General features: G+C 39.7%; 3 protein-coding genes, 2 long non-coding RNA genes and 1 pseudogene across 13 annotated transcripts in view; 2 read left to right on the top strand and 4 right to left on the bottom strand.

Annotated features, from left to right (window-relative positions):
• Positions 1 to 32,596: 32,596 nt before the first annotated feature.
• Positions 32,597 to 45,711, top strand: LOC116854562. Its single transcript, XR_004380192.1, has 3 exons — positions 32,597 to 32,764; positions 39,827 to 39,908; positions 45,630 to 45,711. It is a non-coding gene; the product is annotated as an uncharacterized LOC116854562 (long non-coding RNA).
• Positions 35,963 to 53,941, bottom strand: LOC116854555. Its single transcript, XR_004380189.1, has 3 exons — positions 53,853 to 53,941; positions 45,604 to 45,610; positions 35,963 to 35,974 (listed from the first exon to the last, which is right to left on the bottom strand). It is a non-coding gene; the product is annotated as an uncharacterized LOC116854555 (long non-coding RNA).
• Positions 45,850 to 46,842, bottom strand: FGFBP3 (fibroblast growth factor binding protein 3). The gene has a single exon (XM_032836518.1). The coding sequence runs from the start codon at positions 46,725 to 46,727 to the stop codon at positions 45,969 to 45,971; it is 759 nt and encodes a 252-aa protein (XP_032692409.1). The 5' UTR covers positions 46,728 to 46,842; the 3' UTR covers positions 45,850 to 45,968.
• A 782-nt stretch (positions 53,942 to 54,723) lies between the features above and the next one.
• Positions 54,724 to 55,270, bottom strand: LOC116879335 (annotated as a pseudogene).
• A 3,286-nt stretch (positions 55,271 to 58,556) lies between these two features.
• Positions 58,557 to 159,318, top strand: BTAF1 (B-TFIID TATA-box binding protein associated factor 1). 2 transcript variants are annotated; one of them, XM_032836497.1, is made up of 38 exons: positions 58,557 to 58,858; positions 73,646 to 73,769; positions 78,432 to 78,546; positions 81,483 to 81,629; positions 88,494 to 88,657; positions 92,022 to 92,158; positions 95,464 to 95,593; positions 95,855 to 95,923; positions 97,192 to 97,281; positions 97,953 to 98,048; positions 98,146 to 98,322; positions 99,327 to 99,467; positions 100,677 to 100,801; positions 103,769 to 103,889; positions 112,866 to 112,970; positions 114,464 to 114,613; positions 114,903 to 115,045; positions 115,304 to 115,478; positions 116,971 to 117,174; positions 124,312 to 124,738; positions 126,006 to 126,196; positions 127,855 to 128,008; positions 128,087 to 128,196; positions 129,660 to 129,861; positions 131,301 to 131,449; positions 138,360 to 138,512; positions 138,736 to 138,857; positions 138,950 to 139,117; positions 140,756 to 140,833; positions 140,974 to 141,103; positions 142,274 to 142,415; positions 142,503 to 142,633; positions 144,765 to 144,890; positions 146,611 to 146,763; positions 153,911 to 154,122; positions 155,305 to 155,464; positions 155,846 to 156,016; positions 157,770 to 159,318. In XM_032836497.1, exons 1-38 carry the CDS (start codon positions 58,845 to 58,847, stop codon positions 157,911 to 157,913), a joined length of 5,550 nt encoding a protein of 1,849 aa, XP_032692388.1. In that variant the 5' UTR covers positions 58,557 to 58,844; the 3' UTR covers positions 157,914 to 159,318. The 2 variants fall into 2 exon arrangements, with proteins under 2 accessions (XP_032692388.1, XP_032692396.1); XM_032836505.1 differs by lacking the exons at positions 58,557 to 58,858; positions 73,646 to 73,769 and adding an exon at positions 78,311 to 78,315.
• An 18,502-nt stretch (positions 159,319 to 177,820) lies between these two features.
• CPEB3 (cytoplasmic polyadenylation element binding protein 3) overlaps positions 177,821 to 253,950 on the bottom strand; it is a 189,384-nt gene continuing 113,254 nt past the window's right edge. For all 8 annotated transcript variants that reach the window (XM_032836415.1, XM_032836452.1, XM_032836463.1 and 5 more), the window contains 5 exons: positions 252,684 to 252,773; positions 227,824 to 227,942; positions 213,683 to 213,797; positions 203,638 to 203,819; positions 177,821 to 183,564 (listed from right to left, as the gene is read on the bottom strand). In XM_032836415.1, coding sequence (XP_032692306.1) covers positions 183,337 to 183,564; positions 203,638 to 203,819; positions 213,683 to 213,797; positions 227,824 to 227,942; positions 252,684 to 252,773 — 734 coding nt within the window. In that variant the 3' untranslated portion in view covers positions 177,821 to 183,336. The remainder of the gene's footprint in view (positions 183,565 to 203,637; positions 203,820 to 213,682; positions 213,798 to 227,823; positions 227,943 to 252,683; positions 252,774 to 253,950) is intronic.

The following is a 253,950-nucleotide window of genomic DNA, read 5'->3' as shown; positions in this document are numbered from 1 at the left end:
TTCTCCAGATGCCTGACTGACACTCCCCACTGCTTGTGCACGCTTTCGCTCACTCTCGCTCTATCTCAGACATATAAAATCTTCAAAAAAAATTTTTTTTTAATCTTAAAGTTAGTGGTATTTATTACTCTTAAAGTATAGTAATGTATTTTAGATTTCAGTGTAAGTGTTTTTGTGTATGTGATCAGTTCTCTGCTTTCCATGATAAAATAATGGTGCAGATAACCCATGAGTCATTTGCTTTGAAAGAATTTTCAGCAGCTCTATGTTACTGTATCAGTTAGGATACTATTAAAGCGCTTGCTAGGTCTTAAGCATTCCTGTGCCTGATACGATCCAGTTGTTTGCTGGGTGGTGAGGAAAGAAAACATGTAAATAAATTTCCATAAGCTTTTATAATTAGTATTCCTGACTGGCCCTTTACCTACTGTCCTGCCCTGTTAGAGAACTAGAGTGACAGAGGAAGCAAGTAGTAGTACCCAATCTTCACCAGGAAAATGGTCAGATTTTTATAAAGTTAGACCATAATGTGACCTTCTCACTCTCTGCTCAATCCACAGCCCCCATTCTGCCACCTCTTTTTCATGCGTACTCCTTAGGCAGACTGTGACCTAAAATACTTAACTATACCTTTTTTTTTTTTTTCGTTTTTATTTCAGTTCTAGTTAGTTAACATATAGTATAGTATTGGCTTCAATTACACCCTTTTAGGAGGTTCTTGCTCCCCCCAGAGAAGCCACCATTGTCAGAAGTATCGTTCTACTTCATCATCCACCCACAGTTGTCCTCCCCAGAGTCCCCTCATACAGTCTGCCGGTAGAGCAGTGCCACAGAGTTCTGCAGGGGGAGCTGGTCTGCATACTCTTTGGTACCAACCCATGGAGAGATGAAAACAAAACTGACAGGACATTTTTGTAACAATTTAACATTGCTATAATGTTTTTAATTTCTTAAACAAAAATTTTAATTTCTTAAAAATACTGGTCTGCAGGAAATTGGAAGTTAGGAGGAAGAAAAAACTGACCCTTCACAGAGAATTTGAAATAGGAAAAATATGTTTCGTGAACCCCATACCTATCACTTAGCACATCCTGGCACATAGTAAGTAGTTCCTTAGTAAATTTTTGTTGTGTGACTAAATTAATAGTCGTCAAGTGATTGGGCTCTAGGGTCGAATAGATACCCTGTCCCTCACCAACTATGCAACCTTAAATTATATAACCTTTATAGTACTCCTCTCCTAGGATTGTTTAGAAAACTAAATGATGTTCTGTGTGTGCCACTAAGTTACGTAGTTGGTAATGACTGGTTATTGTAACTAATATTACTGTTTCCTAGGATGCTACAGGACTAGTGGTTGTCATGCAAATATGGAACGTAGAATTTTAAAACAGCAAGAATTACTAACCATTGATCCTTCAAGGTTCAGATAAAAATCTTTAAAAGCTCAAAATGTTAAGCATATTGGGGTAATGGAGAGGGCACGGATTGCATGCAGCACTGGGTGTGGTACAAAAACAATGAATACTGTTACGCTGAATATAAATTTTAAAAAATTAAAAATAAATAAATAAAAATGTTAAGCATATACATCTTCAGATGCTCAAGAATCTCAGTTTGAAAATTACTCATGAAAGCACACAGACCCTTCTGGCAACCTTGTTGGGGAACCCATAGGCCAAGCCGAATCACATTCCTGCAGTCCAGAAAAGACAAATGGACTCATGGTCAAAAATCAAAAACCATCCATTGTGAGCACAAGTCAGCAGACATAATCTTGGAGGATTAGCACCCCCACAAACTTAAAATAGTAGAATAACTATGGAATAAAAATGGTTACAATGATTGGAGCAAGGGAAGAAAGCATAAAACCCATTAGAAAAGACACTATGAAAAAGGCAAAACACATATGAAAAGCTAAGTCTTTTGGAACTAAAAAGTATAATTAGTGAAATTAATGCAGTGGACAGATTAAGCCACAGATTGGGCATATCTGGAGGGAATTGGTGAGCTAGAAGATAAATGAGGAAAATACCTGCACTGTAACAGAGGAAGAGATGGGAAATAGAAGAGGGCTAAGAGAAAGAGTGTAGAAGATATTTGAAGATTTTTCCACAATTTAAGGACTTTTTTGTTGTTGTTTAAAAAAAAAAGGAACAAATATCTAGGAGGTTGAATGAAAACAATTCTACTTCTAGACAGGTAGCAGAATTGCAAAAGACAGGAGAAAAATCTAAAAGCAACCAAAGAGAAAAGACATCACCTGCAAAGAAATAATTATACTAACAGCAAGCTTTCCAATGGCAGCAATATAGGCCAGGAGACAATAAAATAAAATTAAGTGCTGAGGAAGAAAAATTGATGTTGGCTATGAATTCTACATACAGATAAATTAGTATTTAGAATGGAGGATGGGGGTGCTCACTTCGGCAGCGTATACTAGAAGGGAGGATGGGGGACACCTGGGTGGCTCAGTTGGTTAAGCATCTTCCTTCAGCTCGGGCCATGACCCCAGGATCCTGGGATAGAGCCCCCACACTGGGCTCCTTGCTCTGTGGGGAGCCTGCTCCTCCCTCTTCCTCTGCCTGCCACTCCCCCTGCTTGTGCTTTCTAAATAAATAAATAAATATAATACTTTAAAAAATAAAAGGGAGGATGAAGAAAACATTTTTGGATTTTTGCTGAGAGAACATAGAATTATTCTCTAGGAAAGAAAGCAATTGAGTCCAGAAGGAAGGAGTTAGATGCAAGCAGGGTGAACGAAGAAGTTGGTAAACAGAAATACTTGTGTAAAAACAGAGTAAGTGTTTTTATTAATTGGTAGGGAATAATCTTCAAAACATAACATGAAAAAGGCATGGAAAGAAGAAAAAAGCAAGAGGTTGACCAATATCTATAATTTGCTACCATTTTGTAAAAGGGAAATATACAATATGCATTTGCTTCTTTATGCATAAAATACCTGCAGGATACACATGAACTGTTGGGGAGGACATCTGAGGCTCCAGGGGGACAGAGGTGTTAAAGACTTCACTGTATATCCTTTTTTTTTTTTTTTTTTTTTAAGATTTTATTTGAGACAGAGCAAGCATGAAGCAGGGAGGGGCCCCCAGGGAGAGGGAGAAGCAGGGTCACCACTGAGCAGGGCTGAGCAGGGAGCCCAACATAGGGCTGGATGCCAGGACCCTGAGGTCGTGATCTGAGCCAAAGACAGATGCTTAACTGAGCCACCCAGGCACCCTTTCACTGTATATCGTTTTATTCCTTTTGAATTGTGTATTCCTTTTGAATTGCGTATTGAATTGAATATGTTATCTATTTAAATGAAACAATGTAATAACTGTTACCTACAAAAATACTGTAGAAGTAAAAAATAATGATTTTTTTTTTTAAGATTTTATTTATTTGAGAGAGTGCATGAGAGGGTGGAGGGTCAGAGGGAGAAGCAGACTCCCCTCCGAGCAGGAAATCCGATGCAGGACCAAACCCAGGGACTCCAGGATCATGACCTGAGCCGAAAGCAGTTGACCAACCAACTGAGTCACTGAGGCGCCCAGATTTGATGTTTTAAAAGACAAGGTAGAGGGGCGTCTGGGTGGCTCAGTGGGTTAAAGCCTATGCCTTTGGCTCAGGTCATGGTCCCAGGGTCCTGGGATGGAGCCCCGCTTCAGGGTCTCTGCTTGGCAGGGAGCTTGCTTCCTCCTCTCTCCCTGCCTGCCTCTCTGCCTACTTGTGATCTTTGTCTGTCAAACAAATAAATAAAATCTTTAAAAAATTTTTTAAGATTTTATTTATTTATTTGACAGAGATCACAAGCAGGCAGAGAGAGAGGAGGAAGCAGGCTCCCTGCTGAGCAGAGAGCCCGATGTAGGGCTGGATCCCAGGACCCTGAGATCATGACCTGAGCCGAAGGCAGCAGCTTAACCCACTGAGCCACCCAGGCGCCCCAAAAAAATAAAAAAAATTTTAAAGACAAGGTAGAATGTACTACTTGACCATAATATGGAAGGTGGGAGAAATTTTAAAATGATGAACTTCAGAGTTTGCTAAGTGTGCATATTAAATTTTTAAGGATAATCACTCTAAGAGTGGAAATAGAATTATAGAGGTGAAAAGGGGTGAAAAAGAAAAAAAAAGTGAACACTCCCATAGAAATGGAAATAACAGATAACTCTTGCACTTTTTTCCCATAAAAGAACCTAGGGTAAGTGGGAAATACCTGTAAATGGCTAAGAATAGGCTAGACACTCCTGCTGAGGGCGGGGGGTGGACCAGAGATTAAGAATAGAAGTAATGTTCTAGGAACTAAGTGTATTACTGATGCAGGAATATGCTCATTTAACCAACTGAACAGAATATAAGGGATTGTTATATACACCAGAGATAGCATTACAGATAATGTGGAAAGGAGGACATTTTCAACAAATATTTATGGAACAACTTGTTACCCAAATGAAGAAATCTGTTTGGATGCATACACAAAATTGTAAGTGTATTTTATGTAGTATGAAAAACAAAATATGTTAATGTTGAGGAGAAACTATGGAAGACTTTCCGATTTGGAGAGACGATAAAACTGTGAACTAAGCTTTAGAGAATGGTAGCCCTAAAAGGAAAACTGATAAATTTAACTATATTAAAATTAAGAACATCTGTTCATCTAATAAGCTCTGTAAAGGAAGTAAAGAGACAAGTCACAAAGTGGGAGAAACATTTGCAACATATATAAAGGGCAGACTATATTAAAAACTGCATATAATAAATAATATGTATTAGACCAATATATATGTAGCCAAAAGCCAGCCTCCTGCTTATGGGAGAAACGTAGGAACCAGATGAGGGCTGTCTATTATCACTACTTAGCACTCTTCTAGCTGATACTGTTAGTCAAGAGAGAGAAAACGTTGAGAGAGAAAACATTAAAAATGATAAAGGAGACAGTAAAGTTGTTTACTCACAGTTGATAGTATCTGAAAAAAAGCAAGAAAACTGAAATATTTACAGTAAGAAAATTCAATAAGATGAATAAGTACAAAATAAGTAGAAAGCAATAGACTTCCTATTTACACACCAAAAGCAGTTGTGAGATGAAACGGAAGGAAAGATCCCATTCATAATAACAAAATATACATAATACCTAAAAACTATGTAATGCTATTTACAGAAGATAAGACAGCACAAGCAGAATACTGTATGTGCTATTCTTAGATTCAGTAAGGTAAAGATTTTGTTTCTAGATTAATATATAAATTTGCCATGACGTAATAACATATTTAGCCTTTTTATTAATTGAAATGTAGTTGACACGCAATGTTAACTAAATTCGTTTCAGCTGTACAGCAGGAATTCCACAAGTCTGTGTAGCTCCCGTCCGTCACTGTACAACACTGTTACAGTACGACCGACTGCTTTCCCGAGCTGCACCTTTGATCCTGTGACTGACTCTTCCCGTCACTGGAGCCTGTGTCTCCCACTCCCCTTCACCCTTTTTGCCCACCCCCCCACCTCCTCCTGCAACCATCAGTTTGTCCTCTGTGGACCGGTTTCTGCTTTTTGTTTGTTTATTCACTTGTTTTTTAGATTCCCTGTATAAGTGAAATAACAGTACTTGTTTTGGTCCACGTGTCAGCCTTTTTGATGGAAGGAGTGGAATACCAAAATGACTCTAAAGCTACCATGGAAAAATGAATATACAAGGATCTTATTAAAAATTACCTATGGGAGCCATCAAGAGAAATCTTGCCATTTGCAACGGCATGGATGGAACTAGAGGGTATTATGCTGAGCAAGATAAGACAATCAGAAAAAGACAATTTTCATATGATCTCCCTGATACGAGAAATTTGAGAGGCAGAGTATGGGGTCATGGTGGGTAGGGAAGGAAAAAATGAAACAAGATGGGATCAGGAGGGAGACAAATCATAAGAGACTCTTAATATCACAAAACAAACTGAGGGTTGCCAGGGGGGAGGGGGGCGTATGGAGAGGGTGGTTGGGTGATGGACATTGGGGAGGGTATGTGCTATGGCAAGTGCTGTGAAGTGTGTAAGCCTGACAATTCACAGACCTGTACCCCTGGGGCAAATAATACAGTGTATGTTAATAATAATTTTTGGGGCGCCTGGGTGGCTCAGTGGGTTAAAGCCTCTGCCATCAGGTCAGGTCATAATCCCAGGGTCCTGGGATCGAGCCCCACATCGGGCTCTCTGCTCCAGGGAGAGCCTGCTTCATCCTCTCTCTCTGCCTGCCTCTCTGCCTACTTATGATCTCTGTCAAATAAATAAATAAAATCTTTTTTAAAAATAATAATAATTTTTAAAAATTACCTATGGGGCATCTGGGTGGCTCAATGGGTTGAGCATCTGATTCTTGAATTTGGTTCAGGTCATGATTTCAGGAGATCAAGCCACCCCCAAACCCCCCCACATCAGGCTCTGGGTGGAGTCTGTTTCCTTCTCTCTCTACCCCCCCGAAAATGAATGAATGAATGAATAAATAGATAATTTTTTTTTAGTCTAAGAAAAAAGTAGTGAAGGACTACTAACCATATCATGTATTAAAAATATTTTTAAACTATTATTAAAACAGTAATCCTGGGGCTCCTGGGTGGCTCAGTCATTAAGCGTCTGCCTCTGGCTCAGGTCATGATCCCAGGGCCCTGGGATCAAGTCCCACATTGGGCTCCCTGCTTGGTGGGAAGCCTGCTTCTCCCTCTCCCAGTCCCCTGCTTGTGTTCCCTCTCTCACTGTGTCTCTCTCTGTCAAATAAATTAAAATCTTTAGAAAAAAAAACAAAAAACAGTAATCCTGACACATGAGGTCATCAATGAAATGGAAGAAGGAGCCCAGAAGTGGTCTCAAATCCATGGTATGTGATAAAGGTGTAGGATATTATGAAACTGTGGGAAACATAATGAATGGTCTTGCAACAACTGAGCATTCATCTGGGAAGAATAAAGTTGGACCCAAGCCTTACATCAGAATATTTCAGGTGAGTCAAATGTGTAATAAGAAAATGAAAAGACAAAATTATAAGAAAAAAGAACAATGTTACTCATCTAGACATAGTGAAGATCTTTCAGATGTACCACAAAACCCAGAAGCTATGAATGAAAGATCGATAGATGCAACTTCAGAAAAAATGTTACGTCTACAAACAAAAAGGTAAATGGCAGACTTACGAATATTTGCAACATGAACAACAGACAGGGAGTTGATTCTCTTTAATACAAAAAGTTCCTGAAAATCAAGAAGCAACACAACCCAAAAGAAAATGAATATACAGAAAAGGAAATTAAAATGGCGTTTAAAGAAGAGAAATGCAACCTATCCAGGTACCATGAAACCATTTTCCACCTCTGTTAGCAAAGATCAAAGAGTGGTATTCAAGATATTTAACACCCTGGTACTGGTCAATCAGAGCAGACTCTGAAGTCTCCTTCTTCTGCCTGGTGTCAATCCTTTAGTTGGTAGATTGTGGGAAAGGGTGGGGGAACTAGAGCTTCTGAGATACTGGAGTGGAGCACTCAGGGTTGGGGGCAGCCGCTATTGCCAGTGCCTATGGAAGTATGCTGATACTTAACTACCAGTATAATCCCACCAGTACAATACCAGTACGGTACAGCTACCTGTCACACCTTGTGGAAGTGTGCATTGTTGAAAATCAGCCTCGAAAAGGAAAACAGTAGTAATTGCCCAAATTTTAAATGGGTCCTTTGAGTGAAAGGACCCATAATAAAATACATCACAGGCTTACTTGAAAAGACAAAGTTATAAGTAGTGCATCTATCTATCAATAGGAAACTGGTTAAACAAATTATAGCACATTCATGTACCAGAAAGTCTGGAGTTGTGAAAAGATTGAGCCAGTGCTATGTGTGCTGATCAAGACAGATATTAGAGAAGGGAGTGGGGAGCAAAGCAAGATGCAGAAGTATGTATAATGAGTTACCATTGTAAAAAAAAAAGTGAGGGGAAATATCAACATACGAACTTGTCCTCCCATAGGCTATCTCTGGGGGGGTGTGGAATATATGGCAAATATATGGTACAGTAATCTGAGGAGAAGATTTGGGTGGCAGGAGACCTATAGATGGAAATGAAAGCCAAATTTTCATTCTGTATTCATTGTACTTAGAATTTTGTACTATGTGGATTCATGTATTTTTTTTTAAGTGTTTTATTTCTTTGAGAGAGGGAGAGAGCATGGGGGTAGGGGGCGGAGGGAGAGGAGAAGCAGACTCCCTACTGAGCAGGGAGCACAACACAGGCCTCCATCCCAAGACACTGAGATCATGACCTGAGCCGAAGGCAAATGCTTAACCGACTGAGCCATTCAGATGCCCCTGTGTGGACTCATTTAAAAAATAATAATAATTTGTTTAGGGGTGCCTGGTTGGTTCAGTTGATAGAGCGTGAGACTCTTGATCTCAGGGTTCTAAGGTCGAGCCCCACATTGGGTGTAAAGATTACTTTAAAGTAATCTTTACTTAAAGTATATATTTTTTAAAGATTTTATTTATTTGACAGAGAAATAGCACAAGTAAGCAGAGCGGCAGACAGAGGGAGAGAGAGAAGCAGGCTCTCTGCTAAGTAGGGAGCCCAATGTGGGACTGGATCCCAGGACCCTGGAATCACAACCTGAGCCAAAGGCAGGAGCTCAACCAACTGAGCCACCCAGGCGCCCCTACTTTAGAATATTTAAAAAACAAAATACATACATTTTTTGGTTCTAAGATGAGATTAAGTTAGGTAATATCTAAGGGTTCTCTTAAGCTCTAAATCTCCAGAAAGGGTAATCAAAACTGAACTGAGAAATCCCAAGCCTGCTCTGTCTTCAGTCTTCCTCTTCCTGGTTCATGGCCTCTCCATTCTTCGAGTTGCTCCAAACAGAAACCTTGGAGTCATCATCATCTTTCCCACACGGCCCACATTCACCCTTGTCCACCACCGTCCCCCACTCTTAGATCCCATAGTCCTCCTCCTCTTCTTCTTTTTAAATCGAACTCGAGTCTACTTTCAATTCAGGAACCAGAGTAATCCTGTTGGAACATAAGTCAAACTATGTCCCACCTCTGGCTCAGAGTTCTGCAGTGACTCCCCACTTCACTTAAAAAGATGAAGTCTTTCAAATGCATGGCTTGACATGCATGACCTGCCTGTGCCACCCCTGTGTCACCACTTCCCACCCAACCCCCGGCCACTTCGGCCTTCTGAGCAGGCAGGCTTTCTTCCCCCATGCATTCCCCATGACTTACTCCCCCGCTTCCATACTGTTCAGATGTCACCTTCTCAGGAAAGCCTTTCCACAGTCACCTTGTTTTAAATTTCATTGTTTCCTCCCTCTTCCCCAGCTCACTCCAATCTTCCTTAACCTGTTCTACCTTTCCTATAAAACGAAATAGGTTCTAAATTCCATATAGTGTATTTATTATATTTATTCCCCATCTCCCCCCACTAAAAGAGAAACTTTGCAAGCGTGGGTTATGGTGATACAACAGTGCCTGGCACAGAGATGATACTCCGTAAATACTTGGTGAGTGAGTGGGCTTATCTGTTCTTCACTCAGTTCTTTTAAGGTCTACTTAACCATTATACGTAGAAAGTAATAGCTAATAGTGGCATTACCAGTAGTAACAATCGTAACGACAGTCATTTATCTAATTTATCTAAGTCATTTATCTAATTTATCTAAGTCATTTATCTAATTCACTGCCAGCAACAATGTACCATCAATACTTATAGTTATTTTTAAAGTTCACTGCCAGTAACAATAATAGCAGTAATCCCAGTCACCATGTATTAAATCCTTACACCATGAGCCAGATAATCCCACATTGATCATCTTTCAGATAGGGAACTAGAGCCAAGAGTTAAACCTAATGCCCATGGCCAAGGCTGATAAATCTTTTCAAATTCCCTTTCTTCTGTGTTCCTCAACCTTGTAAGTGCTCTTGGCAAGACGCCGTCTTTTCTCATCACTCCTCGGGGATGCCCTTTGCTGCCTGAACCACACAGAGATGCAGGATGGGTCAGTCTCAGAGTTTTCTGGTGCTTCCTGTCTTAAGATCATGGGTCGGGACTGCGTTTCTCTCCTGGAACCAGCACTTCTCCACCTCAGTGAGCTTGCAGATTCGGTCAGATGAGCTTTATGTCCCTGAAGCAGAAAACTACTCCAACGCGCCTTCGGTGCCTCCCCTCTTCATTCAGCTGCTGGGACGGATGTTTTTACTTAGGATCTCTAATCAACGGAATTTTAAATCGACAAATTGGAAGAACAGATGGGATTCTGGATGAAGCTGTAATCCGGAGGTTGAAACTGATTTCTGTTGGCAGTTTCAACCCTATTTGTCAGGAGGGAAGAGTGGGAACTCTTTCTGGGGGAGTGTTCTGTCCCAGAAAGAAAAGAATGTTTTCTGTTCTGACCACCGAATGAAGGGAGAATGAATCTAGGCAGAAATGACCTCGCTGAAGCTTAATAGATTTTAATATAAAAAGGCTACCAGATTCCAGTGGAAGCGAATATAGTCAATTTGTATTTATAGACAGGGATTAAATAAACTAATCCGACAGGAGTCTTTGCAGGCAATTGTTCGGGAGCAAGATAGATCCATCTGCGTGCAAAGACTCGTGAATGAATGAGGATCCACGGCTCAGTGGGCAGGCGGAGCCTAGAGGAGACCACCAGTCCGGGTAATCAGACATTCACATTTCCCACTGTTTTGTTCTATTGTATCCAAATGTGAGAAGCTGCTTTCCAGTCCCCCACAGACAAAGCTCTTTATTGGACTTTATTGAGGCATGATCCCCACGGCTTTACGGAAGCTGCCAGCCTCAGAAAGAGTTTTGCTTGATGGCGTCTGGCAGTTTGGCTTTGCCCCCAAGTAGATTTATGAGCTGTGAAAGATGGTCAAATTAACACCCTAAGCATTCCTGATAGGATTAGAGGGTTGGAGACATGCCTGCATTTGCATACCGCCCCGATACAGGCCACATCTTCTTTGTGCCTCCCCAGCCCTTCTGGGAGGGGGAGGGGGAGGGGGAGGGCAGGGGCGGTGCTCTCTTCTCGCAGCTGGCAACACAAAGGGTCACCAGGAGACTCCAGATAATGTTATTTGGCATTTAACATCTTCTAATGGCAGCATCTCCCAATCAAAAGGACTGAACTGAAGTGGTAAATGCATCCCCTTTCAGGGCTGGCTACTCGGCCGGGACTCCCCACGGAGAGAAAGATCCTCTCTTCTCTGGGGTGGGATTGACTCTTCCAACTGCCCAGACAAGCCCAGAGGCTGGGCCTTAAAAACACCTATTTACATCATACTAATTACCGACTGTTCTGATGGTAGCGGTAAAGCATATTCATTGTAGAAAATTGGGAAAAGGCTGAAAAATACAGCAAAGTGACAATCATCCCAAATAGCGAACCATCACCATTTCGTTTATATGTATTTACAACCCGCTTTCTATGCAAGTAGGCAAGTAATTGGATGTTTTTGTTTTAACAAAGCTGGATCTTATTGTTCAACAATCTTTTCTTTTAGTATTATATCCAAAGCATTTTCCCATGTCCCTAAATATCTCTTTAAGAGGAAAGCTTATTTTTAATGACTGCATAGTGAAAAAAATATTTTATTTTCATAAAATAAATTTTATTGAATAAAATATCTTACTGATATTTAGGAATAAAATATCAATAAAATGATATTTTATTGAATAAAATAAGAATAAAATATCTCAGCCTAGGTTGCATTAGCCCAAGCAGTGTGTTTTACTTCTGGAGACAATGTGCCACACAAAGAAGATGAACTATTAAGACTCTCCCCTGAATTTAGCCTGACACTAAAAGGCTTTAGGAAAGGGGGCCTGGCTGGCTCAGTTGTTAAGCATCTGCCTTCGGCTCTGGTCATGATCCCAGAGTCCTGGGATGGAGTCCCAGGATGGGTTCCCTACTCAGCAGGGGGCCTGCTTCTCCCTCTCCCTCTGCTCCCCTGCTCCTGCTTTCTCTATCTTAAATGGGTAAATAAAAACTTTTAAAAAAAGAAGGCTATAGGTAATTATATTAGGCTAAAGGATATTCTAAGTCTATAATAATTAAAATATGGGTTATCATTGCAAGAAGAGATGACTGAAAATTATTGAAACAATAAAAAATGAAATTTCAAATCAATGGGGGAAGAATGAATTATATACCGGTTCTAATACAAGTAATTAGGGGAAAATTTAAATTAAATGCTTACTTCATATCATATTCTAAAATAAGTTCCATGGGATGCCTGGGTGGCTCAGTTGGTTAAGCGGCTGCCTTCGGCTCAGGTCATGATCCCAGGGTCCTGGAATCGAGTCCCACATCGGGCTCCTTGCTCGGCAGGTAGCCTGCTTCTCCCTCTGCCTCTGCCTGCCTCTCTGTCTGCCTGTGCTCGTTCACTCTCTCTCCCTCTGTCCCTGACAAATAAATAAAATAAAATCTTAAAAATAAATAAATAAATAAAATAAAATAAGTTCCAAGTGGGGTGCCTGTGGCTCAGTTGGAAGAGTATGTGACTCAGCCTCCGGGTGTGAGTTCGAGCCCCACCCACACTGTGTGTAGAGATTACCTAAAAAAATAAAACCTTACAGGGCGCCTAGGTGGCTCAGCCGGTTAAGTATCTGACTCAATTTCGGCTCAGGTCATAATCTCAGGGTCATGATCTGAGGGTCATTGGGCTCTCTCTGTAAAATAAACAAGAGGCCCCTGGGTGGTTCAGTTGGTTAAACACCCAACTCCTGATTTCGGCTTAGGTCATGATCTTATGGTTGTGGGATCGAGCCCCATGGCAGGCTCTATGCTCAGCTTGAGATTCTCTCTTCCTCCCACTCATTCTCTCTCTCCCTCTCTCTCTCAAATAAAAAAATCTTTTGGGGCACCTGGGTGGCTCAGTGGGTTGAGGCCTCTGCCTTCGGCTTGAGTCATGGTGCCTGGGTCCTGGGGTCGGGCCCAGCATCGGCTCCCTGCTTGGGAGCCTGCTTCCCCCTCTCTGCCTACTTGTGATCTCTCTCTGTCAAATAAATGGATGAAATCTTTAAATAAATAAATAAATAAATAAATAAATAAATCTATCTTTTTAAAACTTCAAAAATAAATAAATAAAATCTTTAAAAGAAAAAAAAAAAATACCCTCCCTTCCCTCTACACCTCATCTCCCGCAAAGAAAATAAAAGGAAATAAAATCTTGGGATGCCTGGCTGGCTCAGTAAGTGGAGTGTGCAATTTGATCTCGGGTTGTGAGTTCGAGCCTGACACTGGGTGTAGAGATTACTTAAAAAGTAAAATACAAATAAATAAAAATAAAATTGGGCGCCTGAGGGCTCAGTTGTTAAGCCTCTGCCTTCAGCTCAGGTCATGATCCCAGGGTCCTGGGATTGAGGCCCCCATCAGGCTCCCTGCTCAGCAGGAAGCTTGCTTCTCCCTCCCCCACTCCTGCTTGTATTCCCTCTCTCACTGTCTCTGTCAAATAAATAAATAAAATTTTTAAAAAAAATAAATAAAAATAAATCCCAAGTAGATTAAAAGTCAAATATTCTTTTTAAAGATTTATTTATTTATTTATTTGACGAAGAGCACAAGCAAGGGGAGTGGCGGGCAGAGGGAGAAGCAGGTGCCCCACTGAGCAGGGAGTCTGATGTGAGGGTTGATGCCAGGACCCCAGGACAAGAGAAGAAGGCAGATGCTTAACCCACTGAGCTACCCAGACACCCCATATGGCATTTTTTTAAAAGAATAATAGTCTGTAGTGATTGTGCTAAAAAATGGGTCCTCTCATACTGCAGGTGGGAGTGTAAATTGGTGGAAGCCCTCTGGAGATCAATCTGTTATATTTAACACCACCCAGTAGATGATATTTGTTACTGTTTCTTTTAATATCTAAAAAGGAGGGCTGGGAAATGCTATTTGAGGATTTCCAGATTGTATAGCGGTTAAAATAGCGAATGCCATTCTATTTTGTAACACTGCTTTATGCATTTGTGGGTTAGCAAACGGCTGGAGAGTATGAAAAGTTCTGGTTGTGACCTGGGAGATTCTCGGTGGTATCAACCATAGGCCAGAGAATAACACTTCACCTTGTTACAGAGCAGTCATGAGGTGTTTTAAGTCCTAGGTCATATCCAAGACCTAGTTATAAAAGGAATGCCAGTCTGTGCCCTGAAACGAGGAGACCCACGAAGGCAGACCAGATGTGCTCGATACAGGCAGAATCCCACATACCCAGCAAGCTGTTTGATTTTGAAGTTCAGCACAATGTTGTGTCCATTGTAAGAAGGAATTATCAGTATCAGTTGGGGAAAAGAGAATGAGATAGAGAGGTACAACCTTCATTGTCAGTTGAAGAGAAGTTTGAGGTCTTCCACAGGTTCACAGGAATGAGAAGGCATGTTCGCTGGCCCAGTGGATCCCTGTGAGGAAGATACAGGTTTAATGCTTGATATGTGAATCCATGAGGAATGTCCTAATTTTATGGCCATGGGAGAACATAAAACAACCCAGTAGGGTCTCTTCCATTTTGGAGTCAAATCCTCTGCTGTATTAGACTTCCAATCCTTTAAGTAAACCATGTCTCCTGGGTTTACATGAGGTAGGTTGTTAGTAACTGTTAAATCAGGTGTGGGGAAACATGGTCTGTATTCATGTAGAGATTAATGAATTAGCCCAGCCTCAAATGAGTAATTTATCAGAGCATTGTGGTCTTCATCTACTGGTAGGTCTACAGTGAGAAAAGGCTTCCCATATAATAATTCAAAGGGGCTTAGCCGTATTGGTGGTTTTGAGCAATTCTCATTTGGAGAAACCGTACTGGTAAAGAGTAAACCAATTTTCTTGAGTCTCGATGCCGAGTATAAAGGCTTTTCCTGTATCATTTATAAACCAGTCTTGGGCATTTTTTAAAAAATACCTGTTCCTGGGCTCCTCGGAGTTCCTGTAGACCAGGGCTGCATCTTGTGCTGGTATCGGGACTAGTGTGAGACACAGGACTTTTGCAGGCCTTGTGCAGCTTGCTTGGCTGCATGGTCTGACAAGTTATTTCTTTTCGAATCCAAAGACATGTCCTTTTGATGTGTGACTTCCAGCCACCTCCTTGGGGTTGTGTCCAGCCTCTAAAAGGGCTCTTATTCCAGGTCCATATTTAATGGGACAGTTACAACTTGTTAATAACCCTCTTTCCAAATTGCCCCATATGCATGTAGGACTAGGAAAACATATTTAGAATCAGTCTAAATATTAATCCCGAGGCCTTCTATCAATTGTAAAGCACGAGGGAGTGCTATTAACTCCACTTTCTGGACACATGTATTTGCCTGGAGGGTTTTGGCCTCAAGAGTCTGGGTTGGAGGGGCGTCTGGGTGGCCCAGTTGGTTAAGCATCTGCCTTCAGCTCAGGTCATGATCTCAGGGTCCTAGGATCGAGCCCCACATCAGGCTTTCTGCTCTGGGGGGGAGGCTGCTTCTCCCTCTGCTCTCATCTTCTGCTCTCTCTCCTATCTCTTTCTCTCTCTCTCAAATAAATAAAATCTTAAAAAAAAAAAAAGGAAAAGAAAAGAGTGGGTTAGACTGACTAAAGCATACCCAACTTTTCTTATCCCCTTTTCCATTAAACCACTGCCAGCAATAAACCAATTTCCATGAGCATTCTCAATAGGAGAGTCTTTCAAGCCTGATATGCTAGCATAAACAACACCAGTAACTTCGAGACAGTTATGCTCTTTGGAAGTATGATGGTCAGGTCCCGGTATAAGGGCAGCTGGGTTTAAAGTCTGACAGATCTTCAAGACCACCTCAGGCGTGTCTAAGACCACCTCAGGCGTGTCTAAGACCACAGCCTGGGATTTTTTTTTTTTTTAATATTTAATTAATTTATTTATTTGACAGAGAGAGAGAGATCGCAAGCAGGCAGAGAGGGGGAGGCAGGTCCCCTGCTGAGCAGAGAGCCCGATGCGGGGCTCGATCCCAGAACCCTGGGACCATGACCTGAGCCGAAGGCAGAGGCTTTAACCCACTGAGCCACCCAGGCGCCCCACAGCCTGGGATTTAATGAGCCCCATGACCCCTTCTTCCATTGGTGCCCTTTAGTCTTTAAAAACACTTGGAACCGGACGTGACGTCATCAGTCAGGGACTGTCCCATAGAAAGTTCCGGAGGCTTCCTCCAGCCAGAGGGCTGTTGCAGCCACTGCTCAAAGACAAGCCAGCCACCCTTGTGCTACATCGCCAAGTGGCTTTGAGAAAGAGCTGGTCTTGTTTCATTTCCTGATTTCTTGGTAAGAACTCCCAAAGCTTGACCCTGTTTCTCGGCTACATATAAAGTGAAAGGCTTTTCTAAATTTGACAGAGCCAAGGCTGGGCTAATAAAAGCTGAGTTCTTACTCTTTGAAGGCCACCCGCCGGCCTTTAGTCCAGAGTAAAGCTTCTTCATCGGGGCCTTCAGTTGAATCATAGTGTGGCTTGGCTGAGAGGCCAAATCCAGGAATCCCAGGTGGCAGAAGCCATGCCTCGGAAAGTGTGGAGTTGCTTCTTTGTAGCTGGGGGCTCAAGATCTAGTATAGCTTTTTTTTTTTTTTTTTCTGTCAGTAGATAGAGTACAGTGACCTGCTGTTATTAGCTCATATCCTAAGTATTATACCTTCTATTTAGATATTTGTGCTTTTTTAGGGGAGATGCAATACACTCTGTCTGCAAAGAAATCAAGGTTATAGCTTTGCTGCCAGACATTTCCTTGGTGGGACTACAGATTAAAATATCATCCACAGGGCGCCTGGGTGGTCAGTCATTAAGTGTCTGCCTTCAGCTCAGGTCATGATCCCAGGTTCTTGAGATTGAGTCCCTTATCAGACTCCCTGCTCCGAGCAGACTGGGGAGTCTGTTTCTCCCTCTATCCCTACCCCCGCTTGTGTGTGCACTTTCTCTCTGTCAAATAAATAAATAAAATCTTTTTCTTTTTGAAGATTTTATTTATTTATTTGACAGAGAGAGAGATCACAAGTAGGCAGAGAGGCAGGCATAGAGAGTGGGGGTGGGGGGAAGCAGGCTCCCTGCTGAGCAGAGAGCCCAATGCGGGGCTCAATCCCAGGACCCTAAGATCATGACCTGAGCCTTAACCTGAGCGTTAACCAGAGACTTAACCCACTGAGCCACCCAAGCGCCCAAATAAAATCTTTAAAAAAATAAATAAAATATCATCCACATATTAAATGATAGTCCCTTGAGGCAAGGATATGTCAGGTCCTTACTAAGTGTAGTCGAAAAGAGGTGAGGACTGTCTCTAAATCCCTGGGGCAAGACAGTCCAGGTTAGTTGAGCAGCCTGTGGGCTTGAAGGTGACCTCCATTCAAAGGCAAACAGTGACTGCATCTCTTCACCTGGAGGGATACAAAAGAAAGGGTCCTTTTTTTTTTTTAATATATATATATTTTTTTAATTTAAAGACATCTATTTATTTATTTGACAGAGAGAGAGAGATCACAAGCAGGCAGAGAGGCAGGCGGAGAGAGAGGAGGAAGCAGGCTCTCCGCCGAGCAGAGAGCCCAATGCGGGCTCGATCCCAGGACCCTGAGACCATGATCCGAGCCGAAGGCAGAGGCTTTAACCCACTGAGCCACCCAGGTGCCTCAAGAAAGGGTCTTTTAAATCAAGTGCTGTAAACCAGTTAGCATGGACTGGGTGAGAAGAGTGTATGGACTTGGCGTTCTGGGACGAATAGGCCCGCTGCCTCATCTATAGCTCTTATATCTTGTACCGTGCACCGCTCTCCATTTGGCTCTTCTACAGCTGGAGTGTTATAAGGAGATTAACAAGGCCTTAAAATACCATGTTTAAGAAACTCATCAATGTGTAGTTGTACCCCAGGCTTTGCCACGAATTTTAAAGGGTATTGTCTTTTTTTTTTTTTTTAAGATTTTATTTATTTATTTGACAGAGAGAGAGAGAGATCACAAGCAGGTAGAGAGGCAGGCAGAGAGAGGGGGGAAGCAGGCTCCCCCCTGAGCAGAGAGCCCAATGCGGGGCTCGATCCCAAGACCCTGAGATCATGACTTGAGCCAAAGGCAGAGGCCCAACCCACTGAGCCACCCAGGTGCCCCAAGGGTATTGTCTTTTATGAGGTATAGTAGTTGGGTCCTTTAAGGTCACTTTAACTAGGTGGACTTTATTTTTTTTTTTTTACGATTTTATTTATTTGTTTGACAGAGAGAGAGACATCAAAAGTAGGCAGAGAGGCAGGCAGAGAGAGAGGGAGGGAAGCAGGCTCCTCGCTGAGCAGAGAGCCCGATGCAGGGCTCCATCCCACGACCCTGAGATCATGACCTGAGCACAAGGCAGAGGCTTAACCCACTGAGCCACCCAGGTGCCCCCTGGGTAGACTTTAAAAGCCCATCCTGGGACATCACAATTCTAGACCTGTGGATTTACTTCCCTCCAGACATTAGAAGGAATATCAGATTAAGGTGTGGGTTCCCCAGTTAAAGAGAACAAGCTGTCCTTTTCTTTAATAAGTACAAATCTGCTCCCTAGTTTATACATCAGGTCTCATCCAAGTATTGGAGCGGGACAAGACGGAAGGACCAGAAACACATGAGTAACCAATCGACTTTTGTGTTTACAAGTCAAAGGCATTGTCTGATGACACAGTTTAGGTTCTTATGCTATGTCAGCAGTTCTATGGTTAGAAAGACAAGTAGGACCAGGAATGCTGAACAAGGATGGAGTAAGTGCTCCTGCATCAGTGAGAAAATGAATGAATTTACCTCCCGCTCCAGGGTAACCTGGGGCTCAGTCATTTTGCTGTCAAAGGGACCCAGACCAGCCTCAGGGGCCCGTCATGCCAGATCCTTTGTTCCTGCTCTCAGGTGGGGAAGTGGATGCCTGACCTCCTGTCTCTCTCTGGAGACAAGGACAGTCTCTCTCTTCCAATGTCCTCCTTGTTTACATGCAGGACATGGCCCAGGAAGAGAACCTTTGTCAGGACATTTTCTGGTCCATCTGAAACATGGGATCTTACCGGACTTCTCCTCTGAAATTGGCCGTTGCCTCTGATCAGTCTGGTGCCGGGGGAGTGGGGGGGCTGGGTCCACAATAGGGGCACCCAATACTCCAGCCTATATCTTACCCTGTAACTAAGCTCTTCTGTCTTTTCCCATCTTATTATCATGTCTGTGTAGTTAAAGATGCTGTAGGCACCTCCAGGAAGTATTGGGTGGGAGTTTGAGGGCCTTAAGCCATTTTAATTAATTTTCGGCTGACGTCAGGTGCCAACTGATTCATAAAATGCATGTTTAAAATAGTTATTCCCCAAGCCTGGCTTGGTTGGAGCAGTGTTGGACGCTTACTCCCAGGGTCGTAAGTTTGAGCCCCACATTGGCTATAGAGATTAGTTAAAATAAATAATTTTTAAAAATAAATACAATAATTATTCCCTCAGGTGTAGAAGGGTCCAGGTTCCCATACTTACAGAAAGCCTCTCTTAAGTGACACTGAGATAGAGCAGGATTTTCATCAGCTCTTTGAGCAAATGGATGTTATATTTACCATGATTAAAAATTATTAAAGTACAAAAAGGTATTCAATAAAGTCTCTCTCCTATCCTTGTTCCGCACTCACCCCATCTCCCACATTTGATAAATGCTATTATGGTTCTAGTGTACCCTACCAGAGATTTTAATGCATACACAAGCAAATATGAATGTCTATCTATGAATGTGTTTTAACCCCCCCCCTTTAAAATTCGTATTATACACACTATTCTGCTTTTTCCTGTTTTCACTCAATGATTGTCTTGTGGATCTTCCCACATTAGTATATGGACAGCACCCACAGCTTCTTTACAAATGCATAACATTCCCTTTTGTGGATCTGCCATAATCCATGTTACCAGTCTTGTATTGCTAGACCGTGACAAAGTTTCAAATATTTGTCATTAAGAAAGAAAGAAAGAGGAAGAAAGAAAGAAAGGGAAAGAAAGAAGGAAAGAGGGAAGGAAGGAGGCAAGGAAGAAAGAAAGAAAAAAAGACTTGTGCGGGTGCCTGGGTGGCTCACTCGATAAAGCCTCAATCATGATCTCAGGGTCCTAGGATGGAGCCCCTCTTCCGGCTCTGCGCTCAACAGAGAGTCTGCTTGAGATTTTCTCTCCCTCTCCCTCTACCCTTCCCCCACCCCATGCTCTTGCTCTCTCTCTCTCAAATAATCTTTAAAAAAAGAAAAAAGAACGCTTCAGAACAGCTATATGATCACATTTTCCCTGTATGAGTATATCTGTGGGATCAATTCCCAGAAGTGGAATTGCCCATCAAAGGGTCAGAGGGAGTGATGGGAGAAACCAAAGTGCAATTTTAAAAAATAAAATGCATATAATGCCAAATTCAAAAGGCATAAAAGAATATAGAGGGAAAAGCAAGTCTCCCTCCCACACCATCCCCTGCTACTCAGTTCCCTCCATAGAAACAGCCAGAATTATTCATTTCCTGTGTACTTCCCCAGAGATTTTGTGCATAATCAAATATATATATATACACACACATATGTGTGTGTGTGTATTTCTTCTTTTATTCTTACTCTTTTAACCCAAATAGTAGTATACAAGACACTTTGCTTTTTTTTCTTATGTACACTAAATCTTCAAGACATTTCCATGTCGGTATAAAGTCACCTCCGTGCAAAGGGGGATTTTCTAGCCAACTCGGTGTGAGGCAGTTGCACATGTTCCTTTTCACTGTGTTTCTCATTCCAGCTAAAAAGCAAATTAGCTCAAGCCTGAGATTCTCAGAGAGTTGGAAACACTTTTAGACGCTACATCTGTTTTTAAGATGTGTGTGATGGCGGGGGGGGGGGGGGGGGTACTATTTAAATATCCTATTTGCATTTCCGTCTCTGAGCCCTAATGTGGGAAGAAGAAGGTTTCAGGAGGGCAAACCTGAAATGAAGCCTCATGGATGCTCTGTAGTGTGGGACTTGCCCAGTCCGGGGCACTCCTGGAATCTGTCACTTCAAGCTCCCGCAAGTCTCCCGTCCCGCTCAGCCTTGCCCTGCTTTACGCATTGGTGTTCAGCATACAATTTTGTTCGAAGCAAGGATTTGTGTCTGATACAACGAGGAAAGAGGATAGGAGAGAGACTTTATTGAATACCTTTTTGTACTTTAATCATTTTTAATCATGGATTTCAGAAGAGGATAGTGAAGCCAAGAGAGATGGTGCAACTATTCAAGGTCACCCCGCTGGTAAAAGCAGGACCGGAACCTGGGTCTCCCAAGCAATGCCTACATCCTTCTCCTCTCCCCATGCCCGGATCCTCAGCCACCTTCTCAGGGCAGATTGCGTCCTCAGTTGGCAGCAGGGCGTTTAACCAGCTCTTCCAGATGGCATGTGCGCGTGTCATCACGCACCACCTGAGCCAAAATAACTGCTTGCCCAGCGACGTCCTGGGCGTCCCAGAAGCACTCCAAGGACAGGGGAAGAAGGCCGTAGGCAGATGTCCTGTCCCTCCCGCAGCACCCGAGTCTAATCGGCGCAGGGCCAAAGAACGCCAGATCCAAAAGCTCACAAGAACCGGGAAGCACCACGAGACGCCCCTGGGCCTCGTCCCGACCGGCTGCGGGGTTGTTAACCGATCGCGGTGTCTCACCAGAAGCGCCTGGACAATGCGCCGGTTGAAACTCGCTCCCCAGGTGGGCCGCACGGGGTCGCTGTTGGGAGACCCGCGCGCGGCCGAGAGCTCTGTTTGCCGGGCTCCCGCGGTTCCGCAGAGCTAATGAGTGCTCGGCAGCGAGGGGAGGAAATACAGGGACTAGAAAGAGCACTCTGGAGTTGGATCCGGGATCGGGGGCAGCTCTTTCCCTCAAGACAGCTGCCCCGAGCCTCAGTTTCTCCCAATGTTAAATGGAGAGAGAGAGCGTGCATGCCTCGCAGGCTGGCTGTGAGGTTCCGATGAGGTCATGTCTGCGAAAATATTTGGCAAATTATACGCCGCATACAAATGTGGGGAGGCGCTACCTCCCTGTGCCCGAGAGGAAGCTATTTGGAAGAGCCTGGATTATTTTCAGAGCTCGGCGGCAGCTCCCAGTTATCCTTGGAAGTCGGCGTGCAAATCCACGCTTCTTTCCCCCGGAGCGTCCTCTCCTTCCTGGGTCGGCGGGCCGTGCTTGGGACTTCATTTTATTTTTTATTTTTATTTATTTTTCTTTATTTATTTGACAGACAGAGATCACAAGTAGGCAGAGAGGCAGGCAGAGAGAGAGGAGGAAGCAGGCTCCCCGCTGAGCAGAAAGCCCGATGCGGGGCTCGATCCCTGGACCCCGGGATTATGACCTGAGCCGAAAGCAGAGGCTTTAACCCACTGAGCCACCCCGGCGCCCCGGGACTTCATTTAAGATCCGCTTCCCCCTTTAGGATCTTCGCGGGTTGGTTGGTTTCGGAGGCTTAGACGGCTTCTGGCGTCAGGTGTGGGACAAAGAACAGGTTTCTCCCCGGAGACCCATTCCTGGCCCTGCCCCTCAGTGTGCCCTGGATTTAGGAGCGACTTTGTGGCTTGAATCTAGGCCCCAGGATCGCCCTTGGGGATCCCACGGGGTCACGGTTGCTCCCAGTGCGTCAGGGGCAACCGAAACGGAATAAAGGCCTGACATTTGCCTCCCAGCTCCCCGACGGAGAGATGCTCAGGTGCCTAAAGGTTCATCGGATAGAGCCGGCGTGAGGTTGGCTCCCTGGGGCTGCTCTCTCTGAGGGCCGGGATGTTGATTCACAGGTTGTTTAGTGAGGCCTTCAGTGGGTCTCTCAGAATGTCAGATAATAGCCTACCCCCCACCCCCCGCCAAAAAAACCCGAGTTCCTACTCTGTGGTCTCCCATCTAATGAAAATGCATCCTGCCCCAGCCTGGATTAAAAGAGACTTTCTTTTCTCTCTCCCTTTTAAAGAGTCTGTAGGCTTGGAACTACCATTTAAAACAAGAGATAAATTGCACGAGGCCATTTCATGCCGAGGTAGAGCAGAATCTCAGAAAAGGTTAGCTAGGAGAGAGGGATGGGCAAATGCTTCCCCTCCTGCAGGCATAGAAAGTGGCCCTGCTGGGTGGTGGGGGGTGTGCCTAGGTGGCTCAGTGGGTTAAGCCTCTGCTTTCGGCTCAGGTCATGATCTCAGGGTCCTGGGATGGAGCCTGCATTGGGGGTCTCCGCTAGTCGATGAGTCTGCTTCCCTCTCTCTCTCTCTCTCTCTGCCTGCCTCTCTGCCTGCCTCTCTGCCTACTTGTGCTATCTCTCTGTGAAATAAAAATCTTTAAGGAAAACAAAACAAAACAAAAAGTGGCCCTGGGCAGGGAGAGCCCTGGATTCCCACCTGCACAGCTGGACTCAACTGGCATGAAGGACTATTCCTTCCTGTGGCCTCCTCCTTAGGCTGGCTGTTCTTGACCTTTCATGACTAATGTACTCATCATTTTGGCAGGTCTTGTGATTTTTTTTAACAGAAAAGGGGAAGCCATGTTCATCAGCTGTTGTCTACAGATGGTACAGATAGACAGTTACAGCACACAGCTGAAGATGAAGCAGGAAAACCAAGAGTACATTTTCTCCGGTTGTCAAAATGCTGCATTTTACCTTCTCTTTAGGTGAGGACCTGCCAATGCAAGATTTACACCTGTATTAATCCACAGTGAGTGTGAAAGGGCTTTTTTTTTTTTTTTTTTTAGGAAGACCCAGGTTTTTGTTGTTGTTGTTGTTGTTGTTTTAAGATTTTATTTATTTATAACAGTGAGAGAGACAGTGAGAGAAAGAACACAAACAAGCAGGGGGAGTGGGAGAGAGAGAAGCAGGCTTCATGCTGAGCAGGGATCCCAGTGTGGGGCTAATTCCCAGGATCGTGGGATCAAGACCTGAGCTGAGTGCAGATGACCCCACCCAGGGCCCCTCCCCAGGTGATTCTAATGTCCACAGAGTTAGGGAACCACTAGCCTAACTTCTATCTCTTCCTTCAGGAAAATTGCCCTGATTTTCCCGCTCTCTTATCATCACACACATTCATGACCCTGACCCTGTGGGGTAGCCCTCCCATGGGTTCCTGTGAGACCTGCTACTTTGCCTTTCATAATACTGGTCACTTTACTCAAGGCTCGTCCTTGGGAATACTGGGAGATCCTTGAGGGCAGGACAAGTGTGAATTCCCACAGCTGGGTACATCTTGAGCTCTCTAAATTCCAGTTGAAGGAGTGAATTAATTTTCCTTGTGTGTGTGAATTAATTTTCTATCGGGACATGTCATTTCACTCATTGTAACCGTGCCAATTTACTTTCTGTGGTCATAGATAATACATGTAATTGTGTATTGCCCACTTAATCACACTTTCTCCGATTTTCATGGTTATTAGATCTTGTAATAAAAATGAAGTGTTTACAGTGTTTTCTTCTTAAGGTATCTTATAAGTCATTTGAGGAAATACTGCCAGCTCAAGCTATCAAATAAAAGATCAAAAAATGTTGGGCGCCTGGGTGGCTCAGTAGGTTAAGCTACTGCCTTTGGCTGATGTCATGATCCTGGATCGGGATCGAATCCCTCGTGGGCTCCGTGCTCCGTAGGGAGTCTGCTTCTCCCTCTGACCCTTCCCCTTCTCATGAGCACTCTCTTAAATAAATAAACAAAATCCTTTTTTTTTTTTTTAAGACCCCCAAATGTGGTTTTTCACAGAAGAAGGTTAAATGATTAGAGTTGATTCAGGAGAGTTACATACGAAAATACGTATTTTCATTTAAGTTTTTGTAGATCTGAAATTTGGCTTTTCCCTTTTATTTAAAAAAAAGTTCATAAGTTACGCTTTACAAAATTGGGCAAAGGCAAATCAGCAAAATTGCCCATTTTGCTCAGTCCATATGGATTTAATGAAAGGGCGTGCATGCACACACACACACACACACACACACACACACACACACTTCAGAAGTTGAACCACGCTTTATTTCCAAAATCAGACAAAGACACAGATCTGCAAACACAGGCCCCCGGTAACACTACGGAAGGGGTCAGATTACACGGCGGGCCGGCGGGGGCCCTCAGCAGCCCCTGTAATTGTCTCCACGTTTCTGGCCCCGCATTTCCAGATTCTGGGACGCCCGCAGACTCCTTAATGCCCCGCTTTGTCACCCCGCCGGGCCGCGTGAATGGCAGCCAAGGTAACGTGACGGCGCCGCGCGGGGTCGCCCCGGGAGGGGGCCGGGCCCGGCCAGTGGGAAGGTCGGACGCGAAGCGGCGACATCACCCCACCGGCATCAGGCCATCGCCTCCATTCAACAGCGGAATGTCGGAGGGCGGGGGGCGCGGGCCCCTCCGCCTGCGGTTAACCCTGTGCTCGCCCCAGGCTGAGGCCCGCCCGCGCCCGGAGCCCCGGCCGGGTGTACTCGTGCCCACGTGGGCGCGCCGCTCTTTCTGGGTTGTCTTTTTAGGTTTTGATCACTTCCCCCACCATCATATATTCTGGCTGCAGTTCAAATAATTTGGAAAGCATTTTAAGGTAATTGGGGGAGCGGGAAGCCAGTGCAACGTTGGTGGCTTCTCTTTACTGGAAGTCCTGGCACAAGCACCCCGAAGGGGAGCCGGCCCGGACCTCTCTTAAAATGCTGCCTCCTCCACACTTCGTACCTGGGAGCAGCACGGAGGAAGCCCGGTCTCTTTCTTTTCCCCCTTCTCTGTAACTTAATTATTTTGCTAAGTAAAGGCATGTTCATTTTCCAGTTTCCCCCCCCCCCCAAACTTTTTATTTAGGAAATATTCACATTTACAGAAAAGTTCACAGTATAGTGCTATAATATAAATGAACATTCCTCTATCCATCTAGATTCACTGCTTGGTAGCATTTTGCCTTATTGCCTTTATCATCCATCTCTACAGAGAGATATCTTCCCCCTGCATCTTTTGAAAGTAAATGGCTGATCGCATGACATTTTGCCCTAAAGTAATTTCCATGCAGCAACTAGGAATAAGGACGGTCTCCTTCATAACCACAATTATCACACTTAAGAAAATTAACCCTAGTTAAATAGTATCACTTAAAATATGGGCCACATTTAAATTTTCTCAGTTAAAAAAAAAAATAACTTTTAACTAACTTTTTAAAAATCCAGAATCTAGGGATTCCTGGGTGGCTCACTGAGTTAAGACTCCACCTTCCACTGAGGTCATGATCAGGGTCCTGAGATAGAGTCCCACATCTGGCTCCTTGCTTGGCAGGGAGCCTGCTTCTCCCTCAGCTGCTCCCCTTGTTTGTGTGCTGTCTCTCTGACAAATAAATAAAATACCTTGTTACTAAGCTTCTGGTATAAATCTTGGGTGTCATATGCAGACCAGTGGGCCTCTCTGCCCTGCGGTCTCACCCAATGCTTACTCGATAACTCTCCCTTTCAGAGACCATTTTCTCCAGAGCCAAGTGTCTCCTGCTGGCTCTTAGTCTTTCCATTTTCTCTTACTTATCCTTTGGATCCCAATGATTTACTTGCCGCTTTACAACAATTCTAATTAAACCCAAATTAAACCATTCTGTTTTCTCTTTTTACATTGACCTTTAAAAACATTTTTGAGGGGCACCTGGGTGGCTCAGTGGGTTAAAGCCTCTGCCTTCGGCTCAGGTCATGATCTCAGGATCCTGGGATCGAGCCTCGTGTTGGGCTCTCTGTTCAGCAGGGAGACTGCTTCTTCCTCTCTCTCTCTTTCTGCCTGCTTCTCTGCCTACTTGTGATCTCTGTCTGTCAAGTAAATAAATAAATAAATCTTTAGGGGAAAAAAAAACATTTTTGAACTTCCCTAAAGTCCTGTCACTCTTGTCCCATCTTGTCACTCTTGTCCATGTGTGGACCTCAGAATTCTTTTCCTACAGTCTGTATTGCCTTTCTCTCTTGGCTTAGATACAATGCATGTGTATTGAGTGCTTGCTATATGGTAGATACTGTATTAAGGGCTTTATCCGTACCTCACTTAATCTTCAGACCAGTCTTAGAAAGTTGGCATCATTAATGTCACCTCCATCGTCTTAATATATATATATTTTTTAAGTAAGCTTAATGCCCAACTTGGAGCTTGAGCTCACCACCCTGAGACCAAGACTCTTGTGCTCTACTGACTGAGCCAGCCAGGTGCCCCAATGTTACCTCCACTTTGTTTGTTTGTATTTATTTATTTATTTATTTATTTATTTTTGAAGTAGGCTCCATGGCCCACCATGGAGGAGCCCAACATGGGGTTTGAATTCACACCCCAGAGATCAAGACCTGAGCCGAAATCAAGAGTCATATGCTTAGCCGACTGAGCCACCCAGGTACCCCTGTTACCCCCATTTTAAAGGTAAGTCTTAAGATCAGTAATTTGTCTAATGGGTGTGATATGGGAAGATGCAAAGCGGGGACTCAACCCTTGGCTATCTAATTCCTGACTCCATGTTCCCAATGCTACCTGCAACCTCAAAGACATTAGCATGTCTGGAACCCTCCTTTTATTTGACATGTAAATAGCCCATACAATTCAGTCACCAGGTCACTTTGCTGTGTCACTATTTTCATAAGTCGTTTGGTAGAAATTGGTGATACTCATGTACCAGAGCTCTATGTTGAACACAAGGCTAACATTTTAGCAAATGACATTTAGAGAGTTCTTATCAGCTAGATTTTGGCTCACTGAGGCCATAGAACACCACTGTGATGCTCCTGAGGTCAGAGAGTGTTAGATCACTGCCTAAGTCAGTGATTTACCAATTTCTGGAATTCAAAGACCATTAAAATGGTCTAACACCTTCTGGGGAAAGACATAAGATTGCCACTTCATTACTTTGCCAAGTGAGGACATTAATTTTTTTTTAATTACCATCTATGATACTAGTATCACCGTTTTATAAAAGAATGGTCATTTTATTTATTTTTGTAAAAGATTTTATTTATTTATTTGGCAGAGAGAGAGACATCACAAGTAGGCAGAGAGGCAGGCAGAGGGGGAGGGGGAGCACACCCCTGCTGAGCAGAGAGCTTGATGCAGGGCTCCATCCCAGGATCCTGCCCTGAGATCATGACCTGAGCTGAAGGCAGAGGCTTAACCCACTGAATCACCCAGGTGGCCCTAAAAGAACGGTCATTTTAAACATATTCCCCTCCACCCCTACAAAAAATTTTGCAGTCACTGAGTCTTACTACATTTATTTTGTTATTATTACATTTGAGGGGTTATTTATTTATTTTGAGAGAGAGAGAGAGAGGGGGCAAGCAGGGGAAGGGGGCAGAGGGAAAGAGAGAGAGAATCCTAAGCAGGCTCCGCACTCAGCTCCAAGCCTGACATGGGGCTCCAGCTCACCAACCTGAGATCACCACCTGAGCCTAAATCAAGAGTCAGACACTTCACTTAACTGACTGAGACAGCCAGGTGCCCCCAAAGATTTTATTTTTAAGTAGTCTCTATACCCAACATGGGGCTTGAACTCACAACCCTGAGATTAAGAGTTACATGCTCAGTGGACTGAGCCAGCCAGGTGCCTTCCATTTCTTTTTCCTAAGGGGTGTGGGGGTGCCTGGCTGGCTCAGTCGGTTAAGTGACCAACTCATGATTTCGGCTCAAACCATGAGTCTTCACATCAAGCCCCACTTTGGGTTCTGAGCTCACCTGGGAGTCTGCTTGAGATTTTCTCTCTCCCTCTGCCCCTCCCCCACTCTCTCTCTCATAAATAAATAAATAAATAAATAAATAAATTCTTTAAAAAAAAAAGATCCTAGAGCAATAAGACTTCATTTAGACAAGATAGAAGATGTGTGGGGTGCCTTGTTGGCTTAGTTCGTGGAGCATGTGACTCTTGATCTCAAGGTTGTGGGTTAGAGCCCCACATTGGGTGTAGAGATTACTTAAAAAAAAATATATATATATATTTTATATATATTTATATATATATATATTTATATATATATATATATATATATATATATCTTTAAAAAAAGAAGAGGTGCCTTGGTGGCATAGCCCATTGAATATTTGACTTTTGATTTCAACTCAGGTCATGGATCTCAGGGTCATGAGATTGAGCCCAAGCTGGACTCCGGGCTCAGGGGAGCCTCCTTAAGATTCTCTCCCTTTCCCTCTGTCCCTCAGCTCCCCCCACTTGCACTCTCTCTCATTCACTCTCTCATTCTCTCTCTAATAAAATTTTGTAAAAAATAAGTAAATAAATAAAGATTTTAAAAAGAACATTCAACTCCTGATCTCTGGGTTATAAGTTTGAGCCCCATGTTGGATATAGAGATTACTAAAAAATAAGAAAGAAAAAGTTTCCTTATTTAAAAAATACTTTAGGGGCACATAGGTGTCTCAATGGGTTAAAGCCTCTGCCTTTGGCTCAGGTCATGATCCCAGGGATTGGGCTCTCTGCTCGGCAGGGAGCATGCTCCCCGCCGCCCCCCACCCCCCGCCTCTCTGCCTGCTTGTGATCTCTGTCTGTCAAATAAATAAACAAAAATCTTTAAAAAAAATACTAAAAAAAATAGAAATATTGTATGATTCTAGATACTGCTTTAAGAAATGAAACATTGGGGATGCCTGGGTGGCTCAGTCGGTTAAGCATCTGCCTTCAGCTCAGGTCCTGATCCCAGGGTCCTGGGATTGAGTTCAGGCTCCCTGCTGAACTCAACCTGCTGAACTCAACCTGCTCCCTCTCCCTTTCCAACATGCTCCCCCTGCTTGTGTTCATGTACTCTCTCTCTCTGTGTCAAATAAATGATTTATTTATTTTTTTATTTTATTTTATTTTTTAAGATTTTATTTATTTATTTATTTGACAGAGAGAGAGACAGAGAGCACAAGCAGGCAGAGAGGCAGGCAGAGGCAGAGAGAGAAGCAGGCTCCCCACTGAGTAAGGAGCCTGACACGGGGCTCGATCCCAGGACCCCGAGATCAGGACCCGAGCTGAAGGCAGTGGCTTAACCCACTGAGCCACCCAGGTGCCCCTGAATTTTTTTTTTTAAAGAAAATCTTTAGAAAGAAAGAAAGAAATGAAACATTGCATTATGTATAAGTGATAGCAATTTATATGATGAAATTAAATTATTTAATATTTTCTGCAATGTCAATTTATCATATGCAATTCCAATACAGTTCTTGAGTATACTATGCAAAACTTAGGGTTCATTTCTGAATTGAAGAAACTTAGTGACAAATCCAGCCAGCAGAAGGACTGGCTACTGCCTTAGCAGAATGAAGTATCTCAAAGTTGGATTGAATAAAAACCATCTAAGAACTATACAGACTCGAAAATTATTCTCTAGGGGTGCCTGGATGGCTGAGTGAGTTAGGCCTCTGCCTTGGGCTCAGGTCATGACCCCAGGGTCCTGGGAACAAGCCCTGCATCAGGCTCTTTGCTCAGCGGGGAGCCTGCTTCCTTCCCTCTCTGCCTGCCTCTCTGCCTACTTGTGATCTCTGTCTGTCAAATAAATAAAATCTTAAAAAAAAAATTATTCTCTAATTTGGCATTTCTGTCAATAGACCACAAATTATGCTGTTATAATCCTAACAGCATAATTAGCAATTTTGATGAAATGAAGACAAAAAATATACAATAACTTGTGAATTCTATTTTGCTTTTACTCATCCTACATTCACTGCCCTATCAACAGTACACCAGACATGCACCAATACACCATAATTATTAAATTCCATTGTCTTGGACATTTTGCCAACTTTTACTCATATAAAATCATAGTTTTCATATATACATTTAAAAAATTTTGTTATTTAAAGGTAGAGTGAAGACAGGATAGAATATATTATAGGCTTTAGTTATGATTATTTAATATGTAGACATATATGTGAACTTCCCTCCATTGGAACTCTCCTCCCAGGCCCTGCAAATGTTGGAGAGAGACCTAAAGGGACAACTGCTACTTGGTGTGAGGTTTCTGCCTGGTGCTGTGACACCTGGCACCTGGGTGGCTCAGTTGTTTAAGCGTCTGACTCTTGATTTCAGCTCAGGTCATGACCTCAGGGTCGTCATGGGACTGAGCCGAACCGTCACTGGGGAGTCTGCTTGGGATTCTCTCCCTCTCTCTCTGCCCTTCCCCCTGTGCTTTCTCTCTGTCTCCCTCTCTAAAAATAAATAAATACTTTTTTTTTAAAAAAACCCTCAGTATTGTCCACCCCTATTTCCACAGCTCTGAGACCCTTGCCTCCATGACCTTTCCTGGTGTCTTACCCTCTCCCTCTTGGGTTTCTAAAGAGACATTAGTGGGACAGAGCTTCTAGGACACATACTCCTCAGTTCAATGCAGCCCACTCCTCCCTCAGGACCCGGAACAGCTTACTGGGGGGTTGGACCCCTGTCTGTCTGAGCAACACCACAAAGTGTGAGGTGCCTTTGATTCCCACCAGCTCTTTTTTTTTTTAAGATTTTATTTATTTATTAGACCCAGAGAGAGAGATGACAAGTAGGCAGAGAGGCAGGCAGAGAGAGGGAGAAGCAGGCCCCCTGCTGAGCAGAGAGCCCAATATGGGGCTCCATCCCAGGACCTGAGATCATGACCTAAGCCAAAGGCAGAGGCTTAGCCCACTGAGCCACCCAGGCACCCCCCCACCAGCTCTTCTACATGAGAGGTTAATAGACAGCAGCTGCTGCCCAACCACCTGCAGGGCTGGGATTTGGGAATAGGCCCTGGCCAGGCCACAAGCTCACAGAGTACAGTAAGTCCCTTCCCACACTTAGAGCTCTCCTTTCGGTATTTAGCAAATACTGGGAAGTCTATGAATTTCAATTCAGAACTAATGGCAAACATTGAGATAAACAATACAATGATAAACAAAGGAAATTTTAGGTCATCGATATTGAATTCTGTAAAACTGCACTACCAAAATAACACACGGGGCATACATAAATGGTTTAACAAACTATTTTCAAAATTCAAAGAAGATGCTTTAAACTCTAAACAGTAGTTGTCCGTGGTGGTTCTAGTGGCAAATGGTGTTTCTAGTGGCAAATGGAAGTGCATAGCTATTAAAAGAGACCACCTCGTCTGCTATTTTTATTTTACTTTTTTAAAGATTTTATTTATTTATTGGACAGAGAGAGCAAGAGAGCACAAGGAGGGGGAGCAGCAGAGGCAGAAGCAGGCTCCCTGCTGAGCCGGGAGCCCGATGCGGGGGCTTGATTCCAGGACCCATTCCAGGACCCTGAGATCATGACCTGAGCCAAAGGCTGAGGCTTAACCAACCGAGCCACCCAGGCGCCCCATCTTCTATTTTAAACAAACTTACCACTAAGTAGTTGTCAAATCTTGAGGCTGCTAGGAGCTTAAGACTGCAGCCAAATGCCCCTGCCGGCCATTTCGGCCCCTCCCCTCGGACATCCTCACAACCAGGCGCGAAGCCTTCACGAAGCACAACCCCGTCCCCCACCCCCCACTCCGTCCCCACCCCCTCACCCCGTTCCCACCCCCTGCCTTCCCCAGGCCCCCCGGCTTGCTTTCAGGCACACGTGCGAGCATGCATGCTTGCAACAAGGTCCCCCGTCATTCTGGGTGACTCACTCGAAGTTTTTATAACACTGTAGGTGCCAGCCATTCGCAGTTACTCAAAGTGGTTTCACCCTCCACATTTTTCCAAGGGTTTATGTTGCCGACTTCACAGGGCTTTGCAGGAACATCCAAACCCATCTAAGGAAAGGCTTGCATACCCACAGGTTGAGGCTGCCGGGGTGAGCTAAGAAATTAAAGATAGGACTGTCCTCATTATCTTTCCTCTAGACACACTGCTGCTGGTAAGTTTTCAGCATACTCCTATCGTGTGCGTGTGTGTGTGTGTGTGTGTGTGTGTGTGTGTTTGCACATGCTGTTATGTATTGTTTTGCCGTTTTTTGTCTTTTTTCTTTAAAATTTTATTTATTTATTTGACAGAAAGATCACTAGTAGGCAGAGAGACAGGCAGAAGCAGGCTCTCTGCTGAGCAGAGAGCCCTGATTTGGGGCTCAATCCCTGAGACCATGACCTGAGCCGAAGGCAGAGACTTAACCCACTGAGCCACCCAGGCACCACTCCCCACCCCCTTTTTTGTTTAAATTGAGAGCATTCCCAAGCCTTGGGGCAGGGAATGGAAGGGATAAGACAATAGGAGGGTAAATAAGTCCCGTAAACGCTGGTAAATATTTCATCCTGGGGCACTGCGAAAGAACACTTCTTCGTGGTGGAACATAAACTGTGGCATCTCCCCCTTCTGGGGATCCCACACTGGCCATCTTCCCTTCACCCCTCGCCCCACGTCATCAAATCAAAGCACAAGGGCCCTATCCCTGTCTCCATTGGGAGAAGAATCCTTCTCATTGTGATCATTGTGTGTGGGAACAAAGGAACATATGGATCAAAGGTTTAGGGTCTTCAGCCCCACCACGATCACATGACCACCCAGCTCAAAGGAGGCAACTGTCAACTGAAGTATTGGTCAGAAGCTTCTGGCTTTTCACGGAGAGTCCCCGTGGTTACCTAGAAACAGTCCCCTCACGTCATTTACGTTGTTCTACACTGTGCTGCTAACAGTCCTTGGAAAGACTCTGTATTTAGCCATTTCAAGTTGTATGCTTAATGAAAGCACCCTTTTTTTTCTTTTTTGATCTCTCTGAAGCATACAGTCCTGCATCCCTCCAGCCCCCAAATTAATTTTGGGTTTCCTTGAGAACTTTCGAATCAGTGGCTTCATGCTCCCAAATCCTGTTTGTGGTTTTAGTATCATCATTTTTACATGAGTAAATATTTTACAGGATCTAAATGTAAATATTGTTTTAAATGAATAGATTATTTACAGGTTGACATTTTTTTTAAAATCTTAGGACTTCTTATCTAATAATACACTAAATCCATCTACGTCTTCCTTTATTCACATCTTTCTTTTCTGGCCTGGGAAGTGTTTCTGTGTTCCTCATATGGCTCTTGCGAAAGTCCTGAGTTTGTTCTTAAGAATTTTACCTTGTTGGGGCGCCTGGGTGGCTCAGTGGGTTAAAGCCTCTGCCTTCGGCTGGGGTCATGATTCCAGGGTGCCTGGGATCAAGCCCTGCATCCGGCTCTCTGCTCAGCAGGGAGCCTGCTTCCCCGCCCCCCTGCCTGCCTTTCTGCCTACTTGTGAACTCTGTCAAATAAATAAATAAAATCTTTAAAAAAAAAATTTTACCTTGTATTGCTGTTATTGATGGCACGTTCCATGATCTTTTCTAACTGCTGTTGTCTATAGAAGATGACCACCCAATAATATTGCTGAAACGGCCTTCTTGCTTTAAAGGAGAGAGGAGGGCTTTGCTCGGCTTTTGTGCCTGCTTTTAAAAGTTGAAACAGAAAGAGTTTGAATGTGGTGAGCTAGAGGTCACAGGAGGGACACACTTGGGGTAAGTCCATCAGGGCCCTGCAGCTGTAAGCATCGGTCAAGGAGTAAGGACAGTGGCTCTTTGAAGTTGTAAGGAAGCTGTGTGGCTGGGAGGTCAGCTGTGATTCCCAAGCCTCCAAGGCCACAACCGTTCTTATCTCTTTTCAGGTCTTCCTCATGATAGGAGATCTCACATATCCCCTTGCTTCCACACCGGTGGTGTGAGTGCTGGATATCGTACTCATCAGATACTTCTCTCTTCTATAGCTACACGTTTCTTGCATATTTCTTTTTATCCTGTTCTTAGCTAAGGTGAAGGGTTGCTGATCCCTCTTGTGTAAGTGCCCTTGAAGGCTGTAGGTGCTCCTCCGATGCTTACACTGGTACGCCGAAGGAAATGGGAGCATTAATGGGGGCATGTTTGCAAAGTGCCAGGAGCTTAGCTTTCCATGAGCATCTCATTTAATTCCCCAAACAACCCTGTGGGAAATTACTACTATCTTCCTCCCTACTCTAAATGAGAGAAAACTGAGGCTCAGAGAGATGAATACATTGTCGAAGGTCACACAGTTGGTAAGTGGGAACCCCAAGATTTGGACCCATGCATATTGGTCTCTGTCACCTAATCACCTTTTGTGGTAGTGGAAGAAAAAAGAAGACGTAAATTATGCCTCAACCAAACGGAAATTTTTTCTTTTATTAAACTTGTGCGGCAGCCGTGGGGAACACTGCTCAGATCTCCCCTTAAGTGATAGCCCGATGTGAGCAGGGTAGTTAGCTGGCCATGTCCAGCAGTACTGCCTTCAGAATCTACCACAGTGTTTACACTGAGAGCATGTTCCTCCCAGACCACTCCTGGCCGGTGGCAGTGCCTGCAGGAGAGCTAGAACCAGGCCATTCCTATCCATTGTGGGGCTCCTCCAATCTCTGTGTTGGGGTCCTGCACTGGCCTGGCTGAGCTCTCCTCAGAGCTGCAAGAGCCAAGGCTCTTCCTATCCAATCCTCTTTCCTTCCACTCTCCCTGCCTAGGATTCAGAGGTTCTCCCCAGCATGAAGCTCAAACTCACCTCCTCAGAGATCAAGAGTAGCACGTTCTACTGACTGAGACAGCCAGGTGCCCCTGTAATGTCACTCTTTCCCCCTTTTTCTTTGTGTTGGAGTTTACTTTGTTGGATAGTAACCTAGCCCCTTGGGGTAGGCAGAATCATGGCCCCCAAAGATGTCCGTGTCTTAATTCCCAGAATTTGTGAACAAGTTGCGTTCAACAGCTCTAGGGAATTAAGGTTGCAGACAGAATTGAGGCTGCTAATCAACTGGCCTTGAGATGAGGTGACTATCCTGGCCTATTTGGGCAGGCCCAACACAGCTGCAATGGTCCTTTTTTTGTCAGAGAGGGAGGCTGGAAAGTGAGAGAGCAGGAGATGTGTTAACGAAAGCAGAGGTCAGAGTGAGGTGATGGCTGATTTTGAAGATGGAAGGCAGCCATGAGCCAAGGCATATGGGCAGTCCCCAGAAACTGGAAAGGCCAAGAACATGGATTTGCCATTGTTTCTTTTTTTCTCAGGTTGGCCTGACTGCCTGCTGCTTCTACCTTGACCTTTTTCAAGGTATCTTGTTTTGTCTTTGAGCCTTGTCCTGTTGAAGTTTACCCTTAGGATTTTCTTTCTGTCATCAGAATGCTGAAAATTAAGACAGATTTTTCAGGTGACAATCTGCCCAGGTAATGAGATATGGTTGAAAGTTGGCATTTGGTGGGCCCAATAATATTCCTGTACATATTTCCTGTATTGAAAATGCAGGGCAGGGGCGCCTGGGTGGCTCAGTGGGTTAAAGCCTCTGCCTTCAGCTCTGGTCATGATCCCAGGGTCCTGGGATCAAGCCCCGCATCAGGCTCTCTGCTCGGCAGAGAGCCTGCTTCCTCCTCTCTCTCTCTCTGCCTGCCTCTCTGCCTACTTATGATCTCTGTCAAATAAATAAATAAAATTAAAAAAAAAAAAAAAAGGAAAAGGAAAAGAAAATGCAGGGCAGACCAACGGTATGCCAAGTATAACATGACTAACCATTTCCCATGGGTGCCAAGCAAAATTACATCTCTAAATATCTCCTTTTAGTTAAATAAAATTGAGAGGAAAAAATTTAATCAAAACTGTATCCATAGGAAAAGGGAATATGTTTGTGTATAATAACAAAGGACTGATTTTTTTGTGGCAATTGAGGGGGCAGAGAGGTTTATCACTATATATAATGGGTTGAATTGTGCCCCCCCCATTCAGTTAAAGTCCTCATCCCCAGTGCCTCAGAATGTGACCTTATTAGAAATAGAATCATAGCAGTTGCAATTAAGATGAGGTCCTATTACAGGGGAATGGGCTTCTTATCTGGTGTCCTTTAGTAAGCCCTGGTATCCTTATAAAAGGGGACATTTAGGGGCGCCTGAGTGGCTCAGTGGGTTAAGCCTCTGCCTTTGGCTCAGGTCATGATTCCAGGTGCCTGAGATGGAGCCCTGAATCGGGCTCTCTGCTCAGCGGGGAGCCTGCTTCCTCCACTCTCTGCCTGCCTCTCTGCCTACTTGTGATCTCTGCCTGTCAAAAAAAAAAAAAAAAAAAAAAAGTAGACATTTAAAAAAGGGGAGTACATTTAGAGACAGACACTTACAGGGAAAATTCCAGGTGAAGAAGGTAGGAATCTAAAAGCAAAGGAATGTCAAATACTACCAACAAAATGACCAGAAGCTAGGAGAGAAAGATGGAACAGATTAGGTCTTACAGTCTTCCGAGGGACCAAACTTGCTGATGCCTTAATCTGGACTTCTAGACTCCAGAATTATGAGACAATAAGTTTCTATTGTTTAAGCTACCCAGTTTGTGGTACTCTGTTATAGCTCCTCAAGAAAATGAATGTAATTACTATTTAAAGAAATGTAAGTGTAGAATATAACTTTATGGAAGTACTCAGGTGATTTCAACTTTGGGATCATTTCCTATGCAGCTGAAGAGATTTAGTTTTTGTTTGTTTATTTAAATAACAATTTTTTAACAGCTTTTCTTTTTCTTTTAAGTAATCTCTATACCTACGGTGGGGCTTGAACCCAGAACCTGAAGATTTAGGGTTGCACACTCCACTGACTGAGCCAGCCAAGGCCTCAAGAGATTTAGTTTTGTTCATCGAGAGGGAAGTGGTTACTATGGAAAACAGTATGGAGATTCCTCAAAAAATTAAAAATAGAAATATTATACAATCCAGTAATTTTGTTACTGGCTATTTACCCAAAGAAAACAATACTGATTTAAGAAGATCTATACACCCCTATGTTTATTGCAGCATTATTTATAAAAGCCAAGATACGGAAGCCAAGATATCTATCGGTGAATGGATAAAGAAGATGTGATGTGTTTATACAATTAAATACTACTCAGCCATAAAAAGAATGAGATTTTGACATCTATAAGAACTTAGATGGACCTAGAGGGTTTAATGCTAAGTGAAATAAGTCAGACAGAAAAAGACCAATACCATATGATTTCATTTATATGTAGAATCTAAAAAAATAAAACAGAAGAACAAAGCAGAAACAGACCTATAAATACAGAAAACAAACTGGTGTTTGCCTCAGCGGAAGTGTGGGGGGATGGGCAAAAATGGGTGAAGGAGCATGGCAGGCACAGGCTCCAAGTTATGAAATGAATAAGTCACAGGAATAAAAAGTACAACATAGGGAATGTAGTCAGTGATATTGTAATAGAACTGTATGGTGACACATGGTAGCTACACTTGTGGTGAGCATAGCATAACAAAGTTGTTGAATCACTATGTTGTATGCTGAAAACCAATGTAACATTGTGTGTCAACAGTACTCCAATAAAAAGGGGGGGGAGTATTAAGTACAACTATACTTATTTTATATTCATACTGAATAAGCCTGAGGTATAATTATATTCACATGTGCTAATTTAGAAACATCTTGAAAATAATATTAAGTGAAAAGGAAATTGTAGCATACTACATATAGCATGAGTCCACTTATGTAAGGAAAAAACCAGTATATTTGTACAAACATATATGCACTGATACTGAACAATTTCTGATACTTTACACATACCCTAGGTTAAGAACCCAGGACCACTTCTCAGTGGTCTAAATATCTATCACATCCAGAGGGGAAAAGCAAAACCCTAGCGGTTCTCACCAAATTATAGCAATTGGTGGTTACTGCTATGAAGAGGAAAGGAAGGAGAGAGAGAAGCTGAATAGAGATTTTCACATTTTACTCTTTATACATCTATATTTTATTTTAAAATTATTATTATTATTTAAGTAGGCTCCCTGCCCAATGTGAGGCTTGAACTCACAACTCTGAGATTAGGAGTTCCTGTTCCACCAACTGAGCCAACCAGGCACCCCTACACATTTGTAGTTTAGAACATTTCAATGAAAATGTCTTTATCAGAATTTTGTTGGTACAAAGTTAGGGAAGGACTTTGAAAGGCCTCAATACCTTTTAAAGTCCTGAGGGTGGGGTTCCTGGGTGGCTCAATTAGCTGAGCCTCTGACTCTTGCTTTAGACTCAGGTCGGGGTCTCCGGGTCATGCCCAGTTCTGTAGTCTGTGCTCAATGCAGAGTCCACTTGGGATTCTCTGTCCTCTCCTTCTGCCCTTCCCCATGCTCACATGCTCTCTAAATAAATAAGTAAACAAATCTTTAAAAAAAATTAAAGCCCTAAGGGCTCATGTCCTCATGTCCTTAAAGCCACAGATTCCATGTATAAGAATTTATCTTGCAGGGGTGCCTGGGTGGCTCAGTTTGCCTTCAGCTCAGGTCACCATCCCAAGGTCCTGGGATTGAGACCTACTTCGGGCTCCCTGCTCAGTGGGAGGCCTGCTTCTCCCTCTCCCCCACTTCCCCTGCTTGTGTTTCTTCTCTCACTCTCACTCTCTCTCTCTCTCTCTGTCAAATAAAATCTTTAAAAAAAAAAAAAAAGAATTTATCTTGCAGATACAATTGCACAGGTGCACAATAAAATAATTTCAAAGTTATTTTTATGTATTTGTATTTGTTATCCATTGCTGCATAACAAATTGCCACAGACTTAGTGGCTTAAATAACACTATCTTAAATAACATTATCTCGCACTCTGGGGGTCAGAGACGGCTCTTTGGCTTCAGAATCTTTCATGAGGCTGCAGTGGAAGTGCCAGCCTGGGCCAGAGTCTCAGCTGAGGCTCAGCTGGGGCAGAATGCGCTTCCCAGTTCAGAGTGGTTAGCAGGATTTCGGTTCCTGCAGGTGGCAGATTGAGGGCTTCAGCTAGAGTCTGTTTTCAGTTCCTTACCATGTGGGCTCTTTCTTAGGGTGGCTTACTTCATCAAATTCAGCAAAAGAGAATCAACAGAGAGTCTGCTAGCCAGAAAGAAGTTGCAGTATTATGTGATGTAGTTATGGAAGTGATACTTCATGTCCTTTGTTGCATTCTATTGAGGCTGGAAGCAATCCACACGTCCTGCCTGTGCTCAAGGAGAAAGGATGACACACGGATGTGAATCCCAGGAGGTGGGATAAATGTAAGTAATTATATATACTTATATGCTCATACGCAGTCTGCCACAGTATATAACTCATAGAGTTGATAAAAAATAATATAAACATTTATTCCTATTTGAAGGATTTGGATTTCACTTTGATTTCTTTTAGATAGATTTTATTTTGTTTGTTGATCGTGGTCATAGGTGTTTAGATTGCAAAGACCAAGAACTTAGTTGTTGTTGTTTTTTAAAAGATTTTATTTATTTATTTGACAAAGAGACACAGTGAGAGAGGGAACACAAGCAGGGTGAGTGAGAGAGGGAGAAGCAGGCTTCCCGCTGAGCAGGGGGCTGGATGTGGTTCTCAATGCCAGGATCCTGGGATCATGACCTGAGCTAAAGGCAGATGCTTAATGACTGACACCCAGACACCAAGAACTTATTGTCTGTTTGTTTTGTTTTTTAAGAACTTGTTGTTTTAATGTAATATGCAACTGTATGTTCCAAATGGAGGACCAAAATGTTCAGGATAAAACTATCCCACCTTGTTAAAAAGAAAATGAAAACTGAACTTCAAGCTTGGGAGTAAATAGTTGTCACATGGGATCCTTGCATTCTGCCAAGAAGTTTTTACTAACACCAACCAGTATTCTGACTCCCCCCCCTCAGCCTGATTATATTTACTTATATACAGATATATATATAACAACAGTATATATATTTGTTGTTATTCATTTCGCTTTATTTAACAGTATACCTATGCTAGTGTTGAATATCATTTATGGTTTATGGAGAAATATTTATTTTATTTATTTATTTTTTAAGATTTTATTTATTATTTGACAGAGACACAGCAACAGAGGGAACACAAGCAGAGGGAGTAGGAGAGGGAGAAGCAGGCTTCCCGCCGAGCAGAGAGCTCGATGTGGGGCTTGATCCCAGGACCCTGGGATCATGACTTGAGCCGAAAGCAGACACTTAACAACTGAGCCACCCAGGTGCCCCAAATCTTTTGTTTTTTAAGTGATCCCATAGTATTGTATTAAGTTGAACCATATAAAATTGTCATTTTTAATAGGTCAAAGTGGTCCAATAATAGTTTCATATGTATTCTGTGAAAGTGAAGTGTATGCAAAATGACCTCCAGTGGGTGAAAGACCGTAAGAGGGAAGAAAAAGGCCTAGAAGTCCAGCTTGACAACGAATGGCTTATTAGGGGGAAAATACTATAAGAATAGGTGTGTGTCATAGTCATATCTCCAGGGCTGAGCAAGGATGTTATGCCCCTAGGGTGTGCTTAAGGGTGTGGTTAAACAAAAGGAAAGAATGTGGGAGGGAAGAATGTGGGATGGAGTATTATGCCTCTCATCAGAAAGGAGGTAATAATATTTATTGGGTACCTATTACAATGTAGGTTATTGTGGGGTGCTAGACAGTATGCAGGACATCCCATAATTTATTCTTCATGGTAACCCTGGAAGCAGGTAAACCGTCTTCAACAAGAGAAAAGAAAAAAAGTGAAGAGATTAAAGAACCTTCTCAAAGTAACCCAGAGTAAGAGGTGGGCAGAACTAGTATTCAAACCAGTCATCCCTGAATCCAATAGCAGTGCTCGCCCACATCACGGGATCTATCTTCTGGGGCCAGGACTAAGAGGCAGGTGGGACTGGTGAGGCTCTTTGTCCTGGGTGCAAAATAAAAGTGGAGTACCAACAAACTCAGTAGTCAAGATAAATTATGTTTTAAAGCAATAGTTTTAAAAAATCAAAATTAATACAAAACAACCCCTGATAAACAAAACATCAAATTTTTCAATAAAAATAGTACCATTCTTCACTGATTTTCCTTCCCCCTCAGGCTCCAATATAGCTTCCCAAGGTACTGTTACTGCTCCTGTCTTTATTTAAAATAATAAGTGGGGTGCCTGGCTGGCTCAGTTGCTAGAGCATGTGACTCTTAATCTTGTGATTAAGTTCACGAGTTTGAGCCCTATATTGGGTGTAGAGATTACTTAAAAATAAAATCTTAAAACAAACACCATAGCTAAGTCATTGGATGAAAATGTTGTTGTAAAGGATTAAAACGTTGATGTCCAGGCAAACTGAGACAGAGAGAGACTAAAGGACTTTGAAGGTTGAAAAGACTTTGCCTAGGGTCACCTGGCTGGCTCAGGCGGTAGAACATGTGACTCTTAGTCTTAGGGTCCCAAAGTCAAGCCCCACATTGGGTGTGGAGTCTACTTAGAATTAATAATAATAGTAATGATAATAAAGAAATTAAAAAAGAAAAGATTTGGCCTAGTAGAGAGGAGTTCAGAAAAGCAAACTGGGAGAGGCACCTGGGTGGCTCAGCCAGTTAAGCATCCAACTCTTAATTTCAATTTAGTCATGATCTCAGGGTCATGGGATTGATTCCCACACCAGACTCAGTGCCAAGTCTGCTTGCCCCCTCCCTCTGCTCCTCCTGCCTCCCAGCTCGCTCATTCTCTCCCTCCCTCTCTCTCTCAAATAAATAAAAAAGAAAGAAAAGAGGGGCACCTGGGTGGCTCAGTCTGTTAAGCATCTGACTTTGGGCTTGGGTCATGATCTCGGGGTTCTGGGATAGAGACCCAAATCAGCCTCCTCACTCAGGGAGTCTGCTTCTCCCTCTCCCTTTGCACTTCCCATACTCATGTTCTCTCTCTCTCTCTCAAATAAATAAATGAAATCTTTAAAAATAAAGAAAAGCAAACTGGGTAGAGAGTACCTGGGTGAAATTCCACTTTTCCCTGCTATCTCTGTGCTAACTAACTTGGGAAGTATAAGAGAATAAGATGGTTTAGCACTTTAAAAATTCTCTGTCTCCAATAAACTGAGTGACAGATGTCTTGCTACTTCTGATGCCCATGCTGATCCCAGCTCTGACAGTAAACTTGGGGGTGCCCTGGCAACTTTCCTGTCACTTAAAAAATATATATTTTTAAGTAATCTCTATACCCCGTGTGGGGCCCTAACTGAAGACCCTGAGATCAAGAGCCACACATTCCACTCTAACTGAGCCAGCCAGGTGCCCCTCCCCATCTTGCTGGCACCTGCAGGGCAGGGTGGGGGTGGGGGTGGTGGGAGATTACTCAAATTCGCCCTGTCTATCCTCCTCATTATTTTAGACATTTTGATCCTGTCTTCTCCCACTGACAGATTTTTCCTTCTGGCCCAACCTTCCAAATCTTTCTAGATGCTCCAGATAAAGAAGCCTTCTCTATTTCCCTGGCTACTTCAGTTGTCTTTCTCTGGAGCTTTTCCAACTCTGTAACCTTTCTTGGGGTATAACATGTACTACTGTACACAGAGTAGTTGTTGATTCTCAAGTGCTATAAACACTATGCAAAATTATGTATAGGGTTCTGGAGTGCCAATAGTGTGTGGTAGGGACCTCAGATTTAACCTAGTTTAACTCTCATCACTGAACACATTGGAGCCATTGGGACTTAGTCAAAGTCATTCCAGAAGCTGATGGTAGGATCTGTTGAGTTCTCTTTCACTGCAAGCAGTTGGCCCCTATCAGTCAGTGTTCTGTTCTGGAGATGAAGTCCTTGTATAGTTCTTAAAGAGGAAAGGAGCAAGAGCAGTAGCAATCTGCACTGTGTCCTTGGGCCCGGAGTTTAGCTTTTCCTTCTTTTGTCAAGGTGTTAGCTTTTCCTTCTTTTGCCAAGGTAAGTTCATTGGACTGTCACAGGGCATACAAGAAGGATTGGCATTTGTCTTGTATGAAGAGGTAAAACTATCATTCTAGCTATGTTTCTAGATAGTGATGTTTCATTTCTAATACCCTTCTTTGATGACACTCAAATTTTGCCAAACTTTTTAGAGAAAGTGTATGTTGGTCCCTATCTTTTTTTTTTTTTTTTTAAGATTTTGTTTATTTATTTGACAGAGAGAGGGATCATAAGCAGGCAGAGAGGCAGGCAGAGAGAGAGGTGGGGGAAGCAGGCTCCCCACCAAGCAGAGAGCCCGACGCAGGGCTCGATCCCAGGACCCCGAGATCATAATGTGAGCTGAAGTCAGAGGCTTTAACCCACTGAGCCACCCAGGCGCCCCATTGGTCCCTATCTTAAAAGAGTGATCTCTAGCTACTCTGGACTTCCTCTCCTTGGCCAATATGAATATTATCTAATAGTCAATATTACTCAGAATGCGACCTCATAAACCTAGCCTGGAACTACGTGCAATCTAAATATTTTACCAATTGTATGAATACAAGAATGTACAGACTGGTAAGAGATAGTTAACATTACCTAGCAACTGGTCAAAGAGGAAAGAGTTCAGGAGATGTTTACTATCTGCAAGATTGTTGCATTTACCATTATTTAGAAGGGGAGGGTGTGAGAACAGATGGTCAGCAAAAAGGTAAAAGCCTTATATCTCCCACTGGCTTAAATGTCTTCTGGGCTCAGGCCTGTAATAGAAACGAATAAAGTTTACTGGTAAGATTTGTAGGAATAGTGGAGAACTCTAGAAAACATGCCTAATCTAAAGGGGGCAGCCAGTAGTCAGTGTCAGCCAATTGTTGCCATATGGGAAGGAAGGTCCAAATGTTTATAGATCGCATTTTTCAAAAGAATTCAGAAATCTGAATTTTATATGAAATTATTTAATTTTTTAAAAGATTTTATTTATTTATTTGATAGAAGACACAGCGAGAGAGGGAACACAAGGAGGGGGAGTGGGAGAGGGAGAAGCAGGCTTCCTGCTGAGCAGGGAACCCGATGCCGATGCCGGGCTCAATCCCAGGACCCTGGGATCATGACCTGAACCGAAGGCAGATGCTTAATGACTGAGCCACCTAGGCACCCCTGAAATTATTTAATTTTTAAATGTTGGCAACAAATCAAAATTGGGAGGGAAGACAAAGAGGAAAAATAAAAGAGAAACACATGTAGGCCAAGCAGAGCAATGATACAACCCAGGGTTTGCCCGTTTGTCACTCTTGCTTTAATGCAGACTTCTTGTCTTTTCCTAACACTTTGGGAGATGTTTAAACATTTACTTTAAGGTATATTCAGAACTTTATCATATATTCAGAACTTTATCATATGCAGCCAGAATTTCCATTCCCCTGCCAGTTCTTTAAATCTATTCATAAAGTTTTTTATTGAGCACCTAACATGTGTTAAGTTATCATTAAATCTTACTTAAAATGAAATATGTTAATAATTAATTACATAAAACAGATATAACTTCCATAATGGTCCAAATGACTCAGAAATACATACTTAATGTCAGCTATTTAAAAAAAAAAGATAAAAAAATAAGAAAAAAAAAGAAGATTAAAAAAATATATATATGATCAAACACAAAGAATTCTTTTTAGAAACCGATCAGAGCACTACCATTCTTAAGAGGTCAATGGGAAAGTTTCAGAACATAAGGCATCCCTGTATTTAAAAGTAACACTTCTAAAAAAATCCAAGGGCAGCCAACCTGAAAATCTAATTGGAGGCAATTTTGACCTCTAAATGGCTTCTATCCCAATAGAGGTCTTCTATGACACCAAGCAGTACCCAAGTTCATACTAATGCCAAAAGGGGGTGGGGGGGGAAGGTCGGAATCTTGTCATCTGACTGGCTGGGAAGTCACTAAACAATTCAGTCTGGCTCAGGTTACCAATTGCTCGTGATTACATTTTAATATAAGTGTGTTAAACAATATACATTGTATCCTGCTTCCCACATGAGACAACATAGCTTTCGTCGTCACTTTTTCCCTCTTATTTTTTTTTCCAGCCTCCCTCTGTACTCGCCTCTCTCCCAGTCTACAGTTTTTGTACATTTAAGGTATGCCTACTTCTGTTTCCACCATTTCTTCTGCTCTTCATCAGGATCGGACTTTTCAAAAAGTTAAATGTCTTTGCTATCTCAGAGATTCTCCACACCCCTTACACTCCCATCCCAAGGCCCATGCCCTCCCACACCCCGCCCCCCCGCCCTCACCCCCCAGCCCCATTCTAGAACCTGGACTCTTCCCAACGCTCCATTCCTTATCTCTTGGCCTAAAATGCCCTTCAAGTCTCCTGCCCGGCTGCGTACCTTCCCCGACCCGCGTTCTTCCCCAGGCTGGCAGCCTCAGCCATTCCAGAAATTGACAAAGAAGTTGCAAAGGGAGTGCCACTTCTCAGCACAGTAGGTCTCCGTGAGCTTCGCGTTCTCGCCCAGCCCGTCCGGATCAGGTCGCGTCCCCAGGGGTCGCTCCTCTTCTGGGTCCGAGGTCGCCTTCCTCTTGCCCGCTTTGGTCTTCTCAGAGGGCTTCCCTCTGGGAGACTTGCTCGCGGGAAGTCGGGACCCTCCTGCGGGACCCGGAGCGGGCTCCCGGAGCCGCCCCCGGCTCCTTGCTGGGGGCTCGGGATCCCGGGGGAAGACTGCCGCAGTGGGGCGCACAGGTGAGGACCCGTGGGGCACCAGGCGCAGCTCGGCGCCGTGGCCCTTCTTGCCTGCGCACAGGCGAGCCTTGAGCGGAGCGGGGTCCTGGCACGGCCGCCTCTTCTTGCGCAGCCCGCCCAGCACCTGCTTCCAGTAGTGGGGGCCGCGGGCGGCGTAGGCGGCGCAGCGCTCTGGCTCCCCGCGGTAGGCGCACTGCTGGAGCGCCCCGGCCGGGTCCCGGCAGCTCAGCGCCAGCTCGCTCCCCGCCGCGGGCCCTGGGGCGCGCGGCAGGAGCTGCCAGCTGCACGCGTGCCGCTCGGGGCTGAAGAAGCGGCCGGAAGACCCGCCAGTGGGACCCGAGGCCAGCTCTGCCAGGCTGCCAGCCGCCCCCTTGGCTCTCCGGGAGGCCACGAGGAGGCAGCCACCCAGCAGCAGCAGCAGCAGCAGCGGCCTCAGAGGACTCATGGTCTGTGCTCAGGTCGGGTCTTCGGGACGCCTGGGCGATTCAGTGGTGGCTGGGCCGGAAGAGCCACATCCCTCGGACCTGCGGACAGAGGCAGAGACTGCTGCTGCAAATGCGTCTTCCCACACTGTCTACCATTCCCACACGCTGGTTTCCAGTAGGCAGCAGCAGCCTGAGAAGAAACTCTCTGAGAAAATCGCTTACTGTCTAAATAAACGTTTAATATCTTTTTGAAACCCGGTGCAAAGACGAAAACAAAGCGAGGCCTGAAAATTGCCACCTTCACCCCCTCCCTTCTTCACCCTCCAATAAACTACAAAATCATTTCAGATTGTTTTTTGGAAACATGCATTTTTACTGCACTCTGAACTTACCGAGTTCTAGGAGAGGTGGTGGAGTCCTACTAGGGTAGAGGGAATGACTGCATTAGAGATTAGTCCGTTTTTGCCGGCTCCCAGTGAATGAACGTGTTATGAATGGGACAGGAGGGGCCTCCCCCACTCTGCCCCTCCCAGACTTGTCTCCCACTGGGAGATTTCCCACCGCCACCACACGCATACACACACGCCCCAAATGTGTGAGAGAAGTGACACTGTGACATGAAATATAAATCTTGTATTTGGCTTCTAGCGTTTAAAAGAATCATGCACATTTTAACAGGTCATTTCTTTTCTTTCCAGTTACATATTTAATCATACAAACATGAAGTTAAACAGAAAGATCTAAGTTTTTAAGAGTTAAACAAAAAATTTCATATTAGAAACAAAACAACTGTCAATATTCTCAGCCAGGCACTACACTCTCTTCATATCATTCTGAGTTCTGTGTTCTCAGCCAGCACATTGATAGTCTTTCTTATCCTAATAATGTAATTTTAATCCTAATAACTGCTAACTACTAATAAAAATATACCCTCATTTATTAACATACTATAGTGTCCCTCAGTTCATCCAGGGGTGGGCATTTGGGTTTTGGATTATTTTTAGATATTATAAATCAATTATAAACTACTTGCAAGAATTAGAAGTTTAAAAAATAATTTATTTAGATTGTAGTTACAAGGTAACATTATCAATTCAAGCGGTATAATCTTTAAGAGTTACTGTGTTCTTGAATCTTGAGAATTTTATATTTAAGCAAAGCATAAAATATTCCATCATCTTTTTAAAAAATGTTCTCAGTAACAAATGTTTTTTTCATTTCAAGAGTTTTTATACTGCTTTACAATTGTTTTATACATGTGAGTAATTTCCTAAACTAATTACTCAAGATGTCAAGAAGTCTCATTATATTATTTCCCAATGTTTTCTTGCAGACTGTATTTTCTATTACTGAACTCACTTTTTTTTTTTAAAGATTTTATTTATTTATTTGTCAGAGAGAGTGAGCACAGGCAGACAGAGAGGCAGGCAGAGGCAGAGGGAGAAGCAGGCTCCCTGCTGAGCAAGGAGCCCGATATGGGACTCGATCCCAGAACCCTGGGATCATGACCCGAGCCGAAGGCAGCCGCTTAACCAACTGAGCCACCCAGGCGTCCCTGAACTCACTTTTAATATTGTATTTGAACAGTTACAATTTGAGTACTACTAAAAAAAACAAAATATTTCAGAATTAGAAGAACATATTTAAATATATATTAGCATATATTAAATATATAGTAGTGTATATTGACCTAAGAAAGGAAATTTTACTACTCTTGTGAGATTAGAAAGATTAAATGACTTACCAAGGTCACACATCATTTAGTGATAAAGCCATATGCTACCTGACTTTCAGTTATCAATAATCTTTACATTTCAGGGGTGCCTGGGTTGCTCAGTGGGTTAAGCGTCTGCCTCTGGCTTAGGTCATGATAGCAGGGCCTGGGATGGAGCCCTGCATTGGGCTCCCTGCTTAGCAGGGAGTCTGCTTCTCCCTCTCTCTGATCAAGCACTCTCTCTCTCTCTCTCTGTTTCTCACTCTCTCTATATCTCTCAGATAAACAAAATCTTAAAAAAAAAACTTTACATTTCAGCTTTGCATTATTACATCGCTATCATTTTCAAATGATATGTTTTTGTTACATCAAACTGATTTATAATGAAAAGCAATTAGTACGTATTAGGTTAATAAATAGTAATGTAAGTTTCATAAACAAGGGTAGTTCACTAATGTTCTTCAAAGATGCAAACCTTCTCCTTCCCAGAAAACTGCATCTGTGGGAGTAAAGCACTGATGAGGAGAGTTAGAGGCTTTTGTCTGCTGCTTTGGCTTTACTTAACTGTGATCGCTAACCAACTGAATTGGAAGAGTTTTCCAGCTAAAGAGTGACATCTTGTGACATTGCATGTTAATTACAATGAAAAAGTTCACCTGGAAAGTCATCATCAAGAGGGAAATTACAGAGACCAAGTTTTCTGTCAGAAACATTGTTCTCTGAGGAAAAGGGACACACAGATGTGCTTTGCCACATCAGAAAGTGGTATGTCTTACCACAAGGTACATTTTATTTTAAGATTTTACTTATTTATTTTGAGAAAGAGCTTGCGAGTGCAATCCAGGGTGGAGGGCAGGGACAGAGGGAGAGAGAGAATACCAAGCAGACTTTCTGCTGAGGACAGAGCCCAACGCGGGCTCAATCTCACCACCCTGAGATCGTGACCTGAGCTGAAACCAAGAGTCCAGCACTCAACCATGGAGCCACCAAGGCATACCCCTCCAAGTTACTTTTTGAAAACCGTGGTAAAAAATATATATCACAAAATTTGCCATTTTAACCATTCTTCAGTGTACAGTTCAGTGGCATAAATACATTCACACTGCTGTGCAACCATTACCACCATCCAGCTCCAGAACATCTTTCATCTTCCAAATGTAGCCGTTAAACAGTAACTGCTCATGCCTTGCTTCCTCTACCTCCTGGTAACCATCATTCAACATTCTGTTTCTGCGAATTTAACTGCTCTAGGCACCTCACAGAAGTGGAATCATACAGTTTTTGTCCCTTCATGACCAGCTTATTTCACTCAGCATAATGTCTTCAAGGTTATTGCATGTTGTAATGTTTGTCAGAATTATCTTCCTATTTAAGGCTGAGTAGTATTCCACTGTATGTATACACCACATGTTGTTTCTCTGTTAATCTACCAATGGGCTCTCCAGTTGCTTCTGACTTTTGGCTCTTGTGAACAATGCTGCTCTGGATATGGCTGTACCAAAACCCGTTTGAGTTCCTGCTTTCAATTCTTTTAGGTTTTTACACAGAGTGGAATTAATGGTTCATATGGTAATTTTCTTTTTAACTTTTTAAAGTAAGGATTTTATTTATTTATTTTTAAGACAGAGTGCACACAAGAGAGTGAGAGCTAGTGAGCGAGAGAGAGAGCAAGCATGGGGGTAGAGGGGCGGAGGGAGAGAGAGAAGCATACTCCCTGCTGAAAACGGAGCCTGATGCTGTGGGGCTAGATCCCCCGACCCTGCGATCGTGACCTTAGCTGAAGGCAGATGCTTAACTGACTGAGCCACCCAGGAGCCCCTATTTTTAACTTTTTGAGGAATCCCTATACTGTTTTCCATAATGCCTGAACCATTTTACCTTCCTGCCAACAGTGCACAAGTGTCCCAATTTCTCCAGATCCTTGCCAGTACTTGTTACTATTTGTTTACTTGCTTGCTTGCTTGGTTTTGTTTTCATAATAGCCATCCTGATGGGTGTAACCTGATATCTCATTGTGGGTTTCATTGGCATTTCTCTAATGATTACTGATGTTGAGCCTGTTTTTTATCTGCTTATTAGTCATTTTTATCTCTTCTTTGTAATATGTCTGTTGAAGTCCTTTGCCCATTTTTCAATCAGATTGTTTTATTTTTGTTTTTGTTGAGTTATAGTTCATATATATTCTAGATATTAATCCCTTTACAATTTTTTCTAAAGACTTCATTTTTAAGTAATCTCTACAGCCAACATGGGGCTCAAACTCCCAACCCTGAGACCAAGAGTTTCATGCTCTACCGAGTCAGATAAGCGTCCCTAAATATTAACCTCTTATGGATATATGATTTGCAATATTTTCTCCTATTCTGTAGGTTGTCTTTCATTCTGTTGACAATGTCCCTTGATATATAAGAGTCTTAAATTTTGATGTAGTCCAAGGGGAGACATTTTATTTTTTTTTATTTTTATTTTTATTATTTTTTTAAATTTTATTTATTTATTTGACAGACAGAGATCACAAGTACGCAGAGAGGCAGACATAGACAGAGGAGGAAGCAGGCTCCCTGCTGAGCAGAGAGCCCAACGTGGGGCTCTATCCCAGGACCCTGGGATCATGACCCGAGGCAAAGGCAGAGGCCTTAACCCACTGAGCCACCCAGGCGCCCCAGGGGAGACATTTTAAAAAATATTATGATGTGAGATATGTAAGAAAGCATGAAATAAATATTTTAATATTAACTTAAAAATTAATCCTGGAATGCCTGGGTTAAGCATCTGCCTTCGGCTCAGGTCATGATCCCAGGGTCCTGGGATTGAGTCCTGCATTGGGCCTCCTGCTCATTGGGGAGCCTGCTTCTCCCTCTGCCTGCTGGTCCCCCTGCTTGTGCTTACTCACTCTCTCACTCTTGCTCTCTCTCTCTGACAAATAAATAAATAAAATCTTTTAAAAGAACTAAAAAAATGTTAAAAAAAAATCTCGTTTGCACCAACGATCCAACAGGTCTGTTTGGATTCATACCATATGCTACTTAATAGTTTACAATGAGGTGAATTTCGTGATAATTTCAGTGATTAATTTCTTAGTCCTGCCCTGTGAATAATAGGAAGGAAATATATTACCATAACAACTATGTTGCACCTCCTTCCCTTCTTCTAGAGAAGGTTAGCTGCAGCACGTGACCCACAAACTTTTATGGTGAATAGGCCTCCTTCCTCTTGGTCTTTCTTTCTTTCCCTTTCTTTCTTCCTTCCTTTCTTTCCTTTCTTTCTATCTCTATCTCTGCACCCAGTGTGGAGTTTGAACTCACTCTGAGATCGAGAGTTGCGTGCTCTACTGATTGAGCCACCCAGGTGCCCCAGGTTTCTTAAGACTACATAATGCTTTCTGCATGTAAAATCAGCTTTGCATAGTTCAAGAGTCAAATTTTCCTTGTTTCATCAGTATTTGCCTAATCGTGCAAATTATAATGTAAGTTTTTTAGGCAAGGATAACTTTTTTAGTTCTTTTGTAACTAAAAGAACACTTTTAGTTCTTTTTTAGTTCTTCTGTACCTAATACAATGCTCAAGGCAAAAAGCTGGATGCTTGAACTCTCGCACACTACTGGTAGGAGCATAAAGTGGTGCAATCACTTTAGGAAACTGTTTGACATTCTCTTACGGAGTTATGTACACTGTGATCCAACCATCCTTCTTCTAGATATTTACCCAATGCAAATGAAAACTTATGACAACAGCCAGACAGGTAAAAGGATATTTATAGCACTTTATTTATTGTAATAGCCCCAAAGTGGAAACAACTTAATTATCCATCAACAAGTGGGTGGATAAACAAATTATAATAAAAATATGTTTTTTACTTAGCAATAAAAAGGAATGAACTGCTGCAGCAGGTAAGAGTGTGAATTAATTTCAAAACCACAGTGTTGCTCAAATGAAGCCAGGCACAAAAGAGCCCATATTGTATGACTGAATCTATATGAAGTTCTAGAGCAAATGAAACTAATGAACGGTGGAAAAAAATTAGAATAGAGGTGCCCCTGAGGGATGAGTGCTGCCTTGTGTTACCCAGGAAGGGATATAAAGGAACTTTCTAGGGGTTATATATGTCTATATATTATATATCTATATTCTAAATTTTCTGTATATTTTATTTTGATAGAGGTTTAGGTTACACCTAAGATTTATACATTTTATTGTATGTCAATTTTACCTAAAAAAGAAGTCAAATAAATAATTATTCAACCCAAGTTAATGATATCAGTGTTGAGTGTTTAGGGCTGAAGTGTATTGATGCTTGCAACTTGTTTTTAAATGTATAAAAAATCTGGACAATATGAATAGAGGGAAATAAGTAGTAGTTATGTTATAAAGCTAACAGAGTAAAATATTAATTGTAGAATCTAGGTCATTGGCATATGGGTGTTCACTATATAATTTTTTCAACTCTTTTGTATTTTTGAAATATTTTACAATAAATGTAAAAAATAGAAAATAACAGAAACAATTTAAAAATTATATTCCCACAATTAAGAATTAACATATATTAAAACCTTGTTATATTTGTGTTCCACATTTTTTTAAGGAAAAAAATTTTTTTAAGGAAAAAAATGTCACATAACTTTTCCATTTTCATTACCTCTATCAAATCCCATTTTCCTCCAGCCCCACTCCCAGCCAGGATAACCTGCATTTTATCATAAGTTTGGGGCTTATTCTTTCAATACACTTGTATTTTTAGATTGGTTTATGCACATATATGTAAAGCTCATGTCAAACATACTCATTGCAGGGGCACTTGGCTGGGTTCAGTCTGTAGAGTGTGCAAACTCTTGATCTTGGGGTTGTAAGTTCAAGCCCCACATTGGGTGTGGAGATTGCTTAAAAATAAAATCTTTAAAAAAGTATACTCATTTAACTTCATTTATAATAATGTAAAATTGGAAAAACCCAAGTATCAGTCAGTAAAGAATGAATAAATTATGGATTTTCATATAATGGACTAGATCTTGGAAACATAATGTTAATTAACTATGAGCTTATAAATGACACTTTTTGTTCTTTTTTAAAGATTTTATTTATTCATTTGACAGACAGAGATCACAAGTAGGCAGAGAGAGGCAGGCAGAGAGAGAGAGGGAGGGAAGCAGGCTCCCCACTGAGCAGAGAGCCCAATGTGGGGCTCGATCCCAGGACCCTGGGAGCCTGACCTGAGCCAAAGGCAGAGGCTTTAACCCACTGAGCCACTCAGGCAACCCAACTTTTTGTTCTTTATGGATACACATATATTAGCAAAATGATAAAAACATGGGACAGGAAGCATATACACAAACTTTGTAAGTTGTATCTGGGAAGGTAGGGAGGAGAATGGTATTATGGCATTTTGCACCATATACATTAAGGAAAATTTGAAACAAAAAGAACTTTAGTCAAACTCTCTTCCTCCTCCAGCTTTATTGGATAGTTTAAAATTACATTTCTATTTTCTAGGACTTCAGTTGCTTTTTTCCATCTGACTTTTAAAAACTGAAACACAGTTGTCTAAGTGATATAGTATACAAAAATAACAGCTTGATTTCCGTGAAGATTCATTTCTCTGCAATTCCTGAATAACTCCAACTTATGCTAATTCTGAGCATAAATGTTTACTCTGGGTTTTAGATATAGTCTTTGAAAAAATGTGTTCTAAACCTTTGCCATCACTTTATGTCTACCAAGTCTAATACTGTGATGATGTTGTTCCTGTTTAAGCCTTTATCCCGATTTTTCTCACACAGCCATTAACACACATTTGTCTTTTTATTTTGTTTACTCCCACTCAACTGTATGTTCTATGTAGGGCCTGATACAGATGTTACTTGATATTATTTAATAACTACCGAGGTCAGACAATCCAAGGCCATTGTTATGCTGAAGTTAAAGTTATTTATGAAAACTCACAGATACTCCAGAATTGGTTTTACTTCCTACATGGGAACATATCCAAGAAACCAAAAACAGCCTTACTGGTCTGACTCAACTCTTCCCATTCATCAATCCCTATTCACCAGTGGGGCGGAGAGGGGTTCTTTAACAAAGAATTATACATAACACCTCTAGCAAACTAAACATAAACTTTTTTTTTTTTTTGTCTTTGGTAGTTAAATGCAGAAGTTGTTTTTTTCGCCATCCTTTCTCTCCTTTTACATGGCAAGTAAAACTCACTGGCCTGGGAGTAGACTCTGCCAACCTTTGGCCAGTGAAGAGGATTCAGAGAAAATATTATGACCATCAATCAGAAAAAGGAGAAGCAACAAAGAAAAATAATTAAGCTGTGGCTACAGCCATACATTCCCATGCAAGGTCTCCTCACTCACCACAGTGGTCACAGTCAACTTCACTTGTTCTCCTGCAGTTGATGGCTATGTAACCAGTCTCACCATACCTATCGCACTCACTTTGGGACAGTCTTTTGGAATGTGTCCAAACTGTCCACAAGAATAGCACTTCTGCTCATCCTTATGGTCACAGTCATGAGCCAGATGGCCTGGTCTGCTACAGCTGTAGCAGAATTGCTCTCTCTCTGAGGATCCTGGCAGTCCTTGTTTATGTGGCCAGTCTACTGCTATTATAGCCAGGTGTCCTCTTGAAGACCACAATCATCTGCAAGATAACCAGACTCACCACAGTGATAACAGGTGTCTGGAAGAGATAAGAAACCAAACTGGAAACCTCTACCAAGGTTTCCACCTCTGCCATGGCTTCTTATTCCAAGACCACAGCCTCTACCAGTAGGGCATTCCTGGGCCTCATAGTCAGATCGTCCACACTGGAAACACTCATTACTGCTCATGGCTGCAGTTAGATCTTCAGCATCTGAGCAGGGCTGCAGCGGTGGACACTCAGACACAGGACCAGGAAGGCCTGCCATTGATTTTTTGAAACCACTTTTCTGGTGATAAAGTATAATAGCTAATATTTATTTAGCAGTTAGTATTTTTTAAGTGTATCATATCTTGCTCATTTAATCCTTACCATCACTTTACAGAGTATAGGTTCATAATCCATTATTGACAATCCTGAAACTGGAAAGGTCTAAAAACCATATTTTAAAAAAATTTCATTTGGAAGCAAACCTGACCTGAACAGGCTTGCAACTATTTACAGTCTTTGATTTATTCCTCTTAGTATGGCTGACTATTCATACCTTTTGCTGCAGAGCTATAAATGTATTTGATTATAGGATGCTACCCTAGAAGCTGTTGGGGTATGATGTAATACAAGGTATATGAACTGGATTACTAAATCCAATCAAAACCTAAAATTGAAATTGAAATCTAAAAGAATTCTAAATTCAGAAAACCACCTGGCAGGCATTTCAAATACGCATTGTGGACCAACTGATGATCACCATTTTACAGATGAGACACAGAAGTTAAGTCACTAACTCAAGATCATATAGTTAACCAAAAGAAAAAAATCAATGTAGTTAATAGTATTCTTGCATGCTTATTGTGACAGTCACTTGGTTAAATGCCTTTAATTCATTATCTCATTTAATACTCATTACCACAATAGGAGGTCCTATTATTTTATTTTTTAAGATTTTATTTATTTATTTGACACAGAGAGAGAGAGAGAGATCACAAGCAGGCAGAGAGGCAGGCAGAGAGAGAGAGGGGAAGCAGGCTTCCCACCAAGCAGAGAGCCTGATTCGGGACTCCATCCCAGGACCTTGAGATCATGACCCAAGACGAAGGCAGAGGCTTAACCCACTGAGCCACCCAGGTGCCCCAGGAGGTGCTATTATTATCCCCATTTCACAGATGAAGGAACTGAAGCTTAGAAGGATACAACTCCCTTAACAGCAGTGTTAAATGTGGTGCGGAAGGATTTAAAAACAAGATAGACTGACATCAATATATTTGATTATTACACTCTCCCTTGCAAACCTATGATACTAGCCATTTCCTGTCATCTAAATGTCATTTTGAACTATATATCTACTTACCTCTGAATATTAAAGAGAAAGATTTTTAATCAGATTATCTTATTCACATGTTAAAGCTCTCCTATGACTTCCTACTGCATCTAGAGTAAAATCCAAATTCCTTACAATGGCCTCTATCTTCTAGTTCATCTCTCCTTAGGCTTTTACACTTCCTCTACCTGGAATTCTCCCCAGATCTTCACACAGCTGGCTCCCCCCTGTCTTTCAGGCCTCAGGTTAAGTGCCTCCTTGGTTTTTTCCCAATTACCCAGTCTAGAGTCTCTAATAATCCTATTTATCCCATGATTCTGCTTTACATGAAATATAAACATGACATTTTCTTGTTTACCTGTTTACTCTTTTTCCTTCCATTAGGATGTAAGTTCAACCAAATGAGTACCCTCAAGTTCCAATCTCTAGTAGAGTTCAGCAAATGGTAGGTATTAATTTTGGTTGAATAAATGGGAGTAGTACACAATCAGTTAAGTAGTACCTGCTTTATCGTTTCATTGGTGGGAAATATATTGAGAAGGTGGGTGTGAGGAGACTGTGAAATGTGAAGATACTTGAATATCAGCTTAATTGGATTTTGTCTAACAGTACAAACAGTGCCTAGTGAAGTGCTGGACACAGAGCGGGTGCCAAATAAATATTTACTGAATGAATGAACAACAGTAAATATTACTAACTTGGATTGTGGTCAAATTAAACTTTCTGAAGAAAAGAAAAACTTTCTGAGCTTAGTTTCCTTACCTCTAAATTAAAGATTATTATGGTGCCTGGATTGCTCTGTTGGTAGGGCATGTGACTCTTGATCTTGGGGTTGTGAGTTTGAGCCCCATGTTGGGTGTAGAGATTACTTAAATATAAAATCTCAAAAAAAAAAATTGAAGGTTAAAGGTTACTTTACCGGTCGGCCTGGGAATTATAGGGGATAAATTGTGCCAAATGCTTACCACATAGCAGGAGCTTGTTTCTTTTCCCCTACATTTATATACTACTTTATGGTTTACAAAGCTCTTGTAAGCTTTCCTAGATACATGACATCACTTTATTCCCATAACCTTCTATAGTACTTCTCACTAGCTTCATTTTATAGATGAAAAGCAGACTCAGGTGTTGAGACATAGACTTTTCAGGTAATAAGAAGCCAGTGGGCAAATTTTATACGCAGAGTGACATGATAAAAGCAGTGGTTTTGTGTGTGTGTTTTAAAGATTTATTTATTTGTTAGAGAGCACAAGCAGAGAAAGCGGCAGACAGGGAGAGAAGCAGGCTCTCAGCTGGATAGGAGCCCGAGGTGGGGCTCAATCCCAGGACGCTGGGGTCATGACCCCAGCAGAAGGCAGCCGCTTAACCAGGCGCCCCCAAAGCAGGTTTTTCTTTTTCTTTTTTTATATGGATCTGTTAGCGGCCTCAAGATGGACTTGACTTTAGAAGCTGGAGAAACAGTACATTAGCTACTATCATAAAAATCAAGTTTAAGATGGCAAGGACCTGCACTAAGTGACAGAAGAATGTTTAAAAGACTAATGAGTTAAGCAACTCAATAACCAGATAAGCCACATACACACACACACACACACACACACACACACATACACACACACAAAAAGGTGGTTGGGGGCTGGGAATTTTTACACAGGACTGAGAAAATCGTCGTTTTTTATCTACAACATAGACAGCTGAGAAAACAAACTGGGTTTGGCAAAATAGCTGGCAGAAGACCTTCCCTACGATAGCTATGCAGAACTTCTGGCGAATATGGCTAACATTGGAGCCGTGTCCTAAGTGCCCCAGCAGATCTTCCCTGCTTTCACCCCTCCCACTGGCATCGCCCCCCTCGAATAGAGCACCTAAGTTCTTCGGGATCGTGTTTTCTCTAGCAGTCTGGTTGGATAAGGACCAGGGCAGTAAGGAATTAGATACCAAGTTTTTGAATTTCCAGAGCCTTGGCTAAATCGCCTTTTTTCCCTTCTCTAGGAAATAAGGGTACCCTTATTTATCCTTCCTGTCTCGTTAAGGACAGACAGCCACAAACTTTTTCTTTCGGGTGCACGCAGCCAAACAGAAACTACCGTCACGCCTTCACCTCACTTGCACAGCGGAGGCCGTGGAGGGGAGCTGACGTCACTTCCGGCGCGCTGACGCTCAGTCCAGCGTGCCGACGCCTGCGTCAGCAAAGAGCGGGGCTGGGGGCCCCCGGTTTGAAGTCGTGCGGGTCGGAGGACTGCCGCCTCCGCCGCCGCCTCAGACCCTTGCTCCCCGGCCGCGGCGGGGACGAATTCGGGCAGGCGGCGGGGCAGATGTTCAAGGACTCACGGCGGGACGCCCCGCGCCGCACCGACCCTCCCCTCTGACCGGGGCCTGGGCCTTCGTCGCTCTGCTCTCTGGAAACTAGCGCCTCAGCGGTGCGGCGCGTAGCTCGCGGGGAGATCCGAACCGCCGGCGCCCGGCCATGGCGGTCTCCAGGTGGGTCTCGCTCCTTAAGAGAAGACAGGAAGGTGGCCCAGGCGAGGCACGGTCTCCTCTCGGTGCCCTCACTCCCAGAAAGGAGCGGTTCCCATTGTCACTGGGCTTGGGCGCCTTCTTCCACAGACTTCGGAGTTCGCTTCTCGGTCTCTGAGGGTTTGGGCTTCAGAAACGTCTTTTTCTTGTGCTCTGTGCCACGTTAGAACTAGTTTTTCTCTTTCCTCACCATGCTTCTCTTCTCTGGTTTCTCTTCCCCCTTTCAGTTCTAGAGCCTGTTACCTCTCTTAGTGCTTCTAAGGCTGATCCCTAACCTCCATTTCATGGGAAAACTTGGTAGAAACTGTCGAAGTCTGGGAGATTTGAATTACTATTATCCAAGTGAACTTCTAATTATGTTAGAAATTATTTATGGCTTTAAGGATATGTTCTTTCCTGAGGACTTTTTTCTTAGGGTATAATTCTTTTGTTTAGCAGTAAACATTCAGTCGTCAGCATTGTAATTTTTGGCAATTTATTGTATTAGCATTGTCTTTCTTAACTAAGGCGTGAAAGATATAATAAATCTTGTTTTTTAAAATGTTGCCGATCAACAGAAACGTCTGGGAAAACTGTAGAAAAATCAATAAGACGTGTAGCTATGGGAGGAAAGTCCTTTCCTCCAATATGACAAGAATCGTGGGAAAACTTTTTGTTTTGATTGATTTTGTTTGATTTTGGAAATGTCAGTAGGGGATGGTCCTTCTGATGTTACCAGTCAGGAATCCCCAAGTTCGCTAGAGTTGATGAGGTAAGTTTTCATGAGAACTGGGTTTTTCTGTCAAATAGACTAAAGGAAGCAATGACAGTTAAGAAAACAAATAGTTTTCATTCATTTTTCACAATAAGTTGAAATTCATTCTCTTGACACAGTAGATGCTCAAGCAAGCTGTCTGTTTTGCAAGCCAAAAGGATAACCCATTCCTCACAGATTCACTAGATAATTGATGAAATAGTGTGTGGGAGAAGTCCATTGGAGTTGGTTTAAGGGGCTTGCTAGATACCTGTAGGAGAGAGCATCTAGTTTTTATTTCATTCGTTAATTGAATCCAGTCATTGTGAGGAAAGTCTTATTTTGTGATATATAAAATTACCTTGAGAGTGGTGGTTTAACTTTTTGTAAATACTGAAAAGTGTATCTTCTCTAATTTGTTACCTTCTATATGAATATATATGTTATAAATACATTGATACAGCAACTTAATACGAGATTTGTTTATTAGGTGATACAGTGTTTAAGAAAATGAGTAGCTCCTGGGACTCCATTTGGTGGAGCATGCGGCTCTTGATCTACGGGTGGCAGTTCAAGCCCCATGTTGGGTGGAGAGTTTACTTAATAAAAATATTAAAAATCAAGATTAGCTCTTGAAGTTCCTCTTAGAGCAGACTGTTTTCACAGTATTGGATATGGTTTTATAGAGACAAAATGAAAGTATTTAAGGAGAAACTAATCTGCTTGGCCTATGCTAATCTATTTACAGAAGTTTAAGGCATGTAAATTTCTCAATGAATGAGTGGGCTTTGAAAGCTACTGCCTTTTGTTCTTGACATTGGATTTCAAAGGTAGTACTCTTTTTTATGTAGATTCTTTTTGCCAAAATACTGTTAAATCCTAAAAAAACAAAACAAAATCTGTCATGGTTTTAGGTAAAAGCTACTCCTGTGTATAATTTAGTAATATCATGGTCCAAGAAAGTCACTTTTTAAAAAATATTTTATTTATTTATTTGAGAGAGAGAGAGAGAGAGAGACAGTGAGAGCATGAGCGAGGAGAAGGTCAGAGGGAGAAGCAGACTCCCCGTGGAGCTGGGAGCCTGATGCGGGACTCCATCCCGGGACTCCAGGATCATGACCTGAGCTGAAGGCAGTCGCTTAACCAACTGAGCCACCCAGGCTCCCAAGAAAGACACTTTTGAGACACCTTCTGTGTTTTGGGGATACTGTCAGTTCTTGCCTTTTTTTTTTTTTTTTTTTTAAGATTTTACTTATTTATTTGACAGAGAGACACAACAAGAGAGGGAACACAAGCAGGGGGAGTGGGAGAGGAAGAAGCAGGCTTCCTGCTGAGTAGGCAGCATGATGTAGGAGTCAATCCCAAGACCCAGAGATCATGACCTGAGCTGAAGACAGCTGCTTAACGACTGAGCCACCCACACGCCCTAGCTCTTTATTTTTTTTTTATTAGAAGATTCACTTCAAATAGCAAACTTTTTTTTAAAGATTTTATTTATTTATTTGACAGAGATCACAAATAGGCAGAGAGGCAGGCAGAGAGAGAGAGAGAGAGAGAGGAGGAAGCAGGTTCCCCGCAGAGCAGAGAGCCTGATGTGGGACTCGATCCCAGGACCCTAAGATCATGACCTGAGCCGAAGGCAGAGGCTTAACCCACTGAGCCACCCAGGCGCCCTCAAATAGCAAACTTTAATTTCAAGCTGCTCTTTTCCATACACTAAGCATTTTTCTTTACTGACTGAATTTCCTTTCTTATTGGTGTATGCTTGTAGAATACAGACTCATTTGAATATTTTATGTGGAGTAGGTAGAAGATAGCTCAAGAGATAAAAATTATATTTGCCAGAATCAAATCTAAAATATTTTTTTGCACTGTAATATTTTTAGGACCTTGTAAATATCTTCAACAGAAGGGAAATGGTTAGTTGGTACCCATCATTCCCTCAATTGTCAGGTTCAGGAATCTGGGAATAGTAAATGATTTTTCCCTCTCTCCTCTTCCCGCCAATCCAGCCAGTTACCAAACCCAATCCTGTTAGTCTATTTTTCTAATCTTTCTCTGGCCAGTCGTCTTTCTTTCCATACCAGTTACCACAATCTTGCTCCGTACCACCGTCATCTCTGATCCAAGACACCTGCAACAGCAGCCACTGTTCTTCCTGCCTCCCATGGCATCTCTAATTTTTTCTTCACTTCAGCCATATTTTGCTAATATGCAAATGTTAATGTCTTTTTTTTTTTTTTTTTTTTGCTTAAAACCTTTAAATGTTTTCTTTTGCCTTACCATATAGTCCAAATTCCGTAACAGACTTATCTTACTAGGTTCTTTGTGATCTGGTTTCTGCTTCACCTTTTTAGCTTCACCTTGTGTCAAGTTCTCTCCATCTTTCTCCCTTTCATTTTGAATCTGTTCTCACCTTCCATTCTTTACGTCTGGAACATTCCTTTTTTGCCCTCCCACCCCTCATCCCAAGTCTGGGTAACCTTAGTTTTGGAGTATGAGTTTATATGTCACTTTGGGAAGCTTTCTCTGGTTTTACCTCAGCTGAGTTACTTGCACCAATATGTACTTCTGTCAGTCATTATATATTTCATAATTGCGTAATTGTTCTCCCTGCTTGGATTTAGGTACACTCTGGAGAGAAGGGAGTATGTCTGATCTTTCTCTTCCCAGGAGAGTGCTTGGGTCCTAGTAGGTGCTGTACACACTTTTTTAAACGAATGAGTGATTTTGTTTCTTGTTTTAGTAGCTGTCAAATTTTACCATAGTTTATGAATGTAGTAGAATATTCCCAGTGTTTTTTCAGTGAGTCCTTAATAGTTCAGCTATAGTTTTTCCTTAGGAAGACAAACTTTCGCTATACCTTTGAATATTAGCCAGGATTATAATTTTAAAAAACACAATTTTATCAGAACTATTTTTAAAAAGTCTATAGCATATTGAATTCTGTGATAGTGTGCCTTTTATAATCCAAATTAGATATAATACAGCTTTGCACTCTGTGTGATCAAATTTTTTAGACCCTGCTTATAGTTTTATAACGGTCTAGTTTTATCATACTTTGAATTGTAAGAATGTGGCAAAATTATCAAATACACGGGTCAACTCTTGATTTCCGGGAGAGTTAAATCTTGCAAACAAATAAACTTTGAAACTCTTTAAAATTGCAAATATAGTTATAGCATTTGAAGTTCTGTAAAATGCAATGAAGTACTACTAAAAAATGTATGACTCCCTTAGACCCTTAGTAAGAGACAAATATACAAATGTAGGAGTAGAGAACAATGTTGCCCTTGAGATATGAATGTTGGAAGGTCAGCTAAGCTCATTTACTAGCTACTGACTCCCAACAAAACCAACCTCAGCAAAAAGACAAATTAATATATATTACAGTTTTCCGTGTTGCTTGCAAATAATTGAAATAGTAATTGTTAAATATCTTTTAAAATTTTTTGGTTTTTTTACTATGGTTAGCGAACATATAGTACATTGTTAGCTTTTTCTTTCTTTTTTTTAAAGATTTTATTTGTCAGAGATTAAGAGAAAGCGTAAGCAGGGGGAATGGCAAAGAAAGGGAGAAGCAGGTTCCCGCTGACCAGAGAGCCTGAGGTAGGGCTTGATCCTAGGACCCTGGGATCATGACATGAACTGAAGACAAATGCTTAATCAACTGAGCCACCCAGGTGCCCCATTCTTAAATCTTTGAATAATGCTGTTTTGCTTTATGAGCCTTTCTCCAATTGGGGTTGGGCCATCAACAGTAAAGACAGCCTTAGAGGAACTGTTAAGAGATGTTTATTACAGAAGATGGTGAATTTGTGACAGTGTTGAGTACCATGACTTACTACATGTTTGTTTGTGTGTGTAAGATTGTTTTTCATACCTTTGCCAGATTATGCCATAACTGGTTAAGGTGACTTTCGTACATTGATTAGTTAATAGGAACATAGTTTTCCTTTGATCATACAAATTTAAAAATATTCTTCCTCAGTGATCTAAGCTATAGAGGCCATGTCTAAAATGTCTAGACAGTAGTTATGCATTATTAGAAACTGTTTCTCAGGTCTGTGACATTTTTGCATTTGAAAATAATGCAATGTTCAGAAAGGTTTCTGGAAAAAAGGGAGCACACCCTCTTATGGAAGAAACAAATTGCTACATTTGATCAGAACTTTGCTCAGTTTTGTTAATTCTCTCTGTATTACTGATACTTTAGAGAAACATTGTTTCAATAGTCCTGTTCTACCAAACACAAGGAAGTTTCTTTCTGGGGAGGTTCCAGTGGATCCTTCCTGCTGACGGAGAAACGATAAAATGATCTTGATGATCTCTAGGACAGCTCAGGTTTCTTGTGTTTGTTAGGCCTCTTCCTCCATTACTGCTAATTTCAATCAATGACAGGATTGACAGAACTGTTACAAATATTAATATGTCAAATATTTTATAATTAAAAGCCAGGAAAGGTAGAAGAGGTATATGGAAGCTTTTACATTTCAGTCTGTATGGCAAATGCCTCCCTGTTTCTTTGCTTTATTCCTCAGGGTACTTACATAAAGCATTTTGTTGTTTGGTTTTTAAATTATGGTAAAATACACATAACATAAAATTCACCATTTTAACCATTTTAAAGTGCACAGTTTTGTATGAACTTTTAAAATAACAGATATTTCTTCTGAAGAACCTAGATTTTATCTTTAATATAGTCATGCAAAAGGCTGTAGCTTGATGGGTGGATCAAGAGTAGAGGTTAGAAAAAAATGTCCTAAAGGAAATAACTGTTCGGTTGTACTATTTCAGCATTGATTTAATGACTAGTTATAGAATGCTTTCTATGTTCTAGGTACTAGAGATACAGCAGAGAACAAAGACAGAGTCCCCATTTAAAAAAAAAAAATAAAGATTTTATTTGTTTCAGAGTGTGTGAGTGCAAGCATGATGGGAGGAGGGAGAAGCAGACTTCCTGCTGACCAGGGAGCCCAGTGCTGGGATTGATACCAAGGTCCTGGGATCATGACCTCAGCTGGAGGCAGACACTTAACTGACTGAGCCACCCAGGTGCCCCTAGAGTCCCTATTTTAAGGAATTAACGTTCTAGTGTGGAAGTGAGGGAATACGGTTTATTCTGGCATGCACCTGGCTTTGCACCTGGCTTTCATGTGGTTTCGCATCTTCATATTGATTCTCAGTGTACTGTGTGGGGTCTTACTCTTCCTTGTTGAAAGAATATAACATTAGCATAGTTTCAAATTACCCATAATATAAATGAGAAGGTATACATTTAAAAGCATCAGTCTAGGGGGCACCTGGGTGGCTCAGTGGTTGAGCCTCTGCCTTCAGCTCAGGTCATGATCTCAGGGTCCTGGGATCGAGTCCCACATTGGGCTCTCTGCTCTGCAGGGAGCCTGCTTCCTCCTCTCTCTCTCTGCTTGCCTCTCTGCCCACTTGTGGTCTCTCTTGGTCAAATAAATAAAATCTTTAAAACAACAACAAAAAAAAAAACAAAAAAAATCAGTCTAGAGAATTTCTTTGAAGTCATTTATTTTGACCATAACTTTCTTACTTAATGATAATATGTGAAACTTACTACAGTGTTTATATTAGATATTTACTTTCTTTTCTTATTCCCTAAGTCACACAGAAAAGTAAAAAAATTCAAATAGTTTCTGTTTTAAATTTTACTGTACTTTTGTTAAATGTAAAAAAAAAAAAGTATTACAAAATGGACAAACTTGATTGGTAATTCTTAGTTAAGGTTACATAGCTTTCCTTGTGAAGTGTTCTACTAGTTGACCTTACACTGTTTTTCAAAGATATTAAGTTTAAATTTATTCTAAGAATACAGAGGTCAGAAGTAGATCGAAGAAGTTATATTTATACTTTTTAAAAAATCTCTGCTCCCCAATGTGGGCTTAAACTCATGACACTGAGATCATGAGTTGCACGTTCTAGTGACTGAGCCAGCCAGGCACCCCTATACTTTTTCTTTTTTTTTTTTTTAATTTTCAAATGGCTTAGGAATGGAAATGCAGCATGTACTTGTTTGTTAATGATGAAGTAGTAACCTAGGACATAGTTCAAAATGCCTATGATTTCTTTTCGTATCTTTTTATATGTTTATTTCATGAATTATCATAATGCAAACAGCTGAAGAGAAGAGGGGTTAGATTGCAGCTGTCAGCATAACCTCTGCAAACTTTCATGTTCTCTTTCCTTTTTCTAGTCAGTCTTTAGAGCAATTGCCTGAAGCCATAGTTTGGTAAACAAAATGTGAATCATGTCTTGTATAATTCTCTCTGAATTAAAGTCCAGATTGAAAATGGGCCAGATTTCTTATCAGTAAATTCATAACCAGTAGATATTGTCAAATGTAATTGCCTTATATTCTATTTAAATTATTCTTCCAGTCTTTGGTACCTTTCATACAGCTTGACATCTATTCCCTCTTTCTCCTCCATCTATCTATCCTTCAAAGAATGAAGAATGCATTTTTTTTCCTACTAGCTGTTATGCAAGAGAAGTTTTAGCCAAAAGAAGTATTGTGGTAAGTACTGTTTCCTCAGTTAGCCCTTCTTTTAACTTCCTTTCTCTTCTGATCACCTAGCTTCTGTCACACACTCCTTCACCAAGGGCCCTACCTGCCCTCCAACATAATTCTGACCCTGTCTCATGCCCTTGCCCTTCCCCCCACCAGTTTGCCATACCAGCCCTTTCCTGGTATTGTGTCCTGGCCGTGATGCTTGCCTCATAGCTGGCTACCTTGGGGTAACAGGTCAGATTGCCCTCTTGTCAGATCCTGGTTTGCTCATCCCTTTGTTCTTCCTTTTGTGTGGTGTTTATTCTGCTATTCTGGATAGAGGATGGGAGATCTTCAAAAAACCAAAGACGTATTCTTATATCCCCATTCCTCTATTTAAGGAGGCAAGTTTGGTTACCACCAATGTGGAAGATGTGAGGATAAATAGGCCTGGATTAGGTGAGAGAGTGGACTGATCTGTTACCCCAGGACAGTTGGCTGCTGGAGGAGCAGAGGTTACATGACACGACATTGGAATAAAAGGCTTTGCATAAAGGAGAGAAGAGGAACTGCGTGGCTATGAGACAGGATCAGCATTAGGTTAGAGAGGAGTCAAAAGGCCAGGAATGTGGCTCTAATGAAGCTGGGTAGCAGGGGACTAAAGGAAAGTTTAGGAAGGGTGGAGATTTTTGAAGGAATACAGTGCCTACTTCATGGTCTCTTTCTCATCTTGCTCTTTGGAGCAGGTATAACTGCCTTGATGTTCTGAATGCTGGAATACTGCTGGGCTGATCCTATCACTTACTGGAACATTACCTTAGCATCAGTTCTGTTTGTTTTTTGTTTTTCTTTTTTTAAGATTTATTTATGAGAGAGAGACAGAGCTCATGTGAGCAGGGGTGGGTGCAGAGGGGGAGAGAGAATCACAAGTAGACTCCCTGCTGAGTGTGGAGCCCAGGGCAGAGCCTGATCTCATGATCCTGAGATCATGACCTGAGCTGGATGCCTAACTGACTGAACCACCCAGGTACCCCAGTTCTGTTATTTTTACAACTTGTTTTTACGTAATATAGCTATTACAAATTAAGGGTGTTTCTCAGAGGAAGCAAAAAAATTCTAATATAGCTCACTTTTTTTTTTTTTAGCACACACTTTCTTTACTTAAAAATGATGTATAAACGTGCCCCTAAGAAACTTGTGCTTTAATACCAACTAAAGAATTGTTTTAATACTGAGCAAAGACATTGCAGAGGCACTATGCAAAGTATTGTGGCAGAGAAAAAGAATCATTGGGGGAAGTGAAGCCTCATGAGCCTAAGACATCATGGGATGAATTAGTGTAAGAGATGCCCCAGAAGAGCATAACAAATACCAAAATGGCTATTCAAGATGAGAATTCATGTAGATTTCAGAAGAGGAATTAATCTCTATGATACAGGAACCTGAGATAGTTTCAAGAGGGTAAAGGACTTTAAATCTTGATGGATGGGAGTTAGTTGAAGAATTGAGCCAAGAAAAGACATTCCAAGTGGAAAATGGTATAGAAGAAATTGTGAAAATCATAAAGGTCCATGTTGGGGAGGTACTTATTTGTTTTTGCACTATCTGATAGGCAGTGATGAGCCATTGACAGTTTGAGTGAGGTAATAATTTGATCAAAAGATGCTTTAGGAAGAAATCTGGCAATAAGATCATGTTACCTTGGAGTTAAGCTCACCAGGCAGTTGAAACTGTGGCTCCCAGATGGACTAGATTGAGGATGATTTGTGATGTGTTATAGTTTAAACAAGTAACAATATAATTTCCTCAGGAAACTGGTGAGGTGAGGAGCCAAGGATTGATTATGGGAGAATGTACCTATTAAGAGTTAGGGATACCAGAGGAAGAATTGAGAATTCAGATATGAACAGGGTAATATAATGTGAAAACTTAGGTAAAAAAGTATCTTAAAAATGAGGTACTTGCTGGGCGCCTGGGTGGCTCAGTGGGTTAGGCCGCTGCCTTCGGCTCAGGTCATGATCTCAGGGTTCTGGGATCGAGTCCCGCATCGGACTCTCTGCTCAGCAGGGAGTCTGCTTCCCTCTCTCTCTCTGCCTGCCTCTGTCTACTTGTGATCTCTCTCTGTCAAATAAATAAATAAAATCTTAAAAAAAAAAAAAATGAGGTACTTGCTGATACCAGATGTCATAGAAGAGTCAAGAAGATAGGACTTAACCAAATAAATTGAATTTGGAGTTTACAAGTTCATTGGCGACCATCAGGTGTGCCATTCAGTAGAAGAGAAGAATAGAAACTTGACTGATAAGGATTAAATTGTGTATAGTGAGGAAATAAAAGAAGTGATTTTTTTTTTCAGATTTTATTTATTTATTTGACACAGAGAGAGAGAGAGAGCACAAGCAGGGGGAGCGGCAGGCAGAGGGAGAGGGAGAAGCAGGTTCCCCACTGAGCAGGGAGCTTGATGTGGGGCTTCATCCCAGGACCCTGAGATCATGACCTGAGCCGAAGGCAGAGGCTTAACCCACTGAGCCACCCAGGCACCCAAAAGAAATGATTTTAAACATTTGTTCATGATGCTTGACAATAAAAAAGAAAAAGCACGCTAGAAGATGAAGGTCAAGCAGTTTATTTCCTTTTCAGAGACCTTTGCATATTTGAAGGTAGAAGGGAATGGGTTAATAAGGCAGTGATTTAAGGCATTAAAGGATAATTGAATGAAGATAGAAGGGGTTGGTATCAAGGAAACAGTGGGATAATATCTAAGCCTTGAAGAGGGGTGAGGAGAGTCTTTCCATTTGAAATAGAGAGGATAAGTGTAAAGAGCAATCTTTGGAGATAGTGAGGGGAGAACTTAAGGTAATTTGTGTTCCAAAGGCTAGAGATCCACTCAGTGAAGTATGTAGTCCATTCCTTTTTAAGGCATAGGGAATGGTATTTGGGGTTTGAGTAAAGTGGAAATGATTGGGGAGAACTTTGGAAACTGTCCATTTTCTTTTAACTTTCTACACACAGATTTATAAACAGGTTAGTATTGTCACTTCCTTACAGTGTTCATTTTGCAGCCAGTTTTGCTTTTGATCAAAAAGGCAGAATCTGGGATACCTGGGTGGCTCAGTTGGTTAAGTGTTTGCCTTAGGCTCAGTTCATTTGAGTCCCATGTCAGGCTCCTTGCTTGGAGAGGAGCCTGATTTTCCCTCTGCCTACTGCTCCCCCTGCTTGTGTGCACACACACTCTCTCTCTCACACACACACAAATAAATAAATAAAATCTTTAAAAAACAAAACAGAATCTCTGTACTGGAAAAAGAATTATGTAGTAGTTGAAATCTTTCCAGAGGTAAAGTCTAAGGAACTTGGCATCAAATAAGTTGAAGATATGACAGATGTTATGTTACATAAGAAAAAAAAAAGTGAAAAGAAAAACCTCACAATGATGCAAAACTATAAAATACATTTAAATTATCTAGTTTTACCCTCCAAAGTAAGAGGTTAAGTGAAGTTAACTTTCTAAAGTCCTCCAACATGTGACAGAAGTAGGACCTCTAAAAGTCTCCTAACTTCCAGTGTAGTTTTCCATTTTGCCCCAGTTTTCTGGAGGAAAGTCCTAAATCTATGTAAACTGTGTCCATATATGAGAGGCCAGTATTCTGATTTTTTTTTTTTTTTTAAGAGTGGGAGAGAGGGAGGGGTCGGGAGTGGGAGAGGGAGAGAGAGAATTTCAAGCAGGCACCATGCCCACCTCGGAGCCAGAGATGGGGCTAGATCTCACAACCTGGAGATCATGACCTGAGCTGAAATCAGATCACCACCCAGGTGCCCCAAGAGCCTGATACTGTTTTTGTTTTATTTGTTTTTTTGATGGAGAGAGCATAGGCAGAGGAAGAGGGAGAAGCAGGCTCCCTCCTGAGCAAGGGAGTCTGACAAGGGGCTCAATCCTAGGATCCTGGGATCATGACCTGAGCTGAAGGCAGATGCTTAAAGTGATTGAGCCACCCAAGTGCCCTGAGCCTGATATTGTTATAAAGAATACATGCAGCAAGTCCACTTACAGTAGCATAAATTTGATCTAAGACTAACCTGTTCTTTGTAATAAAACTTAATTTTTGAAAAATTTGCCTGCCATATAATGTGGAAGATTTTTTATAAAGATTTTATTTATTTATTTTAGGGATAGCACAAGCATCGGGGAGGGGCAGAGGGAGAGGGCGTTGCAGACTCCCTGCTGAGCAGGGAGCCCAATGCAGGGCTTGCTCCCAGGACCCAGGGATCATGACCTGAACTGAAGGCAGATGCTTAACCGACTGAGCCACCCAGGCATCCCAGATGTTTTGAAATTTCTTTTTTTTTTTTTTTAAGATTTTATTTATTTATTTGACACAGAGAAATCACAAGTAGGCAGAGAGTCAGGCAAAAAGAGAGGGGGAAGCAGCCCCGACACGGGGCTCAATCCCAGGACTCTGAGACCATGACCCGAGCTGAAGGCAGAGGATTAACCCACTGAGCCACCCAGGCGCCCTCTTTTTTTTTTTTTTTTTAAGATTTTATTTATTTATTTGACAGAAATAGCGAGAGAGGGAATTTGAACAGGGGGATTAGGAGAGGGAAAGCAGGCTTCCTGCCAAGCAGGGAGCCCGATGTGGGGCTTGATCCCAGGACACTGGGATCATGACATGAACCGAAGGCAGCTGCATAAATACTGAGCCACCCAGGTGCCCCTGTCTGAAATTTCTTTCTGCAAATTTCATGGACAAAATCATATAGTCACAGCAATGTGCAGATGTTTGTTGTGCAGGTTCAGAGATGATTCTCAAGAACTTTAACATCACAAGTTGATTTTTTTTTTAAAGATTTTATTTATTTATTTGACACAGAGATCACAAGTAGGCAGAGAGAGAGAGAGAGAGAGAGAGAGAGAAGCAGGCTCCCTGCTGAGCAGAGAGCCCGATGCGGGCCTCAATCCCAGGACCCTGAGATCATGACCTGAGCTGAAGGCAGAGGCTTAACCCACTGAACCGCCTAGGCGCCCCAACATCATAACTTGATTTAAAGATGAAAATAATCCAAGGGGAATTCTGAGAGTTATATATGGGATGGGTAAGGGAAATCATTTTATGGGGAAGGGACTTAGTCTTAGAATTTTTAAGTAACACCAGCTGTCAAAAATTTTTTTTCTCCCTTTTCTTACTATCTCTGAGTCACTGTTCACCAAATCCTGTAGCAAAACCTGATGAATGAATGGGTAAAGGCAAGTATTTAGATGGCCTTGAATTAATAAGGAGAAATACTGTGTTAGCAAGTGGGATGTGTCTGTATATATAAAGTAAATTAATTTTTGCATGTCTTATAAAAATTAATTTCTTTATAATCACTCTGTGTGCCATTCAGTATATTGGAAGCAGGAACTGTTATATTACTCTGGTTTATGCCACTGGCTTTTTTATTACCTCACATATTTTCCTTAAAATTTGTCCTTCCTACATACCCTTAACTATAAATTTGAACCTTACCTCTTAGTGTTTTGTTCTGAAGCAATTAAAAACTTTTTATAATACTTTTAGCGTTCTTGAACAAAAAAGATGTATTTTAGTTCTATTTTTTATTACTTAAAATGATTTTGTGCTTATTAATGACTGCCTAGTTTGATAAATACTATCAGAAAAAATAAAAGAACAATCCTGTCCGTTTCATCTGCCTCTAAGCTTTATCTTTTCTTATAAAAGGCTTTCAGAGCTTTGTTGTGTAATTTTTTAGCTCTTTGTGATAGAAAAATAATCCCAGAAGTAAAATATGAGCTTCATTGAGACCTTACTTTCTATTTCTTATTAGATAAAATTTGAAAATATATTCACTAAATCTCCCCTCATATAGGATTTTACTTTGCCCCTTGTCATCCTCCATCTTTTTAAAAAATGTTTTTATAAATTTATTTATTTATTTTAGAGAGTGTGCGAGTGGTGGGGAGGGGCAGAAGGAGAGGAGAAGCATACTCCCAACTGAGTGTGGAACCCGACTCAGGCTCCATCTCACCACCCTGAGATTATGACCTGAGCCAAAACTAAGAGTTGGATGCTAAGTTGACTGACCCACTGGACCCCATCCTCCATCCTTTTAAAAGTACCCATTTATTCTACATATGAAGTATGAAGCTGCCTTCTCATTACCTACGGCATTCATTTTGCCTCACTGAGCCTAATTAGTAGTGTGATAGGAAAGCTAGACTTATGATATGTGGATGGTTGGTGGTAGTTACTTGTGACTTTGCCCTTCTAAAACCTTAGGATTTTCCTGTATTCCAAAATAATAGTAACACAGTGTTCCACTTCTTATTACCTATTCCAGGTATAAGGCATTGTGATATTATTCCAAGCTTTATTCATTGGATAAATGGCAGAATTGGAATTTGAACTGTGGTGTTGTAGCTCTAGAATTGATGCTGTTATGCTTATGCCTTTGGAAACATTTTACTCAGAGATCTTATTTATTGCCATATTTGTTGCTTCTATACAAATGGCCCCATATACCTTTATACCTTTAATCTCAACTCTTCCTGAACTTAAGATCTCTATTCCAGCTATCCTTTTCGGTCTCTCCTAGCTATCCTGTTCCCGCCACTAGTAAACTTAGCAGCTTTTCCCATGGTATTTTCTTCACTGTTTCTTCCCATTTTAAAAATGACATCTTTATATTCTAAAATTCATAGTCTGAGAGTCCTTTAATTTTCTTGACATTTTGTTATTGTACCATGTGTGTTTATTGTCTGCAGCCTCTCTCTCAATTTCTTCTTTTCTTTAATTTTTAAATTTTACTTATTTATTTGAGAGAGACAGAGAGTGTGCACGTGAGCAGGGGGAGGGCAGAGGGAGAAGCAGACCCCCCATCCCTGCCCAGCAGGGAGCCTGATTCCAGGCTGTGTCACAGGGCCCCGAGATCATGACCTGAGCCAAAGGCAGCTGCTTAACTGACTGAGCCACCCAGGCACCCCACTCCCAACTTCTTTCTAGGCTTCTTGCCTAGATGGTAGTTTAGGTCTGCACTTTTAACCTAAGACTCTCTTAAAGCTTTCTTCCATTACACTTCATGCTTCATACTGCTGCCAGATTAATCTTCCTAAAATAGAGTTCCAGTTCCATTGCTTTCTTGAACCCAAACCTACCTTCATGGTCGACCTATTAAGGTCCATCTCTTAACACCATTTATTTCATGAAGACTTTTCAGTATTACACAGTTGGGGATATGTAGTATTTATTACCTCTGTTCCCACTCTTCAGAGCACGTTGTACTTCTTTTCTGACACATATGTTATTGTCCCCTGTATTCTAATTATTCGTGTACTTGCCTTCCTGCTTATCCTACCCCCAACTGCAGGTTCCTTAATCGTAGAAATTCTCCCACAGCCCTAGAATAAGTCTTCTTCATTCATAAACGCTCAATACATTTATTGACTTAAACTTATACCTATGAGGAGACATGTTTCAGAATAATCATTATATTTTTGTTATTTTAGGCTTGACCGTCTTTTTATCTTATTGGATACTGGCACTACTCCAGTTACAAGAAAAGCTGCTGCACAGCAACTTGGAGAAGTGGTAAAGCTTCATCCCCATGAACTAAACAATCTTTTATCTAAAGTAAGAACTCTTTTTTAATTTTAGTATAAAGCGATTGTAGAAATTTATCTGTGGATAGGAATAGAACAATTGAAATTGTCTTATTTTAGTGGCAATTTGTGGTCTTCCAATTCCATTAACTATCTTACTATTTCTCCAGATTTTTAAAAAAAAATTTGGTCTTTTTTATCACAAGATTTAAAATATTTTGGGGTTTTTTTTACATCAAGTTTAATTATCTAAGGGATTTGACAATATATAACCTTTTGCCTGTGGCACAAATTTGGATCTGACCCAATTTGGTAATGAACTAAGTTGTTAATCTAGTTTGTTAGTGGTCTGACTTGTTCCTAACGGCTAGTAATTATATCATAGTTGACAGTCTTAAAATGGATTGAGTACTCACGGGAAATGATGGAAATATATGAGAAACTAGTTATTACATTTTAAGTTATCACCTGTTTGAAAGTGGAGGTTTTCTGCTTCGGTGGATCAGTGTTTTCAAAATACCAGCCTATATTCTTTCCCCAAGCAATGACTGTATTTTTACTGAACTCTGGGCTTGTAGAAGTGTGCTTGATAATGGTAAGCAACACTTCCCATGTGTTTAATAATTCTCTGACTTGCCAGGGCGCCTGGGTGTCTCAGTCAGTTGAGTATCCAAATGTTGGTTTCAGCTCAGGTCATGATCTCCTGATTTGTGGGATTGAGCCCCATGTGGGCTCTGACCTCAGTGGGGAGTCTGCTTGAAGCCTTTCTCCATCTGCCCCTGTCCCCAACTCTCCCTCCTCATGTGCATGTACATGTTCTCTCTTTCTCTCTCTCTAAAACAAATAAATCTTGAATAAAATCTTTTTCTGGCATACGAAGTAAAAACTGGAGTGCTTTGTGTGTTGTGGGCTTGGATTGGAAGGAGGGTGGGAATAGAGGATGGGGTTGGGGTACAGTATGGAAATCCCAAGGTCCCTTTCTTCCTGCTGGTCTTATTCCCTCCTTCCTTCCTTCCCACCCACCCACCATTTCTTTCCTCCCCACCCCTTCCCTCCCTCCCTTCCTCCCTCTCTTCCTTCCTTTCTTTTCTTATCTTTATTTACTTATGTAAGAGGGAGAGAACATATGAGCAAGGGTTAAGAGGAAGAAGGAGAAGCAGACTCCCCACCAAGTAGGGAGGGAGCCCAATGCGGAGCTTGATGCCACGACCCCAGGATCACAACCTGAGCCAAAGGCAGATGCTTAACCGACTGAGCCACCCAGGTGCCCCTTATCCCCTCCTTTCATTCTCATTTGTCCCTTCTTGATTCATAATGAGTAAAAGTTCTAAGACCTTGTGAATATACAAATCTCTTGTGATATGGTTCCCATCATGAGGGCTGAGAGTAACTTTTCCAGTATATTTACAACTTAGATATTATCAGAACTTTCTAATACGTAGATGAAGAGACAGCGATTTGATATCCACAGGCTCCATGTTCTCAGAGTGAAGAGGGACATGTATTAGACACTATTCTACTCATGCATAAGGTAGGGTATAGAGAGGCATACCCATTTCTTCTCACCCTAGGGTTTTCCCCTGAATAAGCTGAAACTGGAAACAGCAGAATTAATTTGTGCTGGACTGAGGAAAGGTTTCTAGCCTTCTGAGTTCTCGTCTTCTTAACTTACATCCTGGCATATTGGCTGTCATCAATTCCAAAAGAAGCAAAGTTTGTCTTTTCATACCTTCTCCCCTCTTACCTTCTCTTGTCTCCCCTCAGTGTTTTCCTGTTGCATTTTGGTTTTGTTTTTAAAACTCCTTGTTGTGTGATTTAGTTGTTTTATTTTACTTGTTTAAAGATTTTTTTTAAGTTTGTTTTTTTTTTTAAGATTTTATTTTCAAGTTATTTTTTTAAAGATTTTATTTTTAGTATAGTGCTTGAATTTACAGTCCTAAGACCAAGAGTCAGATGCTCCATCCACTGAGCCAGCCTGGCGCCCCTCAATGATTTTAGATATGTGCAATCATCACTGCAACGTAATTTTTTTTTTAAGATTTTATTTATTTATTTGACAGAGATCACAAGTAGGCAGTGAGAGAGAGGAAGGGAAGCAGGCTCCCTGCTGAGCAGAGAGGCGGATGCTGGGCTCGATCCCAGGATCCTGAGACCATGACCTGAGCTGAAGGCAGAGGCTTAACCCACTGAGCCACCCAGGCGCCCCTGCAACGTAATTTTTAAAACATTTTTATTTCCTCAAAAAGAAACCTCATGCCCATTAGCAGTAATTCTCCATCACTCTCCCTCCCATACCTAGTCCTAGGTGACCCCTAATCTACTTTCTGCCTGTAGATTTGCCAGTTCTGAAAATTTTATATAAATGTGACCAGTTTCTTTCACTTAATATTTTAAGTTTCTTTCATATTGAAGCTTGTTTCATTACTTCATTCCTTTTTATTACCAAATAATATTCCATTTTATGGATATGATATGAATATATTATGTGGATATATCACATCTTATCTGTTAATCAGTTGATGGACATTTGAGTTGTTTCCCCTTTTTGGCCTTTGATGAATAGTACTGCTATAAAAATTCATGTACAAGTTTTGTGTGGGGCGTATGTTTTATTTCTCTTGGTTTTATACCTATGGATAGAATTGCTGGATCATATAGTAACTATTTTTAACTCTATGAGGAACTGCCGGACTGTCTTCCAAGTTGGCTCCATTGTTTACATTCCTAACAGTAGTGTATGAGAGAGCTGATTTTTTTTACATCCTTGCCAGTGCTTGTTATTAACTGACTTAGATTGTTCCCACTAGTGAGTGTGAAGTCATTGTAGTTTTGACTTGCATTTTTCTGGTGACTAGTGATTTTGAACATCTTTTCACATGTTTATTGACCCTTGGTTTATCTTTTTTGGAGAACTGTCTCTTCAGATCCTTCACCAATTTCTTCTTTCTTTTGTGGGGGAGGGACGGGTGGGGGGGAGAATCTTCAACAGGCTCCATGCCTAGTGTGGGGCTTGATCTCACAACCCCTGAGATCATGACCTGAACTGAAATCAAGAGGCAGACGCTTAACCAGCTGAGTCACCCAGGCTCCCCTAGATCCTTTGCCCATTTTTTTTCTTTTTAATTTATTTGACAGAGAGAGACAGCGAGAGAGGGAATACAAGCAGGGGGAATGGGAGAGGGACAAGCAAGCTTCCCGCTGAGCAGGGAGCCTGATGCGGGGCTTGATTCCAGGACCCTGGGATCATGACCTGAGCCAAAGGCAGATGCTTAACGACTGAGCCACTCAGGCGCCCCTCCTTTGCCCATTTTTAAGTGGGATATTTGTTCTTTTAATATTGAATTGTAATAGTTCTTCATATATTTTGGATACAAGCTCCTTACGAGGTATTTCATTTGCAAATATGTTCTTCCAGTCTGTGGTTGTCTTTTCACTTTTCTGATGGTACCCTTTGAAGCATAAAAGTTATCAATTTTGATTTAGTTAGATTTATCCCTTTTTCATATCCCTTTTGCTTTTTGGGATCATATCTAAGAAATCTTGCCTAGTCCAAGGTCACAACAATTTACCCCTGTGTTTTCTTCTAAGAATTATATAGCTTTAGATCTTACTTTTAGACTTTTGGCTCATCCTGAGTTATTTTGTTTATATGTGTGTGGTATTAGGAGTTCACAATAATTATTTTGTTGCCCAAGCACCATTTGTGGAAAAAACTGTTCTTTCACCCACTGAATTGTCCTGTCACTCTTAATCAGTTGACCATAGACAGTTTTATTTCTAGACTCAATTCTATTCCACTGGTCTATGTATCTGTCCTTTTGCCAGTACCACACTGTCTTGATTACTGTTGCTTAGTAGTAAATTTTGAAATCAAGATGTGTGAGTATACCAACTTTATTATTCTTTTACAAGATTGTTTTGGTGATTCTCGGTCCCTTGCATTTCCATATAAATTTTGGGATCAACTTGCCCATTTCTGCAAAAATACTCAGCTAGGATTTTGATAGTAATTTTATTAATCAGTAGATCAATTGAGGGAGTATTACTTACAATAGTATTAAATTTTTAGATCCACAAACATGAGGTGAGGTGTCTTTGTGTTTGCTTATTTAGATCTTGTTTCATTTCTTTCAATGGTATTTTGATTTTTTCTGTAGTTTTCAGTATATGAGTCTTGTACTTTGTTAAGTTTACATTTAGATATTTTATGTTTTTTGGTGCTATTATAAATGGGATTTAAAAATTTTTATTTTCAAATTGTTTATTGAAAGCATTTAGCAAAACAGTTGATTTTTGTATATTGATCTTCTATCTTCCAGTCCTACTGAACTCATTTGTTCTTTCTGCTAGTTTTTACAACTTAACCCTTTGCGTTAAGTAATGGGACTTGATGAAAATAAACATTTTGTTTTTTACTGTATTAAAAGGTAGGTTATTTTTTAAATGTCTTAAGTATTTTTTAACTAAAAGTTTCCTGTTTCCTTTTTTTTTAAGGTATAGTGATATTTCCTGTGAATGATAGAATTTGTAAATAATATTAATAATTCCAAGATGTTTTATATAAATTTTTATGTAAAGTCCCAACAGCTGCTAAACTATAAATAAATAACAAGTAAATTTGTATTTCTCTGTTCTGGCTACTTTGAACAAACAATATTTTTGGTATAACTATTTTATCTTATAATTTTTTAAGGTGTTGATATATTTAAGGAGTACAAATTGGGATACCCGGATTGCAGCAGGACAAGCTGTTGAAGCTATAGTGAAAAATGTACCTGAATGGAATCCAGTACCAAGAACCAAACAAGGTGCTTTTAAGTAGTAAAAATAGTTTGCAGTAAATATCTACCTGTAGAATTAACTATACATTTTATATTTTAATAATTTCAATTTTAATTTAAAGGCTTAATTTTTTCAGATACAGTTTGTCAGTGATTTTCACCATGCCTTTTTTTTTTTTTTTTTTTTTTAAGACTTTGAGACAGAGTGCATGTGAAGGGTGGGGAGGGGCAGAGGGAGAGGGAGAAGCAGACACCTTGCTGAGTGCAGAGCCCCATGTGTGGCTCAGTCCTAGGACCCTAAGATCATGACCTGAGCCGAAGGTAGATAGCTGACTGAGCCACCCAGGCTCCTCTTCCACCATGCTTTTAAATAACTACTAGATAAACTATGTTTTCATATATATATATATATGTGTATATGTATATGTATATGTATATATATATGTATATGTATATGTATATGTATATATATATACATATATATATTTTTAAAATCAATCTGTTTTATTTACTTATTTTTTATTAACATATAATGTATTATTAGCCCCAGGGGTACAGGGCTTTCGTATATATTTTTAAAATTATTAACTGTACAGTATGCTTGATTTAAAGAGATTATTGCTTCTGTCAGGAATTTATGTCTTAAAAAAAAGAAACTAAACCAGTGCAGTGTAAATATTTGAAGCAGTGTTTTTTCTTGTTGTTGGGAGAATAGTGTAATTATTTTCTAAATTTAAGCACATTTATGTATGGGTATTTGGAGGGGTCTTTAGTTTCTAATGTTTCCTTTAGATGTCTTTTAGTGGAAATTCTATTTCTGACTGCCTGAAATAATATTTAAAAATGAATATATGCTTTTAAAAATTTGTAAAGGTATACATTTTAATTAAACGAAAAAAAATTTTTTTAAAGATTTTATTTATTCATTTGTCAGAGAGAGGGTGAGAGCACAAGCAGGGGAGAGGTAGGCAGAGGGAGAAGCAGGCAGAAGGAGAAACAGGCTCCCACCTGAGCAAGGAGCCCAATGTGGAACTCAATCCCAGGACCTTGGGATCATGACCCGAGCTGAAGGCAGACATTGAACTGACTGAGCCACGCAGGCATCCCTAAATGAAAATTGTTTTAAAGATTTCGTTTGTCAGAGAGAAAGAAAGAGAGCACGGGAGGGAGCACAAGTAATTGGGGTGTCAGGCAGAGGGAGAAACAGGCTCCCCCTTGAGCATGGAGCCTTGATGTGGGACTTGATCCCAGGACCCTGGGATCATGACCTGAGCTAAAGGCAGACACTTAACCTACTGAGCCACCAAGGTGTCCCTTAAGTGAAAATTTAATGTGGTGCAACCTGATTTCATTTTCAAGTCAGTTTGATAATACCACTTTTATCATACATTTTAGCTTGTCTAAAATTTTTGCTTTAATTATTTGGCACCTATTATGTTGAGAGACTGTATTAATTTGTCCTCTCTCAAATAAAATACGTAACTAGAGGGGCGCCTGGGTGGCTCAGTGGGTTAAAGCCTCTGCCTTCAGCTCAGGTCATGATCCCGGGGTCCTGGGATCGAGCCCCGCATCGGGCTCTCTGCTCAGCAGGGAGCCTGCTTCCTCCTCTCTCTCTGTCTGCCTCTCTGCCTGCTTGTGATCTTTGTCTGTCAAATAAATAAATAAAATCTTTAAAAAAAAAAAACGTAACTAGAAGTTATAACTTGTTTTAGAAAGGAGCTCTTTCTTTTTTAGCTTATTTTCTCTGCTTATTTTGGTATATAGAGATATTAGAACTCAGATTCTTTTTATAAAACATTAAATTAGTTAAACCAGCATTAAAATTTATGGTAAGGTTGCTTGTCATCACTGAAAAAATTAAAATAATTATAGTTTAGTTTAATAAATGGATTATATGCAAGTACTAGCTAAACAAACTACTAAGGGAACAAGGTAATATATTTAAAAATTTATAATGGCATAACCTTTTTTGGGGGTAGGAACGCAAAACATTTTATACTTTTAGGGATGAATATATAATTTTAGCAATTTACCAGGAGATTTTAATTTGCTCATATTATGAGGAGTCCTCTTGAATGAATAGCTGCTTCATATCATAGATACTCCTTGGGTGTAGGGACGAATGATGCTTATTAGCTTTTATATGAATAAGTCTGTTTGTTTTCCAAATTAGTGCTATGATGAACTCAGTCTGTTACCTTGGTAGTATTTTCAAACAGTTAAACAGTAAATGGATGGGCGCCTGGGTGGCTCAGTGGGTTAAGCCGTTGCCTTCAGCTCAGGTCATGATTTCAGGGTCCTGGGATAGAGTCCCTCATTGGGCATTCTTCTCAGCAGGGAGCCTGCTTCCTTCTCTCTCTCTCTGCCTGCCTCTCTGCCTACTTGTGATCTCTCTCTCTGGGTCTAATAAATAAATAAAAAATCTTAAAAAAAGTTTTAAATATTCTATGGAGATATGTATTTTAAAGATTTTATTTATCTATTTGTCAGAGAGAGAGAGAGTGCATGCACACAAGCAGGGAGAGCAGGAGGCAGAGGGAGAAGCAGGCTCCCCACTGAGCAAGGAGTCCGATGCAGGACTTAATTCCAGAACTCTGGGATTGTGATCTGAGCTGAAGGCAGATGCTTAACTGACTAAGCCATCCAGGCGTCCCAATACAATATAATATTTAACCAACATTTCAATATGGGATCCATTTCTTCATACAATAATGTGCTTTTGTAATGAAAAACAGCTATACATACACCTAGCGACATTCTCATAGTTTGTACAAGAGGAACCACCAATTAAATAGTTTATTCATAAATAAGAGCTGATCATAAATAAATCCACAATAGCTTTTCTACTTCCTCTGCCTTTTACTTTCCTTAGAATGTTACATGGCCACCCCAGGTGATGCTGTTTTCTTTCATTCTGCACTTTGGCTTTATGATCGAATTAAATATTTTTCAACCTCATTTAGAATCTACTTCAGAAAGTGCTATGGAAGATTCACCGACTACAGATCGATTGAATTTTGACCGATTTGATATATGTAGATTGTTACAGCATGGAGCATCACTTTTGGGATCTGCTGGTGCAGAATTTGAAGTACAAGATGAAAAATCAGGTATGTAGTAGTCTTGTAGAAGAAAGTCTGAAATGTTTGTGTTCAGGCTGATTTATCACTTTGTATGCTACATATCAGTCATGCAAAATCTTAATAGATGTTACAAAATATAATTTGATAGACATTTGCTGTTGGGGAAGGGGAGGCATGGTGGGTGGAGAAGACAAGCAAAAGTATTTGGTCTAAAACTATACCATATGAATATTTTCCTCCTTTTAAGTCAATATGTATCATAATCTATAAATTGTTAATAGTTACATATTAGTGTTTCAGCAGGCATTTTATTATATAATAGAGAAATTATAAAGTGTACCCCAAGAGCCTGGGTTGAATAAATTTTAAAAGCCAGGATTAGTACAGTTTTTGATACTGTTTTCATAATTCTGGACATTTGAGAGGCTTTATGACAGCTTTCTTTTTATCATGTGTTTTAAAAATTGAAATAATTGGATCTCATGCTGGTGACCAGAGCAAACACTAAAAATGAAAAGATAAATCTTGGAAAGGAAATTGTCCCATTGTCTTTAAACTTACAGAATCCATCTGGATATAAAATAAAATTTTTGGCCATTCAGAATTGATGCCTTGAGTAGAAAAAATGATATTTTTAATGGGTTTCTGTAAGTAATTTGCTCTTTTGACTAAAACCACAACAGAACAGTTTTTGTTGCTAATAAAATTAATTACTCAGACACATCTATCTAGCTAAGTTAATGAAATGATCACTCGTTCATCTTAAAAAAAATGTCAAACAGCCATTTACTCTTGCTTAATATGGCTTCTGTCGAAGGATCTCTGGTTAACCTCAGAACAACATAGGTTGTTGAAATGTGCAGGTCCACTTATGTGCAAATTTTTTTCGGTAAATTCAGTACGGTACTGTAAATGAATTTTCCTTATGATCGTAAGGTTTTCTCTAGCTTAGTTTATTTAAAAAATATAGTGTATAATGTACAGGTATGTGTTAACCGTTTATGTTATTGGTTTTTGATCAACAGGAGGCTATTTGTAGTTAAGTTTTGGAGGGGTCAAAGTTATACATAGATTTTCAACTGCTTTGGGCGTCGATGTCCCCAATCTCTGTGTTGTCCTAGGGTCAATTGTAGTTTACTTATTTTGGGGAAAGAAGAGGAGAATTTGGTTAAGTTCCAGAAAAGCATAGTTTTTCTGATAAGGGAGGTAGAAGTCATTTCAAAAACTTTCTGATTTGAAAAAAATTCTCTCTAAACAGTAAGTTTTGTTTATTGATTTTACTGTTGTACTCATATGAGAGATCATTGGCCCTTATCCAGGAGTAAAAGTCAGTGTCACCATTGTCATTTAAAAAAAATATGTATTTGGGTCTTATCCTTGAGATTCAGATTTAATAGCTCTATAGAGAGTTCTAGGACATTGTATTTATTTAATTTTTATTTTAATTAAAAAGTTTTTATTTAAATTCAGTTTAGTTAACATATAGTATATTATTAGTGTCAAGGATAGAATTTAGTGATTCATTAGTTGCCTATAACACCCAGTGCTCATTATATCAAGTGCCTTTCTTAATGCCCGTCATCCAGTTATCCCACTCCCCACCCCAACTCCCTTCCAGAAACCCTGTGTGTTTCCTGTGGTTAGAGTCTCTTGTGGTTTGTCTCCCTCTCTGTTTTTATTTTATTTTTCCTTCCCTTCTCCTATGTTCATCTGTTTTGTTGCTTAAATTCCACATTGTAAGTGAAAACATGGGATTTGTCTTTTCTCTAACTTAAGTCGCTTAACATAATACCTCTAGTTGCATCCATATCATTGTAAATGGCAAGATTTCATTCTTTTTGATGGTTGAGTAATATTTCATTGTATACATACCACATCTTTACCCATTCATCTGTCGATGGACATCTGGACTCTTTCCATAGTTTGGCTGTTGTGGACACTGCTGCTATAAACATTGGGGTGCAGGTGCCCCTTTGGATCACTGCATTTGTAGCTTTAGGGTCAATACCTAGTATAGTGCAATTGCTGGGTTGTAGGGTAGCTCTATTTTCAACTTTTTGAGGAAGCTTCATACTGTTTTCTAGACTGGCTGCCCCAGCTTGCATTCCCACCAACAGTGTAAGAGGGTTCCCCTTTCTCTTCATCCTCGCCAACCTGTGTTGTTTCCTGACTTGTTAATTTTAGCCATTCTGGCCAGTGTGATGTGGTATCTCATTGTGGTTTTGATTTGTATTTCCCTCATGCCCAGTGATGTTGAGCACTTTTTCATGTGTCTGTTGGCCATTTGGATGTCTTCTTTGCAAAAATGTCTATTCATATCTTCTTGGGCTCTTTCCATATTATGGCTATTGTTGACATTGCTCCTATAAACCTTGGGGTTCATGTGCCCCTTCAGATAATTATGTTTGTGTCCTTGGATGAATATCTAGTAGTACAGTTGCTGTAGGGTAATTCTATTTTTAACTTTTTTTTTTTTTTTAAAGATTTTATTTATTTATTTGACAGACAGAAATCACAAGTAGGCAGAGAGGCAGGCAGAGAGAGAGAGAAGGGGAAGCAGGATCCCTGCTGAGCAGAGAGCCCGATGCGGGACTCGATCCCAGGATCCCGAGATCATGACCCGAGCCGAAGGCAGAGGCTTAACCCGCTGAGCCACCCAGGCGTCTCTATTTTTAACTTTTTAAGGAATCTCCATACCGTTTTCCAGAGTGGCTGCATCAATTTACATTCCCACCAACAGTGTAAGAGGCTACTTTTCTCTACGTCCTCACTAACATCTGTTGTTTCCTGACTTGTTAATTTTAGCCATTCTGACTGGTCTGAGGTGGTATCTCACTATGGCTTTGATTTGTATTTCCCTGATGCCAAGTGATGTGGAACATTTTTTCATGTGTCTGTTGGCCATTTGTATGTCTCTGGAGAAAAGTCTGTTCATGTCTTTGCCCATTTCTTGACTGGATTTTTTGTGGGTTTTTTTGGGTTTTGAGTGTGATGAGTTCTTTATAGATCTTGGATATTAGCCCTTTATCTGATATGTTGTTGTTTGTGAATGTCTTCTACCATTCCGGAGGTTGCCTTTTGTTTCCTTTGCTGTGTAGAACCTTTTAACCCTGATGAAGTCTGAGTAGTTCATTTTTGCTTTTGCCTTTAGATATGTGTCTAGCAAGAAATGGCTGCAGCTTAGGTTGCAGGGGTTGCTGCCTGTGTTCTCCTCTGGGATTTCGATGGATTCCTGTCTCACACTGAGGTTTTTCATCGATTTTGACTCTGTTTTTGTTTATGGTGTAAGGAAGTGGTCCAGTTTCATTCTTCTGCATATGGCTGTCCAATTTTCCCAACACCATTTGTTGAAGAGACTGTCTTTTTTCCATTGGATATTTTTTGTTGCTTTGTTGAACATTAGTTGGCCATAGAGTTGAGAGTCCATTTTCGGGTTCTCTGTTCTGTTCCATTGATCTCTGTGTCTGTTTCTATGCCAGTACTATACTGTCCTGATGATTATGGCTTTGTAATACAGCTTGAAGTCTAGGACATTGTATTTAAAAGAAAAAAAACTCTACGGGTAACTAATACATAACAAGGAATCGGAACCCCAGTTTTTGGGCAGCTCAGATTTTAATGCTGTTAAGTTGCAGTTTGCTGATTAGTGCTCATTTAAAATTCTCTAATTAGATTTTCTTTACACGTCTGTTTATCTGTGTTTGTTTCCTCATACATGAAGGACACATACATGATTAGTATAGGTGCTAGGCTGATCTTCCTTTGCAGTTGTGTAGGTTATTTCCTCCTTTCCCTGGAATGAGAAGTCTGATTTTGGGTTCTGTGTGCGTGTCATGGACTTGTGATCCAGTCTTCACTTTTGGAGGCCTCGTGTTTTTCCTTCTGAGAGAGTAGTCTTAAAAATTTTTTTAAAAAAGATTTTATTTATTTGACAGAGCGATCACAAGTAGGGAGAGAGGCAGGCTGGGGGAGGGGGGTGGGAAGCAGGCTCCCTGCTGAGCAGAGAGCTCGATGTGGGGCTCGATCCCAGGACCCTGAGACCATGACCTGAGCCGAAGGCAGAGGCTTAACCCACTGAGCCACCCAGGCGCCCCTTAAATTTCTTTTTAAGGCTTTTGGGGATTTTTTTTTGACACAGAGATAGAGAGTACAAGTAGGCAGAGAGGCAGGCAGAGGGAGAGGGAGAAGCAGGCTCTCTGCTGAGCAGGGAGCCCGACGTGGGTCTTGATCCCAAGATCCTGGGATCATGACCCGAGCTGAAGGCAACCGTTTAACAGACTGAGCCACCCTGGCACCCAGAATTTTTTTTAATAGCTTTATAGAGATATAATAAACATACCATACAGTTCACCTATTTTTAAGGTGTACAATTCAGTGGTGTTTAATATATTCACAGATACATGTGGTCAATTTTGGAGTATTTTCTTTATCTCAAGAAAAAACCCTATATCCCTTAGCTGTTAACCTCTGACACCCTACTTCTTTCCTTCCAGGCCTTAAGCATCTGTCTCTGCCTGTTATAAACAATTCTTATAAATGGAATTATCTAATATGTGATTTTTTTTTTAAGAGTATTTATTTATTTGACAGAGCGATCACAAGTAGGCAGAGAGACAGCCAGAGGGGGAGGGGGAAGCAGGCCCCGTGCCGAGCAGAGAGCCCCATGCGGGGCTCGATCCCAGGACTCTGAGATCATGACCTGAGCCAAAGGCAGAGGCTCAACCCACTGAGCCACCAATGTGCCCCTAATATCTGATCTTTAGTGACTGGTGTTTTCCAAGGTTTATCCACCCTGTGATATATATCAGTGCTTATTTCATTTTGTTTCCCTAGGTAGTTTTTATTACTGGTTGTATCAGTTTTTTAATTGTTGTGGAGTATAGATAACATAAAATTTACATCTTAACTGTGGGTTATTAAGTACATTTACATTGTTGTGAGCCAGTCTCCAGGACTCTTCATGTTGCAAAATGGAAACTTCATACAGTAGTCCCCCTTATGCACAAAGGATATATTTCAAGCCTGAAACTGTAGGTAGTAATACCAAACCATATATGAACTATTTTTTCCTATACATATAGAACTATGAAAAAACTTAGTTTATAAATTACACATAGTAAGAGATTGACAACAATAATATAAAATAGAACTATTATGATATACTTTAATAAAAATTATATAAATTTCTCTAGAAATGTCTTCCTGTAATATACTCACCCTTCTTGTAATGATGTGAGGTGATAAAATGCCTAGATGATGAGATGAAGTAAGGTGAACGACATAGGGATCATGGTGTAAGTGTTAGGCTACTATTGTTAGCCTAACGACCTTCTGATGATATGTCGAAAGCAGGATCATCTGCCTCTGGACTGTTGACTGTGGGTAACTGAAACCATAGAATGTGAGACCACAGATAAGTGGGGATTACTGTACCCATTAAACAGTTCCCATTCCGGGGCGCCTGTGTGGCTCAGTGGGTTAGAGCCTCTGGCTTCGGCTCAGGTCATGATCCCAGTGTCCTGGGATCGAGCCCTGCATCGGGTTCTCTGCTCAGCAGGGAGCCTGCTTCCTCCTCTCTCTGCCTGCCTCTCTGCCTACTGTGATCTCTGTCTGTCAAATTATAAATAAAATCTTTAAAGAAAAAAAAAAAGTTCCCATTCCTCCCTCCCTCCCTCCAGCCCTGGCAACCACCATTCTACTTTCTGTCTTTATGAATTTGACTGCTCTAGGTACTTCATATAAATAGAGCCATAACAGTTTTTGTCCTTTTGTGATCGGGTTGTTTCACTTAACATAATCTCCTCAGCATTCATCTGTGTCTCAGTATATGTCAGAATTTCCTTCCTTTTTAAGGCTGAGTAATATTCCAGTGTGTGTTTATACCACATTTTGTATATTCATCCATCAGTAGATACTTGGGTTGCTTCTACTTTTTGGTTATTGTAAACAATGCTGCTATCTTTGAACATGGGTATATCTTTTTGAATCCCTGCCTTTATTACTTTTGGTTATATACCCAGAAGAGGAATACTGGATCACATTGTATTTCTATTTTTAATTTTTTTAGGAACTGCTGTACTGTTTTCCATAGTGGGTATACCATTTTACATTCATACCAGCAGTGGACAAGATTTTCGGTTTCGGGGTACCTGGGTGGCTCAGTGGGTTAAAGCCTCTGCCTTCGGCTTGGGTCATGATCCTGGGGTCCTGGGATCGAGCCCTGTATCGGTCTCTCTGCTTGGCAGGGAGCCTGCTTCTCCCCCACTTCTCTCTGCCTGCCTCTCTGCCTACTTGTGGTCTCTCTCTGTCAAATAAATAAATAAAAATAAAATAAATAAAATCTTTAAAAAAAAAAAGGATTTTCGGTTTCTCCATATCCTTGCTATGTTGGGGATCCATAGGTGGTGTATTAAACTAAGAACATGCAGATTATGACCTGCTGAATGAGAATGTGTAGAACGACCCACATGGAGTTGGCACGTAGCTCCCTAACATCGAGTTCCCATTTTGGGGAAGTGAAAAACTCAGGTTGTTTTGATTGAAGACATGATTTTAGTTCACTCGCACAAAGGAAACAAAGTCACATTGGGCATGGAGCCTACTTAAGAAAAAAATAAATAAAATCGGTTTATTTCCCCAGGAATGGATCTCATTTTATATATATTTGATAATTAACAGTAGGGCAATGGGGGGATATGTCAATGAAAAGTCCTAGAGTGTTTTGTTAGCTAGAACACTATTTTTTAACCATAGTTAGGACTCAAAGAGATTGAGTATGGTTTGTTTTGTTGTAATTTTAATAGTTAAAATTTTTAATCAAGTTTGGTCTTCATTTAGTAGAAAACTTCTTAAATAAGATTTAGAGGGAATGCATTTCTTTTCTGTTTAAAGGTGAAGTGGATCCTAAAGAGAGGATAGCACGCCAGAGGAAACTGTTACAGAAGAAACTTGGTCTTAATATGGGAGAAGCCATTGGAATGAGTACTGAAGAACTCTTCAATGATGAAGATTTGGATTATACCCCAACTTCAGCAGCCCTTGTAAACAAACAACCTGTAGGTAAAATCTTTGGTTGTTCGATTGCAAGTAATAACACAATGGTTTTGGCTCATTTTGCCATGTAATTGCAGTTAAAAAAAAATTGCTGTTCTTGTGCCATCATATTTTAGTATCTTCTTAAATAGATTTCTAACACCAGATACCTTTTTTTTTTTTTTTTGAAGATTTTATTTATTTGACAGAGAGAGAGATCACAAGTAGGCAGAGAGGAAGGCAGAGAGAGGGAAACAGGCTCCCCGCTGAGCAGAGAGCCTGATGTGGGACTCGATCCCAGGACCCTGAGATCATGACCTGAGCTGAAGGCAGCGGCTTAACCCACTGAGCCACCCAGGCACCCTAGTATCTTCTTAAATGGATTTCTAACATCAGATACTTTTTTTTTTTTGAAGATTTTATTTATTTATTTGACAGAGATCACAAGTAGGCAGAGAGGCAGGCAGAGAGAGAGGAGGAAGTAGGCTCCCTGCTGAGCAGAGAGCCCAATGATGCACAGGGCTTGATTCCAGGATCCTGGGATCATGACCTGAGCCAAAGGCAAAGGCTTTAACCCACTGAGCCAGCCAGGTGCCCCTAACACCAGATTCTTAAGAGACAGAAGTTCAACCTACCTTGCAGACTCTGAGTTCACTGTTAGATAAAAGCTGTGGGGGATCTTTTAGGAGTCACTTCTGTTGAGAGATCCTAGTTGCTTTTTCCTTTGTTTTTTAGTGGGGGAAAAAAAAAATAAATGCTTTGAGAGTGTGGAAGATAGCAAGGCTAGTATGATGATACTAAAAATCTTTAGAGCTATGCCTTATTCTTTTATTTGAGAAAATAACAGACATGATAACAAGGACACTTTCAAATAGTGCAGAAAAGTATACAATATGAAGTAAAAGAAGTTTTCAATAATTGACTCCCATGTCCTCGTCCCCCCAGGCAACCCTTTATAAATTACTTATACATATATACACGAGTATATGTGTCTTTTTAAGCCATATTTACCTTTTCCCATTTCATATAGCTGAATGTATCAGCATATACAGATTGATTATACATTTTTTTGATAGCTTCGTGCTCTGTTGTTGTATTGGCTGTACCATAACTTTCCTCTGTATTCCTCCCTTTTCTCTATTCTTCCAATTTCCACTGGATGCCTACATGCTGTTTCTGCCCTTTTCTTTCTTTCTTGTTTTTTTTTTTAATGTCCCAAACTATTTAAGCTCCAGTAAAAGCTATGACTGTCTCCTCAGAAAAATTCACATGCAAATGAAATATTACCATTTGAGGGGTTTGGTATTCTTTCCTCTTGCCCCTGCAGTATCTTTTAGGGTTTTCTAGTCCTTGTTAGAATTCCTGCTTTGTAGTCATGCAACATTTACTTTCTCTTCTTTTGACCTTTGTCTTTGCCTTTATACTAGTTATTCTCTGAACTATCAGATTTTGGTAGCTTTTTTAGGGTTAAGGGAGTATGTGTTGATGAATAACTTTTGCAGACAGGAAAATAATTGGAACATTCTAGAGGAAAAAAAGTATAAAGAGGCAGAAGGTATAATGACATCAGGAAGGAACAGAGAGAAATGGGGTACAAAGGGAAGCATAAGGTGTAAATAAATAAAGAAGACAATAGAATAAAGGAGGATGAAAATGTAGTAATGTGATCACAGTGTGGTAATTGTGTATGATACAAAAAAAAGGTGGGCCAGGTATATTAGAGAAAATAGGCTGTAGATAGAACAGTTGTATATGGGATGGACAACAGCCAGTTTGAGGTTTGCAGGATCCAAGTTGAGTTGGCCTTATAAGTCATGGACCTATGACAGGAGTTGTTTAATGTTGCCCTTTGCCCTAGGTTCATCACTGCTTATATTTATGCCAGTGGTCCCTAGACCAAGACTATAGCAGGGCATCCATGTGAGTGACCCTGATTGGTTGTCAAAGTGTGAATTTCAGTTGACTCTTAATCTGTTGAAAACAGAGAGGATTTTTAGGCTTGAGTTCAAAGCATTTCTGTCTCATAGCCTTTATAATGTCATGAATGGAAAAGACAGCAAAAACAGGAGACAGGGGCCCCTGGGTGATGCAGTCAGTTGAGTGTCTGATTCTTGGTTTCTGCTCCGGTCATGATCTCAGGATTGTGAGATCTCGAATCTGGAGTCGGGCTCTGAGCTCAGCAAGGAGTCTGCATAGTTTCTCCCTCTCCTCCTACTCTTCCGTGTGCACATGGGTGTGCTCTCTCTCTCTTAAGTGAATGTATAAATCTTAAAAACCCCAAAAAACATAAAAGCAAAAAACAGTAGACAGTGACTGCTTAAGAAGGAAGGAGCAAGGGGCGCCTGGGTGGCTCAGTGGGTTAAAGCCTCTGCCTTTTGGCTTGGGTCATGATCCCAGGGTCCTGGGATCGAGCCCCACGTCGGGCTCTCTGCTCTGCAGAGAGCCTGCTTCCCCCTCTCTCTGCTTGCCTCTCTGCCTATTTGTGATCTCTGTCTGTCAAATAAATAAATAAAATCTTAAAAAAAAAAAAAAGGAGCAATATGGGCTAAGTTGACTATAGGATGCTGGATCACTTATGGCTGTAATTTTTAGTTCTTTCAATAGATGATTAGTTTATTGATGTTCTTTATTATAACTTTTCGGTGGTGTTATGGTTGTTATTTTGTTTTTATTTTAAGTCTGGTATAATTTAACATACAGTGTTATATTAGTTTGGGGTGTACAATTTATTGATTTAGCAATTTTGTACATTACTCAGAGCTCATGAAGATAAGTGTACTCTTAATCTCCTTCACCTGTTTCACCCATACTTCAAACCATTCACCTCCCCTCTGGTAACTATCAGTTTGTTCTCTATAATTAAGAATCGTTTTTTGGTTTGTCTGTCTCTTTTTTTTTTCTTCGTTCGTTTTGTTTTTTAAGTTCTATGTATGAGTGAAATCATATGGTATTTGTCTTTCTCTGACTTACTTTGCTTAGCATTATCCTCTCTAGATCCATCCATGTTACTGGAAATGGCAAGATTTCATTTTTTATGGCTGAATAATATTCCACTTTAGCTATATACTGCATCTTCTTTATTATTGTGGTTATTTTGAAGTATCACCTTTTCAAAACCCTCTCTGTGGGTTATGGTCATATATTTGTGCCACGTCTGTGACAATAAAAGTTAAGAACACAAGCATCTTTTGGGAATTGGAAGAATAGGGAAAAAGGAAGAAGAGAATGAAATTATGGTAGAGCCAGACAACAAAATAGCATGATACTGTTAAAATGTGGTCAATTTGGATATAGTGAAATTTATAGTCATAGTCCTCTTCTGAGGCTAAGATTGTGGGTATTTATTTTAACTTCAAAAGTTAAAACAGCATTCTTTTGTTCTTTTAGACTCTCCAGGCAGCTGAATTGATTGACTCAGAATTTCGAGCAGGAATGAGCAATAGACAAAAGAACAAAGCTAAAAGAATGGCCAAGTTATTTGCAAAACAGAGATCCAGGGATGCAGTGGAAACTAATGAGAAGAGGTAGTAACCTTTTTTTGCTTATTCATTTAAAATACTGATGCTTTGTAGCTTAAATCTGTGTCTGCTTGGTTTTTAAAAAAAACATTTGCTGACATTGTCTTTGGCATGGAATACCATTTGGATTGTCGTGCTCAATTTTCAGAGATTATTTACTAGTTCTAGGGAGGAAGACAGCTTCCCCAGAATAATTTACATATGAAGATTTTTTTTCTTACTAATTGACCTTTGGGTGGAGGCTGAAGCTCTTCCAAGGGAAGTGCATTCAAGAGAGAACAAGTGTACATGCCTTAATCATAGACTGTTCAACAAACAGAAAGAAAGTATGTCTAGGATGAGTAGACAGAAGTGAGGCTAGTACAGTGAAGTCAGAGAGAGATGGTCTAAGGACCACCAGTTAAGAAAACTGCTTGAGTATAGAACTGTCCCAGCATTACATCATCTGTCTTCCAGCCTGGGGGCTAAGCCAAATAGCAGGTAATAATGCAGGTTTGTTTACCTAATCTTGTTGTAGGAAAAACTCCAGACAGAATCACTGTCCTCATTTTATTTTTAAATGAAGTAATAAAAGTGGTATCTGTGTATGATTTGGAATAGCATTTTTTTTTTAATTTCTTTTCAGCGTAACAGTATTCATTGTTTTTGCACCACACCCAGTGCTCCATGCAATCCGTGCCCTCTCTAATACTCACCACCTGGTTCCCCCAACCCCCCACCCCCCGCCCCTTCAAAACCCTCAGATTGTTATTCAGAGTCCATAGTCTCTCATGGTTCACCTCCCCTTCCAATTTCCCTCAACTCTCTTCTCCTCTCCATCTCCCCTTGTCCTCCATGCTATTTGTTATGCTCCACAAATAAGTGAAACCATGTGATAATTGACTCTCTCTGCTTGACTTATTTCACTCAGCATAATCTCTTGCAGTCCCGTCCATGTTGCTACAAAAGTTGGGTATTCATCCTTTCTGATGGAGGCATAATACTCCATAGTGTATATGGACCACATCTTCCTTATCCATTCGTCTGTTGAAGGGCATCTCGGTTCTTTCCACAGTTTGGCCACCATGGCCATTGCTGCTATGAACATTGGGGTACAGATGGCCCTTCTTTTCACTACATCTGTATCTTTGGGGTAAATACCCAGTAGTGCAATTGCAGGGTCATAGGGAAGTTCTGTTTTTAATTTCTTGAGGAATCTCCATACTGTTTTCCAAAGTGGCTGCACCATGGAACAGAGTAAGTTCAAAACAACCTTCTTCTGAAGCACTTTGAGGAATGTACTAAAATACTGTTTTTGATGCTCCACTTAGCTGTGTTGAATCAGGATCTTTAGTGGTGGTCTAGAAGTGTTTGAGTAAAGGATAAATTAAATGCATGAGAACTTAAAAAGCTTTTTTGCAGGTGACAGAACCTTTTGTTTTTTCCATTCATATAAAGCTAAAAAGTAAGTGTCCACGGCATTTATTTAAAGACTAGGCTCAAAGGAGGAATAAATAACAAAAATCTACTTGCTATACGTTTTTACTTGGGGTTAAATTGTTTTTTTGTTTGGTAGGGGGTTTTTTTAGTACAAAAATTTTATGAAGCTTTATTAAACTACAAAGTTTTTTAAGTGAACAACTTACTAGGATTGTATATAGTAATTAATGTTTCTATTGGCTTTGTTCATATAAGCACATTTATAAATATTTGAATATTGAAATAGTTTGACCTTACTTTTCAGAGTTTATAATTCATTCGTTCCACAAATATTTATGACTGTCTTGTAAGTGCTAGATACTGTTTTAGGCCCTCAGGATGCATTGATGAATAAAATAGATAAGAATTCTGCCTTCATGGAGCTTGTATTCTAGAGGGGAAAATAAATGAGGAAGAAGAGGGGCACCCGGCTGGGTCAGTCAGTATAGCATGTAACTCTTCATTTCTGGGTTGTAAGTTCAAGCCCCACGTTAGGTGTAGAGATTACTTAAAAATAAAATCTTTTTTTTTTTCCCAATGATTTTATTTATTTGAGAAAGAGAGCACAAGTGGGGGTTGGGGAAGAGGCCGAGGGAGAGGGAGAAGCAAGCTCCCCACTGAGCAGGGAGCCCAATGTGGAGCTCAGTCCCAGGACTTTGGGATCATGACCTGAGCTGAAGGTAGACGATTAGCTTAACCGACTGAGCCACCCAGGTGCCCCCAAAATAAAATCTTTTAGAAAAAAGAATATAAATAAGTAAATATACTGTGTATATATGCATATATCATGTTAATGATAAGGGTCAAGAAAGACAAAGGAGAGAAAACAAGGAAGGAACATGTGAAATGTTTTGTGGGGAGTTTGAAATTTTAGGTAGGATGGTCAGAGAGGGATTCACAGAGGTGGCTTTTCATTAAAGATCAGAAAGAAGTGAGGATGCCAGTCCTATGAATATTTGGAAAACACATTCTAAGTAGAGGAAGAGCAAGGGCAAATGCCTGGAAGGAGAAACATGCCTAGCAGTTTCAAGGGCAGTCTGAAGACCAACCAGTGTGGCTATATTGGAGAGAGCTAGGGGAAGAATAATAGGGAGTGAATTAGGGGAATAATAATTAGGAATGATATTCAGGAGGGCCAGATTTCTTTCATCACCTTTAGAAAAAATGGTTGGTCAAATAAATCATTAAGATGGGGAGGATATTTATAGCGAATAATGCTGTGTATACCTTAACTGTGCTAATTGTCCTTTCTGTTAATATTGAATAAAATAGTTTTTATTTGCCTTCTCTTTTGTAATGCTTTACTATACTATTTACTGAGGCTAGCCTCAGTATTTTTGTTCCAGTCATAAAATAATATTTCCTCCAATTTTCTGGAAACATTTTTCATTAGTCAGTTACCTCTATTTTTTCAAGAACTAGTATGATTATAGTATGTTACTCAGTGTCTTAGTTCCTCCAGGGTACAAAAGTCTAGTAAAATTATGCTGGGCCAGATTTAGGTTGTTAGACCAATACAGTTTAAAAAGGAGAAGAGCTGGTTGTTGAGAAGTAAAAAAGACTTGTTAGATTTGAGATTCAGTTTGAAAGCAAGAATTCACAGACCTATTTTACATTTAGCAGTGAGGGTAGGAAAATATAAATATAAATATATATACATTATATATTTTTAGGAGAATATATTTTACTCAAAACTTTTTAAGTGGTTAATCTTATTTGGTATATGAAATTTTAAGCAAACCATATAAGTAGAATATGGCAAAACATTTGTTCAAATGATGAATTCCCTTATGTTCTTTGTGGTTCACATTATTCCTTATTCACTTTTTTAAATGGTGCGTTTTATTTTTTAGCAATGATAGCACTGATGGGGAACCAGAAGAAAAGAGACGAAAAATAGCAAATGTTGTTATTAATCAGTCTGCAAATGATTCCAAAGTCTTGATTGATAATATTCCAGACAGTTCTTCCTTAATTGAAGAGGTACTATTGAAATGTCCTAAGGTGTCTTTTGAAATTGTTTATAATTTTTCATGCTAATGTGTCGGTAGATAGTATTTAATAATCTAGCCATTGAGAGAAATTTTATTATAAGTATCTTTACTTCATTAGTAAAAAATTTATTTAAAATTTTAAGGTCTATTATTACTAGATCTACAAAGAAATACACTTTATTAAATTACTTAAATCGTTAGCATAAAACAGATCTTTTGGATTAGTAGTAATTCTGTTTTTCTTATTCAGACAAATGAATGGCCTTTAGAAAGCTTTTGTGAAGAACTTTGCAATGACCTTTTTAATCCCTCCTGGGAGGTAAGATTTCTTCATTCCAGCTTCTCTTAGCTCTACTTTTTTTTTTTTTGCTAATAAAGGGAGTCATGTCCAGCACAGTCTGTTTTGTTAGGATCCCTATTCTTCCTTGTGTACCTCTCAGAACCACTGACCCAGGCACTTCATATCAATCACCTTCTAAGTAGAAAACTTGAGACAGATTTTTATCTTTCATACACATTTTGGTCATATTTCTTTAGTGAACTGTTCATTTCTTTTCATTTTTTTTAGCTGTAGTATAAGGACTTGCATATCTCTCCTAAATAGTAAAAACTTCTTTTTTAAGTGGACAGTTTTGATTAAGAGCAATAGTTTCCAAACCAGCTTTTTAGTCTCAGAAATACTTCTTTCAGTCTCAGAAATGTCTTTTTTTTTTTTTTTTAAGATTTTATTTATTTGACAGAGATCACAAGTAGGCAGAGAGGCAGGCAGAGAGAGAGAGGGGGAAGCAGGCTCCTTGCTGAGCAGAAAGCCTGATGTGAGGCTCAATCCCAGGACCTTGAGATCATGACCTGAGCTGATGGCAGAGGCTTAACCCACTGAGCCACCCAGGTGCCCGTCAGAAATAAATCTTGATCAGATCCCAATATGTAAAAGAGATGAAAGTGGAGTACCTCTGATTGAAGTTGAGAATTGGTGGTCTCAAAGCATTCTGTCCTGCATTGGTTGGCTTCTGGGTAATTTAAAAAGCACTGCTTTGGAATACCTTTTAGCATTTCTGTTCCTTGGTGTACTTCTGTTTAAAGTTATTCAAGTCTTAAATTGAGTCTTGAATACGTGAGTGCAGCATCGGTGGCCCATTTCCTTCTTTCAGTGGCACTTCAGAAAGCCACGGGGTGACAGTGAGGCATTAGTCATGAGACAGTTGAATTATTTTCTTTTCACATTTATCCTGGTAGGTTTGGAACTCAGTTTTAATATATATATTTCTAAAATATTGATGTTGGACTTAGAGGATAATGCTGAATACAGATAAAGGGTAGGGAAGTGACAGCCAAATAGATTATTACCCCAGAAGGATTTTAGAATAATTGTGTTCTTAGTTTGATTTTAGAACAATTTGACATAACCAAATTGTGAAATTAATATATGTAATTTTTCTTAGAGAACAGAAGAAAAACTTTTTCGAAGTGTCACTGAAGTTTATTCTGATTTCTTAAAAATTTAATATCCGTTTTCATATGGAAGAAAAGTTAAACTCAGTTTCTTAAGCATTTAGTCTCTGACATTTTTTTCTTGTTTCTTTTTAGGTTCGGCATGGTGCTGGCACTGGCCTTAGGGAAATCCTTAAAGCTCATGGAAAAAGTGGTGGTAAAATGGGAGATAGCACTTTAGAAGAGGTAAGTGTAGTAAAGGACCGGTTATTACGAAGTTTCAGTAGTTGGCTTCTTTTCCCAAGACAGGGAAGTTACAGAGTTTGGGCCATGACATAGAAATGATAAATAGCTAATAATAAAAAATATGGAAAGATGAATATGAGGAAGAAAGTAAAAAGGTTAGGAAGAAGTCTGTTTATTAACAGAAAGAATGAGTTTATGGGAAAGATGTTCAGAAACATTGAGTGGAAAAATATGTAGAAACAGGAGTATTTGAGCAGGATATAATGGACTGGGAAGTAAAGTAAGGAATAAGAGGATAGTTTGGAGGTCACTAAGCAATATGATTGGTGTAGCATGAGATGCTGGTAATAGGATAGATAATAGATACATGACAGATAAGATTGAAATCAGAGCAGCTTTGAGTAGTTTCTTAATTTCTTTTGGAGTGCAAGTAACATAATAGAATTCATGAATTTTAAAGATTTTGGTATGGTGTTTGAACCTAATCAGTCAACAAATATGATGTGGTTAATATTAAAGGTAGTAATTGGGACTATGCTATGTTTTGGTTATTGTCAGACTAAAATAGTCCGTCCCAATATTTTAGTTTTGATTTTGGACCTGATGTTTCCTCAATCCCCAATATGAAGTACGATCTTAATCTGTTAACTAAAAAATGATTGTTTTAACAGATGATTCAGCAGCATCAAGAGTGGTTGGAAGACTTAGTTATTAGACTCCTTTGTGTTTTTGCATTAGACAGATTTGGAGACTTTGTTTCTGATGAAGTAAGTATCACCAAAAGGAGGCTTTGCCCAATCAAATTTCAAATTCAACAGAAAAAGTTTTTTGTAAATATGAGTTTTCTTCCTTTCTCATTCATAGGTTGTGGCACCAGTTCGTGAAACTTGTGCTCAGACATTAGGTGTGGTGTTAAAACACATGAATGAAACAGGAGTTCATAAGACTGTGGATGTGCTGCTTAAGTTACTTACACAAGAACAGTGGGAAGTTAGGCATGGTGGTTTGCTAGGAATAAAGTATGCTTTGGCAGTTCGTCAGGTAAATACTTCAGTTTTTGAAGCATGTATGGGAGTTTTTTTCCCCCCCCCCTTAGTTTACTTTCATTAATTATATGAAATGCTCCTAGATTCTTTATGTTACAGATAAGCCAGTATTTCAAGATTTGCCTTCTTGAGGTAGTGTCATAGAACTAGGTGGAACTAATAAGAATTAAAGTACAAATCAAAAGATGGTTTGTTAGGTTTGAAAACCTGTTCCTGTTTTATAGCAAGACCAGTTCTCAGGGAGGTTTCCTAGTGTAGGATCATACGAGTAGCCTGGGTGGGCTCGCTCTTTTGGGGAGATTGAAAAAATAGGTTGGAGTTAGGAGAAGCAGGAAAGGATGGCTTTCCTGCCTTCTTCTCTGCCCACTTTTGGTTATCTTGGTGTTGAATAAGGAATAGAAGCTGAGGTTCCAGCACCTCAACATAGCCTTACCTTGAAAACATGTTCTGATGTTTTAAGCCACGTTGAATAATAAAGTACTTGATACTGTTGTAGTCTTTTTCAAATGGGATTAGTTACACATAGGCTTCTATTAAGTTATTTTTCTTTCTTTGTTTAAATGACTTTTTTTTTTTTTTTAATTTTTATTTGTTAGAGAGCGAGTGAGCACTAGTGGTGGGGGGAGCCAGAGGGAGAAGCAGACTCCCTGCTCAGCAGGGAGCCTGATGCAGGGCTCAATCCCAGGACCCCAAGATCATGACCTGAGCTGAAGGCAGATGCTTAACTGACTCAGCCACACAGGTGCCCCGTGTGATTCCTTTTTAATAAAGATTGGGATTCATGAGGTGCCTGACTGGCTCAGTCAGAAGAGTATGTGACTTGTGATCTCAGGATTGTGAGTTCGAGCCCTATGTTGGGTGTAGAGATTACTTAAATAAGTTAACTTAAAAAAAAAAGAAGATTAGGATTTATGCTTTCTTATAGTAAATTTAATAAAAAAAATGTTTAAGCACAATAATTTAATTGCAAAAAATTTATTTTGATGTACTGTTTTACAGGATGTAATTAATACTTTATTGCCTAAAGTTTTAACTAGAATAATTGAAGGACTTCAGGACCTTGATGATGATGTCAGAGCTGTTGCTGCAGCATCATTAGTACCTGTGGTAGAAAGCCTTGTGTATCTTCAGACACAGAAGGTAAATTAAATATTTTTGCATTTTCTTCTACAGAGCTTGTTTACATTCGGGGTATAGAGTATTAGGAAAAACTGAGTATTTGTTACTCCTTCATCCTCCATTTTTTTTTTTTTTTTAAATTTTATCTTTAAGTAATCTCTACACATAACATGGGGCTCAAACTTACAACTCTGAGTTTGAGGGTGTCATGTTCTACCATCTGAGTCAGCCAGACACCCCATCCTCTATTTTTTTTTTTAAGATTTTATTTATTTATTTGCCAGAGAGAGAGCAAGAGTGAGAGAGTGAGTGAGAACAAGCAGGGGGAGCAGCAGGCAGAGGGAGAAGCAGGCTCCCCACTGAGCAGGGAGCCTGATATGGGACTCGATCCCAGGACCCTGGGATCATGACCTGAGCTGAAGGCAGATGCTTAACCAACTGAGCCACCTGGGCGTCCCCCATCCTCTATTTTTCTTATGATAGATTGTGCTCTGATGTGTACAATTTCACTTACATATTATCCTTGAAAGGAGTGAACTTTGTCTACTAATCCACTTCCCTTTCATGTACAGAATATACATAGGGAGCATCTTTGAGAATAAAACAACCATTTCTTCTTTATTTCACTCCTGGTTTTCAGACATACGGGATTCTTTTTTTTGTTTTAATTTTGGTTTTGGCTTTAGATTTTTTTAATCTGGTTTCATTTTTTGAAATGGCCTCTTTTACGATCTGTCTGACTTTCTTTTCTATTATTAAAACCAGAACACATATATTTGGAAGTGCAGCAAGCAGTATTTACTTAAAAGCTCAAAAACTAAATTTGTCTTTTCGTGATGATTAGTATTGTTTTAAATATATTAAAGTTACTTTACACAGGGGGTCATGTCTTGTGTGTGTACACTGTATTGTTTTCAGAGTTTGTTTTTTTACATAAAATAGAGTATTGGCATAAAATGGAGTATTGGCTATCTTAATTCCTGAATTCTTCCTTCCATTATGAGCCTGGTAAGAAGGGGAAGTGGGAAGTGCCAAAGTAGAGTTGAGTGGCATTTAAAGAGGAATAGAGAATTACTAAAGGCAAGTAATGTCTCCTTAATTTTGCTCAAAACTGGTACTGTCAAAGGCATGGGGATTGTAAATGTTTTTGAATCATTAGGGGCTACAGTCTGGCGTGGCTTGTGGATATTTTGTGTAAAATAAATGTTTTCTTAATAACTGATCTTACAGGTACCCTTCATTATAAATACATTATGGGATGCTCTTCTGGAACTAGATGATCTTACAGCTTCAACAAATAGTATTATGACTCTTCTTTCATCCTTATTAACTTATCCTCAGGTCCAACAATGCAGGTAATTATTTGTAGTTAGTGGGAGTAAAGTAAAAAGTGTTTATATACATTTCCAGATAATGAAACCTAAAAATGAAAGTCTAGCATCTTTAAGAACAGCACCATAAGTTAGGGATGTCAAAGACTACTATTTTCAAGCAGCCTTTTCTTTTACTCTCTAACCACCAGTACATTTGGGGCAGGAAGGTAAAAAGGTCATATTCTTTACCCTTGGGCTATTTTGGTTATATAATTTTTCATCTTGCTCATCCTATGATAGTTAACTTCAGAAATAGAATCACTGCATATTATCTTCATCTCTAGCCCCAGGATTTAGAATTTCAGCTTTATTTAGAGACATTTAGCTAAAGAATTATCATTGAATATCAGCATTATATTTTCCAAAATTTGCTCCTCTGTGAACTTTTTCTTTTTATTAATGTCTTTTTTTTTTTTTTTAAGATTTTATTTATTTATTTGACAGAGAGAGAGATCACATAAGCAGGCAGAATGGCAGGCAGAGGGAGAAACAGGCTCCCCACTGAGCAGGGAGCCTGATGTGGGACTCAATCCCAGGACACTGGGATCATGACCTGAGCCAAAGGCAGAGGCTTTAACCCACTGAGCCACCCAGGCGTCCCTGAACTTTTTCTTTGTAATGTTCCTTCCAGCTCTTGCTCTTGACTTCAATAATTACTCATCAGGAAGGGAATACATAATAATGTAATATAATGTCCAAAGGTAGAGATTGAGTGAGGCCAAACATAAACCAAAAATTTTAAGTGTCACCTGTTTTCCTCTCCTGATAATTGAAATAAAGTTCAGCTAGTTAATGTTTTCCCTACCTTTTAGACTGCCACTGAATTATACTGTTTCTATTAACAGTATCTTTGGAGAAAAAAAAAAATAGCACACACACATAAAAATAGTATCTTTGGAGATATTGAAGAAAAAATTCATATGCAACTCTAAAAACCACAGATGAGAAAATTAAGTACTGTTCATTCTTAGCCTAGTGAGGATGTTTCATGAATATTCATATGATTATGATTTTAAATGATTTCTGGCTCTTTGAGATGTATTAAAAATATGTACAGAATATTTCAAATAATACTGAACCTTCTGGGAACACTCAGTGTTAAATTTAGGCCAGTAGGACAGCCTACAAGTTGGGATAGCAAAGTAAGTGCCTGTAAAAGCAAAGGAAGAGAAAAAGTGGTAGTGCATATATGGGATTTTATAATTTTCAGGTACTTTCAATTAGTAGTGAAAGCTATAGGGATTTTTTTTTTTTAAGATTTTATTTATTTATTTGACAGAGAGAGACACAGCAAGAGAGGGAACACAAGCAGGGGGAGTGGGAGAGGGAGAAGCAGGCTTCCCACCGGGCAGGGAGCCTGATGTGGGGCTTGATCCCAAGACCCTGGGATCGTGACCTGAGCCAAACGAAGGCAGATGCTTAACAATTGAGCCACCCAGACACCCCAGAAACTATAGGGATTAAATGAGTTCATCTATGTGAATGCCTGTTTCAAGCTGCAAAATGCAAGAGTTTTTAATTTCCCTACATCAGAAGTTGTCAAACTTTTACTGTGAAAGCCCAGATGGTGGTAGTTTTGGTTTTGTAGGTCATATCATCATTGTCAAAACTACTTAGCTATGTCATTGTAGTGCAAAAGCAGCCATAGAAAGTACATAAAGGAGTGAACATGGCTGTGTTCCAGTAAAACTTTATTTAAAAAAAAAAAAAAAAGCGGGTGGAGTGGGTTTGGACTATGAGCCTTTATTAACAGCAGCCCCAAATAAGGACTTAGAACTTAAAAAAAAAAAAATTTGAATAGATAGTGTCAGGAAAGCTAGATAATACAAGAAAATTAAAATTCTGTTAATTCAATGTGAAATAATAAAGGTTTTAATTTTTTTTGAAGTTGTGTTTTTGGAAAATTTGCTTCATTTGTTATATTTGGCAGATACTTTCCAGCTTATGTAAGAAATGCAGCATGTCTTTGGGAGCATGAGCAGTTATACTATTAAGACCTTGTTATAATGCTTTTACATGGATCAAGTCTGTTTTAGCATCTCTGTGCATGTGTTTAAGTTAGAATTTTATAAGTAAATTTAGTAAATGTGTAAGTAAATATAAGAAGTGATGTTCATATAAACCTGCAAGTAATGAATATAGTGTTAAAAGATAGGCCTCCTCAGGAACCACAAAAGAATATATAGTTACACTTGCTGTATTCTTTTTTTATTCATGCCTTTTTCTACGGAGTTACATATTTCAAATGCTATTTATAGATCTTTTCCTAATCTAAGGTAATTTTTATAAATGCTCATGGTTGTGGCAGGAATTCTGTGGTCCAAGTTGTTAGCATTGATGTGGCTTTGCATGTTTTTCCACTTAAATTCTAATCTGTGAAGGAAGATAGTTGAGGTTTCTTTCTTTTTTTTTTTTTTTTGAGGTTTCTTAGTAATGCTAAATCAAGATGAAAAATTTCAAAACTACTACCATACCACCTCTTGCTCATTTGTTATGTGACAGAGGTGACCCCAAAGAGGGGAATGTAAGTTCTGTGCATCTGATGATTACCCACTGGGTTCACCATGGGAAAGAAGAAACAATTAACAATCTTGATTTTGTGTAGCCTGATTGCCAGTTGAGATACATGTCCCATTTTCCTGAATAAGGACAGATTGAAAATAAGGGCAGTTACATTAGAAAGTTCTTATTTTAAAAAGGTAATTCATGGCATTAGTGCCATAGAACTTAACGTTAATATTTTTTTTATGACTATGTTTGCTCTGGCTACTCTGGTGCTATAGTAACTGTTCTGAATGAGGATCGTAAATGAATGTTCTTATGAAACTTGTATGTTTTTAGAATTTATCTATCAAGAAAGATACTAGGTTCACAAGGACATGTTTAGATAATGTACCAACAGAGTTTCAGCTGAGAATGAGTAAGATTAATTTATGTTTTCTTTATTAGTATTCAGCAGTCACTTACAGTTTTAGTTCCACGTGTCTGGCCTTTTTTGCATCACACTATATCATCAGTTCGAAGAGCAGCTTTGGAGACTCTATTTACGTTATTATCAACACAGGACCAGGTAAGAACTAATAACTATAGTGATCTTGAAATTATATAAAATAAGGCTGTATTTGGAGTTCTATAGGATGACCCCTAAAGACTGATGATGAAATTGCTAGGCACTTGCCTCCTCTTAAGAATTACTTAATCTTGGGCGCCTGGGTGGCTCAGTTGGTTAAGTGTCTGCCTTTGGCTCAGGTCATGATCCTGGGATCATGTCCTGCATTGGGCAGGAGTCTGCTTTTTCCTCTGCCCCTCCTCCCACTGGTTCTATCATTCTCTCACTCTCAAATAAATAAAGTCTTTAAAAAAATTATTATTTATTTGAGAGAAAGAGAGTGTGCACACAGAAGCAGGGGTTAGGATCAGAGGGAGAGTGAGGAGCAGATTCCCTGCTTCGCAGGGAACCTGGTGTAGGACTCCATCTCAGGACCCTGGGATCATGACCTGAGCCAAAGGCAAATGCTTAACCACTGAGCCACCCAGGCGCCCAAGAATTACTTAATCTTAAGAGCATGGTATTTCCAAGGGAGTGTACTTCAGGAGTCATTTTCCCTTTTTATAAGCATTTCCCCTGCTTATAAAACGTCAGATTTCTATTTTAAAAATAACAGTAGGTCAAACAAAATACTAGAATTTGGGGAAATACCATAAGGAATCCATTCTGACATGCTGTTATTTGTGGGTACTACAGTTTGAGCCAGTCATCTTTAAAAAGCAGTGGCTGATTATTTATTTATTTTTAGACAATAGATTATAGTATGGGTATATGTCTCTCCCGTGTTCACTAATCATGCATTTCTCTGTGAATTAGGAATATTAAAAAAGGTGGGGAGATATTCCATGTGGACTTGCTTTAATCTGCAGCATGGTATTGTGTTGCACTTCTGTGACTTAGTATGTGTAAATTTTGTTTTGCCTTATTTTTTTAATTTTATCTAATCACAATCTTCTGAGGAAGAACTGTCAGGTTTGTTTTATAATCCTCAGTTGTTCAGGCATGACAAAACTGTCATGGGTTTTTCTGAATTTTCACTTCATTTCAGTTTTGTGGTTTTGTCTAAATGTCTCAATGGAAGTATTCTTAAATTTACTTTGGTTATTAGCCCTCTTGAAGTTACCAGATTTCTTCATGTTGTTCTTTATTATCTTTCTAATAGACTTTACTTTTTTTTTTTTTTTTTAAAGATTTTATTTATTTATTTGACAGACAGAAATCACAAGTGGGCAGAGAGGGAGGCAGAGAGAGAGGGGGAAGCAGGCTTCCCCGCCGAGCAGAGATGTGGGGCTTGATCCTAGCAGGCTGGGATCATGACCCAAGCCGAAGGCAGAGGCTCTAACCCACTGAGCCACCCAGGCGCCCCTAATAGACTTTACTTTTAAGAGCAGTTTTAAGTTTACTGAAAAATTGAGCGAAAAGTGCATGGTTCTTTTTTTTTTTTTTTTAAAGTACATAGTTCGTAATATGCCCCTACATGCCTGTATACACACACATACACACACACACACACACACACACAGTGTGTATTGTAGTGTAGTACATTTGTTATACTTGATGAACCAATATTGATTCATTTAAAAAATTTTTTTTGGCAGGGGGAGTGCAGAGAGAGAGAAAATCTTAAGCAGGCCCCATGCCCAGCATGGAGCCTGATGTGGAGCTTGATCTCACAACTCTGAGATCAAGAGTCAGATACTTAATGAGCTGAGCCACCTAGGCACCCCAGTCTTGATCCATTATCACTAACTAAAGTCCATAGTTACATCAGAGTTCACTCTTTGTATTGTAGATTCTATGGGTTTTGACAAATGCCGAGTGGTATGTATCTCCCATTACAGTATCATACAAAATAGTTTCATTGCCCTAAAAAAATTCCTTTGCTCCATCTATGGATCCCTCTTTTCTTCCTCCCAAATTCTTAATAATCACTTCTTTTTTTGGTCTCCATAGTTTAGACTTTTCCAGCTTTTCCAATAGTTGGAATCATGTAATATGTAGCCTTTTGAGATTGGCTTGTTTCATTTAGCCATGTGAAATTAAGGTTTCTTTATGTCTTTTTGTGGTCTGATGACTCATTTATTTTTATCACCAAATAATATTTTATTGTATGGATGTACCACAGTTCATTTACTTACCTATTGAAGGGTATCTTAGTTACTTCCTGTTTTGGGGAATTATGAATAAAGTTTTTTTTTAAAGATTTTATTTATATGAGAAAGTGTACATGCACACGAGCAGAAGAAGGGGCAGAGGGAGAGGGTGAGAAAGAAGCAGACTTTCCTCTAAGTGAGGAGCCTGATGCGGGGCTGGATCCCAGGACCCTGGGATCATGACCTGAGCTAAAGTCAGACACTTAACCCACTAAGCCACCCAGGCGCCCATGAATAAAGTTTTAAACATTCACGTGGAGATTTTTGTATGGGCACAAGTTTTCAGTGCACTTAGGTAAACACCAAAGAGCACAAGCAGTATGTTTAATTTTATAAAAAAGTGTCTTCCAGGGCCTCCTGGGTGGCTCAGTGGGTTAAAGCCTCTGCCTTCGGCTCAGGTCATGATCCCTGGGTCCTGGGATCGAGCCCCGCATCGGGCTACTTGTGATCTCTTGTCTGTCAAATAAATAAATAAAATCTTAAAAAAAAAAAAAAAAAGAAAGAAAGAAAGCGTCTTCCAGAATTGGCTTATCATTTTGAATTACCTCAGCAGTGTGACTTTCAGTAGAGAGACAATCTGAAGATAAAAGCTAGACAGAAATGGGAAATTTCATTAGTGATACCATTAAAAATTTTTAAGGAGAGATAAAGAAGTTAAAAGCATAGATAACTAACACAAAAGGGTATCAGAAACACAACAAACATTAAAACTCAAAAAATAAAGGATCATGCACATACCAGAATAACGAAGAAAAATACAAAAGCAGGATACATCAGTGTTTTATTTTTCAGAGTACAGGTCTTTCATTTCCTTGGTTAATTGTATTTCTAGGTATTTTATTTTGGTGCAGTTGTAAATGGGATTATTTTCTTTCTTTCTTTCTTTTTTTTTTTTAAGACTTTATTTATTTATTTGACAGACAGATCACAAGTAGGCAGAGAGGCAGACAGAGAGAGAAAGGGAAGCAGACTCCCCGCTGAGCAGAGAGCCCCATGTGGGACTCGATCCCAGGACCCTGAGATCATGACCTGAGCCGAAGGCAGCGGCTTAACCCACTGAGCCACCCAGGCGCCCCTGGGATTATTTTCTTAATTTCTCTTTCTGTTGCTTCATTATTGCTGTATAGAAATGCAGATTTCTGTATATTGATTTTGTATCCTGTGCCCTTACTGAATTCATTTGTCAGTTCTAGTAAGTTTTTGGTGGAGTCCTTAGAGTTTTCTCCATATAGTATCATGTTATCTGCAAATAGTTTTATTTTTTCTTTACCTATTTGGATGCCTTTTGATTCCTTTGATGAGAGTATTTGGCACATGGCTTATCACCGGCCCCCTACAATTCCTTCTACACATAGCCATTGTCCTTCCAGAATACCATCTCCCTTTTTTCCTCTCTCTGTCTTTACTTCAGGGAACAGGTGCTGCAAAATAGTTTCAACTTCTGCAGCTCACTGTGATTTTTTTTTCTTTAAAGTCATTAATAAGTGAACACTTAATGGCTGTTATTACTTCTGTGATCTCAGCAACATTATTTGCTTTCTGAGAAAATAGAGTAAACAATGTCTGATAGTTCTGTTACTGTATTCTTTGCCACAGCATTTCCTGATGGTTACTCATGTTCTTAAATTTTTTAAAAAGATTTTTATGTATCTATTTGAGAGAGAGCAAGCATGCACATGAGTGGGGCTAGAGGCAGAGTGAGAAGCAGACTCCCCCACGAACAAGGAGCCAGACATGGAGCTCAGTCGCAAGACCTTGAGATCATGATCTGAGCTGAAGGCAGACGGTTTTAGCCACCCGGGCACCCCTCCTGGTGGTTACTGTTGATTGCTTCATAGCTATCTGCAAACTATCTTGTAATACAAGTTCAGTCTCTCTCTCTTTTTTTTTTTTTTTTTTTAAAGATTTTATTTATTTATTTGACAGAGAGAGATCACAAGTAGACAGGCAGGCAGAGAGAGAGAGGGAAGCAGGCTCTCTGCTGAGCAGAGAGCCCGATGCGGGACTCGATCCCAGGACCCCGAGATCATGACCTGAGCCAAAGGCAGCGGCTTAACCCACTGACCCACCCAGGTGCCCACAAGTTCAGTCTCCTATTTGCAGTTTTGAAATCCAAAGATTTTTTGTAAGGAGGATAAACTTAAAAAACTACTTATTTGTGGAAAAACGTGTTCATTCTGAAGAGAGACTGTTCATAAGTTTTTATCCTACTAAATGTGCCCATTCACAAATTTTGCTTCAGAAATATTAACATACTTTAGGGACGCCTGGGTGGCTCAGTTGGTTGGACGACTGCCTTCGGCTCAGGTCATGATCCCGGAGTCCCGGGATCGAGTCCCGCATCGGGCTCCCAGCTCCATGGGGAGTCCGTTTCTCCCTCTGACCTTCTCCTCGCTCATGCTCTCTCTCACTGCCTCTCTCTCAAATAAATAAATAAAAAATCTTTAAAAAAAAAAAAAAGAAATATTAACATACTTTATTTGGGTGCTACCTCAGACCCTGCTGAGGATATTTTATAGCATGCAGCACATACAACTTCATTATTCTAAAGTTAAAAAAACTCTGAATTTCAAAACATACTTGGCCCCAGAGAATTTGGATAAGAGATGATAGACCTGTGGTGATAAAAATCTGTTCTTACTTTAACTTGCCTTCCTTACTCTGAGCTGCTTTCTATCACTATTGTTTCTTTAGTGGTGTAATGAAAAAATCTCATAACTAAGTGAAGAATCTGGGTTTTAACCTCAGCTCTACTGTTTGTTAATTTATGACCTTGGTCAAGTATTTTAACCCTTCTGGTGATAATCTCCATCCAGTCTTTCTCAGAGTTATATGGACTAAGTAAGAGAATATACATGAAAGTGCTTTAAGATATTAATGCTACGGGACGCCTGGGTGGTTCAGTGGGTTAAAGCTTCTGCCTTCAGCTCGGGTCATGATCCCAGGGTCCTGGGATCAAGCCCCGCATTGGGCTCTCTGCTCAGCAGGGGGCCTGCTCCCCCCCCCCCACCCCCGCCTGCCTCTCTGCCTCCTTGTAATCTCTGTCAAATAAATAAATAAAATCTTTAATAAAAAAAAGATATTAATGCTATAAAAATATAAATAATAGTACATAGTAAGAACAATAATTAACACTTCCGGTACTGGGAATTCTTTCCTAAACAGTTTGGAATTAAATATCATTCTTATACCTCATATATAAATGAATGATATTTAATTATAGTAATAATCCAAGTTACTATTGAGGGCTTAATTTATGCTGTGAACCCTGGTAAGCATGTAACATGGGTGGCTACTGCCATTCCTGTATTGCAGATGAGAGAACTGATGACTAAAAATTAAACTTCCACAAGTTTGTGTACCTACACAACTCAGTAAGTTATTTGGCTCAGACTCAGGTCCAGTTCTGGCTGACTTTCAGTTTTAAATTTTACGTGCAGACAAAATGGATTAAGTATCTGTTGAATTGCTTTTTCACTTTTGTATATGAAGTCATCTTAAGTACAAAATGAAAAAGATGAACCCATCTTTAAATTACTGGTAGTTCTAGTCTGGTTTCATTTTCTAACTTCTCAACCTTTTCCTCTCAATAACTGCAATTTTGAGACTAAACCTGGCTGTACCTCAGTGCAACAATACCCCTTAAAGACTGATGCCTTTATTTCCTTGAAAGTATTCTGATTATCTTCAGTAATTTTTTTGTTTTATTTTGCTTTATGAAACCAGAAGATTTTATAACAAAAATGTGCTTAAAGTTTATCCCATGGTGAGTGTGTATGTAGGCATGTACATCTCTAAAATATCCTTAAATAAAATGACAGTTAATACCATAGCATCTGTGATGTTAACATGTGGAAAGTAGTGGCAAGTCTGGCTTCTTAGGGATCATTAAATAAGAACTTTTAGGCAAACCAAACTAGTTAGGGCATACAATCAAAGTGTAACGTTTTTTTGTTAAACTGGCAGTTTGGCAATCAAAGTGAAGGACTTTACCACTTGATTTTTCCTTTCTGTATTGTCTCTTTAGCCTATGACTGTGTTTGTACATAAAGAGTATATCTATGAGTCTATATGTATATCAGTGAACTACTTTACTGGAATATCAGGGTAACTAGCATTGTTACCAGTAAGTGTTGTAGCTAGAACTTGACTCCTCAATCCAGAAAAATATGTTGGACATCAGTCTTTTGTTCTCCTGACTGGGTCAACTTTTCCATTCTGCTTGTATCACAGCCAGTTTATGAGTCATTCCAAAATTTAAGTTACATACAACATTGACTTGTTTGAAAGGTATGCTTTAGCATGAAAAAAATATATATATGAGATTAAGTTGGAATCTGAGGATCTAGGATGTAAGAAATGTCTCATAAGCATATGTAGAGAGGAAGGAAAGACCAAAAGAACATATTTAACTAAGATTGGCATTAGAGAACATTAGCATAATTAGGTTTTGGCCAGATTTTGCAAAGGCATTAAAAGGCAAGAGCAAAGGTTAAGTATTTAGCTGACTTTTAGTAAATATTGGTTGGATAAATGAATAGAACAGGCATTATAAATTATGTAAACACAGAGCTTAGCTCATTTTTGTGTGTGTGGTTTTTTTTTTTTCTTTTGGCATTGGGCCAAAATGGGATTTCAGACCAAAGTAATAAAAGAACTCAGTGTGATTCATCACTTTATGGTATCTTTTTTCCAAATCTCCTCCCTTGCAACCCCAAATCATTTGATATGGAGATAAGAAATGATGATGAATTTGCCTACAGGCAGGAATCAGCTGTTCATGTGAGTGATGATCAGACTGCTGCTTTTTTCCACATCTGACCCTTTTGTGGGAAGGTAAAAGATGGGGTATAGCAAAAGGGTACTGGTAAAAGCTTACTCTGTATGTCAATTTTGCAAATTAGGGATTTATTACCAACTATAGTTGTGAGAGATTTCACATATTACTAACTACTCTCTGACATGGACCATTTCCTATAAGAAATTATGGATTTATTCAACAAATATTTTAGTGCCTACTCTGTGCTTACAATTCTTTGGATACTGATCAGTGAAAAACAAGGTCTCTGCCCTCTGTAGAGCTTAAAACAGGAAACTAAACAAGACAGGAGAAAAACAGACAACTAGACAAGCTCTAGTAACATAAAGAGGTAAGTACCTGGTAGGGGAAGTAGAGGATGCTGTTGGATCCTACCTAGTGAAGTGAGTGAAGGTTAGGGAAGGTACCCTTCCTGCTAAAAGTGAAGATTAAGCTAAGATCTGAAGAACGAGTAGAATTCTCATAGTAGCAGGTGAAGAACAGGGTCAGGAAGGAACAGGATGTGAAACTCTGGAAGCAAGAGAGTGCATGATGGCACTAAAGAGGAAGTGAAAGGAAATTGGCTGGAGGGTAGTGTGAAGGAGTATAGATGGCTGGAAGTTTCACCTTGATTGTCTGGAACAGTGAATGGTCTGATAGTCCTCTATTTCCGTTTTCATCAACTCTATTCTGAGTTCCGGGAAGGCCGAATACAGCAAGGAACATCATTCTTAATAAAACAACTGGGAATAAACTACCCCATTTGTGTCCTACTCCATAACCATCAGTCATTTTCTTCAGTAATTCCCACAAATGCCCCTCTCCCTCATCTGATGCTCCTTATAAAAATGTTGGGGACTACGTTTAGCACTAACATGAAGTGCTAGTAATTGTTAATTATTTAACACAGACCAAAAATTTTTTTTTCAAAAGCTTTATAAAGCTTAAATTCACTTATGACTTGAGTAATAGTGTTCCTGATTATAGTTAAACTTGGTCAAGTATACACACTGTGGTAGGAATTTTTCTGTATTTTAGTTTACACTGTGTTAGACTAATGCTAAATTGTCATCAGCACTTTGTAGATATTCCCTAAGATTAGGGGGGATATTTTTGATAAGTAGAGTCCTAGTTAGTAGCATGTAAAAGTCTGTTAACTACTTTTTAAAAAGTTCCAAAGAGAGGAATTTGAAGGAGGACAATTTCTAAAGGACTGAAAAATAGTAATACACTCTTCACTGTAACCTGTTCCTTCCCCCACCAATCTAATTAAATAAACCTACAAATACAAAGCAACAGCGTTAGATCTCCTTCCTCAGTAATTGTCTCCTGGAAGACAGGTGCAAAATTAGTGAAAATAAGTGGGTCAACTTTCAGATTTGCAAGATACGGATTGGCCCTGGATGGGCCAGATTATACCTTGCAGTATTTTAAGATAATATTAATAGTGAGCTAAAGCTGTATTACTTTTGGCAATATACTGAAAAGGAGATGCTTGCATGTTGTTCAGGTGAAATGAATTTGGCCTTCAGATGTTTTCCCAGTCTTGTATTTTCTACTAAGTGGACTTCATGCTGTGCTACTAGAGAATCTGCATTTTATTTTATTTTTTTATTTTTTAAAGATTTTATTTATTTATTTGAGAGAGAGACAGTGAGAGAGAGCATGAGCGAGGAGAAGGTCAGAGAGAGAAGCAGACTCCCCGTGGAGCTGGGAGCCCGATGCGGGACTCGATCCCGGGACTCCAAGATCATGACCTGAGCCGAAGGCAGTCGTCCAGCCAACTGAGCCACCCAGGCGTCCCGAGAATCTGCATTTTAAAAATACTAGTTCTTATGATACTTAATTTCTCCAGACCATTGGAATAACAAATATGATACGGTTGCCTCAAAATCTTGTAAAAATTTATCACCAGTCGAACCCTTTTAATAAAGCTATACCTACCATCTTTTTTGGTAACACTTGTATTATTTGACTTGTAGCTCTTCAAATAAGCTAACACCTAAGAATTCTATACTATAGATTTGATGCTGTTTTTGTTTTCAGAACTCTTCATCTTGGCTTATACCTATCCTGCCTGATATGCTGCGACACATTTTTCAGTTTTGTGTTTTAGAAAGCAGCCAGGAAATTCTGGACCTCATTCACAAGGTACATAGTGAATATATCGGTATTCTTTTCTCCAGTAACTTAGTAGATTTTTAAATTTTTTCATAACTGCTGTACTGTTGTTGGTCAGAGATTTTAAAAAATTAGAAATCAACACATTTGAAAAGTGTGGAGATCTATGAGACAAGGAAATTGGATTCTTATGGAGTATAATAGTTAAGTCTACTAGGCAGGTGTTTTAAGCACTTTCTTCTGATAGCCTCAATACAGAAAATAAAATGAAGAAAAAACTGTTTTTCTGTATCACTTATTTTGCTGTTTATCTGTATGGTTATTGATTCTGCAAGTATCTTTTGGGATTCATTGGTAATATATAGAATCTGATTTTTGTGGTTTAGATTTATTTTTTCCCCTTAGCAAGATTGGTTGTATGTGTTAGAATCTTTAAAGAAGAGTAATTTGATATATTTAATAATGTTTATGGAAGGAGATGGTACTGTCGTAATTCAGTCTTGAACTGTTGTCACTGAGGCAGCTCATCGTTAATAGCCTTGGATTAACAGTGGTATTTCTGTTTATTTTTAGTTACATTTATGTTTGGCATCAAGAAAGGTACTTTATTAAGATCACGAATCAACAACTTTAAGTTGTTCTCTTTATATATACTAGGATCTTACCACCTCTAACTTTAGCAGAGGTTATATATTAGGAACTGTTTTATCTTGAAGTGTGTGTGTGCGTGTGTTTTTTTTTTTTTTTAAATATTTATTTATTTGAGAGAGAGAGAGGATGAGTGGGGGGAGGGGCAGAGGGAGAGGGAGAAGAAGACTCCCCGCTGAGCAGGGAGCCTAGCCTAGGGCTGGATCCCAGGACTGCAAGATCATGACCTGAGCCAAAACCAGATGCTTAACCGACAGAGCCACCCAGGTGCCCCCAAAGCATGTGTGTTGAATATAGGGCTGCATTAGTATCAAGCTTTATGATATATGCCGAGGATTTTATTTTATTTTATTTATTTATTTTTTTAAAAGATTTTATTTATTTATTTGACAGACAGATATCACAAGTAGGCAGAGAGGCAGGCAGAGAGAGAGGGGGAAGCAGGCTCCCTGCTGAACAGAGAGCCCGGTGCGGGGCTTGATCCCAGGACCCTGGGATCATGACCTGAGCTGAAGGCAGAGGCTTTAACCCACTGAGCCACTCAGGCGCCCCTGCAGAGGATTTTAATGACTGGAATTTTGACAACTTTTATTGTTATGGGTATCTTATATTTTAAATTTAAGATTTTCACAAAATATTGAAGGAAATTCTATGTTCCTCTCTTTAAAACTTCCTTTTGTGTTTTTTAGTATACAGACCTATCAAGCAGTATTTTAAAATGAGCCTTTATATTGACTTTTAAAATTCATCTATGTACTATTTCCATTTTTTTTTTTTTTTTTTTTTGCAATTCAGTGTCCCTAAAAATAAGTATTAGGTCTTATTAACCCTCACTAGGAAAATTTCACTTTTCATGTTTCTCTTTTACTCTGTAGGTTTGGATGGAACTGTTGAGCAAAGCTTCAGTTCAGTATGTGGTAGCAGCTGCCTGTCCATGGATGGGAGCTTGGCTTTGCTTAATGATGCAGCCTTCTCATTTACCTATTGATTTAAATATGTTGCTAGAAGTAAAAGCCAGAGCCAAGGTAACTGTAGAGGACATAATGTATTTATATGTTCAGCTCTAATTAATATGGTAACCATGTAAGAAATTTGTATCTTTATTTTATTTTAATTAAGTGTGATTTAATTAATGTACAGAGAAATTATTTTATGAGGACCTTTACAAATGCATAATAATTTTAATGTGTTAAAATTTTGTGAAAAGAACTATATTTTATTGGGAGAATAAATGAGAGTATTTTTGTGTACAGAGGAGAATTGCCTATTAAATTTGATTATTAATTTTTATTTTTTCCCCCTCTTTCTCTCTAGGAAAAAACAGGTGGTAAGGTTCGCCAAGGCCAAAGCCAAACAAAAGAAGTCCTTCAGGAATACATTGCAGGTGCAGACACCATCATGGAAGACCCCTCCACTAGGGATTTTGTGGTTATGCGGGCCAGAATGATGGCAGCCAAGTGAGTATGCAAAAATTCAGAAGCCTTTTAACCAAAATATTCTTCTGATGTGTTTGTCAGTACTTCCTCCAGGACACTGGTTACAGAGTAAGAAAAAGTGTAAGAAAACAGTTTTCATTTTCTTAAAGTTTGAAATGAGATTTCTATCTTCTTATGAAGATAATATAGGAGTTAGGTCTTTTTTGGGAAAAGTTATATAGCTTCAGTAAGGGAAACTTTAAGTAATTTCTGTAGTAACTTCTTTTTTCTCCCTCATAGATTGTTAGGAGCACTTTGTTGCTGTATTTGTGATCCAGGTGTAAATGTGGTAACCCAAGAAATTAAACCAGCTGAATCCCTTGGCCAGTTACTTCTCTTCCATTTGAACTCCAAATCTGCCTTACAGAGAATTAGTGTTGCTTTGGTAATCTGTGAATGGGCTGCTTTACAAAAGGTAAGATTTTGCCCCAAAAGTAATGAAGACAAGTAAACCAGTTTCCTTTAGCTGTTAGGATTATTTTCATTGTATTTTACAAACAGAAAAAAATTTTCTCTGTATAAAAATGCAACAGTTATAGAAAAGTATTCTAAATTATAATGTGAAACATAGTCTCTCTTCCACTTGCTTTTAACTTTAGACTTTTTTCTTACGACCCCTAGTTTGGTACCTGAGACTACTAACTATGACCATATGTAATGAATGTTTGCTCTTGATACTACAGTCTGTTAAGAAATGTCCCTCCTAAAAACACATGTTTAGTGTGGAAGCAGTCTGGAAATTGTTGGTCATTCATTCCTTTATATCTCGTATGTTCCTGAAAACTATAAAAGATAAGAGGCTTTGAATAATAGAGATCCATTTGTTTTGAGTAGTAGCAAGGGCAGAATTTTGGGTCACAGGAAGAATAAAACCTCCACATTTAAATGAAAATCTTCATGTTTTCAAATAAGCCATTTCCTGCAGCCCCTTTACACCTTTAACTTCTAATAAGATGTGTGATTTTGTGTAAGACTGACTTCTGTAAATCAAAGAAACTTCCTGCTGGCTTTGTTTATTCCATTAACTGGAATTCTGGAAATTTAACTGTCTGCACTTGCTGTGAGAGTTTCTTGTTACTGCCTCTTAGCAGTTTGTCAAAGCTATAAGCTATGTCTAAAAGTAATTGAGCCATGCTCTGTTGCAACTGAGACCCCAGCTTTGCCTCTGGAAAGAAGCAAGGCTCATCTGTTTTTAGGCAGGACTCGGTGTGCTGGAGAGGCAGTGATGCTGTGTTTTTGTGCCTCTCAGACTCAGCAGCAAGTGTTGACAGTTCGGTTTCTGGACCCTCACAGAGCTTCTCTGGACTTACTCTGTGAAGCCCAGGCTGATCACCCAGATCCCACAGAACCCCTCTTGGCTCACCACTGAGGCCATTCCCCCTCTGGTTGGGGCAGGCAACAACCAGAGAGAGTGGGAAGGGTTAGTTAAATTTGGGGGCAGGTAAGTAGCTTTTAAATTATATATCCATTTCTACAGTATGGCATGTGAAGCTATGGGTTCAGCTGTTAAGAAATCTAATAATGAGTTTTCAAATAACATTTTTAGTGCATGCTAAGTGTTCTTTTCTGACTGATTTCTTTTTACAGTTATAGATTTTTAAATCTGTGCTATATGTATATAAACTTCATGTAAATTCAGAGTAAAGTAGGAGTAATTAGGTGCAAAATGTAATGGAATTGTAATAGTTCCATGTGCATGTTCTGAAGTCATTCATATTAAAATTTTAGAGTAGTTTGGGTGTGATACCTTTTCTCTGTGCAACTAACGATGTTGTTCTGGGAGGTAACAACATAGATTCAGAATGAATAGGAATTTAGAACGTTGTAGTTTGCAAGTGAAGATATATATATCTCTAGAGGTATGTTTATATATTTGCCCTGAATGTTTTTTGTCTGTTACATTTTAGGAGTGTAAAGCTGTTACCCTAGCTGTGCAGCCACGTTTACTTGATATCCTTTCAGAACATTTGTATTATGATGAAATTGCCGTTCCATTCACGCGAATGCAGAATGAGTGTAAACAGCTTATTTCATCATTAGCTGATGCACATATTGAAGTTGGTAATAGAGTAAACAACAGTGTTTTTACAATAGATCAAGCTAATGACCTGGTGAGTAAAAAAAATGACTTTCTTAATTTTAGATTGAGCATGAAATAAAGATTAGAAATTTGTCATGTGAGCTAACCGCAGAAACACTAATTGGTTGAATCTGTCCGTGGCCTAATAGCCTGCCATCCATACCTTGTAGAAAAGTTATTTCATTGTATTGACTGTTTTTGAACAGGAGGAACTTCTTTGAACAGAAGGAATTTTCTTTAAATCTCCGATTCTGACAAACCAGCATATCTCTGTCAGAGAAAGCTGTTCCATTTTTGGGTCATTTCTCAGTTTTGCTTAAAACTGGCGGAGTAGAGGGGTGCCTAAGTGGCTCAGTCTGTTAAGGGTCCGATTCTTGGTTTCGGCTCAGGTCATGATCTCAGGGTCCTGAGGTCAGCCCTGCATCAGGCTCTGCACTCAGCATGTAGACTGCTCCCTCCTCCTCTGTCCACCCGCTGCTTGTGCATGGGCTCTTTCTCTCTCAAATAAATAAAAACCTTAAAAAACAAAACTAAAACTGTCGTAGTATAGAAAAGACTGCTTCTATGTAAGTTCCTGAGTGTTTCTCCTCACCTCTCTCAACTTACAATAAAAATACTCCAACGTAAAGAAAAGGTAAGAAGAGAATTACACAGTGAACATTCATATACTCACCAACTAGATTGCATAGTTAACATTTTAGTAAATTTGCTTTATCACATATATATGCAGCTATTTACTTACCCAGCCATCAGTCCACCTTATTTTTTTGATGCATTTCTAAGTAAGTTGCAGATATTGGTATACTTCAGCATGTATATATATCATTAACTAAAATTCAGTATTTGCTTTTTGCTCTTTTGTGAGGTAAAGTTTATTTACTATGAAGTACACAAATCTTAAACTGTTTGATGAATTTCAACAGATGGGTATACCTATGAAACCCAAACCCCTATCAAGTTACAGATACACACACTTCAATTCCTGCCTATCCCTGCTCTCAAGTTCTGATTTTTCCTCCACCATAGATTACTTTTGCTGATTCTAGAATTTCATATAATTGGAATCATACGCTCTGTGCTGTTTGGTATAAGGGTTTTTTCAGCATGATGTTTTTAAAATTCATCCATGTTGTTATGTGTATTGGTGATTCATTGTTTTTTATTGCCTTTTCTTATCTCCAAGTTGTGAAGGTATTCACTACATTTTCTTCTGAAGTTTTGCAGTATTAGCTTTTATGTTTAGATTTGTCATCCATATTGAATTAATATTTATAGTGTGAAGTGCACATTGAATTCTTAATTTATTATTTATTTATTTATTTAGATTTTATTTATTTGACAAAGAGAGATCACAAGTAGGCAGAGAGGAAGGCAGAGAGAGAGGAAGGGAAGCAGGCTCCCCACTGAGCAGAGAGCCTGATGCGGGGCTCCATCCCAGGACCCTGAGATCATGACCTGAGCCGAAGGTAGAGGCTTTAACCCACTGAGCCACCCAGGCACACCTTTAATTTATTTTTAAAAGGTTTTATTTATTTATTAGGGAGGGAGAGAGAGACAGAAAGAAGGAGCAGGGGGAGGGGCAGACAGAGAGGGAGAAGCAGATTCCCCAGTGAGCAGGGAGCCCGACATTAGGCTCAATCCCAGGACTCCGAAATCATGACTCGAGCTACCCTGGCAGGCCTCCTCCTGCCCCGCCTTTTTAAAAGATTTTATTTGAGACAGAGTGAGAGAGAGAGTGAGTGAGCATGAGTGGGGGGAGGAGCAGAGGGAGAAGCAGACTCCCTGCTGAGGCTGCGGGGAGAGGAGGGGCACCCGGGTTGCCGAGGGTGGGCAGTCTGTCCCAGGACGCTAGGATCACAACCTGAGCCAAAGGCAGACATTTAACTGACTGAACCACCCTGGCGACCCTGCTTTTTAGTTTTGATATAGTCCCACTTGGTTTTTGGTGTTTTTTATGTGTGGTTTTTTGTTTGCTTGCTTGCTTTTGTATGGAAATGTTTACTTTTTAAATCGTATCAGGGTCACCTGGGTGTCTCAGTTGATTAAGTGTCCAGCTCTTGATTTCAGCTAAGGTCATGATCTCGGGTTCATGGGATCCAGCCCCACTTTAGTCTCTGTGCTAAGCACGAGTCTGCTTCTCCCTCTCCTCCTGCCCCTCCCCCTACTCGAGCACAGCCTAGCTCTCTCTCTTTAAAATTAAAAAATATATATATTTAAATAAATATTTAAATTAAAGTAAATCTTTCAGATGACCCATTCTTCAAGCTTTTCACTTTTCACTCTTTTCTTATTCAAACCTTACTCTTCAGTGAAACTACTGTTTCATCAGCTTAATTAGTCCATGGTTTTGACCTGGCACATCAGAATCTCAGAAAGAAACTATTGAGGGAAGGCCTATTTATTTTGCTTTAAAGTGTTTATTTTATGCCTGCATACAAGAGTACATACTATAAGATTCCATTATATGATGTTCTACAAAGGCAAAATTAACCTATAGAGATAGAAATTGGGAAACTGGTTGGTTCTTAATCAGGTGGGGAAAGGTGTTGACTAAAAAGAGGCAGGACTTTCTGGGGAACTAAAATGTTCTGTATTTTGATGAGAGGGGTAGTTACATTGGTGTATCAACAAACTTGACACTTTTGTTTTCTGTAAATTATGTGCAAATCATTCTATATAAATTATATCTGACCTAAAAGTACTGGTAAATAAAAATACTAGTCTTGACTCACTTAAAAAAAGTTTTTGTTTTAGTTTCAGTTAGTTAACACAGTGTTAACATTAGTTTTGGGTTTACAATATAGTGATTCAGCTTTTTTTTTTTTTTTTTTTGTAAAGATTTTATTTGAGAGACAATGAGAGAGGGAACACAAGCAGGGGGTGTAGGAGAGGGAGAAGTAGACTTCTCCTGCCAAGCAGGGAGCCTGATGCAGGGCTTGATCCCAGGACCCTGGGATCATGACCTGAGCCAAAGGCAGATGCTTAACAACTGAGCCACCCAGGCGCCACATGATTCAACAATTCTGTACATCTCCTGGTGTTCATCACAAATGAACTCCTTAATCCCCATCACTTATTTCACCCACCTCCCCGCCAAGGAAGGGCAATTTTATATTATTTCATTTATTATTATTATTTTTTTTTCCAGGAAGGGCAATTTTAAAATGTTAGTCTTGGCTTAGAGCCACTACTTCATTAATCTTTTCATTGACTCCCTATTTTTCTCTTACCTATCAAATACAAGCATTTCCCTAAGATGTTTCTTTGTCACCATTCTCAAAATTTAGTTCTTACCCTTGTACTATGCTATCTTCTCTTGATCTCTTGAAGTTCTTCTGTTAGGGATTTTTAGTTGGATAGCTCATTGTCACTTCAGTTTAACATAATTAAAACTGAATTTTTTTTTTTTTTAAGATTTTACTTATTTATTTGGCAGAGAAACAGCAAGAGAGGGAACACAAGCAGGGGGAGTGGGAAAAGGAGAAGCAGGCTTCCTGTAGGGAGCCCGATGTGGGGCTCCATCCCAGGATCCTGGGATCATGACCTGAGCCGAAGGCAGATACTTAATGACTGAGCCACCCAGGTGCCCCAAAACTGGAATTTTTTTTAACAGTAAAATGCCCTTTCCAGTTGCAAATCTTGCTGCCATTTCCTTTCAGAAAGCCTCATATGTTTATCTTTTCTGTGATTTCATTGCCACAACCTGGGGACCTTAGTACTTTTATGACTAGGTCCTGAGTCATCTCTATAGCTCCCTGTGATCTCTGGTCCATTTCATCTCCCCTGTTGTACCAGACTTGTAAAGTCCTTTAGTTCCACTCTGAAGGCATCCCTCCCCTACTTAAAAACATTATTTTTGTTTTCCTTGATTTTTAGTTTTTTTCTTTCTTTTCACACCTCTAAATTCCTCATCTCTTTTCATTATTTCTCAAACTTTTGCCCTTTTAGCATAGTTAACGTTTTTCTTACAGAAGTGTGCCATGCTCACTCACCTCCTGTGCCTCACTCATTCTCACTTCTGAGTCTGAGCTCCTGTTTCGTTTGTCAGGAATTCCCTACCCTCAACCCTCTCTGTGTTTATCCTAGGTTCATCTCTTTAACATTCTTTCGTCTGCACCCTATACTTGGGCCATGATTAGCTGTTCTCAGTTCCCTGACAGTGCCTCACTTTGCACTCACCACCTCACTCTATTTGCCAAGATGTCCTTACAACTCTGGACTTAACCCATCCTTTAAGAACCATATTACAAGAGGCCACCTGAGTGGCTCACTTGGTTAAGCATCCAACTCTCGGTTTCTGCTCAAGTTTGGGCTTGAGCTACTTTTCCCTCTCCTTCTTCCCCCTCCCCCTGCTTGTGCTTGCACCCTCTCTCCCTCTCAAATAAATAATTAAAATCTTAAGGAAAAATAAAAATCACAAGTGCTGACTTCATCTTGCAAGCCTCCACTAATCTTATCCTCTGAGAAAAGTTAAGCAACCCATGTGTCCCACAGTAACTTGCACTTACCTCGGTTATATGTTGCATTCTCTTTACTTATACATCTTTCTCCCTTATTAGTCTCTACATTTTTTGAGTGTGTGAAGACATTGGATCTTACTCATCTTTTAGTATTTTTCAGTAGATACTTGTTGAATGAGTGAATGAATTAATGAATTTGGGGTTATTGGAAAGCTTTTCCTTAGCTTAGAATCATTGAAAATTGACAGAAGCATAGTATATTTAGGACAGTGTTTTCAAACTTTAAGCAGTGAAAATCTTGTTTCCAGTAAATCTTAGGCAGAATGCAAATAAATAAAATGAAGTAGAAAGTATAAGCTATATTGATTGTGTTTCTTTGTAGTGAGCAAATGGACTAGGTCAAGCAGATAGAGCTCAACTTAAAGAGTTTTGTATTTTATAAGCATAAAAGGAGATCTTAATGGTGTGCCTGTTTAGTTTTTCATAATAGGACAGTATTATCAGTCTTATCCATAATAAAATTATTTGTAAGTCTGAAAAATTAGGCTCTCCATTAAAAAAAAAAATTCTTCAATGTTACAGGCTTCTGTAATATTTATCAGACTGGATCTATTTATAGAACCTCTGTAAGATTACAGTTACCTATCAAACAAGAAGACTATTTTTGTTATGTAAGCCATTACACAGTCTTTAGATGTTAATTTAAAAAACATGCTCACACAAAAACTTGTACATGAATCTTCATAGAATCATTATTCAATATAGTAGCTAAGGGGTGGAAATGTTTTTTAACTAATGAATGTATAAATACAATATAGTGTGGATATTATTTGGCAAGAAAAGGGAAAGAAATACCACATTCAGGATGCCTGGGTGGCTCAGTTGGTTAAGCGTCTGCCTTTGCCTCAGGTCATGATCCCAGGATCCTGGGATCGAGTCCCACGTTGGGCTCCTTGCTCAGCAAGGAGCCTGCTTCCTCTGCTGGACACCCCCTGCTTGTGCACACTCTCTCTGTCACTCTGACAAATAAATAAAATCTTTAAAAAAAAAAAAACTATAAAAAAGGAAGTATCACATTCATCTCTACAACACTGATGAACCTTGAAAGCATACTAAATGAAAGGAACCAGTCACAAGAGATTCACACACTGTATTAGTCCATTCATATGAAATGTCCAGAATAGGCAAATCTATAAAGATAGAAAATATATAAGTGGTTGCATAGGGCTGGAAAGAAATGAGGAATGGTTGCTAATCAGGTATGAATTTTATATTGGAGATGATGAAAAATAAAAATCATTGAATTAGGGACACCTGGGTGGCTCAGTGGGTTAAAGCCTCTGCCTTCGGCTCAGGTCATGATCTCAGGGTCCTGGGATCAAGCCCCGCATCGGGCTCTCTGCTCAGCAGGGAGCCTGCTTCCTCCTCTCTCTGCCTGCTTCTGGTCTCTGTCTGTCAAATAAATAAATAAAATCTTTAAAAAAAAATAAAAAAAAATCATTGAATTATACACGTTAAGTGGGTGTATTATATGTAAAGTATATCTCAAATTGTTAAAGATGTATTGAACAGTCATTTAATGTGGCTTGTAAAGTAGTCTGATATCACAGGGTTATAGCTTTAGGCAACTCTTGGTGAGTAAAACATTCGTGACTGTTGCACTAGTTTCTTTCCCTTTTTTTATGTATTCCCCCAAGCCCCCGGCATTTTCACGAGAAGGGAGGTCAAAGAAAGGATGAAAATAATGCAGTTAACACTTAGCCACTTACTGATAGCTGGACCAAAAGTTTTTTATTTTTATTTTTTTATTTTTTTAAGATTTTATTTATTTATTTGACAGAGATCACAAGTAGGCAGAGAGGCAGGCAGAGAGAGAGGGGGAAGCAGGCTCTCTGCTGAGCAGAGAGCCGGATGCGGGGCTCGATCCCAGGACTCTGAGATCATGACCTGAGCTGAATCACCCAGGCGCCCCTGGCCCAAAAGTTTCTGTGAAAGGAATTTGGTGAGATTTGGTATTTCTTAATTTAGTTTATATTTGCTGATGGATTTCTCATTTCACCAAACTACTGTGTTGGCATTCTGTGTAATTTTCTATTAAACTTATCAGATATATTTAAAGGATAAACTTATTAGATAAATTTAAAGGATAGGTAATTTTGTTAATTTCCATAGACTGTGTGTGTGTGTGTGTGTCTGTAGTTGACACACCAGTGTTACATTAGTTTCAGGTATATGACGTAGTATAGGCAATGTAGTCAGTAGTATTGTGGTGGTGGTACATGAACACTTAAAGAATACGGTGTTATTGTTAAGTCAGATTAAAGTTTAAACTTGGGAGATTTTATTTTATTTTTTAAGATTTTATTTATTTTATTTATTTATTGGACAGAGAGAGAGATCACAAGTAGGCAGAGAGGCAGGCAGAGATAGAGGGGGAAGCAGGCTCCCCGCTGAGCAAAGAGCCCGATGTGGGGCTCAATCCCAGGACCCTGAGATCATGACCTGAGCCGAAGGCAGAAGCTTAACCCACTGAGCCACCCAGGAGTCCCTAAACTTGGGAGATTTTAGACATTTAGTTTACTGAATACTAAAATAATACTGGATACTGTGGAACTTAATATTGAAACAAAGCTTGCTGTTGCCCTTTAGTTTACAGACTATTTAGGATTGATGTCATTAATGATTTTTAATTTCTCTTTTTTTAATAGGTCACTGCTGTTTTTAATGAAGTCACATCATCTTTTGATTTAAATCCTCAAGTGTTACAGCAGTTAGATAGTAAACGACAGCAGGTCCACATGACAGTTACAGAGACCAACCAGGAGTGGCAAGTGCTGCAGTTGAGAGTGCATACTTTTGCTGCATGTGCAGTTGTGAGTTTGCAGCAGCTTCCAGAGAAATTAAATCCTGTCATAAAGCCATTAATGGAGACAATTAAAAAAGAAGAGAATACACTAGTACAAAACTATGCAGCTCAGTGCATAGCAAAACTACTTCAGCAGTGTACAACAAGGACACCCTGCCCCAATTCAAAAATTATTAAAAATCTTTGTAGCTCACTTTGTGTGGACCCATATCTGACTCCTTGTGTCACATGTCCAGTACCAACACAAAGTGGCCAGGACAATTCTAAAGGTATATATCTAAACCTATGTTTGGGGTAGAGAACCATTTAAATTTGTTTTCATTTACTGTAGGTATCATTTAAGCACAAATCCAGTTTATGTTGGAGTTTTTTCCCATTTTGCATATATTGGTAATCAAATAACAACCCTCTAAACTCGAACTACTCCTAGAAGACCTAAAAGACTTGATATTTCATATGACTGAAATCTGTGAGATAGGTTTAACCCTACCCTCTCTTTCCAGACCATTATTATAAGGGTTTACTGTATATAGGACTAGAAAACGTAATTGTATTAAATGTTGAATAAAAATTTCTTCCTATAAAACTCTGGTTTCTTTAATTTAGTGCATGTCTTATAAGTGAACTCTGTTACCTTTAGCAAATAATGTGTAGCCATTCTGGGGGGGGGGAATGTGTAGCCATTCTGATTTCATCTGGAAAACAAGAATTGCTCTCTGCAGGCTAGTATCAAGGACCAATGTTTTTTTACATGCCTTAATCCTATGTGATTTATTTTTTGTTTGTTTATAAGATTTTGGAAAAGCAAATTACTCATAATGTAATAGATTAACAAGTTGGTCATAACAAAATGTGAACAAAACAAGAATTGCTCTCTGCAGGCTAGTATCAAGGACCAATGTTTTTTTACATGCCTTAATCCTATGTGATTTATTTTTTGTTTGTTTATAAGATTTTGGAAAAGCAAATTACTCAAAATGTAATAGATTAACAAGTAGGTCATAACAAAATGTGAACAAATGGAAGAGAGTGTGGCATTTTGAATATCCTCATCTTAAAACTATAATAGGGTAACAATCTCCCTCCCCTCCCCCCTCCAAACCCTAGTATTATTTGAGCCAGTAATATTTTGCACAGTGGTCCATGTTTCTGAATTTATGGTGACCATGGACACTTCTTTAGAACTTGCTTGCAATGTTTTTTATTTCTTTTTATGCCTAGAAGCATTCATTTATTTTTGAAAAATTAACATACTTTAACTGAGGGCTCAAAATCATTTTTGCATGTCATATTTCTTATTAACATCATTCTACAATTTTATATTAAGTATGGTCCTATGCAAATATCAAAACATTTAACTTAATGTTGTAAATTACTGTTTTGTTACTATCTCATTGATTAAAGAAAATGTCATCAGCTAATAAAAATTGAGGTTTAAAGACATAGTTTTAAAAATATGTTTATCTCTTTTGGAGCAGGAAGCATTTGGTCACCTCTATTATGCTTAAAAAGTTATTTAATTTTTTTTCCTTTTAGGATCCAACTCTGAAAAAGATGGGATGCACCATACAGTCACCAAACACAGAGGTATAATTACACTCTACAGGCACCAGAAAGCTGCTTTTGCTATCACAAGTAGGCGAGGTCCTACCCCCAAAGCAGTAAAAGCTCAAATAGCAGATCTTCCTGCAGGAAGTAGTGGAAATATCCTTGTTGAACTTGACGAGGTAAATAGTTGTTTTGGGTTTTTCTGACTACTCTGCTTTTTAAACAGATATCTTACAGGTTGAGAGCTAAATTGTCATATGAGCATCCATTATTATATTTTTAAGTGATAGAACTGGAATTAATCTTTTGTAGTAACTCCACAACATGATCCAGAAAGACTGCAAACTTCTAGTGCCAGATAATTATCACCTGCTTGACTTTTAGTCAGCCTGCAATTTATTAAATGTGTGATATGAGGGATCTAAATTTATTTTTCCATATGAATAGCTAGTTATCCCACTGTTGAATCCTTTCCTGCATGGTTTATAATGGCACCTCTGTTATATATCATGCTTCATATATATGAGTATCTATTGGGCTTTCTTTTCTGTTTCATTGGTGTACTTGTTTACAGCACAGTCTTCTTTAAGGACAATTAAAAAGTGGTTTTTGAAATGTTTATAGTCACAGTATTAATGGTAGAATGATGCTCTAGGTATCTCCTTTGGTTGGCATGACATAGAAACTTAGTTCAGGGCACCTGGGTGCCTCAGCTGGTTAAGTGACTGCTTTCGGCTCGGGTCATGATCCTGAGATCCTGGGATCGAGTCCCACATCGGGCTCCTCCTGCTCTGTGGAGAGCCTGCTTCTCCCTCTACTTCTGCCTGCTACTCCCCTTCTTGTGCTCTCTCTGTGTCAAATAAAATCTTTAACAAAAAACAAAACAAAACAAAACCTTAGTTCCGCAATAAACTACCAATGCTAAAAGACACGTGTCTAATATATTTCTGTAAAATATATTTTAGGTTTCTTTTTATTTTTTTTTAAGATTTTATTTATTTATTTGACAGAGAGAGGTCACAAGTAGGCAGAGAGGCAGGCAGAGAGAGAGAGCCCAACGCAGGCCTCGATCCCAGGACCCTGAGATCATGACTTGAGCTGAAAGCAGAGGCTTAACCCACTGAGCCACCCAGGCGCCCTAGGTTTCTTTTTTAAATAAAAAATCTTATCTTCTTACCTATGTTTCTTTCATAGGTATATATGAAATATATATATATATTCTGTATATATCTTTTTCACTGATTCTATTCGTACCATAATAATTTTAATTAAAAAATTTACTGTGATTTTGGTATTTATATCTGTATGGTTTATATAGTTCTTCCTTTACTTAAAAAATAATTGTAAAAATACATGCATCTTTCTGGAGGGGACAGTTTTTTTGTATTAGGATGAAATTATTGCCAAGTAAGAGCTTATTAATCTTACTATTAGATTCACCAGATGCTTTTATTATATCCTTTAAGTGAATATAAATATAAGGACATTTTATTTTATCTCCTTATCTTCTTCTTGGCTGGTAAGTTTCTTTGGGGCAGGGAGCAGGGAAAAAAATTGTCACTTAGGACTGTCTCTAGAAACTGCATATTCTTCTTCTCCTTATTTTTCAGCTCCAAAGGAGTATTTTACTTTGGATGGAAATATCTAGTTTGGGGTTTTATGCCCATGTAAATTTAATTATTGAAAGACATTTATAGTGATAAATATGTTTATAGTTGCTTAATTGGTGAATGGTAACACCATGAGTTCTTAGATGGTGACTTTTAAATTCTCTTAATAAAATTTCAAACCCATTTTGCTTTTTCAAACTCTCTTATCAACTAATATTTCATTTTAGGCCCAGAAGCCTTACCTGGTACAGCGAAGAGGAGCTGAATTTGCCTTGACAACCATAGTGAAGCATTTTGGTGGTGAAATGGCAGTGAAGTTGCCTCATCTCTGGGATGCTATGGTTGGTCCATTGAGGAATACAATCGACATAAGTAATTTTGGTGTGTACGTATTTCTGAGTTGGACCTTAAAATATTATTTGCAAGGTGATACACACTTAAATCAATATATCTTAATAGATGGAAAGTCCCTCTTGGAAAAGGGAGATGGTCCTGCCCAAGAACTGGTGAATTCTCTGCAAGTTTTTGAAACCGCAGCAGCTTCAATGGATTCTGAGCTTCATCCCTTGGTAACTAACTAATGCAAGTGTAATTTTCTTCTAATAAAACAAGTGGTTTTATTAAAAAGTCTTAAGGCTTAAAATGTGTAACTTTGATGTCATCCCTAGCAATTGCATTGTCTTTTTTATGTGGTATAACTAGATTCCTTCTTTATTGACAGCACATTTCTTGTGGGCTTTGAGGCAGAGTTTGGTGCATGAATGTTAGAAAACTCACTTTGGGAGCTTAGAATATGGAGCAGTGGGGACAGGGCTCTGATACAGAAGTCTGGTATAAACAGAAAGAAAGTTACAGTCCTATTAATTTATGCCATATTGAGTAATAGAGCTCCAAGAAAGGAAGAACACAGGTAATAAAACTTCTTCCTAAGATAAGTGTAAAGGTAGAGGAAGTTACCTGAGTTGAAGCTGTTCAGTGGCAAAGAACATTGGTTTGTGGTTTTTGACAATTAAAATAAATATTTCTTTTAAAAAAAATTGTGACAGAGGAGAAAAACAGACTAGAGAATTAAATATCTGGTTTTTCCATAGAAGGAAGCAGTATTCTCTCCATATAACTGTAGTAGGAACTCTGCAATTTACAGTGCTGTTAAGTGTGCTAGCTCCAATTCCCTATTCATATCTGACAGAAAGGGGTGAATCGAGGAGAAAGAAGAACAAACCTTTTCTGTTTATATTATATAGAGTAATGAAGTTATATCTTTCTACTTGTTAAATTTTGCTGATTTATCATTAGTAGAGAAGGGCAGACTCCATCTGTATGCTCTCACCCTTCTGTGATCAGCTTAACATTCATCTGAGCTCTAAGGGTAGTCTGTTCACCATTAAGATTAATCCTGGTATTCCATGCAGCAGGCATTTATTAATGAGATATATCATGCTTTTGTGATCATAATGCCTGTGGTAAGCCAGGAAGCTGAAGTGGGAAATACCTGCCAAAGGATGGTGCCTAGAACAAATTAGGATCACTCAACCCAGTGAGTAAAAAGTATGTATCTAGGGGTGCCAGGTTGACTCAGTTAGTTGAGTATGTGACTCTTGATTGGGGTCATGAGTTCAAGCCCCACATTGGGCATAGAGCTTACTTGAAAACAAACAAACAAACAAACATATGTACCTAAACCTAACCCAGAGCTACCAAATTGGGAAGGGACTGGTGATGTGTGGTGTCATTTCTCCAATGTCAGGAGAATCTTAGAGGTACCTTTTATGTACACCCTGATACCTTAAGAGAAGAGAAACAGAGGAGAAGTGACGTACCTTTTAGTTTAAAGAGTTTCAGTACCTTAGATTGGATTTAGATTAATTTTTTGAGGATGTTTTGACAATAATGTTTGAAGAGATATTGGAGATATTCTTGGATTTAGTCATTTAGAATATTAAGAACCTCGGAGTATGGGCTGTAGTAGTTATATTTTAAACAGTAGATCCCCTAATGAATATTCTGATTGTCTTAAACTTTTTGTTTTTAGTTGGTACAGCATTTGACCCATCTTTATACGTGCCTTCAGTATCCCAGCACTGCAGTGAGGCACATGGCTGCTCGTTGTGTAGGCGTCATGAGCAAAATAGCTACCATGGAAACAATGAATATTTTTTTGGAGAAGGTTCTTCCATGGCTAGGAGCAATTGACGATAATATCAAACAAGAGGGTGCAATTGAAGCACTTGCATGTATCCTTTTTTATTTTTAAAACTTTAGAAATTGTATTCATTTTACTTAAGGTTGACTCTAGTAAAATTCATTAATTCATTTAAATGTTCATAAATAACCTGTCTTGTTCCAAAAAGAAAACTACTCTGTTATATTTTATTTTGAAGTATCTTTATATTATATTATAAATACATTACAAATATATTTACATTTTATTTTGAAAATTTTCACAGAGTTTGAAGAATTACTATTTTAAGAGTTCTTTTTTAATAGACAAAAATAATTTTAGGTACTTTATAAAATATATTTCTAGTGACTGATCTATTGGTTTATAATCAGTGTTGTATTAGTACTAATCAGACACTGTGTATGTAGTCTGTATTTTATAAACATAGTATGTTTTCAAAGTTCATTATGTGGGTGGAAAATGACTAACTGTACTAAATAACTAGAAATACACAGACAAGCTTTTTGCTATGGGTATAGCATCTATTGGCATTCTTTTAACTCGAAGTTACTGAAAGAAATGTGGATGGAGAGCAAATCAGTAGAAACTCTGGTTCAGAAATGCTGAAGGGGCACTTGGGTGGCTCAGTGGATTAAAGCCTCTGCCTTCAGCTCGGGTCATGATCCCAGGGTCCTGGGATCGAGCCCCGCATTGGGCTCTCTGCTCAGCGGGGAGCCTGCTTCCTCCTCTCTCTCTCTGCCTGCCTCTCTGCCTACTTGTGATCTCTGTCTGTCAAATAAATAAATAAAATCTTAAAAAAAAAAAATGCTGAAGAGTGCAGGAGTACTAAACTTACTGGGCCCTGCTATGTCCAGTTTATGACTGTCAGGATTTTGGTTGGAAATTTGGAATTAATCTTTTTTTTTTTTTTTTTAAAGATTTTATTTATTTCTTTGACAGAGACAGATCACAAGTAGGCAGAGAGAAAAGCAGAGAGAGGAGGAAGCAGGCTCCCCGCTGAGCAGAGAGCCCGATGCGGGGTTCGATCCCAGGACCCTGAGACCACGACCTGAGCCGAAGGCAGAGGCTTTAACCCACTGAGCCACCCAGGCGCCCTGGAATTAATCTTTGAGTGGCATTGAATTGTGCTCCCTTGCTTGCAGTGTTACTCGTTTTATTTTGGTATTGGAATTCTAGCAACTTATGAGAATTTCTTTATGAGAAAAACCTAATTAAAACTTCCTCTAGCCTCTTTCAGGTGAAAAACCTGATTTTATAGTCTTTATCAAGAGAAAGTTACATAATACTTACAAAGGAGAGCAGTGTACAAATGCAGTTATAATTGAATCATAGATCTCAAGGGACAGTCTATTCCCTTGTGATGTAGATGAGAAAATGGAGAACCATTTTAGAAGTTAAAATCTTGATATATTTTAATACATCAAAATATATATTTTGTTTGTGAAAACATTAACCTCAGAAGTTTGGAAATTTCCTTAATAACTTACTCAGGTGTAATGGAACAACTGGATGTTGGTATTGTTCCATATATTGTCCTTTTAGTTGTGCCTGTGTTGGGAAGAATGAGTGATCAGACAGACAGTGTAAGGTTCATGGCTACACAGTGCTTTGCAACACTAATTCGACTCATGCCGCTTGAGGTAAGTTGAAATACTTGGTTTATAGACTTAATGTTTTCTATAATTTCATCTGTAAAAATTGTAATTTTTTTTTAAACAATGTCAGGTTAAAAACATTGTGAATATGTGTACAAGCATTAGGAATTTTATACTTTAATGGAAATACATATATCTCTATACCCATGTATATATAAATGTGTGTGTGTGTGTGTGTTTATCGTTTTAAGTAAAACTATGGTTCCTAAAAGAATGATCATTTATTGATGCTATTCTAGGAACAGAATTGTTCCTAAGTGTCCCCGGTATCATCAAGGTAAAGATTTTGTGCCAACATTTTCATGAAAGGTAAATTTGAGAGATGATAAGAGAAGGTGTAAAAAGCAAATGAAGTGTCTGTGGGGGTGTGGAGAAAGCAGACTAGAAGGTTGGTTGGAGAATTTTGGAGTATATTTGTGGGCTAGAAATAAAATATGTGGCCAGTATTGGAACTAGAAGTGGCTTGAAGCAAGGGAAGGACCAGGACCCTGCCACCAAACTACTTAAAGTATTTTGATGGGATTTTTTTTTTTAAATTCATTTGAGAGAGATACAGAGACAGAGAGAGCGCAAGCAGAGGGAGAGGGAGAAGCATACATACACTCCCCGCTAAGCAGGGATCCTGACATGGGGTTCGATCCCAGGACCTGGAGATCATGACCTGAGCCAAAGGCAGACGCTTAACCATCTGAGCCACCCAGATACCCCATGAGATTTTTACAGTTCAGGAAATCAGTAGATACACAATTCATCCATGTTGTAGTATGTATTAGTACTTTCCCCTTTGGCCAAATAGTATTCCATTGTATGGATGTACCACATTTTGTTTATCTACTCACCAGTTGGACTTTTGGATTTTTATTACCTTTTGACTATTAAAAGTAATGCTACTATGAACATTTACTTACAAGTCTTTGTGTGAATATATGCTTTTATTTATTTTGAGCAGATGTCTAGAAATGTAATAACTGGATCATATGATGTTGAACTTTTTGAGAAATTGCCAAACTGTTTTCCAAACTCTACCATTTTCGATTCCTAATGCAAAGTATAAGCATAAGTTGGAAAACCTCTATTAAAAAAAAGTTTGCCTATGCCTACTAAATTTGAAGATTCCCATCCCAATAACCCAGCAAATTCATCCTAGGTACATAGCCTAGGGAAATTCATACACATGTAACAAGACATATCTTTTTTTTTTTTTTTTTAAAGATTTTATTTATTTATTTGACAGACAGAGATCACAAGTAGGCAGAGAGGCAGGCAGAGAGAGAGGTGGAAGCAGGCTCCCTGCTGAGCAGAGAGCTGGATGCAGGGCTTGATCCCAGGACCCTGAGATCATGACCTGAGCTGAAGGCAGTGGCTTTAACCCACTGAGCCACCCAGGCGCCCCGTAACAAGACATATCTTTAAGAACATTTATCATAGCATTATTTATTGTAGTCTAAAATCACTTAAATGTTCATCATTGGTGGAGTAGATATGTTTAATTGGATGATAATGGTGGTGATACTACAATAGAATGAACAAAATAGAAACAACAGTATTAATCTTTAACATAAGATTCTGTTTTTATGATGTTCAAAAATAGGTAAAGGTACATGGGATGCATACTTATGGGATAAAGGCAGAAAGAAAAGTAAGAAACAGGTTGCCGTGAAAATCAATAAAGTGATTACCTCTTGGGAAAAGGAGAGTGGGTTGTCACTGAGAAGGAGCGTATGGGATCTTCTAGGATTATGGCAGGGCTATTTTTATTGACATGGTAATGGTTATAAAGTTGTTTGTTTTATAAAACTGTACATTTATTTATATATTTCTCTATATGGCTTATTCCACAATAAAAAGTATTAAAATAACTACTATGACAAAAAGAAATACTAGACTATGGGTGCCTGGAGTGGCTCAGTCACTTAAGTGTCTGCCTTCGGCTCAGGTCATGATCCCAGAGTACTGGGATTGAGCCCCGCATCAGGCTCCCTGCTCAGCAGGGAGTCTGCTTCTCCCCCTGCCCTTCACTCTGCTTGTTCTCTCTCTCTCTGTCTTTCTCAAGTAAATAAATAAATACTTTAAAAAAAAATACTAGACTACTGTATTAAAAGACACAAGTCATTTCCAGAATAGTTTCCATCTTCTTCCAAGATGTTACTTGTATTTTTTAATTCTTCGTCCTTGCATCCTCCTCTATTTGTAAACTAAATTGTTAGTTCCCTTTGGCCCTTTGTCACTTTGGAATCAATGAATGATAGGAAGCCACCATGTGTTCTTCGAGCAATAGAGTAGATGCCGAAAATGGTGTTTTAAGAAAATTAATCTAACAGCTGAAAGCAGTTTAATAGTTATTAGGAAAATCAGTTTAATGGCTATTTATGGATTAGGATGGAAATACCCCAAAACAGAGCCCAGTCCACTGTGAGGTGCTAAAGTCTTTTTTAGGATTTATTTTTAAGTAATCTCCACACCGAATCTGGGGTTTAAACTTAACACACTGAGATCAAGAGTCGCATATTCCTTCAGCTGAGCCAGTTGGGCATAGGAGTCTTTTTTTCTTTTCTTTTTTTTAAAGGGGGGGGACTAACAATATTTGGTAGCAGTTTGGCAAAGTAAAGAGACTTTGACCTTTAGAGATTGAGAAAAGATTAGTAAAATTCTCTTTGATGTCAGAATTAAAAGAATGTGATCTGTATTTTACTTTTGGCCATGACTGAAACACAGGGACCAGGGCACCTGACAGGCTCAGTTGGTAGAACATGCCGCTCTTGATCTTAGAGTTGTAAATTCAAGTCCCATGTTGGGTGTACAGATTACTTAAAGATAAGATCTTCAAAAGAAAATAGAACAACCAAATTTATCTTCCTATCTTAACTAGAAGACTAAACAAAATGAATCAAAAAGTGGTTTTCAGGTATTAAACAATAGGCAACAGAGGACAGTGACTCATGAGAGAAGAGAAACAAATGAAGTGGGGCGCCTGGGTGGCTCAGTTGTTAAGTGTCTGCCTTTGGCTCAGGTCATGATCCCAGAGTCCTGGGATCGAGCCCCACATCGGGCTTCCTGCTCAGCGGGAAGCCTCTTCTCCCTCTCCCACTCTCCCTGCTTGTGTTCCTTCTCTCTCTGTCAAATTAATGAATTAAATCTTAAAAAAAAAAAAAGAAAGAAAGAAACAAATGAAGTGTCCTAGCTTGCTGCCTGGAGTGAGTTTCCAGGCCATAGGATAGGGAAGTGAAACCTAAACAGAGCCTCAAAAGCATTACCAAGTTGAATGGTCAAGAGTTCAGAGTATAGGTAGGACAAGATGGTTAGAATTTGAAAGGCAGAGTACCCAAGAGTAGTACCTGCATGGAGAAGAAGCTCCAAAAGTCCACACCAGGGTTGAGTATTCATCTAGGCATATTTATGTTTGAGACTAGAAGAAAAGGATGATTGAAAGGCATAGGTGGAAAAATTCCCAGAGCTCACAAAGGGCCAGGAATAGTTTGTGTTTCCATCAAGCTGAATCAGAAGACCTTCCACCATTTAAAGCATTAACAACAGTCTTTAGAAGTGTATTTCTTGTGTAGTGGGATCAAATGAGCCCTTGGCAAAATGCTTATTTGGACCTACCTTAACAAAGCTTTAAAATAAACCTTAAAAGGAGGATTTAAATGATTTCAAGTAACTTAAACTGTATCCTAGAAAATAACTCCGATATTAAAACCAAAAAATCCAGCACCCAAGAATGTAAATGATGTTTGGCACCCACCAAAAAATGACCAAGTATGAAAATATATCCAATAACCATCAGAAAGGTCAGTCAATAGAAACAAACCCTGAAATGACCCAGAGAATAGAAATAGTAGACAAGGACATTAAAATATACCCCGTGTGTTCAAGAAGTAGAGGAAAGCATGAATGTAATGAAGAAAGTAAAAGATAAAAGGACAAACTAAATTGAACTTTTTTTCTTTTTAAGATTTTATTTACTTATTTGACAGACAGAGATCACAAGTAGGCAGAGAGGCAGGTGGGGTGGTGGGGGTGGGGGAGCAGGCTCCCCACTGAGCAGAGAGCCCAATGTGGGGCTCGATTCCAGGACCCCGGGATTATGACCTGAGCCGAAGGCAGAGGCTTTAACCCACTGAGCCACCCAGGTGCCCCCAAATTGAACTATTTAATGAAAAAATATAATTATAAATAAAAACAGTGGATGGGATGGGTAGCAGATAAGATACTGCAAAAGAAAAGATTACTGAGTTTGAAGATGTAGCAGTAGAAACAAGAATATCATGCAGGTATATTTCTGTTCTACTGTATCTTGATTTCTTCTCTCACATCTTCATAGGAAGAACGTGTACTTTTCTGAAATACACACTGAGAAGGATTTAGGGGATATCAACCAGTGATTTTGACAAAAGCTTTAATTCCCTGCACTATTAATAACTGTTGCTGATTTTACAGGAATTGGAATGAGGATGATACTCACAAGAACGATTCCTGGCACTGAGTAGCATTTATGACTCTTGGGCTTAGGGTTTCGTTGTTAGGAAATGGACCTCGTTATACGGCTTATAGCTGGTTGTCACCTATTAAAAAAATTCCCTGAAGACAGATGTTTGAAAATTTTGTTATTTCTTTATGAAGCACTCTGCTCATTTTGATGATTATCATTATGCTATTGCTATTAGATGTGCGAAAGTGTTAGTTTCTATCTTACTACATAGAGTTGTTAATTCCAAAACCTTTTGAAAAATGTAAGGAAGCTATTTTTAAGACTCAGTGTACATACCTTTTTTCTCTGATACTGTTTCTCACATTATATGGAATATATATTTTAATTGACTTTAATTGAATTGTTTCCAGAATTTTACATTTCTTTCTCCCTACCCCACCCCCCAGGATTTTGCATTTCTTAGCTTTAGAGACACCACAGGGCAGTAGTTCTCAAACTTTTTGGTCTGAGGATCTCATTACATTATTAAAATCAAAGACCCCAAAGAGCTTTTATTATATTTTCTGTAATAGAAATTAAAACTGAGAAAAAAAGATTTATTAATTCATTTAATAAACCCATTAGATGTTACCATCAGTAGCATTTTTAAATGAAAAATAACTTTTTTCTAAAATGAAAATAAGTGAGAAGAGTGAAATTGTTTGATATGTTTGCCCTAATAATAGATATCTTGATTCTTGTATTTGGGCATTCACTCTGTTGCAAAACTGTTTCTTGGGTTGAGGGTATATGAAGAAAGTCAAGCCTCAGAGATAGGTAGTTGGAAAAGTGAGAAGTATTTTGACAGCCTTTTCAAATAATTGTGGATGTTCTTTTATCTGATAGCATACCAAAACTCAAAAGGAGAAAGCTTATTAAATTTATGTGCAGTGTGGAATCTAAAATCCTATCAATGACTGTAAAATCTATGTTAAAATTTATTGGTTTATCTTACACTTTTGAGTAGATCTTTTACCCATGAATGTTTTTTAAACATAAGCATTGGTCATCTGGAAAACAGTAGTTCACTGAGTTATGTAAATCTTTTAAAGTTGGTATATTTCATCCTAAAATAGCAAAAAATCCGATTCATAGTATCACCAACAAATTCTTTTTTAAGTATTGGGAAGCTTATACATAGGTTCAGGTTCACAATGCTGTTTCTTTTGGAAGATTGAATTTTATGACTAAAAACAAGTTATGTTAGTTGTTTTCCTTGAAGTGACAGATTAATTTTTGAGAAAATGTTGGCCCAGTAGCCAAGTCAATAATTATAGTTTGTCAGTCCATTCAAGTAAAAGTTTGTTCAGTGAAAAAATGGCTCAGATCACTATTTAAACAATCTCACAAGTGTTTTTCCTCAGCATATTGTATTTTGATAAGCAGCAAAAGTGCTTTATATGAATAAAACAAAATCTGAATTTATACGAATAAAGCAAAAATGCTTCACATTTTGTTGCACAGAATGTTAAGATGGACATTCAAAGGTTGAGGTCTAATAAAATTATTTTTAATGCTTTAAGGACATTCTTAAGTGAAATTGGCTTAAAAAAAAATGCTGGTGCATGGCTGTAACACAGTGCCTTGATTCTTTCTGAGACATAAGCAGTTTTGCCCACCATTACTTTTGTGGCATCAGTGTAAATATCAACACAGTGAAAAAAGCAAACAATGTCTTTCATTTATTTCTTTTATTATGAAATAGTTTTGACCTCAGTGACCCTTTGAAAAAGTCTTGGGGATCCTGAGGGGTCGGCAGAACACATTTTGAGAACTGATACTCTTGGGGCATCATAACACTAAAATTGAGAAGCTCTAGTGTCAGCATTGTATTTAAAATAAGTTACAGGATTCTATCTGCCTCTTTATCAAGTAATGCCTGGTGTGGGAAAAAAGTTTTAACTGTTCTTTAAAAATACCTCAGATGTGTTTATTTAGTAGTCCGGAAGCACTTTTTTTTTTTTTTTTTTAAGATTTTATTTATTTATTTGACAGAGATCACAAGTAGGCAGAGAGAGAGAGAGAGGGAGAAGCAGGCTCCCTACTGAGCAGAGAGCCCGATGTGGGGCTCGATCCCATGACCCTGAGATCATGACCTTAGCTGAAGGCAGAGGCTTATTAACCCAGTAGTTAATAAGGCACTTTTAATACCTGTCAAATTTAAACTCTTTTTATTGTCCAGTGTTTAAAAGTATTTATTATTTATTATTGGGGCACACTTCCTCTGCCCCTGTGCCCCCATGTGCTCTCTCACATGTTCTCTCAAATAAAAGCTTTTAAAAATATTTACTTCTTGTTATTGCTATTTTTAAATTATTTTTTCTCTGCATTTATATTTTAGTAAGATTTGAAATTATCCATAACCTTGAGTATGAAAAAATTAACTGTGGTAAATAGTTTTAATACTCTTTAAAAAAATCACTTCAGGCAGGCATTCCAGATCCTCCAAATATGTCAGAAGAGCTAATCCAATTGAAAGCCAAGGAGCGACACTTTTTGGAGCAATTATTAGATGGGAAAAAATTAGAAAATTACAAAATACCAGTACCAATAAATGCTGAACTCAGAAAATATCAGCAGGTAAAGTTTTATTCTTATAAATAGTGATTACTCCTTTCAATGTATTTTGAAATTTATAAAATTGACTTAGTAAAAGGTTGTATTTAGTGTCTTATACCCATTTATTATTTCTCTTTTGCCTATAAAAATAAAGATTTTTGGTCTGTATGTACATGTTTTACAAGAAAAAAATTTTTACGCTCTATTCATATTTCTAATTTTCCTCTTTCTCCCAACCTTTCAGGATGGTGTGAACTGGTTAGCATTTCTTAATAAGTATAAACTTCATGGAATTCTATGTGATGACATGGGCTTAGGAAAAACTTTACAGTCCATCTGCATTCTTGCAGGAGATCATTGTCACAGGTAATTTAAAATACTATCTTTTAAAAGGAGTTTTCAGATGCTAAGAAATGTAAACAAGCCAGTTAATTTCATTATGTTCTATTGTTGTAAAGGGCCCAGGAATATGCAAGATCAAAATTGGCAGAATGTATGCCACTTCCTTCCTTGGTGGTTTGTCCACCAACATTAACAGGTCACTGGGTGGATGAAGTAGGTAAATTTTGCTCCAAAGAATATCTCAATCCATTACACTATACTGGACCTCCTACTGAAAGAATAAGGTAAGAACTGTACAACAAAAAATGTTTAATCTTTTGCTTGAGAACTTTAGGATAAAATTTATTAAAAATTCTAGTTTTTTTAGTAGTCAGAAACTTTCTTAATTTAAGAAAGATGAATATACATTATAAATCAGTGAGACTCATCAAAGTTTAAGGACTTCAACCATTGTTAGCAGTCAGTTGGTTTTTTTAAGTATTTGACCTAGGAACCAAAGACATTCTCCCTGCCCTTCTTGGGAGCCTTGTGATCATAGCTTATCTTTCTCTTAAGAGCTCCCTAATCCCCAAAATGCTTTTCTTCATAGTGACTGCTCTGGCTGCCTTGATACCATAACATTGCTAGAGTTCTGTTAGCTTTACCCTTTCTCTCTTAAAATAGTACATCCTTTATGTTCCTAAATACAAATTTTAAAGAGCAGAATTTCATTGATTTCAGTTCATCTTTTAAAGCATGGAGAATCATAGGTTGCTGATTAGTCCATAGATTTGCTGTATCTCTGTATCCATTAGAGCTAACATATGTTGAGCATTTATTAGCTGGGCATTATTCTTAGTAGTTTCAAATTTATGTAAAATTATGTATTATGTATTTGCACAATCACCATATGAGGTATGGTTATTATTTTTGTTCCCAGTTTACAGATAAAAGTCTAAGACATGGGGCCTGGGTCCAAGGTCTTACAACTAATTTAATGGGCAGAGTGAGGATTTGAACACAGGCAAGTCATCAGCTTGCACTTTTAAAAGAATTTACTGTAGTGTCTGTCAGAACTTATTAATTTAAAAGTATAGAAGCTCAAACTAGCTTAAGCAAATAAGAAATTCATTAATTCACTAAACTGAGAATTTCAGGGGTGAATTATTGCTTCAGGCACATCTAAATTGCTCTCATTTTCTCTTCCTCCCCATTCACAGCTTGTTTTATTGGTCTCTGCTGTTGGTGGATAAGATGACCATACATAGGGGCGCCTGGGTGGCTCAGTAGGTTGAGCGTCCGACTCTTGATCTCAGCTCAGGTCTTGATCTTCAGGTTGTGAGTTCAAGCCCTGTGTTGGGCTCCATGGCATGGAGCCTACTTTAAAAAAAAAATGACCATAGATAGTCTTAGACCCACATTCTTCTGGCTTGGCAGCTATAGTAAACAGAAATCTTCTCTCTCCCATCATGATTATATCAATACTGGAAATGACTGACAGGCCTTGTTTGGGTCATGCTCCCAAACCAGTCTTTGTGGTCGGGGATAAAATATTGTGAATGGCTCAACCTGATTCAGTGCTTCATCTCTTTGGTGATTATGGGCACATGTGGCTTCCCCTCATCCCCCAGCATAACATGGAGTTTGGAAGGAATAGTGCCTTTAAGGAAGAGATGTTAGCAAATAAAGTGTCCACCACAGTTTGAATCAGGTACCAATCTCTTTTCTAGCCAGACTGAGTTAGGCTAACAGGACCAAGTCAAAAGAAGAATGGTCTTCAAGTGGCAGGGTCATGGATGTAGAACAAGCACAAAGGAATGTTGGGCTTAGTAGGCATATTGAAAACACCCTGTAAGATGGTAGCAGTAGCATCCCCTTTGAAGTTATATTATGGACTTTGTAGGTTCCTTGCTTCCTATTAATTTATTTCTTTTTAAATACAGGTTACAGCATCAAGTAAAAAGACACAATCTGATAGTGGCTTCATATGATGTTGTGAGGAATGACATAGATTTCTTTAGGTAAGAATTAAATTTTTTTTGTTTAGAAAAACAGTATCAAATTTGAAGAGAGTTAATATTTTCCTGCCCGAAAGGCTCTTCATATATAGTTCTTGGCATATACTAAAAGACACTATATTTTTTTGCTTATTCTCCCTTAGAAATATTAAATTTAACTACTGTATTCTTGATGAAGGCCATGTCATCAAAAATGGAAAAACAAAATTGTCAAAAGCAGTAAAACAACTGACTGCTAATTATAGGATTATTCTTTCTGGAACACCAATCCAGGTAGTTATTTATTGTGCTGTCTCTGTATGTATTTGCCATGTGGAAAGAAGGCTTGATTTGACATTTGGCAGTGAATTAAAGAAGTATTTTCCTTCTCTTTTCATTTTTTTTTTTAAGTTTATAGGAATGATAATTTCCAGTAATTGCATTTTGTAATGGCTCATTTGGTATGTAACAATATCTGAGCAAACTGGGTTTTAAAAGCAATATGAAGGGATGCCTGGGTGGCTCAGTTGGTTAAGTATCCAACTCCTGGTGTCCACTTAGGTCATGACCTCAGGGTCATGATGCTTGTGCGCGCTCACTCTCTTTCTCTAAAATCTTTTTAAGATTTTATTTATTTGAGGGACGCCTCGATGGCTCAGTCCTTGAGTGTCTGCCTTCAGCTCAGGTCATGATCCCAGGGTCCTGAGATCGAGCCCCGCGTCGGACTCCAGCTCCTGCTTGGTGGGAAGCCTGCTTCTCCCTCTCCATATCCCCCCTGGTTGTGTCCTCCCCACCCCACTCTCTCTCTGTTAATAAATAAAATCTTAAAAGATTTCCTTATTCAAGAGAGAGAGCACAAGCAGGGAGAGGGGCAGAGGGAGAAGCAGACACCACACTAAAGCCCCACATGGTACCTTAGGATCCACACATATTGGGAATGCATTTAAAATGGAAAAGTGCTGATTTTTTTTCTTCCTTTTTTTAAAATGAAACTTCAGCAGTAGAATTGGAAGGAAACTGTGCCTGTTTCATGGCCCTTGAGTACTGGATAGACTTGACCTCTAACAAAATTCTTCTAGGTTTTCCTTAAATTGTGATGTCAGCCAAGTTCTTTAAATCTTGCTGTTAATTTTAGTGTCAAAGATAAAAGATTCAGAAACATTCATCTTTCTGCTCTTCTCTTTATTACCTGATAGATGCCACCAGTAGAATTTAAACACCATGGACCAAGGCTTATTTTGGTGGAACAGGCTTGAAAATTCCACCCAGTAGAATAGAATATTTTCACCAAGGATACTGATGTGAATTTTACATATTAAAATACAGACTTACACTATATAAAAATGTGATTGATTACCTCTCATCTATGTCATCATAAATGGGCTTTCATTAATATTCCATTTTTCAAGTGTAAGGAAATAATCCCAGTACAAAAGATAACTGACATTCCTTTCTTATATTCAGAACAACGTTTTGGAGCTGTGGTCATTATTTGACTTCCTCATGCCAGGATTTTTGGGGACTGAACGCCAGTTTGCTGCTCGATATGGTAAACCTATATTAGCAAGTAGGGATGCTCGAAGCTCTAGTCGTGAACAAGAAGCAGGTATGAAAAAGATATAATTCTATACCATGCAAGTGACTTTACCTTATTCCTAACTCTTTTGAAGCCATTTTCTCTTACTGTTAAAAGGTGTTCTTGCGATGGATGCACTGCACCGCCAAGTCCTGCCTTTTCTTTTGAGAAGAATGAAAGAAGATGTTTTGCAGGATCTTCCACCCAAAATTATTCAAGACTACTACTGTACTCTTAGTCCTCTCCAGGTTAGAAATCTGGTGATTGTGTTTGGTGGTGGTATGTTTATTAGTAGAATGCTTTGAATAAGCCATGCAAATATTGAAATAAAAGGGATTAGACTTTGGTTTTATCACTCAAATCTAGCTTCTGCTTTCATAGACTTTAGGAAGATTCTGTTCCAAACATGTAGAGATGGCACCTGAATGAATCTGTTTTGACATGTGGATATACATTTGAATATATGCATTTTGAATATGGCATTAAAATAAAAGCCAGTATCGTAGTTGCTTTCTTACATGTTGAATTAATTTAATTAATTGAATTAATTAAACCATGAAAAAGGTTAAATTTTTAAAGAAATGAGTGAATATTTATAAGGGCCAAAAATCTACTGTAATGTCATCATATTTTCACAACAGCATTATAGGAATTATCAGTCTCCATTTTTGCAAATAAGGAAAGGGGAGCTCAGAAACATTAAGTAACTTGCTCAAGGTTATATAGCTAATAAATATCAGGGCTGAGTTTCAAACCTGGGAAGTGGGACCACATCCTTTTAAAAGTACTTCTGCATTGCCAGTAAATTTTTGGAATAAGACTTGGCTTTTGTACAGTTCTGATTTTATACAGAGACCATTATCAAAGGAATTTTTTTTTTTTTCAAAGGAATTTTTTGTATGCCTTTCCTTGTGTATTATTTTGTGAGGGGAAACTATCCCTTGTCTTAGTAAGACATGGCCTATAGTCAGAATTTTCTGGTTTTTTAACTTCAGGTTCTAGGTTAGTATGGCATCCATTCATCCATTTCAGTATTATGCGTTGATTTAGTATGATAAAATGAATAAAAGATATACAGACACACTCGGAAACTTAGGTTCTTTCCTATCTATATAACTTGAGTTTAGAGCTTAGCAGGACGCTAATCTAGATGCTGAGATCTCTTATGACAGATGGTCATTTGTCTTGCCTCCATTCCTCATCTGTAAAAATGGGATTGGTATTTCTTGAATATTTTAGGAGCAATGAGATGAAGACTTTTTGAAGTAAGTACAGTAAAGGAGAGGTGGGACGCCTGGGTGGCTCAGTTGGTTGGACGACTGCCTTCAGTTCAGGTCATGATCCCGGGGTCCCGGGATCGAGTCCCACATCGGGCTCCCAGCTCCATGGGGAGTCTGCTTCTCCCTCTGACCTTCTCCTCGCTCATGCTCTCTCTCACTGTCTCGCTCTCAAATAAATAAATAAAATCTTTAAAAAAAAAAAAAAAAAAAGGAGAGGTGCTGTATGAAAAGCATTCATGGTAGGGGCACTTGGCCTGCTCTTTCAGTAGAGCATGCAACTCTTGATCTCAGAGTTGTGCCCCACGTTGGGTGTAGAGATTACTTAAAAATAAAATCTTAAAAAAAAATCCATGGTATGATGGTGGTATAAAACACATTTAAGTAGCCTGAAGAGGAGGAGTTGGGAGGGAAGTGAAATTTGACTTTATTTAGCATTCATGGGTTTTTATACTCTGATTTCTGTTTCTTGGCGCTTCCCTTTCATAGTGTTTTAGCACGTACAAGGCAGGAACCCAGACCCCAAGGTAATGTTTCAACATTCATGAATTCTCCTTTTAGGTAGCAGTAGTATTCTCTCCTTTTACCTTTTTTAAAAAGTTTTATTTATTTGAAAAGTAATCTCTGTACCCTGCCTGGGCCTCGAACTTACAATTCTGAGATCAAGAGTCACGTGTTCAACTAACTGAGCCAGCCAGGCACCCCAGCCATAGTATTCATTTAAAACTTGGGTCTTTTGGAATGTACTTACGGGTACCACATAACTTAGAGAAGGTTTTCTCACTTGTAGGGGTTCAGGTTCTCTTTTATTGTAATGTATTTATCTTCCTCAACAGAGTGGAAATACTGAGTCTAGGACTGTTTGACTAGTTTTTAATATTTTAGCAGCCAAGCTTAAAGTGTTATACTTGTTTTCTAAATGTAATTTTAAAGGAATTTACCAAGATGCAGTGGGTAATTTGTAATCAGGAGTAAAGCGTAGATATCATACTTTCTTTAATGAGGACTGGTCTGAATCACTGCTCTTATTGGCATTTGCTAGCTATGTTTTGAACAGTTGAAAATAAATATACTTACTGCTTTTGGGGGTGCAATTTTACAGGTTCAGCTCTATGAGGATTTTGCTAAGTCTCGTGCCAAGTGTGATGTTGATGAAACAGTTTCTTCAGCTGCACTTTCTGAAGAAACTGAAAAGCCAAAGCTTAAAGCTACAGGCCATGTATTCCAGGTATAGGTTATAGTCTTTTTTAATTCTTAAAGAATCATGTTCTTCAGTACAGCAGTTTTTACATGGAATACTGAAGTATGGATTTATTTACATTTTTTCAATACTGTGTATACATTCTTGAAAATAAAAGTACTAATTTATTTCCATAATTAGAAATAATTAATTTAATATTAAAATTATACAAAATGTTGGAACTGGAGGAGATTATGCTAAGTGAAGTAAGTCAAGCAGAGAAAGTCAATTATCATATGGTTTCACTTATTTGTGAAACAAGGAATAGCACGGAGGACATTAGGAGAAGGAAGAGGAAATGAAGAGTGGGAAATCAGAAGGGGAGACAAATCATGAGAGACTATGGAGTCTGGGAAACAAACTGAAGGTTTTAGAGATGGAGGGGTGTGGGGGGATGGGTTAGCCTGAGGGGGATGCGTATTAAGGAGGGGGCACGTATTGTGTGGAGCACTGGGTGTTACATGCAAGCAATGAATCATGGAACACTACATTAGAAACTAACAATGTACTGCATAGTGACCAACATAATAAAAAAATGAATAAAATTATACAAAATGCAATATATTTTTGTATATTACATGAAAAGAAGAGTTTTTAGAGACTCTTTTGCTTTACATTAAAAAAAATTGGAATGCCTGCTACAAGGCAGTAATTTCAGGGGTTAAAGCATTGGAAAAAACAAACTCCTTCCTTTATAGCGTTGAAAAAGGAGTAAGTACATATTATGTAAGAGAAAATGAAGCAGCATATGGTGTTATATAATATAGGAGTTGTGGTTTTTAGTACAGGGATCAGGAATGGCCTCACTGAGATGGTGACATACAAGCAGAGATCTGGAAGATTGAGGCATGCCGATATGTGGGGGGGAAGTGATTCCAGGCAAGGATACCCAAAGTACAGACGTCGTGAGACATGTATGCCTTGTGTGCTCAGGGGAATAGCAAATGAAAAAGAGAAAGTGTCAATTCAGTCTTTCTGTCCCTTTTGAAATAGTCTACCAATATTGCTACCAATAAATTAAATACTGTAACATTTTTAAAGATAAAAGATGGGGAGAGGTAGTTGTGAAGGCTAATACCTCTCCTGTAGTTTCTATCATAGTGTCCAGCAGTCTCTTGAGCCTTGTCAGTCGAGCTAATAGAAATATCAAGACCCAAATAATAAGCCAAGTAAAAGGCAAGAGAAAGAATGTAGCTGAATTAGAGAAAAGAAAGAAGGACCATATAGGGTTCTGATTCTTAACCAATTAACCACCTTCCCCTCTCCCTGCTTTGCTGAATTAGAATACTGTGTAGGGGAGAGATTTGCAGATTTATAAGGTCCTCAAGAAATTTCTATACTCATTGAAGTTTGAGAAACCCTTAGGGAATCTTTAGAAAATGTTTCCTTATTCCAAAAGCATCTGTAAGCATTATCAGGCACTTTGACTGGGAAAAAGGTCTTTTTGCCATGAGAAGCTCATTATCTAGTGAGGGAGACAGATGTAAACTGTAAAATTTATACAAGCTATAAATGCTCTCATATACTGCACAAGAAGCACTGATGAAGGCATCCCAGATGAGACATTTGAACTAATTTTTGTAGAATGAGTAGGAGTAGCAAGCATAGGGAAAAGGGCATTCTATGGATGGAATAGAATAGGAAAAGATATTGAGACATGACATTTGTGGCATGTATGGACTTGTTTATACTTTTTCCCCCCTTGAAGGCATTACAGTACTTACGTAAATTGTGCAATCATCCAGCATTAGTCTTAACACCTCAACATCCAGAGTTCAAAAGTACTACTGAAAAACTGGCAGTTCAGAATTCTTCTCTTCATGACATCCAACATGCCCCTAAACTCTCAGCTTTGAAACAGGTAAGTAGGTCTCATGAGTGTCAGATGTGTGTTACATATTCTTGATTGTAACACTGGGTAAATTTGCTTTTCCAAAAGATTACTGATGTGTTTACCATTTCTTTTATTTTTTAATTTGTACCATTTCTGTCTGGTTTAGCTTTTTTAAAAACTGGCAAATATATATAGTATAAGATATGCCATTTTAACCATGTTTAAATGTACAATTCTATGTCACTAATTACATTCACAATGTTGGGCAGCTATTGCCAGTATTTCCAAAATTTTGCTATCACCTAAACATTAAATTTTGCTATCACCTAAACAATAAACTGGGTATACATTAAGCAAGAATAACTTCCTATTCTCCTTTCCTCCAACCCCTGGTGCCCTTTAGTCCACTCGATATCTGTATGAATTACCTTCTCTAAATATTTGCACTTTTGTGACTGGCTTATTTCACTTCATTTTTCAAGGTTCATTTGTGTTTGTAGCATGTATCAGTACTTCATTTTTATGGCTGAATAATATTCCATTATTATTTATATATCACATTTTATTTATCTGGTCATGTGTTGATGGACACTTGGGTTGTTTCCACCTTTTGGCTATTGTGAACAATACTGCAATGAACATGGGCTAATAAGTATCTGTTTAAACAGCCCCTCTTTTCAGTTCTTTTGGATGTAGACTAGGAGTGGAATTGCTGGATCATAGAGAAATTCTATGTTTAACTTTTTCAGGGCCTCTCAGACTTTTCCACAGTGGTTGTACTATTTACATTCCCATCAGCAAATATGTTAGTGTTCCATTTTCTCCATATCTTGGCCAACACTTTTTTATTTATTGTAGCCATCCCAGTAGGTATGAAGTGCTATCTCATTGTTGAAAATGCCTTTTAAGTTCTTGGACCATTTTTAAATTTTATAGTCTGTCTTTAGTTGAGTTTTAAGAGTTCTTTTATATTCTGGATATTAAGCCCTTATTAGATACATGATTTTGCAAATATGTTCTCCCACTCTGTAGATTATCCTTTCACTTTCTTCAATAATGTCTTCCATGGTTTCTGATGAGAAATATTGACCCTACTGAGATCCCTTTTACATGACGAATTCACCTTTTCTTGCTGCTTTCAGGACTCTCTTTGAATGGTTTGATTGTAATGTGCGTCAGTGTGGATCTCTGAGTTTTATCAGGAGCTGCCTGCTCTGCCAGTTTGCTCATGTTGCTTTCTGGGTATATAGCTTTCAGAAACAGAATTTTTGAAAATTCTAAGATTTCAAAAGGTTAAACTTTTTTTTTAAAGATTTTACTTATTTATTTGATAGAGATCACAAGTAGGCAGAGGGGCAGGCAGAGAGAGGAGGAAGCAGACTCCCCGCTAAGCAGAGAGCGCAACTCAGGGCTTGATCCCAGGACCCTGGGATCATGACCTGAGCCAAAGGCAGAGGCTTTAACCCACTGAGCCACCCAGGCACCCCCAAAAGGTTTAACTTTTTAAAAGAACCAATTTCAAGCATGAAAATGTTAAGGCTAATACATTTAGTTCTACGTTGTCTTTTTTTTTTTTTTAATTTTTTAAAATTTTCAGCGTAACAGTATTCATTGTTTTTGCACCACACCCAGTGCTCCATGCAGTCCATGCCTTCTCCAATACCCACCACCTCGTTCCCCCAACCTCCCACCCCCCGCCCCTTCAAAACCCTCAGATTGTTTTTCAGAGTCCATAGTCTCTCATGGTTCACCTCCCCTTCCAATTTCCCTCAACTCCCTTCTCCTCTCTAACTCCCCTTGTCCTCCATGCTATTTGTTATGCTCCACAAATCAGTGAAACCATATGATAATTGACGCTCTCTGCTTGACTTATTTCACTCAGCATAATCTCTTCCAGTCCTGTCCATGTTGCTACAAAAGTTGGGTATTCATCCTTTCTGATGGAGGCATAATACTCCATAGTGTATATGGGCCACATCTTCCTTATCCACTCGTCCGTTGAAGGGCACCTTGGTTCTTTCCACAGTTTGGCGACCGTGGCCATGGCTGCTATAAACATTGGGATACAGATGGCCCTTCTTTTCACTACATCTGTATCTTTGGGGTAAATACCCAGTAGTGTAATTGCAGGGTCATAGGGAAGTTCTATTTTTAATTTCTTGAGGAATCTCCACACTGTTCTCCAAAGTGGCTGCACCAACTTGCATTCCCACCAACAGTGTAAGAGGGTTCCCCTTTCTCCACATCCCCTCCAACACATGTTGTTTCCTGTCTCGCTAATTTTGGCCATTCTAAGTGGTGTAAGGTGATATCTCAATGTGGTTTTAATTTGAATCTCCCTGATGGCTAGTGATGATGAACATTTTTTCATGTGTCGGATAGCCATTTGTATGTCTTCATTGGAGAAGTGTCTGTTCATATCTTCTGCCCATTTTTTTTTTATCTGATTGTCTGTTTTGTGTGTGTTGAGTTTGAGGAGTTCTTTATAGATCCTGGATATCAACCTTTTGTCTGTACTGTCATTTGCAAATATCTTCTCCCACTCCCTGGGTTGCCTCTTTGTTTTGTTGACTGTGTCCTTTGCTGTGCAGAAGCTTTTGATCTTGATGAAGTCCAAAAGTTCATTTTCACTTTTGTTTCCTTTGCCTTTGGAGACATATCTTGAAAGAAGTTGCTGTGGCTGATATCGAAGAGGTTACTGCCTATGTTCTCCTCTAGGATTCTGATGGATTCCTGTCTCATGTTGAGGTCTTTTATCCATTTTGAGTTTACTTTTGTGTACGGTCTAAGAGAATGGTCGAGTTTCATTCTTCTACATATAGCTGTCCAGTTTTCCCAGCACCATTTATTGAAGAGACTGTCTTTTTTCCCACTGTATATTTTTTCCTGTTTTGTCGAAGATTATTTGACCATAGAGTTGAGGGTCCATATCTGGGCTCTCTACTCTGTTCCACTGGTCTGTGTGTCTGTTTTTATGCCAGTACCATGCTCTCTTGGTGATCACAGCTTTGTAGTAAAGCTTGAAATCAGGTAACGTGATGCCGCCAGTTTTACATTGTCTTAAAAATTAAGAGCTAGGGGGGCATCTGGGTGTCTCAGTGGGTTAAGCCTCTCCCTTCAGCTCAGGTCATGATCTCAGGGTCCTGCGATCAAGCCCCATATCAGGCTTTCAGCAGGGAGCCTGCTTTCCCCTCTCTCTTTCTGCCTGCCTCTCTGCCTACTTGTGATCTCTGTCAAATAAATAAATAGTCTTTTAAAAAAAAAAAAAATTAAGAGCTTAGGGCCGCCTAGATGGCTCAGTTGGTTAGGCAGCTGCCTTCAGCTCGGGTCATGATCCCAGGGTACTGGGATCAAGCCCCCCGCATCAGGCTCTCTTCTTGGCAGGAAGCCTGCTTCTCCCTCTCCCCCTCCTTCTGCTTGTGTTCCATCTCTTGCTGTGTTTCTCTCTGTCAAATAAATAAGTAAAATCTTTAAAAAAAGAAATTAAGAGCTTACTATAAAATCTGGACTATAGTAATTTAGTAATTGTTTTTGCTTTTTGTAGTCATTCTGGCCTAAATTTCATTGAAAATAACTAATGAAAGAAGATTTTTTATTTCACATTGGTTAATATAGAAATGTTATATAATGACATATGACATCCAGGCATGTATCCTTATATTATTAAATAGAAATATAAAAGAACGCATTCCCATAAAAAGGAAGAATGACTATTGTGTTTAGATGGTTTATATATATATAGTTTTATTTGACTAAACTAAATTTGAATATGAAGTGTTCCCAAATTTCTTAACATAGCTGATACATTTTTAAAAAAGATTTTATTTATTTGAGAGAGAGATCACGAGTGGGGAGCAGACTGCCCACTGAGTAGGGACCCCCCCCCAACGTGGGACTTGATCCCTGTACCCTGGGATCATGATCTGAGCTGAAGGCAAATGCTTAACTGACTGAGCCATCCAGATCCCCAACATAGCTGATATATTATATAAAGCTCTAAGATATACTTAGTCAAGGAATCTGCTAATTAGATTTAAAAAAAAAATGTTGAATTTCATCTACACTTTAATTATAGGCTTGAAATTATTTTTAGTTTATCATTTTGCACATTATTTTTTTCCCCTGCAGTTATTACTTAAACTGATCTCTCTCTCTTTTTTTTGTGAGTAAAGTGACAGAAATTTATTAAGTGAAGATACTGAAAACGCTCTTAAGAGTGAGAAGGGTTTGGACAGCATTCTGATCTCTCATTTTAAAATTGCTTCTTGTCATTCTGGTGTCTGGAATTAAGATGCTTAGGAACTCTGCAGCTTAGGCCCATATTATTTCTGGCCATACTTATGGAGGGCTTTTCTAGAACCTGACTTTTCTATTTTCCCAGTTCTTTTCAGCCATTCTGCCTTAGGGGATAGAGAACTAGCTTGCTTTCTTGTTTGCTTTCATCTAAAATATGTCTATTCTCTGAATTAGGGGAGAAGTCTTATTTGCGTTTTAAAAATCTGGCACTAAAGGGTGCCTGGGTGGCTCAGTGGGTTAAAGCCTCTGCCTTCAGCTCAGGTCATGATCCCGGGGTTCTGGGATCGAGCCCCAAATCAGGCTCTCTGCTCAGCGGGGAGCCTGCTTCTTCTTCTCTCTCTCTCTGCCTGCCCTTCTGCCTGCTTGTGATCTCTGTCAAATAAATAAAAAATAAATCTGGCACTAGAAATACAGAAACATGTTTATAAGCAAGTAATAGTACCAGAATTATCTAATATTGCCAGAATTTTAAAATTTCAGGATACTGGAAGGATAAACTGAAACTATAGGTGAAATTTAATGGAAATAAGCAAAGTCAGTTTTAAAAAACTTACAGATTCTGTCAGACTTGGCACACATTTCATATAGTGTGAAGTTGCATTTGATTTGATGGCAGGTTCACTATAAACTTGTCGTATGAATTAGGTACTGGTAAGTAAAGCTCATGTGATCTTGGGCAGGAATAATAATAATATAATGGCCAAAATGAGGGCATCACAGTTTCACTGTCTTTTATATCTATCACACCAAATTTTGAGTATCATTTATGGGCATGATAAGTGGGAGATCAAAAGAATCTGGAAACCATCTTATATGAGGAACAGTTTGAAAAACCTGGGTTAATTTAGCCATTACCGAAGTTAGGGCAAGATAAAATTAAATTGCTCTCTAGGGAGGAATCTGGCCTCTCCTACACTCATATCAGGGGGCCTTGGTAACCATTTTCCTAGAGTCTAGTAATCAGCTCTTTAAGGCTGCAAACTAGATTTTACCAGAATACTTGGATTTCATCAAGCCTCTCAGAGCAAACTCAGGTTATAAGAGATTATTGGGAAAACCAGAATGCAGAATGCCAGTTCTGCTGCCAGACAAGAATATTTATGTCAAATGATATGTCCATATATCCAGTAAGACAGTGCTACACTGGAAGAAGATATCAGGAAGGAAGATTGTATGGTAAATATGAACTTGGAGAAGTCTTAGATGGATGTTCTTAATATGAATGGTTATCTGTAGGGTTTGATATTGTTGCCTAAAGGACTAAGATAATTGAATGTGCATGGCAGACATTCTGATAAATTACTATCTAGAGCTCCTCTTTTATATAAAGAAGCCATGTAGAATTTCCCACTGGTATCCACATTCTTTATACTGGATACCACCTAGTTATAGTCTCTTAAAACACCCCAGATTTTTAAAAATAAAGATGGTAATATGATTGCAGATTTAGAGGCATGGGATAGAGAGAATTACGTTCATCAGATTTCTTTATTCCACCTGGAGGAGTTCCTTGGTGTAGTATACTCTGTATGTACTCTATATCAAGGAGGGAGGGAAAGCTTAGGGCAAAAATTTACAATTTAAGGGCTATTAAGGTAGAAGAGAGAGAACATTTGTTTTTCCCCCAGCATAAATTATGACAACCCATGTGAAATATTACTTAACAGGTGGGCTAATTAGAGACTCAATGCCCAAAGTTTTTATTGGCTCTGATCATGTAGATTCCCTCTGCCTAGTATATACCAAAATTCTAGACTCCCAGAAAGCAAGCCAGTCTCAGCATAATCATATTGTTTGTACAACAGTTTAAGCACAGTAGGCCATCCTTATCAGGTAGGGAACAATGAAAAGACTCAAAACCCAAATTTCAAGACTTGTTTCAGCCAAGAACAGACCTTGCAAGCTGGACTTTCTAAGAAAAGCATTTCAGGTCTCCTGCGTTAACTTTTTTCTGCACAGTAAGTTTTATACTGAATTTGGAGTTTACCTGTGTGCCCTTTTGGTTATCTTGTCCAGCTGAGCTTTTGGTTTTCTGAGTAACTTTCATGAGTAGAAAGGAGAAAGCCTCCTGCATTGAGGTCTTACGTTTTGGGCAGAATTTACTATCTTAAGGTCCTAGGAATGAAGAAGAGTAAATACTGGGTACTTTAGTTTCCCAAACAGATATACACATGATTTTCTTGGATTTTGTTCACTTACTTGGATATTTGTTCATTTGTCGTACCTGCTGTATGCCAGGCACTAAGCCATAATGTAGCAGGAAATACAAAAGATCAATAGCAGCATGGTTCTTGCTGTTAAAGATACTGGTCACTAACTATATTGTAGTACGTTCAGGAATCCAGATCTCACTAGATGCTTTTGGTTCTCTTTTTTGTAATTTTGATTTCTGCCAGATTTAGCTGCTATGTTATGTTTTCTTCATACTGTTCTATCTTTTCTTTTTTTTTAATTAAGTAGGCTCCATACCCAACATGGGGCTTGAACTCACGACCCTGAGATCAAGAGTCGCGTATTCTGACTGAGCCAGCCAGGCACCCCCACTATTCTTTTATAACTTTTCGTGAACCATTTGCCTGGAGGTCTTCATTTTCAATAAACATTTATTGAGATTCTACTGAGCCTCAGGTAACTCAGGAAAGGGGAGAGGGGCCCATCAGAGAACCTCCTGAAGAGGTGATGAGGAAATTCTAAGCCTGAACACCTCACAAACTAGTTCCAGAGGCTGCAGGCTAACAGATGACAACCCAGAGTGCCAATCTGCTTCCCAGATGACAGATGAGCTTAGCCTTTTCTTACCACAAGAAGTATTTGTCACAGTGAGATTGGTTGCCTCCTTTATTGGACACCTGTGTAACAGCTGATTCTGTTTTTCAAGTTGCTGTTGGACTGTGGTTTGGGAAATGGCAGCACTTCAGAGAGTGGCACAGAGTCTGTTGTGGCCCAGCACAGGATACTGATCTTCTGTCAGCTTAAAAGCATGCTTGATATAGTGGAACATGATCTTCTCAAACCTCACTTACCCTCTGTCACTTACCTGAGATTAGATGGCAGCATACCTCCTGGTCAGAGGCATTCCATTGTTTCACGGTAAGTGGCTTCTCAAACTCTTAGAAAGCAAGTTATAGTCAGTTGTTACTTACATAGAAGTTTGCCTCATGAAACATTTTCTTTGGCTAAATATCCACACATGTGTTTTGTTATGGTATGATTCAGCCCAACTAAACCCATTTAAAATATAAAACTCCAAAAATAGAATTGATAGTTTTAGTTAAAAAAAGAAAAAGCATGACAATATTAGGAAGGCACTCTGAAGGGCATGGAAGAAATTTAAGGCATCAACAGAAGATAGAGGCAACGACTTTCCTCCTTATCTTTTTTGGGAGGTTAGGGTAGGAGGACACAAGTGGCTTAGCTAAGATCTCTGACATCCCTGTGTCTCTGCTGAGAACAAATTGGAAGCTGGCCCAGGTAGGAAGCAGAATTGGTGAGTGCAGTGTTTAAGGGTTGTCTGCATTCTCTACTTTAGACCTTAGGGGTTGGTTGGTTGGTTTGTTTTTTTAAGATTTTATTTATTTACTTGTCAGAGAGAGCGAGCGAGCACACATAAACAGAGGTGGAAAGAGAAGCAGGCTCCCTGCCGAGCAAGGAGCCTGATGCGGAACTCGATCCCAGGACCCTGGGATCATGACCCGAGCCAAAGGCAGCGGCTTAACTGACTGAGCCACCCAGGCGTCCCAGGGGTTGGTTTTTTAAATGCAGATTCCTAGGTTTTGTCCCAGACCTGCTGACCATAAGAGTGAGCATTTTTTATAAGCATCTCTAAGAGATTATTAGGCACAAGTTTTAGAGACCCACAAAGGGGCTTTGCAGGTAGAAAAACCCAGGTTTGACTCCTGACTCTAGACATGTTCTGTTGGGCTTATTTATCAAAAATGAATAATATCTATAAGGACAATGATAATATCCTTATAGAGCTATTATAACATAATGCACGCAAAGTACAAAAGCCCATCGTTTGATTCATGGTGAAAATGGAATAAATGGTAGCTTGGTAATAATGTTAGTTTTTCTTTTTCCTAGAAGTTCTTAGATGTCAGACCTTTTATCAGTATCTTCTAGGATTAGCATAATAGTAGCAACCACCTCATCCTCTGATTTTCCTGAGCTAGCCTTTCCCCCCAACTCTTCTGTCTTTACATGTTAAAGGTCTAGTTTGTTACAGAAACCTTAGAAATATACTAATTTTTTTTTCAATATCTATACTTTCAGGTTTAACAATGATCCATCCATAGATGTTCTTTTACTTACAACTCATGTTGGTGGCCTGGGGCTTAACTTAACAGGCGCTGACACAGTAGTATTTGTGGAACACGACTGGAATCCTATGCGTGATCTACAAGCCATGGACCGGGCCCATCGCATTGGGCAGGTAAAAAGTCATCACTCACAGGTGTTAACTTGTACCCTGGGAAAAATACCCAAAAAAGCCAGGAAGCCTTGGTTTAAGTTTCTTCTCTCATGCTAAGTGTTGTGACCTTAGGCAAGTCACCCAATCTGTGGCACCACTTCCTCATGTATTAAATAAGGTACTTGGGCTAAGGAAACCTTGGACACTGTCCCTTCCTAATACTTAATTCTCTGCAAAATGATAAAATTTTAAGCTCATGAAGCCTGTTAAATAAAGAAAATCCAATCCTAATTAGGTAGTAGTTAAGTACTTGGTTCAAGTATGCAAGCCCCCTGACTTGGTGAACCTCAAAGCTTATCAGTTTATTTGTGCTACGGTTGTTTACTTCTTTTTGTCATTCAGAAACGTGTGGTTAACGTGTACCGATTGATAACCAGAGGAACATTGGAAGAGAAAATAATGGGTTTGCAGAAATTCAAGATGAACATAGCAAATACTGTTATCAGCCAAGAGAATTCTAGTTTGCAGAGTATGGGGACAGATCAACTTCTCGATCTGTTTACTCTTGATAAGGTAAAGAACTTATACAATTTGCTGTATCTTTAATGTGTTCAGTGACTTCCCAGGACTGCTTGGTGAAAGTATTAAGGTAAGCAGCAAAAGGCATTCACTTGAGTATTATTGAGGCAACCCTCTGAGGGATTTTTTTTTTTTTTTCCTATGAGGGATTTTTGATGTCCAGATAAAACTCTTAGATTTCTCTCTTTAGTGTCCTGCTTCGAGGTTTCTTAGCCCTTTCCTACTAAAAGACAGCTATCACTGGAGTCAGCTAGACGTGGGTCTGTTTCTTGCCCTGCCTCCTATTAACTGATGACCTTTGGCAAATTAACTTGTCTGCTTAGAGACTTCTCTGCCCATGGGAGGATAAAAATGCTGGTATCACTACATGGTTGTAAAGATGAAGTGAAATAGAATATGTAAGCGCTTAGAAAAGGTACCTAGTATAAATTCTCAAATAGTAGCCATTATCGTTATTTTGGATGATGGAACTAAAACATCAGATAATAACATCCATAATCAAAGAATACAACATCTTAGAAATATTGGTGTAATAATGTAAAACCAGTAGGGTTGGATTTAAAGTCCTGCATAGGTTCAGAAAAATCCACTGCACACTTAGTATAAATTATGGTGAGAAATGGCCTTAATTAAATGAGCTATAAAGAATTGTAATGTACAAATACGAGAGAGAGTAGTTCCATTGTATTGTGTGTGTGTGTGTGTGTGTGTGTGTGTGTGTTAAGTCCACATTTAGAATTTTGTGTCTGGTGCTGGGTGCTGCGTTTTAAACAGTAATTAGTAAGTAAGTCCCCAAGAGATGGCCCAGTTGGGGGAGGTTCTTCAGTCACATCATGTAAGTAAAGTTGAATAAGATACATGTAATCTATAAAAAAGAAGGATCAAAGAAACCTGGATTCCTGTTTTTAAATAGCTTTTATTCTCTTTGAAAGAATATTCTTTTTTTTTTTTTTTAAGATTTATTTATTTATTTGACAGAGAGAGATCACAAGTAGATGGAGAGGCAGGCAGAGAGAGGGGGGCGGGAAGCAGGCTCCCTGCTGAGCAGGGAGCCCGACGCGGGACTCGATCCCAGGACCCTGAGATCATGACCCGAGCCGAAGGCAGCGGCTTAACCCACTGAGCCACCCAGGCGCCCCTGAAAGAATATTCTTATGGGTGACTTTTAAGAAGCAGAACTGTGCTCAGGAGATATTTCAAGGAAGCAAAAGCCATTGCTGTAAAGGGCCTTATTGTGACAATTGGCAAAATTTGAATATGGACTACATAGCAGTATTAAGTTTAATTAAAATAAAATTATTTATAAATAATTATAATTATAAATAAAAATTATAAATATTATATTAAGTATAAATGAGCATTATACTATGATTATGTAAGAGAACATCCTTGTTCTCAAAAATACAGGCTGATTCCTGTCTAGGGATAAAAAGACATAATATCTACAACTTAACTCTCAAATGGTTTGGGAGAAAAGCTGATTTATATATCTAATATATATACATACACTATTAATGAGTTCTTTGTAATGTTCTTATAATTCTTCCTGAATAAAAAGCTGAAAATGATAAAACTGTTAGGACTGGGAAAATAGAATTAGCTTATGAGATCACAAATTTACACATTGCTTGAAGTGTTTACCTGTTGAATGAATGCAGTGTTAGAAATAAGTATGATATTTTAAAGTAGAATATTATTTCTGAAGTTCATAATCTTTCATTTTGTCTTTCTGCCATTTTTTCTTAAGGATGGCAAAGCAGAAAAAGCTGACACCTCTACTTCCGGAAAAGCAAGTATGAAATCAATTCTTGAAAACCTGAGTGATCTTTGGGATCAAGAGCAATATGATTCAGAGTACAGCCTGGAAAATTTTATGCATTCTCTCAAGTAACTATCAAATATTGTAAATGCAATTGCTGCTAGTTCAGTTACATTTCTGCTGATATTCAGCAAATTTCAAAGTTTATGGTGAACTTTTAGCTCAATGTGTAAATAGATCTGAAGAATATTCAGCATAACGCTGGTTCTTGTTTCACTGGGGGGAACAAGTTATTCTCAAATATTTGCACTGTATTAAATTTAAATGTTAATGTGAAATGGTTTAAATTTTACATGCTGAATAGCTGCAGAGCAGAGGAACCAAACCAGGTTTACATGTGCTACCATGAGGTGTTCTTACTGGGAACGAGCCTCCTATCTTTACATAGTCACTTTGTACAGGATAATATCCATGAGTACTTTAGTGTTCATGTACATTTTTTCTTTTAAATAGAACTTGTTTTTATAAATGATTTAAAATAGGGCTTTTTTTGTATAAAAGCCTTAATGAGCCATAATTTTAAGAATAATGACTGATACTGGTCACTCTTGGAACATGAAAATCTTAGACAATGAATTGAACCTGGCCCTTGGTGGAAACCTTTATATATTTAATGCAGATGCATAGTGTTTTTCAAATCTTTAACATCATTTTGTCAACTTTTAAAATATATCAACTATTCTAAATACAGGTAATGGTCTATTTAAGGCTATCATAACATCCTATTAATAGGGTGTTTTTTTAATTTATCTAATGGCTAGGATATAGCCAGATTCAGAGAACATATGTACTCAATAGGTTTCAATCATATATATATATAATATATTTTTTGTAACTATGAACATATACAGTTTTTCAGAAGTAGATTTTACACTGTTTAGAATTCTAAAACCTATGGTGAAAAGACTGTTTATTGTAGTAATGCATGACTGAAGCATAAAAGGGAGAAATAATTCCTTTATATACACAACATACATAAATACACATATCTATATGCACAGACATACCTATCCTGCATCCTGTAAGGTGCTTGGTATTGGCACTAAAATCATGTAGTTATACTGGGCAGCAATAATAATTGGGCATGAAGCTGATTAGTGTTAGGAAAGTGAGCTCAATGGTGAGGGTGGGTATATGTATATAGATATGCATGTATGTGTATGTATATAATTTTATAAATTTCACACATAAATTAATACGTGCCTGTGTGCATATTTATGTATGGGATATATTTGTATATACATGTACAGGTAATAAACATCCCCAGGGTTTGTGGCTGGCCATACACATAGGCATCGGTTTAAAAACCATCAGACCTCAGCTGTAAAGTAACAACTTTTTTGTTTAAAATCATTAAAGTTATACTGTTCTGCAGCATTTAAACATGGACATTTGTCACATTTCAGTAGCTTTGACAACCATACTGTAACATTAAACCTAGCATTCCACAGAGAATAAAAAGATTGAAACTGTAAAACATACGCAACTGTGTGTTATTTGTAGGAAATACCACTAGAAAAAGCAAAAGCCTAAAATTATTAGTTCAGATATAAGCGTTCTAAAAAAGCTTAACACCTTTTTTTCTTACTAAGTAGTTATTTCTTCACCGTTTAGTATTTATATTCAGATTGTAGAAGACCAAAAGGAAACTCTTATCTAGAACATCCATCGTAATATCACTGGGCAGCTGAACGGGTATATCTGAGTTAAATCTTTATTTGCCCTTTACATAAGTCAGCTAATTAACATAGCTCATAATAACTGATGTTTTCTAAGAATATGTAGGTGACAATATATAATTAAATAGGAAGGGGAGAAGAATTCACAAAAGTTAAAGGTCTTTTTCCAATTTGAAAGGTTAGATATTTAGGTAGTTTAAATTCTCAGAGTAAAATATTTCTAGTAGCAAGCATAGACAGGAAAATGATTGCCTCTCAATGGAAAAAGACGGGTTGGAGGTCAGGGGAAGACTTAGTGTGACTATAACATTAAAAAAATAACCTTTTGAATTGTATAAAATTAAATCACTCATTCCAGCTTTCCAAATTAAACAGGTAAGAACTAAGTGTTCTCAGTTAATTGACCCATTTAGAGTTGCAGCAGTACAGCTTAGGAATAAGGATACTTAGGGAAAACTGAACTGAGCAGTATATGATACTATAGTTAATTCTGTGGATGTGATAAGGATATGGTAGTTAACTTTTTAAAAAAGTGTGCATGTGGGATACCAAAACAAGCATCAGAAAATGTTGATAATATTTTTAGCTGAGTAATGGGTTCATGGATAGCCATTGTACTAGTTCCCTTATAGGTGTTTTTGACTTTTTGAAATTTTCCATAATAATCAGTCATCAGTAGTATTTCCTATAGGAAAATCTTAAATTTTTTAGCATTGAAAGAAACATTAAAATTTAGGGTTCTGGGTATAATTTTTGTTACATATATATCCACAAACATGTCTTCAAAACCTATTCTAGTCTCAACAAGAGCTTATTATAATGGTAGCAAGGGTAAAAATCTCTGAGGTGGGGACCAATTGAACCAGTATGGTATAGCCTTATTCCTTCTGGGTGGTTATAAAAGCTTATTCAAAAGTAAACACTTTTAATAACACTCTATCAACTATATAAAACAGAGGCAAAAGTGGGGTAACTGTAAGAGTGTAATAGAAATTAGAAATATTTAATCCCAATACAATCTTGTACCTCCTGATTAAAGGTAGACCTCAGTTTCTCAGAATACATACTGGCTCTGGTGGAATCTAAAGTGAAATTGATTGCAGAAACATCTATTATCAAATATCCGAGTACTCATTGTGAATCTATAAAGCAAAAACTTGAATTTTGCCACTCAACAGAAAATGTTTGCTATTCACACAAATCAGTGTCGGTCATCATCTCTAAGGTGACAAAAATTGCCTCCTTCTTCAAGACAGAATTCCTGCCAGTGTGTGGTAGATTCCCTCAAACGAGTGAAGTTCTATTGAAGAATGTAGGGGCTGAGATCCTATGTAGGGACAAGAAACTTGATTTCAGGCTTTAGCAGAAAATGGAGCTATAACTTGATTCCCTTTATAAAGCCTCATAGAGTTCATGTATTCAAATGGGACTTGCATAAATTGTCCATCAGCCCGGAAACAGTCTACGAGAAATCAGAGTCCTAGGCTTGTACCATGGGTAAATTTATGGGTTTATGCTAAGTGTTTACTGTAGGAACCACAAATCAAGAAAACAATTCTGGGACCCTAGCAGAAGCAAATACAACAGTTTCAGATTAAGGTCCCATTAGACTACCATGGGGAGAAAGATTCTAAGATATAAGCTTACACAGACAGTCTATAGGAGGCAGTGAACTACCGGGAAGAAAAGTCAGTAGATGCAAATAGATTTTAGTTAACTACAAATAGAATAATCTGAACAACCATAAAGTAAGATAATTATAAAAAATTATTTTATATATTATTTTATATAATTATAAAAATATAAATTATTATAAATTATAAATAAATTATAAAAAAGACAAATTTCAGAAAGATCCATAAATGAATACTAGAATTGAAAATTTGGTAATTATCAATACAGATTTGATACAACAGGAGAAACTTTGAATTGTGAGATTGATCTTATAACATCACCTACAATGGGATATAGAGATGAATTAATAGAAACTATGAAAGAGCTGGCAAAAATCCTGGAAGATGGAATGAAAGCATATTATACTAAATAGGGTCCAGAAGGAAAGGGAGATTATGGGACAAGAGACAAGAAGTCACCTTTGACCTACATCGGTGTCTTGCACATCCCTGCATCCAGTCCATCAGCCAGTTGTACCATCTCTAGATCTACGATAAATTTTAAAATCTGTTCACCTTTCTCCAATCCTGCTTCTAAGATTCCCATCATCTCAACTCTCTTGAACTTCTGTTTCCTAGCTGGTCTTCCCTGCTTGCCAAATCCTCCAGTAGCTTCCTCTAACACACTGAATGTGAACTTCTTATCACATTCTACAGGTCTTACAGGTTCTGGCTCCTGCCTCTCCGATTTTCTCTAAATCATAGGCCTCCATGTTTACCCCACTCAAGTCAATCTGCCCTCCTGCCTGTACCTCAACATAAAACCAGATGTGTTTCCATATTGGTTGGGTTCTTACACAACAGTGGTGTGGTGGGAAGATACAGAAGACTAAAAAGGGAGGAAATCTGGGAGAGAAGAAGGATTAGGAAATCAGGAATTGTCTTTTGGTCATTAAATTTGGGATTTCTGTTACATACAAGGTAGAAATGATGAGCAGAGTCTAGATTATAGCAGGTTACAGGAATTTAGAGCTCAAAAGGTCAAGGCTAGAAACAAATTTGGAAGATAATATTTGAAGGTGTGAGACTGAAAAAGATCCAGGGAGTTATTTACATAATGAAATACTATACAGCAGGGAAAAATCAATGTGTAAGAAAACATGGATAAATTTCTAAAATGAGGGTGAATGATAAAATGTATAGTTTGCATCCATTTATATAAAGACAAAAAACAGGCAAAAATGAAATACTGGGAAAATACAAAATCACCTATATGGTTATCTCACATTTGAAAAATAGAAAATTAAATGGCAGTCATCTGAGTATCATTTTTTCATCATTTTCTACTCTGTGCCAAACAATGGGAGAAGCTCAAAGACCACTGAGGAGGGAGGATACCAAGGTCAACAGATGGTACAGTACATTGATTTCAAAAAAAGTACCCTTCGAGGCAAATGGTATTACTTGTAATAAGAGTATCTCATGCTGATGTGATCCAGTGAACTGTTACAACTCCAGATTGATACACACCTCAAAATCCAAGATGCAAAAATGGACAAAACTACAAAAAAGAAATGGACAACTCAAAGATCACGGTGAGAGATCTTAACACACCTCCTTCAGTAGAACAAGCAGACCAGGGGGAAAAAAAACAGCAGGATATAGATTATTTTAATATAATTAACAAATGTGACTTAATGGACATATGTAGAGAGAGAGACCCAACAACTCCAGAATACATTTTTTGGAAGCTTCTGTGGAATATTTGCCAAACTGACCATATGCAGAACCATAATGCAAGTCCTGGCAAATTTCAGGAAATAATTATATTGTGTCTGCTTCTTCCAAGAGAGTATAGTATTGGCATAAGTATAGATCAAAGATAGACTTAAGGTCCTACCCAGTGCAGTAAGGCCATAAAAAAAAGCATATGATGATTATATAGATTATATAAAATTCCAGAGACTCTACCAAAAAAACACCAAAAAACAAAAAAAGAACCCACTAGAAGTAAAGGAGTTTAGCAAGTTGGCAGGATACAAGATCAATATACAAAAAGTTGTATGTCTATATACTAGCAATAAAAAATTAGAAATGGAAAATTTTAAACACATTTATATAATAGCACCAAATCCCATGAAATAGGTATAAGTCTTATCTGTTTTTTAAAAAAAAAAATCTGCTGAAAACTGCAAAATGCTGATGAAAGAAACCAAAAAGACCTTGAAAAATGTAATGGCTTGAAAATTCAGTATTGTTAAGTTTTCAGTTCTTCTCCCCAGACTAAACTATAGACAACAAAGCAGTTCCAATCAAGATTCCATCAGGGTATTTTGTAGAAGTCAATAAACAAATTCTAAAATTCATATGGAAAGGCAAAAGAACCAGAGTAATAAAAAAAAACAACTTTGAAAAGCAATAGTTGGAAGACCCATATATATATATGTAATAGTTGTTAGATTTTAAAGTTTATAAACAAGATAGTAATCAAGAGTGTAGTATTGGCATCAAAGATAGATCGATGGGACAGAATTGATTACCTACAAATATACTCACACTTTATATAGTCAATTGATTTTTCTATAAATGTGCCAAAGCAATAATAAAATAGAGATAGGATAATCTTTTCAAAATGTGGGTATTCGTGCTTAAAAAAGAAACCTCAACAACCCCAGACATACCTTATACCTCATGCAAGATTTAATTCAGAATTAATCATGGATGTGCGTGATAAAGTTTTGGAAGAAACAATTTCTATAATGTTGCATTGGGCAAAAGATTTCTTAGGATACCAAAAACATCCATAGAGAAAAAAAATATAAATCATACTTCTTAAGAAAAATAAAGCTTCCACTATTTGAAAGATACTTTAGAAAGAATGAAGAGCCAGGGAGAAAATATTTCCAAATCACATCTGATAAAAGGCTTGTATCCTGAATATATCAAGAAAATTATAATGAACTCCCAAACCTCAGTAAGTAAACAACCCAAGGTTTTTGGGGTTTTTTTGTTTGTTTGTTTTAAAGATTTTATTTATTCATTTGACAGAGAGAGAGATCACAAGCAGGCAGGGAGGCAGGCAGAGAGAGAGGAGGAAGCAGGCCCTCCGAGGAGCAGAGAGCCTGATGCGGGGCTCGATCCCAGGACCCTGGGATCATGACCTGAGCCGAAGTCAGAGGCTTTAACCCACTGAGCCACCCAGGCGCCCCCGTTTTTGTTGTTTTTAAGTAACCTCTGCACCCAGCATGGGCCTCAAACTCACAACCCCAGGATCAAGAGTTGCATGCTCTTCTGACTGAGCCAGCCAGGTGCTCCTTAAACAACCCAGTTAAAAAACAAAGATTTGAACAGGCACATTACCAAAGAAGATCTCTCGGGAAGCCAAATATGCAGGTGAAAAGATGTGCCGGTGTAGTGGTATATCACCACCATTACGTACCTATGAGAATAATTCAAAAATGTAAAAACTGACAATATAAACTGTTAACAAAGATGCAAAGCAGCTGGAACTCTCATACACTGCTATGTGGTATGCAAAATGATACAGCCACTTTGTAACGGTCTGGCAGTTTCTTATCAAGTTCAATATACACTTGGCAGATGTCCCACCAATCCCATTCTTTGGAATTTACCCAAGTGTAATAAAGACATGTTCATATAAAAACTTATACACAGAGGTTTATAACAACATTACTTATAAAAGATGTAAAGAATACAAAAAAAATACTCATTAACTGACAAACAGAATATGGTATATTCTTACAATGGAGTAATTGGCCACAAAAATTAATAAAGTACCAATTCATGCTACAACATTGATGAACCTTGAAAACACGCTAAGTGAAAGAAGTCACAGAAGACCACATATTCCATGATCCCATTCAGATGAAACATCCATAACGGAAATCTACAGAGATGAAAACTAATGATTGCTTAAGGCTGGGAGTGTGGTATAGGGTGGTACAGGGTATAAGTGGGTGATAGGTGATTTGAGGTGATGAAAATGGTCTAAAATTGGCTGTAGTGATGGTCATAAAACCCAGTGAATTACACACTTGAACATGGGTGAATTGTATAGTGTGTGACTTATATCTCAGTAATTGTCATTTAAAAAGTTTCTAGGGAAACCCAAAAGCAAGAGGAAGACAAAAACAAGGCATAGAGGAACTTGAAGCCTGCAACACCCACTACAGCAAACATTAAACAGAACCTAACGCAGATAAAGTCTTACGCTAAAGGCCCACTGATCATTTCTGTCCAACTTCCAACAAAAATTTACAAAACATGCTAAGGCAAGAAAGACACGAAATGAAGAGACAAAGCAAGCAACACTACTAGACCCCTATGGCAAAGATGTTGGAATTACCCGAAATTCAGAATAACTGATTAACATGCCATGGGCTTTAATGGAACATGCAAACAACATGCAAGAATAGATGAGAAATGACCAAGAAACTGAAACCCGAGACAGAATTACAAGTAAATGCTAAAAATCAAAGCACTGTAACAAATGAAAATACCTAAATGCCTTTGATGGGCTCATCAACAGACCCGACACTGAGTCAGGTAAACTTGAAGATATGTCAAAAGAAACTTCACAAACTGAAATGGAGAAAGGGAAAGAATGAAAAAGATGGGACGTCCGGGTGGCTCGGTTGGTTAAGCATCTGCGTTTGGCTCGGGTCATGATCCCAGGGTCCTGGGACACAGTTCCACATTAGGCTCCCCGCTCGGTGTGGAGCCTGCTTCTCCCTCTATCTGCTGTTACCCCCTGCTTATGCTCTCTCTCTCTCTGACAAATAAAATCTTTTTTTTTATTGTGTTATGTTAGTCACCATAGAGTACATCATTAGTTTTTGATGTAGTGTTACGTGATTCACTGTTTGCATATAACACCCAGTGCTCCATGCAATCCGTGTCCTCAATATCCGTCACCAGGCTCACCCATCCTCCCCCCCCCTCCCCTCTAAAACTCTCCTGTTTGTGTCCCTGAGTCCACAGTCTCTCATGGTTCGTCTTCCACTCCGCTCTTTTTCCCCCTTCATTTTTCCCTTCTAATGTCCTCCATGCTATTCCTTATGTCTTTAAAAAAGAAAAAGACAATATCCAAGAACTGAGGGACAATTACGAACAGTGTACCATATGCATAATGGAATATCAAAAGAGAAGCAAAAGAAAGATTTTAGAGTAAAAATGACTGAGAGGGTTTTAAAATTAGTGTCAGGAAGCTCAGAGAACAGCAAGCAGAATAAATACCCAAATATACACCTAGGCATATCATATTTAAACTGCAGAAAGTCAAAGACAACAAATTTTGAAAGAAGCTGGAGGAGGAATACTCCTAACCTATAAAGGAACGAAGATTTATCAGACTTTTCTTCACAAACCAGGCAAACAAGAAAAGCGTAGAGTGAAATCTTCAGTGGTGAAAGCAAAAAACCCACCAACCTACAAGTCTGTGGGGAGCAAATTATCCTTTAAAAATAAAGGAGAGAGGGGGCACCTGGGTGGCTTAGTGGGTTGAAGCCTCTGCCTTCAGCTCAGGTCATGATCCCAGGGTCCTGGGATCGAGCCCCGCATCCGGCTCTCTGCTCAGCAGGGAGCCTGCTTATCCCTCTCTCTCTCTGCCTGCCTCTTTGCCTACTTGTGATCTCTGTCTGTCAAATAAATAATAAAATTAAAAAAAAATTCTTCAGGGAGAAGGAAAATGGTAAAAGTCAGAAACTCTGATCTGCATAAAGGGAAAACATGAAAGGGAATAAATGAAGATAAAATAACACCTTTAACTTTTTTTGTGGTTAACTGATCTAATAGAAAACTGTTCAAAATAATACTAATAATACAAAAACCAACTCAAAGGGCTATATGCTCCCCCATGTTTACTGTGGCATTATTTACAACAGCCAAACTATGGAAGTAGTCCAAGTGTCCATCAACAGATGAATGGATAAAGAAGATGTGGTATGTATAAATAATGGAATATTATTCAGCCATAAAAGAATAAAATCTTGCCATTTGTAATGACTTGAATGGAGCCAGAGACTATAATGCTAAGCGAAATAAATCAGAAAAAGACAAATAACCTATGATATCACTCGTAAGTGGAATTTAAGGAAAAAGAACTAAAGGGGGGGGACAAAAAGAGAGACAAAGCAAGAAGCAGACTAACTAGAGAGAACAAATTGATGATTACCCGAGGGGAGGTGGGTGGAGGGATGGGTGAAACGGGATTAAGGAGGTGAAACAGGGATTAAGGAGGGCCCTTGTGCACTGCTGGTGGGAAGTAAGATGGTGCCACCACTATGGAAAACAGTATGGTGCTCCCTCGAAAACTGGAAATGTAATTGCTATATGACGCAGCAGTTCTAAGTATCCAATAGAATTGAAAGCAGGATCCTGAAGAGATATTTGCCACACCTATTTTCATAGCAGCATTATCCACTACACCCAAGAGGTAGCAGCAATCAAAGTGCATCAGTGGATAAATGGATAAAGAAAATGTGGTACCGACCAACAATGAAATATTGCCTTTAAAAAGGGAGGAAATTCTGACATAGGTTACAACATGGATGAACCTTTGAGGATATTATGCTAACTGAAATAAACTAGTCATAAAAAGACAAATACACTTTATGATTCCATTGAAATGAAGTATCTAGAGCAGTTAGAGTAAGTAAATTCATAGAAACAAAAAGAATGATAGTTGCCAGGGCCTGAGGAGGAGGAAGTAGGGAGTCGTTTTTCAATGGGTGTAGAGTTTCAGTTTTGCAGGATTAAAGAAGTTCTGGAGATTGATGGTACAACAATAAATATGCTTAACACTATTGAACTGTATACTTAGAAATGGTTAAGATGGTAAATTTTGGGTTATGTGGCTTTAACAATTACAAATTCAAAAATTTTTAAAGTAAAAAGATGAAGGGATGTCTGCGTGGTTCCGCTGGTTTGAGCATCCAGCTCTTAGTTTCAGTTCGGGTCATGATCTCATGGGTCATGAGATCTCCACGCTGGGGCTCCACACTCAAGGGGGAGTCTGCTTGAAGAGTCTCTCCCTCTGCCCCTCTCCCCACTTGCACTCTTTTTCTCTAAAATAATATTTTTTTAAAAGTAAGAGATGATGATATACCATGCTAACATAAATCCAAAGAAAGCTGCAGGGTAGTGAGAGGTGGGGCCGGAGCCTGAATGCAGGGGTGGGAAGGCTAGACTCCTGGGTCTGAGGGAGGGGGGGACAGGGACCCAAGACTCCTGGGCTGAATGAGGACCAAATTTGGAATTCACTTTCAGGTTTAGATGGTATAAGACCTGGAGACTTGGGTTCTTGACAGGGAGTAAGAGCATCTTTCAACTGACATGATTGTACAAATTTTTTTCAAAGATAAAAAATGAAGTTTCTAGGGTACCTGAGTGGCTCACATGGTTAAGCATCTGCTTTTAGCTCCAATAATGATCTCAGGGTCCTAGGATCCAGCCCCGCATCCAGCTCTCTGCTCAGCTTCTCCCTCTCCCTCTGCATGTCCTCACCACTCACCACTCATGCTCTCTGACAAATGAATAAATAAAATCTTAAAAAAAAAACTTCTGTACTCCAAAGCCACTCACCAGAATCACCACAGTCAACAACAACAACAAAAGAAAGCTGCATAGTTATATTAATTTTAGACAAAGCAGATCTCACAACAAGGAAAATTATCAGAGATAAAAAGGGGCATTACATAATGATAAAAGGATCAGTTCTCCAAGAAGACCTAACAGTTCCCAAGATGTATGTGCTAACAACACAGCATCCAAATATGTGAGGCAAAAACTGATGGAACTGCAGGAGAAATAGACAAATCCACTATCATACTTGGAGGCATCAGTATATCTTTAGTGGTAATTGACAGATCCAGTGCGCAAAAAGGTTATAGTGGTGGGGCGCCTGGCTGGGTCAATGAGTCGAGCATGTGATTCTTGATCTCGGGTTTTCCAATGTTGGGTGTAGAGATTACTTAAAAATAAAATCTTTAAAGAAAATAAAAAGGGATATAGAACATAACAGGAGCGCCTGGGTAGCGTCTGCCCTCAGCTCAGGTCATGATCCCGGGGTCCTGAGATTGAGCCCCACATCGGGCTCCCTGCTCAACAGGAAGCCTGCTTCTCCCTCTGCCCCTCCCCGTGCTTGAGTTCCCTCTCTCACTGTGTCTCTCTCTGTCAAATAAATAAAATCTTAAAAAAAAAAATAGAAGAACAGAACAATACCTAACAACAGAATATACATAATTCTCAAGCTGACATGGAACACTGACCAAGATAGGCCACATCTGGGCCATCAATTGCTCCCCAATAAACTCGAAAGAACAGAAATCAAAGTATGCTCTCAGACCACAGATTAAACTGGAAATTAAATATGCAAAAAATGCTGAAAAATCCCAAAATATTTGGAGATTAACAACACATTGATTGATGGAGAGGGAGAGAGAGGCGCAGAGGAAGAGGGAAAGAGAATCCCAAGCAGGCTACATGCCCAGCACAAAGCCTGGTGTGGGGCTGGATCCTACAAGCTGGGATCATGATCTGAGCCAAAATTGAGTCAGATGCTCAATTGACTGAGCCACCCAGGCGCCCCGAGATGTTTGTTTAAGTAATTTCTATACCCAATGGGACTCAAATTAATGACCCCGAGATTTGAGGTCACATGCTCTACTTGAAAGAGCCAGCAAGGCACCCCAAAGAACACAATTTTAAATAACATGGGTCAAAGAAGAAATCTCAAGAAAAATTAAAATAATATTTTGAATTAAATGAAAATACAACATCAATTTGTGGGATAAAATGAAAAGCACATAGAGGGGAAATGTATAGCACTGAATGTGTACATTACAAATGAAGAAAGATTTCAAATCAAAACCTAAGCTTCCACTTCAGTGAACTATAGAAAAAAAGAGTAATATTTTAAAAAGAAGAATAATATAAACCTAATGCAAGCAGAAAAATAAAAGTTCGAGTAAAAAAATCAATGACATTGAAAACAGGAAAGTGATAGAGAAAAAAAAAATCAATGAAACCAAAAATGTTGGTCTTCAAAAAGATCAATAAAATTGTTAAACCTCTGTCTAGCTAGGAAAAAAAAAAGAATAGAAAATAATTATACTATTAGAACTGAAGGGGAAACAGTAGAGGCCACCACTACTGAGCCCATGGACATTAAAAGGATAATAAAGGATTGTGTACAACTCTTTCCCCACAGATTTGATAATTTACATGAAACAGATCAATTCTTTGAAAAGTATAATCCACCAAAACTCACACAAGGAGAAATACATACTCTAAATAGCCACATATATATTAAAGAAATTGAATCAATCATTAATAATTTTCCAAAATAGAAAGCACCAGACCCAGATGGTTTCATAAATTCTACCAAGCACTGAAGAAAAAAATAATACTGATTCTCTACAATGTCTTTTAGAAAATAAAAGCAGAATGAACACATCCCAAATCATTCTATATGGAGAGCATTATGCTCAAAGCATAATAGATGAAGATATTACAAGAAAGGAGGGGCACCTGGGTGGCTCAGTTAAGCCTCCAACTCTTGATTTTGGCTCAGATCATGATCTCAGGGTCATGAGATCGAGCCCCAAGATAAAGGCCCACATGGGGCTCAGCCCAGAGTCTGCTTACTCCTCTTTCTGCTCCTTCTCCGCCCCCACCCCATCTCTCTCTAATAAAATCTTTAAATTTTTATTTTAAATTTAAAATTTAAAATTTTATCTTTAAAAGATATTACAAGAAAGGAAAACTACAGATCAATATCTTTCATGAACACAGATGCAAAAATCCTCAAAATATTAGCAAATTGAATCTATCAATGTATGTGTATATGTGTGTGTGTGTGTGTGTATGTGTGTGTGTGTGTGTGTGTGTATATATATATATTATACGATATGACCAAGTGGGATTTATTGCAGGCATAAAAGGCTGATTCAGCATTCAAAAATCAATTAATATAATCCATTACGTCAATAAGCTAAAAAAGAAAAATCATATGACTAATAGATGAACAAAAACATCTGACAAATCCCAATACCCATTCATTATAAAAACCAGCAAACTAGGAATAGAGGGGGAACTTCAACTTGATAAAGAACAGCTACAAAAAACCTACAGCTAACATCATACTTAACACTAATGAACTAAATGTTTTTCCCCTAAAACTGGAAACAAGGCAAAGATATCTCACCTCTCACCACTCTTTCCTATTCAGTGTTATACTGGAAGTCTAGCTAATACAGTAAGAAAAGCACATAAAGACCCAGGGATTAGGAAGGAAGATAAACGGTCTTCATTGGCGGATGACATAGGGTTGTCTGTAGACACTCCCAAAGACTCAGACAAAAAACTCTCCTGGAGATGATTATAGCAGGGTTGTTTATACCAGCATTAGCACCCCCAAAATGAAATGCTTAGGGATACATCTGAACAGTAGGTGTAGGGGCACCTGGGTGGCTCAGTTGGTTGGGCGTCCGCCTTCAGCTCTGGTCACGATCTCAGAGTTGTACCACTGAGCCCCTTGTTGGGCTCCGTGCTCAGTGCAGAGCCGGCTTGGGATTGTTTCTCTTCCCCCTGCCCTTGCTTGCACACATGTGTGCATACACACACACTTCTCTCTAAAATAAATCTTTTAAAAATACAGGCATCTGATAAGTCTAATGAGAAAATGGGCAAAAAGATTTCACGAAGAGGAAATGGAGATGACAAATATGCATGTATACATAAAGAGATAGATGTTCAACATTATTAACCACTAGGGAAATGCAAATTAAAACCACAGTGGTTTTACTGCACACCTAACACAATGGCTCAACTAAAAAGTAGTGATAAAACCAAATGCTAGAGAAGATGCAGATTAACTGGATCACTTACACATGTTGGTGGATATGTAAAAAAGTACACTCCTCTAGAAAACAGTTTGATAGTTTCCTTAAAAACTAAACATGAGGGACGCCTGGGTGGCTCAGTAGGTTAAAGCCTCTGCCTTTGGCTCAGGTCATGATCTCAGAGTCCTGGGATCGAGCCCCACATCGGGCTCTCTGCTCAGCAGGGAGCCTGCTTCCTCCTCTCTCTCTGCCTGCCTCTCTGCCTACTTGTAATCTCTGTCAAATAAATAAATAAAATCTTAAAAAAAAAAAACAAAAAACTAAACATGAGGGGCGTCTGGGTGGCTCAGTTGGTTAAGCATCTGCTTTCTGCTCAGGTCATGACCTTGGGGTCCTGGGATGGAGCCCCGCATCAGGCTCCCTGCTCAGTGGGGAGCCTGCTTCTCCCTCTGCCTCCCCCCAGTGCTATCAAATAAATAAAATTATAAAAAAAGATACTAAAGTTCCTTCCTTTAAAAAAATAAATCAAAATAAATTAAAAAAAAACACACACACACTAAACACAAAACTGCCATATTACCTTGCAATTGTACTCCTGGATTATCCCAGAGAAGCTGAACACAAGTTCACACAAAAACCTGTACACGAATGTTAGTAGCTTCATTTGTAATAGCCCCCAAAGCTAGAGACAAGCCAGATGTTCTTCAACAAGTAAATGGTTGGGCAAGTTATGGTACATCCATACCATGGAATAGTACTTGGCAATCAAAAGGAACCAACTATTGATACACACAACAACCAAGATGAATCTGTAGAAAATTATGCTGATTGAAAAAAGCCAACCAGGTTATGTATTGTAGGTTTCCATTTACATACCATTCCTGAAATACAGCCCTAGAGCTAGGGAACTGGTTAGTTATTGCCCGGGCTTAAGGGGGAGTGGGACAAGTGTGGGTGCCGCATGAGTGCTATTCCTTGCGGTAATGGAAATGTTCTTTGTAGCAATGTCAAGATTCTGGTTGTGATATTTAATGTAGTTTTGCAAGACGTTAGAGGGAAACTGGGCAAAGAATACATGGGATCTCTGCCATTTCTTCACTCTTAGAATCTGTATCTGAAGCTACAAGTATTTCAAAATAAAGTTTGAAGGTTAAAAAAAAATCAATTGAATTGGAAAAAAAAATCGACTATTTGGAAGTAGGGCCAATAGATCTTGGACGTTAAGGCTTTTTATAAGGTAGCTGGCACAGGCACTGTGAAAGTAACCGGCTTTCAGTGTTTCATGCTCAACCTTCCAGTACAGAGATTCATGGATGGGTGTTTGGTTTTTTATACTTCTCTACATATCCCCACAAATTGACTGAATAAAATCAAATCAAACTCTCCCAGATGTTGGTAGGTTTAAGGAAGGGCAGAAAAGAGCCTGGAGAGGAGAAGGGGGAGACTGGGAGCAGGGAAATTGAGGTTTGGGGGATTGGGAAAGCAGGCCAGTCCAGAGGGGCAGCTGGTAGAAATGACCAGTGGAAATCACATCTAGTTATTCAGGAGTATCAAAGTGGATTATAGGGAGGTTGCCTGCAAAGAATTCCATGTAGTCCACACATCAGCTTTTACCTTTCACAGAGCCTTTTTTTTTTTGTTAAAGACTTTATTTATTTGACAGAGAGTGAGAGACACAAGCAGGTAGAACAGCAGAGGGAGAGGGAGAAGCAGGCTCCCCACTGAGCAGGGAGCCCGATGTGGGGCTCAATCCCACGACCCTGGGATCATGACCTGAGCCGAAGGCAATCGCTTAACTGAGCCACCCAGGCACCCCCCACAGAGCCATTAAAAAAAAACAAACATTCCATTGAACACAAAAGTGCACAGCTTGCAACATACCGCTCCGTGAATTCTCACAAACTTACCACACCTGCGTATTCAACACCCAGATCAAGAAAGTCAACAGCACCCCAAAAGTCGCCATCATGTAACTCCTGCACCCATTTATATGGATGGAGTCCTGTGTTACGTACCTCTTTGAGTCTGGCTTATTTGGATCAACGTTAACTTTGTGAGATCCTTCTGTAATGTTGCACAAACTTGTGGGTCTTCTTTCTCCCACTGTCATACAGGATTCCATTTGTGGATCTACCGTAACTTCCATTCTAGTGTTGCAGGACATGTGGACAGCTTCCAGTCTTCGGCTATCTGAGTAATGCTTTGATCATTTTTGTACATGTCTTTGGGAGCATGCCACATAGTTCTGGGGGCATATGAATGAAAAAACCTGAATCATAGGATATTTACACATTGAGCCCTTGTGAAACAGGTTTCTAGAATGGCTGTGCCACTATTCATTTCAACCAGGATTTATCAAGAGCCTTCCTAACGCTTGGTATTTTCATTTTTATTCATTCTTATGGGTAAGGACTGGAATTATGTTTTGTTTTTTTAAAAGACTTATTTATTTTCGAGGTGGGGGGAAGGGCAGAGGGAGAGAGCATCGTAAGCAGACTCCCTGCTGAGCAAGGATCCTGACTCCAGGCTCCATCTCCTAACCCTGAAATCACAACCTGAGCTGAAACCAAGAGTCAGACCCTTAATGGACTGTACCCCCAGGTGCCCCAGTTGTGTTTTGGTTTTAATGATGAGTAATGAAACTGAGCAACAGGGCTCCGTCTTTGAAAGCAGAGGCCACGCACCCAAGACAGCTTCTCATACAGGGACCAAACCCCCAGAGCTCGTCCTCCATTCACCAGTCTCATGGGTTTTGGCGGCAATGAAGGTGACAAGCTGGAAGGTTTCCAATATACTTAACAATTCAGCTCAAGCCATATTATTATTATTATTATTATTATTGAGGTATAAGTGACATACTGTACTGGTCAGGTGTGCAACATAGCAATTCAACGTTGGTCTGTATTGTCACAGGGTCGCCACAGTGAGTCTCTTTATCCTCTGTCCCCTTAGGAAGTCAAGGCAATATTCCTGACTACATTCCCCGGGCTGTATGTGACTTCCTCTGGACTTATTTCATAGCTGCAAGTTTGTCCTTTTTAATCCTCTTCAGCCATTTCGTGTCTCCCCCCACCCCCCACTTCCGTCCAGTAACCACCAATCGGTCCTCCCTATCTGGGAATCTGGGTTTTGTTTTGTTCCGTTTTTTAGATTCCACATGTAAGTGAAATTACAGTTCACACCAACTAAACCAAAGATTTCACCCTTAACAACGAAGAAGAAAATGACAAGCCTTGGGCTGCCCCTTGCGGGGCCAGAAGGAAATGCTGAGGTGGGTGGGTGCGCCCGCGGGCACAAGCCAAGTCCTCTTTCCCAGAGCCCAACAAAACCCAAAGGCAGACCATGTACCACTAGATCGAGGCACGGATAAAGGCTAACTTTCAGTTATTGGTGCGAGTGAGAGCTTCGTTCCAGCCGTTCATCTGTGGGGAGCCCCTTGGGCCCCCAGAGTTGATGGGGAGGGATTTCCAACGGAAGGCGCTGGAGAGTGAGGAGATGCGGAAAGCAGCTTGGTCGGAGCCTCCCTTCTGCGACTGAGGCTGGAACTCCCGGAGCAAGACTGCGGGCTCCGGCCGCGGGGAGCGCACTCGCACCCGCATAAACCAACTTCATCACCAACCTGCTCACTTCTTCTGAAAACCCACTGTCTCTCCTAAAGAAACCATCTGAAGCTCTGTTCTCCCCTCTCGCTTTCTCCCATGAGGTTAGGTACTGAACCCCACCCTGAACTCACGCACAGGAATTACCTGGTGCACGGAATATTCTCACCCACACGCAGGAGACTAAGCTCTGCCTCCCCTCCCACTAATCTGTCTTTTTGCCCGTTAATTCGAAGGCTCCTCATCACTGCACCTAAAAGGGTAGAGGAAAAGGTTTTCTCAGCAGCCCCGCGAACAGCAGTGGGACCCGTCAGCCGGGCACACTCCCCCACCTCCCGGCGCAGGAACCTGTTGGCGCGCAGCCGGTCCAGTTAAACTAGGATGTTGAAAGGGCCGGAGGGACCCATGTCTGTGACGAGGGTCTGGGGAGAAGGCTCCCGAGCCCCATTTCAAAGCCGAGTGTTGGTCCGCGTTTGCGGGTGAGGAGTCCCCGGCCTCGGAGGCAGTCAGGCCTGTCCCCTGTCCCGCACGTCCCCTGTCCCGCACATCTGCTCCGCGGGGTTCCTATGGAGCACGGGGGCTGCTTGGGGCGCCCGCAGACCTAGGCGCGCACCAGGCCTGGCCTCTCGACCTCTGCCCCTGGAAGGGGCAGGCTCCTGCTCCCAGAGGCGCCGATCACTCCCCCAGGCCCCCTCCACGCCCAGAGTTAGGGCAGCACAACGCTTTTTGCCAGGGACAAATGGGGGTCCAAGTCAGCCCAGCATTCTGAAAGTAGGATTCCATTTGGGGCTTAGCGTAGAGCGGTCTATTTTTAGATAAAGCCGAAGTAAAAGGAACTTGAACCTGCACATTCCTCCGCGCATTTTGGGGGCGCTGCACGAAACGTCACGCGCCGCCCGACGGCTGGGCTCCGACTCCGGCCTCTCGCGTCGGCGCCGGGCTCTGCGGCGCCCTGCCGGCCGCACGGGCGGAGCCGGGCCACCCGAGCCGCCCCTCCGGATGCAGAGGGTGCGTCGTTCCCGCCGGGGTCAGCTTACCTGCCGGGCTGGGCGAGGAGAGCACGGGGGCCTCCTCGGAGGCGGGGCGGCCGTGGGTCCCGGATCCGGGCACCGGCTGCAGGTCGGGGTCCCGGGCAGAAGCTCGGGGGTGGGAGCAGGCCTGCGGGAGCCCGCGACGACGGAGCGTGTGCGCAACCCGGCGCCCCTAGGCCGCGGCCGGAGCTGGGCCCCAGGAAGCCTGCGGGCGCCTCTAGCCGCCCCCATCCCCTCCCGGAGCCGAGCACCCTGTACCGCTCTGTCTGTCCCCGCAAGGGTGGGGCGGCGGGCGGGTCGCGGCTGGGCTCCCCGGGGGCCCGAACGCTGCGCCGCCGCGGGTCCCCGCCAGCCCCCGGCGCCCACGCACGGCCCTGGGACTTGGTGGGAGACCCGGGAGCTTGAAAACACCCGCGCCCACCCCCACCCCAAAACGGTGAAACTAATCTCGGGCGTGGGACGCCCGCACCTGCAGTTCGTAAAAGCTCTCCATGGGATTCTTCCGTGCAGCGACCAGTGATCCATTTTCTAAAAGGATTAAACTCAGTGCCCACGAGAGAGCATCTAGCGCGTCCAAAGTCCCTACGGGATTTTTAAGACCCATTTTCTGAAATGATCAGAGAGAGTCTAGGGTACAAAGTAAAACGAAAGGGGCATACTTACATTTTCATCGACCTTCTTGGTTTTGATTTGGAAAATTGGTTTCAGTGCTGGCATAAAAACCTCACCGCCCCACTAAAAACCTTGCGTTGAATACACGTGCATTGTGTCAACAAATGCCTTCCTTTTTCAAATATACCTGTGCTTCTTTGTTTTTAAAGTTTTTATTTATGTATTTAAGAGCGAGAGACAAAGATACCGAGAGAGAGGAGAGGGAGAAGCAGACTCCTCGCTGAGTAGGGAGCCCCATGCGGGACTTGATCATACGACCCTGAGATCAGGACCCCAGCTGAAGAGAGACTGTTAATCAGCTGAGCCACCCAGGCGTCCCTATACTTGTACTTTAAAAAAAAAAAAAAAAAAAAAAAAAAGTGGTGTCAGAGAAAAGGTGAATTTTGCTGTATTTAATCTGCCGTCATGTGTCCCCCCGCCCCCTCCAAAAAGGCGAATCAAGCAAATCTGAACGTGCAAATGCTCCCAGATGCAATCCGTATACTCCGAGCTATTCCTTAGCAAATGCAAAGGATGACAAGTGTCAGTACTTCATACAACTATATTTAATAAGTTGTTATTACAGAAAAAAAGGAAGTCCAAACTACAAAGTTTAAGCAGTTGTAAGCAATAGCTGCATTGAGCTCCATGGGTAGTCACAGTACTGCAGTTCCATACAAGCAATATTAGTCCAAGCCCCAGAGGCGGAAGCTGAGTCAGGGTTACTAGCAAAAACAATCTAAGAGAACAGGTAATAAAAGATACAATACATTTAAAATTAGTTGTTAGTTGAAAAACAAATACAGAGATCTTAGCTGTGAACACTCTAAAAGTTATGTCCATTATTTTGACAGCAAAAATACAAATACCTAATACTTTATACCCCAACAGAACTATATCCAGAAAAGAGAGAAGTTTTCCTGTATTAGCACCCGAGTTTTCTACTTGTTGCCATTAACTTGCGTCATACAAATTTAAACATCCCCAAATCCCATTTCCACTTCTTGACCCATTTTGGGGTATAAAGTCAACAGCGTTAATTATAAAATACTCTGTGGTAAAATGGAACACTATTGCAGCTGAGATAGAGAAGTTTGGTTATTATTAAAAAAAAAAAAAAAGAAAATGTTAGCTGACATACCATACAAACTCGTGAAAAAGCAACAATCCATACAAATAAGCCAGTTTTAACAAAAAGATACTTTTTTTTTTTCACTAATCTGTGACTAATCTTTCACTCAAACCTTGCAAGTAGAGATGTCACAATACTCAAATATTTAGGTAGGAGCTTTACCCAGTTAAATGCCATTTTGTTGCTAATATAATAGATAAAATGAAAACTAGCAGTTACTTGCTAATTGCATAAATGCAGTACACTCTGCATTAGCCCATGCCTCACTAACAAGCTATAAAACACAAGAAATAGGCAGAAATCTAAGCATAATCTTTATACCACTAAGCAAGAATTTTCCAATTTCTTTTCTTCTGTTCCTAATCACTTATTTGTAGTTAATGTAAAATTCCAACCAGTAGTACCCAATTTGAGTTAAAATTTTACATCACGACTTGATCTAATCTATATATTATTTACAAAACTGAATACATAGAGCATACCCAAGAGCCAACTCTGGACACATGTTTCTCCACGTTATTGATAACCTTGCCTCCAAGACCACCGAGCTGGAAGGGGGCCATCAAGGACGAGGAGAAACACACCATCCATCTAGAGCAAGTCATTGAATGTTCTGTTTACGCAACACCAGTTCTGCAGTCCTAGGTACTTTGTTTTCATTTTAGGTGCCGTTACAAGGACGCGCTGCCCTAACGGCACAGCTTCAAGGTGAGGTGAGTGTTGGAAAAGAAGCAGGAGGGCGGACAGATCATGCTCGGAATGGCCAGATGTTGCCACAAGGAGGGACAAACAAGGGGCACCGTAACGGGGTGGAGGAAGACGAAGTCTGAGACTGTCCATATACAGTGGTGACGTCTGAGCGTGCTTCCTCGGCCGCCACCCACGCCGGACAGGAGGGAAGGCAGGAGGGACACTGCAATCCAAGTAACTACACAGAAGGTGGCGTCCCCCTGGCAGCATCCTTCTGCTCTCGGCCGTCACCACTGTAAATGCTTGGGAAAGATGTGGCCTGGGCGAAAGACACCATCTCACACATGGACAGCAGTTGGTGGCAGATTCTCTCTCTCTCTCACGCACGCATGCACACACGCACATAATGACAAGTTAGAGGGGGAAAAACAATGAATCGTTCTGTTGACCTAGCCGGGTTTTCCACCTGGTGGTATTTCGGTGGGGATGACTCCATCATCAGGGCCCCAGATCTGGCTGCACCTGGTGTTGTATAAATCCACTGTGACATCCCTAGAGAACTGTACTGTGACATCCCTAGTCTTACACTAAACCACTGTAATAAAGGAAAAGGCTTGTCAAAATCTCACATGTTCTGCTCATTCTGTCATTTTATTACCCAATTATCCATTACATTTTCCAATCACTTTACATAACCAACCATGTTCATCGTTGTCACACTATTGTAAACCACATCAGCAAGTTAATACATAAAGCTTTGCATTTCAAAAAACTAGACACTTTAGTAACAATATTACAAAGGTTTTAGCTTCAAAAATAACTGAAAATGAAAAAAATAAACTTTTAAAGAATTAGCATCATAAAATTAATTTATTCCAAGTAAAAATACAAAATAATATTATGACATTGACCAGATATGAAAGTCCCTCCCAGAAACAACTCTATTAATGATTGAGAAAGCACTCCTTAAAGAAAATACGAAATAAAATGAAAAATATGTAAATATGTTTAATTTTTTTCTTAGCAAAAAATCTTTCTAAAAATAACAATGAAAATTTGTCTCAGTACAAAGGCTACATTACTATTGAAAAAATACCAGCATGAAGAAAAGGTACATATTTGACAGTAGAAAAATGATTTCAGTGAATCACAATGTCTAAAGTTTGCAATGAAAATAAATCTGCAATAAAGATTTATGCCTTTTTTCTTTTCTTTTTTTTTCTATTTTTTATACAAACAGTACAAACAGTATTGCACATAACAACAAATAGTCGAGGTTAGGTTTTAGCCTTCAAAAAATCGACTAGTTCAAGTGTCACATCAAGGAAAGGCCACAACAGGACCTGTGATACCCAGGGGCTTCCCAGTCAAGTTGCAGGTCAGAACACCTCTTGTGTTTTAAAAAATAATTTTTTTTGAAGGACCCTCTCTTTTAATATAACATTAACAACTTGGGGGCACATTTATTTACAAAACAAAAGGGAACATGTTATAATTTAATAAACTAAAAAAGTTCTCTTTAAAAAAATACAAACAGAAGAACTCTTTCACAATCCTGGTCAGTCGTGCACAATCAACGCTTGATTATAAATATACAAATGAAGGGAAAGTAGTTTCCACCATCTATCCACAACTTTCAGCACCAAAGGGAGTTTATTCTTTATTCTTTGTAACCTATTCTTCATGACCATGGTTTTCACCTCCACATCAGCTTCCCGCTGTACAAGCTTCCAGCTTTTTTTTTTTTTAATCTCAGTGTTGTTTTAGTACATGAAAGAGGGGTGCTTCTTCAAAAAGTTTTGCTTCTTTCACATAATTAGGTAGATTTCTGTAGGTTAGATATGATCTTTAATATTATAGTTATAAAGCTCTAACTTCTTCATTTTCAAAAAACACAAATAAGCATGAAAAAAATAAAGTTACCCATCTGTTAAATCATTTTTTCTTGCAGAATTAAATTAATATATATTTTTCTGAATAAACTTACTTAGAAAATATCATTTTCTTTCCTATATTTCAAAATTGAGGTATTGCAAAAGATCATGTCAGTCAGAAAGCATGCCTTTTTCCTTAAAAACAAACAAACAAAAAAATCTTCAGCCAACTTTTGAAAACTGTCTAGAATACAAAAAGTAGTAGTGCATAACAAAATTTCTTGTACAGATGAAAAAAACCACAAACATAGAAAAAAAAAACAAACAGAAAACCACAGCTGGGCTGGAAAAAAGCAATTATTACCAAAAAGCCCAGAGGTAACCTCAAAGGGGGGGGGATTCTAATAAGCATTTTTAATCCAGTAAAAAACTATGTTGTTTTTTCCTTTTTGAAAAAAAAAAACTATAGTTTGAGAGCTGGCAATTGCAACTAAACACTGGAGAAACAAAACAAAACAAAACAAAAACAAGCAGTCTTATTAACTTAAGAGACAGGACAAGGACATCACAGCACATAAAACACAGAGACTTAATTCTATTCTGCAGTGTCATATCCAGTCAGATTGTCCCCAGAATTCCAAAACATAGGAAGAAGATTAAAAAAAAAAAAAAGATTTACATAGTCTCACAATCATTGTGTGTGTTTATATATTACTATCTGCAGCCCAAGAGTGAATGCTAAAAAAATGTCCACGGTAGTTCTAGCAGGTCTTAGTTCTATTCAAGCTTTACAGGATAAATCCAGGGAATTAAGTAGTTAAATTTCTCACCCAGACAACCAGCCCTGCCCAGGCCATCTTGTTTTGGATAGACATTTCTTTAGCATCACCGCCACGCAACTTTCTTAAAATGTGCCTAGTCTGTCAATCTGACAACTTATCTCTATATACTGTATATATTCCTAGTGTTTGTAAGCTAAGATGAGCTCTTTGGTTTTCTGGACAAGGTCTGAAGCTATGTAAAATGGTGCAAGCACTAGGAGATTGTAGCTAAGAGCTCATGTGTTAGTTAATAATATACCAGTTATGAACTGTCAAGTTCGTTAATGTCTGACACAGAGGCTTTAAACAGTTAAGTTTGATCACAGTTAGACATAATCACTTTACTATATAAAATAAATTGCACAATATATAACAGAGCACCGCAAAGTACTTCATCTACCATCCACAAATTTGCTTTAAGAATATCCTACACCTAGGTTTTATATTGGTTGTAATATAGGTCATTCTGTTAGGGGCTCTTCCTAATGTCAGAAGCATTCCATTTATTGAGGCATGCCTTCTTCCAGTCAATTACCAATTCTTTGAGTGAAAAAAACTCTTTTAAAAAAATCAGTATTTTATAGCTTATATAGATTCTTAATTTGTGCATTGTGGGAAGGTTTTATACTAGACATTGGATATAAAATTTATTGCATGCAGCAACCTGATTAAGTAAACATGCAGTCAGAAATAGTGACCTTCCGTTGAAGCTTTCTGTAGTCTATTCTGATCTCCTTTCGGCAGCTGATTCTATCCCTAAATCACAAACGTGTGTTGTTGGGTTTCTTTAAATTGATACCTTAGCCTGAAGAGAGTATTATGGTATTAATAATACCATCTTAATAGCAGCAAAAGCTATTGCAGCATAAATTTACATAACACTAAAAGATCTAACCAAAATCCTCAGCAAAACAAAAATCAAACATGAAGGGAAAATAAAGATTCAGCTTATGAGGTATCCTTACATGTCAAAATAGAAAACTAAAGGCCTATTTTCATTAAGGGTTACCCTTACTCTAAATGACCCCAACTAATGATTGCTGAACTGTTGTGAAGTTTTTGCTACATCTGCCACCTACTCACGAGTATTACCTTTGGTAAGTCTTCTCCTAGGGGCAACTCTCTAAGTTTCTGAAAATAAGTGCATGCTCCAGTTCAAAAACAATCGGAACAACAACAACAACAACAACAACACAACAACAACAAACAAAATAAATCACAGACATCAACCTGATGGCCGCTGATGAGAATGGCAGTCTACGAGTGACAAATCAGGTGTAAGAAATTAAGGTACCAAGCAGACAAAGGTGTGAATCAAAGTGCAAATCAGTACCGTTATACACTCTGCAATTTTGCATTATACTGGACACTGAGTTCAGTAATATGACTGTAAATAATAGTAATAATAAAAAGACCCATTTCTTCTTTAAAAATCGAGAACGAATGCACAGATTTCCAGAACACTGTAAGCCCTGAGGCAGTGCCCTCTCTTTTTCCCTCCTTGTTATCTACTCCAGTACTTGTGGCTGGGTCTGCCCTGGGCTCAGCTCCAGCGGAACGGGACGTGCCGAGGGCGGTCGCCTCCCTCCTTCACCAGCGGTTTGTGGAACTCCCGCCCGGCGCGGGAATGTATGCTCGCCCAGCAGTATTCACAGTAATACTGCAGACACGTGACGTTGGCACAGAAGAACGGGGCAAACTTCCCACCACAGCGCGTGCCCTGGCACTCATCACACATCTGATCGTCCAGCACGTATGGCTTCACTTCCACCTGGACCCAGAAAGGAAAGACAGGAAAACATGTTTAGCAAAGGTTCCTCACGTTTCTTCCCTTGAGGCCTTATAGTAGAGCTAAATGACAGGTGTCGGGCAGACAGAGGCGTGAGTCAAAGCACAAATCAGGGCTCTGGAACTGCTCCATTTACAGGTGGTGTGATCACAGGCAAATTCCTAACCTCCCTCTGTGCTTCTGTTCGCTCTGTGGGTCTGTAAAGTGCGTATAATTTATACACAGACGCGCACACATATTTGCCTATCTGTAAAATGGGGACAACAACGTCCACCTCCAAGGCTGCTGGGGAGGATTAAGAGAGGCAGTGAGTGTAGAAGCACCTGAGCGGAATCCCAAAGGCCAGGCAGCCCCTGACCAGGTGGGGTGAGAGAGAGTGTGGGTCAGGGAGAGGAGGCAGCCGGGACAAAGTCCGCAAGCAGGCAAAAGCAGGGCATGTAGGTGGGGAATGGTGTGGCGCAAGCCAGGCCCAAGGGGAAGAGTCACGCTGGCTGGCCAGACAGGCTGAGATGTGACACCACGGTGAGGCTCTGGGCCTCCGCGTTTCAGTGACAAGGCTTCCAAAAGTCTATTATTATTCCAAAAGTCTATGTTAAAAGTATATTATTACTGGGATAATAATAATAATAATAACAACAACAACAACTGGGGTAATAATAATAAATGCTAAGCTACTAATAATAATTGAGACTTTCTTATTTTTTGGACTTTATTGCCTTAATCTCCCCCTATAACTGGAAGCTTCACAGAGGAGAGCTTTTCCTCACAGCCCTTCGAGGGGGGCATTTCATAACTGAAACAAAGCAAAGCTGTGCATGTGGAAACCAAAAGCAAGGAAGAACAGAATTACCAGAGTTTTCCCCTCGTCCCCTTCCTAGAACCTCAGAAAAGGGACATTATTCATGTTTTCATCTTGAATGTTGGAAATTAGCATGAAGGTGGCAAGTCTGTGATCGGGCCCCTTCCCATGCAGCCCTCCAGAGCCATTCTGGGGAAAAGCAACCATTGCAGCTAGAGAGACAAGGACCCGGGGCTTTTTGATAGGCCCTAACTCCTGGCAATTCAGGCTGCCTCTGGGTGCAGCCAGGAGGGTCTAGCGGGGCATGAGGCAGGGTTCAGGAGAGGGGCAGCAGGGTGGACAGCTCCGGGGGGAGCAGGAAAGGGGGCCTACCTAGGATCAGACACTCAACTTTTCCTGGCTCTCCTCCCCTTTGGAAGGCCCCCCTGCTGGCTGCCTCCGGAGTTCTGTCTCTAGCCATGACTCCAGCCTATAGGACCATTGGCTAGCCGGGTACTCTGACTTGGAAGACCCTCCCGAGAAGACCTGTATCAGCTCTCGGTTACCCAGGGGTAAAGGTCTTCACTCTGGCTCTGGTTCCCTTCTTCCAATTTCCTCCTCCTCAACCTGCGGCTTCCAAAAAAAAATCTCTTGCATCGATCTCTGCATCATAACTAGAACTGTTGTGGCTCTGGGGTCACCTGCCTGGGTTCATATCTAGGCCATGTTAGGAGCCGTGCAACCTTAGGCAAGTTTCTCTCAGGCAAGGCCACTCTGAGCCTGTGTCCTCATCTGTGCACTATGGGAGAAGAAGAATTCACACTTGACAGGGTTCCTAGGAGGATTAAATGAGTTAAAGAACAGAAAGCCTTGGAACAGGCTTGGCACAGACTAAGCACGAAGCATGATTCAGATTCCGGCCGCGGCCCCTCCAGTCCAGGCCGTCCCGGGTGTGTTCAACACCGACGGCCTCCGCGCTGGCTACCAAGCTCCAAGCTTTCCCCGGCTCATTCTCCCATGAACATGCTGACATTTCAACTCATCTACTTCTATGGTGTTCCTGGTCACAAGCCATTCCGATCCTCCGCAAGCCCAGCTGCCTCAGTGACAGGATGCTCCCCGTCTCCCGTGACTCCGACACAAGCCACAGGCTGCACCATCCACCCCAGGCTCCCCGGCGGGGCCCCCGTTCACACTACATGGCCCCCACCTTTGCTTATACTTTCTTCCCACTTTCAAAGCTCAGCACACTCCATTTTACGTACTCAACGAGGCCAGGTCTTTCCTTTCTTTTTAACATAAAATTAACAATTTTAAAGTGACCATTCAGTGCCATTTAATACACTCACTGCACTAGACAGCCACCACCTCTATCTGGTCCCTGAACAGTTTCATCCCCCAAAGGAGGCCCTGTGCCTACTACTAAGCAGTTATCCCCCCTCCCCAACCCCTGTTAATGGCCAGCCCGCCTTCTCTCCCTCTGGATTTAGCTGTTCTAGATATTCTATATGAATGGCATTACACAGTATGTGACCTTTTGTGTCTGATTTCTTTCACTTATCGTCATCATATGCTGTTCAATCCATGCTGTGGCCTGTAGCAGTATTTCATTCCTTTCCATGACTGAATAATATTCGTGTGTGTGTGTGTGTGTGCGTGTGTGTCAGAGAGAGAGAGAGAGAGAGAGACAGAGAGAGAAACAGACAGACAGACACACACACACATTTTATCTATCCATTGGTTCACTGATGGACACTGGTGGTTTCCACCTTTCAGCCACTGTGAATGATGCTGTTATGAACACGTATGTACATATTTGTTTGAATACCAGTTTTCAATTCTTTTGAGTATATACCTAGAAGGAGAACTTCTGGGCATGTGGCAATTCTGTGTTTAACTTTTTGAGGAACTGCCAAATTATTTTCCATAGAGGCTGTACCATTTTTGGTAGAGTTCCAGCAAATTGGCAGAGTTCCAATGTCCCTGCACACTCATCAAAACTTGTTTTCCACTTTGTGACCTGCCATCCTAGCAGGTGTGAAGAGGTATTTCACTGTGGCTTCATTTGCATTTCTCTACGGACTAATGACATTGAGCATTTTTCATATGCTTGCTGGCCACATGTAGATCTTCTTTGGAAAAAGGTCTATTCAGTATGTATGTATTAAGTGCTCTGGATTGTTCACTTTAAAATGGTTAATTTTTTATGACTCTAACTTCAATTAAAAAAATTTAAGCTCTTAAAAAACTAGAGGGGGGAAAAACTCACATAACCATATTCTATTATAGTTATTTTTTATACCTAAACAAAAGTAATTTTCTTAAAAAAATACCAAAAAGTCTCTCTGTGCTAAACTTGAATCTCCTTCGTTGCTCTTTTCATATTTGTATTGTTTTAAAAATGGCTATTGCTGTTCTTGAAGTGAACAATCTCCTGCCCATCTTTAAATTGTCTTTTTGTTGACTTGTAAAAGTTCTTTATATATGCTAGATACTAGACTTCCATCAGACATATGATTTGCAAATATTTTCTAAGTTGTTTTACTTCGTTGACAAGGTCCTTTGATGCACAAAAGTTTCATTTTGACAAAGTCCAAATTATCTATTCTTTTGTTGCTCCTCCTTTTGATGTCATATCTAAGAATCCACTACCAACCCAAGATCATAAAGATTTACCAGTTTTCTTCTAAGAGTTTTCTGGTTTTAGCTCCTGTATTTAGGTTGATTTTTAATTAACGTTGTATATAGTGTGAGGCAGGGGTCCAATGTCATTCTTTTGCACGTGGATACTGAGTTACCCCAGCACCATTTGTTGAAGAGAACTCTTCTTTACCCATTGAATGGCAGCCTTGTAAAAAAAATCAGTAACAGGCCTAGCCTTCCTTAACTATTTTAGTCCACAGGGATCTATTCCATCCTCCTTTGAGCTTAATACTCCATGGTGCTCCTCTGGCATTTCCTCTCTATAGTCCTTCCTTGTCAGCATCTCTCCCGAGCATCAAGTGACTTGATGATATCCTGCTCCAGAGAAGAAGGTGGTCTTCAGAGACTGTGGCTCCTGGAGAAATGGAGCTACTGGCTTATGAGAATGTATCAACTTGGCCTGACCTCCTTGCATCTGAAGCCAAGAAAGTCAAAATGGCGGGATGACCCCCTTCTGCCCTGAAGTTGGAGGACCGCTGGCAGACGCAAGGCCTTCAGGGAACAGCTTTCCCACCCCCAGGCCACTGAAGACCACTTTGATTCTGCCACCAGGCAGAGCCTACACTCAGGGGACTCCAGCAACCAGATCAGAGCCTCAGTAAGCCTAGATCAGAGAGGTAACTGGTCTGAACAATCAGAATTCACATTCAGCGAAAGAAAGCTGCTGGAGGAGAAAGACAATAGCCATGTATCATACATACAAATATCAAAAGAGCATGTAATGAAATTCAAGTCTAGCACAAAGGACACACTCTGGTAATATAATTTTTAAAAAGGTTACTTTTGTTCAGGTATAAAAAAGGTATTGCGGTTGGGGCGCCTGGGTGGCTCAGTGGGTTAAAGCCTCTGCCTTTGGCTCAGGTCGTGATCTCAGGGTCCTGGGATCGAGCCCCGTATCTGGCTCTCTGCTCAGTGGGGAGCCTGCTTCCCGTCCTTTCTCTCTCTGCCTGCCTCTCTGCCTACTTGTGATTTCTGTCAAATAAATAAAATCTTTAAAAAAAAAAAAGGTATTGCGGTTATATGGGTTTTTCTTTCCTCTTTTAAGAGATTAAATTAATTTTTAAAAAAGATTTTATTTATTTATTTGAGAGAGAGACAGAGTGTGAGCAGGAACAGGGGGAGGGGGAGGGAGAAGCAGACTCCCCGTTGAGCAGGGAGCCCAGTGTGGTGCTCAATCCCAGGACCCTGGGATCAAGACCTGAGCCAAAGGCAGATGCTTAACTGACTGAGCCACCCAGGCATCCCTTAGATTAATTTTTTAATTGAGGTTAAGTCATAAAAAGTTAACCATTTTATTTATTTTTATAAAGATTTGAGAGGTAGAGACAAAGAGAGATGGAGTGGAGGGGCAGAGAAAGAGAAATCCTCAAGTAGACTTCCTGCCAAGCACAGAGCCCAACAGGGGGCTCGACCTCACAACCCTGAGATCATGACCTGAGCCAAAATCAAGAGTCAGACGCCTAACCAACGGAGCCATCCAGGCACCCCTGATATGTTGTACTTGACTATCCAGGTTAATTCTGTTTTTCCCAATACACAGACATGCAGCTATTAAAATAAAAATGGGCTTCTCTGTTACCAATAAACTACAACGCATGGAGACACTAACTTACGGGGATCATATTACTGATTTCCACTTCCATTTTTAAAGTTGAAATAGTACAGAGTCTTATGCAAAGCCAGTCATATCATGGAATGGACGTTCTGTTTTAAAGGCATTTGCAGGTACAGGAGATGAAGACTTCCTAGAGAGACACCTGGGTTCATCCCACACGCCTAAAGGCGATGACCATGCCCAAGGCTGCTGACAAACACATGGAACTTACTGATGAACTGTGATAACCATTAAGGATAAGGAGGACTGATGTGGATAAGCAGCTGTAAGCTGGATAAAGGGAACGATATATTTAGAATGATATAAACAAAGAGAAAGCCATACCTAAACTATTCTCAATGCTGACACTGTTTTGCATCTAACAAGCTAGAGAGAATATTTCTGTCTGCAGTTTTTTTGATATCAGTCAACAAAATGACCTCCCAGTGTAAAAAAGTAATGACCGAAGAGCTCTTGGTGGCAGAGGGGAGATACCTAGGGAGAACATAAACCATTCCCAGATCCAGAATTCCCTCTCCTTAGGCCTGAAAGGTTGTAGAAAAGAGGAGGGGGGCATTAGTCAAGGTTAAAGCTCAGTTTGAATAATGTACTAACTGTCCTCTTAAGGACAGCTAAAGAATGGGCCCTGCTGCAGCCTGCCCCATGGTGACAGGAACCACCGAATCAAGTCTGCCAGATATCCAGCCACCCCAAGCAGGTAAGGCATGCTCACAGGGGACTGGAAGTTGAGTAGAAGCAAAGATTTTAGGTAAATGAGTGAGAGTGGACAAACTGAAGAAAGAGGCCAGGAGGTAATAATTTAATAGGGATAAATGGAGAGTCTTGCTCAAAAGTCAGGTAGGCCATTTCTTATCATCTGCAACAACACGCTTCCCAGAAAAACCATTTTATTTGGTGCACTAAAGCTTTTAAACATGATGTGCTCCTAATCTCCTTGGCATGTGTCACAGAGAACATCTATCCATGCCTAAAAACCACAGCAACCTCATTAGCATTCCCACCGAACATGGTGTCTTTACAGTTGCTAAAGCAGGCTCTCTACCAGCAGGCAATACAAAGATTGTTTAGACATAAATTTTTAGTTTTTCAACGGACCATGAACTGGAATCCTGCTGTTTAGAAAGCAGATGACAGATGCCTAAGGCAATTAAAGCAGCGATGCGAAAATGGCTTTTCCTTAGCAACAAAGTTATCCACAACCTTCCAGATATAGCAAATTCACAGTTACTTAATTTTAGAAGCAATCTGGGGGTAGATTAAAAAAAAAAACATACAGGAAATGGTTTGAATTTTCTTTTTACCTTTCAAAGGATGGGACTTACTATTTTTCATATTCTTGAGTGTGAGGGAAGAAAGGTTTTAAAGTTGTCCTTGTGCCTTTCCCACAGTTCAGAGCATGCTTGTGTGTGCTTATGTTGACACCTTTGCCATATGTTTCTGGAGTGCGGAGAGATCTGTGAGCACTCTGCTGCGTGAAACCAAGAAGGGCCAGCTGACAGTAGCCCACGCAATCCATGGATTCACCCCTAGTCTAGTTTTCTTCCACGCTGCTTGGGAATGGGACAGGGGATGAGGATCTGAACCAGCTCCAAACCACGTTCTAGCAGAAGAGTGTACCGTGTGGAGAACAAAGGGTAAGAAAATCATGACTGCCATGGCGTCACCCCCCTCCCAAAATGCAGAAGGGCAGAGCACCCTGGCTCTGTCCACTCACTGGCTGTCACGGTCTTGCAGGCCTCAGTTTAGCCTACCCCATGAGAGGTGTGCACCAGCTCTTCCAAGTGAGAATCAGCACTCACCAACCAACTGCTAACTGACTAGTACTCTCAGACTTCTGGGGTTAAAGAACTTGAATGTCCTACTGAGATAACTACTTAGAAAAATGGGAGCAAGCCTTTTCCCATTAGTAGTCTCACAAACAGCCTCCATGCTCAAATACAAGCAGGAAAGAGCAATATTTAATCATTCTAAAGAGTCTTCATATTAAGAATTATCCCAATTCCAAGAGAAAAGACATAAAAAGAGATAACGGGACAGGAGAGATCAAGGGTCAAGACTAGGAAGGAGAGACAAGACAAAAAGGTTCGCCCTCTTCAGAAAGGAGGGACAGCTTTCTTTAGATGACCCAACTCCATTTAAAAAACTATTTCTAGCCAAAGGCTCTGAGATCCCCAGAGCTTCAAAATAAGCCCAGGAAGGATTAGTTCAGACAACATTTGAACTCACTTCTAGGTGCTGCTTCCTCTCAAAGGGTCCAATCAAACATAGCTCTGACTACAGCTGGGAAGTTTTCAAGCCATATCCAGCAGGGCCAAGAGCAGCTGCAGAAGAAAGGCTGGGCTGTCGGAGCCCAGGGCTAAGGCTGGCGGCAGAACTAGGCTGAGAACAGGCCATCAGAACCTGCACATCGCTTGCTATTGAGTCATCATATATATTCCAGCTGGGGCTGAGGACAAAGCGTAGTATCATCAGCATTTCTGTTCATATGGTTACTGGGTCATATTATCTCTAAGCAGGCTAAAAATATAAAGCCTTTGATAGTCTGTAGCTAAAATTCAGGCCCAACATGTTTCTAGGGAAGAGAGAAAAAAAGATTAAATATGTGAAGTACTTGAAGTGCTTGCAAAGAAAGGTGCAATGGATAACATCTCATTAAATAAAAAATGGGTTATTCTGAAGTATGCTATTCAAAGCAAATATTAGGCGCTACAGCTTAGCTTTCACAATGTTCCTTAAATAAAAGTATCAGAAAGCCCCACATTAGCTAACTAAAAGGCAGTCTCTCTGGTCCTCTGTGTTCAGCTAAAACAAAACAGTCAAGGGAACGTTATTTGTCAATGGTATATTGATATTAAAAGTACTGATTTCCTTTCTTTTTTTTTTTTTTTTTAAGATTTTATTTATTTATCAGACAGAGATCACAAGTAGGCAGAGAGGCAGGCAGAGACAGGTGGGGGGAAGCAGGCTCCCTGCTGATCAGAGAGCCGGATGCAGGGCTTGATCCCAGGATGCTGGGATCATGACCTGAGCTGAAGGCAGAGGCTTTAACCCCCTGAGCCACCCAGGCACCCCCTGATTTCCTTTCTTATATAGAGACTTGTATGTTACAGAGAGACACTAGATAATCTCAAGTAATCAAAAGACAAAGGACTCTAATTGCTAAAAGGGAATTCTTGAGCACACCTTCAGTGTCCCACCACCAGCACGGCCATGCCGTTGTTCTTCCCCTGCCTCACCCCAGCTCTCTGTAGACAGAAAATAGATGCCCAGCAACCCCACTTCTGGCTATTTATTCAAAACAACTGCAATCAGGCCCATGTCCACTGTAGCGTTATTCACAACAGCCAAGATGTGGCAGCAACCTGAGTGTCCACAGACCAATGAACGATAAAGAAAATGGGCTCTATCGGGGCGCCTGGGTGGCTCAGTGGGTTAAGCCTCTGCCTTCAGCTCAGGTCATGACCTCAGAGTCCTGGGATCGAGCCCTGCACGGGAATCTCTGCTCAGCGGGGAGCCTGCTTCTCCCTCTCTCTTTGCCTGCCTCTCTGCCTAGTTGTCATCTCTATCAAATAAATAAATAAATCTTAAAAAAAAAAAGAAAAGAAAAAGAAAATGGCTCTATCAACATACAGTGGGATATCATTCAGTCTTAGAAAAGAAGGAGGTCCTGACGCCCATAACAACATGGATAAACCTTCAGGACATCACGCAAAGTGCAGTAAGTCAAACCCAGAAGGACGAATGCTGCAGGAATCCATTTGTGTTTCCAGGTAGTTGCGATATAAGCATCTTCGCCCCAAGGATTTTTGCTAAAAAGATTTTTGTTGAGTAACTAATTGGCCATGAGGTAATTTCATTGTAAAAAATAAAATCACAAGACACTAAAGAGGAACACTCATTAAGAAGGACATAAGGAAACATGAACATGGTAACAAAATTAAAATGACTTTATTATGAAATACAAAATATTTGAATACATTCAAAATGTGTAGTGTAAATATGGGGCAATACTGCATAAGTAACTGATTTTATTTTGTGGATTATACCTAAGCACTTGTCTTCAAAGACTTTTGCTCAGAGTATTAAATCTTTTTTTCTTTTTGCTTGTTGATTCATCTCATTTGGCATCATGCTTTTTCTTTTTTTCCACTGAAATTCTTTCCTTCATTAGGAAAGGCTATCAGTTTCCAGATATTAGGATGCATATTTGTGAGTGAGCATCATATTGCTCTGTGAAAGCCTGGCATGTTGTCACATGTCCACTGACAAATGTCCCAAAGTTCTATGGGAAATGTGAGTTCAAAACTGTGTCACTGTGCAGACCATTAGGAGGGCTAAGATCTATATAACATAAAAACGGGAGTACTGCATCAATGGAGAAGTGAAACCCAACGTTCAACCAGCTGATGAAACCAAACTGTCAAACCAAACATTATTTTTTTTATCTTTTAGGGCAAAATTGCCTTATGGCCAATTAGTTATGTGGTGAAAATGCTTGTGGCAAAAATAACTATAGTAAAGATGCTTATAGAGGAAAAACTGGATACGTCCATTTATATGAAGATCTAAAGTAGTAAATGCATAGAAAGCAGGAAGTCGAATGTTGGTTGCCAGGGCTGGGGACAGGGGAAAGTAGGGAGCTGCTGTTCAAAGGGTATCAGCTTTCAGTTATGCAAGATGAAAACCTTTTAGAGATCTGCTGTAGAACATTGTGCTTATAGTTAACAATACTCTACTGTACACTTAGAAACTATTAAGAGGGTAGATCTCACGTGCCTTTTCACCACAATAAGAAAAAGAAAAGAAAATATATGATGGGTAGGACACACTTGGGGAAAGGGGATTAAGGAAAGGAAAAACAATCACTACTTATTAAAAAGAGAACTACCCATAAGCCAGTAATTACATACTAGGTATTTGCCCAGGGGATACAAAAATACAGATTCAAAGGGGTAAATGTACCCCGATGATTATAGCAGCACCAAACTATGGAACGAGCCCAAATGTCCATCGACTGATGAATGGATAAAGAAAATGTGGCATATATACACAAAGGAGTATTATTCAGCCATCAAAAAGAATGAAATCTTGCCATTTGCAGTGATGTTGATGGAACTACAGGGTATTACACTAAGTGAAATTAAGTCAGTCAGAGAAAGGCAAATACCATATGACTTGACTCATATGTGGAATTTAAGAAACAAAACAGATAAATATATGGGAAGGGGGAAAAGAAAAAAAGGAGAGAAGGAAACAAGCCATAAGAGACTCTAAACAATAGGGGACAAACTGAGAGTTGCTGGAAGGGAGGATGGGAGATGGGCTTAATTGGTGATGGGGATTAAGGAGAGCACTTGTGATAAGCACTGGGTTTTGTATGTAAGTGATGAATCACTAAATTCTACTCCTGAAACCAATATAACACTAATGTTAACTAACTAGAATTTAAACAAAAATTTGAAACAACAAAACCCCAAACCACCACTACATACCTATTAAATTTCTGAATTTGAGCATGAAGAAGAAGCTGAAAACACAGTATTTTTCTCAAGTGGGTTCCCTAAAACATTATTCCCAAGAGATAACAAATTTCAGAAAAGTTCCATGATCAAAAAATTTGTGAAAAACTGCATATTGTTTCCTTCTTGCATTTTCACAATGAAGATTAGTACATAAAAGATTCTAAGAAGTCCTAGAATAAACTTACCTATTTAACATTCTTCAAGAAAGCATTTCCAAACTCACTTGACTTAGAAAAAAAAGTTAAAAAAAATAAAATAGATATTAAAATCGAAAGGGGCTTATATTTTACAGAGAACCATTTAGGAAATGGTGATTTAGGGGAACTAATTTTAGGGACAGATTTTGAGGCAGGCCTGACCTGCCTACTGAGAGCTCCTTCTCCTGTTTCAAAAACTGAGATAACCAACCAATGTTACCCCTGTCTTGCCTGACATATTTAACCCCTTTTATCATGTGAAATTCTTTTTTTAAAAAAATATTTTATTTATTTATTTGACAAAGAGAGAGAGATCACAAGTAGGCAGAGAGGCAGGCAGAAAGAGAGGGGGAAGCAGGCTCCCCGCTGAGCAGAGAGCCTGATGTGGGGCTCGATCCCAGGACCCTGAGATCATGACCCAAGCCAAAGGCAGAGGCTCAACCCACTGAACCACCCAGGCACCCCTATCATGTGAAATTCTAATTAGATCGTCTAATGAATATCTTCCAGAGAGTTCAAATATTAGTCAAGGTTTCATATAAATCAAGTATTCTCAATATCACTGTATTCTGACAGAGCGCTTTTAAGTTTTTAAAATTGCTTTCATTAACACACACACACACATACCCCTATCCTTCCTTCAAGTTATACACTAAGTGGTTTAGTGAGGACTAAACTCCAGATTGGCTTATTCTAGCCTATTATCCTTTCTAGTAGTAAAAAGGTCTCCGTGAGCTGAGTTGGCAGACTTTAACAAATGTCTGTTGCATGATGCATTTCAAGTTAAAAACTTACAAATTTCGAGGAAGGGACACCAGGTGGCTCAGCTGGTCAAGTGGGCGACTCTTGATTTCAGCTCAGGTCATGATCTCAGGGTCATGGGACAGAGCCCCACACTGGGCTCCATGCTCAGTGTGGAGTCAGCTTGAGATTCTCTCCCTCTTTTTCTCCCTCTGCCTCTCACCATTGCTCTCTCTCTACAATAAATTAATAAATCTTAAAAAAAAATTTCTAGGAGACAACATGGCAAAGTTGTGCTAAACAATAGCTGTGTGTGGTGGGAGCCCCTCAGATTTTATTTATTTATTTATTTATTTATTTGACAGACAGAGATCACAAGTAGACAGAGAGGCAGGCAGAGAGAGAGAGGGAAGCAGGCTCCCTGATGAGCAGAGAGCCCGATGCGGGACTCGATCCCAGGACCCTGAGATCATGACCTGAGCCGAAGGCAGCGGCTTAACCCACTGAGCCACCCAGGCGCCCCCAGCCCCTCAGATTTTTATTTTTATGTTATTTATTTGTTTATTTTAAAAAAGATTTTATTTATTTTTCTGATAGAGAAAGAGAGAGAGCACAAGTAGGCAGAGCAGCAGGCAAAGGGAGAGGGAGAAGCAGGATCTCTGCTGAGCAAGGAGCCCCATGCAGGGCTCCATCCCAGAACCCTGGGATCATGACCTGAGCCAAAGGTAGACGCTTAATGGACTGAGCCACCCAGGCACCCGCCCCTCAGATTTTTAAAAGAAATTGTTCCTATCAATCAAATATGCTTTTGTTAGACTAAAGGAGATTCAGCTGATTCTATCCTTATAAATATTCTCTGGGCCACACAGGTAGACAAAAGGGTAGAAAACGGCCATGTAAAAAGATTACCTCTTTTCTAATGATCTCATTTTTCACACTACAAAAATCTTTCATATATGAGTGATCTAGCCTTGAGTTATAAAGAAATTTATATTTGAAAGCTCTGATTTTAGCAGAGCTTTCACGTCCTAAGTGTTCATTTGGCATCACTTCTAAAAATACCATTAAAACAGACAGAATGAGTACAGGTGCCCTCTTTTGCCCTTATTATACTTAAATACTTTAAACTGTTCCAGTTTTTCACAGAAATGCTGTTCATGGATTATAAGCAAAATTTAATCCTAACCTATTCAACTTTAGGTTCAAAATCTTTTCATTATTAGAGAAAAGACAGTGCTAAAAATACTTCTTTCTGGACAGGACTTTTTCTTTCTTCAATCCTTTGCCTGGAAAATGCATTTAGGTGTTTACCTCCATAAAAGGAACTTGTCTCTATGTGTGTCTTGACTAATATCCAACCAGCATGTTGGCAGATCAGCAGCTGTGTTAACTGTGTGTGTGTGTTTGTGTGTGTGTGTGTGTATGTGTGTGTGTGAACTTCAACTATTCCATGGTCTTTGTATTAAAGATCCTTGGTGGGGGGCACCTGGGTGGCTCAGTGGGTTAAGCCTCTGCCTTCAGCTCAAGTCATGATCTCAGGGTCCTGGGATCAAGCCCTGCATAGGGCTCTCTGCTCAGAAGGGAGCCTGCTTCTCCTTCTCTCTCTCTGCCTGCCTCTCTGCCTACTTGTGATCTCTGTCAAATAAATAAATAAAATCTTAAAAAAAAAAAGTTCCTTAGTGGAACTAAGTAGGTGCTTTAAAAGGAAAAAAAAAAAAAAGGAGAGAGAGAGAGTCAACAATTAGCCTTGAATACATGATTAGGTAACTGCACACTTTAAATCAGCCAGGCTCAGCAGTAAAGCAAATCAACATCAGCACAGCCAAATAACTTTCCGAAGCGCTTCTCCACCTGTCATTGTTCATCAGCACCACAAACTGTAAGACAGCCTGGTCTTCTTACTACTATTGGAAAATAAAATCAATAAAATCAAGCCTCTAAAAAGTGGTAAATTGTCCAAAGTCACATTACTGGGAGAAGAGCTAGGAGTGTTGACTCAGGTCTCGAACAGAACACTTTTTCCCTATCGCCATGTTCTCCGCATGGTAAGGACAGGACTGGGCCTGGAGTGTACCCCTTCTAAGATACTGACGGCCATACCCCAGAAATGCCCCACTCTTTAGTGTTCTAGGGAACCTGTTAACCAGGAAAGTGAATCACATGCTCATGTGTGCCAAGGCAGAAGATTAATGGGGAAACTCACTCATTTATTCATCTAAATACAAATAATTAATGTGTGTCCACTATGTGTCAAGTATTAAGTATACAATAGCTAACGAGAAAGACACCAAGAACTGCTGTGCTGGGCATCACACAACCTTAATATCATCAACACAGGGACAAATTACCAATTGGCTAATAACTGGTGAATATTAACCATAACATATGCATAGTGTAACCTTTAAAGTATTTATTTCAAGATGCTAATAATGTTTCCTTGGAAGTAAAAACAGGCATAAATTGTATTTGCATCATTTAAAACATTTTTATTTTTTTTTATTTTCCCCACCCCTTGTGTCATTTATAAAATAATGTTCCATAACAAGGGTCATTATAGCAACTTAAAATGCCAAACTTTTCAATCAAATGCTATAATCCAGCGGCGTTGCACTGGTTCACACTTACTTGTAAAAGGTGTCATATGAAGACAACGTAAAAGTGAAAATCAAAAGCAAAACAACTGCAAAAGGGCACAGAAAATTTTCCAGTTCATTTTGCTAATGTTAAAAATGACCTATAGACATATCAGAAACTCCTGATAACAAATCCCAGATGTGCTCTGCTCTGTGAAGAATATGTTCACCTGGAAAGTTATGTGAACTACTGAAATGTGTATAAAACCCACAAAAGGACCTATAATCTAACTCAAGACGTTCTGAATCTAAGGTCTGTGGAAAAAGGACTTCATGGAAGAAGTGGGCTAAAGAGACATTAGTCCCTGGGTGAGCCCAAGGTTCTGGGAAGGAGTCCTGTGAGCAGAGGCAACTCTGCCCTTAATGGACAGGTTTCTTCAGAGTCTCCAAAGCTCTGCTAGATTTTCATTTGCTGCAAAATAAAGGAGGTTGGACCACTTCCCGTCTAAGGTTAGTAAATCCAGCTTCAATGTCAAAAATACTTTAAATTTCTTTATTACATCAGTTGTTTTTTTTTTAAAGATTTACTTACTTGAGAGAGTGAGAGAGAGTGTGCACATGTGTGCGAGTGAGTGAGCGAGCAGGGAGACAGGCAGAAGAAGGGGATCTCAAGCAGATGCCCCCACTGAGCGTGGAGCCCCATGTGGAGCCCATTCCCATGACCCTGAGGTCATGACCTGAGCCCACATCAGGGAGCCACCCAGGGGCCCCACACAAGTGAGTGTTCTTAATGAAGTAGAAAAGGAAAGCTGTGCAAAGTTGTGCAAAGTGCCCTTTGGTGGGCAGCTGGATCGGCCAAAGGTTGCTATCTAAGGGGTTCCATCTGGGCTACCTCTCAGTGAACACTCATTCAATAACTCACTCATTTATTCATCTGAAAACAAATAATTACTGTGTCCACTACATGTCAAGTATTAAGTATACAGCAGCTAACATGAAAGATAGTCATTGCTCTCATAGATTGTATAGTCTAACAGAGTAGATGGACATTAAATGAAGCAATATTTCATTACAGAGGTATTTAAAGCCATAAAGGAATGGTAGATGGTATTATGACAATGATTTATGATGGAGATGAAAGCTCTATGAAGAAAGGATTCCTAAAAATACTATAATTAAACTGAGACCCAAAGGAAAAGTAGGTATTAGGCAGCCAGAAGAAACAGTATATATAATGACCCTGAAAAAGAGAAAAAAAGGCCAGTTACGATTGGCTCAAGATGAAGAAGAGAGAGTTAAGGCAAAAGACGTGTGTAGTGTAGTGAAGGGGCATGGAGGCGGTATTAATTAAGGATTCTGACCTTTATCCTAATGGCAGTGGAAGATAACCGAAAGGTTTAAAGGAGGACATTATGATTTTAAAAGGTCACTCCGGTTTTATGTAAAGAATGTACTAGAGATTGGCTAAGCTGAACTGGGGAGACCAGTGGGGAGCCTCCTCTAGATATGCAGGTGAGAGATGAGAGTGACTCACTCCAGTATCCCCGAGAGCCTTCTGTGGTCGCTTCTGGTCCTTGTTCTCCCATACATCATCCTGATCTATTCTGCACACTTACTGAGCACCCCCCGTGAGCCAAGCAGTCCCATTCAGACCTCTGGGCACATGCGGCGGAGTCAAGATCCTGGCAGTTCTGTAAGGAAGTACCATCAGAAGCCTGTTCCACCCCTGGGAGTCCTGCTGTTGCTAGTCAGACCGCGGCAAGAAGTTTGATGTGTGGATTTATCTGATGACTCCAACAAGTCACATAGTCTTGGGGGACTCTAATTACACGTAGAGTGCGGGTCAGAAGCTTTATATTCATAAAGCCAAAAAGTCTCTGAGACGGTGAGACAAAATCAAACCTACAAAGGTTGTATTTTCTCTGTTAGACCACTCCATCTAAAAACTTAGCCGAAGAGCAGCAAGAACAACAACATAATAAGTACAGAAACATCTGAATTCTCAAAAGAGAGGTCTTTTTTGAGAAAAGCTGGTTGGATACAAAAGAGGTGAAGGAGATGCACCAAATTCTTCTTCATGCACCTCCCACAGTTCACCTAGGAAAGCTGCAACCTGAGAGCACAGCCTGCAAACAGTCCCAGAACTTCCAGGGTTTCTGGCGTTGCTGCTGTGCCAGGGACCCTCTCCCACTCTCCATATGGAGCAAAAATGAAAGAGCTAAAGGGCTAAGAGCAAGCAAGTGGCCCATAAAATGCTATCTGTAGTGTCTGTCTAGTTTTGGTTCACTGATTCCACTATATCTGTATTCATAATGATGCAGACAACAAAGGAAGTTCCTCTGACCGGAAAGGTAAGAAAGGTTGATGCTGTTTAAAATAGTAAAGGTCTTGGTTTAAAGGCAACTGTAGGCTAACATAAGAAAGAGAATAGAACTGTAGCATCTTGGAATTTGCAATAGTAAGGGAAAGGGATTATGGGCATAGAAAGGTATCTGCTCCTGAGTTTTAGGACAGCAAGTTCCAAAACCTTAGCTATGAGACTACTGCTAAAAACTTAGAGGGGTTATTCAGGAAAGAAGGTTGTGCCTAATGAGAAATTCTCTGTTGACAATCAAGAACAGAGCACCCAAGAGATAGAGCATTACCTATGGAAATACTGATGTGCTTCTATATAATGGGGGCTCTCTGGAAAGCTCAAACTTACATTTTAGGAGAAAGAGAAATAAAAACAAAATTGGGGATGAACTTTAAAAAGGATCTAAGAAGGGTGCAGTTAACAGAGGCTCAAAATGCCAGAGTCAAAAAAATCAAGCATTGTTGGCTACATTCAAATTAAGAAAAAAGCAAGAGGACAGAGTAACAATTTGGGGAAAGGGAGGGTAATGTTCACAGAGGAACAGTGAAAGGGGAGCCTACGTCAGGATGGAAGCTGGCTTGTATCTCTCATACTGAAGAAAATGGTCTCCATATTAGGCAGGGCAAACAAAGAGCATGGGAGGCAGAGGACAGGAGGGGCTGTGCCACTTTGAATGATTTCTAATTCTCTCCCTTAGACGATTCTCAACTCTGGGCACTGCAGAATGGACAGGTCCCTTCTAGACACCATGTGGATGGAGGTGGCCTTCTTGTGACGTGGCAACAGTCCCACTATACATAAGTACAGTGTGTTATGTTGTATATATTGCTTCCTCTTCCGGGTTTCCCACTGGGCTATTACTACTGCCTTCATTATACACTGAAGCTCAGCATTTAAGTGACCTACCCAAAGTCACACACCCCACAGGGGACAGGACCAGATGTAGACCCAGCTATGTGACCCCGTGCTCTTTGCACTAACCAGGTTGTCTGTTCACTACATCTTCAGTGAGCAATTGATAAAATTCAAGCTACATAATATTAACAACATCAGTATTAATTGCGTTTGTAGCAAAATGAATACTGTTAACCATCAAGTGCTAGGTACTAAACATCTATCCAAAGGTCATACAGCTCTGCCTGTTCAATGCTCAAATCTCATTTATTCTTCAGACCATCCCCCAGAGGGAGTTACTGATGAGGACCTGAGGCTCCTGGCATTAATTAACTTACTTGGGGTCACCAGTGACTAGTGCAGTAGAGATTTAAAAATACTGAAATCTATTCTAGCTCGAAACTCCATACTTTTTCTACTACAACTGGCTGCGCTACTCTAAATGTTTATCAAGGGCTACTCTACAAGAGGGAAGGTACAGTTAACCCAAATGCAGTAGGCAGAAATAGTCAATGGCTTTCTTGAGTCCTCAGAAGTCTGATGTTCCAAATACATTTTCATAAGCATGGCCTATGATCGTGCTCACTATGTCTCTCTATTTTACCTAGGTCCAAGTCTTGTGGGAAGAAATACTAAGGGCCTGAGTATAGCAGGGGAAGGAGCAGGGGTGGGCAACAAAACAAATAGCATCTGAATTTACTGTGATTTTAAAAGGTGCTCAAAGATTGCCATATTCCCTGGGGGCAAGTGTACTTCCCTCCATTAAGGAATAAGCCAGGAGGTTGTTAGCCTGTGGGCAAAGGGAAGACAGAAGCATGAGGAAATGGAGCTTTCTCTATAGTCCCTAGTACGACCCCATCCAGTCACTAGTTCTGGCTGCAGAGGAACAAAGAAGGCACACAGAAGAGAATCCAAGGCTCTACAGGTTAAGGTTATGACTTGCCATGACCAGTGGTGAGTGCCATAGCCATCTAAATGTTTGGTGTCTAAAAATCTGGTGTCTTAGACTCACAAAAGTGCAAGCACAAGAAAGTCCACCAGCATCAGCAGCAGTAAAGAAAATCCTCGAAGTATAACCATTTGCCAGTTCAACAAGGGTTAATCGAGCACCTACTACTCCAGCTATACATCAAGCACTGGGTAAGCAAGCACTGGGAATGAAGCAGAGAATGAGACAGACACCGTGCCTGTCTCTGTGGAGTTTACAGTCTGTGGTGGGGGGGTGGTTTACTGCTACGAAAGGGGAAGGTCAGGACGCTGTGGGTGCTTGAAAACTAGGAATGGAGCTGAATCTTTATTACACCTCTCCATTAATTCAAAGAGTGTTTCAAAATTCTGAAAGAGAATTGTTGTTCATTTTGATTAACAAACAAACAAACCACCACTACTTATTTTTAAAGAGCCCAGTAATGTAGCAACTGTTTATTTTAGGCACTGGCTTTTGAAATTTGATCAGATATATGTCTTAATAAAAATATAACTTGCTGAATATCTAAAAATCTACCAACTGAAACTTTCACCTTCTAAGAAGCTTGAGTCAGCTACCCAAAATTAGTTAAAGTCGACCATAGAGAGTAGAGATTAAACATCATAATAGAACATATTTGGGGTGCCTGGCTGGTTAAGCATCCCACTCTTGGTTTTGGCTGAGATTGTGATCTCAGGGTCCCAAGACCGAGCCCTGTGTCAGGCTTTGCGCTCAGCACAGAGCCTGCTTAAGACTCTCTCTCTCACTCTGTCTCTTAAATAAATCTTAAAAAAACCCAAAAACCCACAATAACATATTTCCTACTTTATTTATTCTAGTCCAACATATGCCCCAAGAACATCCTTTGCTGGAAGTGTTAACAGCCACTGTACAATTGCAAAGGGTGGTGTTCAATACCTGATCTGTTCTCCTACTTGTTCTATTAATCCATTAACACAGGTCTCAGATTATTTCCTCCTACCACCTTCTATTTCCCCAAACTTCCAAAGAGTGGCAGAGGTGGGGTTTCAGGTATTGAGACCTATGTCTGTTCACAAAACCAACTGAGCACACCAGCTCCCTGCAGTCTGCCGTGTCCCCTGTTTAGATCAGAGGGAGCAAATCAGGATACCTCTAGTGGCCCGGCAGGTAAGACCATGAAGGAGGGGGGCAGGTAAGGCATATGCGTATGTGTTATGAACAGGATTACGGGACCTGGAGGACTACAGGGAATTGGAGGGGACTGAAAGAGACAGCAGTTATCTGGCTCCAATGTGTGATCTTGCAATTTTAAGAGAGATCAGAATTTCAAAGTTTTATGTATACTCCCTGAACATTAACATTTCGTGTAAGTCCAAAGCGAACTTATTTTAAGATCACCACATGGGTCAAACAGGTCACCAGCTGGCAACCTTTGTTAATGCACTGTTGGCATCACCCTTTAAACAGCACCAGTTGGGTATGCTAAATTCTGCACGGTTATTTTCATAAGTGTAACATCACCCTGGGGATGGGTGAGGCAGAAGGTTCGTTAACGCCTGGCAAATCGTGGGTACTCTCTTTTTCAGGCAGCCTAAAGGGACTCATGGACTGATACCATGTAAGGTAAGCTGCTCACTTATGATCACGAAGTGCTTTTCTCCCCAGGGGCCCAGAAAATAAACTTCGTTTCTTCTCCCACAGCAGTTATGCCCCGAGCGGTCGCTTACCCGTTTGTCAATGTCATTGTGTTGGAGCTGCACAAAGCGCGCGCTGATGGCTGCGATGTAGCTCTGCTGATTGGAGAACGCCACGCGGCCAGCACCTTTGGGGTACTTCAGCTCCGGGTCCGTGTCGATGCCGGCATAGCAGACACCACCATACAGACGGTCCATGATCATTGCCAGTTCAACTGCAAGAAAATAAACACAATTTGGTATAAATGTTTAGAAGGTACTTTTGTCCAGGAGAAGGAAGAACTATTTAAAGATCATGCAGTATAATTAAGAAAAGGAAAACCCATGTTAGGTATCATGAGGGGTGTCTGCATCCATCTTACAACTCAAGGAAGGGAGCGCCTCATATTTAAAAATAAAATGAAAAAAAATTAAAAATTTACATAATACACAAATTTACATAATCAGAACTTCAGCAACAGTATAAAAGGAATGATCTATCGGCAATCCTCCTGTTCTAATTTCTGTTTAGTTCACTGGAGTGGGCCCTGGGTAGACAAAGCATTTCAAACAATGCACTAACAATTATAAACAGCCCTATTTACTGACCTCTAAGACTGAAAGCAATTATTAAAGTCATACTGTTATATTAAGATTAAGCTATAGAAAGAATTAATTGCTCACTTTAACTGGAGGCAATATATTTATAACCTTAAGATAAATCTCTACAATGAAAAAAAAAACTTATTTTTTAGTATATTCTATTCCAACTGAGAAATCTCCACACTAGCCTCTCACACTGAATTCTAAATAATTATAATAATGATTATAGTAATGATAATAGTAGCAATGAACATTTATTGAGCACTTAAAACAATGTATGTACCAGGAAGTATGAAGGCAGTAAAGAGACACCCATCCTGTACTCTGCTAAAAATCCAGAGGTCTGGTCTAAACTCCTTGCCACATTTTTTCTAAATAAACCTTTATATTGGTATATTTACAAAACACCTATACAGAAGGCATTTGGAAATTGGACCATTCCAAAGGTCTGATATCCTAGAATTATCCTCACCAACGGTGTCAAGGAGAGACAAGTAGCAATTACTTACCTGGATCCAAACTGCCTGAAGGTAATTGTTTACTTGATACTGGATGTCACTTCCTCCACGTATGACCATTTCTTTCAGGTTACTCATATGACTTAAGTCCAGAAGACTTAGCCTTAGCCCTGGGGAATGATCTAAGAACCCACATCCCTCAAACACCTACATGTGGTATTTAGAAAGGAGAGGACAGGGTAGGCGGATGATGATCTTGGTTGTAGCCAGTGTGCAAAGACCATCACATCACACAACAGACCTCCATGGGAATCAGTATTTGGGGAGAAGGAAAGCAGCCCAAGCTTGTGGGGTAGGGGAGGGACTTTGTAGCAGATGCAGAGTTGAAGGGCTGAAGGGTAAAATAACCCCATCAGATTTCTTTTCTTTCTTTTTTTTTTTTAAGATTTTATTCATTTACTTGACAGAGATCACAAGTAGACAGAGAGGTAGGCAGAGAGAGAGAGAGAGAGAAGAGGAAGCAGGCTCCCTGCTGAGCAGAGAGCCCGATGTGGGGCTTGATCCCAGGATCCTGAGATCATGACCTGAGCCGAAGGCAAAGCCTTTAACCCACTGTGTCACCCAGGTACCCCCCCCCCCGCCGCCAACCAGATTTCTATGAACAGAAGGAAAGCCAAGCATTACTGGTTTCTGTAGTATGAAGCTGCTGAGCTGGTAAGAAAAGCTTTGTTGCTAACAGAAAGGATGTCTTTCTACTTAACTTCTTCAAAATTTCTCTCCATACCAGACTGCCTAATATTGGTGATTATTTTCTAAGTGTCTGTTTTTAAGAAGATTGATCTGCAACCAACAGGTTCTGGAATTTTCAGAAAATTATAAGTTAGCAATAACTAGGCCCTAGAATAGGTATTACTGAAGACAGAACAGCAGAAAGCCATCCCAATTATCCCATTATGATCAGAATTTCCAAATCATATCAACCAAAGAGCATTGCTCATTAGAGCCCAAGTGGACTCTGATTGCATACTTAGGGCAGGATCTAGGAATCACATTCATTCAAATTATGCAATAAGAATCATGTACATACCCTGGTATCAGAGTTCAGTGGGTCCTCATACTTTAGCCCAACAACCTCTGATGGCTTGAGGACTTCCTCACATGGCTAATAGTATTCCAGTAACAGAGATCAAGACATTGAAAGTAGAAATAATTAAATTCAGTCATTAATGAATCTCCGTTATTGGTCAATGGGCTTATTAAAATAAGCAACCTCAGGAACTGGAAATTAAACCCCAATTTTCCAAAGACCAAGTTTCTCATGGAATGGCATAAGAGAGTAAACACTCACTCCATCAGACTGGTGAAGAGCCAGGAGAAGAATGCTGGCAAGGGGCTAACTGGCACTTGTCTTCCACCCTTAGAAAGGACTCAGGAATGCATCTGATTTAGAAAGAACGTTTACCACCTGTAAGCTTGAAGCTCCAGCTAAGGAGAGTTACTATAACCACAGGTTCTTCTACAGCATGGTGGTCTCCAAAGGAATTTTAGGGATCCTGGGCTGTCAGAGAAGGTGCCCTCCAGAGCACAAACATTCTATTACCTCATGAATCTAGCTGCTAGAAAATCATCTTCACATGCCAAAGATGAGGTCATGATTGATGTTGCTGGCAGTTAAGTACTTTCGATAGGAAGCAAACCCTCACTCACTTAAGCTAATTATAAATAAATCATTTCCACATAATCTTATATACCGTCATTTTCTTGGCCACCAAGAAGTCTGCAGACATTTGAGCTAATGAAATCTCAGTCGTGTGAAGAGCAATTTGTTGGGAAGCTAGAAGAAACCAAGGTGACTGGAGAGTTGTTTTGGGAAAGAGTATGAAGATTTCCCATCTCTCTTTCTACCCTAATCCATGTTTTAACTACAGAGGGTCTAACACTATGATCACCCTTGAAGAAAAGTAAATAACAGTCAAACAACTGCTGTTTATCTTTGGTCCTTTACTCAATCAGCAAATCTTCACTAAAAGCACACTTTCTGCAGGCTAACCTCAAGCTGGGCTCTAACACCAGAGTGGTGTTATTTAAGTACTAAACAGAGTTTCTAATTATTGAGAAAAGTAGCCATGCTTGGTAAAAACAGCCTTAACAAGAGAGAGAGAGAGAGACTAATTTAATTCATCCACAACATAGGTGACTTACAGAAACACAGAACAAGCCTTCCTTAAGTCCTAAAAATTTCTAATCTGGGACACTTTTGTATATGGAACATAAAAATTCACCTTTAGATGTCAAAATGTACAACTAGTTTTAGAGACTAGGTTTTAAAGGATTCTTTAAAGTGAATATCACCACTTACTACAGTAGATGCCCATAAGGATTCCCTTCCGCTGATGTGGGTGAAGCTAAGCCATGAGTAGGGCTACCCACTTTGACTATCTGGGAGGAGGCGAGCAAAACAGAAGAAAGGCAGTAAGGATCTGGCAAAAATCAACTAAAACCTTCATGGATTTATCTAAGCCTTGTGATCTCAACCCTCCTCATGAAATGTGAGCCTTTGATCAAGGACATGTCTTATTCAGAAAATATAGTCAAATTGCCTACCAAGCCTCTGATAGTGAATCCTTATTCTAAACTATCCTCTATAGAAGGAGGGACAGCATAGCTGTCCCAGGAGCAGGGCATACGGGTGGAGGCTGGGATTCAGACAGATGGAAGTGACAGCAGGCATAGCCAGAGTCCATGTGGAGGCCAGGAGTTTTCAGACCACTTTTTATTTTTTCCTTCCTATCGGGACAGTTTTCTGGTCACCACAGGGGTGGGAATGAGCAGGTCTGGTAGCCATATCCAGTGGCATTTTATACTCTGGATGAGATGCTCTGTGCTCTTGAGACAACTCCAGTCTTCTCATGAAAGGTAACAGCAACACTACTAGGACTCTAACCTACATACTGGCCCTTGGGATGAGCTTTACTGTGCCACAGCTGGAGAGGGAAACAAGAACACTGCAGTTGTGTGTAGCATCTAGAAATCTATAAATTCCTCTGGGTTGTGGGGACTATACCTCTGAAATTGAATCTAAACCCCAATTACGGTTCCTCGGATTTGCTTCTGAATCTTCACAGGGAACTGAAAGGGACCTTAGCTCACTAGAGAGAAAATCATGATGACGCTTATATCCTACCCTACACCGGGATCCTGTTCCTATCGTTTAATTATATTTCAAAGCCAGCCACAGGCAGTGTCGAAGTCTGAGACACTATGAGAACCAAATGGGGTATAGCAGGAATGAGAAGTCTCCAAGGAAATATCAACACATTCATGTTTCCAGATTCTAAACTATAAATCTAGAAACCACATTTTCTTCCCTTTGGAGATAAGAACAAAGCAGACGGGAAAGAGGTATAAGGCACCTCAGGTGGATGAAGAGGTCTGGACTTCGGAAAGAAAGCACAATTCAGCTACAAGCTGGACTGTCTAGGTTTTCCACAATTGCTGCACTGGTTCACAGGGAAGTTCAGACATCTTAAGTGGAGGAAATGTGCTCATAAGCTTCCACTCTGCGTCAAATGTTGGGAAGTTAAGAATCCTTTCAAATAAGTTGTATGAACAACCAACTACGTCAGAGAGAGAGAGTGTTGAACTTGATTAAATCAGACTGGTACCAAGTTGACTGTTAATAATGTTACTGAGACAACATTTCAGATCTCAGCTTGATGAAGAAGCTTTGCTCTGTGCAAAGAACATCCACACTTGAAGTCTGGAAATCGGAGTTTAAATCTGGGCATTTTTACTTATTGTGGCCTTGGCCAATCAGCCCCTTGGAACTCTGCTTCCTTATCACTAAAGTGAAAAGTCTACCTCACAAGGTTATCAGGACGATTAAACATACATGAGAGCTCTGAACACATGGCTCAGCAGAGACGGGTGCTCAAATGTTGAGTTTTGCCCGGGGGGTTCTTTTCTTGCTACTCATAAATCTTTGCTTAATATTAATTTGGCCTGGTTTCTGCTCCAAAAGCACCAACTCGTCCCAGTCTTACTTTGGCTTTATGCTAATGTTACTCAACCTGACAAGGACATGGCAAAGTTTGACATCAGTTGTGGGTGAGCATTAGCTTTTCCGGGGGAGAAAGAACACAAGTATGTACTAGCATTAGAAAAATCCTTAACCATGGGGTGCCTGGGTGGCTCAGTGGGTTAAGCCTCTGCCTTCGGCCCAGGTCATGATCTCAGGGTCCTGGGATCGAGCCCCGCATCGGGCTCTCTGTTCACTAGGGAGTCTGCTTCTCCCTCTCTCTCGGCGAGCTGCTCTGCTTACTTGTGATCTCTCTCTCTGTCAAATAAATAAATAAAATCTTAAAAAAAAAATCTTTAACCCTAAAGGAAATCCAGTCCATCAGGTCAGTGTGCCAAATCTGGAGTTTATCTGGGACAACTTATACTGAACTTGGACTTGGTGAAAGAAGAACTTCTACTACTGGGAAACCTGGTATGACTGCTGCCTGCTACCACTTCACAGAACAGAAAAAAGGATATGGTGGGGCGCCTGGGTGGCTCAGTGGGTTAAGCCGCTGCCTTCAGCTCAGGTCATGATCTCAGGTTCCCGGGATCGAGTCCCGCATCGGGCTCTCTGCTCAGCAGGGAGCCTGCTTCCCTCTCTCTCTCTCTCTCTCTGCCTGCCTCTCTGTCTACTTGTGATCCCTCTCTGACAAATAAATAAATAAAATCTTTAAAAAAAAAAAAAAGAAAAAGAAAAAAGGATATGGTTACAATATTCCTATTTCCTAAATCATAAATCAGGATGTGGTTTCTAATACATATGAACTGCCAGAATGTTTATACAGAATGTCTGAAATAAGTGCTCTTAGAAAAATTTAGAATGTTCTCTAAGTGTATGCCATATATCACTAAGTATTTACCTCAAAAGTATTTTTTAAAAAGATTTTTATTTATTTATTTGGCAGGCAGAGATCACAAGTAGGCAGAGAGGCAGGCAGTGGGGGCGGTGGGGGGGGGAAGCAGGCTCCCCGCCGAGCAGAGAGCCCGATGCGGGGCTCAATCCCAGGACCCCAGGATCATGACCCAAGCCGAAGGCAGAGGCTTTAACCCACTGAGCCACCCAGGTGTCCCATACCTCAAAAGTTTTTTATTGTTTTGTTTTCCTCCCAGAAAAGCCATTCTCATAATAGTTGGTGTGGGGGGGGGGAGGCAGAGAAGGAAATTTCAGTATCCATCACAGAATATTAGTAGGAAAAAAACAGGAAAGACTTATCAGAGCAATGGGAAAGGCAGAAGACCCAAAGATGATGAGCAAATGTAGGCTCCAGGGACTCAGCCGAGCGATCTCTCAAGATTGATCTGTTCCTCAGGACCTGGTTAGATAAACTGTCAGAAGAAAGTCATGAAGTGGAAGAACAGCTCACCTGTCCCTAATGAGAGAGGAAGTCTGAGGGTTTCCCAGGCATGATTAAAGTTGGAAGTAGAGGGTCCCAAAGCTTGATCACTGAGGCGGTCTTCAGATTAGGTATCTAAGCCTCTTGGGGTTAGAGTCTAAGCTGGGGTCAGAACACTCATGTTTATAAACTATAATCCTCAAGCCTGGCACTCTTTTCCTCTCAGAGCAAAGAGATGCATTTTAGAGAGGTCCTGATGCCGGCAGGGAAATACATGAGGGCTATTCCTGTATTGAGATTCAGAAGACCTTCTGTTTACATTACTTGAATCTTGAAGGGTGGCGACATGCTGTTGTACTTTCAGGTGGTAGTAAGTAGAGAACCAGACAAACTACCCCTTTCCTGGTACTGACTCTGAAGAATACATAAACTTTAGCCACATGATGGCATGGTGAGTCTACCTATAGCCCTTCCTAGGATGGGGGTGGGAAGAGGTGAGGAGTGGAAGGAGAACAAGACCTGAAAACCACCGAGAGACTCAAGGCAAACCATCCTGGACTTGTCAGTGTCACTGGGGAGCGATGGAAGGGAGGGACAAGAGACAATAGGAATGTGTATTTAACCTAGAGCAACCAACAATCAGGCAATTGAACGTTGGATAAATATCAAAATTTTCCATTGATATTTTCCCATTTTCAGGTTAATTTTTTTAGGCCTATGATTTTTTTCTCTCCAACCTGTATTTTTAAAAGGCAGGCTTGTCAAAAAGACTGGAAGTACCAACTTAAATTTAGCCAGGGCAATACTGCTTAAAACAGCTTGCCTTGTTTCTTTAGAATGGTTTGTGTGTTTCTGCTTGTTAGGATAAGGACTATATTTAGTATAATTTATTAGTGATAACAGTTCCTATCTAACAATGGGAAGATATCAAAGAGAAAAAGCCTCACAAGATTCAAAGGAATAATTCTTGAGTGATAACATTTTAAGTCACTGTAACATATTAAAGGATAATTTTTGGCCTACGGTGAGGTGAAAATCAATCTGGACACCTAAAATTCTCACCTGTTGAGTCCTATTCAACCATGTCTAGTCTAGGGTCATCCTACATACAGTGCCTGAGATAGCTTTAAGACTTTTCAGAATTCCACGACCACAATACCATCCAGAATTAATAAAAAATGCCCTCAAGTATTTAAAAACCAAACCTGAGAATCACTGTGTTGAAGAATATAACTTTGTATCCAATTACTTCTGAGTTAGCAGTCTATTAATACATTTCTGGTTCTCTTCTGAAACCTCTGATTCTGTAGATGATGACCTGTTCAACACCGACAGCGGGATGTTGGTTCAGTTTGGCATGGACGTATACTGGCTCCGTGCCAGTAACAAGGGATGCTCAATAAATGTTTATTGTTCAAGTCAACTGCATTGTATTCAACTCAAGATTGCCTAGCAGAGGCAAAATGAATTCCTTTAAAAATAGTCTTCTCTTCCAAGGCACACACCAGTCCACAAAGCACAGTGTGTTGCAAAGAAACCCAGTTCTGTGCACATGGATAAAAGCTGCAGAGGTTAATTCTTTTTGTTTAGATTACATGGATTCCAATCTGGAAGGCTTGGAGAAGGAGTAAAATGCTGAGATGCTAATATAGATTGCTTAGCCATCTAGAAACTAGCTACACTTATGGGAGGTGTTGGCATGGGGGAACACTCTCACTAGACCAAGGGAATGTAGATTACTATCCACTCAAGTGTAAAACAAAACCATTTTAAAACAAAAAGCTTTAGCTTAGCTTTAAAAAAAAAAAAAGAGAGAGAGAACTTGGAGACTTATAAAAGGTATACTGTCTAGGTAGAGAACACAAAATCCCATTTCTGACTAGACAACTAAATTTAACTCTTGCCTAATCCTAGGATTTGGAGCATCTTGTGAAGAATAGTAAAAAGGGTGAAGAATAAAAAAAGGAATTTAGTTTCTAAACTTTTGTGTCTGTGACTTAAAAACAGACATAAAAAGTTAAAGCCAGTTCTGTTATTTTTATAACTATGGGACTTTTTCTTTCAGAATTTTTTTTTTCAGATCACCAACTAGAAAAAAAGGAGAGGGACCAGAATATGAAAACCAATTTGTACTTGTAGTTTGCTGCAAAAAAAGAATAACTACAATGCTAGCAATAAATGTCTATTCTTTTAGAATGCATACGTGATTAAAAGACTATCAAAGGGGATTCTTTTCCCTCTCTCCTCCTAAACGTAACACCAGTTAGAAAAAGACAGAATATTCCACGCCCCCACCCACATTTTTTTTCCCCCCAAACACAAGCAGTTTAGAAACAAAGGGCTACATTTGCCCTCATCTCATGATGCTGTTCACGTTTGTGTTAGCCCTTCTTAGACTCTATTCTGACAGCAGATAAAAGGGAGGCATCTCTGCCGCTTGGTTTTCTTCCTCTGGCCACAGTTTTCCATTAGAGTGAGAACAAGACCTAAAGATATTTGACTTTCTGGAAAACTGTAAAATTACAAACTTCATAATCACAATTAATATGTTTTAAAGTCTTTCAAAATGGAAACATGAATATAACTTTAGATAGGCCTACAGTTACCTTTCAGGAGTGTGCTGAAGTTGAGATTTGAATAAATCCATTAGAAAAGCTGATGAACATTCAGAACTAAGAAGTCATCAAAGTCAGAGCCAAATAGCTGTAATTCTTTTTTATAATTCTTGTATAATTATTTTTTTCACTACTTCATTTTAATGGTCTCTGCTTTTTCTTTTCTTTTTTAGGTAGAACTAAGTCGGCCTGCTTACGAATAACAGAGAAAACATTGCACTTTTGCAACTACAGGGCAATAGCGACCTTATTTTTTCATTTTACTTTTGAAAAATAAACTCAATTATTTTAAGCGCTTTAAAAACTTCGTTCTTACAAATAATTTTATTCTATTCTACTGGTAGAACACTGTTCCACAACTGATTAGATTTATCTTTGGATTTAAATATTGAAGTCATTGGCTCAGCATCACTTCAAATGCCCCAGTCAGTTAGGATTCTGCCCAATCTCAGCCCACAATTATTTTGTCATTGGAAAGCAACTTAAAAAAGAAAACAAACAAACCAGGGAAGCTTTTAAAAAGTCGTAATAAAGATGCTCGAACATTGGTCATTTTTCAAAGTGCATTAAAAAAAAGGGGGGATCTGTTTCACTTGGGAAGCATTCAGTTTGCTTCCCAGCAACACAATTCCGAAGCAGTGGTTTGGCTTGTCACTGAGGGGTACACAGCTGTGCTGGACAGCTTTCTGATGGGGTGACTTCTTTCTCTGTCACACATAACAATGCTGACTAGCATGAGAATGCAAACTGCCAAATGTATTGTTATTATTTTTAAAATATGTGGTTGAGAACACTAAATAGAATTCATCCTTTCAAAATAACAGTTTAATGAAATTGACTCTCGTACCATAGGAAAATAAAGCATTTGGGGAGAAAACGTTTAATCCTGAAAGAGTTAGCTCAGTGAAATTTCTTTTTGGACATTGTGTATAGCTGAGCAGAAACCTAGAAAATATTAAAGACTAAATACAATGGGGATTTTGTTGTTGGTGGTTTTGTTTGTTGTGGTGTTACTATTTCCACTCACCAGCTCGAAGGGGTCGTGGAACTCCCCCAACAAAGATAGTTTTTCTGGGGTCCAAAGGCTGAGAACCATCCATTACAAAGTCACTGTCACTTAGGTTCCATGGTCGAATTTGCACCTGAAAAAAAGTCGTTTACTTGGTCCTTACTTCATTTCCATCAACCCCAAATGAGAATAAGGTGACTAGAGACAAACCCACTGATTTGTGCATTTTACACATACATAACCCAAACAAAATCCAGTTATTAATTTATGTTATCTGCATTCGGTGCCTTTCACCAGAACTTGGGGGATCTACTTACAGATACTCTACTCAGCACTCTAAGACATATACCATGAAACCTTCAGAAACCACCCGTGGTTTTGAAAAAAGGCAGACTTTTAGAGACAGACTTGGGGTTTTGAATCGGATCCATTTTAACACATGATAGACTGTTTATAACCTGTCACAGTTCAGCACTTAGCTTTTTAAGAGCTCACCTAAAGAAAGGGAACAGGGATATGAGGAATATGTTCTAAAAATTATCTGTAGGTCTGGCTTTTAATTTTTTATCAACCCCTAAAATTGAAACATTCATCTTTCAGAAATATGGTTTAACACAGATCAACACTCATCGGGTTAGCATGGAATTACCAGCAATATCAAATACTGAAGCACACAGCTTATCTATTTTTGATTTATCTGATTTTCTTAAACCAGTTTGGTTAAATAAAGGTGAGCCTAGAAATTGAAGTTATTTTTCAAAGAGTAGAAAAATAAATCTTTATGGACATACTTCTTTCTATTTGGTACTATCTCTTCACCGGTACTCTGACTTCCTGCCTACAAAAAACAAGGTATTTCATCAGAATTCTAACCTTAAAACATATTCCTTTCAATCCTTAACTCAATCATCAAAGAATAACTTAAAACAAAACCACACACACACACAAAAACCCTCCCATAACAAAAGGAGAGCTTCAGTACTACCTGAGAATCAACCAGTTACTCAGCCGGGCAAGTGCTCTGGGAAATGAGCTAGGTAGAAGTAGAGAACCAATGTCTATCTTTAGGGAACACAAACCTCTCCTTTCCCAGTCTCTCTGATAGGATAGGAAACATAACAGCTGAATTTTCATTTCCTTAGTATCAACACAATTTTTCATTTTCCCCATGGCTCAACTGTCAACACTTAATGCAAAAAAACACATAAGATGATTTCTTATGTGGCTTGACTGGTATCTAGAAGTACTCTCATTTGAAACGTAGTACATCTGTCAATTACAGTTTCAAACCACCTTGAATCAACTCTAGAACTGGCATTGCTCAGTTAGAAACAGTCCACAGATGCCTTATGATTGCTAAGTTCAGCCCCTCCCCAACTTTTTGCCATTTATGACACTGTTGCCTTCACTAGTTTGTGAGAAGCAGTAAAATCTCCATTTCTTCAGTAGACCCTGAAAACGTGGACCTGTTTTCAGTTCAGCTGACGTTTAAGCATTTGCTTCACCTTTATCATGTGAAAAAAAAAACAATTCTTGGTTCTTCTCTTGAAATATTTCATCTATTTGACCAAATTACTGTTCCCTTGACATTTATCACACAGGCGGATTCACGAATACCATAAAGCACCGCTTTTAAATTCCTTCATGAGGGCCCACTACTAATTTTTAATTAAGAACATAATTTCTTCATAATGTAAGAACAAAGATTCTAATGTCCCCACTAACAAAAACATAGGACATATCTTTTTCTACACAGAGCCCTCTCTTCTTCCAGCCTCATCCTTGATAAATTTAAGGCAGCTTCAGGACCTGGTAAGGCAATTCCAATCATTTAGTGATGCTGAATTTAATTGTGGGTCACTTTGTTTCACAAATGAAAACAATTCCCTTGTAGTATCCATGGCGTTCTGGTTTCATTTAATCAGAAGTACAGAAAATGCAGCCTTCTATAATAGCTGTAGGTTACTGCTGCTCAGAAAAACTCCCCAGAAGATCGCAAACCTTCCCGCTGAGAGCTTTCATTACTGCCTCTTCTCCCGCCCACCCTTGCTTCGTTACATCACACATAACCCATTCCCTTAGCTATTCTTGTATTATAGATTAGGTAAAAATACAGGAAGAAGACTCAAGAGACAGTAATGATTAAACTCTATTCACAGACCCTGCATTTCCCAGCTGCCATGAGAAAAATAGCTCCTCAGAGCTCCCACCACCACAGAATCAGAAATGTCAACATAGGCCAACATCAGCACATTCTACACACTAAGCAAAAAGTAATACTGTGGTACTGTTTGCACTGGGAAGTTCCATTCACACTCTGTTTTCCCTCTGAAATATAAGCTCGCTCTCACATAAGGCATGTTCTCCACCTTCTAAGTTTATTTTCAGCCCTCAGGGCCTGATACCCATATTTTATCTTTCTGACATACTCTTTGAATATATTTTCTGGTCCTCACTTATATATGTAGGTATTTCTCTACTTTTTAAATACCATGCTTTCTAAACTGACTCAAATATACTTAGAAAGGGGCAGAATACAAATAAAAGAATGGTTTTTTGATTATCTTCATTTATTTAATAATTATTTTTGAGACTGGATGAAATTAGAGCTCTGTTCTAATTCAATATAAACTTCCCCCAGCAAAACAACCTTTACATATATAGGCATCACTGAGTGTACGTGTGAAACAACGCTTCCGGTATGTTGTCAAATAGCCTATACTCTGGGCGGTAAGAGCCTCAACATCCCGAGGGCTGGGAGTTTAGGGACTTCATCAGAGAGGGTGGAAATTCCCTTACATGAGCCTGACAGTGATTCCAACACTCCTTCCTGGAGAAACCTGACCACATTTGCTTAAAAAGGTCACTCTAGAAAGAGGCACGGCCCATCAGCCTTCAGCCATGCCATGTCCTCATAGTAGGGGTTACGCAAAACCAAATGTCCACAGGGATGGACAGGTAGCACAGACTTATCAGCCACCAGAACAGTTAGTCGTTAGGCAGGCAAAGACACCCGGGAGTAAAATGTTCCTTTTAAAGGAAGCAGACACTTCTCAGCTCCAGCAAGTAATTATTGTTTGTGAACGTGTTGCCAGATTTTTCCATTTTTGAAAAGTAGCTAGAAATTCAGATTTTTATGTGGAACTTCAAGGTTTTAATTTTATGCTGAGAAAGAATTAAAATGTTAAAGCCACTGTACAGCTAAACCAAACTAACGCCAGACCAGATCTATCTTGTGGGCCTCAGACTTGTGATCTCTGACTGAAAGGTTTACTTTCTAGTAAACCCCACAGCTCCCAATGGAATGTTGTCTTTCATAAACAATCATGAGAGAAAAAACAAAAATGGTTTTTCCTTGGTTTCTTTTTTAAGCGTGTATTCCTATGGAAGCTCTGGTGAGGATCATGAAATCTACTCTTTGGCTGGATTACTTGCTTCTTAATTCTTAAGAATAATCTGAATTAATATCTAAATTAATACTCTTCCTTGCATAATTGCTTATCTCCAAAGGCAAATCTTTTTAAGGATAAAGACAAAAACCAACGTAAAGGTGGTGCTATTAATATATCAATTTGTGCCATAGAGTGTCTCTAACAGACTTCAAGAAGCCTAAAAGTATGTAACATTAATCATATCAACAGTTAGTACTGAAAGCACTCATTTTCCTTTTCAAGGATTCCCAATGTATGTTCTGTGAACAGCAGGTCTGCAGGGTTGTTCTGCCCGACATGCAGTGTTTGGGAAAAGTTACAGGCTCTCTTTCTTCTTGGAGTTTCATGGCACCCATTGGTGTATATTAATCAAAGGCCCTTGGTGGGGTTATGGACATTGGGGAGGGTATGTGCTACGGTGAGTGCTGTGAAGTGTGTAAACCCGGCAATTCACAGACCTGTAGCCCTGGGACTAATAATACATTATATGTTTATTAAAAAATTTAAAAATTAAAAAAAAAAAACCACATGTCGGAGTAAATTAAAAAAAAAAAAGGCCCTAAGAAATTCTACAGTAAAGAAATCTGTTCAAATATTGTTTAATCCAGCATTTCCAAAATTTTTCTCATAACAACTACTAACATCCACACTTTGGTAATACTGCCCAATTATATCTTACTCTTAGTATGTAACAAAATATGGCATAACAAGGCTGAACCAACTGAACAAAATGTAGAAACTTCACTCCAATCACAGCTTTTTTTCACCTATTTCCTGCGATTGCTCTAAAAGGGTTGTTCTTATAGAAATTAACTATAAGTGGTTAAGAGCATAGTAAATATAAATAATAGCTCAAAAAATTGAAAGCTTTCTGACTAAACTGCACAAAAGAGATGTTTGGCTATTTTGATACCAATAAAGAATAAAATATTTAATTACAGTCCCATGTAAAAACCGAAGCGTCAGCCTATGTAAAACTAAAAGTCATTCACAGGGATAAGAGCAGGCCAAGTGTTAGGAAAAAAAAAAATTAAGAAATAGAGTATGGGTCACTTATTTTGACAAGAAGATATAAGATCATTTTTTAGAAATTAATTTCATCAAAAATTTGCAAAAGCCTCTAAGTAAAAATTCAATATAAAATACATTTTTATTGTATCTTTAATAACTGGATAAGAGAAAACACATAGCTTTAGTAAGAACAGTTTTTTAACATAACAACTACTAACATCCACACTTTAAGTCTTCACACATGACCACGCCACCCTATGGCTCTAGAATTCTCTGTTTAGACCACTATTTAGAATTTAGACATTTATCTACTAGTAAATAACAGTACCTTCAGCTCATTTTGAACATCTCACCTATATTTCATCCTCGTCTGATCATCTCTTTAGGTTACAAACATCCAACACAGGAACGTCCTACTGCATAGGGCACTCCTTTTCATCTCTTCATCTCAAGACCGTGCCACAAAGCAACCAAACTGTTCAGAGTCAACAGTGCAATCTGGTGGCCAGCACAGGAAACTACCTGATCAAAACCCCTTTCCTGCTGTTTTCTTTCCCTTGAGTTTCCCATAAAGTATATGGTGTAGCCTCCCTACCCCCCATTTCCTCTTTCTTTTTTCTATACCCTTCAAACTCCTACTCAGGAGGAGGTCTCCATTTTTCTCTCCCTAGTCATATAATCCTTTCAGTCTACATGAGTCATAAAAGCAATACTGCCGAAACATCAGGACTGCTCTCCGGAGCAACCAGCAGCATCGCCGCTCTTCTGATGGCCAGGATGAGTCAGCTAAACTTAGGTCCCCTGACATACAGCTGCAATAGCTCGGCTGCAGGGGTAATGAACTCAGGCCCACCCCAGCTGTCAGCAATTCTATTTTAAGCATCACAGACCTCACAGAATGACTGGAGTGCCCCACAGTATCACAAATAAACAAGTTTGTGGTTTGTGAGGCATCTTTATCTCTTCCATGCTGAAAGGGGTTGTTTTATTATTATTAACCACCAAAACTAACACCATAACGGTCTGGATTCTCCAAAGAACATTCATATTTGGTATCTCATTTCAACCCAATTTCTTTTTTTTTTTTAATAATTTTTTTTTAATTTGACACAGAGATCACAAGTAGGCAGAGAGGCAGGCTCCCTGCTGAGCAGAGAGCCTCATGTGGGGCTCGATCCCAAGACCCTGAGATCATAACTCGAGCCGAAGGCAGAGGCTTATTAACCCACTGAGCCACCCAGGCGCCCCAACCCAATTTCTTTTTTAAAAATTAATTAATTAATTTTTAAAAGATTTTATTTATTTATTTATTTGTCAGAGAGCAAGAGAGAGAGCACAAGCAGGGGGAGAGAAGCAGGCTCCCTGCTGAGCAAGGAGCTGGTTGCGGGACTCGATCCCAGGACTTTGGGATCATGACCTGAGCTGAAGGCAGACGCTTAACCAACTGAGCCACCCAGGCACCCCTCAACCTAATTTCTACCATACAACTCTCTAACAAAAAGGTGAGTCAGTTTCCAGGAGTTTAGATGCTGTTTATTATTTTCAAGTGCTGCTCTCCACCCAATGGAGAGGAGGAGATACCCTCCCTGAATCTTCTGGGGGAAGTGGCCAGAGAGCAACCTAATAGTTCATTGGTTTCACTGTTCTTGATAAGAGTTTTCTACCCTGGGCTGCTCTGGGGCCTCCAATCAGAATCCTACTGGGCCTCTAAGCAGAAAACTAACTCTCAGACTCAAACTATTTCTCCCACTCCGTACATAGAAACAGATTACAGGCCCCAGAGAGCTTCATCAAAATAGGCAGGATTCTTCCTAGACAGGGAGCTAAAAGTAACCCTGGGAAATTCTCTCATGCCCTCCCAGAATGCTCCAGGTCCACCATCAGGGTCAGGAAACGGTCTAGGTACAAAAAAGAACGCCCTGCCATCTGTATCAAGCTGCACAGCCTGCCTGATGTAGGGAAACCACAGGCTTTCAGTCCTTCAGCTACTTTTGAACAATTCAAATAGCACTCTGCATACTGTTCCCTAAAGAGGGTGATCTACATCTTTGCTCTGTGCTTGACTTAGTAAAGCAATTACCAATTAAATGTAGTGATCAATACCCATACTTGTAACTGGAAGATTCGATGGAAATTTTCTCTCTAAAGGCTTTCCTGACTCCTTCAGGAATATCTGACCACTTTGCCTTTGAGCCCCCACCCTACGGCCACTCCTTATAAAACTTTTCTCATAGCACCTTGGACTCCTTACTTCACTTAGTATTTACTTGTTTATTTCCTTCCCCTGGGCTCTAGGGTCCTCTTAGGGGGAGACCATATCTCTGTGTGGGTCCCAACTGCCTGGCAAAGCACCCAACAGAGTGAGCGCTCTGTGCTCACTAGCGTTCTGGTGAATTAACAAAGGTTTTCCTGCAGGGCAGACGTTGATGCCACAAGATGTCCAGCCACTGCCCTTCTACAGCTCCCAGATCACTCTCCTCACTCCACTGAAAGCCACCTGCCCAGGATAGGGAAATACAGTGTTGTCTGATCACCAGTGGGAGCCCTGAGGCCTCGCCTAATCAGTGCAAATTTCTGATGTCCCCCCACTCCTGTGATCTACTCATTGATCAGAATTGCCCAGTGCTCATCATCGCTGCTGATACTCCTACATCATTTAGAAAATATAAGCACGATAGATTATTTCCTTTTTTTTTTGATGGTTTCCTTTTGAAAGAAAGAAGAAACTAGCACTTTTGAAGACATACACTACCCCACTGTGCGAGGCACTTGAACACAGTCACACTTAAACTTACCATAACTGAAACTCACCATAACTTTATGCTGTAAACATTACCCCTACTTTAGAGATAAGGAAACAAGGACTAAGAAAAGTCAAGTCAAGTCAGAACAGAAACCCAGGTTTATCTGACCCAGAGTCTATATAGATACTCTTTCCAATGCAATGATGTCCTGTGCCTGCAAGAGTCCTTGTCCTTCAGGCTACTTGGCCACCAGCCATGCTTCCTGAGAGTCACCTGAACAAGCCAAAATGCATTTTTATTTGTGAATGATTAATTTCTCTCTTCTTTCTAAGTTCATTCTGCTCCTTTTCAATTAAGAATGACTGGTAGAGTCTTCTTAAACCTACTAACAAAATCAGCAGCTAGAAAAGCTGAAGAAAATGATTTAGCAATGAACTGGTACTGTATTCAGCTATTTTAACTTCCAGGTTCATAGCCTCAAGCAACTGTGCTCTTGCAGCCAGACGATTTTGTCCAATGTCTGCACAAATGTGTATTTCCAGCTCCATGGTACTAGGACAAGGATGTTGTTACTGGCATGCTGATCACTAAAACTCTTGAGAGTAATATACACATAAAAGTTCAAGTTACCTAAGTTTTTCCTGGGAAGAAGCCTATTCTTTGAATGAGCTTCATGGAATACTAATTCCACCAAAACTTTCACATGTATAATCCCCAAACAGGTATATCAAATGCTGGATTAAAAAATATTACACAGGGACGCCTGGGTGGCTCAGTTGGTTAAGCGGCTGCCTTCGGCTCAGGTCATGATCCCGGTGTCCTGGGATCGAGTCCCACATCGGGCTCCTTGCTCGGCAGGGAGCCTGCTTCTCCCTCTGCCTCTGCCTGCCTCTCTGTCCGCCTGTGCTCGCTCGCTCTCTCTCCCTCAGTCTCTGACAAATAAATAAATAAAATCTTTAAAAAAAAAAAAATATTACACAAATTTATTTACTGCAAGACTTCTCAGAACCTTAATATATCAACTTTCCCCAAATGTTCTTGCCTACGAAACGCTTAATTGAAGGAGAAAATGGATATAAAATGCACAAAATTCTCAACAAATGACATCTATTATTGTTATGAGCAAACCTTTTGGCAATGATGCTCTCAGGAGACAAGTGTCTCATGGGCCAGGTGTTCTTCAGAACGCACTCTGGAAAATACTAAATATGGTCCCTTAAGGGGACCCCTAGAAACTATTTTAGTATATCAAAACTGCGGCATCTTTTAGACCTCCCTGAAAAGGAATATTATGTCCGAAGATTCAAACACTAAGAAACTCTGGACTCAAATGCAAATTCAGAGAGTGGGGAGAAGGGAAGGCTATATTATGAATAATATATCTCCTCTCATTTTAGAGGAGAAATTCCTCCTTTGGAGAAATTCCTATGATAGAAGGTGCCCAAACCATGAAATTTAGACCAAAAGGAACAAATAAATAAATAAAGAAGATTAGAAATGCTGAAGATTTCCAAGGAGAGATATGACAAATCCAATTTGACTGAGCCAAGATAAAATTATAGTTATTGTCTTAGGAGGTAGGAGGTGGAGAATGAAAGAGTTTAAGTAAATATACCACAAACCCGAGGGCTTAGGCCATCAATCAAGGAGCCCTGTAACTTAGCCCCTACTTATTTTCCCAATTTCATTTCCCTCTGCTCCTTTTCATACATTTGTGCTTCATCTAACCAACCTAAATGTTCTCCACTCATTCTACACAGTTTCTCATTTCTGTGTTTATACTTTTGCCTTTCTCTGCAATGTCCATTTCCCGCAATTCCACAGCTCCACCTCTCCCCTGGCTAATCTCCAAACCCTTTTCAACTTTCAAGGCCTAGTTCCAATGACACGTCATCCAAGAAGCTTTCTTTCTCACTTCAGGTATGTATAAACTCTCCAAAGCACTTAATCTTTATCTTCATTGTATTTGTTATTTTTCCTAATTTGACAAATATTTGAAAAACTTTTATGTGCCAGGCTCTATAGGTTCATATATTTGTTTTATCTACCCATTATACTTTAACTTTCTGAACACAGGATTTTATCCAATTCATAGTAATCAACTCCAATGTCTTATCCATAGTTGGCACTCAAACATGGTCTAAAGGAAGGAAGGCACATTACTTTGAAAAGATGTCTGTATGTGGGCTGGAGATAGCTATAATAGTAGGTGTGAGTCACTATAGATGGTGTAGTGATCAGAGAAGGCTTCAGGAAAGAGATGGCATTTGAGAGGCGTCTTAAAATAACTGTAGCAATTAGAAATTGAGACAGGAACAGAAATATTTCAGTCAACTGGAATATAGGGTTCAGAAGGAAAGCAGAAAAAAGAAAGGTTGAAAAAAACTTTAAGTCACACTCGGAAGGTTTTAGTCCCAGGCAAAAGGATCTGGACTGTCTGTGTGCCTAAAGAGGAGGGACTAAAAGTGTTAGCTCATATATTAACAGCAGTAGGAAAGACCAGAATTATAGAGAGATTGGACAGAATTAAAAGAACTAAACCAGATTCCAACTGGTTTCCAGCTTCCTTTGCGCTCAACATGTTTTTCAAATTTTGAGTGGATGACCATGTTACCCAAGCAATAACCAAAATTCAGTTTTAAATATATAGTTGACCCGTGAACAACACAGGTTTGAAATGTGCAAGTCCACTTATATGCATGCTTTTTTCGATAAAGGCAGTATGGTACACTTTTCCTCTTCCTTATGATTTTTTTTTAAAGATTTTTATTTATTTATTTGAGAGAGAGAGAGAGCGCATGAGAAGGGGGAGGGTCAGAGAGAGAAGCAGACTCCCTGCCAAGCAGGGAGCCCAATGCAGGACTCGAGCCCAGGACTCCAGGATCATGACCTGAGCCGAAGGCAGTCACTTAACCAACCGAGACACCCAGGTGCCCTTTATGATTTTCTTAGTAACATTCTCTTTTCTGTAGCTTACTTAATTCTAAGAATAAGGTATAACAGTATATATAACATACAATATGTTTAATCAAGTATATATGTTATTGTTAAGGCTTGTGGCAATAGTAAATATCGGTGGTCAAGTTCCTGGGAAGTCAAAAGTTATATGTGGATTTTTGAACTACATGGGTGTCAGTACCCCTAATACTCCCACCCCACCCCATTGTCCAAGGGTCAACTGTATAGCAAAATAAATCTGTCATATTTCAGGATATTTATAAATTGTGATTATGCTATAAATTGTAAGGAGGGGGAAGCAGGAAACTTCTAGGATACTCCTTCCAAAGTGTCTACTATGCCACATCTCTGGCCAAAGTGTTTTAGAAGGTAAGAACCATAAACATCTCCTTCCACACCCTGTCTTCGAGGTTACTGTTTTTCAGTCCTTATCTCTGTTAGCCTCTGGCAAGTTTCCTGCTCTATCAATATGCTATTTTGAACCTTCAGGTTCAGCCTTTTTATATGTTCAAAAAGTGGAGTCACTCTGACAAGAGAAACTACCGTCACAGTGTCTGTCCGCTTCACTGGAAGCCTGCGCAAGAACACAGCTATCCTTTGGGATGCCTAGAATATCTGAGCAATGGAACTTCTCTTGCTGGAGGAGGGAAAAAAATCACACAGCTAGGAGCTCTGCAGTAACTCCTGATCTTAACAATTTGTTTACCCTTCTTTGGGACTGAGAAGTCAATCAAACAAGCTATCATTACAGTGTCTTCTGCCATCTTTCAGGATCAGACCTATACCTAGGGTAGGCTGAGTGCTCGTAAATGAAAGGTAATCACTGACCAAAAGTATCTTCCTAATACTATCTGAAACCCACTGATTAGGGATTTGAGTTTAAAAACAAACATAATCTTAGAGAGGTGAGAGGGGACCTTGCTATCAGGCTCTGTATTAGGAAAACAATCTGATTAACCTAATCCACAAAAAGGGAATGTGGGTTTGACTGGGGGGAAGGGATAAGGGAGAAGGTCAAAGGATAGAAAATCTGTGAGATCATTCTGGAACACTGTATATTTCCAAAGAGAAATCCAGGGAGGACCAGAGAGAACTAAACAAAAGAATGAGGGCACTAGGATCCTGAGAGGTAGCCAAGCTAAGAAGTAGAAAAATCAAGAAAGAGCCATAGCTCAGAAGATTTGGTGAACGAGTTCCAAAGGCTGACTTTACCTTGAGTTATTGCCAAGGTCCTCATTTACTCCCAATAGTTTAACCCAGCTCTCACTTTCTGTGGGAGCATCCAAAATGAGGTGGAATGTACCGAAACTTGGGTGGGGAAGGGTGGCCAAATGAGTTTGGGAGTGTTAGATATGAACCGAAGCCAAGAAAGAGAAGGTTTCAAAAATGGAGCCAAAAGAGCTGGAACCCAAAATGGGATCCAGTTCATTAGAATTACAGGTATTTGGGGACTTTTCTGTTTCCCATCCTATGTTATATTTAAATTGTTTTTGCTGGAAATTTTGAGTATGCCTGGGTTAAAGAAATACGTGATCAGCAGCCACCATTCAAAATTCACCAAGCTCCAATAAAACCTCTTCACCTGAGTTCAGAAAATGAAAACTGCAATAAGGCAGAAATTTGTAGAAACACAGTAAAAGTTAGTTTGCCCATAAACATTTCCAAAACAGATAATTACACTAATTATTTTCAAAAGTCCTTCAAGCCCAGGGTAATACACGTATTTGGAGGGAAAACAATCAACATACCACAGCCATCTGCAACTGCCACTGCTCATTCCCTTCTCAAAAGATGTCCAGTCCTGGTGAAGTCTTGCCCTGACAAGGCATAATACCCTCCTTCTCCCACAGAGCCAGGAACATGACCCTTCCAAGGTTCACAAGCCCATCTGCTCATCTCCATTCTCCTCTCCTCAATTCAACAGCTTCTTCTTCTTCTTCTTTTTTTAAAATTAACATATAACGTATTATTTGCTTCAGGGGTACAGGTCTGTGAATCATCAGTCTTATATAATTCACAGCACTTAACATAGCACATACCCTCCCCAATGTCCATAACCCAGCCACCCTATCCTTCCCCACTCCACCCCACACCCACAACCCTCAGTTTGTTTCCTGAGATTTAGAGTCTCTTATGGTTTTTCTCCCTCCCTGGTCCCATCTTGTTTCATTTTTTCCCTCCCTTCTCACCACCACCCCCCTGCCCTGCCTCTCAAATTCCTCATATCAGAGAGATCATATGATAATTGTCTTTCTCTGACAATTCAACAGCTTCTTAATCTACTTTGGGCGTCACTATCTCTATGCAGACCTCTACCCCTCTGCCTTTTTAATGTATAAATATATTTCAAATCCTCTCCTACAGTGACAGAGGCTCTCTGGAGGTTGACCATTTACCTTTCAGACATCTGACCCCACCATATTGGGATTAGTCTCTCTAATCACATGCTATTCCAAAGAGATTTAGAGAAGTTACCTCAGCGTTCTCATTATTTATTCAGATGAAGCACTGCATACTTGCACACTCCCATCCTAGCCACAAAGCACAGACTTTCCACATTGTTTAAATTCAGACTAAGGTTCCTTACTCTTTTTCCTGAGCTTATCCATGTTGGCTAACTGCTATAAAAATTTGGTAATGGCCCCAGAATTTGAAAAATACAGGGGCACAGTCACACTTGCTAAAATCCTGCTTCTTCTGCATTGATTATTCTATGACTCAATATCCCCATTCTTTAGTGACTCCTTCTGCTTTCCATGCTGCAGTCTCCCCCTTATAGGTGGACAAGTCCTAGTAGCATTCTTTTGTAACCAACTGTAAACCCTATTCTAGATGTCACACCATTCCTTCCAGCAGACCTTACCATGTGCATAAACTCTAAACTTGCTCTCCTAACTATAGCACTATTTGGCACTAATAGCATCATCCAATTATACTTGTACAAGTCCCAAATACTTTCACATTCATTTTTCTTTTACCTGAGCTGCTCAACATCCCAGAGAGACATCATATTCCTGCCATTTTATAGATAATGAAACCAAGATTCTACAAGTATTAGGTGACTTATTCTGAGCCAAGCAGATAATTTAAATGAGCTGGAGTCAAGATTTCTACTTCTGACCCCAACTCTTTCCCCATGCACATTTCTGAAAATAAATCTAACTGCTAAGCAAGCCACATATGGCTGGTATTAGTCTGACAGGATGTGCTGCAGGCCCTGTGAGAGATACCTGCTTTGGTCCCTTAGTCTGTATCACTATTTTTAACCCTATTTCCCACCCCTAGCACCAATTCTTGATATACAAATTCACTCCCCCCGCAATTTCCCTCCATCCTACTTCTACCATGTTAACCAATAACTTTTTTTGTTGTTATTCTGAATATAGTCTTGCCCCTTCTCCACTGATAACCCCTCTGTCAGGAGAAAGGAAGCAGTCTTCTTCTCTTACCCTATGACTTACTCATACTCTTTGGTTCAGAAACTACAAACTCTTCATACACATACATTTATTTATACATTTATGGGTCCATGTTCTCTGTCCTTGCCTTTTCCTGCCCTGTTCGAAGCTATCCGTTTGAGAGTGTAAGCTCCTGGTCCAGAAGGTTCTAGCTAGTCCATTGTGGGTACCATCCAGCACAATGCCCTGCATTGCACTGCCGATTACGGTCTTTTTAAAAAAAAAATAATAATAAATTATTCCTGTCCTTGATCTGAAATACTGACAGAAACCAGTTGCCAAAACCACTAAGAGCATTGTTTACTTCAATTCAGAGTTACTGAATAGGAATTAGCTTAAAAGAGCTGTAAAGTGAAAGACAAGGACATATTTGTTTACACGCAGTCCCAAAGGGATAAAACGAAATACTGAGTAATTTGTTATTAGTTTCCCATCCACAAGAGTCCAGCTCTACTGCATAGCAAGGTCACCCCGAGTAAGAGGATCCTAGTTACCAGCATTCCCATTACAGAGAGGATGTGCTCTAGCAAAGCATCCGCTGGCTGCGTATCACTTACCGGTTTATCCTTGATGGTGGGGCTGGACACGCACAGGTACAGCTTCCCGTCCTCTTCCAGGCAGGCATCTATCAACGCTTGCACTGAGCTCTCCTCCTGGAACAGCAGAAAGGCATAGCCTTGGGAGAACAAAAACAAAAGGACAGAGAGAGAAATCAGTACGTTAAACTCAAAGTACCAAATAAAAACTTACCCGCTGTCTCACTTTGGCAAGTTCTTACTAAAATCCAAGAACTTGAAATGGGACACAAGGATGTAATAGTCACTGAGACTTTCATATGCCAAGCATTGGGTTAGGTACTTGTAGACATTATCTTGCTTAATTCTCATAAGTACTCAGGGGAGCAAGTTCAGAACTCCTCTATGGAATTTCCATGAAATACAAACACACCTCATTTTATTGTCCTTCACGTTATTATGCTTTGCAGATACTGCAATTTTTTTTTTTTTTTTTTTTTTTTTTTACAAATTGAAAACCTGTGGCAACCCTACGTCAGGTAAATCTTTTGGAACCATTTTTCCAACAGCATTTTCTTACTGTGCATCGCTCTGTCACATTTTGGCAATTCTCATAGTATTTCAAACGTTTTCATCATGATTATTATATTAGTCATGGTGATCTGTGATCAGGGCTCTTTGAGATTACTATTGTGATTGTTCTGGGGAGCCGTGAACCGGGCCCACATAAGAAAGTGAACTTCATAGATACTGTGTGTGTTCTGATTGTTCCAGTGACCAGCCATTCCACTGTCTCTCTCCCTCTCCATGGCCTCCCTATTTCCTGAGACACACCATATTGAAAATAGGCCAGTTAATAACCCAACAATGGCCTCTAACTGTTCAAGGAAGAGTCACGTTTCTCACTTGAAATCAACAGCTAGAAACGATCAAGCATGGTGCAGAAGACATGTTGAAAGCTGAGAGGCTGAAGGCAAGGCCTCTTGAGCCAGTTACTCAAGTTGCAAATGTAAAGGAAAAGTTCTCGAAGGAAATTAAAAGTGCTACTCCAGTGAACACATGAGTGATAAGAAAGCAAAACAGCTTTATGGCTGATAAATGAAAAAAGTTCTAGTGGTCTAGATAGATCAAACCAGCCACAAAATTCCCTTCAACCAAAGCCTAACCCAGAGCAAGGCCTTGACTCTGCAATTCTATGAAGGATGAAGAGAGGTGAGGAAGCTGAAGAAGAAAAGCTGGGAGCTAGCAGAAGCTGATTCAGGAAATTTAAAGAAAGAAGCCATCTCTGTGACATAAAAGTGCAAAGTTAAGCAGCAAGTGCTGATGTAAAAGCTGTAGCAGGATATCCAGAAGATCTTCTTAAGGTAATTAATGAAGGTGCTTGCAGTAAACAGCAGCTTTTTCAATGTAGATCAAACAGCTCTCTATTGGAAGAAGATGCCATCTAGGACTTTAACAGCTAAAGAGGAGAAGTCAATGCCAACCTTCAAAGCTTCCAAGGGCAGGCTCACTCTCTTATTAGGCATTAATACAGCTGGTGACTTTATGTTGAAGCCAATGCTCATTGACCATTCTGAAAATCCCACAGCCCTTAAGAATTATGACAGATTTACTTTGTGCACTCTAAATGGAATAATAAAGCCTGGATGATAGCACATCTGTTTACAAGATAGTTTATTGATGATTTTAGGTCCACTATTGACCTACTGCTCAGGAAAATAGATTCCTTTCAAAATATTATTGCTCATTACAATGTACTAGGTCACCCAAAAGCACTGATGGGAGATGTACAATGAAATGAATGTTGTTTTCATGCCTGCTAACACAATGTCCACTCTACAGCCCATGGATCAAGGAGCCATTTCAACCTTCAAGTTTTACTATTATTTTTTTTAAGTTTATTTACTTATTTTAGTAGAGATCTCACATCCCAAGATCAAGAGTTGTAGGTACCTCCAACTGAAACAACTAGGTGCCCCAGTCTTACTATTTAAGAAATACATTTCATAAGACTATAGCTACCAGAGATTCCTCTGATGGATCTGGGCAAAGTAAACTGAAAACCTTTTGAAAAAGATCTACCATTCTGGATGTCATTAAGAACAATCATGATCATGGGAAGAGGTCAAAATATCACCATGACAGGAGTTTGGAAGAAGTTGATTCCAACTTAAGGATGACTTTGAGGGGTTTAAGACTTAAGTGCAGATGTGGTAGAAATAGCAAGGGAACTAGAATAAGTATATTTTAAATGAAGATGTAACTGAATGGCTGCAATCTCAGCCAGTTTTAATGACAAAACTTTAACAGATGAGGCGTTGTTTCTCACAGATGAGCAAAGAAATGGTTTCTTGAGAGGAAATCTATTTCCAATGAAGATGCTATGAAGATTGGTGAAATAACAAAAGATTTAGAATATTACATAAACTTAGCTGATAAAGCAGAGGCAGAGTTTGAAAGGATTGACCCCAATTTTGAAAGAAGTTCTACTGTGGGTAAAATGCTGTCAAACAGCATCATATGGTACAGGGAAATCATTTGTGAAAGGAGTCAATCAATGTGGCAAAATTAATTGTTGTCTTACTTTAAGAAATTACCACATCCATCCCAAACTTTAGCAATCCCCACCCTGATCTGTCAGCAGCCATGAACACTGAGACAAGATTCCCCACCAACAAAAAGATTACAACTCACCAAAAGCTCAGATAATGGTTAGTGTATTTTAGCAATAAAGTAATTTTTAATTAACGTATGTACAGTTTTTTAGATATAATGCAACTGCACACTTAACAGACTACAGTATGGCATAAACATAACTTTTTTTGAAGATTTTATTTATTTATTTAACAGAGAGAGATCACAAATAGGCAGAGTGGCAGGCAGAGACAGAGGGGGAAGCAGGCTCTCTGTTGAGCAGAGAGCCCGATGAGGGGCTCGATCCCAGGACCCTGAGATCATGACCTGAGTGGAAGGCAGAGACTTAACCCACTGAGCCACCCAGGTGCCCCAGTAAACATAACTTTTATATGCACTGGGAAACTAAAAAATTGGTTTGATTCACTTTATTGAAATATTTGATTTGGGTGGTCTAGAACTGAACCCACAATATCTCCATGGCATGCCTATAAATCTGGTCATCATGAGAGCAGGCAGATTCATTATTGGCCTGAGCCACAACCACCAGCCAAAAAAACCAGCATCATCTGTCCCCCAAACTCTATCAAGCTTTAGGCTTGACACATGCTACAACTTGGATGCACCTTGAAAATATTATGCTAAGTGAAAGAAGCCAGGCACAAATATTGTACGATTCCATATATATAAAATGCCAAGAACAGGCAAATCTATAGAGACAAAAAATAGATTATGTTACTTCTGATGATGATGCTTGCTTTCTCCAAGGATAGTCTCCTAACTCATGGAAGAGTATACAACTGATAAACATGGATACTAGCTGCAGAATTTCCATAGAGACAGCTAGCTTTGCTCACTTTGATTCACTAATATTTACTGAGCAACTGTTACAAGTGGGACACACTCTATGGATTATGAGAAAATGGAGATGGAGGAGAGTACTTCCTACTAAATAGACATTTAAACAATTAACTATTTGCTACAAAGCTGAATCAGATACATGGAGACAAAGTGCCTTGGCAGCCCAGAGGAGCAAGGACTTTGACTTGAGAGAATGTCAAGTCAACAGATATTCAAGGGACTAATTCTGGCATCTGCTGCCATACCAGGATTCATGTATGGCAGCTGGGCAAAGGCCCATCATGAGCTAGTCTAAGTTTCACTACTCAATTATTCAACTCCTCTGCAACCCCTCTAGCTTTGCTGAGTCTCTCAGCTGTCACCTCCACTCCCAGTCCTACTACTGACCTCAAAAAAACCCCACCACTAATATGCTTCTATCCTGGTATGCTGCATGCCAGAAATGTGTAAATGGTGGAGAATAAGAACCTCCATATTCAGAGGATTCTCACGCATCAAACAAAGATGTTAATCAACTGGCCTAGAAACAATGCTCTTGGGAGTCCTGGGCAGCACATAATGACAGGAGCAGTAGAAAATGAATAATGGATACTTTTTAAAAAATCCTTTCCCTCAATTCCTTGTCTACTACACACAGCACCCAAGCAAATATAGCAGAAGAAGGTTAACCCTACCATCTAAACAAACACAGTAGGAAAAAGATCAACCACTATCTGACACACCAAGAGTGGCCAATCCAAAAGGCAGAAGTCAACGCACAGGGACAACACCAAGCCCACAGAAGTGGGTATGTAGACACAACAGGGAGGTTGCCTACATGGGTGGGGGGTACCCAGAGCTGTTTTCTGGGCTCTGTTACTAGGCTCGATGGGTCAAAAGATTCAGCAGGTGGCTAGGCAAGAAAAATAAAACCTAACAGCAAAACTAGAAAAAATATCATTTCTTCATATCTTCGTTTTACTGGAAACAGTATCAAACAATCACCAAGCCCCAAGGAATCTATTAAAAATTCAGTGTTTTCATTTAATGTGAGAACATTAATTCCACTTGCCAAAGTGAATATTAGAGATGAGTGAGTTAAAACATGCAAATCATAAAGAGGAGGTCTCAGCATGTCCTCTCAAACCTCCTGCCTCACCATGTTAAACCCTGGTACAGATGGCCCACAAAGGTCCTAGAGGCACACTGAATATCTTGTTCTTGAAGAGGACCCCATCTGTGTATATTATGCACAGATCCATCAAAAAAGCCTGGGATGGGAAGTCTGGGTTGCTCAGTTGGTTGAGCATCCAACTCGATCTGGGCTTGTGTCTTGATCTCAGGGTCATGAGTTCAGGTCCTGGGCTGAGCTCCATGCTGGCCATGGAGCCTACTTAAAAAACAAACAAACAAACAAACAAAACTGCCTGGGAATAAGGCATGCTCACTGAGCTGGGGATTTCTCCAGCTCCTTGCCACCAGAAGGCCACCAGGCTGACTACATTTTTCTGGCACATTGTTGCCTACCCTCTGATATCTTCTACATCAATTCCTGCACTGAGCTCAACCTGTGCATCAGAAGAGGAGAGTATCTCCCCACAGCAGCTGAGTAGCTACCACAAAGACATGTAGATCTTCAATCAGGCCTCTCTCAGAGCCATAAATGTTAAAAATATGAGCAGTATACAGAGTAAAAACAATGGGGAGTCAGAAGTAAAAGCTTGCTACCAATATCAAGAAAAATATCCATAAAAACTTCTTCTCCTTCCCAAAGGAATGGCTCATAATACCTTACCAATTCCTTCAGGATAACTCTTTTACAACAAATAATCTTTTAAAATAAATCATTTCTACTCCCTGACCAGCAAGCTGCCATTCTCAGTAATGACAATATTCTCCTAGCATTACAGATAAGGGGTGTGACTCCACTTCAACAATTTCCTTCAACCCTACTTCATACCTCAGGCCTTCCAACCAAAACAAAATTCACCAGAGACACCCAAAATCATCACAAATGGAACAACTTTATTGTACCTTCACCTACTAAAAACACCTTCTGACGCCTCAAGATCAATCAAACCCAGATGACAACAGAAAGAGTATTTAAAAACAAATCAGGAAGGAAGAATCCTTCAAATATATTTCCTTTTTGATCTTCAGAAATTTAAGGTCAAATTAAAGTAGAAAAAGATTCCTTCTAGAATAACAAGGTCAATGTGAGATGAAAATTTAAATTAATTATTTACTAAAAGGCAAATTCCACATGGTACTACGAAAAGAGTTCTGGACTAGGAGTCAGAAGGTCTAGATTTGGATCCAAGTTCTAACATTTACTAGCTATGTGTAATAATAGCTAACATTTTCTGAGCATCTATCTACTGTGTCCCAGGCACCATTCTAAGTGCGTGCATCCATTCACACCCTGTGAAGTAGGCACTATGTTTAGTTGTTTCACAGTTAAAGAAATCACATAGAGTGATTAAGCAACTTAATCAAGGTAACCCAACAAGTGGTGGAACCATGAATTTGAATATTAACTTAAAGTTTCTGAGTCTTGTCTCTTTTCTCTGTGAAATGAAAAAAGAATTTGTCCTGATTAACTTACAGAGGGGTAGGTTGTGAAATAACACACGTAAAGGTGCTTTGTAAATATTGTGCAAGTGTCGATTTTTCTTTCTGCATTTTCAGTTATTTGTGTGATATGTCAAATGGAGTTTTACATACAGTCTCACAAAAATTGGAGTTCAAATTAATGTTATGTATTTTCTATGTGGATTTTCAAGTGTTTGGTGAATAAAGAGCAGTAATCTAGATACTAAAGATAAACCTTAAATTTATTTAAATAATAGACTAAATATTACGGTAAACAAATAATAAAGTGACTGAATTTTTTTTTCATATATAACTAGCCATCTCCACCAGGAAAGAGAATGATCAGATGTGATATTATTTGATGATTCTAATACATTCTTTAAATAAATGCCTATTATTGAGGCGCCTGGGTAGTTCAGTCAGTTGAACATATGACTCTTGATTTGAGCTCAGGTTATAATCTCAGGGTGGTGGTACTGAGCCCTGTGCTGGACTCCACACTTAGTGGGAAGTCTGCTTGGGACTCTACCCCTCCCCCAACTCTTGCATGGGCTTTCTCTCTTTCAAATAAATAAACTGATCTTCAAAAAAAAAAAAAAAAACAAATAAAAACCTATCATACTTAAAAATAGAGCTCCTCAAACTGTCACTATGAGGGCAGGTTCTTCTGTTAGTTTCAAAGGCATATAAAAAAGCTTGACCAAAAAATTATCAGCTTCTTCTGTTCTCCCTTGCCCTCTGAGCCGCTAAGAGACAACAGGATCATAAAACTCAGGTTTCACAAATGGTGACTTTGTTTCCCACATACCTAAGGAGGCTGAGAGGGTTTCAGAGATGTGGTGAGCTATGGGAGGCCCTCAGCTCAGAACCAATCTGTGGGTGGAACTATGAGCTCTGGGGGAAGCTACAGGAACTCTTAACACTATCACCATCATGACTCTGGGTTGGGCAGAATAGATGGCAGGAAATTGTTTGCTTTCTCACTGGTGCCACATAGGTTGGGGGAGGAAGGAAAAAACAGTGAAGGACTTTTAGACAAGCCTGGACTGACCACACTTCTCTGGGGTAAAGAGGAACAGGAAGGTGTTGGGTTAGGGGGACTTAAGTGGGATAATTCCATTTTATTTGGCCAGGTTTTTACAGGGTAAATTTAATTAAAAATTTTTTTCCTCTTAATACCTGAGAACACATTAAATATAACAACCTCCAAAATGTTCTTGGCTACCTGTCAAAAACAATGCTTCCTGAGCTCTTAAATACATAATTTTTCATGTTAGAATTTTTTTTATACTTGATCGCTAGTACAAATAACCATCACCACCAACTTCACCACCACAAACACCAGTTACAAAGTGCTTACAGTGTGCCAGGCACTTTGCTAATAATAAATACTTTTACATCTGCAATCTCTTAATCCTCACAGTAATTCTATGAGGCAAATACAGGTGTTATTCCCATTTTACAGATGAGGAAACTGAAACTCCAAGGGGTTAAGGGACACCTCACATTAAAACCCAGGTCTGCTTACAGAGCCCTCATTCTTCATCCATTCACTTATACTGTCTTGCCTAAAAATGATGAGGCAAGAATATCATTATCATTAGCAAATGAGGACTGGCTTGTTTATTATTTATGGCTACTTTTGTGACTGTGATCATTTCACAGGGTTTTAAGTAGCAGAAAGTGGTCACCTATGCTTTAGTACTACAATTTAAGGTCTATGCAGATATATTTGCTCTAAAGTCCACAGACATATATTAAGAAGAATTGAAATGATGAATTTCAAAATCATCAGGAGAAGTTTAGATTTAGTTTTTTTTTTTTAAAGATTTTATTTATTTATTTGACAGAGATCACAAGCAGGCAGAGAGGCAGGCAGAGAGAGAGGAAGAAGCAGGCTCCCTGCTGAGCAGAGAGCCCGATGCGGGGCTGGATCCCAGGACCCTGAGATCATGACCTGAGCCGAAGGCAGCGGCTTAACACACTGAGCCACCCAGGTGCCCCTAGATTTAGTTTTATTTAGTCAATCAAAATGTTATATTTAGTAAAGATGCTTACTGGCTTTCAATGTATTTCTAAGTTATGTATTTATGTATTTATTTTTCAAAGATTGTATTTATTTGTTACTTGAGAGAGAAAGTGAGAGGAGGGAAAGAGAGAAAATCTGAAACAGACACGGGGCTCAATCCCACTGAGCCTAAACCAAGAATCGGACACTCAACCACCTGAGCCACCTAGGCGCCCCATAAGTTATCTACTTAGAAAAAGGCATTTGAGGGAGCGAAAAAGCAGGTATCTCACTAAATTAAGTAAGATTTTAATAAAATGAATATCATCATCATAGTAATAATTGACTTAAGCAAGAGTCATCAATGGATTCTAAAACCATTGGGTGAATTTGGGAAGGGGATACAAGATATTTAATATACTCTTATTAAAGTATCACTTCACAGATTAGTCAGTATTTAAAAAGGGAGAAAGAGGCATTTTTAAAATGGAGAAATCTGGGAGACAACAGTTTAACCAAATGATCACACTTCATATCACCAACAATGGGGCAAACTGACTTAATGTGCCTCCTGTACTATGTCCTTCTCAGTGCAACAGATCATCTGCATACTATTCCTGCTAACAGTGTTTTACCTGAATCTCATTATGAGGAAACAATCAGATAATTCCAAATTAAGTGATATTCTATAAAACTTCTGAAATACACCTATCAAATGATACAAAAGATAAAAAGCCTAGGAAACTGTCTAAATTAAAGGACAGTAGAGAGATATGATAACTAAGTGTAAGACTATATTGGGATAGGGGCACCTGGGTGGCTCAGTGGTTTAAGCCTCTGCCTTTGGCTTGGGTCATGATCCCAGGGTCCTGATCAAAGCCTCTGCCTTTGGCTTGGGTCATGATCCCAGGGGCTTGATCAAGCCCCACACTGGGCTCTCCACTCAGCGGGGGGCCTGCTTCACACTCTCTCTTTCTGCCTGCTTCTCTACTTGTGATCTCTTTCTCTCTCTCTGTCAAATAAATAAATAAAATCTTAAAAAAAAAAGACTATATTGGGATGTTAGGGCTACCTGTTTAGATCTTGGATTAAAACAAACAAACAAACAAACAAACAGCTCTAAAGGATATTACTAGAACAATCTGGATATTTCTTATTCATAGGAGACATCCAGAAGCACTTAGGAGTGAAGGGTCCTAAGGTCTACAACTTACTTGCAAGTGATATTCACACACACACACATACACACACAGAGAAAAAAAGAGAAAAGTGAATGTGGCAAAATGCTGACAACTGGTGAATCTAGAAAAAGGTTATATAGGTGTTTGTTGCATTTATTCTTAGAGATTTTTTGTAGGTTTGAATTGTTTCAATTTTTGTTTAAATCCCAGCCAACATGTAGTGTAATATAGGTTTCAGGAGTAGAATTGAGTGATTCATCACTTACATATAACACTTAGTGCTCATCAAACAAGTGTGCTCCTTAATGCCCATCAGCCATTAAGCCCATCCCTCCATCCTCCTCCACTCCATCAACCCTCAGTTTTTTCTCTACTGTTTAAATGCCTTTTATGGTTTGCTTCCCTCTTTTTTTTTTCCTTCCCATATGTTTGTCTGTTTTGTTATATTCCTCATATGAGTGAAGTCATATGGCATTTGCCTTTGTGTGACTGACTTATTTTGCTTAGCATAATGTACTCTAGCTCCACCCATGTTGTCACAAATGGCAAGAGTTCATTCTTTTTTATGGCTGAGTAACATTCCATTGGTACCTCTGCCACATCTTTATCCATTCATCAGTCGATGGACATTTGGGCTCTTTCCATAGTTTGGCTCTTGTTGATAATGCTACTATAAAACTAGGGTGCATGTACCCTTTCAAATTTGTATTTTTTTATCCTTTGGGTGAATACCTAACAGTGCAACTACTGGGTCATAGGGTAGTTCTCTTTTTAACTTTTTGAGGAACCTCCATACTGTTTCCCAGAGTGGCCTTATCAGCTTGCATTCCCATCAATAGTGTAAGAGGGTTCCCCTTTCTCTGCATCCTCACCAACATCTGTTGTTTCCTGTGTTGTTAATTTTAGCCATTCTGACAGGCGTGAGGTAGTATTTCATCATGATTTTGATATGTATTTCTGTAGATTTTAAATATTTGAAAATAAAAATTTGTTGGGAAAAAAAACCACAAGGTCTTTCTGGGGAAGAGAGTAATATATTCTCCCCTTCTCTCAAGGACTGTTTGGTATTTTTTAAAAAAAGCTTTACTTATTTATTTGACAGAGCGAGACCAGTGAGAGAGGGAACACAAGCAGGGGGAGTGGGAGAGAGAGAAGCAGGCTCTCTCTCAGCACCCACTGAGCAGGGAGCCTGATGTGAGGCTTGATCCCAGGACCCTGGGATCATAATCTGAGCCAAAGGCAGATGCTTAATGACAAAGCCACCCAGGGGCCCCGTTTAGTATTTTTCAAAGACCCAATAGTTCTTAAAATCAACTAATGCTCTTAGTGATTTAGATGTTTCAAGTATCAACTACAATGGGAAAACAATTCCGGCTTGTAGGGCTATGCCCCAAACCACTGCTACATGCATAGACCAGTAGCTGGCCAAGGGATAGCCAGTTTCTGATTAAGTGAGATCAGCCCCAGAAGGAAAAATCCATGGTCTGGACACAGAGAGAGAGAGAGAGAGAGAGAGAAAGAGAGAAAGAGACAGAGAGAGAGCACGCTCTCCTTGCACAGAATCCAGCTTGCCTGATTTCCTGTGACCTTCCTAGACAGAACTGAAGGGCACCTCCCCAGCCAGAGCTGCCCGAGTTCAAACACTTTTTGGCACAGAGGCTGTTCCAAACATTCTCGCTAACCTTGGCTCTTGGGTCAGAAGACTTACCTGGTTTGCCTCAGGAGTCTTTGTCTTTGGATTCAATTCAATAGAACCAAAAATATTTATGAGGGACAGGGCATGAAGCTAAGCAATGAAGCTACAAAGAAGCAGAAGCCAAGTCCCAGAAAAATCCAACCTATAAATAAATGACTAAGGGACACCATGAAAAGTGTTGTGTTGGGAGGGTGTCCTACAGAACACTGGTGAATGACAAAGAGCAAAGGTGTCCAAACATCTGCAAAAGCCATAGAACAAAGGCCATATATGAGCAGGGCAATAATTAGTCTTCCAGGAAGTGAGGGGATTCCAAGTTCAGGAAAGAGGGCAGGCCCAGGCACAAAAGGTCGGTCAACGGTTTGGCTCACTTGGAAAACAGAGACTAGAGTTCATTAGTTGGAGTATAGGATTGGGGGCAGTGGGTGGGAAGAGCCAAAGCACTTCATCAATTTCCTGCCTCCTGCCTGGAGAACACCATAGTTCTCTGAACTGGATTCCCTGTTCATTCCCTATTCATTCATGAAGATAAGTGATTTCCAAAATGTACTGAACACTTACTATGTGCTCTAGGCACTAAAGAAGAATACTAACATAAGCAAGACTTTGTTCTTAAGGAATTGGTAAACTAGTACAAGAAAGTAATGAAGAGTAAGTACATAGAGAACCGTAATCTAGGAAGAACACATTAAGTATCCCAATTAGTTTTTTTTTTTTTTTTAAGTATTTGTAGAAACTGGACTTCACAGAAAGAAGACAGATCTTTCAGTGAAAAAGACATGGATAGAGAAATCAGGAAGTCTTTCTGTAGGTGATAGCAGATCTTAACAGCATGACAGAGTGAAAAAAAAATAGAGGCCATTGCGAGTGAAGGAATTAGCCTAAGATCACATGTAGAAATGGCTCTGCAGATACTGCCCAAATCCACGGATTCCTGAATGTTTCCTGTGGGTTCAGAACTAAACATATTTCCTTGACTATATTCACTACATAGGGCTGAGGCTCAAACATTTTGGGCTAGCCTGTCTTGTGTTTTTTTTACTGCACTAGTAACTGTTTCTTTGTGGACTTCTGGCTTGGCAGGCGGGGGTGGAGGAAGGTAGGAATGGACAAGAAAACAAGTCTGATGGGTAGAACCACCTCAGAGCTGAAAACTGGCAATCTACTTCCTGTGTTCTTAGTAAAGTCCTGTAATCCAGGGCAGTGACCTGGGGCATTTGGGCTTAAAACTTGCTCTGTTTATGTAACCTCACATTTCCTACATAAAGAGGTCCTTGTGAAATCGGCCAGTCTGTCAGTTCTAGTCACAGTCAGTTCTAACAAGCACCTGACCATGAAAACTGAGCTCAGACTGGGGGTGTGGGAGGAAACTGGTCAAACTAGTTGGGCAGTTTTATTATTACTGAGCATTACATTTTCATGGACCACTAATATTATTTAACACCTATTAAGCCTAAGTATTGTGTTGGTATGAATGTGCCCTGTTTCCCATAATCCATTTAATAACCCAATGACTAGTATTAACACAGATGAGTAAACTGACGTTCAGAGATTAAATGACTTACTCAGTGTCACACACTAACTACTGCCCACGTCTGAGTCCACAAACACCCAGCTCTTGCCTACTGGTTCTTTTCTTCCTCATTGAGAATCACACAACTTTTAACCTAACAAACACTTCCACACAGATGAAGCTTTGGTCCAAACTGCTTGTACAGTGCTTGAACTTTGACAATCTAGTTTCTCCTCCTTCCTACACTTTAATACTCCTCTGATGAGTTCCCGATGCTGCTGCCAATAGGTTTTCTCTGTGCCACCATTTCTCCTTCACAAGATGAAAGCCTTGACTAAAGCTATCCATCCTATTTTGAAAGACAACCCAAGTCTTTGTTCTCAGCTTTCAAAATTGTTCACCAGATCCTCTCATTTTCCCATTCCAAACCTTTTCAACTGATATATCCTCTCTTGGTCTCACTTGCTCATCCAATTCCGGTCAGCAAGTCCTGTCCCAATCTACACCCTCTGTGAAAACATTCACCCTGCCTCAGCCTGTCAAATTTGCACCTTCCATTTCAGTTCCTGAGAGCTACTCTCTTCCAAAGAACATTCTCATCAGGGGTGGTTTTGATTTCTCTACACTGTATAAGCATCTCCCCCACTCCCAGCACTTCTGTCTGGACATAGCATCAGATACTGCTCTGACAGAGTACTGGGTGTCTCCATTATGTATGTGGCTGCTCAGGCCCTGTCCTGTCACCGGTACCTTCCTCTGCCTACTCCTTTCTATACAGTCCCTCAAACAACACGCACTCTGAAATCAAAGACTCGCTCTTACAGTTCAATTTCAATACAATGCAGAAGAGGTAGGTGTTTAATAAAACAGTTTAAACTGAGGGTGTGCTAAGCTTTTGAAAGCAATAATAGGTCAAAAAAGGACAAAACAAAACAAAAAGACCACTCCTGCTAGCCTGTAGTACAGTTTCCATGTTTTTATAAGAAAATCCTTCTGAGAAAGAAAACTTCAATCAATTAAAATACAGAATTCACTAAAGGGCATGAGTATTATAAGCCAGGATCTGCTTTAAAAAAAAAAAAAGGCAAAGTACTACTCAAAAGCTTATAAACTGCAAAAGGTTAGGTACAGGCTAAAACCCTTGAGTTTCCCAACTTGGATCAGTTTATGTAACTCAGAAAGTAGAAAAGCTTGGAATCTGGGCCTAAAACAACAGACTTATTTCCATTCAAGTTATACTACAAGGGAAAAAAATGTGAAATTTGAAAACTTTCCTTTCCAGAGCCAGATTTAGATAAACTGAAGGAAAAAGAAACAGATGCCACGAATCCAGCCGATGCAGCTTCACAATGACCTATTTTTGTCCATTTAGAGTCCTCTTTCCTGTTCTTCAAACAGGATCTCTGTAGCTGGCTGCCTCAAAGTGAATCTGAAAGCCATGTGGCCTGGCTTGTGCCAGGTTCACAAACTACGCTGGTATTATATACCCTTCCACAATGGCATGACCTTGGTCCCAAGGACCAGCAGCCAAGCCAGCCAGCGCAGAAGAAATATATGATCACCTGAACAAACAGCCACTGAGAAGTACACCCTTCACCCAAGGTGGGTGGGAATCATCAGATCGAAAGGCATGAGTTATTCTTGCATAAATCTGCATGCCTGTTACTGTTCCTGTTCACCCGGCTGTGCACCCGAAACCTGTCCTCCCCTCCCCCCGGATGGCCAGAACTGAAACTGGCTGCTCAAGTGGGCTGAGACGACCTCCTCCGCTCCACTGCCAGCATCACCAACTTCTGAATAAGGTTTCAGAGCCACGTGGTCAATCTCCTGTCGAACATCTGCAGCTGGCTGCTCTCCTTACCTCTGTCCCACAAGTCTCTGCCAACAGCAGTAGTGCAGCTGTACGGACTATCCAGGAGATGCCAGTTCTTTTCCCTGGCCCCCGCCCCACCACAAGAGCTCAGACCACTGGCAGTATCGAGAGCAGCTGCTTGTACAGAATGAGGGGGAGGCGGCTCAGGGTGGGCAGAGATTTTTCTAGCTCTAGTGATAGCAACTTTGGACACAGGCTAGTCTTCCAAGGAGGTCATGATAAACATACTTATCCTCATAAAAGCTTGTCATGCCCACCTTATCCTTCTAGTAATCACATTCACAGCCCCACGTTCAAGGAAGCAGAACTAAGCTGTTTCTTTACTAAGCAGCCAAAGATTCTCTGGCCACTGTCTTTAGGATGGCCCTATGTCACAGCTAGGTATAAAAAATGAACTGGGCCAATCAGATTCCCTTTTTCTGGAATTCAAGAAATATGAAATATGAAAATAGTTTTCCCACTGGAAGCACAGTCAGAGATGAGCACACGGGCAGAGAAGAGCTGAGTCACGATAATGGTGGAATATTACAATGAAAAATTCACAGTTCCCACGGCTTGGATCCCTGCAGCCTGCCACTCTCTGGCATGATACCTCCATGATATCTGGTTCTACCACAGCTCCTACTTTTGGGGCTTTCCTTGTCACTTTTTACCACATCCCCCACTTGAGGTAGTACAAGAGAACCTCTGATCCTTGTAGTCAAAGAACTCAATTACAAAGCAGTGCACTCATGTCCAGAAATGGTGTGGCATCACCCAAGAGCTATATGGGATGTAATCCCATGCTCATAGCTACAGCTAAAGGTTAGCTCAGACCCACAGCCTCATCCTAAACCAACTCTTGGAAATACCCCTGTTATGTCAGCGTAACTAACAGAACAGAAGAATTCAGGAAAAAGAATAGAAATTCCTGTGATCATGTAGTTGACAAGAAGGCCACACTCATTTCTATTCCATGGCACTCTTTTTTTAACATTTTATTTATTTTTTAATTAAAATTTTTTTTTCTTAAGTAATCTCCACACCCAACATGGGGCTTGAATTCATGACCCTACGATGAAGGGTCCTTGGAAAAAGCCAAGGACCACTTTTGTTTTTAAGTTGTGAAAGTGTCCCATGGGTCACACAACTGAAGTTGTTTATTTTTATATAAAATCCAGTCTTGTAAATAACAGCATAATCTATCAGATTTTATAGTTTAAACCAATATTCCTTTCCCACAAATGATACACACTAGTCAAACAAATAAAAATGACTTCCTTTATAATTAATTCATCAGATAAAATAGCATAAACTCTTGGTCAGTCATGTCTAAGCCTGTCTGATAAAAACTATATGATCTTTGGAAAAGACAATTCACCTCTTCGAATCTCAGTTTAAAATAAAGATTATATTAAAATGAGATGATCTTTATGGAACTTTCCAGCTTTAAAATGTGATAGACTTCTACTCTCTGAGCAAGTAGTGAACTCATCATTTGCAAAGATAAAATCCATTCATTTAACAAATATCTAAGGGCCAGCCACTGAGGCAGGTATGCAAGGTACTAGGCATAGAACAGTGAACAAAACATAAAAACACTCTACTCTTATAAAACTTACATTCCAATCTAGAAAACAGAGAAACATGTCAGTTTTTCAGGTCATAGGCACTTTGAAGAAAAATAAAACGAGAGCGAAAAGGAAATAAAATGAGGGTAAGAGGTACTGCCATTTTAGATAAGGAGATCAGGAAAGAGCTCTCTGTTAAGGTAACGGTTGAGGAGAGGTCTAAGGGAAGAGATGAGCCGTCCACTCAGAAATCTGGGAAAAGAGAATTTCAGACAGAAGGAAGTACTAAGGCCCTGAAGGGCCTGAGGAGACCTCAAGGAATAGCAAAGAAGTCAGTGTAGCCAGAGTGGGTAAGGGAGAGAATGATAGGAGATGATGTCAATGAACACCAAAGATTTAACAGATGTGACCCAAGAGGAAAGGTTTAAATGCTTCAAGTAGAAGATTTATACCAATGTGGTTTCTGGCTTTTGCGGGGGTCCATTACATTTCAGATCCAGGCAAAAGGTAAGTCCACACTGCAATGTACCATCTATCTAACTTGGAGCTAAGCAAAAATGGTGCTGCAGATGTCCAAATTAGCATAAACATCATAGAGAAAATTGCTTTGGGAAGCCATGTGATATCAAATCTGGACTCATCAAGAATTTCATTTCTTTTTACTCTAGTTAAGCTCCTGCCAATTTATTCTAAAGAGAATCCTATGAAAGGAAAAAAAAAAAAACCCACATACAAGGATATATTAACAGGAAGGAACATCATTTATAATAGCCTAAATAACCAACAAGCCAGTAAATTAAGGTGTAACAACAGGTTAGGCAGACTCTTGAAAAATATGAAAAGTATATAGTAACGTGGCAGGGAAGGAGGAGGATAGAAAACTGTATTTCTGATATAATTACACCCTCCACAAAAAAGGATATATATGAATAGAGAATGGAAGTAAACAAAAAATGATGATGGCTGGTTCTGCTGGGGAGGCAGGATTATTCTTATTTATAAAATAATACTCATTCAGTGCAAACTTGATTTCTTTGTTCTGGTTTTCCTACTTCATTACAATACTAACATCGAGAATTAAGATAAGAATAGAAATTCCTGTGATCATGTAGTTGACAAGAAGGCCACACTCATTTCTATTCCATGGCACTCTTTTTTTTTTTAACATTTTATTTATTTTTTAATTAAAAATTTTTTTTCTTAAGTAATCTCCACACCCAACATGGGGCTTGAATTCATGACCCTACGATGAAGAGTCACACACTCTACTGGCTGAGCCAGGCACACACTGCTCCATGGAGACCTTCTCAGTAACCCTACAATATCTGATGGTCCTGATACACTTTCTTGAACTTTCTTTCCTTAGCCTCCAAGGTCACAAATATGCTCCTAGTCCTTCACTCACCCACATCTCTACTGACATGTTCTCTTCTTCCTTTTAGTTCCTAAAACACTTACTTATTATTTGTCATTTTCTTCTCTCTCTTCTCTATAAAGACGACTCTCAAAAGATGTGGGTCTCCTCTCCAGCCCATCTCTTCTTTCAAACTACGTAACCACAATCTCAATGCCTATTAGTAATTTCCTCTCAGATCAGATATGAGGACACACCAAACTCTGCATGTCTTTAATCAAACTTTCACATTTTCAAACTTGTTTTCTCTCAATCGATTCCCCTACATTCAACAGTACCATGACTCTCCCATTCAGTGGAAGTAATTTTAGCACAACCCTATCATCAAAGTCTACTATCATCATGATCTACTCGTTTAGAACCACTCTTCTATTACTGCCTCTGGTCTAGTAACATCTCAGTGCTAGTATCTTAGGTCTTTGTGGTCCTTATTACTGCTTATAAACTGGATTACAGAAAATTCCTACATAGTTTTTCTGACTCTGGCTAAAACAACAAAATTAAGTAAAAAAACCTCAATCACCTCTCCCCTGATTTAGAAAAAAAAAAAAAAAGGCTACAATGATATCTAGTTACTATGAAAGTATTCTCTATACATATTCTTATTCAATCCTAACAAACCAGAATTAGACACTATATTGTTTCCGTTTTGTAGATTAAAAAATAGAGATTTGGGAAAATAATCAGCTCAGGGATACAGATATGGTAAGTAGTGGAATAGGAATCCAACCCAGACAGCTTGCTCCAGAGCCTTTATTCTTGATCACTGTTTACTTGGCCTCGGTGGTAGGCTTGGCCGTCAGGCTACCACATAATCCTGCCTTAATTAAGCCCACTGCCCACCTCTGGGCCATCCTTACTCCAAAACGAGAATAGTAGAGTGCAATATTTAAGAGCCTTGGGCTCTGAGGCCAGCCAGTTCAGGCTCAAATCCCAGCTCTGCCATTTAATACATGACCATGGACAAATTGCCCTCTTCTAATTCTGTTTCTTCTTCTACATAAAAATAGGAATACTAAAGGTGTCTACCTTGTGCAGTTGGGAAGAATAAATATGACTTAGAAAACAGTAACCCGATGCCTGGCTGATGGCAGCCCTCAGTAAAGGTTAAGCATCTTAATTATCATAATTCTAGCCTCCTGAAATTTCTGTCTATTCTTTTCCTGCCTAGCTTTGAAGATCAAGGTCTTGCACATCCCAGGGCAATCTGTTCCTCTTCTGCCTGCACAAAATATTTTTTGCTCACTTGTCATTAAGCAGAAGTTGATCTGTATTTTAATAAAAATAACAGTATCATTCAGAATATCTACTGTATGCAGGGACTGCTTTAATCACCCCACATGAACTTACATACTTGTTTTAATCCTCATCATGACCTTCTGAAGTAGGTACTATCATGATCCTTCTTTTGCAGATGATGAAACGAAGGCACAGTAAGGTTAAACAATAAGCCTAAGGTCATACAATAGGTGGAGGAGCTCAGCAAGTCTAGTTCCAGAACCCATGTTCTTTACCATTACTTAGCATTTCACATCTTTTATTTCCAGGTCTCCTCCAAGAAGCTGCAACCTTCTCAAAAACAAGAATGGTAAGCTTCTCTAGATCCCCCAAAAGGCCAAAAATGGACTCTTCCACAGATGGACAAGGAACAAACATTGGATGGATTGATATTCCCAATGCTGCATCATCACTTGCATCAGGACTTCAGCCCTCTGCATTTATTCTGTTCTCTCACCATTCCTTTTCAATAACTATCTTAAATTACCTGTACCCAAGCTATTTTTAAAAAATTTTTGTTTATTTATTTGACAGAGAGAGAGAGTGCGCACAGGCACGATGAGTGCACGTAGAGGGAGAGGAAGAAGCAGGCTCCCCATGAGCAGGGAGCCCGATGTGGGGCTGGATCCCAGGACCCCAGGATCATGACCTGAGCCAAAGGCAGAAGCTTAACTGACTGAGCCACCCAGGCACCCCCTGTACCCAAGCTATTATAAACATAAGTGACATTGATTACTATTCTGTATGAATGTGGGTTTGGGCTCATGCCCTAAGACTTGGAAGAACCTCTTTCTAGAACTCGCAATTTCAACTCTGCTATTCCAGAACTAAGAAGTATGCAAAAATGATCTTGGAAAACTTTTCCTCAATAGTTTGGCTAGAGTTCAATTTCTTTTCATCATCAAGAACTAAATGCAGGAAACACAAAGCAAGACTTTGCTTCAGTTTTATCAATAGCTATTTGAAAGTATTTTAAAATGATATTTCTATTTGACCCAACTCGATTCTTCCACCATCCCAAAGACAAACACCACACAAATGCCTTCATATCTACTCTCTCTGGGGGATGAAATCAATTTAGGGAAGAAAAATAAATCCTATTGTTTCAAGCCTCATTCTTTTGCATCATTTTCTCCTAACACTCCAACCACACTTCTTTTATTCAAAGATACTAAAGCCCTTTCATACTCAGTCATTCCCATATGGTACTCCTCCACTTGGAACCTGCTTCCTTAACTTTCTAGCTAAGTCCTCAATTTTCAGGTCCGCTTAACTGCCATCTTCTTAGAGAAGCTTTCTCCATATCCGCACTCTAAAAAGATGCCCCCTTTTCAGAGTCACTGCCTCTCTACTTGCCCTTTACAGAAATATCACAGTTTGTAATTCTGTTTATTTTTTGACTGGTTGACTAATTTCTTACTTCCTCCACAGGATTATAAGTTATGAGGTCTGAGACTAGATTATGAAAACACACATTCCGACTTCCATGCCTTCCTCCACCTTTCCTTGTTCTTGGTGTTGCTCTGGAGAACAACGAGCAATCACCTGCTTGTGGCCTACAGATAAACTGATCCACAGGATTTTGCATATCTTCAAATGCCTGATCAAATACCCCAGTGGTCTTTGTGCTGCAGAGAGCCCCAGATTCCATTACCTCCCATTGTGTTGGCCCAACAACACTTAGAGGGACAACTGATGTGCCCGGTCACTGCTTCTCTACATGGATTTTAAGCTCTCCACAGTCCACGAAATGGTCATGGTTTTACAAACCCTACCCTATATTTGTATAGGTAAACCTGCCAGATGAATGAATGCGTATTTCATTAGGCATATACTTTCTGAGAAAAAGGCCAAAGGGCTCAATAGGGAGTGGTTCCTTTCTATTTACACGTAAACCAAAATGGACAGCCAAACAAACTACAGGTAATAGCCAATCTAAGGTAACCTAAAGAAAAGTTCACTCAGCATGAAGGGCATTCCCAAGAAGGCGTGGACCTGTATTAAAACCTAAGGAATTTAAGGAAAAGTAGAAATAGAGCAAGGGGGCATTATTAAGAAGGCACAGAACAGTTGCAGTGAACTCCTTAGATGGTCCCAACATTCAAAGCAATGGGCATGGATTCTGAAAGTTACTTCAATCTTAGAATAACACCATATCTCTTTAGGTACTCCCCAGTCAGGTCAACCTTCACACTAGCTGAAAGCCAAAACACAAAAGAAGCCAACAGTATAATTATTATTTCTCTTCCTAACCCCTAATCACAGGGAAGGCAATCCACTCTATGAACCAGAATTGGGACATCCAGATTCTCCTCTTGGCTTTGCTGTCACTGACCCCTCTCAACACTTAACCTCAGGTATAAAATAAAGGCACCATGTTCTACAGTTTATATTATTATGCTGATATATAGGAATGGCACCAAAAAACCATGGAGTTAACAGAACTGCTAAAATTTGTACTGCTCATACCTGATTTGGTTTTCTTTTAAATTCTTAGTAACAAATTTAAGTAGGATATTGTAAACATGACATATACACAGAAAAGGAAAACAAAAAAAATGGTGATGTGGAAACCATTAGACATAAGGTACGTCTGAGAGAAGTGAAAATATCTATCTTTGAAAAGAGAAGACATAAAAAGAAATGAATAGTCTTTTAAAAAGTACCAAGAGACAGATGTCACAATGGTAATTTATTCTATTTTACTTTACAGGACACAATTTATCAATAGGGTAAAGGTTGCAGGGAAGCATTTGACTCCATTGAAAAGCAAACTTAAGGGACGCCTGGGTGGCTCAGTGGGTTAAGCCCCTGCCTTCTGCTCAGGTCATGATCCCAGGGTCCTGGAATCGAGTCCCGCATCGGGCTCTCTGCTCGGCGGGGAGCTTGCTTCCTCCTCTCTGCCTGCCTCTCTGCCTACTTGTGATCTCTGTCTGTCAGATAGATGGATAAAATCTTAAAAAAAAAAAAAAAAGAAAAGCAAACTTAAGAATTAGCTAGGTCTAGCAAACATAGAGACTGCCTCCTTTGTCACTGGATGTCTCAGAAGCTACATGAGTAGCTCAGAAGACTATTTTAAAGCAGGAGGCAACAAACTTTCTGCAAAGGGATTTGAGGGCCACATATAGTCTCTGCTACATATTCTTCTTGCATGTGCATTTTTTTTTTGCATGTGTATTTTTACAACTTTTAAAAATATAAAAACCATCCTTAGCTTACAGGCCATATAAAAACAGGTAGTTTGCAGATTCTCATTCTTGAAGTGTTTTCCAATAGAAAGATGAGTCACATATGTATCTTAAAATTTTCAGAAACAAACAAAAAAAAAACCACAAAATTTTTCTAATACCTACATCTTAAAGATTAAAAGAAACAGGTGAAGTTCATTTTAACGCATTTTAGTTCAATATACCACAAAATTACCATTCTAACATGAAAACAAAAGTACTAGTGAGATATTTTACCTTTTTCTAAAACTATGTCTTCGAAATCCAGTGTATAATTTATACTTACAGCATATCTCAATTTAAATTAGTCACATTTCAAGTGCTCATTAGCTACATGTGGCTAGTAGCTATCATTCTGGACAGAGCTGTTCCAGAGAAACTTGTGCACTCCACTGAGAAACAGAAGAGATAACCTTCCAACCAACACTTCTTTTTCTTTCTTATACTTATTTCTAATGATCCAAATTGATGAAGAAAAACTATATTAGTCAATAAATGACTACTGAGATGACTGGCATGCTACTTGGAAAAAGAAAACTGGATCTCTTCTTGTGCATTAATTACTCCAATATGAAGTCAGACAGAAATGAAAAGTCAATCTAAAAAAGTAAAATACATTCAAAGGCAAGTAAAGAGAAAAGAATGCCAAAAAAAGGAAAAGGGGATTTTATTTAAACCATCAGACTGGCAAAGACTGAAAAGGAGTCATTTCCTCAGACTCAGTAAAACTGGTTTACAAATCAGATATTATTGGTGGGAACATAAACCTAAATGACCTTTCTTTCTTTTTTTTTTTTTTTTAAAGATTTTATTTATTTATTTGACAGAGAGAGATCACAAGTAGACAGAGAAGCAGGCAGAGAGAGAGAGGGAAGCAGACTCCCTGCTGAGCAGGGAGCCCGATGCGGGACTCGATCCCAGGACCCTGAGATCATGACCTGAGCTGAAGGCAGCGGCTTAACCCACTGAGCCACCCAGGCGCCCCCTAAATGACCTTTCTTAAGGGAAGCTTTGCAATCTGTATAAATATGTACCTCACTTCTGGAAATTCACCCTAAGAGGTCATGATAAAGGACAAAAAGATGAAGACACAAGGATATTCATTGAAGCATTACCCATGAGAGGCAACAGCTGGAAGCAACTTAAGTGTCCATCGGTAGGACAGATTAAATAAAATAAGGTCATTAAAATTAGGTAGGTCTCTTACAGCAAGATGTTGACATGGCAGAGGGGGAAATGAAGGTTATTAAACAACACATACAGTGTGATCCCATTTATGTAAAATGCAAAATTTCATGTAAATGTTCATATTCATAAAGAGAACATCAGAAGGAAATTTAATAAAATGTATACAGTGATTATGTCTGATAGAGGATAGGTTTGGGATCATTTTCTTTGGACACAACTATATATGTTTATCTTCATTTTTTATGATCACCTGATACCTTTTATCCCAGAGTTGTTTTTATAACCTTCTCAGCATGATTTTTTTTCCCACTAGCCCTCTTAGAAATATCTTTTATGTAACTTTAGAGTGTGCTACATGCACCACAGTGTGGTGAACACATTCTTTCACTGAGATAACATGTACCTGCAACTCCTACTTTTTACACATGAGACTTTACAGAGCATGGGACCTATAGCATCTGCGGTGAACTCCTTCGCTCACTGAAATAACTCTACTCCGACTCAGGAATTATTAGCACTCTTAGAAACACAGTTTAAACATATGTCTTTACATAGCGTCACATATGTACTATGAAGTGGTGAATACATTCCTTCAGTGGAATAATCAACATGGTGTTTTTATCTTTTCTGATTAATATAAAACTTATTTTTTTAACTTCAAAAATTCTTGGAGAAGATCAAAAAGGAAATGATCAAAAAGTAAACAAAAAGCCTCTATTTAGTGAGTAACTTCTTTTCATAGGTTATAGAGAGATTGGGGAGAAATACGGGTGGCAAAGAAATCTAATAATCAGACATACGAGGAAGCCACCTGCCTTTCCCAGGTTAAGCCATAAATTCATTCCTGTACAAAGCACAGGAAGGGTAAGTATGTTAACTCCACCTTCTTGTGGTGAGCAATGTTATATGATAATACATAACAAAAAAACAATTCTTTAGAGATGAAAGATATCCTTCAAACATATCTACAGAATATAACACATGAAAAAAGCTTCTTTTTTATTTTTTTATTATTTTAAAATTTATTTTACTTTATTTAAAGATTTTATTTATTTATTTGACAGACAGAGATCACAAGTAGGCAGAGAGGCAGGCAGAGAGAGAGGAGGAAGCAGGCTCCCTGTCAAGCAGAGAACCCAACTCAGGGCTGGATCCCTGGGATCATGACCTGAGCCGAAGGCAGAGGCTTAACCCACTGAGTCTCCCAGGCGCCCCAGAAAACTTCCTTTTTAAAACCCAAAACACTCATCTATATAATTCTAGGAACTTACTCAGAGTTAACATCACTAGAAAAATTCCCTGAATTCTGCAGAAATGACAAACGATGAAAAAAGTAATATATTTTCATGTCTTTGTAAATTACCAAAATAGCCTACCAAACATAATGGATGAGTTCACGTGAAGAGTTCTTTGCTAGTTTGCCCTCCACCCCTCAGCAAGCTAAGTCACTTAAAATACAGACGTGAATAAAGGTAATTCCATATAATGTCACTTTTCAGCCACTAGGTTTTCCAAGTTTGGAGTTTATAAGAACTATAAAACTACAGGATTATGGGATACAAATAAGATTTGATACAAAATAATCTTTTCCTCTCAAATCACTGACATTCTTCAAACCCCTAGACTTTTTTCTCTCAAATGATGAAAATTTAGCACAAGGCTCATTCACAATGGACTCACAGGATCTCACTGTGAGTACAATGGATGCCTGAAACCATCAGTGTTCTCCTGGGGGAAGAGTCTCCAAAAGAAAACAGTATGACACAAAAAGATGATCAGCATTAAAATATTTTCTTAATTAGGGGAAAAACTCCAACTGCTATTTCAAGAATTAAAAGGCTGTCTTTTATTGAACTGTCATGCTAGCTCTCTAACAGGCAAGCAGTGGAGACATTTTAAATGCATTACCTTTAGGAGGAAAATAGGACTTGCTTTCAGCTTTGTGAGGCCAGTCTACAACGAGAGGTCCAAACCTGCGAAAGCTGGCAGTGATCTCATCTACAAAATAAAGAAGCAATCTTAGAAAGAGAAAAAAAAAATATTGCAAACAGAATAGCATAAAGCATGTCTTTTTATTTAAAAAATACTTTGAGAACTATTTCTAAAGCATTTTTATAGAAGTCAAACCTACTAAGTGAAATACAATTGTTTATTGGGTATATTTGGTTATTCCCTTTAAACCATGCAGAATGTGTTTCTAACTATAATTCATTGCTCTTCACCACCAACAAATATGATATAAGAATTTGGAAGAAAAAAATCTGACATAACCAAGGTGACCTGTCAGGTTAAAAAAAAAAAGATTCTAAAAATAGAAATGTTCTCTGCTTTTAGAAAAAAGGCAAAAGTATGCAAAATATTTAAAGTATGCTTTCATTTATGTAAAATAATCTCCAAAATATCTAAGGTCATTAATATTAGGTTTTGATTATTAGTAATCTAAGATTATCTATAAGATTATTTTAGAAATAGATACAATTCTTTTGGTGAGGAGTAGGAGCAGTAAGTAGGTAATTCTATTTGATGATAAAAAGTTAAAACCAATGATCTCTTTCTTTCATACTTACCTACTACATTTTCTATAAAGAAAATGTTTCCAAAGTTATAGCTCAATAAATTTACCTTTTCCTTCTGACTTCTGACTCAAAGCAGAAGGTTATAACTTAGCTCTCACTCAGAATTAAGCTGCTACCCTCTCAGACATGATATAAACTTTGAATTTAAAAAAATCCCATTGATAGATGAGATTAACACTAGTATGAGAATAGTTTGGAGGAAAATGAGTCTCCAGCTCTGTACAACTTTAAAGCAATAAGTCTTAAATAAAACTATTTTTAGACTATTCCTTTTTCATCATGAAAAAAGAAAATCATGGTAAGTTGGAGAAATGTCACAACTAGAACAATGCTGACAAAACAATTGTTTTAACAATATTTTTATAGAAGTTCCAAAGCCTACTAGAATTAGAATTGTTTTTTCCCCTTAGGTTAACTATCACAATTTTATTCCATTCGTCTGTTCAACAAATAGTTATTGACAACCTACTATGTGCTGATTGGGTTTGGGCATTATTGAAAACTCACTTTTGGATCAACAGTATCTCAAGAACATTATTAAGAAAAATTCTAATTAGTCTTTATTCTTTTAAAGGAAAGGGGGGGCTTTTAATTAATAG

The sequence above is a fragment of the Lontra canadensis genome, unplaced genomic scaffold, assembly GCF_010015895.1.
Source record: "Lontra canadensis isolate GAN:19392208 unplaced genomic scaffold, GSC_riverotter_1.0 scaffold3, whole genome shotgun sequence".
Taxonomy (NCBI): domain Eukaryota; kingdom Metazoa; phylum Chordata; class Mammalia; order Carnivora; family Mustelidae; genus Lontra; species Lontra canadensis.
This window is presented reverse-complemented; position numbering and strand designations above follow the sequence as displayed.

Coding starts and splice junctions, on each gene's coding strand:
- FGFBP3 (XM_032836518.1), bottom strand. CDS start 46,727: ATGAGTCCTCTGAGGCCGCTGCTGCTGCTGCTGCTGCTGGGTGGCTGC.
- BTAF1 (XM_032836497.1), top strand. Junction 128,197..129,659: donor ATTCTGAGCTTCATCCCTTG/GTAACTAACTAA, acceptor TTTTGTTTTTAG/TTGGTACAGCATTTGACCCA. Junction 155,465..155,845: donor GGGCCCATCGCATTGGGCAG/GTAAAAAGTCAT, acceptor TTTGTCATTCAG/AAACGTGTGGTTAACGTGTA.